General features: G+C 50.6%; 5 protein-coding genes across 7 annotated transcripts in view; 2 read left to right on the top strand and 3 right to left on the bottom strand.

Moving 5' to 3' along the window:
• The window catches only part of LOC133341775 (transcription factor Spi-B-like), a 15943-nt gene extending 13095 nt beyond the window's left edge, over positions 1–2848 (bottom strand). The window contains exons 1-2 of the mRNA XM_061550480.1: positions 2841–2848; positions 2087–2207 (exon numbers count right to left, since the gene is read on the bottom strand). Coding sequence (XP_061406464.1) covers positions 2087–2207; positions 2841–2848 — 129 coding nt within the window. The remainder of the gene's footprint in view (positions 1–2086; positions 2208–2840) is intronic.
• A 22690-nt stretch (positions 2849–25538) lies between these two features.
• LOC133342423 (uncharacterized) lies at positions 25539–34285 on the top strand. 3 transcript variants are annotated; one of them, XM_061551601.1, is made up of 4 exons: positions 25539–25693; positions 27843–27973; positions 28890–28983; positions 33127–34285. In XM_061551601.1, the coding sequence occupies exons 1-4, from the start codon at positions 25646–25648 to the stop codon at positions 34084–34086; spliced, it is 1233 nt and encodes a 410-aa protein (XP_061407585.1). In that variant the 5' UTR covers positions 25539–25645; the 3' UTR covers positions 34087–34285. The 3 variants fall into 3 exon arrangements, with proteins under 3 accessions (XP_061407585.1, XP_061407603.1, XP_061407594.1); XM_061551619.1 differs by having other exon boundaries at positions 25557–25693; positions 27807–27973; XM_061551610.1 differs by having other exon boundaries at positions 25579–25687.
• Positions 34286–39315: 5030 nt separating this feature from the next.
• On the top strand, positions 39316–68220 carry LOC133342512 (cathepsin D-like). The gene is made up of 9 exons (XM_061551667.1): positions 39316–39506; positions 55545–55698; positions 59382–59505; positions 61192–61310; positions 61532–61731; positions 63236–63358; positions 63975–64119; positions 64936–65034; positions 65357–68220. The coding sequence occupies exons 1-9, from the start codon at positions 39439–39441 to the stop codon at positions 65516–65518; spliced, it is 1194 nt and encodes a 397-aa protein (XP_061407651.1). The 5' UTR covers positions 39316–39438; the 3' UTR covers positions 65519–68220.
• Positions 68221–72821: 4601 nt separating this feature from the next.
• On the bottom strand, positions 72822–166327 carry LOC133342007 (low-density lipoprotein receptor-related protein 6-like). The gene is made up of 26 exons (XM_061550872.1): positions 166054–166327; positions 133226–133452; positions 128333–128532; positions 118776–118973; positions 116241–116437; positions 114828–114959; positions 113822–114052; positions 111419–111611; positions 109306–109477; positions 103972–104188; positions 103093–103388; positions 102287–102513; positions 100402–100586; positions 99431–99627; positions 98162–98291; positions 97544–97746; positions 93513–93712; positions 92408–92598; positions 89278–89487; positions 88595–88720; positions 87738–87974; positions 84747–84854; positions 83697–84038; positions 81691–81848; positions 81026–81120; positions 72822–78280 (listed from the first exon to the last, which is right to left on the bottom strand). The coding sequence occupies exons 1-26, from the start codon at positions 166145–166147 to the stop codon at positions 77887–77889; spliced, it is 5160 nt and encodes a 1719-aa protein (XP_061406856.1). The 5' UTR covers positions 166148–166327; the 3' UTR covers positions 72822–77886.
• A 14751-nt stretch (positions 166328–181078) lies between these two features.
• Positions 181079–207920, bottom strand: part of LOC133341774 (bromodomain-containing protein 4B-like) — a 35251-nt gene continuing 8409 nt past the window's right edge. Inside the window, exons 2-6 of the mRNA XM_061550464.1 lie at positions 200217–200346; positions 189422–189618; positions 184031–184850; positions 182658–182743; positions 181079–181402 (exon numbers count right to left, since the gene is read on the bottom strand). Of these exons, the coding sequence (XP_061406448.1) occupies positions 181199–181402; positions 182658–182743; positions 184031–184850; positions 189422–189618; positions 200217–200346 (1437 nt within the window). The 3' untranslated portion in view covers positions 181079–181198. The remainder of the gene's footprint in view (positions 181403–182657; positions 182744–184030; positions 184851–189421; positions 189619–200216; positions 200347–207920) is intronic.

The raw sequence follows: 207920 nt of genomic DNA, 5'->3' as shown, positions 1-207920 counted from the left end.
GGAACGTCTTGAGTGGAACGTCTTTGGCGGAACGTCTTGAGTGGAACGTCTTTGGCGGAACGTCTTAATGGAACGTCTTGAATGGAACGTCTTAAATGGAACGTCTTAAGTGGAACGTCTTTGGCGGAACGTCTTGAGGGAACGTCTTAAGCGGAACGTCTTGAGTGGAACGTCTTGGCGGAACGACTTAAGTGGAACGACGTAAGTGGAACGTCTTGAGTGGAACGTCTTGAGAGGAACGTCTTTGGCGGAACGTCTTAAGTGGAACATCTTAAGTGGAACGTCTTAAGCGGAACGTCTTAAGTGGAACGTTTTAAGCGGAACGTCCTTCGGGGAACGTCTTAAGCAGAACGTCTTAAGCGGAACGTCTTTGGCGGAACGTCTTCTGGGCGTGCGATTGGCTGGGCGCGGCGCAACCCCTCCGAGGCGGAACGGGCGACCGTGCCCAGCGGTCATCGTCGGACGCGCTCTATCCGCAGCTGTATGAGGTGTCTCCCCCCCCACCACCACCCCCCCCACCCCACCCACCCCCACCCCACCACCCCCCCCCCACAAAAACCGCCACCACCGCCGCCGTCTCTCGCAATCACCGCGAGCCGTGGCCCGCATCCAAGAGTCACGACGCTGTCCTCGCCGTGAAAATCTAAAAAACGATTCTCCCAAGTGAGAGCTCTCTACACTTTTCGTTCATCGTTCTCACTCACATCCACCGCTTGGTGTCGATTCGTCACGTGCGCCTTCGGTCATCCCCTGTGGCTCCGTGACCTCTTCGCCGTTGTGCGCTTCGCCTGCTAGATCGGGATGGTCGCGCTGGTTTGTATTTTCGTCGCGTGTTTGGGTGATTTGCGTTACCTCGCCTGTACTTTGCACCCCTATCGTGTTTTTGTTTTGCTTTGCACTGTGTCTGTCGTAGAGACGTGGCTTCACAGCTCATCGGAATTCCTCCCCCCAGGATAAATACATATTCTGATTCCGTAACCCCTTGTCGCGGCGATACTGGCACGGACAAGAAATGCCGGCTGATTTGACCGACGGAAGCTTCACACGAACGGATTTAACGCTGGACGCCATCACCCGCGGCCGCCTTCCCTTACGAAGGAAAGAATGAGCGATGAACGAAGCGTGCATCTCCTCTACGAGGGTATGGACCTCAATTAATGAATGAACGGTCTACCTTCTGTACGGGAATGAATGAGTTAACGGATATCTTCTGTACGAATGAATGACTCACGTACCTTCCCTGAAATGTATGAGTGAATACGACCAAACACCTTCTCTATTAGGGATTAATAATAATCAGAATCTTTATCTTCACGTTCTTTAGATGTAGATGCCACTGGTTCTTCACGTTCTGCAAATGTAGATGCCACTGGTTTTTTCGCGTTCTGTAGATGTAGATGCCACTGGTTCTACATCAGCACGTTCTTACAACTCTCGGTCCGAACAGGCACTGACATACGGGACAAGGTTTCGATTTAAAGCTTTCATGACTGCATGGATTCATATTCTTGGTTCTTTCGGTAAAGTCACGTAGAAGGGAATATCTTATAATGTTTTTGTTATTATTTTATTATTTCCCTTCTACGTGACTTTACCGAAAGAACCAACAATATGGGGCAAGGTTTGTTCGTATATCTCTGAAAGTTCGTAAGTCGAATGCGCGTAAGTTGAGGAGTCCCTGCACCTTCCCTGTAAGGGAATGATTGAACGGAATATCGCCCACGCGAATGATCGACTCGCTCGCCTTCTCTGCGACAGAACCGAGCGAATGAATGAGAGTGAATGAATGAGATTGAATGAATGAGAGTGAATCAATGAGAGTGATGAATATAGTGATGAATGAGATGTGAATGAATGAGAGTAATGAATGAGAGTGAATCAATGAGAGTGAATCAATGAGAGTGAATGAATGAGAGTGAATGAATGAGAGTGAATCAATGAGAGTGAATGAATGAGAGTGAATCAATGAGAGTGAATGAATGAGAGTGAATGAAGGATGAATGAATGAGTGAATCAATGAGAGTGAATGAATGAGAGTGAATGAATGAGATGAATGAGCGAACGAGCGAGCGACAGAGCGGGGCACCTTCTCGATGAAGCGGGCGCGCCGTGGCCGCGTGCTGTAGCGTGGCAGGCGCGCATACTCCTCCGCCAGCCTCGCCAGGAGGAACTCCTCCGGGATGCTCTCTCTCCGCCAGCATGGTTTCCTGCGTTGCACCACCACACCATCGTCATCACCGTCATCATCACCACTATCATTCATCACCACCATCATCGTCATCACCACTACCACTACAGCCATCATCACCATCACCATCACCGTCATCATCACCACTATAGCCATCATCATCACCACCATCACCACTACCACTACAGCCATCATCACCACCACCATCACCGTCATCACCACCACTATAGCCATCATCATCACCACCACCACCATCACCACTACCACTACACCATCATCACCACCACCATCACCGTCATCACCACCACTATAGCCATCATCACCACCACCATCACCACTACCAGTACAGCATCATCACCACCACCTCACCGTCATCATCACCACTATAGCCATCATCATCATCACCACCACCACCATCCATCGTCATCACCACTACAGCCATCATCACCACCATCATCACCACCATCATCGGCATCACATCATCATCACCACTATAGCCATCATCATCATCACACCACCACCACCATCATCGTCATCACTGCCATCATCACCACCACCATCATCATCACCACCACCACCACCATCATCGTCATCACTGTCATGATAACCACCACCATCGTCATCACCACCATCATCACACTATCATCCCCACCTCACCATTAGCCCCACCACCCCATCATCACCATTAGCCCATCACTACCACCATGACCATCACCACCATCACCATTAGCCCCATCACTACCACCATCACCACCACCATCATCACCATTAGCCCCATCACTACCACCATCACCACACCATCATCACCATTAGCTCCATCACTACCACCATCACCACCGAAATCATCACCATTAGCCCCATCACTACCACCATCACCATCACCACCACCATCACCATTAGCCCCATCACTACCACCATCACCACCACCATCAACCATTATCCCCATCACTACCACCATCACCACCATCACCATTAGCCCCATCACTACCACCATCATCACCATCACCACCACCATCACCATTAGCCCATCACTACCACAATGACCCGCCACCATCACCATTAGCCCCATCACTACCACCATGACCATCATCACCATTAGCCCCATCACTACCACCATCACCACCACCATCATCACCATTAGCTCCATCACTACCCCATCACCACCGAAATCATCATCATTAGCCCCATTCTACCACCATGACCATCACCACCATCACATTAGCCCCATTACTAGCATCATCATCATCACCATTAGCCCCATCACTACCCCATCACCACCACCATCATCACCATTAGCCCCATCACTACCACCAGACCATCACCACCATCACCATTAGCCCCATCACTACCACCATCACCACCACCATCATCACCATTAGCCCCATTACTACCACCATCACCACCACCATCATCACCATTAGCCCCATCACTACCACCATGACCATCACCATCATCACCATTAGCCCCATCACTACACCATCACCATTAGCCCCATCACTACCACCGCCACCATCATCACCATTAGCCCCATCACTACCACCATCACCATCACCACCACCATCACCATTAGCCCCATCACTACCACCATCACCACCACCATCACCATTTCCCCATCACTACCCCAGCACCCCATCACCATAGCCCCATCACGACACCATCATCACCATCACCACCACCATCACCATTAGCCCATCACTACCCAATGACCATCGCCACATCACCATTAGCCCCATCACTACCACCATGACCATCATCACCATTAGCCCCATCACTACCACCATCACCACCACCATCATCATCAGTTCCACCACGGGTCCCCCGGGGTTAGACATCACGTCTGCATTAGCCACTCACCGCTGTGGCAAAACACGCAGACGGAGTGTGGTGAATGCAGAGTCGCTGCCTTGCAAGAGCGACCCTGTTTGGTGTTCCAATGTCTCAACGCCCTCTCAGTCACATTGCCAGGAAAAGCGGTACAAACCCATTGTTATGTTTCCGTCATTTTTTTGTTGTACAGTACTAGCAACAACAACAATGTCCCACGGCAATACACATTCTGATTCAATGAAGAAAAATTAACCCGTAAAAACAAAGTTTTTCACTATAAATCCTTTATATGCGTGGCATCGGGGCGGCTAGAATCCTCTCGTTCCTCTGGCTTGAGATGGTTGCCACCTATGGGTCAGATGATTGTCTGCCACCATTAAGCAATTGGTAATTAAATATTAATTATTTCCCCCTAAACAGTGTAACATTTTGGAAAAGATTTTTCACTAAAATTAATTGTCACGCACATCGAGTCTGTGTGCAAATGTCAGCTCGATTGGATCACGGGAAGTGGGTTAAAAAAAACGACCGAAAGATTTGCACGGTCCTAAGCAAGCACGCAAGCACGCAAGCACGCAAGCGAACTTAATATAAAGGATTTAAAAATGCCACCCCGCGTTTGTGACCGTTCGTCAACGTCGGCACCTCCGTCTCGCTCTCTCCTCCCTCTCTCTCCAGCGACTCCGGCAAGCTACTGAAGCTCCGAGGCTGCAGGAACGTGCCCCTCAAGAGTGCCCCGAACACAGCGCTCTACACGTGCTGCGTAAAGGCGCTGCATTCCCGGGACCTGGCCAACCTACCGGACATCACCATTTTTAAATCCTTTATATTAAGTTCGCTGCTTGCTTGCTTGCGTGCTTGCGTGCTTGATTGCTTGCTTACGACCGTGCAAATCTTTCGGTCGTTTTTTAACTCACTTTCCGTGATCCAATCGAGCGGACATTTTGCACACAGACTCGTTGTGCGAGACAATTAATGTTCGTGAAATTTTTTTTCCAAAATTTTACACTGTTCAGGGAAAACAAATTAAATATTTAATTACCAATTGCTTAATACTGGCAGACAATCATCTGACCCATAGGTGGCAGCCATCTCAGCCAGAGGACGAGAGGACTCTAGCCGCCACGCATATAAAGGATTTATAGTGAAAAACTTTGTTTTTACTGGTTATACTTTTTATCCCCTCGTTGCGGCCGCCTCTCAGTGGAAACAAATGTACAAGTCTCCCCTGTAGTCAAACGCTGCGGTGACCTCCAGTGGAGGTTGGCACACTGCACGTTGCAATCGCCGTGTGGCTCAGCCGAATCTCGCCAGGGGTAACAGACTTGTGCATTTCCTGCGGTGCCAGGGAGGATCTGCCCCACTGGTACTTACGCTGCCAGCGGCTCAAACCAAAGTTCCCGCCTTTTGGTTGAACATCTTCAGGAAACTGGGGGTACCCTTCTACAACAGCAGCTTCGTATATGGGGTGGTGCTTTACCCTGGCTAGCAAGCGGCATGACCTCGCCAACTTCGCCTGTGCTCAGGCGAAGTTGGCGGTGTACAGAACGAGAAAAAAATATCTTGAAAGGTGACACTGACGGCTGCTCTGTGCTTCCAGTGTTCAGGGGCCTGCTCAAGGCGCGGCTCCGGCTGGAGCACGCCATGTACCACACACATGCCGGTGATGTGCACGTCTTCTTCGAACGCTGGGGAGCCGGAAAGCCCCTCTCTGTAGCAGCGTGGACGGCACCCTCGTGGTGTTCACCTTCTGAAGCGCTCGCTCGTCACCGTGGCGTGCGCGATGACCACCACCACCACCACCACGTGGCTTTTCTTCGTGTTGTGTGCGGTGCATTTAGCGCCATAGCGCGTGGATTTATAGCGTTTGTTTATTTGTGTTGCTGGTGACTTTGTGTATTTCATATCGGAATGGCCTCCAGTGCTGTTGCTGCTGGCGGCAATAAAAGTGTTAAAAGTCAAAGTCTCTCGCTTCTCTCCCCTCTTTCTCTCTCTCCTCTTTCTCCTCTCTCTCCTCTCTCTCTCCCCTCTCCCGCTCTCTCTCTCCCCACTCTGCACTCACGCGAACCGTTCGGTACCCGAGGGTCGGCGGCGTTCCATCGGCGGACAAAAATAGTCGTCCCCTCGCGCAATTCACTCGGGAGCGAGCGGCGGTCCGCACGCATAGCGGTAGTTTTTTTTGGCAACGTTTGTCCCCATCACCACCACCAACACCCCCCCCCCCCCCCCCTAGAAGATTTAAACGACGCCCAGAAACGTGTGAGAAACGTGTGAGGAAACGCGCTCGCTCTATTGTGCATTCTGCGACAACAACAAAAAGACCATCGGCATTGCCTTTAGAAGTGCATCGTGATCAAGAGGACGCCGTGGTGGCTAGGAGATGTTAACTACCTTGCCTGGTGTACAGGAGGTCGTGGGTTCGATCCCGACCCTGACGCCTGCTGCTGTATATTTGGAGTTTGCGTGTCTCTGGCTCTCTCATTATCATCATCACGGTGGCTCGGAGATGTTAACTACCTCGCCTGGTATACAGGAGGTCGTGGTTCGATCCAGACCCTGACACCTGCTCCTGTATATTTGGAGGTTTGCGTCTCTCTCTCCTCGTTTTCCCTTCCCGTGGTCGCCTGGATTTTTCTCCTGGTTTTCCCTCCACATTTAGAATAAACATCACGCGTTTAGAGTATTTGGCTGCTACGAATTTCGACGCGATGATGTTGACGATGATGATGATGAGCCACATCCGTTGAGCTATTATCCGTGATGGCCAGGCCGCTTCTGAAAAAAACTACGTAGCTGTTCAGTGGGGCCTTACCTGGTAAAAACTAAACAAAACAAATGTTGTTTCCATTTTGACTGCAAATATTGTGGTTAATGCAGACATGAATCCTCGTAAAAAGGTTTTGTTGCCAGAAAAAGGGGAGAAACCCTATTATTATATTTTGGTACTGGCAAAGGAGGTCTAATGATGTAGATCAGGGGTCCTCAACTTTTTAAACAGGGGGCCAGTTCACTGTCCCTCAGACCGTTGGAGGGCCGGACTATAGTTAAAAAAAAACTATGAACAAATTCCTATGCACACTGCATATATCTTATTTTGAAGTGAAGAACAAAACTGGGAACAAATACAATATTTAAAATGAAGAACACGTAAAGTTAAATCAACAAACTTGCCAGTATTTCAATGGAACTATGGGCCTGCTTTTGGCTAATGAGATGGTCAATGTCCGGTTCCATATTTGTCACTGCTAGTCGTAACAAGTGATGCAAGTGTGCATCCATTAGTCTAGATCTGGTTGGAGATTTCAAATGTTTCATTCTGGAAAAAGTATGTTCACAGACATAAGTACTGCAAAGATGGTTGCCATTTTGAGTGCATGGTTCCTGAGATGAGGATATGTCTCAGAGGGGAGAGATGCATAGAAATTATGAAGGCTGCTTGACTTGAATGCGTCTTTCAGAGAGTCACAATTCTGCAGTTCAGCCAGTTCCATTTGGTAAATTGTATCCACATTTTCAATGTCATAGAAAATGGGTTTCGGAAAAGCTGTATGTCCTGTTCATGGAGATGAAGCTCTTTAAATCCAAATTGGAACTCCTTTTGCAATTTTTCCAGTGAATCCACACGTTTTGTTTGGGAATGCAACCAATGGTTTTTCCGCTAACAGATTTTGAGTGTGGGGAGATGGCAGAAGTTTTCCTCCTTCACTTGTTTGATGAGGAGGCCTAATTTTACTTCAAATGCTTGACATGTGATTGCATATCACAGATGAGCTTCCCCTTTCCTTGAAGTTGCACATTGAAACTGTTGAGTAGCTCTGTTACATCTGTCAGAAAGGCAAGGTGCCATTTCCATTCTGCATCATTGAGCTCTGGTACTTCTTTGTTTTTTTAAGCAGAAAAGCTGTAATCTGTGGAAGTAAGTCATAGAAACGTTTCAAACTCTCCCTCGACTCATCCAACGGACTTCTGTGTGATACAGAACATCTCATAGTCAACATTTAGCTCAGACAGAAATGCCTGAAATTGTCTGTGGTTTAGTGCATGAGCTCTAATGAAGGTAACACAAGATACCACAAATTTCATAACCGAGCCCCACTTCAGTGATTTACTACACATCGCTTGTTGGTGGATGAGGCAGTGTATGGCTATTGGATGAGAATGGTTATGTTTGTCCATCTCGTGGTTAATGCGAGCAATTACTCCTTTCTTAGACCCCACCATGCTAGGAGCACCATCAGTTGTCACACTGGCTAGTTTAGCCCAGTTCAGCTCCAAACCATTCACAGTTTGGCAACCTTTTCATAGATATCCTCTCTTCTTGGTTCTTTCGGTAAAGTCACGTAGAAGGGAAGTAATAAAATAATAAAATAAAACATAATAAAATAATTCTCACGACGTTTCGGCCACAACGCAAGCAGCCGTCCTCTGGTGAAAACCAGGTCTGTCGGGGAGACAGACTGAATGAAACAGCACACGAGCTTGGAGCATATATAAGCTGGGTTGGAAATGGGGGAAAGAGCGCCTTGACAAAAGAATTTGCATATCAAGAGGAATTTAGCATATTTATGGGAAATGCAGGAATGTTATTAGTACTACATATGCAGCACGGGCATATGTAGTACTAATCACATTCCTGCATTTCCCATACATATGCTAAATTCCTCTTGATATGCAAATTCTTTTGTCAAGGCGCTCTTTCCCCCGCTTCCAACCCAGCTTATATATGCTCCAAGCTCGTGTGCTGTTTAATTCAGACGCTGTCTCCCCAACAGACCTGGTTTTCACCTGAGGACGGCTGCTTGCGTTGTGGCCGAAACGTCGTGAGAATTATTTTATTACTTCCCTTCTATGTGACTTTACCGAAAGAACCAAGAAGATGAATCCCTGCAGTCACGAAAGCTTTAAATCGAAATATATCCTCTCCTGTAGTTGTTCCTTGATGCTTTGCAGTGCAGCAAGCTCTTCTGTGACTTCGAAATAGTCATTCGTCCCACGAATAAAAATTTGAAGTTGTGCAGAATCACGAACATCATTGCTTTCGTCGAGTGCCAAGGAAAAATAGGAAAGTTTTTTTGTGGAGTTTTGCAAATGCTGATGCAAATTGTCTCCCATTTCTTCAATCCTCCGTGTAATTGTAGGTCTTAAAAGACTCACTGTACTAAATAAATCGGCCTTCTCTGGACACATCTCTTTGGCAACAGAAAGAAGGCATTCTTTAACAAATTATCCCTCCACTAATGGTCTGCCAGTGCACGCTATTAGCTTGACAACTTGAAAACTTGCTCGCAGTGATGAATATTAGCTGCTTCTTCTTCACAAAAGTATTTTGCTGAGTTGTTAATGTATTTTCAGTTTTAATATTTTATCTTTTCTCACTTCTCCGACCAAACAAGCATATTTATCTTTATGTTGAGTTCATAGTGTCGACGTAAATTGTATTCTTTGAAACACACACTATAATCTGGCATATCAGACACACAGCTCTTTCCTTGTACTGCATGAAAAAGTAATCATAAGTCCACTGTTCTTTGAATATCCTACACTCCGAGTCAATTTTCCTCTTTCTTGACATCATTGTTTCCTAGGGAGTCAAAATTGCTATTAGTAAAATACCAATATATATACAGCGCTACAAAAACAATATACCAGCAATAACTTTGCCCACACAGAAACATACAGACTGCACTGCCCATCAATGCAGTCTGATTGGGGGGAACTCCGCCCCCTCTCCCTCTTCCACCAATGACCGTCCTTCTCATGTAGAAAAAAAGTAACAGACAGACAGCGGCGGCAAAAACACCCGGCGGGCCGGATAAATGTCCTCGGCGGGCCGCATGTGGCCCGCGGGCCGTAGTTTGAGGACCCCTGATGTAGATGCTCACCCCGAGCCCTCATTACTTTGATAGTGCAGCATTGTCTTTGAGCTGTACGCCTTTTGGCGTCCTCTGGTCGAGCAACAATTGGGTCGAGGCTCAAAAGAGAGCCGTCTCTGGTGTGGACCAATCAGTTTCAAGGACAATGCATATATTATCATAGTGTGTTTTTTGTTTGCATTTTGACCGCAAGTATTGTGGTTAATGCAGACATGAATCCTTGTAAAAAGGTTTCAGTTTGTTGCCAGAACAAAGGGGAAAACCCCCTATTATTATAACAAAAAAATTGTTTATAGTTTAGTTTAAAATCTTGCCATGGAATCGAAGTTGCCAGATGCCCTCCCCAATTTCTTTTTACAAACGGCAGGCACGAAAACCCAGATAACTTAACATCATTTTTTATATTCTTGGTTCTTTCGGTAAAGTCACGTAGAAGGGAAATAATACAATAATAATAAAAATATAAAACAATAAAAATTCTCACGACGTTTCGACTTTACTGAAAGAACCAAGAATATGAATCCCTGCAGTCACGAAAGCTTTAAATCTAAATCATTTTTTTTTTGCTGGCTTTAACAACGCGAGTCTCTGTACATCTACGGGACGTGTCTGTGTTTAATGCTCCGGTTGGCGCCCCTCGCGAGATTTTCCACAGCGAAGAGATTAACGGATTCTGGTGTTTGTAATCTGTATTACCGAATGTATATGTATGTCAGGCTTGCTTTGTGTGTGCGTGTGTCTGTGGGGAGCGGTAGTGTAGTGGTCAGCGCGCTGCGCTACGAACCTGGCGACCCGGGTTCGATTCCCGCTCCCCTAGGTCGACTCAACCTCAAACGAGTACCCGGTGCGGTGTGTAAACATCGTCACTGGGGAGACAAAGGCGGCCAGGCGTGGTGCTGGCCACCCACCCCATCATGTGCCGTGCCGGCCTTCATAGGTGCTGCTCGCTAACAGCACTTGCCCCTACAGTCTGTCAAGGCTACACGGGGGATCTTTGTCTTTTGTTGAGCCAACCCATGGCACCTGCGGGGGTCTGTCACGTGACCTCCTGTCAGCAGCGAGCCTTCGACACTTCACGTGGTGGCCTCGAAGTGCACGTGGGCCTGGCACAGGCGCCGTGGCTCTTTGTGTTGGTATGGAGTGTGTTAAAGTGAATACTGTGTACACGTACTGAGATGTATTAAAACGACAAACTTGGTGATGTTTGTTTAACACGTATAGGCTTTCGCGACCAGTATTATTCGTAATTTAAAGGCTTTTTGGGTTAGATCGCGTGAAATTTCGATTTAAAGCTTTCGTGACTGCAGGGGTTCATCTTCTTGGTTCTTTCTGTAAAGTCACGTAGAAGGGAAGTAATACAATAATAAAAATAAAACATAATAAAAATTGTATTTAAAGCTTCTTTCGTGACTGCAGGGATTCATCTTTTTGGTTCTTTCGGTAAAGTCACGTAGAAGGCAAATAATAAAATAATAAAAAATAAAACATAATAAAATAGAATTCTCACGACGTTTTGGCCACAGCGTCTGAAGGCGCTGTCTTTCCGACAGACATGTTCTTCACCTGAGGACGGCTGCTTGCGTTGTGGCCGAAACGTTGTGAGAATTGTATTTTATGTTTTATTTTTATTATTTTATTATTTCCCTTCTACGTGACTTTAGCCAAAGAACCCAAAAAGCCTTTATTATGAATCGGCGATGTTTTATAGGGTCCCTAGCCCGTCAACTACCCTCGCCAAGATCTTGAATTGCTAAGCGGGCCCAGGTCTGGATAGTATTTGAGAGTTTCAATATTTGGCGATGCTGCTGCTGCTGCCGCTTCGTCATACAGGTTGTTTTTTTTAAGGGGGGAGGGGGTGGTTAGGTCGCATAAATATAATTGTGTCGTTAAACCCGCCACCACCCGACACAGCCAATTGGCGAGGTTGTGTCACGTGAACAGAACGTGGCCCAATTCGTTAGGAGCCATCCATTTAGTAGGTCCGCAAATATCTGTCAAAACTTGACTCCTTCCCTCCCTCCCTGTACGCACACGGACTTTTAACACCCCCCTCCCCCCCACCGGCACGGCACACGAGAGGGTGGGTGGCCAACACCACGCCCGGCCGCCTCATTTGAGGCTGAGTCGACCTAGGGGAGGCCCAGGACCGAGTTCAGATAATCGTCGCCGGTGTTGGCTGTGAGCGGGAATCGAACTCGCGTCGTAGTCGGGTTCGCAGCGCAGCCTTCATAGGTGCTGCTCGCTAACAGCACTTGCCCCAACAGTCTGTTAGGCTAGACGGGGGATCTTTGTCTTTTTTTGTACGTATGTTGAACTTTTTTCGCACCGTACCGTAGCCAACCGCGCTAATCGGAGGTGCGGTGGAAGGACAACAAACTAAAGAGAAACATCAGTCGTAAAGAAATGTGTTTGTCAATCTCGACGATGATGATGATGATTTTAAAGCGAACAGCTCCCAGTGGCCTTCTAATATCGGTAGGGAGAGCGTTCCAGACGGCCACAGAAGCGCATCAGAAAGCGCCGCGCGATGGTGATGACGATGATGATGGTGATGATGATGGTGATGATGATGGTGATGATGGTGGTGATGATGATGATGATAGTTGATGATAGTGATGATGATGATGATGATAGTGATGATGATAGTGATGATGATAGTGATGATAATGGTGACAATGGTGATAATGGTGATGATGATGAAGATGATGATAGTGATGATGATAGTTATGATGATGGTGATGATGATGATAATGGTGATAATGGTGATGATGGTGATAGTGATGATAATAGTGATGATGGTGACCGAGGTGCCACAGATCGACTGACTGAGATGACCGAGATGACTGAGATGACTGACTGATGCAGCAATAACCAGCAGCAGCGCGACACACACACAGACTCATTCACACACAGACTCATTCACACACAGACTCACACACAGACTCACTCACACACTGACTCACTCACACACAGACTCACACACACACAGACTCACTCACACACAGACTCACACAGACTCACTCACACACAGACTCACACCCACAGACTCACACAGACTCACACACACACACAAAGATAAAGATCCCCCGTATAGCCTGAACAGACTGTAGGGGCAAGTGCTGTTAGCGAGCACCTATGAAGGCCGGAACGGTACACGAGGGGGTGGGTGGCCAGCACCACGCCCGACCGACACACACAGACTCATTCACACACATACAGACTCACACACACACACATACTCACACACAGACTCACTCACACACAGACTCACACACATACCCACACACAGACTCACTCACACACAGACTCACACCCACAGACTCACACAGACTCACGCACACACAGACTCATTCACACACACACAGACTCACACACACACATACACACACACAGACTCACACACATACACAGACTCACTCACACACTGACTCACTCACACACAGACTCACACACACACAGACTCACACACACACACACAGACGCACACACACACAGACTCACACACACAGACTCACACACAGACTCACGCACACACATACTCACACACACAGACTCCTTCACACACAGACTCACACAAACACACAGACTCACACATACACACATACTCACACACACACAGACTCACACACATACACAGACTCACTCACACACTGACTTACTCACACACAGACTCACACACACACAGACTCACACACACACACACAGACGCACACACACAGACGCACACACACACAGACTCACACACACAGACTCACACACAGACTCACACACACACATACTCACACACACACAGACTCCTTCACACACAGACACACACAGACTCACTCACACACACACAGACTCACACAGACTCACACACACACAGACTCACACACACACAGACTCACTCACACACAGACTCACACACAGACTCACTCACACACACACACACAGACTCACACACACACAGACTCACACACAGACTCACACACACAGACTCACACACACACAGACTCACTCACACACAGACTCACTCACACACACACAGACTCACACACACACAGACTCACACACAGACTCACTCACACACACACAGACTCACACAGACCCACACAGACTCACACACACACAGACTCACACACAGACTCACACACACACACAGACTCACACACGCACAGACTCACACACAGACTCACAGACGCACACACAGACTCACTCACACACAGACTCACTCACACACAGACTCACTCACACACACTCACACAGACACAGACTCACACACACACAAACACACACACCACACAAGACGCACACACACAGACAAAGGTCACCCGCGTAGCCTGCGAGGGGCTTGCCGCGCGACGCGCTCACCGTCACTTCTCGAGACGCGCACTCGATCCCCGTTCACCGCATCCTCCGAGTCGGAGTCGGAACGAGTCGGGACGACGACTCGAGCTGCTGAGACTCCACGACTGACGGCGACTCGCCGCGGTCCTTGCCTAGCGGCACTCCCCCCCCCCCCCCTCTGGCTTCCCCACCTCCCCCACCTACCCCAACTCCCCCACCTCCCCTCTGACTCCCCCACCTCCCCCCCCCTCTGGCTCCCCCACCCCCCGACACTAGCTCCCCCCACCTCCCCCACCTCGCCCCCCCCCCCCTGACTTCCCCACCTCGCCCCCCCCCCATGGCTTCCCCACCTCCCCCACCCCCCAACACTAGCTCCCCCCACCTCCCCCACCTCGCCCCCCCCCTGGCTTCCCCACCTCGCCCCCCCCCTGGCTTCCCCACCTCGCCCCCCCCCCCCCTGGCTTCCCCACCTCGCCCCCCCCCCCTGGCTTCCCCACCTCCCCCACCCCCCGACACTAGCTCCCCCCACCTCCCCCACCTCGCCCCCCCCCCCTGGCTTCCCCACCTCCCCCACCTCCCCCCCCTCTGGCTCCCCCACCTCTCCCACCTCCCCCCCGACACTAGCTCCCCCACCTCCCCCACCTCGCCCCCCCCCCTGGCTTCCCCACCCTCGCTCCCCCCCCCCTGGCTTCCCCACCTCCCCCACCCCCCGACACTAGCTCCCCCCACCTCCCCCACCTCGCCCCCCCCCCTGGCTTCCCCACCTCGCCCCCCCCCCCTGGCTTCCCCACCCTCCCCACCCCCCGACACTAGCTCCCCCCACCTCCCCCACCTCGCCCCCCCCCCCTGGCTTCCCCACCTCGCCCCCCCCCTGGCTTCCCCACCTCGCCCCCCCCCTGGCTTCCCCACCTCGCCCCCCCCCCTGGCTTCCCCACCTCGCCCCCCCCCCCTGGCTTCCCCACCTCCCCCACCCCCCGACACTAGCTCCCCCCACCTCCCCCACCTCGCCCCCCCCCCTGGCTTCCCCACCTCGCCCCCCCCCCCCCTGGCTTCCCACCTCGCCCCCCCCCCTGGCTTCCCCACCTCCCCCACCCCCCGACACTAGCTCCCCCCACCTCCCCCACCTCGCCCCCCCCCCCCCTGGCTTCCCCACCTCCCCCACCTCCCCCCCCTCTGGCTCCCCCACCTCTCCCACCTCCCCCCCGACACTAGCTCCCCCACCTCCCCCCACCTCGCCCCCCCCCCCTCTAGCTCCCCCACCTCTGGCTCCCCCACCTCCCCCACCCTCCCCCACTTCCCCCCCCCCCTCCCCCCACCTCCCCCCCGACACTGGCCCCGTCAAGGGGACCCGCGGAGCCCCGGGCGCGGGTCTCCTGATCGGGACCCAGCAGCCGTCGAGGGCAGAGGCGACGACGGGGAGGACAGCTCGCGTTGCGCGACTGCTGCTACTGCTCCTGTTGGTGCTGCTGCTACTGCTGCTACTACTGCTACTCCTACTGCTGCTGCTGCTACTGCTGCTGCTACTCCTACTGCTGCTGCTGCTACTACTGCTACTGCTGCTACTACTGCTGCTGCTACTGCTGCTGCTACTCCTACTGCTGCTGCTGTTACTGCTGCTGCTACTACCGCTACTGCTCCTGCTACTGCTGCTGCTACTACCGCTACTGCTCCTGCTACTGCTGCTGCTACTACCGCTACTGCTCCTGCTACTGCTGCTGCTACTGCTGCTGTTGGTGCTGCTCCTGTTGCTGTTGGTGCTGCTCCTGTTGCTGCTGCTGCTCCTACTACTGCTGCTGTTACTGCTGCTGCTACTGCTACTACTGCTGCTGCTACTACTGCTGCTACTACTACTCCTGCTGCTGCTCCTGCTGCTGCTACAACTGCTGCTGTTACTGTTGCTGCTACTACTACTGCTGCTACTACTACCGCTACTGCTACTGCTGCTACTGCTGCTGCTACTACTACTACTGCTGCTACTACTACTGCTGCTGCTACTACTGCTGCTGCTGCGGCTGCTACTTTTCTTGCTCCTTCGACTGTTTCTGTTGACGCTCCTGCTGCGTCTTCTGCTGCTGCTGCTGTTACCGCTTCTTATTCTATTTATGCTGTTGATACTGCTGCTACTGCTGCGTCTTCTGCTGCTACTGCTGCGTCTTCTGCTGCTGCTGCTGCTACTGCTACTGCTGCGTCTTCTGCTGCTGCTGGTTCTTACTGCTGCTACGTCTTCTGCTGCTGCTGTTGATACTGCTATTGCTGCCGCGTCTTCTGCTGCTGCTGGTTCTTGCTGCTGCTGCTGCTGCTGCGTCTTCTGCTGCTGCTGGTTCTCGCTGCTGCTGGTTCTTGCTGCTGCTACTGCTGCTGCGTCTTCTGCTGCTGGTTCTCGCTGCTGCTGCTGCGCTCGATGTCCCGACACGACACGAGACTCGAGAGCGCGGACACCCCTAGCGCAGCGCCCTGCGTCACCGACACGAGGGATCTCGCCTCCCCGCCCCTCACTCGCCGCTGCGTCTGTCTGGAACGAAGGCGACGCGCCCGCCCATGGCACCGCGTTCTCGCGGGGGGCCACGGGGTCACACGGGGCCACACGGGGCCACAAGGGGCCACACGGGGCCACAAGGGGCCACACGGGGCCACAAGGGGCCACACGAGGCCACACGGGCCCACACGGAGCCACACGAGGCCACGGGGCCATGGGGCCACAGGGCCACACACGCTCTGCCAGAGGTCGCAACCGGGTACCCGATACCCGTACCCTACCCGATACCCGGCTACCCGTACCTGGCCGGGTACGGGTACAGGTACCCGTTTGCGACCCTGGTGCGGCCGGGTACGGGTAGGCCGTGAGTCACTGGCGAGTAACCGTTTGTCACTCATTTCGGGTAGGGAACGAGTACCCATACGGGTACCCATTTGCGACCCTGGTGCGGCCAGGTACAGCTACGGGTAAGGAATCAAAACCAGTTTGCGACCTCTGCGCTCTGCTCATGAGACACCGAATGGGGTCAACCAAACACGGGTCCCCAGGGGTCGTTTGCTTCGTGTCGGACCACGTGCTCATCGAACGGTGCGGCGATAAAGAAGGCCACGTGTTGCTGATGGGACGCGTGCGAACGTTTCTCACTCGGGTTATTACGCGGCAGAGATGTGAACGTGGGAAGGAGTCCGATTGCCCAGGCCATGTTGGTAATTATTTTGTTTTTAACAACCATACTTCGCCACTCTGGTCAATGCGGGGAGGAGGGGGCAGTGCCTGCTTTCTTCTTCTCATTATTATTATGAAAGGGAAATTGTGTTATTGAGATTCGTGGCTGACTCTGTGTGTGGTGGTCTGGAATACATCGCACGCACGCACGCGGGCACTCACGCGGGCAATAAAACACGCGGTGGGGGTGGTGGTGGGGGGAGCGAGAAACGCTCGTGAACTTTTAGGAGGTTCAAAAAAAAAGTCTGCGGCGAGCTGCCACGGCGGAGCCAGGACGGTGCCAAGGTGATGCCCGGCTGGTGCCAAGGTGATGCCAAGGTGATGCCCGGCTGTTCGTCAGCCCACTGGACTTGGTACAACCCCGTTTGGTTTCTTCCCCCCACTTTCCTCCACCACCACCTACACCACCCCCTCCTACACCACCCCCACCACTACCACCTCCACCACGACCACCACCTCCACCACCACCCGCCCCGCCCTCTGTACGCCCATCCGTTTACTTGTTTTATACCCAGTAGATAAAGAGCCGCCCCCCCCCCTCTAACCCAGATCACTCCCCCACCAGATCACCCCCCTAGATCACCCCTCCCCCCCCCCAGATCATCTCCCCACCATCCCTCCCCAAGGTTCAAGTTCATTTATTAGGTATAGCCCGGTGCAACCGCAACAAATAAAAAACAAAAACATGAACAAAAAACATCTTAAAGTGAATATGTGACTGAGTGCAAACAGAAAATCCAAGAAAAGACAGCAAAATATTGCTGAAAAAACACTGTACACCAACACTGTGTGCAACAATCCCAGTGGGATGCAAGTCAAACAACAACAACAACAACCACAAGACAACTTAGATTAAGGCCATCAGTCTTACTCCGTACTACAACAAACAAACATGGCTAAACCAATACACTTTTCGAAATCACCAAAATAAAGCCATGAAAGCAATGAAACAGTGATCATAGGAAAATGTGACGGAATTTTCACAATAAATGACATAAACAACATGAACCAAAGTGGGTGTGGGGTTGCCTGGCCGGGTGCTGTGATGCCGCTGGAAGGAAGCTCCGTTTAAAGGTCACAATGACGCGAAGCATTCGGCCGGTGGCAGTGGCCGTGGTGGCCGTGGTGGCCGTGGTGGCCGTGGTGGCCGTGGTGGCGGTGTTGGCCGTGGTGGCCGTGGTGGCGGTGGTGGCCGTGGTGGCCGTGGTGGCCGTGGTGGTCGTGGTGGCCGTGGTGGCCGTGGTGGCGGTGTTGGCCGTGGTGGCCGTGGTGGCGGTGGTGGCCGTGGTGGTGGCCGTGGTGGCCGTGGCCGTGGTGGCCGTGGTGGCCGTGGTGGCCGTGGTGGTCGTGGTGACGGTGGCGGTCTCCGCACAGGTCTGCAGATGCGTGAGGTTGAACTTTACCATGGGAGTCCAGTTTACCATGGGAGTCCAGTTTACTATGGGAGTCCAGTTTACCATGGGAGTCCAGTTTACCATGGGGTTCCAGTTCACCATGGAAGTCCGGTTTACTATGGGAGTCCAGTTTACCATGGAAGTCCAGTTTACCATGGGAGTCCAGTTCACCATGGTTGTCCAGTTCACCATGGGAGTCCAGTTTACCATGGGAGTCCAGTTTACCATGGGGTTCCAGTTCACCATGGAAGTCCGGTTTACCATGGAAGTCCAGTTCACCTTGGAAGTCCAGTTCACCATGGGAGTCCAGTTCACCATGGGAGTCCAGTTCACCATGGGAGTCCAGTTTACCATGGAAGTCCAGTTTACCATGGAAGTCCAGTTTACCATTGGAGTCCGGTTCACCATGGAAGTCCAGTTCACCATGGAAGTCAAATTTACCATGGGAGTCCAGTTCACCATGGGAGTCCAGTTTACCATGGAAGTCCAGTTCATCATGGGAGTTCAGTTCACCATGGAAGTCCAGTTCACCATGGAAGTCCGGTTTACCATGGGGTTCCAGTTTACCATGGGAGTCCAGTTCACCATGGGAGTCCAGTTTACCATGGAAGTCCAGTTCACCATGGGAGTTCAGTTCACCATGGAAATCCGGTTTACCATGGGGTTCCAGTTTACCATGGGAGTCCAGTTTACCATGGGGTTCCAGTTCACCATGGGGTTCCAGTTTACCATGGGCAGGGGTCGCCAACCTGCGGCTTCACAGCCGCGTGCGGTGGCTCTTCAGGAGCTGCCCCGTGACGTTCTGTGCGTCAAAGTGACGTCGTCTCGTCCTCACCACACGATGCGTCCCATACTCTTTGAAATTGCGAGCTTCTCTCTCTTTTTACCGAAATCGAAAAAAATGTCTCTCTCCTTGTTGTGCTCGTTATCGACCCCCTAAGTCACGTGTTGCGTAAGTCCTCCCCTGCAGGTCCACAGCAGAGGTCGCAAACGGGGTTTGATTCCTTACCCGTACCCGGCCGCACTAGGGTCGCAAATGGGTAACCGTACCCGGCCGGGTATGGATACCCGTTCCCTACCCGTACCCTACCAGAAATGAGAAAATAATTCAATGCACATGACGACCACAGAGTGGAAACAAAGTTACGGAATGTTCAGCGGACACGTAACGGGCTATGTGCCCCCCCCCCCCCCCACCATGGATCACGACGATCAGGGCCGGATTTAAGATTGTGTAGGCCCCTGGCTTACAGGTATTGCGAGGCCCCCAGTCATACTTTCAAAAGGAAAACAAAGCTAAAGAAAAATAAAATGTACGTTTTACAATGCGAACAACAAATACAAAAGCAGCATTCACAAATGAATCAACTGTTCACTTCATCTCTGGAGGCTCCTCTAGCTGGAGGATGTCCCTGGGCTGCAATCTACCTAAAGCCCCCCGTGCCTTCATCCAGCCCTCATCACGACGATGATGATGATCACGATGATGATTGTGCACGACCGTTCCCCCCTTGCCTGAAGGCGGCAGAGTGGTCAGGATAATCATTCCCGGCTAACCACCTCCACGTGTCTCAGGCCGCAAGGAGAAAGAATTCACGGCCGCTAGGACTTGAGGTATTGACACTTGCCACTTTGTCCGATCCAAGGCCCTCTCGCCAACTTATATAGAGTGAATTTCGATTTAAAGCTTTCGTGACTGCAGGGATTCATTCTTCTTGGTTCTTTCGGTAAAGTCACGTAGAAGGGAAATAATAAAATAATAAAAATAAAACATGATAAAATACAATTCTCACGACGTTTCGGCCACAACGCAAGCAGCCGTCCTCAGGTGAAAAACAGGGCTGTCGAAAAGACAGCGTCCTAATGAACACCACCAAGCTTGGCAGCGTATATTTAAGCTGGGGTTAGAGGAGGAGAGTGCCTTGACAAAAAAAATAAAACATAATAAAATACAATTCTCACGACATATCATATATCATGATATGTAAATTCCGTCGTGAGAATTGTATTTTATTATGTTTAAATTTTATTATTTTATTATTTCATGATATGTAAATTACGTCGTGAGAATTGTATTTTATTATGTTTAAATTTTATTATTTTATTATTTCATGATATGTAAATTACGTCGTGAGAATTGTATTTTATTGTTTTATTTTTATTATTTTATTATTTCCCTATTAACATAGCCACTTCCGTGCCCTCTAAGTTCTCACATTAACATCATGCTAATCTCTCGCATTAACATAGCCACTTCCGTGCCCTCTAAGTCCTCACATTAACATCATGCTAATCTTTCGCATTAACATAGCCACTTCCGTGCCCTCTTCCAGGAGGCCGCTCTCCTCCTATCTTACAGTTACGTGCTAATTTCTCACATTAACATCACTAGCCCCGGCCACTTCTTTATGACCCTTATGCTACCCACCCATTGCAAACCTTTTAAAACAGTCTGCATCAGCAGCAGACCATGCTTCCCCACCTGATGATGGACGCTTGTGTTGCGCCCGAAACGTCGTGATTTATTTTAGTTTCTACCTACGTGACTTTACCGAAAGAACCAAAGATGATGGATTCCTGCAGTCACGAAAGCTTCAAATCAAGATAGCACAGAGCAATTTCATAACCACTTTCTCGCGTAAGAAGAGGGCAGCGCTGCGTGTGTCGTTCGCTGCTGTTGTTGTCACTTGCTGACCTGCCCCGCACTGGACATGTGCGAAACGAAGAGCTTCATGGCTCATCAGATTCCTCTTGCAGAAGAAGTCTAAATAAAGATTCTGACTCTGCGCGTTGGTAAACCATTCACGTCTCCTCTGCTCGGAGTATTGGGGAGCTGCTGCTGCTGCTTCGTGGTGTTATGTTGGTGTGGGTGCTGTTCTTGTTGCTGCCTTGAACAATCCTGAAAAAAACTCATCTATTAATATTTAGTGACTTGCTTACCATTTTACTCGACTTTCGGCACTCCCATCGTGTTGTTTTTGTCTTAGCTGCTGCTGCTGTTGTTGTCACGTTGCTGACCCCACCACCCAACCCTCGTGGCCCCGTACTGGGCATCTGTGAAGCGAAGAGCTTCATGGCTCATCGGATTTCCTCCTCCTGCAAGTAGGCGGAGTCCGGATAAAGATTCTAAATTTTCGAACAGCGACGCCGCGCCGCTACTGCCACCTGCTGGTGACCGCGTGCCACAGACATCAGAGGTCAAATTTCGAGTTAAAGCTTTCGTGACTGCAGGGATTCATCTTTTTGGTTCTTTCGGTAAAGTCACGTAGAAGGGAAATAATAAAATAATCAAAATAAAACTACATAAAATAATTCTCACAAATTATTTTATCATGTTTTATTTTTATTATTTTATAAAAAAGTAACGTAACATGGAAATAATAAAATAATAACAATAAAGCAATAAAATCATTCTCACTAATAATTTTATTCTGTTTTATTTTTATTATTTTATCATTTCAATTTTACGTGACTTTACCGAAAGAACCAAGAAGATCAGAGGTCAAGTTGAAGTCGTGGACGTGCAACGGCACTGCTGGGACTGGGTATTGACGCGGCGCTGAGACGGCGATGGACAATTCCGCGTTTCTATGACGGGGGCAAGTACATCGGCATTGAGGGCAATCGCTGAGTAAGGTTTAAAGGGTGGGCGGTATGGCGATGGAATTGTTCTAGAATCATAAACTCATCGTACGTGCATCCAGTTGCGGAGTGGGGAGGTCACGGGGCGGAGTGGGAGGTCACGGGGCGGAGTGGGAGGTCACGGGGCGGAGTGGGAGGTCACGGGGGGGCCGAGTGGGCGGGGCACTCACGACCGTTGGTGGTCACGGGGGGGGGCGAGTGGGTGGGGCACTCACGACCGTTGGTGGTCACGGGGGGGGGGGGCGAGTGGGCGGGGCACTCACGACCGTTGGTGGTCACGGGGGGGGGGGCGAGTGGGCGGGGCACTCACGACCGTTGGTGGTCACGGGGGGGGGGCGAGTGGGCGGGGCACTCACGACCGTTGGTGGTCACGGGGGGGGGGGGCGAGTGGGCGGGGCACTCACGACCGTTGGTGGTCACGGGGGGGGGCGAGTGGGCGGGGCACTCACGACCGTTGGTGGTCACGGGGGGGGGGGGCGAGTGGGCGGGGCACTCACGACCGTTGGTGGTCACGGGGGGGGGGGGCGAGTGGGCGGGGCACTCACGACCGTTGGTGGTCACGGGGGGGGGGGGGCGAGTGAGCGGGGCACTCACGATCGTTGGTGGTCACGGGGGGGGGGCGAGTGGGCGGGGCACTCACGATCGTTGGTGGTCACGGGGGGGGGCGAGTGGGCGGGGCACTCACGACCGTTGGTGGTCACGGGGGGGGGGGGCCGAGTGGGCGGGGCACTCACGACCGTTGGTGGTCACGGGGGGGGGGCGAGTGGGCGGGGCACTCACGACCGTTGGTGGTCACGGGGGGGGGGTCGAGTGGGCGGGGCACTCACGACCGTTGGTGGTCACGGGGGGGGGGGGTCGAGTGGGCGGGGCACTCACGACCGTTGGTGGTCACGGGGGGGGGGCGAGTGGGCGGGGCACTCACGACCGTTGGTGGTCACGGGGGGGGGGGGCGAGTGGGCGGGGCACTCACGACCGTTGGTGGTCACGGGGGGGGGGCGAGTGGGCGGGGCACTCACGACCGTTGGTGGTCACGGGGGGGGGCGAGTGGGCGGGGCACTCACGACCGTTGGTGGTCACGGGGGGGGGCGAGTTGGCGGGGCACTCACGACCGTTGGTGGTCACGGGGGGGGGGGGGTCGAGTGGGCGGGGCACTCACGACCGTTGGTGGTCACGGGGGGGGGGGGGGCGAGTGGGCGGGGCACTCACGACCGTTGGTGGTCACGGGGGGGGGGCGAGTGGGCGGGGCACTCACGACCGTTGGTGGTCACGGGGGGGGGGGGGTCGAGTGGGCGGGGCACTCACGACCGTTGGTGGTCACGGGGGGGGGGGGTCGAGTGGGCGGGGCACTCACGACCGTTGGTGGTCACGGGGGGGGGGGGCGAGTGGGCGGGGCACTCACGACCGTTGGTGGTCACGGGGGGGGGGCGAGTGGGCGGGGCACCCACGACCGTTGGTGGTCACGGGGGGGGGCGAGTGGGCAGGGCACTCACGACCGTTGGTGGTCACGGGGGGGGGGGCGAGTGGGTGGGGCACTCACGACCGTTGGTGGTCACGGGGGGGGGGCGAGTGGGTAGGGCACTCACGACCGTTGGTGGTCACGAGGGGGGGGGCGAGTGGGCGGGGCATTAACGACCGTTGGTGGTCACGGGTGGGGGGGCGAGTGGGCGGGGCATTAACGACCGTTGGTGGTCACGAGGGGGGGGGCGAGTGGGCGGGGCATTAACGACCGTTGGTGGTCACGGGGGGGGGCGAGTGGGCGGGGCACTCACGACCGTTGGTGGTCACGAGGGGGGGGGGCGAGTGGGCGGGGCATTAACGACCGTTGGTGGTCACGGGGGGGGGGGGGGCGAGTGGGCGGGGCACTCACGACCGTTGGTGGTCACGTGGGGGGGGGGGCGAGTGGGCGGGGCACTCACGACCGTTGGTGGTCACGTGGGGAGGGGGCGAGTGGGCGGGGCACTCACGACCGTTGGTGGTCACGGGGGGGGGGGGGCGAGTGGGAGGGGCATTAACGACCGTTGGTGGTCACGGGGGGGGGGGCGAGTGGGCGGGGCACTCACGACCGTTGGTGGTCACGGGGGGGGGGGGCGAGTGGGCGGGGCACTCACGACCGTTGGTGGTCACGGGGGGGGGGGGCGAGTGGGCGGGGCACTCACGACCGTTGGTGGTCACGGGGGGGGGGGCGAGTGGGTGGGGCACCCACCGCCGTTGGTGGTCACGGGGGGGGGCGAGTGGGCGGGGCACTCACGACCGTTGGTGGTCACGGGGACCGAGTGGGAGGGGCATTAACGACCGTTGGTGGTCACGGGGGGGGGCGAGTGGGCGGGGCACTCACGACCGTTGGTGGTCACGGGGGGGGGGGGGGCGAGTGGGCGGTGCATTAACGACCGTTGGTGGTCACGGGGGGCGAGTGGGCGGGGCACTCACGACCGTTGGTGGTCACGGGGGGGGGCGAGTGGGCGGGGCACTCACGACCGTTGGTGGTCACGGGGGGGGGGCGAGTGGGCGGGGCACTCACGACCGTTGGTGGTCACGGGGGGGGGGGGCGAGTGGGCGGGGCACTCACGACCGATGGTGGTCACGGGGGGCGAGTGGGAGGGTCACTCACGACCGTTGGTGGTCACGGGGGGGGGGCGAGTGGGCGGGGCACTCACGACCGTTGGTGGTCACGGGGGGGCGAGTGGGAGGGGCACTCACGACCGTTGGTGGTCACGGGGGGGGGGGGGGGCGAGTGGGCGGTGCATTAACGACCGTTGGTGGTCACGGGGGGCGAGTGGGCGGGGCACTCACGACCGTTGGTGGTCACGGGGGGGGGCGAGTGGGCGGGGCACTCACGACCGTTGGTGGTCACGGGGGGGGGGCGAGTGGGCGGGGCACTCACGACCGTTGGTGGTCACGGGGGGGGGGGCGAGTGGGCGGGGCACTCACGACCGATGGTGGTCACGGGGGGCGAGTGGGAGGGTCACTCACGACCGTTGGTGGTCACGGGGGGGGGGGCGAGTGGGCGGGGCACTCACGACCGTTGGTGGTCACGGGGGGCGAGTGGGAGGGGCACTCACGACCGTTGGTGGTCACGGGGGGCGAGTGGGAGGGGCACTCACGACCGTTGGTGGTCACGGGGGGGGGAGCGAGTGGGTGGGGCACTCACCGCCGTTGGTGGTCACGGGGCTCGGCAGGCGTGAGCGCTGTGGACATGGAGGCTGCAGGGCCTCTGCTGGGGTCGCTGTCCGGCAGGGTGCGGGTGAGACGCCTGCTCCCCCTGCTCCTCCTCCCCCACCGTGTACCGATTCGCAGCCCCCCCCCCCCCCGGCACCCCCCCTGGGGTGGGGGCTCTTGAAGCGGCGGTTGGAGACATTATTTATTTATTTATGAACGCCCAAACCACCACCACCAACCACCACCAGCATCACCAACCACCAGCACTAAACATCACCAACCACCAGCACCCACCATCACCAATCACCACAACCACCACCAACAACCACCACCAGCACCAACCATCACCACCCACCATCACCACCCACCACCAATCACCACAACCACCATCACCAACTACCACCACCCACCACCACCATCACCAACCACCACCACCCACCATCACCACCCACCACCAATCACCACAACCACCATCACCAACCACCACCACCCACCATCACCAACCAGCACCATCACCACAACCACCATCACCAACCACCACCATCCACCATCATCAACCACCACCAATCACCACAACCACCACCAATCACCACAACTACCACCAACAACCACCAGCACCACCCACCAACCACCAGCACCACCCACCACCGTCTCTACTATCCACTCAGCGCGATGTGCATTGCGGCTCTCTGTTAATATTGTTGTCTTTTAGTTTCTTCAAAATACGATCAAGAAAATGTCTCTTATTGTTATGTGTGAGAGTGTGCGTGAGTGTGCGTGAGTGTGAGAGAGTGTGTGAGAGTGAGAGAGTGTGTGAGTGTGTGTTGGTGTGTGTGAGTGTGTGAGAGTGAGAATGTGTATGAGAGTGTGTGATAGTGTGTGAGTGTGTGTTGGTGTGTGTGTGAGAGTGAGAGTGTGTGAGTGTGTGTGAGTGCGAGTGAGTGTTTGAGTGAGTGTGTGAGTAAGTGTGGAAGAGTGTGTGTGAGTGTGTGTGAGTGTGCGAGTGAGTGTGTGTGTGAGAGTGTGTGTGAGAGTATGTGTGTGTGAGTGTGTGTTGGTGTGTGTGAGTGTGTGTGAGTGTGTGAGAGTGTGTGTGTGTGTGAGAGTGTCAGTGAGTGTTTGAGTGTGAGAGGAAGTGTGTATGAGTGTGTGTGAGTCTGTGTGTGAGAGTGTGTGAGCGTGTGTGTGTGTGAGAGAGTGTGTGAGAGTGTGTGTGTGAGATTGTGTGCGAGTGAGTGTGTGAGTGAGTGTGTGTGTGTGAGAGTGTGTGTGTGTGTGAGAGTGTGTGTGAGTGTGTGAGTGTGTGTGTGAATGTGTGTGTGTGAGAGTGTGAGCGTGTGTGAGTGTGTGTGAGAGTGTGTGAGTGTGTGTGTGACAGTGTGTGTGAGAGTGTGTGAGAGTGTGTGTGAGTGTATGAGAGTGTGTGAGAGTGTGTGTGAGTGTATGAGAGTGTGTGAGTGTATGAGAGTGTGTGTGACAGTGTGTGTGAGAGTGTGTGAGAGTGTGTGTGAGTGTATGAGAGTGTGTGTGAGTGTATGAGAGTGTATGAGAGTGTGTGAGTGTGTGTGAGAGTGTGCGAGTGAGTGTGTGAGTAAGCACCTGCCTGGGTATTTTGTACCATCGGATACTCCACCCCCACAACTCCCAATCGGTGATGGGGCAGTTGTGGAGAGAGTGGAGAGTTTCCCATACCTGGGCAGTGTGCATATGACTGGCTCCAGTTTAACAGCAGAGGTCTCACTCCGAATCAGTCGAGCGGTAATATCTTTTCATCAATTGCGTAACGCTGTGTGGAAGCTACCTGGTCTGTCGCTCCGCACGAAGCTTCAAGTCTTCTCGGCCACAGTCATTCCCTCCCTTCTCTACGCTTGCGAAACGTGGACCCCCCTAATGGAGCATCTTCGCCGGTTGGAAACATTTAGGCTGGCCTGCCTACGATCCATCCTGGGTTTAACCAGGCTGGATTGTGTGAGGAGCTCACAAATACTTTAAAGATCTGGGCAAAGTCCCATCAGTGAGCTCCTCCGGCAGGCAAGGGTGCGTTGGCTGGGTCATGTAGCCCGCATGCCCAGCCACCGCATGCCAAAACAGCTTTTGTTCGGCCGGATCGAGGGGCCTAAACGGGCGCGGCACGGGCTAGAGAAGAGATGGAGTTATGTGGTACAGGAGGACGGAAGAGATGGAGTGATGTAGTACAGGAGGACGGATCTTTGTCTTTCGTGTGACCGCTGCAGGAGATGGAGAATACCATCCACCTGATGAAGCATGACATCGACCAGGCAATGAAGATGAACCTCAGTAGTGATCTTACAAAGCGGCATCACCACCATCACCACCATCACCACCGCCATGGACACGTGCACAGGTATGACGGACGCTAACAACCTTTTGTCGGTTCAATGACCCGTCCGTCACACCTAGATATGCGTATATATGTTCGATAAAATATAGTCAAACAGTTAATTAATTCACTGGCATGAACGAGTGAATAATACATCAGATATGATAATTGGTTTTTTTTACCCTTTTATCTGGCAACAAAACTGACACCTTTTTTACAAGGAGTCATGTTTGCATTGACCACAATACCTGCGGTCGGAATGCAAACAAAAAACACAACTCTGATAATGTATGCACTGTCCTTGAAATTGATTGGTCCACACCCGAGACAGCTTTTCTTAGAGCCTAGTCTCACTTGGTGTTGGACCAGATAACGCCAAAAGGTGCACCGCATGTATTGTGGTCAATGCAAACATGACTCCTTGTAAAAAAGGTGTCAGTTTTGTTGCCAAATAAAAGGGTATAAAAACAATTATCATATTTTGCTACTGGCAAAGCAGGTTCCAATAGTGAATAATAAATCAATCGATGTATGGTCCTGTATTATGTTTCTTCACTATTTTTCATTCATTTGTCATTTAATACTGTGCGGTATAAACTATGACATTATTTTCATTATTAATTGTCTTTGTTTACAATACGACTGGTAAGTTACGAAGTGTGTTTATGGTGTGAAATGGCGAATTACGAAAGACTGGGTTCTAACGTTAGAAGTTATTCAACATACGAAGCTAAAATATCCGAACGACGCTCCGGGAACGCATCTCCTTCGTACATCGAGGTTATTGCTGTTGCGCTCTTCGCTGGCCGGCAAGAGTGAACTTTACATAACTGAATCAGTTCCGGCACAATTTATTTTCAAATCCTACCACATTTTAGTTTTTACGTCTTCCCAAAATTGCAACTTCCTCACTTGCGTGTGGCGCGTCGCTCTTCCACAGCGAGGATGACGATTACCCTGGCTGGGATTCGACCCAGGATGCTTCCGGATCGGACGAAGGAGGCACAAAGGGTGCACACGATTCCAAAAACCTGGTAAGGACTCGCACCAAAGTTAAAGAGCGCCCGTGCGTAGCCTCAACAGGCGAGCAGCACCGATGAAGGCCCGGAACTGCACACCAGGGGGTGGGTGGCCAGCGCCACGCCCGGCCCGCCTTTGTCTCCCCAGTTGCGATATTTTTACACACCGCACCAGGTGCTCATTTGAGGCTGAGTCGATCGAGGGGAGGCCCCAGACCAGTTGAGATAATATAATCGTCGCTGGTGTTGGCCGTGAGCGGGAATCGAACTCGGGTCGCTGGTTTCGTAGGGCAGCACGCCAACCGCTATGCTGCCGCACCAAAAACAAAGATCCCCCATATAGCCTGTAACAGACTGTTGGGGCAAGCGTTTTTAGTGAGCACCTATGAAGGCCGGCATGGCACGCGAGGGGTCGGTGGCGAACACCACGCCCGGCCACCTTTGTCCCCCTAGTGGCGATTTTTACAAACTGCACCAGGTACTCATTAAGGATGAGTCGACCTAGGGTAGGCCCGGAACCGGTTCAGATAACCATCACTGGTGTTTGCCGCAGAGGTGGGACAAAGTCATTGTTATGCAAGTCCAAGTCGAGTCTGAAGTCATCAAATTCATGACTCGAGTCTGACTCGAGTCCAAGTCACATGACTCGAGTCCACACCTCAGAGGTGGGACAAAGTCATTGTTATGCAAGTCCAAGTCGAGTCTGAAGTCATCAAATTCATGACTCGAGTCTGACTCGAGTCCAAGTCACATGACTCGAGTCCACACCTCTGGTTTGCCGTGAGCGGGAATCGAACTCGGGTAGGCCGGGATTGTAGCACAGCGTAGCGCTAACCGTTACGCTACCGCAATACACACACACGCACACACACGCACCATACGCACACACATGCACACACACCAATAGGTAAGCAAATCTGATTGATGCGTCATTTGTAAGTTGGTCGGTCTTCTCAAGTTAAATTCTATTTTCTTTAACCTTCTTGAAGACTCGGGGTGATCGCTGCGAGCGCTCATTTGCTAACCGCGACCCGGGTCACCGAAATGATGAAGAGCAAAAAGAAAACCACCGTCGCGTTCACAAAATCGTCGTGCTTCCTCTACCCTCGGGCGACAGTGGATGACGCAAGTTGCCGAGAAGTCGATGGGGCATTGGACGACTCGGGGGGGGGGGGGGGGGGGCACCCGTGATGAATGCCAGCCCTGTGCGTCGGTATGTCCAGTCGTTCATTGTCCGCGTCGCTGCCTTTGGCGATGTCGCACACACGGAACGTCCCGCAGCTGAGGAAGGCCGGTCGGGCGAAACGTGAAAGTGTTTCATTTCTTCTCGGTGACAGTGAAAAAAATGCACTGCAGGGACTCCTCTACTTACGGACACTCGACTTACAAACTTTCAGAGATACGAACAAACCTGTCCCCGTGTGTTCAGTTGCCTGTTCGGACCGAAAGTCGTAGGTTCGACCGCCGCGCAATAGATGGCGGTGTTGGCATCTACATCTGCAGAACGTGAAGAACCAGTGGCATCTACATCTGCAGAACGTGAAGAACCAGTAGCATCTACATCTGCAAAACATGAAGAACCAGTGGCATCTACATTTGCAGAACATGAAGAACCAGTGGCATCTACACCTACAGAACGTGAAGATTCAGTGGCATCTACATCTGCAAAACATGAAGAACCAGTGGCATCTACATTTGCAGAACGTGAAGAACCTGTGGCATCTACATCTGCAGAACGTGAAGAACCAGTGGCATCTACATCTGCAAAACATGAAGAACCAGTGGCATCTACATTTGCAGAACGTGAAGAACCAGTGGCATCTACATCTGCAGAACGTGAAGAACCAGTGGCATCTACATCTGCAGAACGTGAAGAACCAGTGGCATCTACATCTGCAAAACATGAAGAACCAGTGGCATCTACATTTGCAGAACATGAAGAACCAGTGACATCTACACCTACAGAACGTGAAGAATCAGTGGCATCTACACCTACAGGAGATTAAACAACTTTTGAAGCCATTCCCCGTGTTTAGTGTACACGCCGTACAACATGTTTGGAATCGACAGGAGTAAAGTTGGACTTACGAACAAATCGACTTACGAACAGACCTCTGGAACCTAACACGTTCGTTAGCAGAGGAGACCCTATAGTTTTTTAATGAACCCGACCTGTTATGTTAATTTATACAGTGAACAATGACCCATAGCCACTGTATACAGTACATTTAGTGGTTTTTTTTCTTCCCATAAAGAAATCAGCAAACTGTTGCCACTTTAATGACTTTAAACCCCCCGCCAAACCTCCTACGCATTTCACAAGTAGTACTGATCGCATATCTGCATTTCCCATGGATATGCTAAATTCCTCTTGATATGCAAATTATTTTGTCAGGGCGCTCTTCCCCCCTCCATCCCAGCTTTAATGGTCGCTCCAAGCCTGGGGTTGTCGTTCAGACTCTGTCTTCTCGACGGACCTGTTCTCCACCTGAGGACGGCTGCTTGCGTTGTGGCCGAGACAGGAGGTGTTTAGATGTTCAAACACCAATTAGAAACATTTTGCAAGGAATCAATTCTGCATTAACCACACAGAGTACTTGCGGTGAACATGCAGACAAACTCGCTCTGACAGTGACATATGATGCATTGCCTTTGAAACTGATTGGCCTACGCGAGAGACAGCAGCCTTGTTCTTCATGGTTCTTTCAATAGAGTTGATATGCAAATTCCTTTATCAAGGCGCCCTTCCTCCCCTAACCCAGCTTAAATATACGCTGCCAAGCTTGGTGGTGCTCATTCAGACGCTGTCTTTCCGACAGACCTGTTCTTCACCTGAGGACGGCTGCTTGCGTTGTGGCCGAAACGTCGTGAGAATTATTTTATTATGTTTTATTTTATTATTTCCCTTCTACGTGACTTTACCGAAAGAACCAAGAAGATGTTGCCAAGCCATTGATTTACTTCTTAATTCCATTTCACCAGGCGAGGCCCCACTGGGGTAGGCAGCTCTTTTCTTAGAAGCGACCTGGCCATCGCAAACGATAGCACGGCGAATTGGCTCATCATCGTGTGGACATTACATGGTATCGGTTTCCCAACTGAGTTTCACGGTAATGTGGGGGGGGGGGGGGGGGGGGGGGATGCGTGCTTGATCAGTAATTGAACTGTGCGAAAGAACTTGAGGGGGGAGGGAAAAAAAACAAGAATCGCTCTTTGGACAATTCGCTGTTTAGAGCGACGGTTCTTAACCTTTACTGCAGCCTTTGCACCCCTTTGGTTCTCGGTCGTAAAACATTTCAACAATGTCAATAAAGACGTCGGGGTTTGCTGAAACAAGGTGAGTTGTGACTCACGTTGCCCGTGCGCAATTTGTGTTTTCGATGATTCACCTTCTCAAAAAAAATCTGTCTTGAACCCCCATGGGGTGGCGTGGTGCACCCCAGGTTAAGAAGAATCACTGGTGTAGTGTATAGTGTAGTGTATAGTGTAGTGTATAGCGTAGTTTATAGTGTAGTGTATAGCGTAGTGTAGTGTTTAGTGTAGTGTATAGTAGTGTAGTGTATAGCGTAGTGTATAGTAGTGTAGTGTATAGTGTAGTGTATAGTGTAGTGTATAGCGTAGTGTAGTGTATAGCGTAGTTTATAGTGTAGTGTATAGTAGTGTAGTGTTTAGTAGTGTATCGTGTAGTGTATAGTAGTGTGTAGTGTCGTGTATAGTAGTGTAGTGTATAGTGTAGTTTATAGTGTAGTGTATAGTAGTGTATAGTGATGTCGTGTTTAGTAGTGTATAGTGTCGTGTACAGTAGTGTAGTGTATAGTGTAGTGTATAGTAGTGTATAGTATAGAGTAGTAGTTCTTAACCTTTACCACAGCCTTGCATCGCTTTGGTTCTCAATTGTAAAAAACATGTATAATGTTATGTCGCCCGTGCTTAATTTGTGTTTTCGATGATTTACCTTCTAAAATCTGTCCGTGTCTTGCCACCCTCGAGAAAGGGCATCTCGCACCCCCAGGGGTGGCGTGCACCCCCAGGTTAAGAAGAAGAACCACTGCTTTAGAGCTCACCGTCTTCGTGTTTTACTCTCCGTCTTGAGCGTACGACTGTCTGTTCCATGTGTCAGTACGGCGCACGTTTAACCCCGCGTCCCCGTCGCCGCAGGCCGGCGTTCGTCTGCCAGAGGCACCGTGCAAGTGGCAGTATTTGATCCCCGACTCGGAGTCGGTCTGCACCAGCGACGGCTGCTACATCCAAGTCGGCCACAGCCACGCCGCCTTCTCGCTGCCCAAAGGCACCTGCGGCGATTTCCACGACCTACTGCCGCAGGACCTCAGCTCTGGCTTGCTGGATTCTGACCTCAGGGAAAGCCAGCTGAACGTCACCCCGTCGCAGTCGAGCCACGGCGAGAGCGAGTCCCGCGAATTCCTGCGTAAGGATCTCGGCGCCAACTCGTTGGACTGCAACGTTGGCCTCTCGTTCTCCGGCACCGTCCTGGCCAACGAGTCGACTCCGCGCGCTCCGCAGGCGACCGGCGCATCGGCGTTCCGCGGCCATCACCGCCAACACTACCGCAGCCACCGCTGTCGCCGCCACCAAGGTTCACGGGCGTCTCGACAGCAGCAGCAGCAGCAGCAGCGGCGGCGGCTTCGGTGGAGCGTGTCACGCGAGCCCGCCTGCTCGCGGAAGCTCGGCACCGACGGCGAAACTGGCCACCGAGAGGAGTTGGCCCAATTTGGCCGTCGGAGGGCCGTCCAGCCGACGCGCTCCGCCACCGACAGCGATTCCTACGGCGAGCTCGCCTCGAGCGACTCGGACGATTCCAGCGTCGGCCGCCGGTCGGGCCCCGGCGCGCCGCTGCGCTTTTGCTCCGGAGACGCCGGCCGCTCGATCCGCGCCATCGTCAGCAGGGGCAGGCAAACGACTCGGGCCGCGGTGCGCTTGCTGATGTCCCTGGGCGCTTGCGATTTCGCGAACGGCCTCGCGGTCGCCTGCCTTTGCTTCACAGTCACGTTCACGCTGTGCATCGTGTACCTGTGGCTCATCTCCAGCTACGCGGTGTCCTGCGTCCACGTGAAGAGCTTTGGGAAGGCGGTGGCGTGTTCGGGATCGGTGCCGGTGTAACGAGCGCAGGAGACGCGTGCGGGTGCTCGAGCGTCGACCCGTACTCGGCGGCGAGTTGCGGGCGACGATTGCACGCGCTTACGGAGGGCGGGAGGAATGGTTGGAATGGCAAGATGGCATTTTGGAGCGCGACGGGGGAAGGATTTGTGATTGCTGGATTCAATTGCAAATAAACATTTGGGAACGGTGGCTAAATGCAGTCTTCTGGAGTCTCTGTGACTTTTATAAACGCAGTTTATTGTTAAATTTCATTCCAAGGCCACTCGGGGAAAATGCGTGCATCATCGGTAATTGAAGTGTTCAACATAACAATAGAGGGCTGTACATTACGAACTTAACGATTTTGACAGTGCATGCCGAAAGAACATCCTAACACCTGTTTTATTGCCAGAAAGGGTAATTATTTTTTTTATACTTTGATACTGGCAAAGAGGTCCCATTCTGTAGCTGCTCACCCAGAGCTCTGAATCCCCTGATAGTGGCATTGTCCTGCTACTGTTCGCCTTCTTGCGTCCTCTGGTCTGCCACTGGTAGTGAGACTGGGCCATGAAGAACAAGGCTGCTTTTCGATTTAAAGCTTTCGTGACTGCAGAGATTCATCTTCTTGGTTCTTTCGGTAAAGTCACGTAGAAGGGAAATAATACAATAATACAAATTAAACATAATAAAATACAATTCTCACGACGTTTCGGCCACAACACAAGCAGCCGTCCTCAGGTGAAGAACAGGTCTGTCGGAAAGACAGCGTCTGAATGAACACCACCAAGCTTGGCAGCGTATATTTAAGCTGGGTTAGGGGAGGAAGGGCGCCTTGACAAAGGAATTTGCATATCAACAGAGTTGCATTTCCGACAGACCTGTTCTTCACCTGAGGACGGCTGCTTGCGTTGTGGCCGAAACGTCGTGAGAATTGTATTTTATAATGTTTTATTTTTATTATTTTATTATTTCCCTTCTACGTGACTTTACCGAAAGAACCAAGAAGATCAAGGCTGCTGTCTCTAGCGTCGGCCAATCAGTTTCAAAGCCAATGCATCACATGTCACTGTCAGAGCGAGTTTGTCTGCATCTTCACCGCAAGTACTCTGTGTGGTTAATGCAGAATTGAGTCCTTGCAAAAGGTTTCTATTTGGTGCTTGAACATCTTAACACCTCCTGTTTTATTGCCAGAAAGGGTAAAAGCGATTTTTATTTTTTCAAACAAATGTCATTGTTTGCGAGTTACAGACGAAACCACACAACCCCTGTTGTCGCTGTCAAACATAGTGCAGAACAGAATGGAGTTAGCTCACGAGCCATATATACACGTGTATGCATCGAATCAATGTTTTGTACTCATTTTAATGGGTTCAACGAACTCCACCAGCCCACTAGAAGCCACCGCGTTAACTGCAGTGCAAAGAAAGAAAAAAACTATACACATACATTTTACATTGATTCCAATGTCCTTTTTTTCAGTCGACAAAAGCTAAGGCATGCTAATCTTGATTTGAAGCTTTCGTGACTGCAGGAATCAATACTCTTTGGTTCTTTCGGTAAATTCACGTGGGTAGAAAAATCAAAAGATCACGACGTTTCGATCGCAACACAAGCGATCGTCATCAGGTGGGACAACCACAGCCAACATAAGCAGTTTTTTCTTGCTGCTATAATGTTATTTGATATTCATTACTGATGAAAACATTATACCGGGGTCATCCCTCGAGATGGAACATTGTTAGTTGACGATATCCAGGGCGTCGAGTTACACACAGCAAACACACAAGGACAAATATCGCCCGTATAGCCTGAACAGACTGTTGGGGCAAGTGCTGTTAGCGAGCACCTATGAAGGTTGACATGGCACACGAGGGGGTGGGTGGCTAGCACCACGCCCGGCCGCCTTTGTCTCCCCAGTGGCGATGTTTACACACCGCGCTAGGTACTCGTTTTCAGGCTGAGTCGACCTAAGAGAGTCCCAGGACCGGTACAGATAATCGTCAATGGCGTTGGCCGTGAGCGGGAATCGGACTCGGGTCGCCGGGTTCGTAGCGCAGCGTAGCGCTAACCGCTGCACCACCGCTCCTCACAGCAAACACATAACGGACACGTCTACACACACACTTTAAAATATACAACACGTGCAGTTTAGACGGTCATACAATGCCATACACATTGAGTGTCAAGAACGGGCTGAAGTCTATTGCGTGGGGCTAATGACACACTGGGGCCGTCCATAAATGACGTCACGCACCTAGGGGGGGGGGGTGCTCAAACATTTGTGACGTCACATCAAAATGCGCAGCTTTAAATAAATATAGACATGTTCTACTTAATTAAATAGATTTTTTAATAAATGTTTTCTCGTACAACATCAGAGTGCAGCGCCACATTAAATACGCACTACGATGACAATAATTTAAAGCGATTTGAAGCATGTTTTTTTTGGGGGGGGGGTAGAGCTTTGTGACGTCATATTTGAGGGGGGTCTGACTTTTTGTGACGCCGTGTGACGAGGGGGGGGGGGGGGGAGGTCAAAAATCGTCCAAAATCGCGTGACGTCATTTATGGACAGCCCCTAGGACATTCACCGTTGCGTTGCCCCCTGCAAACTGGTACACGTTTTATCGACCCCACCATCACCGAGGCAGGGATGATGGGTCGAGTGAACCCCCAACCAGGGGTTTGATTTCACAATCCTCCAAGTGAGAGCCACTCGTTCCACCGCTACCTGGGCGACTCAACTTGAAACAGGAAAGTACAGGGTGGTGGTCCAGATGTCTTGTGACCACCCCTCCCCTCCGCTCCCCCAATTAATTTACCGCTAACATTTTAAATAAACCCTACTAGAAACATATAAAATTGTAGATAATTAAACGGGTCAGAAGATATCTGCACCACCCGGTACAAGGCAGTGTTATTTAATGCGTTGCAGTTTGCCCGGACACCTGAAATTAACCACCCACCCCACCTCATTTAGTGCGCTAAGTCGAGGTTTTACTCTCTTTCTTATTCGTATGGTTGATGTAGAACAGGGGTGGGGAACCTTTCTTCTACTCTTTGGTTTTTTCGGTAAAGTCACGTAGGTATAAAATTAAATAAATGAAAACATCTTCTTGGTTCTTTCGGTAAAGTCACGTAGAAGGGAAGTAATAAAATAATATAAATAAAACATAATAAAATAATTCTCAGGTGAAAACCAGGTCCGTAGAGGCGACAGCGTCTGAATGAAACAGCACACGAGTTTGGAGCATATATATAAGCTGGGCGCCTTGACAAAGGAATTTGCAAGAAATTTTTTTAAATGAAAACAACTAAATTAAATCACGACGTTTCGGAGGCAACACAAGCTTCCGTCTTCAGGTGGAACCAGCGACTTTGGCTGTAACGGTTCCACTTGAAGACGGAAGCTTGTGTTGCCTCCGAAACGTCGTGATTTAATTTAGTTGTTTTCATTTATTTTATTTTTCACCTACGTGACTTTACCGAAAAAACCAAAGAGTATGAATCCTTGCAGTCACGAAAGCTTCAAATTTAGAACACTTTTTCTGCCAATGGCCATTTGGATATTTATAACATCATTCGCGGGCCATACACAATTATCAACTTAAAAATTAGCCTGTTAAATTTAGTCAAATATTTAATTAACTCGCCTCTAATGCGATGGCTGGAACTGCTTCTCTTTGGCGAGGCGTGTGATGATGTTAGCTGCTGGTATTGATGATGATGTTGCTACTCGCAACTGCTTTTCCAGGTTTGCTCCTAGATTTGTTGAATTTCGAGTCTCGCCTGCGGTTGCCTTGGCAGGGCCACACCAAATGATTTCGCGGGCCTCGTACGGCCCGCGGGCCGGACGTTCCCCACCCCTGATGTAGAGCAACAGCTCCAATTTTGCATTCTTGTGGCGAAGGCAGAGACAGCCGGCGTCAGGCGAAGAGGGGTAGTGTGTATCATCGCTGTCATTTCAGTTTATGAGTGCAGTATTTTCTAAAATCTGATTGAATCGTAATAAAACTATTTTTTTGCATGTAAAGGCACCACTGGAGCTACACAGGAGCTCTTTCCGACAGACCTGTTCTTCACCTGAGGACGGCTGCTTGCGTTGTGGCCGAAACGTCGTGACAATTATTTAATGTTTTATTTTTATTATTTTATTATTTCCCTTCTACGTGACTTTACCGAAAGAACCAAGAAGACTACACAGGAGCTCTGTTTCAGAAGCGACCTGGCTCCCACAAATGATCGCTCAACGAAGTTGGGCTTATCACGTGGACATTGATATCAGCCAAAATAATCTAAACGCGTGTTTCTCTAAATGTGGAGGGAAAACCCGGAGGGCCCGGAGAAAAATCCACGCGACCACGCGGAGAGACACCACAAACTCCAAATATATACAGCAGCAGGCGTCGGGATCGGGATCGAACCCACGACCTCCTGCATACCAGGCGAGGCAGTTAACATCTCACCACCGCACTGTCTGGGACATACACATCATTACATGAGAATAAAAAAACCCCATAGTCATTGTGATAACCAATTACTGAATAGCTTCGTCAAGACGGGCTGGCAACGTTTTGGAGCACAGGATCTAATCGGCTCGAACGCGCTCTGGCAAATTGCGTGAAGAGACGTGGCCACGTGGTTCAGTGGCGGTGTGGAGATCACGTGCTCAGCCCGGCGGTCACGCGCTCGGGATGACGGGGGCCGTCACGCGCGCGGTGACGTCACAGCCCCCCCCCCCATTTCCCCTCCCCCCAGCTGACCTCTCACCGTCGGAAGGAGCGGTGGCGGAAGTGGTTAGCGCGTTGCGCTTCACGAAACCCCCCCGCTCACGGCCACCGACGACCAAACCCACCCCTAGGTCGACTCAGCCTCAAGCGAGTGCCTGGTGCCACAGTGGCGGTGTGTAAAAAAACCATCGCCATTGATGAAGGGAGACAAAGGCGGCCGGGCGTGGTTGCTGCCCCCCCCTAAACCCCAAACCCCCGTGCCCTACCCAACGTGTGCCCGTGTCGACCTTCAAAGGGTACTGCTACTCGCCAACGGCACTTGCCCCAACAACAGCCTGTTAGAGGCTATACGGGGAGCTTTGTCTTTGTGTTTTTTTTTGGGGGGGGGGGGTGAGGTGGGGTGTGGGGGAAGCACGCGATTGGTTGGAACGCGAGCGCGAGCCCGGCGCGGGGGACCAATCACGCGGCGCGGCCTTGCGCGCCTATAAATAGGGGAGACGAGAGCTTCCCCCTCGCCTCAGTCGTCATTGTGAGGTGGTGGAGGTGGTTGTTGTTGTTGTTGTGGTCTCTACAGTCGCGTGTTTACAATTCATATAAACAACAACGACGACGACAACAACGACGACAACAAACGACGATCAACATGCAGTGCTACGCCGCCATATCGCTCCTCTTGGCTGCCTGCCTGCTGCCCGCAGATGCGCTCATCAGGTGGATAAAAGACATACGCAGACACACACACAGAGACACACACGCAGAGATACAAACACACACGCAGACACAAAGATACACACAGACACGGAGACACACGCACAGAGACACACACACGCAGACACAAAGATACACACAGACACGGAGACACAGACACGGAGACACACGCACAGAGATACAAACACACACGCAGACACAAAGATACACACAGACCCACACACGCACACACAGACACGGAGACACACGCACAGAGATACAAACACACACGCAGACACAAAGATACACACAGACAAGCACACACAGACACGGAGACAGACACGGAGACATGCACAGAGATACAAACACACGCAGATACAAAGATACACACAGACACGGAGACAGACACGGAGACACACGCACAGAGATACAAACACACGCACAGAGATACAAACACACACGCAGACACACAAAGATACGCACAGACAAAGACACAACCACAAAGACACAAATATACACACAGACACAAAGATGCACAAAGACAGACACAAAGACAGACACGGCGACACAAAGATACACAAAGACACAGACACAAAGACACACACAGACACAAAAACTCAGCCACACAGACACGAAGATACACACAGACACAAAGACAGACACACAGAGACACACAGACAAAGACAGACACACAGAGACACACACGGACGATCTTGTAATTGAAGCTCACGTGTAGGCTGGCTGTGTAGGTCGCGTTAACCCGCCTCCGCCCTCATCTCCATCCACTGTACATAGACACATGGTCAACCGCTGTTACACAAGAAGACTGTCCCTGTTGTGTGTGTCCCTGTGTGTTTGTGTGTGTGTGTGTGTCCCTGTGTGTGTGTGTCTTTGTGTGTGTGTCCCTGTTGTGTGTGTCTTTGTGTGTGTGTGTCCCTGTGTGTGTGTGTCCCTGTTGTGTGTGTCTTTGTGCGTGTGTGTCCCTGTGTGTGTGTGTCCCTGTGTGTGTGTGTGTCCCTGTGTGTGTGTGTCCTTGTGTGTGTGTGTCCCTGTTGTGTGTGTCTTTGTGTGTGTGTCCCTGTTGTGTGTGTCTTTGTGTGTGTGTCCCTGTGTGTGTGTCCCTGTGTGTGTGTGTGTCTTTGTGTGTGTGTGTGTCCCTGTGTGTGTGTCCCTGTGTGTGTCTTTGTGTGTGTGTGTGTCCCTGTTGTGTGTGTCTTTGTGTGTGTGTGTCCCTGTGTGTGTGTGTCCCTGTGTGTGTGTGTCCCTGTGTGTGTGTGTGTTTGTGTTTGTGTGTCCCTGTGTGTGTGTCTTTGTGTGTGTGTGTGTCTTTGTGTGTGTGTGTGTCCCTGTGTGTGTGTCCCTGTGTGTGTGTCTTTGTGTGTGTGTGTCTTTGTGTGTGTGTTTGTGTGTGTGTGTCCCTGTGTGTGTGTCCCTGTGTGTGTGTCCCTGTGTGTGTGTGTCCCTGTTGTGTGTGTGTGTGTCCCTGTTGTGTGTGTCTTTGTGTGTGTGTGTGTGTTTGTGTGTGTGTGTCCCTGTTGTGTGTGTGTGTGTGTCCCTGTTGTGTGTGTGTGTGTGTCCCTGTTGTGTGTGTGTGTGTGTCCCTGTTGTGTGTGTGTGTGTCCCTGTTGTGTGTGTGTTTGTGTGTGTGTGTCCCTGTTGTGTGTGTGTGTGTCCCTGTTGTGTGTGTGTGTGTCCCTGTTGTGTGTGTGTTTGTGTGTGTGTGTCCCTGTTGTGTGTGTGTTTGTGTGTGTGTGTCCCTGTTGTGTGTGTGTTTGTGTGTGTGTGTCCCTGTTGTGTGTGTGTGTTTGTGTGTGTGTCCCTGTTGTGTGTGTGTGTGTGTGTGTGTTGTGTGTGTGTCCCTGTTGTGTGTGTGTGGGTTTGTGTGTGTGTTTTGTGTGTGTCCTGTTGTGTGTGTGTGTGTCCCTGTTGTGTGTGTGTGTGTGTCCCTGTTGTGTGGGTCTTGTGTGTGTGTGTCCCTGTTGTGTGTGTGTGTGTGTCCCTGTTGTGTGTGTGTTTGTGTGTGTGTGTCCCTGTTGTGTGTGTGTGTTTGTGTGTGTGTGTCCCTGTTGTGTGTGTGTGTGTGTGTGTCCTGTTGTGTGTGTTGTGTGTGGTCCCTGTGTGTGGTGTGTGTCCCTGTTGTGTGGTGTGTGTCCCTGTTGTGTGTGTGTTTGTGTGTGTGTGTCCCTGTTGTGTGTGTGTGTGTTTGTGTGTGTGTGTCCCTGTTGTGTTGTTTGTGTGTGTGTGTCCCTGTTGTGTGTGTCTTTGTGTGTGTGTGTCCTGTGTGTGTGTTGTGTGTGTGTCCCTGTTGTGTGTGTTTGTGTGTGTGTCCCTGTTGTGTGTGTCTTTGTGTGTGTGTGTCCCTGTGTGTGTGTGTCCCTGTGTGTGTGTGTCCCTGTGTGTGTGTGTCCGTGTGTGTGTGTGTTGTGTGTGTGTGTCCCTGTGTGTGTGTCTTTGTGTGTGTGTGTGTCTTTGTGTGTGTGTGTCCCTGTGTGTGTGTCCCTGTGTGTGTGTGTCTTTGTGTGTGTGTGTGTCTTTGTGTGTGTGTCCCTGTGTGTGTGTGTCCCTGTTGTGTGTGTGTTTGTGTGTGTGTGTCCCTGTTGTGTGTGTCTTGTGTGTGTGTGTCCCTGTTGTGTGTGTGTGTCCCTGTTGTGTGTGTGTTTGTGTGTGTGTGTCCCTGTTGTGTGTGTCTTTGTGTGTGTGTCCCTGTTGTGTGTGTCTTTGTGTGTGTCCCTGTTGTGTGTGTCCCTGTTGTGTGTGTCTTTGTGTGTGTGTCCCTGTTGTGTGTGTCCCTGTTGTGTGTGTCTTTGTGTGTGTCCCTGTTGTGTGTGTCCCTGTTGTGTGTGTCTTTGTGTGTGTGTCCCTGTTGTGTGTGTCCCTGTTGTGTGTGTCTTTGTGTGTGTCCCTGTTGTGTGTGACCCTGTTGTGTGTGCCCCTGTTGTGTGTGTCTTTGTGTGTGTCCCTGTTGTGTGTGTCCCTGTTGTGTGTGTCCCTGTTGTGTGTGTCTTTGTGTGTGTGTCCCTGTTGTGTGTGTCCCTGTTGTGTGTGTCTTTGTGTGTGTGCCCCTGTTGTGTGTGTGCCCCTGTTGTGTGTGTGCCCCTGTTGTGTGTGTGTCCCTGTTGTGTGTGTGTTTGTGTGTGTGTCTTTGTGTGTGTGTCCCTGTGTGTGTGTCCCTGTTGTGTGTGTGTTTGTGTGACCCCAAAGACAAAGATCCCCCGTGTAGCCTCACCCCAGCACCCGGCAGTGAATCTGAACCGAGCCCTGGGCCTCCTCCCCTAGGTCGACTCGGCCTCAAAATGAGTGCGGGTGTGTAAGTGAACATCTCGCCACTGGGGAGACAAAGGCGGCCGGGAGTGGTGCTGGCCACCCACCCCCTCGTGTGCCACCGTGCCGGTCTTCACAGGTGCTGCTGCTACTCGCTAACAGCACTTGCCCCTACAGCCTGTTACAGGCTACACGGGGGATCTTTGTGTGTGTGTCTCTGTGTGTGTGTCTCTGTGTGCGTGTGTCTTTGTGTGTGTGTCTCTGTGTGTGTGTCTCTTGTGTGCGTCTCTTGTGTGTGTGTCTCTGTATGTGTGTGTGTCTCTTGTGTGTGTGTGTGTGTCTCTGTGTGTGTGTCTGTGTGTGTGTCTCTTGTGTGCGTCTCTTTGTGTGTGTCTGTGTCTCTGTGTGTGTGTGTGTCTCTGTGTGTGTGTGTGTCTGTGTGTGTGTGTCTCTTGTGTGTGTGTCTCTGTGTGTGCGTGTGTCTCTGTGCGTGCGTGTGTCTCTGTGCGTGTGTCTCTGTGCGTGTGTCTCTATGTGTGTGTCTCTGTGTGTCTCTTGTGTAACTGCGCACGCCGTAATGTAATATTGTGTCTATGGAATTGGCTTCTCGTCCACCCGGGAAATTCTTCGTTGTGGTCGGAGTGGCTTTGCGCCTCCGGGCGACGGCGTAGACACACGGGGGGAGGGCTCCTATGGCGCGTTGACACTGTTCCCGTATTTCACTTTCTTTTAAACTTCCAGTCACATCGGGCTACCTCTGTTCTAACAGCGAGAGCCATGCAGGCCTCGAGGTGCACCTAGCCTGGCACGCCACTTGAACTAATAACTTTTCACATCGTTTTGGCAGTCACCAAGTACCGTATGCATCTTCTTCTTGGTTCTTTCGGTAAAGTCGCGTAGAATGGAAATAATAAAATAATAAAAATAAAACATAATAAAATATAATTTTATATTATTTTATTATGTTTTATTTTAATTATTTTATAATAAAAAATAAAGCATAATAAAATATTATGTTATATTATTTTATTGGTTTATTTTGTATTATTTTATTATTTCTATTCTACGTGACTTTACCGAAAGAACCAAGAAGATGAATGAATCCCTGCAGTCACGAAAGCTTTAAATCGATACTGTATGTATATATTATACACGCCGTGTCAAATCCTATACAATAATTTCGATCGGATCATTGGGGTTTATTACTAACTAGCTTTACTACCCGGCTTCGCCCGGGACTTGGATTCACCACGCCCGGCCGCCTTTGTCTCCCCATGTTCACACACCAGTTACTCATTTGAGGCTGAGTTGACGTAGGGGAGGCCCAGGAGCGGTTCAAATAATCGTCACTGGTGGTGACCTTGAGCGGGAATTGAACTCGTGTCGCCGGGTTCGTAGTGCAGCGCGCGAATCGCTACCCAGTCGCTACACACACAAAGGATAAAGACAAAGATCCCCCGTGTAGCCTGTGAGACTGTAGGGGACAAGTGCTGTTAGCGAGCACCTATGAAGGCCGGCACGGCACACGAGGGAGTGGGTGGCCAGCACCACGCCCGGTCGTCTTTGTCCCCCCAGTGGTGATGTTTACACACCGCACCAGGTACTCATTTCAGGCTGAGTCGACCTAGGGGAGGCTCAGGACCGGTTGAAATAATCGTCACCGGTGGTGGCCGTGAGCGGGAATCGAACTCGGGTCGCCGGGTTCGTAGCGCAGCGCGCTAAGCACTGCACCACCGCTCCCCCCACACAGACACACGCAGCGCGCTACCCGCTACACTACAATGCGTGACGCTTCCACGTGCGCGGGTCACGTGACAGATGTGACGTCACAGCTCACTTGCTGTGCAAAAAATATCTGCATTATTGAGCTCCCCCCCCCCTCCCCCCAAAAAACACACAAAAGTGTATTTTTATAATTGTTGCATGGTGTACAGTCTGGAAAGTACCCACATGGCAAATTTCCAGTTTGTTGCATGTCGGGAAGTACGCTAAACATTTTGAACAGACACCCATAATCACAACTCTGCCTTTTATATATAAGGAGATAAATCGGCATTTTGCGACCCCCCACTGCCACTGTGTAGCATATTACTACGTGCCAGGGACTCTGAGATGATAGGACAATAGTCTGAGTGCATAATTGGCAATAAGTAACGGCAAAGCGGTTATAAGTGACTCACAGAATTGTGTGCAAGTTGCGTTTACAGGACACGACTTCCCTGCAGGCATCAACACCTTCAGCGAGCACGATGCCGATCACACAACGCGGTTCGAACTCGACCCTCGCCACCGCCGCACACGCCTCGAATAAGAAGCAAGGGACAAGTCGTTACTTACTAACAACTCCTTACTTACTAACAACTCCTTACATACTAACAACTCCTCACTTACTAACAACTCTTATCATTTCTCATTGCTGTAGGAGTTGCCCCCCCCCCACTACCTGAAAATCCTGGCCCAGCCATTGCATACAACACGTTAAATATATAGCGATTTAGAGTTAACTAGGTAAGGATTCATCTTCTTGGTTCTTTGGGTAAAGTCACGTAGAATGGAAATAATAAAATAATAAAAATAAAACATAATAAAATAATTCCCACGATGTTTCGGCCACAACGCAAGCCGCCGTCCTCAGGTGGAGAACAGGTCTGTCGAGAAGACAGAGTCTGCTTTGCGTTGTGGCCGAAACGTCGTGAGAATAATTTTATTATGTTTTATTTTTATTATTTTATTATTTCCATTCTACGTGACTTTACCAAAAGAACCAAGAAGATGAATTCCTGCAGTCACGAAAGCTTTAAATCGATAGGTAAGGATTGCTGCTATAGCGATCACCTACGAAGGCCGGCACGGGCACACGTGGGGGTGGGTGGGTGGCCGACACCACGCCCGGGACCGCCTTTGTCTCACCGGTGGCGATGTTTTGACACATCGCACCGGGTTACTCATTTGAGGCCGAGTCGACCTAGGGGAGGCCCAGGAACCGGTTCGGATAATCGCTGTCACTGGTGTTGGCCGTGAGCGGGAATCGAACTTTGGTGGCCGGGTTTGTAGCGCAGCGTAGCGCTGACCACTGCACAAAGACAAAGATCCCCCGTATAGCCTGAACATACTGTCGGGGGCAATTGCTGTTAGCGAGCAGCAACTATGAAGGCCGGCACGGGCACACGAAGAGTCTTGGATCGAACCCACGACCTCCTGCATACCAGGCGAGGTAGTTAACATCTCCTAGTCACCGTGATGATGATGACAGAGAGAGACACGCAAACACCAAATATACAGCAGCAGGCGTCAGGGTCGGGATCGAACCCACGACCTCCTGTACACCAGGCGAGGTAGTTAACATCTCCTAGCCACCGTGATGATGATAGAAAGATAAGGTAGTTAATATCTGTCCACCTGTAACTGCGAGAAACGATACAAACGAAGAGAATCGTTTACTGAAATCGAATCGCACGATCCGAATTCGCGACCATTAGAATCTCCGCCGCTGCGATTCGTTACACGTCTTGGCCGTTTCTTGAATCGGATCGCGAAACGACGATTTGCTTATGAATCGAATCTCGGTGATTCGTTACCCAAACACTTTATTTCTTGAAGGAAATCTCGCAATATTCTTTGAGTCTTTCGGTAAAGTCGCGTAGATAGGTTCAAAGAAAATAACTAAAAAGAACATTACAATAACAATTTTTTTTATTTTTCATAACAAGAATTAATGTTATTTTTGTTATTTTCTTTGAACCTATCTACGTGACTTTACCGAAAGACCCAAATAATATGAATTCCTGCAGTCACGAAAGCTCTAAGTCAAGAAACCTCACGTGTGGCTGTTCCGTTTTTTGTAAATGGGTTTATTTTTTAAATATTTTTTTCGACCATTGATTCCGGCAGGCACACACACACAAATGTGCCAAATCTTGTTATCCATACAGTATCTGCATTGTCAGCCAATTTATTGAGCCCTTTTTATGCCAAGGGTAGCTGGCACAGTGCGCTAACCACTGCACCACCGCTCCCCCCCACCCTCATTCCCCATTCATTCAATCCATTGATCATCATTTATTGTCATCAATTTTTCTTTCACCGATTTCACGCATCACAGATTTGCCCATTGAAACTTCCCCTCCATCTATTTCATTCACCTCATCTCCACCATTGCATTCATCATATGTACCATTGCTAATTTTGTGTACAGTGCCTTGGATAAGGCGCTGTATTAATTAGTTTTAAGATAAGAGGAGACGCCAGAAGAATAGGTGTGGGGAGGAATATGGTACGATCGGACGTGATGGTCCAAGTAGCGGAAAGAGCCGGCGTGTGGACAGGCCGGCTAGGACAGCGGATCACTCCCGCATGGGTGGGACTAACGCGTGGAAGAAGAATTAGAAGATAGTTGTGTTTTGTAAGCTATCGCCACGATTAGTCGTTGAATAGTTTAATTTTCATGGTTTACGGTTGTGATTCACTTCAGGGTTATTTATCTTTTTAGTCACGGTCAACCGTGGCAGACCTCGTGGCTAACCCCCGGAGCGATGTGTGAGCTGCTTTGTTTTGCCGAGGTTGGTGGTTCGAATCTGCCAGGCCACCCTGGTGAACACTGCAAGGGGTGTTAACCCGTCTCGCTTCGCGACGGACGTAACAAAACACGTTTCGTGGCGTCACTCGAGAAGAGAGAATTGGAGGCCGTTGTGTGCCGGCATCTTGCTGCGAATTGGGCAAAATTAGCGGATTACTTAATTGGGATCACACGAAGCAGTCCTCGTTCCCTACTGAAAAATAAGTAATAATTAAAAATACTTTTTTTTAAACACGCTTTAATGAAATGTACCGTACGAGTAATGGCAGAACTCCACGACTCCAGGAAGTGACCCCGAGGCTTGCCACAACGTGAGGGACCGTGGTGATTTACAGCAAACGTGAGTTGAGCGTGGACAGTTAGACCCAAGGCGAAACATAACATATAAAAAAGATTGTTTAAAAATATGTTTTTAATTTTTTTAATGCTAGAATATAGTATTGCCATCAGTATGACATAAGTATACCAAGTTTGCAGTCGATACCACATTGGGAATTGGGTTAAAATTGAGTTACAAGATTTGAGGATACGACAACGACAACAACAGCAGAGTGAGTTAAATAAAAGCGTGTAAAAATACGCTTCTGAAAAAAAAGTCTCAGCGAGGGTTTTCCTGGCTAAACAAGAAAATGAAGAATAATTATCGGTAAGAATACAACGTGGGTCGGGAATTCTATTGGGGGCACGGACGTCACGTGTATTTCGTGGTGAATGCACCCACAGCGTTCACGAGGGCGGCCTGCAGACGGCTTACTCTCCACCGCTGCGTGTTGGGCCCATCAAACTGTCGCCTGCAGCAAGCAGCCTTTTCCAGCACGCCTCCGCCAACCTGTTTTGTAACAATTCATCAAATGACAGCAGTGAGTCCACGGTAGCAGCTACCCCAACGATAGTTAACGGGGTGGTCCAACAGGCAGGGCACACAGGGTTATTTTATGTTTGTTTCAACACGTCACTTCGTAGGGTCATTTAATCTTCCTTGAACAGACGTTCAAACTGAATCGGAATCTTCATTCGGGAAGAATTCGATGAGCTATGAAGCTCACGGCGGGTGAGCAAGTTGCTGGCTTCCAATCGGATGGACGCATGCATGAATTCTCTTTTGAAATGAATTCCTGGTCAATATTACAGCTGAGTTCCTGAGCATGCATTGTAAAAAAAAAAATTGAGCCCGTTTTCTTGTTTCATCAATTTTCTTTCCATCTTCAAATGTCGTATGAAAAGGGAAGAAGACGAATAGATATAAATAATGATCATGGATTAAATATTAACTTAAAGAATAAGCAAATACAATGTTTTAATGCCACTGTTAAAATAAATTAAACAACCCCATGTGGTCCTGACTTTTGGGCTACCCCATATGCACAGCAGAGGGGTTCAATTGAATTCACGACAGCCGTAGGTCCCACATTGGCATCGGTTATTGACCCTGTGCTTTTCGTAACGGTGAATAGCGTGAATGTGGCGGGGGTGTGAGTGGTGCCCGAGTCGGTTACGTAGGGCACTCCGAACCTCGCACTCAGAGTTTGTACGTACGCAATGAAATCAACAGCCGATGAAACCTGGACATGTCCCAGAGCCATAACAAAAAATAACTTGTACCGAGGCTCAAAAGAAAGCTGTCTCTGGTGTGGACCAATCAGTTTCAAGGACAATGTATATATTATCAGAGTGTGTTTTTTGTTGGCATTTTGCCCGCAAGTATTGTGGTTAATGCAAACATGATTCCTCGTAAAACGGTTTCAGTTTTGTTGCCAGGAAAAAAAGTGGACAAACCTTCTTATTATCTCTTGGTACTGGCAAAGGAGGTCTAGTGATGTAGATGCTCACCCCGAGCCCTCATTACTTTGATAGTGCATTGTCTTTGAGCTGTGCGCCTTTTGGCGTCCTCTGGTCGAGCAACAATTGAGACGAGGCTCAAAAGAAAGCCGTCCCTTGGTGTGGACCAATCAGTTTCAAGGACAATGCATATATTATCAGAGTTTGTTTTTTGTTTGCATTTTGACCACAAGTATCGTGGTTAATGCAGACATGATTCCATGCAAAAAGGTTTCAGTTTTGTTGCCAGAAAAAATGGGAAAAACCCTTTTATTTAAACTTGTACCAACCCACACACTGACCGGCGTGGTCAAGTCTGTTCAACGACCGACACGGTCAAGGGGCAGGCTTCATCGTGTTTGCTAAGTGCCGGATTGCGAAATGACAGGGTGGGAGGTGTGGGGGTGGTGGGGAAGCCCCGGGACCTTTTGGGATGTCACTCACCACTGATGTCAGCCGTGGCCAGGAATCAAATCCGTTTGTTGTTGGGCTTCAGGGCGCAGTGCGCAAACCCACATGGCCATTGTTGCGTGCGATCCACCGATCCCCACTTCCTTGTTTCTCTTATTAAAACTGAACAAATTTTATTTTGACAGCAAAAGCCCGCTGAGCTATGTATGTATCTGGTTCTCGGAAGCGACCTGGCCACACATGATAGCTCAACAAAGTGGCTTATCGTGTGGAAATTTAAATGCGTGATGTTGATTCTAAATGTACAAGTAAAAACCGGAGGACTTGAAGAAAAATCGACGCGACCATGGGGAGAGATACTTGCAAGCTCCAAATATACAGCAGCAGGCATCGCGGTCTGGATCGAACCCACGACCTCCTGCATACCAGGCGAGGGAGTTAACATCTCCTAGCCACCGTGATGATGATGAGAGAGAGACACGCAAACTCCAAATATACAGCAGCAGGCATCGCGGTCTGGATCGAACCCACGACCTCCTGCATACCGGGCGAGGGAGTTAACATCTCCCAGCCACTGCGGTGCCTTTAATGATAACCTTGCAAACGGACCAGTCTGCATTTCAAGGCCTTTAAGATTAAACTTTTGTTAAGAACGGCATCCCCACTTTCCAATCACTAATGACCCCGTGTACCCCCGATTTGAAGATATCTGGCTTGTCTGAATTCCACCCAACATGACCCATTTCAAAACATGAAGAATTTTCCCTTTGGTGCAGAACGCCGCTATCGTTTCAACCATCATAGAGAGAGGTGCGAGTTATTATTGAGCACACGCAAAGATTTCCCCGTATCGCATTTACAAACTATTTGACGCAAGTGCTTGTTGGCGAGCGCCTATGACGGCCGGCATGACCGCCTTTGTCTCCCCAATGGCGATGTTTACACACCGCACCACCAGGTATTCATTTGAAGCCGAGTTGACCTCGGGGAGGCCCAGGGACCATGATTACAATGAACGTCACCGCTGATTAGCGTGACTTTACCGAAAGAACCAAGAAGATGAATCCCTGCAGTCACGAAAGCTTTAAATCGAAATTTAACCGCCTCTACGGGGAGGGTTTCCACATAACTTTGAGATCCTTCAACAAGCTCCGGGATACACTCCAAGCCTAAGACGTGTCATTTAGACTATCGACAGACATGTTCTTCACCTGAGGACGGCTGCTTGCGTTGTGGCCGAAACGTCGTGAGAATTCCCTTCTACGTGACTTTACCGAAAGAACCAAGAAGCTGATTAGCCACGGTCGGCCACGTACGGCGCGGAAGAAGTTGGACTTGCATAACGTCCGTGGGCGGCAATCGACATGGGGCCCGTGGGTTTCGTAGCGCAGCGCGTTAACCGCACTCGCTGACGCGCGTGCTTAGTGCGCATTTTCGACAAGCGTCGCATTGCTTTTTAATGCACAGTCGGAACAAATGTGTTTCGGCATCGGGTGTTTTTTTTGTGTGTGTGTGTAGTGGGTTCGTGTGTCAGCTATGCTTGAGTGGAAACCCTTAATTTGCATTTTTATGCTTCTGCTTTGCAGAGCTGACATTGTGACATGATGTACCACACACTCTCTCTTGCCTCACTTGTGTTGCTCTTTGACTTGTGTATATTTATATATTTTTCTAAGAGACAACATATCCCGACGGGGCAACTTTTCATGCCAAGACACACGGGGGCAGAGCATTTTCCATTCCTAAAGATGACAAAGTTCCCCCGTGTAGCCTTAGCGGACTTTGGGGCAAGTGCCGTCAGCGAGCACCTGTGAAGGCCAGGACGGGTGGCCAGCACACTACGCCCGGCCGCCTTTGTCTCCCCAGTGGCGACATTTACACACCGCACCAGGTACCCATTTCGGGCTGAGTCGACGTAGGGGATGCCCCAGACCAGGGAATTGAAACTCTGGCCGCCGGGGTTCGTAGCGCAGCGCGCTAACCGCCGCCACGCTACCTCTCCCCGAAAAATGTCACGCGCACGCGCAGTATGAAACCCTAAGAGATGAATTCAACCTCATTCAGAAGCTGTCTTTCCGACAGACCTGTTCTTCACCTGAGGACGGCTGCTTGCGTTGCGGCCGAAACGTCGTGAGAATAGTATTTTATTATGTTTGAATTTTAGTATTTTATTATTTCCCTTCTTCGTGACTTTACCGAAAGAACCAAGAAGATGAATTCAACCGTTTCTCGTACGGGGTCAGATTTGAAAGGAACCCGTCGTGCCTGAGAGAGCGGCCACCGCGGAGACTGAGCTACGAGCCCGGCTCGCCCGCAGGAGCCAGACGGGATGGCGTGAGCGTGGTAGAGGTGGCGACATGCCATGGGAATCTGGAATTTACACTCTTCGCGGGGCGGGCGGGGGGGGGGTGTAAATGGGAAAAGAGCTCGTGGCTTCTGCGCTCGTTCGATCAGGAAGTCACGGTGACTCGTCACGGATTCTATCGTGAACACACAGCTGTTATAATGATTACTACATGCCCTAGGTGTGTCATTACACAATCTTGTTTTTACGTTAATGCTTTATACTGGTAGCAACCTCTGGTTACACCAGCCCACAGGGGATTATTGTGTCCGTCCGTCCGTCGTGCAGGGAGGGGAGGGGCTGGGTGGGGAGGATGGGGAGGGGCTGGGTGGGGAGGGTGGGGCTGGGTGGGGGGGGAGGGGCTGGTCACCCCGTGGTGCCCTTATAAAACTCAACGTTTAACCTACTCACGCCGGCTTGTGCCCGCCCTCACAGTCGGCCATATTTGCGGAATACACCACGCCGCTGTTGACCCTGGCCATTGACCGAGCAACCCAACGTTCCTACCAGCTCCCTCCGCAGGAATGTGTTTTAAATCGCTCGCAGTATGCACGGCATCTCCCGTAACCGCAAAAGGCTTTTAATCCCCCCCCCCATCCACGCTTACCAATTAGTCCGGCTGGGACAGCTTTTACGGAAGTGGTCCGCGTGTTTCTTTGTGGCCACGATCTTTAACGAGCGAGGTGTGCGTCGCACGCGCTCCCACGGGGTCGTGGAACCCCGTGGGAGGATTTCGCTGCCGAGCCCGCAGTCAGATTTACGTGCCGTCAGCTGAGCATGACTCAGCAAGCAGCAGCAGCTCCCACGTGGTATGGCCCGGGGAGGAGATGTGGGGGGGGGGGGGGCTTAAGTGTTTAGTAGTTGAATCAGTAATGACATTGAGGGACTGTTGTTGTTGTTGTGTTGGTGTGGTCTGGGACTGTTGTTGTTGTTGACTTGGTGTGGTCTGGGACTGTTGTTGTTGTTGTCTTGGTGTAGTCTGGGACTGTTGTTGTTGTTGTCTTGTTGTGGTCTGGGACTGTTGTTGGTGTTGTTGTCTTGGTGTGGTCTGGGACTGTTGTTGGTGTTGTTGTCTTGTTGTGGTCTGGGACTGTTGTTGGTGTTGTTGTCTTGTTGTGGTCTGGGACTGTTGTTGTTGTTGTCGTCTTGGTGTGGTCTGGGACTGTTGTTGTTGTTGACTTGGTGTGGTCTGGGACTGTTGTTGTTGACTTGGTGTGGTCTGGGACTGTTGTTGTGCTGGTGTGGTCTGGGACTGTTGTTGTTGTTGACTTGGTGTGGTCTGGGACTGTTGTTGTTGTTGTTGTCTTGGTGTGGTCTGGGACTGTTGTTGTTGTTGTGTTGGTGTGGTCTGGGACTGTTGTTGTTGTTGACTTGGTGTGGTCTGGGACTGTTGTTGTTGTTGTGTTGGTGTGGTCTGGGACTGTTGTTGTTGTTGACTTGGTGTGGTCTGGGACTGTTGTTGTTGTTGTCTTGGTGTGGTCTGGGACTGTTGTTGTTGTTGACTTGGTGTGGTCTGGGACTGTTGTTGTTGTTGACTTGGTGTGGTCTGGGACTGTTGTTGTTGTCTTGGTGTGGTCTGGGACTGTTGTTGTTGTTGTCTTGGTGTGGTCTGGGACTGTTGTTGTTGTTGTGTTGGTGTGGTCTGGGACTGCTGTTGTTGTTGTGTTGGTGTGGTCTGGGACTGCTGTTGTTGTTGACTTGGTGTGGTCTGGGACTGTTGTTGTTGTTGTGTTGGTGTGGTCTGGGACTGTTGTTGTTGTTGTGTTGGTGTGGTCTGGGACTGTTGTTGTTGTTGTCTTGGTGTGGTCTGGGGCTGTTGTTGTTGTCTTGGTGTGGTCTGGGACTGTTGTTGTTGTTGTCTTGGTGTGGTCTGGGACTGTTGTTGTTGTTGTGTTGGTGTGGTCTGGGACTGCTGTTGTTGTTGTGTTGGTGTGGTCTGGGACTGCTGTTGTTGTTGTGTTGGTGTGGTCTGGGACTGCTGTTGTTGTTGACTTGGTGTGGTCTGGGACTGTTGTTGTTGTTTTGTTGGTGTGGTCTGGGACTGTTGTTGTTGTTGACTTGGTGTGGTCTGGGACTGTTGTTGTTGTTGTTGTCTTGGTGTGGTCTGGGACTGTTGTTGTTGTTGTCTTGGTGTGGTCTGGGACTGTTGTTGTTGTTGTTGTTGACTTGGTGTGGTCTGGGACTGTTGCTGTTGTTGTCTTGGTGTGGTCTGGGACTGTTGTTGTTGTTGTCTTGGTGTGGTCTGGGACTGTTGTTGTTGTTGTTGTCTTGGTGTGGTCTGGGACTGTTGTTGTTGTTGACTTGGTGTGGTCTGGGACTGTTGTTGTTGTTGTCTTGGTGTGGTCTGGGACTGTTGTTGTTGTTGTCTTGGTGTGGTCTGGGACTGTTGTTGTTGTTGTTGTCTTGGTGTGGTCTGGGACTTGTTGTTGTTGACTTGGTGTGGTCTGGGACTGTTGTTGTTGTTGTTGTTGTCTTGGTGTGGTCTGGGACTGTTGTTGTTGTTTTCTTGGTGTTGTCTGGGAGTGTTGTTGTTGTTGTCTTGGTGTGGTCAGGGACTGCTGCTGTTGCTGTTTTGTTGCCTTGCATTTGGTAATGAAAATTCGGCAGGATTTGGTGTACTTTTGGCGATTTGTACTTTACTTATTCGTACTTATTCGTCACTTGTTTACCTCTTCTCTACTTGGCGTTGCGGAGAGATGGTGACGGATAATCCGGCCAGCGTGCCCCCCCCCCCGCAGTTCCCAATCGTAAAGGAACATGGAATTTCCACCGCTGGCTCGGAGTACAAAACGGGAGGGGAGTGGGGGGGAGCACCAGTGACCTCACTACTGCTCACTGGAGCAAGGGGGAGATCCGTTTGACTTTGATACGTTTAGAGTAAAAACGCCGCGATTAGCAAGGCGGCTCATGACACCGCGGATTGTGTCTCCTGAGAAAACAAACACCACTTGCGAGGATGGACGGATGAAAGAAGATCGATTTTTAAGAAAATTTGTTGGTCGCGGCGATGGTTGTAGTGGTGACGGATGAGTCGGCGGTGATGATGAACTCATTTAAAAAAAATGTTTTACCAGGTAAGGCTCAAACTAAGCTACCTTGATCTTTTTCAGAAGCTACCTGGCTATCACAAATGATAGCTCAACGAAGTGGCTTATCACGTGGAAATGTACAGCAGCCAAATACTCTAAACGCATGACGTTGATTCTAAACGCGGAGGGAAAAACCGGAGAAAAATCCACTCCACTACGGGGAGAGAGACACGCAAACTCCAAATACACAGCAGCAGGCGTCAGTCAGAATCGAGCCCACGCGCTCCTGTCTACCAGGCAAGGTAGTTAACATCTCCTAGCCACCGTGATGATGATGAGAGCGAGAGACACGCAAACTCCAAATGTACAGCAGGCATCAGGGTCGGGATCGAACCCACGACCTTCTGTATACCAGTCGAGGTAGTTAACATCTCCTCGCCACCATGATGATGATGAGAGCGAGAGACACGCAAACTCCAAATGTACAGCAGGCATCAGGGTCGGGATCGAACCCACGACCTCCTGTATACCAGTCGAGGTAGTTAACATCTCCTCGCCACCGACGATGGCGACAGGGTCGTTATAAGAGCTGCGTCGTTGTCGTCCGCGCGATCCCTGCCCAGGATTCCGCTTCGCAAGTTCACGACGATGCGGCACACGATGGCGGCCGCCGGTGGCAAAATCGAGCGGCTTGTGGCTGACGAGCGCCACCTCAAGTACAGCGTGCCGGCCCTGCGCAACGGCACCACGCCTGAGTCCCTCAAGAACTACATGGATGTAAGGGCCATGCCTCCCGCTCACCCCCCAGCCTGTCACCCTGCCCGTCCCTAGCCTGTGACCTCACTCACCCTTACCGTGACCCCACACACCCCTAGCCTGTCACCCTGCCCGTCCCTACCCTGTCACCCCACTGACACTTACCGTGACCCCACACACCCCTACCCTGTGACTCTGCATGTCCCTACCCTGTGAACTCACTCACCCCTACCCTGTCACCCTGCCCATCCCTACCCTGTGACCTCACTCACCCCTACCCTGTGACCCCACACACCCCTACCCTGTGACCTCACTCACCCCTACCCTGTGACCCTGCCCATCCCTACTCTGTGAACTCACTCACCCTTACCGTGACCTCACTCACCCCTACCCTGTCACCCTGCCCATCCCTACCCTGTGACCTCACTCACCCCTACCCTGTGACCCTGCCGATCCCTACCCTGTGAACTCACCCTTACCGTGACCTCACTCACCCCTACCCTGTCACCTTGCCCGTCTCTACCCTATCACCTCACTCACCCCTACCCTGTGACCCTGCCTGTCCCTACCCTGTGACCTCACTCACCCCTACCCTGTCACCTCACTCACCCCTACCCTGTGACCCTGCCTGTCCCTACCCTGTGACCTCACTCACCCCTACCCTGTGACCTCACTCACCCCTACCCTGTCACCCTGCCCGTCCCTACCCTGTGACCTCACTCACCCCTACCCTGTCACTCTGCCCGTCCCTACCCTGTGACCCTGCCCGCCCCTATCCTGTGACCTCACCCCTACCCTGTGACCTCACTCACCCCTACCCTGTCACCCTGCCCGTCCCTACCCTGTGACCTCACTCACCCCTACCCTGTGACCTCACTCACCCCTACCCTGTCACCCTGCCCGTCCCTACCTTGTGACCTCACACACCCCTACCCTGTGACCTCACACACCCCTACCCTGTGACCTCACACACCCCTACCCTGTGACCTCACTCACCCCTACCCTGTGACCCTGCCCGTCCCTACCCTGTGACTCCACACCCCAACCCTGTCACCCTGCCCGCCCCTATCCTGTGACCTCACTCACCCCTACCCTGTCACCCTGCCCGTCCCTACCCTGTGACCTAACACACCCCTACCCTGTGACCTCACTCACCCCTACCCTGTGACCTCACTTACCCCTACCCTGTCACCCTGCCCGTCCCTACCCTGTGACCCCACACCCCAACCCTGTCACCCTGCCCGCCCCTATCCTGTGACCTCACTCACCCCTACCCTGTGACCCTGCCCGTCCCTACCCTGTGACCCCACACACCCCTAGCCTGTCACCTTGCCTGTCCCTACCCTGTGACCTCACACACCCCTACCCTGTCACCCTGCCCGTCCCTACCCTGTGACCTCACTCACCCCTACCCTGTGACCCTGCCTGTCCCTACCCTGTGACCCCACACACCCCTAGCCTGTCACCCTGCCCGCCCCTACCCTGTCATCTCACTCACCCTTACCGTGACCCCACACACCCCTACACTGTGACTCTGCACGTCCCTACCCTGTGACCCTGCCCCTTATCTCACAGATAAGGTAACATTGCGGATAACCCCATGGATAATAGGATCTGTGATATTAGTGCGTTTCCCCCCCCCCCCCCCCGGCACGCACACAGCACGCACACGGCACACGCACACAGCACGCGCACACAGCACGCACACGGCACACACACGGCACACACACGGCACGCACACGGCACGCACACGGCACGCACACACACGTGTGGTCACTTCATTTTAGTGAAGAGATTGCCTGGGAAAGCAATTTGCTTCTCTTTTACCGCAGCCACCGGACTCTGTGACCTCCCCCCCCCCCGGCTGGGTTTATAGAGCCGCTGAGAAGACCGCGCTGTGTGCGCACCTGTTTGCCAGTTGCTGTGCGCAACTAAGATCTCTCCTGGGTTAATGACTCACCAACCATCGGTGTCCTGGGGACTTTGTGTCACAAGGGCGGCCGGTTTTCGAGCCTGCTGCCTTGGTGATTTTACCGTTTACAGGCGCGCACAAGCTGCTGCTGCTGCCGCTGCTGCCGCCGCTGCTGCCGCCGCTGCGAGAACGTGTGAAAGTGTTGGCATGTGTGCCCCCCCCCCCAACCCCCTGAGCATGCAGTAGGGGGGGAATTGCGGGAAATATGCACCATTGCGCCGTACGTCTTAATTCTATCCTCGCGCGTCCACGTTGACCGCCCCTCTTTCGACAACCCGTGCGGGCGAGACAGGGGTCAGGGAACTCCCCCCCCCCTCCCCAACCACTCGTCCTGCAGTGGAGCGACACGGGGCGTCAATGCCTTAGACGCGGGCGGAGTTGACTCGATTTGCGGTCGGTGGGTCCCGGAGAATGGACGGTGCTTCGTGGTGAACGACGGTGGTCACGTGCACGCGTTAGTGTGCCTGCGTGAATTTGTGCACACTGTAAACCCTTGTTAATTCGACACATATGGGGCTCTGGCCTTGCCGAATGATACAATATTCCGAATTGTGTACAATGGTACTCCCTAGTGCCTCCTGCCCCAATACATTTTTTTTTCCAAATTCGTTTTCCCAAACTCTTCACACACATTGACACACACCTTGCATATACATATCGTCTTCATTCAGTGGTCTAATGCATACATTTCAAGGTAGGTCACGTACGGTGTGAAAGAGGTTCAACATGATTTCGATTTAAAGCTCTCGTGACTGCAGGGATTCATCTTCTTGGTTCTTTCGGTAAAGTCACGTAGAAGGGAAGAAATAAAATAATAAAAATAAAACATTATAAAATAATTCTCACGACGTTTCGGCCACAACGCAAGCAGCCGTCCTCAGGTGGTCCCTCTCTATTACTTCTTGATGTGGGTGTAGACGACATTTCTGCGAGGGTTGGGCTTGCACAGAGTGCACAGACGAGGGAAAGTCCAAAGCGACGGATCTGCACGAACGCTCACCACACGCGACGTCACCGGACTTGGCTCCACGTGCTATGCCGAAATTGGACCGTTCGGTACGGCAAATCGGCTCGTGGCGAATTACTAATACACCGCATATATGCCCAAAGCGCAGCCATGCTGAATTGTCCACAATTACGAACGATCAAATACCGAAATGACGAGCTTTTACTCTATCTGTAATAGGCGTGCAATCGCGCGCGTGTGTGTTTGGTGCGCTGCGAACCCGGCGATCGGAGTTCGGTTCCCGCTCGCGGCCAACAACCGTGGCGCACGTTTGAACCAGTCCTGGGCCTCCCCTGTAAATCGATCCACGTTTTGCGTGTTACCCGAAACGTCCCATAGTTTTCGCTGGCGTTAATGCCCAGCTGAGTTTCGCGAGGAATAATCCGTGGTGCGTCGTCGTCGTCGTCGTCACGGAACGAGATCAACAACATCGGAGCGATCCGTCCAGAGGAACGGGCAGCAGCAGAACAGAACGCGTCGGAGGTGCAGGCAAGGATAGCGCCCACGGGACATTCGTCAACGCAGCCCGATAGGAAGGCGTCGTCTGGCATGTCAACATGCACACTGAGGGAGACAAAGGCGGCCGTGTGCGGCGTTGGCCACACACACCCCCGTCGTGTGCCACGCCGGCCTTCATTGGTGCTCGCTTAACAGGACTTGCCCCAGGACGGTGTTTAAAGGCTACGCGGGGCGGTGGTTGGGTTCTTTGTCTCCGGCGTGGTGCAGGCCCAGTACTACGGCGAGATCGGCATCGGCACTCCGCCGCAGCTCTTCACGGTCATCTTCGATACGGGCTCATCCAACCTGTGGGTGCCGTCCATCCACTGCTCGCTGCTCGACATCGCCTGCTGTGAGTCTCCTACCCACTCCCCGCCCCGCTCGCCCCAATCCCCACTCCACCCCGCGAGGGCGAAACGTTCTTAAGTGGAAACCGCTAGGGGCCGGCTCGTTGGCACGAACCGTGGCTTAAAATAAAAAGAAATGTTTTTGTTGTCATTCGAAAAGCCGTAATACAAAAGCAGATTTTATTTTAAAAATCAACAACAGCAGGTGACGTGTAACAAACTCTGCGCCATACACCCTCAAGATTAACGAGCGATTGGGCGGCTCCATGCTCATGACTTGTGTTATTGTTTATTATTGTTATTGTTTATTATTATTATTACTACTCTATCCGTCGTGAGTCCGCCGCAGCAGGTAAACTCTGTAACGCGAGCCCCGGCTGAGCTTACCGGTCGCGTCACACAGCGTCAGCTCCCAGCGGAGCTGACGGACTGCGAATTGGGCTAGCAAGCGAGTGTGCACGAGTGAGAGAGTGAGAGCGCGAGAGGGTGGGTGTGCGTGAGAGAGTGAGCTCGCGAGTGATAGAGAAAGAGAGAGTGCGTGAATGAGCGAGCGAGTGGGTGTGCACGAGTGAATGAGCGAGCGAGTGGGTGTGCACGAGTGAATGAGCGAGCGAGTGGGTGTGCACGAGTGAATGAGCGAGCGAGTGGGTGTGCACGAGTGAATGAGCGAGCGAGTGGGTGTGCACGAGTGAATGAGCGAGCGAGTGGGTGTGCACGAGTGAATGAGCGAGCGAGTGGGTGTGCACGAGTGAATGAGCGAGCGAGTGGGTGTGCACGAGTGAATGAGCGAGCGAGTGGGTGTGCACGAGTGAATGAGCGAGCGAGTGGGTGTGCACGAGTGAATGAGCGAGCGAGTGGGTGTGCACGAGTGAATGAGCGAGCGAGTGGGTGTGCACGAGTGAATGAGCGAGCGAGTGGGTGTGCACGAGTGAATGAGCGAGCGAGTGGGTGTGCACGAGTGAATGAGCGAGCGAGTGGGTGTGCACGAGTGAATGAGCGAGCGAGTGGGTGTGCACGAGTGAATGAGCGAGCGAGTGGGTGTGCACGAGTGAATGAGCGAGCGAGTGGGTGTGCACGAGTGAATGAGCGAGCGAGTGGGTGTGCACGAGTGAATGAGCGAGCGAGTGGGTGTGCACGAGTGAATGAGCGAGCGAGTGGGTGTGCACGAGTGAATGAGCGAGCGAGTGGGTGTGCACGAGTGAATGAGCGAGCGAGTGGGTGTGCACGAGTGAATGAGCGAGCGAGTGGGTGTGCACGAGTGAATGAGCGAGCGAGTGGGTGTGCACGAGTGAATGAGCGAGCGAGTGGGTGTGCACGAGTGAATGAGTGGGAGAGAGAGCCGGCACGTGAGTGAGCGAGAGAGCGAGTTCACACATGAGTGAGCGAGCGAGAGGGTGGGTGTGAGTGAGCGAGCGAGAGGGTGGGTGTGCACGAGTGAGCGAGAGAGCGAGTTCACACGTGTGTGTGAGTGAGCGAGAGGGTGCGTGTGTGAGTGAGTAAGCGAGCGAGAGGGTGGGTGTGCACGAGTGAGAGAGAGAGCGAGAGTGGGTGTGTGAACGAGTGAGCGAGAGGGCGTATGCGTGTGCATGCGTCATTGGAGGATGAACCTCCCCCCCCCCCCTCCCCCGGGTTGTTGATGAACGTTGTCTTTTGCGTCCGCGTGGCCTCGCCGGCTCCCGGGGCGTGCGCAGTGCTCCACCACAAGTACGACTCCTCCAAGTCGAGCTCGTACGTGAAGGACGGCCGCGACTTCGCCATCCAGTACGGCACGGGCAGCCTGTCGGGGTACCTGAGCCAGGACACCACCACGGTGACTGCCCACCCCCGAATGAACACGATATATACACAATCGCCGAATGATTGCTGTGTGTGTGTTGAACTTCTCTTGCACCGTGCGTAGCCGACCGTGCTAATATATATTATTAGATCACTGAATGAGTGATATGCACGAGATCACTGGATGAAGACGATATGTATATGTGTACAAGATGACAGAGCATCTCCCTGCGTGCGCTGCTGCTGCTGCTGCAGATCGGAGACCTCTCGGTGAAGAAGCAGGTGTTTGGAGAGGCCATCAAGCAGCCGGGCATCACCTTCATCGCCGCCAAGTTCGACGGAATCCTCGGCATGGCCTACCCCTCCATCGCCGTCGACAAGGTCACCCCGGTCTTCGACAGCATCATCGCCCAGAAGTTGGTCGACAAGAACGTCTTCTCCTTCTACCTCAACAGGTGCGAGCCGCGGGAGTTGCCCGCGACAGCTACCCATTATCTTCTTGGTTCTTTCGGTAAAGTCACGTAGAATGGAAATAATAAAATTAAAACATAATAAAATACAATTATTATTATTATTTCCATTCTACGTGACTTTACCGAAAGAACCAAGAAGATGAATCCCTGCAGTCACGAAAGAAGCTTTAAATCGAAAAGCTACCCGTTACCCAGGTTACACCCAGCTAGGAGACTGGGAGTGGATCTCAGGAGTTAACTTCAGGCCACTGTGTGCGTGTGATTATCTGCCGTGCAAGGGGGTATGTGTGTGTGTGCGTGGGGAGCGGTGGTGTAGCGGTTAGCGCGCTGCGCTACAAACCCGACGACACGGGTTCGATTCCCGCTCACGGCCAACATCGGTGACGATTATCTGAACCGGTCCTGGGCCTCCCCTAGGTCGACTCAGCCTCAAATGAGTACCTGGTGCGGTGTGCCACTGGGGAGACAAAGACGGTCGGGCGTGGTGCTGGCCACCCACCCCCTCATGTACTGTTCTGGCCTTCATAGGTGCTCGCTAACAGCATTTGCCCCTACAGTCTGTTAAGGCTATACGGGGGATCTTTATCTTTGTCGTTCAAACGCCAGCCTTGCTAAGTCACGAGCGCACTCGCAGGAACCAAACGTGACGTCCGTGTGAGATGCCGAAGGGATTGCAGACTCGTGACCCAAGAAAGGTCACCGTGAGAATTTGCTTGCATGCAGTGGCACGTGACCCTTTGAATGATGTCACCGCATCTCCAAGATGTTACCTACTTCGCCTGGTATACAAGAGGTCATGGTTTCGATCCCGACCCTGACGCCTCCTATATTTGGAGTTTGCATGTTTCTCCCCGTGGTCACGTGGATCTGTCTCCCGGGTCGTCCGGTTTTTCCCTCCACATTTAAAATCAACAACATCACGCGTTTAGAGTTTGGCCGCTGCTATAAATTTCCTCACGATGAGCTGCTTCATCGAGCTCTCGTTGGCGATGGCCAGGTCGCTTCTGAGTAAGAGCTGAACAGCTCGGTGAGTCTTCCCCGGTAAGATAAGAAAAAAATTGTTACGAAGTTTTAGTTTCAGTGGCGGTGTTGTCACAGTTATACAGATTTCGATTTAAAGCTTTCGTGACTGCAGGGATTCATCTTCGCCTGAGGACGGCTGCTTGCGTTGTGGCCGAAACGTCGTGAGAATTATTTGATAATGTTTTATTTTAATTATTTTATTATTTCCATTCTACGCGACTTTACCGAAAGAACCAAGAAGACAGTTACATAGCTCAGTGGGCCTTACCTGCTAAAATGTAAAATAAAAATAGTGAGTCCAACGTCCACTGCGAAGCAGACGTGCGTGCGTGCGTGCCCGCCCGCGCGTTACGGATAAAACACACCCGCGGTATTAACCAGGGCCGCCTGCCGGATTCGAACCTGCAAGATTGCTTGGTAAGCCCCCCTGACCCCCCCCTCCCCCACCCCGTGACCATTGCAGGGACCCGCAGGCCCCGTTGGGTGGGGAGCTGATGTTGGGCGGCACCGACCCCAAGTACTACAAAGGGGAGCTGTCGTACGTGCCCGTCACGCGCCAGGCCTACTGGCAGATCCAGATGGACGGGTGAGTGCCAGCGCCTGTTCGATGACTTGCATCCCCACTGGGGTTTTTGCACACAGCGTTGGTGTGCGGTGCTTTTTTTCTGGAATTTTTGCTGTTTTTTTTCTTTCCCTGGATTTTCAGATTGCACATAGTCACGTATTCACTTTAAGATGTTTTCTTGTTCATGTTTTAGTTTTTTGTTTGTTGCGGTTGCAACCGATTCAAGAGCCGAATGGCTCACAGGGCTATGCCTAATAAATGAACTTAAACTTGAACTTGGCATCATAGTCCCCAGGCTGGTTGCCATTTACCGCGGTAAAAAAATAAAAATGTCGAGCAAAAGAACGATGCCTCTTTGGAGGAATTGTAACGGGGGAAACGTACATTACGGACACCCATGCCTCGGCAAACTTCTGTAACTTCGCAAGAGCCCCTTGGAGCAACACAAGTGGCTCAGCTGGTTGTCCTTACCCCGCCCGCACTTCCGATTAGCACGGTTGGCCACGTACGGCGCGAAAGAAGTTGAACGCACGCGCGTTGATAATGTCGACGATACGAGCAACGGCCCCGCTGGAGGGGGGGGGGGCGTGGGCCCCCCAGAAGCTTTGTAAACCCCCGGGGTGGCGTCGCACCGCAGGCTGAACGTGGAGGGCGGCCTGGCGCTGTGCAGCGGAGGCTGTGCGGCCATCGTGGACACGGGCACCTCGCTCATCGCCGGCCCCACCAAGGAGGTGGAGGCACTGCAGAAGGCCATCGGCGCCGTGCCGCTCGTGATGGGAGAGGTGGGTCACCCGCGCTGACCCCTGACCCCTGCCGCCACCCACCCCCCCCGGCCCGACATCACGCTCCTCGCACCGACGCTCCGCCCCACCTGCTGGGAGTTTAGTTCGTCGACCCGAGTCGGCGATTCTCGCTGCGCGCTTCAGGTGCGGTCGCACCGCAGGGATGCCAAGTCGCAGTGAGGTGCACGTGTAGGTCGCAGGTCGAGAGCGCCGTGGCCGGTACCGTTTGAGGGCCTGGGTTCGAATCTGGGCGGCGACCCCGTGATGGAACCGTGTCCGCGTGTAGACGAGTTTGACGGTCTTGCTTTCATGCGTAGCACAAACACTCACCCCCCCCCCCCCCCCCGTCTTATTACATTTGGTTTTTCATTTACAGCTCTTGAGGATCAAAAGCACCAGGTTTAACGGACACGCAACAAACAATACTCTCAAGTGGCGGGGCGGGTGGTTAAATGCTGTCTTCTAACGTGTGGCCCATAGGACACTCGGAAGTAGTTCCGTGGTGTTCGCTTCCGACACACACACACACACCATTCTGCAACATGGATTGTCTTGCTGCGTCTCGCGACATGATGCTCGTACCACAAACCGCGATGAAGTCACGTAGGCAGATGAACCTTGTTCATTCAACCCAGTTGGGCGGTTACTCCTTACTGACTGCGAGGCCGGTGGCTGAGTCTGAAGATTTGTTTTACGAAGAGTCCAGTTTGCGCAAATGTGACGGGGCAGCATCACCAGACGTTGATCGCTGGTCATCTGCAATATGGACGTGGGCTGTCTGCGCGTCTCCCCCCCCCCCACCCCCCCCCCCTGCAGTACATGATCAACTGCGACAAGGTCCCCACTCTGCCCGTCGTCGTCCTGACCATCGGCGGCAAGAAGTACAGCCTGACGGGCGAGCAGTACGTCATGAAGGTGAGCGAGCGCGCGCGCCGCCGGGCGCGGGGAGGGTTTCCCCGATGGCCAGCGTCGGGAGCGGTTGAATCGGACGGGGGGCAATATTTTCTCGGGGCATGCAAAGAAGCGTACGCACCCAAGTGCGGATGATCAGAAGGACAATCCGTAACGCGCGCAACACTTGACGAATGATACGGCGACGCACAATATACAGCAGCAGGCATCAGGGTCTGGATCGAACCCACGAACTCCTGCATACCAGGCGAGGTAGTTAACACGAGGTGAACCAGGCGGGCCTTTAACCCCCCCCCCTTCTACCTGACCCCCCCTTCTCCTGCAGGTGAGCCAGGCAGGCCAGACCGTGTGCCTGAGCGGCTTCATCGGCATGGACATCCCCCCGCCGGCGGGCCCGCTCTGGATCCTGGGCGACGTGTTCATCGGGCCCTACTACACCGTCTTCGACCGCGACAACAACCGCGTGGGTTTCGCCCAGGCCGTGTGACCGAGCAGAGGCCTACCCTTCCCCTCCCCCCCAAGTCTCCAACCTACTCGCCCCCTCCCTGGCCCCCCCGCCTGTCCGGCGACATGACTTGACCCCCCTGGGTGGCAGTGCGATATTTATCTCGGATTTCGTTCCGCAATGACGTACCGACGTGTACCGTAGTTGTACTTGAGAACGCAAAAAAGAAATCTCGTAGCGTGATAGCGTACTGCCCCACTTCTTGCTTGACCCTGTGGCATTACATTTTGGGATTATCAGGTAGTCTCTCCCTGCCCCTCGCCCCCCGTGCTCATAATTCCACAATTGTGAGATTAACCGGATGTTATAACAAACGTCCGCGTCATAATTTTTAAAATATCTTACCTGGCAGATTTTTGTTCGTTTAATTTAGGTTGTCACAAAGAAAATCCTGGCAAAATCCTGAGATTCGCCAGAATAAAACTGCTCAAAAATGACGAAACATTTCGCTCGGCCAGCTTACCTTTTTCTCGACGTGAACGAACCGCGGGCGTGTTTGCGCGTTTGCGTGTTTGCGTGTTTGTGTGTTTGCGTGCGTTCTCCGATTCGGGCTCCACCGTGGCCTCCAGCCGCCCTTCACACCTCTTGGTTGGCCACGGGGACGATGCCAAGGGGCGATGGCGAGTGGGAAAAGGTGGAGGGGGGGGGCAGAAGGGAAAATCGGCCCCAATTTGGTTCCTGTCGCGCTTTCCACCGCTTCTGGACGAAACGCAACTTTGTCTTTCACGCGTGCGGTATTTCCATTGCCGCAAATGTTGGCTCTACGTCTGTCGCTCTTAACTTGGGGGTCCATCACGCCCCACCCCCCCTGGGGCTGTGGTGAGTCGCCCTTCCTGGGCGTGCGAGACACGGTCAGATTTTTTTTTTAGAAGGGAAATCAAAGAAACACACAAATTATGCACAGGCAATGTAAGTTGGAACTTACTTTGTTAATAAAAACGTAGGGGTTTGATGAAACATTGTGCATGTTTTTAGCGATTGAGAACCAAAGGGGGGGTGCAAGGCTGCGGCAAAGGTTAAGAACCGCTGATCGAAGTCGTCGGTAAGCTGTCGGTCGGAGAAAGTAAAACTTCCAGAGCGCGCGTGCCCCTTGACCGAATAATTTTGGAAAAAAGTTTCGTGTTGCGGTTTCAAACGTGCGGGGAAAGGCAGCCCAGTGAACAAGTTGAATGAACAAAAAATAAAATACTCCGGCAACAATCGCTCCGGTTACCCAGTGTGTAACGCCCTTGGTTCGCGAGCACAGCACGCGCCAATTCTTGTTCAGCGGCTCGTTGCACCAAAGGCCTTGAGTCAAAGTGCCTCTCGGTTCCGAGCTCCGGGACTTGACTTCAAGGCCACCGCTCGGATTTTCAAGTACGATGATGAATTGGCGCAAGACGGCTTGGGCGTGTCCTGGACTCGACGCAAAACCCAGCGGCTGTCGCCTCAAGGTTTTGCCAGAGATGGAGCGAATAGCAATTTGAGCTCTCTCCCTCTCCCCCGCCAGAGCATGACAGATTAAAACAATTAAAACAGTCTAGCAAGACTTCAAACTTGGCAGGCCGAGACACCCTTCAGTGTCGCAATCCGTGCGCTGTTCCTCACTGACCTGCCGCAAAGTGCTCCTTGATTGCACGGCGCTCTGTGACGCTGATTTTGGGGGTGGGAAACCTGCAATCTGCTCTACTTCCTCTTGGTCCCGCGAACGTTTGTGACGGCGATGTGATTTGACACGCTGCCCCACCCCCATCTAGCTCAAGACCTGAACTGCCCTTTGCACTACCGCGTTTTCTTTTTCTTGTTAAATGTTTTCGTTTACTACGGTAACCATTGCTCAAATCGGCAGTGGTTTTGCCGTGCTTTGGGACATTTTTGAAGCGAGCTGCCCATTGCACCCGCGGTTAAAACCTGCACGTTCATTTTTCTGAGCTTGTGAATCAAAGGCAACGTTTCCAGTGATGGCATCTGGCGCCTGGAAGAGGCCACATTGGGTGTTTTTTTTTTTCAAGTGGCGGTTGGACTGATCCCCCGCCGTCTTCTCCAACACGACGTAAGAGATACACAAACTACAAGTCTCGTGGCTCCGTTCGGCGATACGTGCCACTGCATCTTGGCGATGCCACAAATTACCTTGGGAGCGTTTCGCGGGATGGTAATTCCCGTTTTGACGATGGCAAGCTTGGCACGGCGAGAATTTAACAACTGGGAGGTGCCTCTGCCCCAGGATACGCGTTTCCACGTGGGGAGCTACAGTCGCTAAAGAAACCGTCGCCAACGCATTTGAAATCCTAGTGACTTGCTGCTTTTGCGATTCTGCCTTGACGGCAGTGCGTGCGCGTGTTCAACTTCTATCGTTGCCGTAAGTCACGTTGGGCCCCCCCCTCCGCTCGCTTAATTTGTAGTGGAACGACATGCCGGAGGGCCGCCACCTTGTGCTGATGCTGCTGCTTCACTCTGTTACGTGTGTGTGGGCCAGCCTTGATTCCTGGACACACCAATACGTGGTGGCTGGCTAAATTGAACCCTTTAGTCAATTGGTTTTTTGTTTACCCCCGCGCCCTGCCGCCTTTGATTTAATTGGATGGGGAGGCAAGGATGTAATTTTGAAGGCTAGTTGAGAATAAAAAAAAATGCAGATTCAGAATGTTTGTAGTCTTAAACATTTGCGCGTTGCTTTGAATAAAGGTGTAAATGGAACGAGATATTTTTCACGCGTCTGCTGCTTTTCGTTTGGGAGTGCCCGTGACGGTGTGAATGCAAATGGAGATGGAGGCGACGGGCGGCATTCGAGTTGTAAATGCACGTCGTCAAACGGTGCGCCGAGAAATCAACGCCACAGAGGGTTGGGTGGGGGGGGTCTGGTAAATCGGCCATGGTACGTACGTTGGAAAATCTTTCTTTCTGAAGTAGCCCACCGTGCTAAAATCGGAGGTGCGGGGGGGGTAAGACAACCTAAACAAGCAATTCCAAAGAAGAATGAGTCCATCCAGATGACTTTAAAGTGCCCAGCTCCAGTGGCTTCCTAATATGGGAAGGGAAGAGCATCCCAGGCAGCCGCAGAAGTGCATCTGAAAGGGCGCGATCCAGTGACCGTCTTTGTTTGAAGGGTGATCCATAATTTTCACTGTGGTGCAGCACTTCTCTTCATCCCGCTGTCTGGAGACAATTTCTTGAGTGGATGCGAGTTGGGCAAACACATTTATTAAAAAGTCTATTTAATTAAAACTGACACCTTTTTTACAAGGAGTCATGTTTGCATAGACCACAATACCTGCAGTCATAATGCAAACAAACATAACTCTGATAATGTATGCACTGTCCTTGAAGTTGATTGGTCCACACCCGAGACAGCTTTCCTTAGAGCCTAGTCTCACATGGGTTGGACCATTATGACTGCAGGTATTGTGGTCTATGCAAACATGACTCCTTGTAAAAAATTAACCCGTAAAAACAAAGTTTTTCACTATAAATCCTTTATATGCATGGCAGCTCGAGTCCTCTCGTCCTCTGGCTTGAGATGGCTGCCACCTATGGGTCAGATGATTGTCTGCCAGTATTAAGCAATTGGTAATTAAATATTTAATTTGTTTTCCCGAAACAATGTAAAATTTTGGAAAAAAATTTTCACGAACATTAATTGTCTCGCACAACGAGTCTGTGTGCAAAATGTCAGCTCGATTGGATCACGGGAAGTGGGTTAAAAAACGACCGAAAGGTTTGCACGGTCCTAAGCAAGCAAGCGAACTTAATATAAAGGATTTAAAAAGGTGTCAGTTTTGTTGCCAGATAGAAGGGTAAAAAAAACAATTATCCCATGGACGAGCCGCAAGAAACCAGCCGCGGTGCGATCTGTAATAAAATAGTTTTTTATTTAAAATCTGTATGTATAGCAATTATTTACACGATTGTTTTCTCTCTCTCTTACATTGTCGACGCAAACTCCGAACGCGGAACGCGGACGCTTTCACCGATAAGACATCACCAGCGCGAGGGCCGCCACACATTTAAAACCATCGTTGGGTTTGTAACAGCAGCACCATGATGATGATGACCATGTTGGGGCGGGGGGGGGGGGGGGTGTTTTCACATGTTTGTATTGTTAGCGAGAAGGCCGCGCTCCTTGCAATGTAGAGGACACCGCACCCAAGACTCCGACACAGCCCGACTCGAAACCGCCGCCACTAATTCCACGCCTCCCCACCAACACCGCCAACATCTGTTCTGGGCTCCGCAGTAGCTGGGCTCGAGTTTCATTTTCTTATCGGAGCCATGGCCACCGTCCTCCTCTCACTCACGTCTGTCCCGATCGCCTCCGTTCCAGCACAGAGGAGGGTGGGTGGCACGGGGCAAGGGAGGTCACCCTGGATTCGCGTTGACATCTTGGTCGGGTGGACAGCTACCGTGACCCCATTGTCTGGGTTTGTCCTTCACCCACCCAGCAGAGGATTGATGAAAAGGGCTGTGATTTATTACTGAAAAATGGCCATTGCCTTAAATACAATTCGTAACAGTTTTTTTCACGTTTAGTTTGTTGTCCTTCCCCCACCTATTATCACGGTTGGCTACGTACGGAGCGAAAAACGTTCAACATACGTACTTAAGACGTTCAACATACGCACTTGCAAAACTCTTTTCGAGTAAGTTCTCGCACCGGCGCTTTAACGGAGATGTTTGACGACCAATAAACGTGCTTTAGTGTGCTCGGCAAGGCTGAGAACTTGACATTTATGGTTGCAGCAAGCGGCAGCATTAGCGGAGTGGTGGCCTACTGCTTGTCATATACAATATTTAGCCCCCCACCCCCCCCTCTCTCACAATCCCACTGGTCAATGGTGTCAACGTCAGACAGCACTTCCCCAAAAAGCCAAACCTGCCGAGACGAGATAACGCTCCGGACGTAGCCACACACTGCCTAACTATGCATGATGTACGCCGACAAAGACCCCCCCCCCCCCCCCGTGTAGCCTGAACAGATTGTTGGAGCAAGTGCTGTTAGCGAGCACCTATGAAGGCCAGTCAACACAACCCCCGGCCGCCTTTGTCTCCCCAGTGGCAATGTTTATACACCGCACCAGGTACTCATCTGAGGCTGAGTCGACCTAGCGGAGGCCCAGGACCGGTTCAGATAATCGTCACCGGCGTTGGCCGCGAGCAGGAATCGAACCCGGATCGCCGGGTTCATAGCGCAGCGCGCTAACCGCTACACCACCGCTCCCCACTACACTGTGCATGATAGACACACACACGCGCAATATTATACAACATAAAACACACCGTCCGTCGCGCTCACCCCACAGCCCCCCTGTAACAGGAAAATTAAATATAAAACAATGATGTTTGGGGGGCGAGAGTCCAAGAGTTCTTCAGAACAGAGCACAAGATGAACTGCTCGCACACACACACGCACACACACGCACACACGCACGCACACACGCTCGCACACACACACACGCGGTGTCGTATCGTATTCTGGAGCAAGGCGACTTGAGCAGCGATGCGCCCGATCTGTCGACGCCGAACCTTTCGCCATTTAACGTCGTACAATCGTGTTCTCGTTGCGTTGTCAATGTCGCACGGAGCATATGAACATCGTTCCAAGCTGGCGGGAGGATGGGAGGGGACACACACACACAGACACATACCCACTTCAACTGGCCCAGAGCCGAGCGACTGTGCCGTAACACTGAACATCAGCGCCGGCACTTTGTTAAGGAGACCTCCGGTTGGCAGGGTTGGCTACGTACGGCGCGAAAGAAGTTCAACATACACGGTTGGACCCGAAGATTCGCACGGCCAACGCAAGCTACATCTGTACATGTACAGGGTGCTTCAAAAAAATGTTAACACTTATTATGGGACGATCGTTTTTAATGGAAATAATAAATGTTTATGTTAATAGCTTCAAAAAGTCAAAGAGTCTCTACTTGTTCGCCATCGTTGTCAACGCGTGCCTGGAATCTTCTCCAGGTGGTCTCCAGAGCCAGGAGGCAGCACATTTCTTGTGGCGTTGTTGCAAATTTCTCAGGAGTGTTCACATTTTTCTGAATCACCCTGCAATATCCAACCTCCAGTAGGGGTCCTTCTTCCGAAACGAAGACGGATGTCCATTCATCCCCGAACGCGCGACCTCTTGCGGCGACAGCGTTTCGTATACGAACCAGCAGCCCGTGCTGCCGTACACCTGCGTCGAGCGATTTGTTTGATCTTGATTTGACGCTTTCGTGACTGCAGAAATCCATCCTCTCTCTGGTTCTATCGCTAAAGTAATTGCTCATTTCTCCAGCCCCACCCGTCCCCTGCACGCCACAAACCCTCCCCCCCCTCCTCTCCCCTGTGAACTCCTGCAGCCAAACTAAAATCCACCCCCTTCCCTCCCCCCTCCCGTGCCTACATAAAGCCACAACAGCAGATCAGTTGTTTTTCTCACCTGAAGACGGACGCTTGTGTTGCGACCGAAAGGTGTTTTTTAAAATCCTTTATATTAAGTTCGCTTGCTTGCTTAGGACCGGGCAAATCTTTTGGTCGTTTTTTAACCCACTTCCCGTGATCCAATCGAGCTTGACATTTTGCACACAGACTCGTGCGTGACAATTAATGTTCGTGAAAATTTTTGTTCCAAAATTTTACACTTTTTACGACAAAAATATTATATTTAATTACCAATTGCTTAATGGTGCAATGCAATCATCTGACCCATAGGTGGCAGCCATCTCAAGCCAGAGGAGGAGAGGACTCTAGCCGCCACGCATATAAAGGATTTATAGGGAAAAACTTTGTTTTTACGGGTTATACTTGTTTAAAATCCTTTATATTAAGTTCACTTGCTTGCTTAGGACCGTGCAAATCTTTCGGTCGTTTTTTAACCCACTTCCCGTGATCCAATCGAGCTGACATTTTCCACACAAACTCGTTGTGCGTGACAATTAATGTTCGTGAAAAAAAAATTCCAAAATTTTACACTTTTTAGGACAAAAATATTATATTTAATTACCAATTGCTTAATGGTGCAATGCAATCATCTGACCCATAGGTGGCAGCCATCTCAAGCCAGAGGACGAGAGGACTCTAGCCGCCACGCATATAAAGGATTTATAGTGAAAAACTTTGTTTTTACGGGTTATACTTATTTTCTATCTACGTGACTTTACCGATAGAACCAGAGAATATGATTTGTTTGATCTCCGCGGATCATGAGGGTGACCCCATTCCTGCGAGGGTCCGCCGCGCTCCGCTTCGAACGTAGACCCCCCCCCCCTCCCCGACCGGGGTGCGCAACTCGCCGCAGGAGTTCGCTAGTCGAGACGGGGGGTGGGTGGGGGGGGGGGGCTGGACGATGAGTCCCAAAATAATTAAAAAAATAAGAAACGGATATCCGAGACGTTTAAATGCGGCCGCCAAGAAAAAAGCTCGGCAGCCAATCGTCCACCGCATCAGATCCGTGGTGTGACGCAAACGGAAGCGTCGGAAACGTCACAATGACGACGACAAAAAAAATCTGACATCGTTTACAAACAAATATGGCCGTGCTGTCCACAACAGCAGCGCTCTCCCATGGGATAGTCCACAAATACTGCTGCTCCTTCGCGCCCCCCCCCCCCCCCACGGCTGCCCCTCTCTCCGCATTGGGGCTCAAAGTTGCCACGCGGGACGGCGATCGACCAACTAGCGGGCGTCTCAACGTTGCCACTTGAACGACGCAGTTAGAAAGCGTCGGCGGTCCGCCGCCGTCGCTTCCTTCCTTCTGCCCGATCCCACACAAGAGGTTCAAGGGTCGACATCTGACCGTCGAGGACTGCCCTTGCAGCATCTCATCGTCTGGCGTTAGGGTCTTGTAAGAATAATAATGAACCCTTTGTTGAGAACCCTTCCGCGCTCACATGCGTACGGGAGTCGGTGTGCAAGAGGGACGTTCGCTGGAGTGTCCTCGCTCGCTGCTGGACAGAGGAAATGTTAGGACCGACCCCAAAACCACTGCTTTGCGAGTGGCAATAACACAGAGATGATGTACTCGAACTCCCCTCTAGCCAACCGTTGACAAAGACGTCCACATCCGCCGGTGATGGCCGGGCACGCGAACTTAAGACGCGCGGTAATTTTTGTTCCCGCTCTGCCGAGTTACTTTTCCACGCATCCTCGGTTAACGAGCATTAACTTTGGTTTCTAGCGGTTTCGAGATGCTCATTTAAAAGTTGCGAAAGTCACAACGGTTCAGGCAAATGCAGCGGGGAGCACGAAGGCATCGAAGACTCGCCCACGCGCGAGGCAACGAGGCAGAAAAACACGGCGAGAGTGATGAACAATACTCTTAGTTTTTTCGGTAAAGTCACGTAGGTAAAAAAAATCATACAGCAAATCTGGCTGTGACGGTCCCACCTGATGACGGAGACTTGTGTTGCGTCCGAAACGTCGTGATTTTTTTATTATTTTTTATTTTTATTTTTATTAATTTTAATTTCATTTTTTTACCTACGTGACTTTACCTTGCAGTCACGAAAGCTTCAAATCTATAAGTGATAAACAATCTCCGCCGAGTCTAAACTCGCCCGCCCGTGCGCCCGTTCGTTCGTTTAACAACAAAAAAACACGAGGATTGCAGAAAAGCAGCAAGAGTTGAAACGCAACTCCGTCGAAAGAGCGACGAGTTAATATTATTGGCACCTTTTGCGAGAGAATATCTAGCGGGTAAGTGCATTTGGCAAAGGGGCTTTGTAGCTTACTTGATGAGCTTTAGAGAGACAGCGAGTGACAGACGAGGGGAGGGGAGTACATGGCAATTTAAAGTACGAGTAACGAATCGGCACGTTCTGTTTACGTGACAAAACTTACGAACTGGCTGCGTCGGGTGGTGGCGGGTTTAACGACACATTTATGTATTTACGCGATCTAACCCAGAAAAAAAACCTACATTAAATTTCGCGAAAAAATACCCAAACACGTCAAGGCCTTGAGTCGAGAATTCTCTTTAGGTTAAATGTTCACAAACAGTTTGAGGGCGACGGAAATGGATTTTTCAAATGACATTTGCCATCAAATTTGTGCCACCGCTTGATTGTTTTAAATTGCGGTTAATCCAAAAATAACCGTTTTTTGCGGATTTCGAGGCCAAAAAACACTAATGTTGGTTTAAATTATTTTTTAGTTAAGAAAACTAAGCTCGTCAATGAACAAAACGAATACTAACGATAAACACTTTCCTGTTCCCGCGCAGAAGACTCAGCCAACCAGGTGGATGACAGCAGAGCGACGCCAATCAACATCAATCAAAATCCACCCAACGTCGTAAAGATATGGCAACTACTGTACTGTAGAGGTGATGGCATGGATTTCGGATTAACCGGAGCAACGTACCGTGTTCGGTTTAAGCACGCGACTTGTCATGAACATTTCCAAGAGAAGCAATGATGTTCAACCGTTTTTAGATGATTCATTTGGGCTTAAGGGAAAATCCGCAAGTCACGAATTTACGTCAAAGTCTCCGCAAATCGGATAAACCGCACGCGGTTAATCGAGAGACTACTATACCAGAGTTTTTTTCCGCAACATACGCAACCGACCGTGCTAATCGCAGGTGGGGGGGGGGGACACACACACACCCCGCGCCACAAAATGCGTTGAGCAGAAACGCAACCACCACTGTGTGCAGCCTGGATGTTGACAGTGGTAAGGTGCCGCTACGGGCAAGCCAGATTTGTTTGGGTGGAATGCCATCGGGCATCAAGGGGGCATGCCAATGGCGAGGCATAACGCCGAATTTACGGTGGCGCCACGCAAATTCAAGTAGATTATTATAGATATTTTTTTCTCTCTCTCGCTCTCCAAAAGGTGTGATTTTCTTACAATCGACGCGTGCTGGAAACCGTTTCTCGACGGGATGAACGAGGCCCTCGGCCTTTGCTCAGCCTGCGTACGCATCGTCACGCGTTATCACGGACTGTGCTCTACCCTCCCGTGTTGTATACCATCACGCGGTTGTTGTTCAGGAAACGCGACTACTACCGCCACGTTCTAGAACAGACCGCGTACGTTCCACACCGGTTCGGATTTGACGAAACGAACCTGCAAGCGATGTCGCTGACCTTCTGACCTTCTGCCCCTTCACACCACCGAAAGGATCTCCCCCCCCACCCCCACCTCCGTGTCGCCAGCAACAACGAAGGCTGCGGCCATGCCATGTGCGCGGACCGGAGTGCTTTCGTACTTGCTTGAACAAATCATTGCCAATGTTCGACGATTGCCGGCAGGTTGCTCGGTTGGGGTCACACATGGCAATCATCACCCGCTCCCCCCCCTGCCCCCCCCTATTTGGCAACAGAAGAATGCCCCTCCAGGGGTCACCGTTGTAAATGAGCCACTCGTTCTCCCCCTCTGTCTCACCGAGTTGAAACGAAAAAAACATTAACTTGGACATTAGGCGAGAGGATATCGGTTCAAAATCACCGCAGGTAAACAAACCCCTCTTCTCTCCCCCTTCCCACGTCGCGTGTTCATCACATGTTCATCACATGTTCATCACATGTTCATCACGCGCTCGTCGCTGCCCTCTCTCAGCCGAGTTGGCCCAGGTCGCCACCCAAACGGAGATTTTCTTTGCTCAATGGACCCCACCTCAAAGTGGCACCCTCAAAAAGGGAGGGGGTGAGGTGGGGTTTGAACCTCACAACTTTGCATCGAGTTGCAAGAAACTCGCTTTTCGGAAAGCAACACGCCACGATGAAACACACGACGTGCCAATCGTGCGTCAAACGTCACGCAACGCGGGATAATAACACGGCACCACGGTTTCATTCAACAGCACGTGACCTCGCTAAAACGCACGCGCACACACAGTGTTTTACAATACACGCACGGCGCACGGCACGGGTCGTGCTCTCGTACGCTACGCACGAAGGGAGTTGAGAGGGTGACGCCCTGGCCCGCTAACTGGCCACTCATCGGTACTTAAAATGGATAATGAATGCGACACCCGCGCCGCGAAAGAGGTGAACGTCTCATTCAGCAGCCGTTTTTTTTGTCTCGGGTGACGGACGACACGGCAACCAGCAACAACCCACCACGTGTTGGCTGGCAGAGCTGAGAGAGAGCAACAGAGAGAGCAAGAGAGAGAGAGAGAGCGAAAGTCCGCAAACCTGAACCGGGCGTCCCAAAACGCCGCCCCCGTCACCGTCACGGTCAGTAGAGGAGAGCAAAGGGCAACTGGCAGATCGGTGACTCACGAGAGGCTAAACGAAAGCCGTCTGGCCACCGTTATTTACTGCCCTCAAAATAAACGTTTCGCTTTAAACGTTCACGGGAGTAAAAAAAAAAAAAATACTTTTTGTCATTGCACAGTGAGGATTTCTTCCAAATGAACAAGTCGGTCAGAATTCCTCGTCAAATGTTTGGGGGGGGGGGGGCGCTCATCCCATACGTTAATCCACGGTCTCGCAAACTTAGAGAGAGAGAGCTGGCCGCTAAACCTCAGGTGTGGTGCAATAACCCCGCAAAAAAACACGACCGGCAAAAGCAAGAACACCTGTTAAGCGCGACGAACAAAAGTCGCTAAGGAATCCGCGTGGGTTCGCAGAGTCATCAGTATGCGGAATCGGTACCAGATCCCACTACGGAGCACGTGGGATTGCACGCAGGATGGCACGTGGGATGGTTTGGTATTAAAGAAAAAAGGATGTTCACGGCAGCTCTGTAATGTTCTAACAAGCTAAAACCTCGTAACCGTGGCGAAATCGCTTGCCATTCTTGCCGCAACATTTACTGCTAAAGGGGCCAACTCAATTTAGCCAACCGGAAGCCACCTAACCAAACGGCGAGAAATTAAAAGCAGCCGCCACCGGATTGGATAACTCGGCAGCCAGCATCTCTCTTAAGCGGCACGTGGCAAGCTGCAACGAGGCCATTCGCAGCTCACGGCCACACGAACCAGACTCGCACGACCACACAGCGGACACTCGGCCAGCCGGCAAACCTTCCCCACACGAAGACACACACGGTGGCGTGACGTCAGCTGCCTCGCCTAGCGTGCAGGGGCACCGTGGGTTCGATCCTGCCTGTGCACGTTCTCCCCGTGGTCGCGTGGATTTTTCTCCGGGCCCTCCAGCTTTTCCGTCCGCATTTAGAACCAACGCGCATTCAAGAGTACTTGGCCGCTATAAAGTTCCACGCGACGATGAGCCATTTCTCGTCGGGCTGTCTTTGTGGCAAGCCAGGACGACGTTTCTGAAAAAGCAGCTACTTTATAGCTCAGTGGGGGGGGGGCCTTAGCTGGTAAAACAAAACATAATAATTTTACTTTTTAGTTCACACACACAACTAGCCAAGGCGCACGCGCACCACTCGCCAACTCAGTTCAGCCGGGCAAGGAGGCGGGCGGGCGCTCACGACGAGTCAGTGCACGGTGACGGTGGCGGAGGGCACAGGTGGAAGTAGCTCCGCTCGGTGGACGGCGACGGGGGGCAGCTGTCCTCGGCCGACAGGTACTGGCTCCAGGGCGTGGGAGGCGGTGCGAACGGCTCCGAGTCGTACGCCGCCGCCGCCGCGTCGCCGCCGCCGCCGCAGTAGCGAGGCGGCGCTGCCGGCGGCCCGGGGAGAGCGACGGGCGGTGGGGGCGGCGCGCAGACGACGCCCCCCACGGAGGCGGCGTTGGCGGCGTGCCGGGGCCCGGGGCGCCAGCCGCGTGCGGGGCCGAGCGGCACGACGGGGCAGTCGCTGTCGCACACGTCCGTGCTGTACGGCGTGGTCGGGGGGGCGACGGCGTGCGGCTTCTGATGCCTGGCGTGTGTGGGCGTGCATGGAGCAGTGGGTGTGTGTGGGTGTGTGTGGTGTGTGGGTGGGTGGGTGTGTGGGTGTGTGTGGTGTGTGTGTGGTGTGTGTGGGTGTGTGATGTGTGTGGTGTGTGTGGTGTGTGTGGTGTGTGGGTGTGTGTGGTGTGTGTGGTGTGTGGGTGTGTGTGGGTGTGTGTGGTGTGTGTGTGGGTGTGTGTGTGGGTGTGTGTGGTATGTGTGGTGTGTGGGTGTGTGGTGTGTGGGTATGTGTGTGGGTGTGTGGGTATGTGTGTGGTGTGTGTGGGTGTGAGGGCGTGTGGGTGTGAGGGCGTGTGGGTGTGAGGGCGTGCGTGGAGCGGTGGGTGCGCAGGCGTTGGTGTGTGTGTGTGGTGTGTGTGTGTGTGGTTGTGTGTGTGTGCGGTGTGTGTGGTGTGTGTGTGGTGTGTGGGTGTGTGGTTGTGTGTGTGTGTGGTGTGTGTGGTGTGTGTGTGGTGTGTGTGTGGTGTGTGTGTGGTGTGTGGGTGTGTGTGGTGTGTGTGGTGTGTGGGTGTGTGTGGTGTGTGGGTGTGTGTGGTGTGTGGGTGTGTGGGTGTGTGGGTGTGTGGGTGTGTGTGGTGTGTGTGGTGTGTGGTGTGTGGGTGTGTGGTGTATGTGTGTGGTGTGTGGTGTGTGTGGTGTGTGTGGGTGTGAGGGCGTGTGGGTGTGAGGGTGTGCGTGGAGCGGTGGGTGCGCAGGCGTTGGTGTGTGTGTGTGGTGTGTGTGTGTGTGGTTGTGTGTGTGTGCGGTGTGTGTGGTGTGTGTGTGGTGTGTGGGTGTGTGGTTGTGTGTGTGTGTGGTGTGTGTGGTGTGTGTGTGTGTGGTGTGTGTGGTGTGTGTGTGGTGTGTGGGTGTGTGGTGTGTGTGTGTGCGGTGTGTGTGTGGTGTGTGTGTGGTTGTGTGTGTGTGTGGTGTGTGTGGTGTGTGGTGTGTGGTGTGTGTGGTGTGTGTGTGTGGTGTGTGTGTGTGGTTGTGTGTGTGTGTGTGGTGTGTGTGGTGTGTGCGTGCGTGCGGTGTGCGTGATTGTGAGCACGGCGAGTGCGTGTATTGCACCACGGTGGGTGGCAGTGGTGCGTAAAAGCAAGGGGGTGGGGGACGGCCACAAGAACAGAATTCACACACGACGATCATTTGCGCAACACGGCGTCCAAAACCCAAACGTGCCGTGGCACACGACACGTGGTGAACAGGTGACCGAAATCGCCGTCGCAGCTGGACACAGCACGTCTGCACTTGCAGCAGAACGCGGATTTCCTCGCGACGCAGCAGCAAGCGGCTGCAGCGGATGCGACAGCGGCTCTCCCGGGCAGCGGCGAGCAGCCCAACGATGACATTATTGTCATCGTCGTCATTATTACTATCGATCGATATTAATACATTCCTGGCAAACGTAACCAAAAAACCTTCGTGGTGTAATGAGACGGCGGCGGCTTCACTTCCAGTTCACCATGGGAGGCCAGTTGACCATCGGAGGCCAGTTCACCATGGAAGTTCAGTTCACCATGGAAGTTCAGTTCACCATGGGAATTCAGTTCACGATGGAAGTCCAGTTCACCATGGAAGTCCAGTCTACAATGGAAGGCCAATTTACCATGGGAGGCCAGTTCACCATGGGAGTCCAGTTCACCATGGGCAAGGGTTGGCAACCTGCAGCTTCAGAGCCGCATGCGGCACCCTGATGGCTTTAATGGGGGGGGGGTGGTCTGGTGGGGTGGGTGGGGGCGGGCCACGTTGCTCCTGTGTGTATGGGCAATTTACCTGTGTGTGTGTATATATTGATATTTTACTGGTAGGAACGAAGTGAACCAGCCTACAATAGATTATATCGTCCGTCCGTCCGATGTCCGATTAGGTGTAGCAACATCGCCCCCTACTGCAAACACTTGGCAGGACCCTACAAAAACCTTTAGACTCAGTGAGGCTTTCCTGGCTAACCAAGTGTAACATTCCCTTATAATTCCCTGAGATAGTTTTTTAATTCCCTGAGATTTTTTAATTAAAACATTTAAATTCAAAATTAACTCACAGCGGCCTAAAGCCTACAGCTAGGCCTAAAGCCTAGAATTAGGCCTCAAACTCTCCCTTCGCATCGTACCCCCGCCATTTCATTTTATTATAGCCATTAATTAGTTCGTTCCTACCAGCCCACCCCGCAGGGACCTGTTTTGGGAAGACCGTTTCTGACACTGCACGTTTGTTTTAGCCGTGGGACGAAACCGCAGAACACGGAGGAGGGGCAACAGAACGTCCGATTCCCGCAACCTCCGATTAGCACGGGTTGGCTATGCACGCCGCGAAAGACGTTCAACGGAGGCAAGTAGGCACACCAGAGGTTGCAACCGGGTACCCGATACCCATACCCTACCCGATACCCGGCTACCCGTACCCGGCCGGGTACGGGTACCCGTTTGCGACCCTGGTGCGGCCGGGTACGGGTACGGAATCAAAACCCGTTTGCGACCTCTGAGGCACACGCACAACGCAGAATGAGGGGGTGAGGACACGTACGGACCCGCTCTCTCGCGCAAAGGGCACCCGGGGTCGGCAATCGGCAATCGAACCCAGCGGCTACCTGCTGCGAGGCACGGGCGGTTGCCGCTTCCCCGAAAACCAACCCACCAGCACACGCGACACTTTGGCAGAAGGACGCAACGACGATCGCTTTGACGATGATGAAGGCAATGGGGGAGGGGGGGGGGGGGGGGAGACAGCGCACCTGTAGGCCCTGTATGTGGATGGGGTGCTGCTGTAGTTGGGGATCCCCGTGTAGCGAGACCGGTCCGTGGCAGGCGAGGGTGGAGGGTTGAGATTCTGCAACGGAAGACAAAGACAAAGTTCCCGCCCATCCCCCACCCCCGTATAACCGTTAACAGACTGTTGGGGCAAGTTGATGTTAGCGAGCGCCTACCAAGGCTGGCAGGTCATGGGTTCGATTCCGACCTTGACACCTGCTGTATATTTGGTGTTTGCGTGTCTCTCTCTCTCTCTGCCTCACCCTGCGGTCGCGTGGATTTTTCTCCGGGCCTTCCGTGTTTTTCCCCCTCAAGATTTATCATCAGCAAGCGCTTGGAACAATCGGCCAACATTAATTATTAATCACTACGTGATGACAAGCCGCGTCGTCGAGTTATCATTCGTGGCCACGTCGCTTCTGAAAAATACGGAGCCCTATACATAAAGAGCTCGCTGGGCCTTCACTTGGTAAGTAAAATAAGAAATAACCGAGTTAGAATTTCCACCACTGGGCTCCCCGCAGGGATCACAACCGGCGATAACGAGCACCGATTCCTCAACGCCCATTCGAGACAGCGGCTAGAATCTGAGGCGAGCGACTGTTGGGATTTCCCTCCCGCCGCAGCCGCCGCCGCCCAGGGCTTTTACCGGCGGGAAGAACGTGCCCTTGCTGGATGAACTGCTGGAGGAGGCGCCGGTGATGTGCGCGCGGTCGTAGGGTGGAGCCCCGTTACTGCCGCCGCCGCCGCCGCCGCCCACCCCCATCAGGCTGTTGAAGCTCATCAAGGACTTTCCACGCGAGGCACCTGCGGGCGGGGGTGGGTGGGGGGGGGGGGGGGGAGCCGAAGGGGGTCATGACGTTTATAAAACAATAAAATAATCGGCCGGCCGGTCCAGTTCGGTCCGATCGGCACTGCCGCTGCGTGAAAGCTGCACACAAAAAATATACAGAGAGGCTTCTATTTAACGAACGTGTTAGGTTCCAGATGTCTGTTCGTAAGTCAATTTGTTCGTAAGTCCAACTTTACTCCTGTCGTTTCCAAACATGTTGTACGGCATGTGAACACTAAACATGGGGAATGGCTTTAAAAGTTGTATAATCTCCTGGAGATGTAGATGCCACTGGTTCTTCACGTTCTGCAGATGTAGATGCCACTGGTTCTTCACGTTCTGCAGATGTAGATGCCACTGGTTATTCACGTTCTGCAGATGTAGATGCCACTGGTTATTCACGTTCTGCAGATGTAGATGCCACTGGTTATTCACGTTCTGCAGATGTAGATGCCAATGGTTCTTGACGTTCTGCAGATGTAGATGCCACTGGTTCTTCACGTTCTGCAGATGTAGATGCCACTGGTTCTTCACGTTCTGCAGATGTAGATGCCACTGGTTCTTCACGTTCTGCAGATGTAGATGCCACTGGTTCTTCACGTTCTGCAGATGTAGATGCCAATGGATCTTCACGTTCTGCAGATGTAGATGCCACTGGTTCTTCACGTTCTGCAGATGTAGATGCCACTGGTTCTTCACGTTCTGCAGATGTAGATGCCACTGGTTCTTCACGTTCTGCAGATGTAGATGCCACTGGTTCTTCACGTTCTGCAGATGTAGATGCCACTGGTTCTTCGCGTTCTACAGATGTAGATGCCACCACCACCATGTATTGCGCGGCGGTTGAACTTACGACTCTCGGTCCGAACAGGCAACTGGACATACCGGACAGGTTTGTTCGTATCTCTGAAAGTTCGTAGGTCGAATGTTCGTAAGTCGAGGAGCCCCAGTACAAAGAGCCGTTCGTTTCCACTTTTTGTGTTTAATTTGCTGCTGTCCCTTGACCCCGCACCTCCGATTAGCGCGGTTGGCTACGTACTACGGAGCGAAAGAGGTTCAACATATTGTACATACACTACGTACTATGGAGCGAAAGAGGTTCAACATATTGTACATACATTACGTTACGCCGGTTCACGTAAAGCAATGGGTGTGCCACGAAGTGTTTGAATCTATGGAGAAGAAGGGGGGGCTCCCCCCCACCTGCCCCCACCACTGAACAAAATTAATTCACTGACAAGAAAGAAATACACGATGCAGTAAGAAGCCCTGGCGAGCCAGGGTCTGGCTCGCCAGGCCTTTTACTGCATGGCTAAATGTCACAATAGAAATGTGTTTTTACTGCCGTGCAATTAATATTACCTTTTATCTGGGCGTGTGGGATAGCTTAACTGGAAAAAACACAAATGCAGTGACCAAGCGCTGGAGCTTCCAAAAAAAACTGTGGCTCAAAAACTATTTGGAAATAGGCTTGAGAAAGCGATCATCATCGCCGCGGAATGTCGGGGACTCGTGCGACAATAAACTTTTGCCGCAGCAACCGCTCGACAAGATAAAAACCAACAGCGCGATTGTCGCGATATCGCCGTGACGAGCGCCAGCAACGACGCAACAACAAAGCAACGGAGCAGGTGACCCCACACCCGACACCATGCGCGGCATCGTGAAACGCGACGGAGAAAAATAAAAACGAGCCGCGAGTTTGTGAGAAAGCGTACCGGGCTTGCGCGCCGTTCGTGGGAGTTCGTGTGAACTCGTAGCCCGACAAGCAGGCCGCAAAGCCCGTGAGAGAACGAGCGAGCGAGCGAGCCGGGCCAACTCACCCATGTGGCAACCGCCGTGAGCGCCCGAGCGGGGCATGAAGGCCAGCGGCGTGTGCACGGGCAGCCCCCCTCCCGCGCTGCCCCCAAAGCCGCCAGCGTGGCCCCCCGGGCCCAGGTCGGCGCCGACGATGACCCCGGCGGTGCCGCCGATGCCGCCGACGCTGCCGCCGCCGACGACGCCGCCGCCGCGCCGCCGCTCCCGCCGCCCGCGCAAACACAGCAGGTGCTGGCACACGAAGCAGGCGCCGGCGACCATGACGAGAGCCAGGAAGACGACGCCCACCACCGAGCTGATGGTGTAGCCGGCCGGCACGTGGCTGGACGGCGGCAGCGGAGTCAGCGCTGGAAGAAGCGACACCGGCGTCATGTTCGCGTGCGCACGCACGCACGCACGCACGCACACGCACGGCCGAGCGTCGGCCTGCAAGCGCTGCCCAACTGTCCGTCGCCCGACGACCAAGGAGGCGGGGAGAAAAGATGGCGGAAGTTGTTGACGGCTCCGCTAGCGCGCCCCCATTTCCCGCGCTCGCTCCGTTTGTGGCAGGCAGCCCATCTAGCGAGCAGGGGGTAGGGTCAGAGGTCGCAAACGGGTTTTGATTCCTTACCCGTACCCGGCCGGGTATCGGGTAGGGTACGGTTACGGGTACCCGATTGCGACCTCTGGGATGAAGCCATGTTGCAGGCGCGGGTGGGTTGATTCTAGGAACTTGGATTGTGAGAAGAGACAAGACGTTGGGAAATGAGTGACAAACAGTTACTCACCAGTGACTCACGGCCTTCTCACTCATTGGTTGGGGTGAGTTACGTGCGGCTACCCGTACCCGGCCGCACCAGGGTCGCAAACGGGTACAGGTAGCCGGGTATCGGGTACCCGATTGCGACCTCCGGGTAGGGTAGAGGTGTGGTTTGCGTCCCCGAGACTGCATGCGAGAATGGCTGCTAAGAAGCCCCCCCGTCAACCTTCCCACTCGACCGAGCGAGCGATTTGCTGTTGCGCCCCAAACCGCGAACGCCGCCGCCGCCGCCGCCCCCCCCCGCCACCAAACTCACGGCAGGCGTCTTCGTCAGAGGCGTCCGGGCAGTCGGCGGCGCCGTCGCAGCGCTGCCGCCGCAGCAGGCACTGCCCGCTGCCGCACTGGAACATGTCCCCCGGGCACTCTTGTCGCCACAACAAAAACAACAAGAACAACATAAACAAACAACAAAAACAACATTTTTTTTTTCGATTTAAAGCTTTCGTGACTGCAGGGATTCATCTTCTTGGTTCTTTCAGTAAAGTCACGTAGAAGGGAAATAATAAAATGATAAAAATAAAACATAATAATTCTCACGACGTTTCGGCCACAACGCAAGCAGCCGTCATCAGGTGAAGACCAGGTCTGTCGGGGAGACAGCGTCTGAATGAAACACCACCATCCTCGGAGCGTATATTTAAGCTGGGTTGGAAGGGGGGGGAAGGGCGCCTTGACAAAATAATTTGCATACCAATAGGAATTTAGCATATTTATGGGCATATTTATGGGAAATGCAGGTATGTGATTAGTACTACTTATGCCCGTGCATTATGCAGGATTAGCAGCATCAAAAGGAGGGGATAGGGGTAGCACTAATAAAGGGAAGGAGTGTTAATAGTATGTAGCTGCCACAACTAGAAACCACCACGTAATTTAGCATATTTATGGGAAATGCAGGCAATCGCCCACACCGGAAGAACAATTAAAACTCAACTCACGATACGACACTTGTTATGTTACCAGGTAGGGGCCCCCGCCGAGCTACGTGGCTCTTATTCAAAAGGCCGTCACAAACGACAGTTCGACGAAGTGGAAATTTATAGCAGCCAAAACACTCTGAAACGCAGAACAAGCGGACTCCTCCACTCAGCGACGACACGGGATGCCGCGGAATGGCTTACAAAATAAAGTACTCAAGCATTGGCTTCTTTTTTTACTTTTACTCCATACAGAAAGGAGAAGCGAAAAGAGACGCCGGGAAGGGGGCGGGAGGAGTTACTCGTTCATCAACGGCGGGCCTGGCGTAGTGTTGGCCGCCCCCAACCCCCTCTCGCGTGCCCATGGCAGCTTTCGTAGGTTCTCGCCGACAGCACTTCACGGTTATCGTGCGCATCCATCACCCATTACCAGCACGATGTAAACGGGGCAGGAGCACCGTGTGGTGCCATCCACCCCCCCCCCCCCCCCTTTTGACTTCGGTCGTCATCCTGGCAGCAGCAGCAGCAGCGGCAGCAGCGGCAGCAGCGGCGGTGGCAGCGGCAGCAGCGGCAGCAGCGGCAGCAGCAGCGGCAGCAGCGGCAGCAGCGGCGGTGGCAGCTTTTGGCTATAGCATCGAACAGAGACGACGGTCGCCGCATCATCATCGCGAGGCGCTTTCGGATGCGCTCCTGCGGCCGTCTGGAACGCTCTCTCCCTTCCGACATTAGGAAGCCACTGGGAGCTGCACACTTTTTAATTGTCCAAGTTGACAAACCCAATTCTTTGAAAGCCGCTTTTTGCGTTGAGTTTTTTGTCCTTCCCCCACACGCACCTCCGATGAGCACGCTTGGCTACGTACGGTGCGAGAGAAGCTCAACACGCGTACAGGCTGCCTTCAATAAATACACGAGTGTCGACGTCGACGGACGGCTGTCCGGCCAAGGAGCACACGGGATTGGCCAAGTTTCCGCGAGGGGCACAAAGCGCACACAACGCGTTGCGTGACAACGCGTTGGGCGTAGGCCTGAACCGTGTCGGACTACGGTGCCGTTTGCTGCGCTGCCCTCTGCTGCCCACAACGCCTACTGCACACGTGTTTAGCACACAGCGGGTCACTCACCCCGTCACCGTTCAGGTTCAACCCCTACAACGGTGGCAAAAGAAGTTCAACATACATACACTTCAACATACACACACGCACTGGCGGAGCCAGTGGGGGGGGGGGGGGGGGTGGGGTGGCACGTGCCCCATCCCCAATGATCCGATCAAAATCCCTAATTTCGATTGGATCATTGGGGTTTATGAGTAATAAATCGGCATGTTGCGTGCCAGGGACTATGAGATGATAGGACAATAGTCTGAGTGCATAATTGGCAATAAGTGACGGCAAAGCGGTTATAAGTGACTCACAGAATTGTGCTCAAGTTGCGTTTACAGGACACGACTTCCCTGCAGGCATTCACCTTCAGCGAGCGCGATGCCGATCACACAACGCGGTTCGAATTCGACCCTCGCCATCGCCGCACACGCCTCGAATAAGAATCAAGGGACAAGTTCTCGCTTTCTCTTGACTTACTAACAACTCCTCTATCATGTTTCATTGCTGGAGGGGTTGCCCCCCCCCCTACCTGAACACCCTGGCTCCGCCATTGCACACACGTACTACACGGGGAGGGGCCGTTACTCTTTGGTTCTTTCGGTAAAGTCGCGTATAAAGATAAGATAATAAGTTAAATACTAGCATACGACGTTTCGATTGCAACACAAGCAATCATCATCAGGTATAAATGAAATGCCTATGTTTGTTCTCTCTCTATGTATCTCTGTGATATCTGTCTGCTTATATGTCTGTCTATGTCTCTGGTTCTGTGTTTAATCTCTCTCTCAAATTTAGCATTCTCAGGAAGAACGTAATCAACCAGGTAGGGTGTTGACTGTTATGTTATCCGACTCTCTGTTGTATTACATTACATTTCTAAGTATACTAGATTTGTGTTTCTATTTCATTTATATCTGATGACGATTGCTTGTGTTGCAATCGAAACGTCGTATGCTGGTATTTAATTCATTACTTTATCTTTACACGTCACTTTACCGAAAGAACCAAAGAGCAATTTCTGCAGTCACGAAAGCTCCAAAATTAATTCTAGATTTGATACAGCTGTCGTGGCTGTGACGGTACCACCTGAAGACGGAAGCTTGTGTTGCCTCCGAAACGTCGTGATTTTTATTTTATTTTTATTTTATTTAACTTTATAATGTTTTTACCTACGTGACTTTACCGAAAAAACCTAACAATACTCCAAAATTAAGTTCGAGGGGCCGTTACCGTAGCAACTGCTCTCGTCGGACATGTCCTGGCAGTCCGAGTCGCCGTTGCAGTGCAGCGCAGCATCCACGCACTGCCCGCTGCGACACTGGAACTGGGCGTCCGAGCACAGGGGGCAGTCGCGCTCGTCGCTCTGGTCGTCGCACTCGGCGTAGCCGTCGCAGCGCCACGCCAGCGGGATGCAGTCGATCTCGCCCGTCCAACATGCAAACTGCTCCGCGCTGCACGTCGGGTGCTCTGCGTGGGGGGCGACGGGGGTTATAACTGTTCATCAGCGGCGAGCGGCGGGTGCGGCGGTGGGTCCACTGCGTGCACCGCTACATATCTATATCTACCAACACCCATCGAAAGGAAAGTTCCAACACGGACACCGCCGATTAGCACGGTCGGCTACGTGCGGTTTTTGAAAGAAGCGCAACACACGCACGGCCGTGTTGTTACGGGTACGGCGCACAGCGCGGGACGGAACGGAGACTCTGGGGTGTGGCTGGGACATGTGTCGAGAATGGAACCCGAGCGGATAGCGATAACTGCCCTACGGCGGGCACCGCAACGGAAGAGAGACCACGCGGGGCAGGCCGTAGACCATCTGGCGACGGCACCGTTCAAGACCAACTAAAGACCAAGGTGGGGGGGGGGGGGGGGGGGGGGCGGCTGTCTTGGGGTGAAGCAGAGAAAGCTGCTAAAAGACCGTCCGGCACGGCGTGGCCTTGTTGCTGCCCGATGCTCCACGCAACGCCATATTGACGCGATCCAACCGAGGAGAGAAGAAAACGAGCCGTCGTCATTGTTCCGTGTGGAACTTTGCTTTCGCGTTCCGTCGCGCGCGCGCGCGCGCGAGCGAGCGCCACCCTCACCCCCACACGTGAGCTCGTTCTGCAGCAGCACGAGGTGGACGGGGCAGGAGCACCGCGTGGTGCCATCCCCCTTGACGATGCAGATGTGGGAGCAGCCGCCGTTGTCCCCAAAGCACGGGTGGCTCCCTGCGGTCCGAGCCACGTGGTGGGTGGAGGGGGACGGGACGGGGGGGGAGGGGGGGACAGGCGGGTGGCACAACGGGTGAGCGAGGAGCAACAGAGACGCGGCGAGCGGGAGACGGAGCGGCACCAGACTACGCGGCGAGGAGGCGCTGCGATTGGTCCGTCAAATCGACCGTCACCCGGCTCTCTTGTAAACTTTGGGGAGTTTTTTTTGCTTTTGTCATTTTGGTCACCCAGGCCACGCGGCGCTTGCAAATTAAAGGAATGGCGGGGGTTGAGCTGGGATGCATCTGTGAGAAGGGCGAACTGGTGAAAGGAGTGCGCATGTTGGGGATGAGTCTGATGGGGGGGGGGGGGGCGGACAGGCTGTGACCAGTTGTGATTTCTTCCTAAATGAACACGGAAATTCATTCATTGCGCGTAGCCGGCGAAGGGCCGTTGCCGCCTCTTAGCGATGACAGCATCCGCGTAAACTGCCCTTGCCGCTGCTGTACACCGGCGTCGAGCGATTTCTTTGATCCACGGATCACGGGGGGGTGGGGGGGGTGTGTGTCACTCACGGTAATGGGCGAGGGGCATCTCGTGAGCGGTCAGCACGTCGGTGAGGTAGGGCATGCGCCCCTGCACCTTGGTGCGGCCGCCGCCGCCCTCCTTGGCCACACGCTCCATCAGCTGCTGCTGCCGGTCGATCCAGTAGAGGTGAGCGCCGAACACGGCGAGCCCCACGGGCTGCAGGATGTTCGACTCCTCCAGCACGATGCGGTTGGCCCCTGCGGCGGCGATGGCGGTGGCAGCAGCAGCAGGGGCGGACGCACACGCACGCACACACACAAAGCTCAAAGTTTCCCCCCACAAAACGTGTGGCCTTGACAGACTGTTGGGGCAAGTGCTGTCAGCGAGCGGCGCCTACGAAGGGAGGCACGGGCACACGACGGGGGCGGGGGCGGGTGGGGCAGGCAACCACGCCCGGCCGCCTTTGTCTCCCTCTGTGGCGATGTTGACGCTGTGTTTGCCCTACGGCACCCGCCCCCCCTCTCCGTCAGTCATTCTAACAATGGTCCTCTAGCCACCTCAAGTCTTCGGTATCAGTTGGGGACGTGACGATTAACGCACCCCCACCACCCCCCCCCCGCACCCCCCCCAGCCCCCCCTTCCGCCCCACCAACAGACAATCCAACGAATTGTCCCGACTGGAGGATGCGATCACCAGACTCAACAACCCATTTCTTTTTTCTCTCTCTCGTCAGTTTGTACGGTTTAGTTCGCTCAACCAGCCTTAACGTAACATTTAAAGAAATAGCGGCGGGACCATTCGCACAAACGACAAGTATTCAAACCTCACAAACAATTCGGCGGTTGTGCTTTAGCTACGTTGTCCACACCTGAAGAAGGACGTTTGTGTTGCGCCCGAAACGTCGTCATTTAATTTAGTTGTTTTCATTTATTTCATTTGATTTTCTAACCTACGTGACTTTACCGAAAAAACCAAAGAGTATGAATTCCTTGCAGTCACGAAAGCTTCAAATCTTGAATCGTAAGAATCGATTCAGCGTCGTCAGTTTGGCAACGTCACCGGGGCGTGGAGGGGGGGGGGGGGCAGAGGTCGCAAACGGGTACCCGATACCCGTACCCTACCCGATACCCAGCTACCCGTACCCGGCCGGGTACAGGTACCCGTTTGCGACCCTGGTGCGGCCGGGTACGGGTAGGCCGTGAGTCACTGGTGAGTAACCGTTTGTCACTCATTTCCCAACGTCTTGTCTCTTCTCACAATTCAAGTTCCTAGAATCAACCCACCCGCGCCTGCAACATGGCTTCATCCCAGAGGTCGCAATCGGGTACCCGTACCCGTACCCTACCTGATACCCGGCTACCCGTTTGTGACCCTGATGCGGCCGGGTACGGGTAGGCCGTGAGTCACTGGTGAGTAACCGTTTGTCACTCATTTCGGGTAGGGTAGGGTACGGGTAGGGAACGGGTACCCATACCCGGCCGGATACGGGTACGGGTACCCATTTGCGACCCTGGTGCGGCCGGGTACGGGTACGGGTACGGAATCAAAACCCGTTTGCGACCTCTGAGGGGGTGTTTCCTCCACCCCCTGACGCTGAGAGATACCTACAAAAATGTTAAACCGAGGAAACTTTCCAAGACCTCTTGATTTCACAAACAAGGGGGGGGGGGAAATCCTGGCATGCGACGTGGCCACCCGCCGCGGCACGGGTCGCCACAACGCCGTCGCCAGGAATAACATCAAAGCCCGCGTATCTTTCCCACGCCCCCCGGCGATGACACGGCACAGCCACCCGCGCTCGCCGTGGACTCAAGTTTATTTTGTTTCGCTCCACTGACGACGGTCCCCTTTGTCCACTCGCCTGGCTGCTTTACACGGAGACATCCGTGGTGCGCGAGAACCGCGGCAACGACGACTACGACGACGACCACGGCGACAAAACAAAAACATCGATGGTGCAGAGAACGAGGAGTACGGGACGCTACACGAATATTGCGCGCACTAAACTTGTGTTTTCCTTCCTTCGCAGGTAAGGCCCACTGAGCTATGTAGCTTCCAGCGGCTGCCTAACGTCTGTCCCTCCACATGAAAAGAAAACAGATCCGTGCGGACACTTCACTGGTGTCCGCCTTTCTTCATTCCCCGTGGGTTTACCTCTGGGTACTCCAGTTTTGTGATTATACTCGCTTCAAAGCGTTTGAAGCGTGGGCGCGCCAGTTGGGGACCCGCGCCTGTGTTTTTATCCCATCGATTCTTTCTGGTTGACGTTCATTCTCTCGGGCAGGATATTTTGAAAATGTTCCTAATCCTTCATCATCATTAGAATCGATTCAGCGTCGTCAGTTTGGCAACATCACCGGGGCGTGGAGGGGGGGGGGGGGCAGAGGTCGCAACCGGGTACCCGATACCCGTACCCTACCCGATACCCGGCTAGTACCAAAATTTAATAATAGGGTTTTTCCCCCTTTTTTTTTTCTGGCAACAAAACCGACACCTTTTTACGAGGATTCACGTCTGCATTAACCACAATACTTGAGGTCAAAATGCAAACGAAAAACACGCTCTGATAATACCTGTGCATTGTCCTTGAAACTGATTGGTCCACACCAGAGACGGCTTTCTTTTGGGCCTTGTCTCAATTAGTGCTAGACCAGAGGACGCCGTGGATTCGGACGTCGCTTCCATGGAGTCCGATCCTTGACGCACAAATGCGGTCACGGCCTTGTGACCGGTGCTCTTTAACGATGTTGCCACGCAGAATACGTTTTGATCTCAACACGAGCTCTCCGGCAGACGAACGTGGGACGGTTTAGTTAGTTGTGCCGCCACGCTGCCGAGATGTGAACTACCCCGCCTGGTGATGGAGGTCGTCGTGGGTTCGATCTCGACGCCCGTTGTATATTTAGAGGTTGCGCCTTCTCCTCGCGGTCGCGTGGAATTTTCTCCGGGTCCTCCGGTTTGTCCCTCTGCATTTGGAATCAACATCACGCGTCTGGAGCATGTGGCTGCTATGAATTTTCCACACGACAATTAAAAGCCACCACTTTCGCTGAGCTATCATTTGCGATCGCCAGGTCGCTTCTGAAAAAGGGCCACGATACGTAGCGCCCTCAGCGGGGCCTCACCTGGTAAAAATACAAATAGTAGCGGTACAAGAACTCGGGAGTCAAACGCACCGTTGAGGTCACTGCACTCGATACGCTTGAGCTCGGCATCGGCCCAGTAGAGTCGCCCGGGCGCGTTGTCCACCGCCAGCGCGGAGGGGCGACTCAGGCCGCTGGTGAAGAGCACCTCCCGCTCCGTGCCGTCCAGGGAGGCGCGCTCGATACGCGGAGCCCGGTCCTGCAGGTTCGTGATGTACATGTACCTGCGAGGGCCAACGTGTTTACGTGTGGGTTAGCGCAGGTGTGCGATATACGCCTAGCTGCGAAGGCAAACGGGTTTCGCCGATCCGGTAAAATCATTGCCACCGCATTCTAAGATCACGGAGCTGTGCCGCCACTTCTTGGCCACGGCGCAGCCAAGCGAGGTTTGGGAATTTCTCAATCACGCGGCGGGCCAAACGACCCGCGCTCCCCTCTTCCGCATGCACCTCGTCTACAATAACAACAATTAAAAAAAACTCCTATTCGGTAAAGTCACGTAGGTAAAAAATTAAAATTAATAAAAGTAAAATAAAAATAAAATTAAAATCACGACGTTTCGGAGGCAACACAAGCTTCCGTCTTCAGGTGGAACCGTCACAGCAACACAAGATAGCTTGTGTTGCCTACGAAACGTCGTGATTTTTATTTTATTTTCATTTTACTTTTATTAATTTGAATTTTTTTACCTACGTGACTTTACCGAAAAAATCTAAGAATATGAATCCTTGCTGTCACGAAAGCTTCAAATCTAGAACAAAACCTCCATTCGCTACTAAGTGGCGGTGACATCACCACGGCGCTCGTGCCAGGCTAAGTGCACGTTGAGGCCACGTGAAGTTCAAAAGGCCCGCTGGCAGGTCACAGAACGGACCCAGGTGCCATGAGTTGCTGACTGCCAAGTTCCTCGTTGCTGTGAGCGTCGCCCCTCTGTCCCTCCGTTGTTGCTGGAGGGCGACTGCCTCCGACTGCCCAGTAGCAGCAGCGTCCTTCACGAGCCTCCTCCACAGAGGCCGATCTTGATGACACCGCTGTTACCAGTCGTCGGCAAAGTCCACTCAGCTCCACCTCGCCAAGCACCCGCTCCCCCCCAACCACCACCAACCCACCCCCCCCCCCGCCCCCCGGCCACGCTCACCCCCTCTCCGGGTTCACGACGATGGAGCGGGGCCGATCGGCGCCCCCGCCGAGCACAACCCCGACGGGGCGCCCGTCCAGGCGCGTCACGTTCACCACGTTGGTGCTCTCGCACGTCCAGTAGATGGAGCGGCTGTACACGTCCAGGCTGAGGTCGAACGGCTGCGAGCCGCCACCCCACGCCGCCACCAGCGTCCACAGCTGCGCGCAAGCACGCACGCACGCGGTGTGTGAGGTTTATTTATAATGGAGGAATCCGATGAGCTATGAAGCTCTTTTTGATGTGCAGTTGGGACAGGTCAGAAGGTTACAACAACAACACAATGCAAAAATACAAAAGCAGCGCAAAGTATAGGAAAGGTAAGCAAATCACTTAAAAATAGAAACAGTAAAACCTTGGATTGCAAGTAACTTGGTCTGCAAGTGTTTTGCAAGACGAGCAAATTTTTTAAATGAATATTAATTTGATAAACGAGCGAGGTCTTGCAATACGAGCAGTACGTGCATACGCTTTGTCTGCCGAGCGTCACGTGATCACAACCGATATACGAGTGCTTTGGATTATAAACACGTTTCCAGAACGAATTATGCTCGCAATCCAAGGTTTTACTGTACAAATAAAACTAACTCATTTTTTTTTATCTTACCAGGTAAAGCCCACTGAGTTATTCGCTTCCTATAAGAAGCGACCGGGCCACAAATGATAGCTCAACAAAGTGGCTTATCAAGTGGACATTTATAGCAGCCAAATATTCTCAATATTTGGCTGCTATAATGCGCATGGAAAAACAGGAGGACTCGGGAGAAAGATCCACGCGACCACGGGGAGAACACGCAAAACTCTTAATATACAGGCGTCGGGGTTAGGATCGTACCCACGGCCTCCTGCATACCAGGCGAGGTAGTCAACATCTTGGCATCGTGGCGCAGACACCAGCAAGTATTGCACGTACCCCCCATCCCCGACATCGGGCAGTTCAATGCAAGAGAATGCCCTTAAAAGCGCACCGCTTGAAAATTAGATACATTTTTGCCGCGGTTCCAGACGTAGGAGTCGGTGCAGAATCAATGTTTACTCGGCTCTTCACAATACAGCTGACCACCCACGAGATAAAGTCAGCGGGGATGTTTTACAGCAGTGGACTCAAGCGAACGAGTCTCAACAGGAGTCGACGAGGTTTACTTGAAATACAACAAAGATTTTACCCGTATAGTCCGAACAGACTGTTGGGGCAAGTGCTGTTAGCAAACAACTAATGAAAACCGGTAGTAGGCACATGAGGGGGTGGGTGGCCAACACCACGCCCGGCCGCCTTTGTCTCCCTAATGGCGATGTTTTACACACTGCACCAAGTACTCATTTGAGGCTGAGTCGACCTAGGGGATGCCCAGTACCGGTTCAGATAACCGTCACTGGTGTTGGTCGTGAGCGGGAATTGAACTCGAGGTTGCCGGGTTCGTAGTGCAGCACGCTAACCACTACACTACCGCTCCCCACTACACCATGCATGATATACACACACACACACGCGCGCAATATTATACAACATTAACACACTGTCAGCCACCCCCCCCAACCACCCCCCCCACCCCGTAACTGGTACATCACATTAAATATAAACACACACACATGCACACGGATGGATGGCAGGCGGTCAAAACTGTTTGACAAGATTAATGAAAGCAAGTCTCCACCAATAAACATTGCAGAGTTGTTTTATAAACCCAGCTTCATCAACTTTGTTTAAACACCCATGGCTATGTCGCGTAAGCGCAGTAAAACACAACGGGGCTCACCCTATGTACATCGTCCATAACAGAGATTTTTTTGGGGTTAGATCGCGTAAATATAAATGCGTCGTCAAACCCGCCACCACCCGACGCAGCCAACTAGTGAGGGCTGTCACGTAAACAGAAGGTGCCAATTCGTCACTAGTACAGCACGCCGGTGTGTTGGAGAGTAAACCCTCTATTATGGATAATATTGGTCGTGAATGCCTGAGTGTAGCGACATCGCTGGATGTCAACAGGCTGTGGGTGGGTGTAGTACCGGCCCGAGAGGGACCCGGTTTGCGCTGAATAATAGCGCTAGATGGCACCACGCTTTGAGTGCAGCGCCGACCCTACAGGACAGGGTGTGTGGGTGCCGATCCAAGGATGAGGTTGTGTGAGGCCATGGCACTCTGGTAGACCCGGGCGGACACGTGACCGGTTAAGTTGATAAAGAGGCCCCAAGAGGGGGCTAGGGGGCGGGGGGGTGGTCACGTGATTGGGACCTAGATCCTTCCCGAGGATTCTGGAAGGTGATCGTGGCCAAGAGCGGAGCCGGCCACGCCGCAGAGAAGAGAAGCCGGGTCCCGAGAGAGACTAGGGTTGTTGTTCATCCTGGAAGAAACCCTTCGCCTGCGATCTCCGTTCAACGAGTCTCCAACACGTGGACCCGGGCCCAAGTCGTTGTTCCCGGTCCGTAGTAGCAGTTACGTAGTAACTAGTGCAGTTAGTAAAGTCACGTAGAAGGGAAATAATAAAATAATAGAAAGAAAACATAATAAAATAATTCTCACGACGTTTTGGCCACAACGGAAGCAGCCGTCCTCAGGTGAAGAACAGGTCTGTCGGAAAGACAGCGTCTGAATGAAAAACCCCACGCTTGGAGCGTATATTTTTAGCTGGGTTGGAGGGGGAAGAGCGCCTTGACAAAGGAATTTGCATATCAAGAGGAATTTAGCATATTTATGGGAAATGCAGATATGAGATTAGTACTACTTGTGAAATGCGTAGGAGGTGGGCGGGGGGTTTCAAAGTCATATTATGCCCGTGCATTATGCAGGATTAGCAGCATCAAAGGGAGGGGATAGGGGTAGCATTAATAAAGGGAAGGAATGTGAATAGTATGCAGCTGCAGTAACTAAACCACCACGTAAAAAACTAAAGTATAAACTACATAGTATCATCAGTATACTAAATATACTCTCAAATAAGCTGAGCTACTAACAGTAAGTAATACATTACAATTCTATGTCGCAAAAAATATAATATGCTTCCAGCTAAAATTTTTTCTCTTACATCACACGAGTCTACACCGTACTATATACTGCCATAGACAAACCCAACATTAAATTATATACTGTATTGCTATACATTACATTGTAATATTACACTATGTATTATTCTACCCACCCTACTGTATATCACACTGCTGTATATTCACTATACAATTACGATACTATATATTACCTTATACATTGCATTAAACATTACAATTTTATACTAGTTATTATTATACAATCTGCTATACACTATACCAGGGGTCGGCAACCAAAATAACAAGAAGAGCCATTTCTTTCCAATTCGGTACAAAATTCAGTATTTCAAGAGCCGCAATGCATCTGAGTACATACTATACATACGTACATATCGTCAAGAAGCAGCCCGTAAAGAGCCGCATGCGGCTCCGGAGCCGTAGGTTGCCGACCCCTGCACTATACCATTGACCGTCGCGTAAAAGGTACTAAGAGGAAGCAACGAAATATGTCAATGGGAGAGTGGTGGTAGGAGACTTGCAGCGGAGCAAAGAATCCATTGACATCCTGTGGGCTGGTGTAACCTCCTGGATGCACCAGCCCACAGGAGATTATTCTGTCCGTCCGTCCGTCGTGCATCCAAAAATGGGAGGGGTGGGGCTGGGTGGAGAGGGAAGGGTTGGGAGGGGCTGGGTGGGGGATGCGAGGGGTGGGGCTGGGTGGGGGGTGGGAGGGGTGGGGCTGGATGGGGAGGGGCTGGTCACCCCGTGGTGCCCTTATAAAACTCAACGTTTAACCTACTCACGCCGGCTTGTGCCCGCCCTCACAGTCGGCCATATTTGCGGAATACACCACGCCGCTGTTGACCCTGCAGGCCATTGACCGAGCATCCCAACGTTCCTACCAGCTCCCTCCGCAGGAATGTGTTCGGGCCTCGTGCGGCCAGCGGGCCGGACGTTCCCCACCCTCTGCTGTAGGCCAAGCAAAGACGGGGGTGGCGAGCACACACCTGTGTGCCATCCTCGCGGGCACGACGGATGGTGCCCTGGCGCCCCTCCACCCAGTAGATGAGCTTGTCCAGGGGGTCGTAGTCGACGGCGCGCACGCTGCGCAGGGACGGCAGCGGCAGCACGATGTCGGGGCTCTGCAGGTCGTCGAGCAGCATGCGGTTCACGGCCGTGCGCTGGCTGAACAGCAGGAACGACGTGGGCGCTGGCGGTGAACGGGACACGGTAAGGGGAGGCAAGAAGGCACGATGAGAATGCAACGTCGCCCATCTGTCGTTCGGGCTTCCACACGGCGGTGAGCTTGTCGGGCGGTACCTCCGATTGGCACAGTTGGCTATGAGGAAGCCACTGGAGGCGATGCACTTTTAAATAATCCAGATTGAAAATTCACTTCTTTAGGAGCTGCTTTTTCGTGTTCAGTTTGTTGTCCAGCCTCCCGCGACTTCCGAATAGCGTCGGTCGGCTACGTACGGCGGGGAGGAAGTTCAACGTACGTACATACGGGACATCGCAGGCTGGAGGGAACGTGCAACCGCTCAACCAGAGCAAACGCAGCGGCAAATCATTATCACGAACTACGGTTCCCGCACGGGGTGGGGGGGGGGGGGGAGATAACTCACGTGAGCAGGTGCGGTTGTCGGCGTTGAGGGTGTAGTGAGCCGGGCAGCCGCACACGTAGCTCCCGCCAGGCCTCGCCAGGCACAGGTGGGAGCACTGGCCGTTCCCCATGACGCACGCGTTCCATCCGCCCTGTCGAGACGCGCGCACGACACGACAAGCGAGCTTAGCACGTAGGTTTTTCGCAGGCAAGTTTGGCCAACCGTTGGTACGAAGACGGTCAACCGTATCGCACGCTTTCAGGTGCGCTTCTGCGGCCGTCTGGAACGCTCTTCGTTCTGATGTTAGGAAGCCACTGGAGCTGGGCACTTTTCAATCATGTAGATTGAAAACGAATGTTTTCTATACAACTGCTTTTTGTGTTTAGTTTCGCGACCAATATCATCAATAATACAGGTTCTTTTGGGTTTGATCGTGTAAATATAAACGCGTCGTTAAAACCGCGACCACCTGACACGGGCAATTAGTAAGGTTTGTCACGTACACAGAACGTGCCAAATCGTTACGAGTACAACTAGTAACGGTACTAATTGGCTGTGTCGGATGGTGGTGGGTTTAACGACACATTTATACTTAAGCGATCTAACCCAAAAACCTCTATTGTGGATAAGGGTCCTCGCGCCTGCGAGTGCGTACGGTTACACACTTTCACAGTACACAACCGCGTGTGTGCGTACAACCATGTGTTTGCCTCCGATACACACCTATGTGTATGTGTGTGCAAAACGTGTGCGGAGCAGCGATCCGAGTTCGATTCCCGCTCACGGCCAACGTCGGCGACGATTATTCTAACCGGTCCCGGGCCTCCCCTAGGTCGACTCAGCATCAAATTAGTACCTGGTGCGACGTGTAAACATCGCCATTGGGGAGTCAAAGGCGGGCCCGGGCGTGGTGCTGGCGACCCCATCCACTCGTGTGCCGTGCCATGCCTTCATAGGTGCTGCTCGCTAACAGCACTTGCCCCACCGGTCTGTTGAGGCTACACGGGGGGATCTTTGTCTTTTCGCGTGGGTCCCCACGTTGTTCTCAAAGTGCACCGAGCAAGGCAAGAGCGCGGCGGGGACGCCGCCGTGGTCAATGCTGTACCACCCACCCCCACCCACCGTGTACCGTTCCGTCCATCAAAGGAGCTCGCTAACAGCACTTGCTATACGGGGGGGGGGGTGGGGTATCTTCGCCTAGTGCGTGCCTGGTACGCGTCCACCTGTCCGGAGTGTGCACAGCGGTTGCTCGGTGCGTGGACTGCGCGTGCCGCGCCCGCCGCTGCTCACCTGCCGGCTCGAGTGGAACACCAGGATGTCCATGACGTCGTCCAGCTGCGACTGGATGAGCGTGCGGTTTTTGCCGTCCGTCTTGTTGGCGCGCTCGATGCTGCGCCGCGTCCAGTCCGTCCAGAAGATGTAGTCCTGGTACTGGGTGAGGCCGAACGGGTGCGGAAGGTCGTCCGCGATCACGCCCCGGTTTTCTCCTGGTTGCAAATCACCGCCGCCGCCGCCACGATCATTACTCGCAGTCGGGATGGTTTGAAATGAGTGTTCTTCACTAATTGTCAGAGGGAAGCCGCTTTCGCCGATAAGACATCGTCAGTGTGAGGGCCGCCACACATTTGATCCCACTGTTGGGTTTGACAGCAGCACGATGATGATGGGAGGGTGTTGTTTTCACTTTGTGTGTGTTGCCAGGGGGCCACATGTCAAGGGGCCGCACTCAAGGCCACCGGGGGCTGTCAGTGGCCCGTGGTGGCCTTGCGATGAAGAACGCGCCTTTTGGCGTCATCTGGTCCAACCCGTTGGAGACTAGGCTCTAAGGAAAGCTGTCTCGGGTGTGGGCCAATCAACATCAAGGACAGTGCACATTATCAGAGTTATGTTTTTTGTTTGCATTATGACTAGCAGGTATTGTGGTCTATACAAACATGACTCCTTGTAAAAAAAAAAGGTGTCAGTTTTGTTGCCAGATAGAAGGGTAAAAAAACAATTATCATATTTTTTACTGGCAAATGAGGTTCCAATGATGAAGAACACCGTTATGAGCAAAACGCTGCCAGGACACCGGATGTTATTGGCAAGAGTATTCCGTCAAAACAATGAGATGCAAAAAGAGCCATATTGTACACAGACTGATTACGCATTACTGCCGAGCATTTATGGGTAAATGGTTTTGAGACTGATTTCAGCTTTGCTGGTTAAAGGGCAACTTCATGACGATCAATATTAGAAGAACTGTACAAGCGGCGGCCTACCCAGCAAGTCAGAAGACTCGATGAGGTAGGTGTCCAGGTCGGCCCAGTAGAGGCGGCGCGCCGCGTAGTCGATGGTGAGGCCGTTGGTGCGGCCCACGTTGGTGAGCAGCACGCGGCGCTCCGTGCCGTCCATGCAGGCGCGCTCCACGCGTGGCCGCCCGCCCCACTCGGTCCAGTACATGTAGCTGCACACGCGCCAACGGGAGAGGGCCGCACACGGGAGGGGGACGCAACTCAAATAAAACCAAGCACTGGAACTATGAACTATGTTTTATTTCTAGATTTGAAGCTTTCGTGACTGCAAGTATTAATATTCTTAGGTTCTTTCGGTAAAGTCACGTAGGTAAAAAATTAAAATTAATAAAAGTAAAATAAAAGTAAAATAAAAATCACGACGTTTCGGAGGCAACACAAGCTTCCGTCTTCAGGTGGAATCGTCACAGCACGATAGCTGTACTTGATACACGATAGCTGTACTTGATACAGCTATCGTGCTGTGACGGTTCCACCTGAAGACGGAAGCTTGTGTTGCCTCCGAAACGTCGTGATTTTTATTTTACTTTTATTTTACTTTAATTAATTTAAATTTTTTACCTATGTGACTTTACCGAAATAACCTAAGAATGTGTTTTATTTGACCAAGGTAAGGCCCCCACTTGCCTGGTAAACGTCTTGACGACGACATAAGAAACTGGTTCCAGATAGACGGTGCACCACTTGGCACGGGTACAGAGGAAAGTGGAAGGAAATAACGAAATGTCCAGTGGACACCGAAGATTGTGATGTTGATGATGCAGATCCACTGAGCTACAGAGCTCGTTTTACACGCTTTCATTTTACTCATTCTGTCCGTTGTTGTTGTCGTTGTTGTTGTCGTTGTTGTATCCTCAAATCTTGTAACTCAATTTTAACCCACGTCCCAATGTGGTATCGACTGCAAACTTGGTATACTTATGTCATACAGATGACAATACTATATTCTATCATAAAAAAATATATTTTTTTTTACATTATTTTTTTATATGTTATGTTTCGGCTTGGGTCTAATTGTCCATGGTCAAGTGACGCTGGCTGTAATTGGCCACGGTCCGTTACGTGATGGCAAGCTTCGGGGTCACTTCCTGGAGTTGTGGAGTTCTCCCATTACTAGTACATTTCAAAAAAGCGTGTTTAAAAAAAAGTTTTTTTTAATATTACTTATTTATTCACAAGCGACCTGGCTACCACAAATGATAGCTCAATGAAGTGGATTATTATTATCACGTGCAAAATTAACGCTGCCAAATACTCTTAAGCGCGTGATGTTGATTCTAAATGTGGAAGGAAAAGAAAACGGAGGATCCGGAGGAAAATCCATGCGATTACGGGGGAGAACGTGCAAACTCCAAATATACAGGCGTCAGGGTCGGGATCGAACTCAAGACATCATGGAAACCAGGTGAGGTAGCTAACATCTTACAGCGCTAGTACTGCAGTAGCTGCATAACCAACGAGCTCAATGGGGCTTTAAAAAAGTTGAGTTTCATTTGGATATTTTTGTTAAAGTGATTCGTTTATCCTTTCTCCTGCACTTCCGTTGTGTCTTTGTATCGTTTGTTGTTGTAACGGTCTGACCCACGCGCCTACTGGACATCTACGAAAAAAAGAGCTTCGCGACTCATTGGATTTGTCCAGTACAAATAAATAAATAACCGGGTTCCGTGGCGCGGACCGCCGGGAAATTAATCCCCGAAATAAATCACGGCCCCTTTCCGCTCACGAAATTAAGTCACGGGCCGTATCACTCACCCCTGGCCCTACGCGCGTCACATGCCCAGGCGCCCTACATCCCACGGTCTCCCGAAAATTAAACGGGATAGTGGGCAACGTCGCTTGCGAGCGTTACCCTTCGACAGGATCGAGCGCCAGCGCGCGCGGATTGTCCAGGTCCTTCCACACGAGCACGGCGCGGTGCGCCCCGTCCTGGCGCGCCACCTCGATGCGGTTCGTCATCGTGTCCGCCCAGTACAAGTTCTTGCCCAGCCAGTCCACGGCCATGCCCTCGGGGTAGTCCAGCCCAAACTCGATGACCGTCGCCATCGCGCTGCCGTTCATGTACGCGCGGCTGATCGTCTGCGGGAACGAAGGTGGTTTCATTGCCGGACGTGAAACAAACAAACAAGCAAAAAGCAGGGGACGATAAATTTTACCTCGCCGAATAGCCTGCGAAGGAGCAATACGTACGACAGGTTTCACTTGCCAACGAATGCCGAAATGCGACGGGAGCGGGCGCAATAGCTTGGTGCAGCGGTTCCCAACCGGTTCCCAACCGCTGCACCAAGAAGTGACCTGGCCACGTATGATAGCTCAAAAAAGTGTCTTATCACGTGGAAATGTAGCCAAATACAGTACTGTAAAGGCACGTTGATTCTAAATGTGGAGGGAAAAACCGGAGGACACGGAGAAAAATCCGCACGACCACGGCAAGAGCAAGAGACACGCAAACTCCAAATATACAGCAGCAGGCGTCGGGGTTAACAGAATCGAACCCACGATCTCCTGCGTGCCAGGCGAGGGAGTTAACATCTCCTAGCAAACTCGGCGCCGAGCAAAGGGCTGCGCTCCCTCGAAAAGGTTGGGAACCGCCGGCATGGCGGACGTCGTCTTAACGAAACGCAAAACACCCGAACCCCCTTGCGTGCGCGCTCCGACCTTGAGGCTGATGTCGGTCCAGTAAATGCGATTGTCGGCCACGTCGAAGTCGAGCGCCGACGCCTCCTTGATGCCGGCGAGCGGGATGGCGACGTCGCCGCGGGCGTTCGTCTCCAGCGAGATGCGGCGGATGTCGCCGCGGCGCGAGAACAGCAGGAAGGCCTTGGGCACGACGCACGTGCGCGCGTCCGCCAGCAGCTCCTGGCCCAGGGGGCAGCCGCAGCGGAGACCCGCCGGGCGGAACAGGCAAAGGTGGCTGCACCCGCCGTTCTCCTCCCCGGCGCAAGCGTTCGTGCCTGTAGCCGGTGACGGCACGAGCGGTGGCAGGCGGCGAGGGGGGGGCGGGGAGGCGGGGAGAGTAGCGCAGCGGCGACGGTCAGAAATGTATCCGGCGAGTGCTTTTTACACGAACCAGAATCAGAAAGGGTTTTATTCGCCATGAAAGTTCGCACGGACAAGGAATTTACCGTGGCAGGGAAGGTGCATGCATTCAACATGTAGGAATCTTAACACTTAAATAAGTTGTATACAGTCTAACTATACTAAAGTTACAAAGTCTAACTAATACTAAGGGGCTAAAGTATGTAAAATTTTGAATAAGTATACAATATAAAATGTGAATTAGCCGTAATATACAATCTTAAAATACATAAAAATACAAATAGGGTAACATGTTGTAAATATGGCAAGGTGTCATTTTGTAGATAAAATGTTACACGTGACTTTCACGCAGTTGAGGGCGCCAGGCACCGAAGAAAAATAGAGACATCCGATCAAATAAGCGCGTCGATGGTTTTGGCGAGCCGTCGGACAAAAGGCGGCCAACCGCGTCGCGCGCTTTCATCAGATGCGCCCTCCCTGCGGCGCGCGGCGGGGTACCTGACGGAGCGGCGATGGCGGTCGCCTTGAGCCCCATGAGGTCCGGGAGTTGATCGATGAGGACCTGCCGCTCGCCCGTGTGCTTGTGGGCGCGCTCCACGCTGCGCCGCTGCCAGTCGGTCCAGTAGACGAAGTCGCCCAGCAGCGTGAGGCCAAAGATGTGCGGCAGCTTGTCCTCGACGAGCACGCGGCGGCCAGAGCCGTCCAGCTTGATCATCTAGCGACGCGGGGGTCAGGGGTCGGGGGTGGGGAGAGGGAGGTGGGCGACCGCACACCGTTAAGAGACGAGCTCGATCGTAAGCACAGGGCCGACTTGGGATGTCGTTGCTCTGGGCGTGTGTACGTTGAACTTCTTTCGCACGGTACGCAGCCAACCGTGATAATCGGAGGTGCGGGTGGGTTTGTGAGTGCTGAGCTGACAGCGTTGAAATCCTGGTTGACCGAATCCTGGAAGCTGACCATGACTAGACTTGGTTCGCATGTGCGTGTGTGTCAGAGGTCGCAACCGGGTACCCGATACCCGTACCATACCCGCTACCCGGCTACCCGTACCCGGCCGGGTACGGGTACGGGTAGCCGTTTGCAACCCTGGTGCGACCGGGTATGGGTACGGGTAGGCCGTGAGTCACTGGCGAGTAACCGTTTGTCACTCATTTCCCAACGTCTTGTCTCTTCTCACAATTCAAGTTCCTAGAATCAACCCGCCCGCGCCTGCAACATGGCTTCATCCCAGAGGTCGCAATCGGGTACCTGTACCCTACCCGATACCTGGCCGGGTACGGGTAGCCGGGTATCGGGTAGGGTACGGGTACGGGTACCCGATTGCAACCCTGGTGCGGCCGGGTACGGGTACGGGTAAGGAATCAAAACCCGTTTGCGACCTCTGGTGTGTGTACGTACGTATGTTGAACTTCTTTCGCGACGGCACGTAGCCAACCATGCTTAAACGGAGCAGCAGGTGGTTCATGGGTCAGAGCGCCGAGTTGACACCAATGAAATCCTGGTTTTTCGAATCCTGGCAGCTGGCTGTGACGTAGCCAACCTCGCTAATCGGAGGTGCGGGAACTCGCTGCATGTGGAAGCGAGTTGATTGTCAAAGTCACCAATTTTAAACCGACGAATCAATTACATTTTTAGTTCCCCCACGGGCCACAGGAAACGTAGCTGTGCAGCATTCATGCCGCAATTGAAGCAGACGAAATAAATTACAAAACCAGTGGGATCTGTGGGCAAATAAATACAGTGTATGCCCTGAACCCCAAGGATAATAGGATTTGTGGAAGAGGAAACAAGTATAACCCGTAAAAACAAAGTTTTTCACTATAAATCCTTTATATGCGTGGCGGCGCGAGTCCTCTCGTCCTCTGGCTTGAGATGGCTGCCACCTATGGGTCAGATGATTGCATGGCAGCATTAAGCAATTGGTAATTAAATATAATATTTTTGTCTTAAAAAGTGTAAAATTTAAGAATTTTTTTTCACGAACATAAATTGTCACGCACAACGGAGTCTGTGTGCAAAATGTCAGCTCGATTGGATCATGGGAAGTGGGTTAAAAAACGACCGAAAGATTTGCACGGTCCTAAGCAAGCAAGCAAGTGGACTTGATATAAAGGATTTAAAAATGGGGGTCATACACGTTTAATAAAATAAAAATGTAATCAAATGAAATGTTAAATGAATGAGATGAAATGTAATGCTTTGAATCTGTTTGCTGCGTGCCAAGGTTTTTGACCGTCGTTGTCACCGTCCACCGAACAATGTTCACCAAATCGGACAATTCCAGCCGGGCCCATGCAGAAGTGTGTGTATTGGTTTGCAGGAGTGTTTTTGCAGTGGAAGAACTGGCGAAAGCGTTCAACTCGCAGACTGTCCAAATTAGATGCATCTCACGTTCGAAAACAGCGGGGTGGGGGAGGGGGGGATTTGGCAGTGACGTCGAGTGACACCGCGCCAAGCAAGTGGCACAGTGCACATTTCAGAACTGGTTGAAGTCACGTTCAGTTCGTGGCAAAATTAAACATTTCAGATGGGGGACTTTCTCGTATGGAGATTAGTAAGAGACCGAGTTTTAACTGGACAGCGCGATTAATAGTAATAAAATAGTAATAAATGAAAATAACCAAATTATTATTATTTTTTTACCTACGTGACTTTACCGAAAAAGAGCATGAATCATTGCAATCACGAAAGCTTCAAATCTAGAAGTAATTAAAACTGTTCGGATCACGTGTCCTTTCCGACGAGCACATAACATGTCGACAATTAAGCATTTTTGAAAGGCCACGCTTTGCATGCAATGGGTCGCGCAGCAATTTATTGCCATTACATCATCATGATGATTATTATTATTCACTTAAAAACAAAACAACGCGTTGTGGGAGGGGGAGGCTGGCCATCTCCGAGGACCGGCTGCTAAGAAAAGCACTGCCCCACCACTTAAATTCCTAATAAAACGGCAAACCGGCTTGCGAAACCGCACGGCAGGAATGTTGTGGCGTCAGCGCGCGAACTCTCGTGTGGCCAAACAGCGGACGGGCTCAAACGACGTGTCACATCACGGTGGCAAAAACAAAAAAAACTCGCCAAAAAAAATTCAACCAACGGTCACACGAACGACTGACCCGCACAGCGCTGTGTGTTTGCGGAACCTCATCCCACTTAGTGATCACAGCTTCGGGGATTGGGAGGTGGGGAGGTGGGGGACGCGTGGAGTCTGGAGAGAAAAAATTCGATTCGAAAGTAGAGAGTGTGGGAGGGGGGGGTCACCAGAATTGAATGGAGTTTTCCTGTAATTACAGAATGATGGTAAATTTACTTTCATGTCTTCTTGGTTCTTTCGGTAAAGTCACGTAGAAGGGAAATAATAAAATAAATAAAATAAAACATAATAAAATAATTCTCACGACGTTTCGGCCACAACGCAAGCAGCCGTCCTCGGGTGAAGAACAGGTCTGTTGGAAAGACAGCGTCTGAATCAACACCACCATGCTTGGCAGCGTATATTTAAGCCGAAATTTACTTTCCTGTGTTTTGGAAGGCGAGTTGGCGGAGTGGATAGCGCGCTGCACCGTGAAACCCGGAGACTCGAGTTCAATTCCCCGGGTCACGACTTGCCATTGAGTAGCGAGTGGTGTGGTAGTCCGTAGGTCAGAGCAGGAATTGGTATCACATCTAAGGGTAGCGCATCTTGAGTACAACCCATTTATTTACATCGCCAATAAAAGTTAATTGCACGATAGCCATCTGACCATTTGAAATTGCTATTGCATGATTTAGTGTTACTGAACACGTAGAAATTGTAACCCTTGGGGGGTTATGCCAGCTCAAGTGGTACTGGACAAGAGAGAGATCCGATCTGGGGCTCATGGGCTAGTATCTGGACTGGGTCCTAGGACCCTCATCACCAGCGTGGTGAAGTATGGTCAAACAACACCGACATGAGCCCAGTTCAACACGTGGGACTTTCGCGTCCAATATTATCTAAAACAGAGATTTTTTTTGGGTGAGATCGTCACGAGCGTCAAGGCGTGTGGAGGACCTCATCCCAGAGTGGATTGATAAAGAACTAGTAATTGGTATTTTTAAATCCTTTATATTAAGTTCACTTGCTTGCTTGCTTACGACCGTGCAAATCTTTCGGTCGTTTTTTAACCCACTTCCCGTGATCCAATCGAGCTGACATTTTCCACACAGACTCGTTGTGCGTGACAATTAATGTTCGTGACATTTTTTTCAAAAATGTTTACACTTTTTAGGTAAATTTTTTATTTATTTAATTACCAATTGATTAATTGTGGCAGGCAATCATCTGACCCATAGGTGGCAGCCATCTCAAGCCAGAGGACGAGAGGACTCTAGCTGCCCGTTTCAAAGACCAATGTGGGCTGGGTTGTGGCCCATTGAACACGCATATAAAGGATGTATAGTGAAAAACTTTGTTTTTACGGGAACATTTTTTTTTTCTGAATGTCTTTTAATTATCGGATCACGTCGTGAGAATGAGATAAAGGGAGTTGCGAGGAAAGAGTGTCTCACGGAAGTGACCGCCGTTTTTACTTTTAACGCTTTTTTCATTCCTCTGTCACATTAAATCGCTCGCTAATGTTTCACGCTTTAAAAGTTCAATCTAGAAACATTAGCCGTTCCGAGTTTTTTTTTTAATAGAGAGGACAATGATTCGAGCCCTTGACCCACAATCACGAGCTTGTGACTTTAAACTCAGGCTGTTTTTTATTTTTTTAAATGAGCTGTAATGTAACTCTTTTTCAGAAGCGACCTGGCCACAAATGACAGCGCAACGAAGTGGCTTATCACGTGGAAATGTATAGCGGTCAAATACTCTAAACACGTGATGTTGATTCTAAACGTGGAGGAAAAAACTGGAGGACCAGGGGAAAAAAATATCCACGCGACTACAGGGAAAACATGCAAACTCCAAATATACAGCAGCAGGCGTCAGGGTCGGGATCGAACCCACGACCTCCTGTACACCAGGTGAGGTAGTTAACATCTCATAGCCACCGTGATGATGATGAGAGAGACGCAAACTCCAAATATACAGCAGCAGGCGTCAGGGTCGAGATCGAACCCACGACCTCCTGTACACCAGGTGAGGTAGTTAATATCTCCTAGCCATCGTGATGATGATGAGAGAGACGCAAACTCCAAATATACAGCAGCAGGCGTCAGGGTCAGGATCGAACCCACGACCTCGTGTATATCAGGCGAGGGAGATAGAACATCTCACCATCGTGGCACCCCATATAACCTGCACCGTCCACCCCGTTTAAGCCGCGTTCGTTCCACTAACCTCCAAAAAACGTTCACCTCATCTAAAACAACCAATATCTGTGCGTAAAAACTCACCGCATTCATCAAAAACACCGACAACACAAAAGAAGGCGACATTATTGACGAACGTGTTAAGGTCTCTTCGGTCAATAAGTGTGCCTGTGCACCGCTGCCAACTCAGCAGCAGCAGCAGCAGCAGCAACAGCGTCGCCAAATAATCTATTGAGCATCTTACACTCACGGCTCAATGCACTGCGTACACGAGAGTTTAAAAAAATAAATCATCAACGTTGGCCAACGGGTCACGAACGCGCCGATTTAAAAACGATCATTACGTGTTGCTTGTAATTAAAGCCACGCAGGCTGGAATGTAGGTCGCGTTAACGCAACACACACACACAGAGTGAGTGGCTCTTACTTCCGATATTAGCAAGCCACCGGAGCTACGCACAAAAATTCGATCGCGGGCACCGCGTCCGCCCCCTCCCCCCTCTTCCCGTGACGGTCGCGGTGACGGTGGAGGGGGTGGGGGGGGCTCACCTCGATGCGGTCCGTCTTGGCGTCTCCCCAGTACAGCGTGCCCAGGGCGATGTCGAGCGCCAGCCCGTTGGGCCAGCCCAGCGACGTGTTGACGAGCACGACGCGCTCAGAGCCGTCCAGGTTCGCCTGCTCTATCTTCGGCCGCTCGCCCCAGTCCGTCCAGTACATGTACCTGACGCGCGGCACAGGAACGCGCGGCAGACGCAACACAGTGGGCCAGACGCTTTGGCAATCGGGTACCCGATACCCGTACCTTACCCGATACCCAGCTACCTGTACCCGGCTGGGTATCGGGTACGGGTAAGGAATCAAAACCCGTTAGCGACCTCTGCTCTGCGATGCTGCCGAATTCAAATTGCGTGCCAGTCACGGTGGCAGTGCCCGGTCAGTAGAGGGCGCCATAGAGGCGCTGCTAAACATGAACTTGCAACTTATATTGTTATTACACGCTTTCTATTAACTCACTGTCTGTTGTTGTTGTATCCTCAAATCTTGTAACTCCATTTTAACCCACTTCCCAATGTGGTATCGACTGCAAACTTGGTATACTTATGTCACACTGATGACAATACTATATTCTATCATAAAAAATAATATTTTTAAAAATTATTTTTTATGTTATGTTTCGCTTTGGGTCTAATTGTCCGCGGTCAACTGACGTTGGCTGTAATTGGCCATGGTCCCTTACGTTATGGCAAGCTTCGGGGCCACATCCTGGAGTCGTGGAGTTCTTTCATTACTAGTACATTTCATAAAAGCGTGTTTTTAAAAAAGTTCAAAAAACATTTTATCTCTCGCACTTACAAAACCTTGACACCGGCACACCGCAACACAGCACGGTAAGCGACTACAAACCACGAGCTGTTGACGGTCGTCATTTTTTTTTCTATGGGGGTAACGACAGTGGGCTTATGGCCAAACAACCCGGAATGCGCCTGATCTCATCAAATCTCGGAAGCCAAACGTGGGTGAGTGCCCACGACGTACGACAAGTTGTTTAACAGGCTGCAGGAGACAGCCAAAGCTGGGTGTCAGAGCAGCAAGCCGCTATTGTTGTACCGCACTTCTACGCTTCCCAGATCGACGGCTGCCAAATTTAACCAACCGGCACTGGCCAGCATTACGTGTGATCAAATAACCCCCCGCGCTCCCACGACCTAAAGAGCGTGGGGGAGAACCTCATCCAGCAGCGGATTGACAAAAGGCCGAATGTACAAGTGCAAGGCCTCATTGATATCTGAACGTTAACTTGAACAGTCCCGACTTCCCAACCCCCCACAACCCACACCGACCAACGTAGTGAAGTCCAACTAACTCGCACTTTCAGATGCGCTCCTGCGGACGTCTGGAATGCCCTTCCTTCCGATACTATGCAGCCGCTGGAGCTACGCACTTTTAAATCATCGAGATTGACAAACGAATTTCTTTCGGATCCGCTTTGTCCATTTAGTTTACCGTCCTTTCTCCATGCGACCTCCGAATAGCGCGGTCGGCTACGCACGGTGCGAAAGATTTTCAACGTACAATAAAACCTTGGATTGCGAGTAACTTGGCCTGCGAGTGTTTTGCAAGACGAGCTAAATTTTTTAATAAATATTAATGTGATGAACGAGCGAGGTCTTGCAATACGAGCAGTACGTGTATACGCTGTGTCTGCCGAGTGTCATGTGATCACAACTGATATAAGAGTGCTTTGGATTACAAACACGTTTCCGGAACGAATTATGCTCGCAATCCAAGGTTTTACTGTACGTACGACTATGAGCAGAGGTTCCAGAACCACCAGGAAAAAAATTGTGGCTCATCTTTCGAGGACTTGGGGGGGAAACGGCCACACACATCGCTGCCTAAAGACAGCGTTGTCTTGCAAAGTCCCAAACTCAACTTAAAGATCAACCTAGATTTGACTTAAAGAGTATATTTTTTTATTCATGGGCCGGTACATTGATGCCGCTGTAGTTGCCTTCTTGCTACGGCAAAGCGGCTCGACCTGCACCGTTGGCTACGCACGGCGCGACAGCCGTTCGACGTAAGTACGTGCAAGCGCACGCGGCGCGGTAGATCCCCCGTTAAACGGCGGTGGGGAGACCGACAAGCGGGGCGTGGCGCCTACCCGGCCAGGGGGTGGAGCGCGAGCGCCCGGGGCTCCTGGAGATCCTCGGAGACGAGGACTTGGCGCGACGAGCCGTTGAGACGCGCCACCTCGATGTGGTCGGTGCCCGTGTCGCTCCAGTAGAGGTTCCGGGCGATCCAGTCCACCGCCAGCCCGTCCGGGTGCTGCACCTCCGTCCATACCAGCGTCTCTTCTGTTGGTTCATTTTGCGTTGTTGTTGTTGTTGTTGTTGAATCAATATCAGAGAGGTCACATCAGACAGATAAACAATGATAAAGACCCCCCCCCGCTCCACCCGGATAGCCTATTAACACTGTTGGGGCAAGTGCTGTTAGTGAATAGCGCTCATGTAATCCCCTACATAGCCTGTAACAGACTGTTTGGGCAAGTGCTGTTAGCGAGCACCTATGAAGGCTGATATGGCACAACGAGGGGGTGGGTGGCCAGCACCACGCCCGACCGCCTTTGTTTCCCTATTGGCAATGTTTACTACACACCCGCACAAGGTACTAATTTGAGGCCGAGTCGACCTAGGCGAGGCCCAGATAATCGTCGCTGGTGGTGGCTGTGAGCGGGAATTTAACTCGGGTCGCTGGGTTCGTAGCGCAATGCGCTCACCTCAACACCACCGCTCCCCACAACAACAACGTATACACACACACATACATAATACTGGTAGGAACCTCCTGGTTACACCAGCCCACAGGGGATTATTGTGTCCGTCGTGCAGGGAGGGGCTGGGGGGGAAGAATGGGGAGGGGCTGGGTGGGGAGGGTGGGGAGGGTGGGGCTGGGTGGGGAGGGTGGGGCTGGTCACCCCGTGGTGCCCTTATAAAACTCAACATTTAACCTACTCACGCCGGCTTGTGCCCGCCCTCACAGTCGGCCATATTTGCGAAATACACCACGCCGCCGTTGACCCTGGCCATTGAACGAGCAACCCAACGTTCCTACCAGCTCCCTCCGCAGGAATGTGTTCCTTCCCCCGCACCTCTGATTTGTCTATCCAGCTCATCTCCGATTAGCACGGTTGGCTACTTACGGCGCGAAAGAAGTTCAACATACGGTACATACACGGGCAACATCAGCATGTCAGGGGGGGGATGCGCCTTTTGGGGCGGCTTTCCTCCGCTAGCAAGAGAAGGTGCACCAGCTTCATATTCTAACCCCCCCGGCATGGTGACAGGAACGGGGGGGGGAGAAAGGGGGAGGGGGGGGGAGCATCTCCTCAGGAGGTCGTGGGTTCGATCCCAACCCCGACGCCTGCTGTACATTTGGAGTTCGTGTATCTCTCTCTCCCCGTGGTCGCTTGGTGTGTTCTTCGGGTCCTCCCGATTTTACCTCCACATTTAGAATCAACATCACGCGTTTTGGATGCTGCTATAAATCTCGACGTGATCGTGATAATCCTCTTTCGCTGGGCTATCATTCGCAATGGCCAGGTCGCTTCTGAAACAAAGCTACATGGCACAGTTGGGCCTTACCTGCTAAAATAAAAATAGTTCAGCCGATGCGTCGAATGAGAGAGTGCAGATGAGACACCGTACAAAACGTAACCGATACAGACAACGCAAAATAAACGACGAAGTACGAATGAGACGCCGCAAACCAAAAAAAAGCGTCGATTCTCGAATCAAACCGTCGCCCCGTTTGCGACAGCCACCTTCGCTTCTGACAAAGAGAGGCGTCGTAGCGCCCGTTGTTTTTAAACTAAAGTAAAACCTTGGATTGCGAGTAACTTGGTCTGCGAGTGTTTTGCAAGACGAGCAAAATTTTCAACTAAATATTAATTTGATAAACGAGCGAGGTCTTGCAATACAAGTAGCACGTGTATACGCTTTGTCTGCCGAGCGTCACGTGATCACAACTGATATACGAGTGCTTTGGATTACAAACACGTTTTCGGAACGAATTATGCTCGCAATCCAAGGTTTTACTGTACAAATAAAACTAACCCATTTTTTTTTTATCTTACCAGGTAAAGCCCACTGAGTTATTAGCTTCCTTTAAGAAGCGACCGGGCCACAAATGACAGCTCAACAAAGTGGCTTATCAAGTGGACATTTATAGCAGCCAAATATTCTCAACACGTGATGCCGATTTTAAATGCGCATGGAAAAACCGGAGGACTCGGGAGAAAGATCCACGCGACCACGGGGAGAACATACCCACACCGCAGAGACACCGGGGGCGACACGACCGCCGCATTCGATGATAGCTGGCGCCAAAATCCGTGCTGCGCGCCTACCGCATGCCCTTGCCGGGGAGTCTCGGCACCAAAATAAAATCTTAGTTTTTCTCCCGGTGTCGTTTCGACGATGCAAGGGCCCTCGTCTGCTAAGCAAAGAAAAAAAAAGCCTTTCACCACTCGACGCTCGGCGACCACCGCCCGCGGCGCGCTTACCCGTCGTGGGGTCGGCAGGGCCACCGCCGGCGGCTTGCAGCGACGCGCGCTTCACCACGCGCAGCTCGTCGTCGCTCCAGTACACGTGGCCCTCGACGGGGTCGTAGTCGATGGCGATGGCGTGGCGCACCTCGCCGGCGCCCGCCAGCACCGCGTCCGTGAAGTCGGGCGTGTCGAGCGAGATCTGCCGCAGGTCCGTGCGTCGCGCAAGCAGCAGCACCTCCTGCGCGCCTGTTTGCGATGGAAGCGCGGTTTCACTTGCCGACGAACGCCGAGATGTCGGCACGCGACGGGAGCAAGAGCTTGGTGTGTCCAAGCTGTGATAAGCGGACCCCGGTGGTCCGCGAGGCTACTACAAATGGGTCCACTGAAATGTTTTGTGAGCAGGGAAAGAGCCCAACTGTGCAGATTCTAGATTTGAAGCTTTTGTGACTGCAAGGATTCATACTCTTAGGTTTTTTCGGTAAAGTCACGTAGGTAAAAAATTAAAATGAATAAAATTAAAATAAAAATCATGACGTTTCGGAGGCAACACAAGCTTCCGTCTTCAAGTGGAACCGTCACAGCAATCGTGCTGTGAAGCTTGTGTTGCCTCCGAAACGTCGTGATTTTTATTTAACTTTTATTAATTTGAATTTTTTAGCTACGTGACTTTACCGAAAAAACCTAAGAATATGAACTGTGCAGCTCTTTTTTCAGAATAGGACCCGGCTATCACAAACGATAGGTCAGCGAAGTGGCTCATCGTCGTACTTCCCCACAAAGCGGTAGTACTTTATCGACCCTGGGGAGGGATGATGGGGCTGGGGAACAACACCAGAATTTGAACTCGAGACATACCGACTTGCCAGAGCCATTCGCCCCTACGGCAAGAGGCCAGCTGGCCGGATGACCGAGAGGCGACCGCACGGACACCGACGCGGTGGGCTAACGCGAGAAGACACGGCGAGCGAGCTTGGAGAGCGGGTGTCTGTCGGGGGGGGGGGCGGAAGGGGCGCCCGCTTACCCTGGCGGCAGGTCTTGTTGTCGGCAAGGATCTGCACGCCCGTGGGGCACACGCAGCTGAAGTGCGGCTTCGCCGGGGACATGAGGCACAGGTGCGAGCAGCCTCCGTTGTCGTCGCCGCAAGGGTTCCGGCCTGCATAAGAGAACAGGTACACACGCACGCACGCACGCAGGCGCGTTTGGCTTAAAGCGACAGAAGGGGGGGGGGCGGTGGCGGTGTGGTGGTGTGTGTGTTTTGCCAGGCACCGAGGCTTGGCGGGTGACGATTTCGCCACACCCAGAGCCGTGCCCAGAGCCGTGCCCAGAGCCGTGCCCAGAGCCGTGCCCAGAGCTGTGCCCAGAGCCGGGCCCAGAGCCGTGCCCAGAGCCATGCCCGCCAGTGTCTGCCACGCGCACGATCTGACGAAACGTCGTCTATTCCACGGGCCTCGATGTGCGACAGCTCCCGGCTCGCGTGGCAAAATGTGTACCTCCCCTCCCTGTATCCCACCCCCCCTCCACCACCACCACCCCACTTTCTTGTTGCAACTAGCACAGCGCGTACCGACCGTGTCCGTCCAGCGCTCGCTGAGCTGCGTTGGCTTCCGGTTGCTGAACGAACACATTACAAAGTCGCACTCTTTGCACACACACAGTGCCTGCCACAACACCTCGCTGCTGGTCTCGTCAAGTGGCATAAACCATCACGCATACTCCGGTCATCCTAGCAGCGGAGGAGGATTTGGCTAGCCATCGAACAAAGACGGGCACCGCATCGCGTGCTTTCAAACGCGCTTCAGCGGCCGTCTGGAACGCTCTTCCTTCTGATATTTAGGAAGCCATTAGGAGCTATATGCACTTTGAAATCATCTCGATTGAAAACGAATTTCAACAAAACTGCTTTTTGTGTTTAGTTTGTTGTCCTTCCCCCGCACCTCCTATGAGCGCGGTTGGCCACGTACAGTGCGAAAGAAGTTCAAAACAAGCACACACCTACACTATGGGAACCTCATTTGCCAGTAAAAATATGATAATTGTTTTTTTACCCTTCTATCTGGCAACAAAACTGACACCTTTTTACAAGGAGTCATGTTTGCATAGACCACAATACCTGCAGTCATAATACAAACAAAAGAACATAACTCTGATAATTAGAGCCTAGTCTCACATGGGTTGGACCAGATGACGCCAAAAGGCGCACAACTCAAAGACAATGCACCATCAGAGTATGAGAGCTCGGGGCAAGCATCTACACTATGGGAACCTCATTTGCCAGTAAAAATATGATAATTGTTTTTTTTCATGTTCTTTTGTTTGCATTATGACTGCAGGTATTGTGGTCTATGCAAACATGACTCCTTGTAAAAAGGTGTCAGTTTTGTTGCCAGATAGAAGGGTAAACAACCAATTATCAAGCACACACCTACGCACGTACCAGTGGGCTGCCGCAGAGGGCTGTACGCGTGGATGTCCATCGGGGAGTAGATGTCGGTGACGATCTGCCGTCGGTCGGAGCCCGTGAGCTTGGAGCACGCGTGCACGGAGCGCGTCTGCCAGTCGGTCCAGTAGAGCGAGTCGGCGAGCAGCGTCAGTGCGAACGGGTGCGGCAGAGACCCGTCGATCACCACCTGCCTGCTCGCGCCACGGGGACGACGTTTGAGGCCTCGACTTTTACACAAAGCCGCCGATGCGGGAGGGTTATCCCCACGCTCTCAAAATGCTTTGTTCACTCCTTCACTGTGACCCCCCCAACACCCCCCCCCCCCCGCACCTCAAATATTACACTGTGCCTAAAAACCATATCATCCGGTTTTAACTTTGGCACGGTACATGAAGGACCGAAAGCTTTGGTTTTATTGACATGCGACGAACGTCCTTTTTGTAGGGCACATAAAAAAAAACGTGTGCCAATGAGAAGGGGGATGAGGGGCAAACGAAGGGGCTTCACAAGTAGTTCTGTGGCAGAGTCTTCCCGGGGCCAAGGTGACCCAAAGTCCACGTTGACCCCCCGTCGCGGTACAGACAAGCGTGGGGGATCGTGGGCCGTGGCTGCTCTAAATGTGCTGGAAAAGGGGGTAGCAACTTGGTGCCGGCCCCAGAAAAACAACGACTATTACTTTTTTAAGCGACCTGGCCAAAAATGATGAGCTCGACGGAGTGGCTTATCGCGTGCAAACACTCTAAACGTGTGACGTTTCTAACTGTGGAGGGAAAAACCGGAGGACTCTGAGAAAAATCCACGCGACCACGGGGAGAGAGACACGCAAACTCCCAAATATATAGGCGCCAGGGTCGGGATCGAACCCGCGTACTGCTGTATACCAGTCGAGGTAGTTAACATTTGTCTGCGAATGCTTTATAGGTGTAGCAAACTGCTCTTACGATTTAAAGCAATCTCCAAAAAATCGATACATTCCACGATGGAAAGGCATCGCAATGCAGTTGACATTTCTCTTCCACGGGCCACACAATATAAACGTGATTAAAATCCGCGACGTTGCTCGCTGACCAATGCAAGCACAACCGGGTGATGTCACAAACAACGTGATTTGTTTTGATGTCGAGATAGTGCCACTTTCGACATGAAAGGAAAACGTCTAACCGGTTCACAGCAAAAACAGATTGGCAAAAGTTTGCCACGTACAGTGGGAGAAAACTATCGCAGAAGAAAATAATCTACCACCGGGGGATGTAGTTTATTCTTTTTAAAGAAACATTTGCAAAAAAAAGGTCTCGCAGAACCTGTTATTTTCCTTCGAGATAAAATTCACCGGTGGTGTAAAAAAAACCAGTCTCCCACCGAACTGAGTTTAAAGCAACCTATGGTCTCTCCAAACGAACGCGAATCTATAATCCTTAAACGAGCTGTGTGTCTGGCGTGGCCTTGAAGCTTTCTCAATGGAAATGGTTCGATAAACTCAACGACACCAGATTTGAAGTTTTCGTGACTGCAAGGATCCATACGCTTTGGTTCTTTCGGTAAAGTCACGTAGGTGAAAATGAGGAAAAAAGGGAAATAAATAAATAAATAACTCTCGACGTTTCGATTGTAACACAAGCAATCATCATCAGGTGTGACAACCACAGCAAGGACATGTTTTACTGAAGTGAGAAATTCAGTAAAAAAAAATTCCTTGCTGTGGTTGTCACACCTGATGATGATTGCTTGTGTTGCAATCGAAACGTCGCGATTTATTTATTAATATTTTTCATTTATGTATTTTTTAACCTACGTGACTTTAGTGAATGAACCAAAGAGTTCACTTGCGTGCAAATCTTTCGGTCGTTTTTTAACCCACTTCCCGTGATCCAATCGAGCTGACATTTTGCACACAGACTCCTGAAAAAATGTTTCCAAAATTTTACACTGTTCAGGAAATTTTTTTTTTTCATATTTAATTTAAAATACCAATGTGATAAAAATGAAACTCTTACTCAAGAAAAACAGAAATGAATAATAACATAAAACCGATGCCACGCATATAAAGGATTTATAGTGAATAACTTTGTTTTTACGGGTTAATTTTTATTATTTTACCAGGTAAGGGCTCGCCGAGCTATATTGTACAAATGACCTGGCCACAAATGACATCTCAACGAAGCGGCTTACTGTGTGGAAATGTATCGCCGCCAAATATTCTAAAACGCATCACCAGTGTCACGGCGGCATACTGGGACGCAAATTTTCACTTGTTTTGCCACGAGCAAGTGTGGTAAATGGAGACTGATGCTTTGCAATAGGTGTCTGTTCGATGTATGAACATCTTAACACCTTCTGTTTGATTGCCAGAGGGGGTAAAGCCTATTCTCATTTTTTCGGTTTGGTTAACCCTTTTTCATTCGGAGATTCGGTGGCGAACGGTACCCCCCCCGCCACCCCCCAGTTCCCCATCCGGTAACTTGTAGACGTCTTGTAACGGGAAAGGGTTAATCGGTAACGCGTCTCCCTTGCCGCAAGCAGCCCCTTCACCGGAATGTGCCGTCGAGGTTGGCGCGGTGGATGTAGCTGAGCTTGGCGTCCGCCCAGTACAGCTTGGAGGCCTCATAGTCGATGGTGAGGCCATTGGGCCAGAAGACGTTGGTGTCAATGATGACGGAACGTGCCGTGCCGTCCATGCCAGCCCGCTCGATCTTGGGAACCTCGCCCCAATCCGTCCAGTACATGTAGCTGTTCGGGCACGCACACAACAACAACAACCGCCGTTCGTCACTATGATGCTGCTAATCCTGCATAATGCACGGGCATAAGTAGTACTAATCACATACCTGCATTTCCCATAAATATGCTAAATTCCTCTTGATATGCAAAGTCTTTTGTCAAGGCGCCCTTTCCCCCCCTTCCAACCCAGCTTAAATATAGGCTCCAAGCATGGTGCTGTTTCATTCCGACGCTGTCGCCTCGACAGACCTGGTTTTCACCTGAGGACGGCTGCTTGCGTTGTGGCCGAAACGTCGTGATAATTATTTTATTATGTTTTATTTTTATTATTTTATTACTTCCCTTCTACGTGACTTTACCGAAAGATCCAAGAAGATGAATCCCTGCAGTCACGAAAGCTTTAAATCGAAATTTGGCGGTGACGTCACCACGACGCTTGCGCCAGGCTGTGCGGACTTTAAGGCCACGTGAAGTGTCGAACGCCCGCTGGCAGGAGGTCACGGGACAGACTCGGGTGTCACGGGTTGACCGACTGAGATGACGTGCAGATGCACCACACGCATGCAAACACAAGCTGGTCGCACTAACACATTCACGGCCCGATTCGCATCGTGGCAAATGTGACTCTTCGTTAAATTCCTGCGGCAAAGAAGGGGCGATTTTGCCAATACCGAGTGGGAGTGTGGAATGAAAAAAAAACTAAATCGTACGTCATAGCCCCATATATGTTCAGAATCAAAATATGTATTTATACTGGAAAAATTAGATGAGCTATAAAGCAGTTTATCACAGATGTCCAGTCGGGGCGGGTCAGAGCGTTAAAACAACAAACGACAGAAAAACACGATCGGAGTGAAAAGTATATGAATTGTAAACAAATCACTTAAAAAATTAGACAAAGCACATTTTTCTTCTTGGTTCTTTCGGTAAAGTCACGTAGAAGGGAAGTAATGAAATAATAAAAATAAAACCTAATAAAATAATTTTATTTTTTATTATTTTATTACTTCCCTTCTACGTGACTTTACCGAAAGAACCAAGAAGATGAATCCCTGCAGTCACGAAAGCTTTAAATCGAAATAAAGCACATTTTTTTTTATCTTACCAGGTGAAAGGCCACCAAGGTATTAACCTATTTTTTTTAGAAACGACCTGGCCACGATTAGCAGCTCAACAAATGTGCTCATCACGTGCAAATGTATAGCGGCAAAATAATCCATCTAAATAATCTCAATGCACGTTTCTAAACGTGGAGCGACAAACTCAGAATCCACCGACCCCACTTCAAAGATGACGGATTAAATGGCGTGCGTCAACCCCACAATATGCCGTCGAATCAGAATCTTTAATTTGTTCCGGAGGAATCCGACGAGGTGGGGGGGGGGGGGTCATAAAGTTATTACAACAAAACAAGACGAAACACACAATACATTTTTCAGCACTCGCATTGAGTCTGGATGATTTCGTTTTGGCTCTTAGTTCTTTACTTATTTAAAGGGCGCCACGGTGGTGCGATGTTATCTTGCTCGCCTGGTATGCAGGAGGTCGACGGGTTTCATTCCCACATTGACGCCTGCTGCTGTATACAGTGATCCCTCGTTTATCGTGGTTAATGGGGACCGGAACCCCTCGCGATAGGTGAAAATCCGCGAAGTAGGATTGGCCCCCTAGGAATTTCCGTATATGTGTGTGTGGGTACCAGAATGTTTAAAATATGTATATTTATACTTTTTATATATATATATATTTTACTTAAATCTATTTAATTACAAAACCTTAATATTATACATTCACTCTCTCTCTCATACGATACGTATTATGGTGTTCTACACTCACCAATGACAGTAGTATCTTGAGACTTGACTCCAGTAATGACGACGATGACGATGACAATGACGATGACAATGACGACGATGACAGACCTGTGCAGTTCGATGAATGTGATGATGAATGATGATGATGGTGTTACTGCACAGGTATAAAAATCCGCGATGCACTGAGGCCGCGAAACTTGAACCACGAAGTGGCAAGGGATTACTGTATTTGGAGTTTGCGTGTCGCCCTCTTTCTCTCTGCCCGTGGTTGTGTCGATTTTTTTTTCCCTCCACATTTAGACTATTTAGGTTATGTTGCTGCTATAAATGTCCAAATTATGGGGCCACTTTGTTGAGCTGTCATTTGTGGCCAGGTCGCTTAAAAAAGTAAGTTAATACCTCAGTGGGCTTGGCCTGGTAGGATGGGGATGGTTTAGTTTCATTTGTAGATGTTTCGGTGATTTGTTTATTTTTCGTGTACTTTACACTCCTATTGTGTTTTTGTATTATAGATTTTTTGTGGTAATGTTCTTACCCCCATGCCCCTACTGGACATCCATGGAAAAGAGCTTCATCGCTCATCGGATTCCTCCCGCAGTACAACTACATAATCTGATTCGCTTAACGTTCGATCTTCAACTTCAGTTTTATTTTTCATTTTCCTGCTCCGAGGAGCAAAACATTTTTAAAGGGGGCAAAACAAAATCCCAACCGGTCAACCAACCAACACGAATCGTGTGGATATACTTTTAAGTCTCCTTTTAAAAACTATTTTTTTAAAGTCACGTAGAAGGGAAATAATAAAATAATAAAAATAAAACAATGAAATATTTCTCACGACGTTTCGGCCACAACGCTGTCTTCCCGACAGACCTGTTCTTCACCTGAGGACGGCTGCTTGCGTTGTGGCCGAAACGTCGTGAGAATTATTTTATTATGTTGTATTATTGTATTCTTTTATTATTTCCCTTCTACGTGACTTTACCGAAAGAACCAAGAAGATGAATCCCTGCAGTCACGAAAGAAGCTTTAAATCGAATTTTTTTTTTAAGTCAGTTGGTTCTTTTTGGCTTCTCATTCTCTTGGCCTTTCCTTACAAGGCACCTTAAGACATTAGTGAAAGGCGCCCGACAAATTCATATAAAATAATTATTTTTTATCTGGCACTCTTTTTTGAGCAGCTTTTCTCACGCGCACGCAGGCTGTGACATTTCCGAACAGACGCCCCACAATCACGCGGCCCCCGCAGCCGTCAAGGAAGGCGGCAGCCCCCATTCACAGTCTATTCAAGACTTACAGATAAGGCAAATAACCTGTCAGAGTGGTTGCTCTCCCGAACCCAACACAGTGGCCAAGCATGGTAATCATCGAGGCTGCTTTCATCGGTTTCGCAGTTCGATTCCCCAGCAAGCTAATTAAGATTTCTGTGGGGTGATATTGTCAAAGCATGCTGACCAACACAAAGACAACGATCCCTCGTTTCAGCACCAACAGACTGTAGGGGCAAGTGCTGTTAGCGAGCACCTATGAAGGCCGGCACGGCACACGAGGGGGTGGGTGGCCAGCAACACGCCCGACCGCCTTTGTCTCCCCAGTGGCGATGTTTACACATCGCACCGGGTACTCATTTGAGGCCGAGTCGACCTAGGGGAGGCCCAGGACCGGTTCAGATAATCGCCCACTGGTGTTGGCCGTGAGCGGGAATCGAACTCGGATCGCCGGGTTCGTAGCGCAACGCACCAACGCTACCCTAACCACTCTCTACTACACTCCTGCTGATCGCACACGCGTATACTCATGAAGTAAGTTGTGTTGCTCATAGAGGTTCAATGACCATACTTGACCATGCTGGTCAGTGATAGTTGGTGAAGGCCTGGGGGGGTGATGAGTAATTCAAATGGTGACTCGAACTCACACTTCCAGGGCCATGGTGCACAGTTCACTCACTACTGCGCCGGCGCTAATATCCGCTCCCCAACAATACAAAAATTTAGGAAAGCAAGAAAATAAACACGCAACACAAACTTGTTACAGCGCACAATGCGCACCACACGTGCACCTCACTCTCGCGCGCGTACACGCCAAGCGCACAAGCGCGCCGCGTGTCGCACGCACAAACACGATCCGCACGTGGAAAAAACCATCTTGGTGCGCACGTGCACTGCGCGCGTGCACACACCCCCCGTCCGCCCCCCATCCTCCCAAGACGTACGAACCAGCCGCTCAGAGGCGCAGTGGCCGAGGCGGATGTTTAGACACCGGGAAAACAATCCCACATGTGTGACTGATGGGGCCTGGAGGCAGCGCCAACTGTAGCAGCAGCAGCAGCAGCAGAAAAGCTGTTGTCCACTCCCCGTCACCGCCGTGTGGCCTAATGAATGAGGCGTGATTGCCAACGCCTGCTGGGGCCTTCGGAATGCCTCCCCCCACCCCCCCCGGCTACCCACCTCCCTCCCACTCCACTCCACCAGGCCCCCCCTTTCGGCGATCGTCCCACACGGCCGTAACTATATCCTACCCCTTTGCTCTTAAACCCGGGGCCCTGTTAAAAACAAAAGCGCCCGAAGGTTGCCCCTGCCTGCGCGCAGACAGACGGCAGTGATTTCTGTTCCGACGCGAATGCACCACTGGGGTGGGTTTGTTGTTCGCGCGTGCCAAATCCTTCTCTGGTTTTTGTTTGCAGCTGGATAATATAAACCAAATCAGTTAATGTCGTCGTGTGTTTGTCCGCGTGGGTCTCTGGAATTGTTGGGTGTCTACGTGTAAGCGGTGATTGATTAGTCTGTGCAAGTCGGTGTGCGTGTGCGTGCACCTGTGTTTGCTGGGGAGCGGTAGTGTCGCGACCCGAGTTCAAATCCCGCTCACGGCCAATACAAGCGACGATTTTTTTTACAGGTCTTGGGCTTCTCCTAGGTCGACTCGGCCTTAAACGAGTACCTGGTGCGGTGTGTCAACATCGCCACTCGGGAGACAAAGGCGGCCGGGCGTGGCTTTGTCCACCCACCCCCCCCTCGTGTACCCTACCAGCCTACAAAGGTGCTCGCTAACAGCACTTGCCCCAAAAGTTTCTTCAGGCTATACGGGGGATCTTTGTCTTTGTTTGGGAACGGGGTGGTGGGGGGATGCGGAGAAACGCAGGGGAAGAGAGTAATGATGGCTAACCCACTGCAGTAAAATCCCAGCGACTTGCATTCACTCGCTTGTCATCGGCACTGACGGCAACATTCTGTCTGCGTCCAGCACGAGCCTTCCTTGCGTCAACTTGGGTCTAAAATATAGGTTCCTGTTGAATTTCGATTTAAAGCTTTCGTGACTGCAGGGATTCATCTTCTTGGTTATTTCGGTAAAGTCACGTAGAAGGGAAATAATAACATAATAATCATTCCCACCAGCGAGAATTATTTAGTTATTTTAATTATTATTATTTTATTTTTTCCCTTCTACGTGACTTTACCGAAAGAACCAAGAAGAAGGTTCCTGTTGCTCGCAGCAACTCTGGTGATACAAAGGTGGCCAGGCACAACGTGTACGTGCGCCGACCTTCTTTCAGCCGTGCGAAACGGAGGCCGCGGGGAAGGACAACAAACTAAACACCAAAAAGCAGTCCTAAAGAAATGAGTTTGTGATGTGTCGGTAGCTTTAGCAGGTGCTCGCCGATTGCACCGGCATTAGCGCGTTGCAAATGGGGACTTATGTTGTAAGTGTGGGGGGGGGGGGGGGGGGGGGGCTCGCTTGCAACTCACCCATTGGTGGAAAAAAAGGAAAAATAAAATGCGCAAGCGTTATGGAAGTTTCGGACTAAGCCGAGCGCAGCTGCAACCCACTGGTGATACCCTGGAGAATGAAACAGGAAATGTTTGGCTTAATCAGAAAACCATGATTAAGCCAAGGAGAATATCGTAAAATCGGAAGTGCTTGGGAAGCTTTGGGGACTGGTGGTTGAGTCAGGGTACCGAGTCCACACCAGTAGTGAATAATCATGATATTATTTACAGTAGATCATCGATTAATTATCCACTAGCTTCGAGTCGGAGGGAGTGCCAGATTTTCAAAAACGCCGGATCACCACGACATTATTATTTAAAAAATATAGTTTTTGCACATTTTTGCATGACATTGTTTCGAGTTCTTTTTGTGGTTTTTAATTTGTTTATTATTAGAAATTGGCATACGTGAACATACAAATAGACAAAAATAAATACCCTCCTGTAAAAAGTCACACTATTTACTGCACCGTACTCACCACTCCACTCTCGGAGACTCTGCATGGGGTGATGTGTATACGTGCAGTATTTTCACTGTTTAAGTTGTATGTAGTGTATAATGTACTGTATATACTACTTGACACGAAATTCAAGCGTAGCTACTTTGTTTTTGTTACGCACGTGGTGCCGATCGCAGGACTAGTTACAAGCCTTTGGAGGGGTTTCGCCGATTGACTTCACCGGATCGGCCCGGGACTGCCGGATAATGTGAGAAGCAATCTTGATTTCCTGACTGCAGGTCGTCCGCTTGTGTGGCGATCGAAACGTCACGATCCATTATTATTTTTCGACGTGACTTTACCGAAAGAACCAAAGAGAATGTTGGAAGCAGGCGGATAATCGATAATCAACTGCGATATATTCATTCAGGAGAGCATGCCTGCATCCCAAGGGCCTATTTCAGGAGGGTTCTGCACTGGTGTGCACGTTTGATCAATTCCATTTTAAGAGGCATTTTGCATGCGGAAGTACGGGGAGAAAACGCAGGCATACGACACAGAAGGTCCATACGGATGGGGCTCGCAAAGCTGACCTTCACTGACATCTCTCGGCTACTCCGGAAGCCTGTGGGGGGGGTGGGGGGGGCCCTTCTCGTGCCATGTCAGTCGTAGGGATTTTTTTGCCAATCTTTTTGGGGACGTACAAGTTTATGAACGCGTGGGGGAGAGACCAGGAGTGCTCTTCGGATATCACCCGCAACCGATGCTAGCCTTGACTAGGAATCCAACTCGGGTTGCGAGGGGGTCAGCGTGCAACTCGCTAACCACGCCAATTGGCATCCCACGCCGAAACGAAATCTCACGTTAATGTGTCGGCGATCACGTGACTTGCACGAAGACATATCCAACATCTCAATCTAGTCAACTCCTTGACGCCAAAGGTGATTTCAAAGTTTCACGTTGCGATTGTTTTAGTTACACTTCGGATTCAACTTAAAGAAACAACAACAGTTCTAAATTTTAAGTTACCGTTGTTTAACCAGGTGAGAACTCAAGAGACCAGGATGAATCTCACTTGCAAGAGCGACTTGGGGGGCGTCGATCTGCCAGTAGGGGGGGAGGGGAGCAATGATCGCTCCGCGTATTCCACCAAATTGGGGAAATTCGAAAATTCGGGGTAATTTTTCGAATTTAGGTTAGCGTAACAAATGCCCAACAGGGGAAAAAAAAAAGTGTAGACGGATACAAAATATCGCAAATGTGCCAATACAACGCGTCGACTGAAAATACAACGGAGAGTAATGGGGGCCCGGGGGCACGCCCTTGCACCCCACCGCCCCCGGCCACCAACAACTTAAACGTAACATCTTCTTGGTTCTTTCGGTAAAGTCACGTAGAATTGAAATAATAAAAGTAAAACATAACATTTTATTATGTTTTATTATTATTATTATTTTATTATTTCCCTTCTACGTGACTTTTCCGCAAGAACCAAGAAGATGAATCCCTGCAGTCACGAAAGCTTTAAATCGAAATTTAAACGTAACAATTCACAACGACGCCCGTCAACAACATCATCATCTCATTCCACTAATTCCCATCACAATCCAAACACCGCCGCTACCGACGCTGCACCACAGCCACCGGACCCAGCCTCCAATCCCCCTCTCACACCGACCCGCGGGGAGGGACGGCTAAACAAGAGCACCGTTATGGGACTGCCAGCACCAGCGGCTCGGCACACGAGCACGAGCGTGGACCACGGCTTCGGTAGGAGCCGGGGGGGGGGGGGGGGGGTGCAAGGTCCTCTCCGATGAGCGTGTGCGCGCGCCCGTAACCGTTGCCGGACAAGAAGAAGTGATTATGTGCAACATGTTTACAACAACAAAACTCCATCGGCAACCAGAAACAGTGTGTAGAGAGAGAGAGCGAGAAAAAAAATTGTTTGGCTATCTGTCAAACCCTATCCCGTAACCCAGGGGGGGGGGGGGGGGGGGTTACATTCATAATACTTTTGCTTCGCAGGCAGTGGTAGAATATAAGTTAGCGGTAGGGTTCAGGCTAAGGTCAGTAGAATAACTCTTACGACTTGGGTGAAGGATGACAGCAGGCATTAGAGGCAACAGTTGGGACTCCCTATGATTGTGTTTGAAAGGAAAAGTATTCTACGTGGAGTGGGGCGAGTGCTGGGATAGCCCAATGCTCACGGCTGGGTTAAGTGAGGGGGGTGTAATCGCTAAGGCCACGGCAATGCGGAGCCAATCGGCCGCTGGAAACGTTGTTTTCACTCGACCGCGGGCCTACGGGAGGGGCACCCCCATAGTAGTATCCCAATCGACGAGAGATGAAAAATCGGGAAAGTGTGACAACTCGTAGCGTGTTGGGCATCCGCCTCCTGGAAGTAGGAGCTGCCTCAATGCGATTAACTTTAGAACGGTAAAAGACGATCGTCACGTCACCCAACTAATGCGTTCCAGTTACTCTGGTATCTTACGAAGCTCCAAATGAAGTGACGTCGTTCACGTCGCACTGCAGGCCGATAGTCGAATGCGCATGACGCAACAGCCACGTGATCTAATCCCCAACAGTCGATGGCTTAAACCCCCGACGGCCAACTCGCCAACACTGCCATTCAGCGAGCTGTGATATATTCTTTGGTTTTTTCGGTACGCAAAAAATAAGCCGCACACAAAGCAGCGATTGGTGTCCGAAACCTATTACACTGGTCAACAAAAACAAAACATTTTTTTCTGGCCTGGATTTTTGCAGCTGTTTTAGACTAATTTCAGGGTGCCGATTCCAAATCTGATCTCAGATTTGCTCTATCACATCTCATTTTATGCTATAGGCATACCCCATTTTCATTGATTTTACCCGAAATTAACTCTGTCACTTATGATTGCAAGTTGTTGCGAGTCAGTGACTGCTTTAGTGTTAAAATATGGTGCTGTAGTTTTAGGATAGTGTGTTTATAATATCGTTTTATATAGATATCCACATTTATTTAATATTTTTCTTCTGCAGTTTTTATTGAAACTGCAATATTTGATATCTCAAAAACCTGATGTGACGGACAAAAACTGATGCCAGTTATTGGAATCAGCACCCCAAAATTACCTTCAAACCGTTGAAATACCTTATGCCAGAAAAAGTGTGTTGGCCAGTGTTATGGCGCTGGCCTCATTCAAGACGGTCTCAAACGATAGAAGGATCACGTATCCAGACGTAGTGGCAACCAGACGTGGCCGCACCAGTCCCTCGAATACGAAGCGAGCCCCGCCAACAGCAACTTTCCCCTCCCAGTGCGCGTACGGCCGCGCGGAGGCAAACGTTCGTCTGCGCGTCCGTACCCTTTGACGGGATGCAGGGCGATGGCACGGGGCTGGTCCAGCTCGCTCCACACGAGCACGGCGCGGTGAGAGCCGTCAAGCTCGGCAACCTCGACGCGGTTCATCTCCGAGTCGGTCCAGTAGAGCTTGCGGCCCAGCCAATCGCACGCCAGACCATCCGGCGACACCAGGCCCGACACCACCACAGTCGGAGAGCCGCCCTGCTCCGGGACAAATAACAACCCACGAGAAAATGTCAGGAGAAAAAGAAAGTCAGGGGGCGGTTCTTTAATCCACGCGCTCCTCTTTCCGTCGTTGTCAATGCGACTCCAAAGTGCGCACCATCTCGGTGATAATCTGAACACTTTCCATTTTATTTGTTGAATTTTCACATTTCTGATCCGTGTCACGGATAGGTAATGCGCATTTCAATGCATAAAAAAAACGAATTTCTTCCGAGTAAAAAATGCAGGTTGGAAAGCATTATACAAGCCATGCATACGTGCGATTTGCTTTGCCAACTTTGTGCATGCATACTCTTAGGTTTTTTCGGTAAAGTCACGTAGGTAAAAAATGAATACAATTTTAATTTAAAAAATAATTTAAATAAAATCATAAATCATTTTTATTACTTTTATAAATTTTCATTTTATTATTTTTTACCTACGTGACTTTACCGAAAAAACCTAAGAGTATGAATCCTTGCAGTCACGAAAAAGCTTCAAATCTAGAATTTGTGCATGCATCACAATTTCCTTACTCGATATCCTTGCAAAAGGGAACTCCACAACATTCCGTACTTCCGCAAGGCGTTCTTAGTTTAGTTACAATATCAATGTTTTGATGCTCTCTTGCTGACAAGAATAACCTTCGTCTAATTGACATCGATCGACAAGTTCACTTTATGTTGATCGTAATTTACATGATAATTGGTTTTTTACCCTTTTATCTGGCAACAAAACTGACACATGTTTTACAAGGAGTCATGTTTGCATTGATCACAATACCTGCAGTCGGAATGCAAACAAAAAACACAACTCTGATCATGTATGCACAGTACATTACAAAACACAACTCTGATAATATATGCACAGTGCATATGCACAGTGCATACATTATCAGAGTTATGTTTTTTGTTTGCATTCTGACTGCAGGTATTGTGGTCAATGCAAACATGACTCCTTGTAAAAAAGGTGTCAGTTTTGTTGCCAGATAAAAGAGTAAAAAAACAATTATCATATTTTTCTACTGTCAAATGAGGTTCCAATGGTGTATTATACATCTCTCGTTAATCCACTGCTGCTTGAAAACCTCCCCAAGCTTTGTTGTGGTTTCATGGGAGTAGTTGTCGACCAGACGTTACCACATGTAGGTCCCTGCGGATAGGTTCAAGTCCGGAAACCGATTCAGAAATAACTCGGCAATGGTATTAAACGTGGCCAAAACTCAAACTCAAGGTCACCGGTTTCATAGCGCAACGCTCTAACCACTGCGTCACCGCCACCATAATCCAACCTCAGAATCAAAATGTGTATTTAGACTGGAGGAATCCGTTGAGCTGTAAAGCACTTTTTCACAGATGTGCAAATGTCCTTTGCACAGTACAGTCAGAGCCAGCCTGTCCATATAAAAATTACAGCCGATACAAACCGATCCTGTTACACCGAGTGTACAATGCAGTGTGGACAAGACATCTACACAAAAACACAAAGAAAAAGATCCCCCGTATAACCTGAACAGACTGTAGGGGCAAGTGCTGTTAGCGAGCACCTATGAAGGCCGGCACGGCACACGAGGGGGTGGGTGGCCAACACCACGCCGAGTGACGATTTTCTTTTTTACACCGCACCAGGTACTCATTTGTGGCCAAGTCGACCTAGGGGAGGCCCAGGATCGGTTCAGATAATCGTCACTGGTGTTGGCCGTGAGCGGGAATCGAACTCGGGTGGCCGGGTTCGTAGCGCAGCGCGCTACCGCTCACACACAGACAGACAACGCACACACACACACACACGCACCGAATGCGCAAAGCAGGACATTATCAACTAAAATAAACTTGATTTTGAGTCATTAAGCCACGGCAGAAAGGAAACCCCTCGAAGAGGAATCAAGGCGAAACTCTTTGTCACGGGAAACTGGGAATGAATGAATTGAGCAGTTGTAACGCGAAACGTGCCCGCACCGCGGGTACGTCACGCGCGCCACCGCCCCCACCGACGCAACGCCCCCCACAGCCCCCCCCCGCCTGCCCGCCCCCACAGAGGACCGTTCTGCATGGACCAGTTCAACACGGGCGGCACGGAGAGCAGTGGAGAAGGGCGGCGGAGGAGGCGCTGTCTGAGCGCCACGGCCTGACGTCTTCAAAACCGGTCGAGCAAGGGGGGGCGGGGAAGGAGGAGGAGGGGGGGGGCGCCAATGACGCTTGGTTCTGTTGTCGTCTCTGCTGGCGCGGGGCATGCGATGAGAGAGAGGAGCCGGGCCTCTGCGGGCAACTGTGAAGTGAGCGGTTGTCAAGAGTCCGTTCACACGCGCGCCCCCCCCCACCCCGTTAATGAATGAGACGAACTCTGTGCGCTCCTGTTTCGGCGTAGTGGGCTGGGCGCAGGTGATGCATGTGCCAGTCGCGCGAGTCGATTGTACCCACACAACGGCCGGCCTTGTCCCGTAGATTTGCTCGCGCGAGCTCTCAAAAGCGCACCCAGCCTGGCACGTGGGCTACGGTGACATCACCGTCACGTCGTGCCGGCCGTTGTTGTTATGTTAGGGCGGTCTAAGTTAACCGGACAGTTGTGATGAATGGCATGCATGTGCGTGTGCAACCGTAAATCAATTTACACATTTCTTAAGTGTACACTTGGGTAGCGGAATTGAAATGTAAACGCATTGTGTTGCCACTATTGCAATTCCATATGCACAAACACCACGTATAAATTGGTGGCGTGACATGCTGTACATATATACGTGCACCTACGTATGTACGTAGAACATCTTCTTGGTTCTTTCAGTAAAGTCACGTAGAAGGGAAATAATAAAATAAAACTTAATAAAATACAATTCTCACGACGTTTCGGCCACAACGCAAGCAGATGTCCTCAGGTGAAGAATAGGTCTGTTGGAAAGACAGCGTCTGAATGACAGACCTGTTATTCACCTGAGGACGGCTGCTTGCGTTGTGGCCGAAACGTCGTGAGAATTGTATTTTATTATGTTTTATTTTATTATTTCCCTTCTACATGACTTTACCGAAAGAACCAAGAAGATAAATCCAAGCAGTCACGAAAGCTTTAAGTCGATATGTAGAACATCTTTCGCACCGTACGAAGCCAAATGTGTTGATCAGAGGCGTGGCGGTAGAACAAACTAAACACAACAACACGCAGTTCTAAAGAAACGAGTTTTCACTCCGGATGATTTAAAAGTGTGTAGCTCCAGTAGCTTCCTAATATCGGAAGGAGAACGCTCCGATTTAAAGCTTTCGTGACTGCAGGGATTCATCTTCTTGGTTCTTTCGGTAAAGTCACGTAGAATGGAAATAATAAAATAAAACATAATAAAATAATTCTCACGACATTTCGGCCACAACGCAAGCAGCCGTCATCAGGTGGAGAACAGGTCTGTCGAGAAGACAGAGACAAAGCGTCATTCAAACTCTGTCTTCTCGACAGACCTGTTCTCCACCTGAGGACGGCTGCTTGCGTTGTGGCCGAAAACGTCGTGAGAATTATTTTATTATGTTTTATTTTTATTATTTTATTATTTCCATTCTACGTGACTTTACCGAAAGAACCAAGAAGAAAGCTCCTAAGTGTTTAATTGCAGGAATGCGTGGCCGCGATGGTTGGCACCACATGCCGCACGTGCACAACTGTGACACTGCGGCAAGCTCTGCTTGTGCATATTGAGCGTTCTCGTTATGCGCATCTGCCGTTTGACAACTCCCCTGGTGAGAGAAGAATTGATGCAGGTGCATACAAATACATTGTGGTGAAACACAAATAATGATGATGATGATGATAACGATGTTACACACTGCTCCTCTATTTGTTGGTTGTACTCAATCTCTGAAATATTTGTGTTTTTGTCCTTTGTTTATCTTCTCCCTTGCAAAATAGCCAGGAAAATGGCTAAACGGGATCATCCGTGTAACAAATCAAATAACCTCAATGAATGAAAACCGACTGGCGACAACTAAATGCACTTTGTGCGGCGAGACAAGACGCGCCGTACAATGTCGGCGGTAAACATCGGTCAACTTGCGCGCACGCGTGTCCCACCCGTGTCCCGCCCGTGTCCCAACCGTGTCCCGAGCAAGTGTGTCCCGTGCGTGCATGTCCCGTGCGTGTCCCGTGCGTGCGTGTCCCGTGCGTACGTGTCTCGTGCGTGTCCCGTGCGTGCCCCGTGCCCCGTGCGTGTCCCATGCGTGTCCCATGCGTGCGTGTCCCATGCGTGTCTCGTGCGTGCGTGTCCCGTGCGTGTCCCGTGCGTGTCCCGTGCGTGTCCCGTGCGTGCGTGTCTCGTGCGTGTCCCATGCGTGTCCCATGCGTGTCCCATGCGTGTCCCGTGCGTGTCTCGTGCGTGTCCCATGCGTGTCTCGTGCGTGTCCCATGCGTGCGTGTCCCATGCGTGTCTCGTGCGTGTCCCATGCGTGTCTCGTGCGTGTCCCATGCGTGCGTGTCCCATGCGTGTCTCGTGCGTGTCCCATGCGTGCGTGTCCCATGCGTGCGTGTCCCGTGCGTGTCTCGTGCGTGTCCCATGCGTGTCCCATGCGTGCGTGTCCCATGCGTGTCTCGTGCGTGTCTCGTGCGTGTCCCGTGCGTGTCCCATGCGTGCGTGTCTCGTGCGTGTCCCATGCGTGCGTCCCGTGCGTGTCCTGCGCGTGCCCCCCGCGAGGGGCGTGTCCCGTGCGTGCGGTACCACGAGCGAGCGGTTGAGCTGCGCGCGCTTGATGGCCTCGTCGCTGACGTCGCTCCAGTAGACGGTGCCCTCGTCGTAGACGTAGTCCAGCGCTGCCGCGTCCTCCAGGCCGGCCAGCACCACGGAGACGTTGGCCCGAGCCGTTCGCCCGGCACCCCGCGGCGACGACGCCGCCGCGTCCACCACGCGGATGTCCCGCCGGTTGGCGAAGAGGAGAAGCGGCCAAGCTGTTGTGCGCACAGGCAACGGGATTTCACGCGTATGTTTTCGCGAATAAAATTATCCGGGTGTTTTGGGTTAGGTCGCGTAAATGTGTCGTGAAACCCGCCACCACCCGGTTTTGCCACGTCAACAAAACGTGCAATTTCTTTCCTAGTTCAGCACACCGGTGTGTTGGACAGTAAACCCACAACAACATCGACAATTCTAGAACCGTGCCATTTCGCCAAAAATTACAACAACCGGCATCATGAGGCGGAGAGTTGTGAAGAAATCCTCCTTCTGTTTCGGTCTTAAATAGACGGGGGATAAATGTGGGGGGGGTGGCGGGGGTTCATGTATGCATATAAATTACAACGGATATCCATTATCGGTTGGATCGATAGGGTAATCAACATACAATACGGCAAAGGATGCCGCCACGCCACCAGCCCCCAACTCCCCTCCGAACACGGATTCGATTTCGGGTTTTCAACAAAACTCAAATTTGTGCACGCGAATCCGGAAGCGAATTTGCGAGGAGCGTGGTGCTGATGGTGCAGCGCACGCCATGGCTACATCCGGCAACAGCTCCCACCACATCACAGCAGGGGATGTATCAATACATGGATACCGTGTTTAAATTTACACTTTAAATGCTTCCGAGCACTCATGCAGCTTATTATGTACATACTCTTTGGTTCTTTCGGTAAAGTCACGTAGGTGAAAAAACAAATGAAATAAAAAAATAGAAATAAATAAATTTAATCACGACGTTTCGATTTTATTTTATATATTTTTTCACTTACGTGACTTTACCGAAAGCACCAAAGAGTATGGATCCTTGCAGTCACGAAAACTTAAATCCTTTATTATGTACATCAAATACACTGAAGTATAGGTTCCATTCGCACACTTGAACATTACGGGGCATATTGTATCCGTCACATGCAACGCGCTGGGTTCATGCAGCTGCAGTTGGAGTGCCTAGTAATTTGCTGGTAGAGTTCTTAGCACATTGCAACATTCGTAATTTGATTTCATTTTGTGCTTTTCTAAACTCAAGCAAATAAAGATTCAGACTCCCGTCAGATTCAGCTGAAATTCAGGTTTGAATGAACGTGACCCAGGATGGATTCGTCCCATTACTAATCTAAAAAAATTTAAAATCCAATCACAACCCCGGCCTGTGACAATTCATCAAAATCAAGGAGCGAGGGGTCGGGAGATTCCAAAGTGTCCCACATTTAAAGACATACCTCGGCAACCAAAGACAAAGATCCCCCGTATAGCCTTGACAGACTGTTGGGGCAAGTGCTGTTAGCGAGTAGCACCTATGAAGGCCGGCACAGCACACGAGGGGGTGGGTGACCAGCACCACGCCCGACCGCCTGTGTCTCCACAGTGGCGATGTTTACCACACACTGCACCAGGTACTCATTTGAGGCCTAGTCAACCTCAGGGAGGTCCAGCACCGCTTCAGATAATCATCACTGGTGTTGGCCGTGAGCGGGAATCGAACTTGGGTCACCGAGTTCGTAGCACAGTGTAGCGCTAACCGCGACAATACTGCTCCCCACCACGCACACACACAACAACAACCACCGCCGCCATTCGCTACCAAGTGTCAGTGACGTCACCACGGCGCTTGTGCCAGGCTATGTGCACGTTGAGGCCACGTGAAGTGTCGAACGCCCGTTGGCAGGTCACAGGGCAGACCCAGGTGGTGCCATGGGTTGACCGACTGAGATGACTGGCCGATGCACCACCTGTGCCCCCTACTGTGCCAACTTGCTGTGCCTTAGCCACCCGGCGCTCCGCTCATTGTTGTGAGCGTCGCTCCTCCGCCCTCCGTTGTTGTTAAAGGGCGACTGCCTCCAACTGCCCAGTAGCGTCCTTCACGAGCCTCCTCCACAGAGGCCGATCTTGACACTGCTGGTACCAGTCATCGGCAAGTCCACTCAGCTCCACGTCCTTCTGTACCACATCACTCCATCTCTTCTCTAGCCCGTGCCACGCCCGTTTAGCCCCCTCGATCCGGCCGAACAACACACACCGACACACAAACGCGCGCGCGGCTCACGAGGACACAAAGATCCACCCAGAGGGCCTCACGGCTGCGTCTGCACCGGTGCACTTCCCCGAGCTACCGGGGCCAGCACCCCCCCCCCCCGGTCAGCAGAGCGGCGGCGCGCACAACGTCACACTGCCATTGAGGCGCATCAGACCGTTGCAATCGCAGGCCAAAGCCTCCCACAGCCCCGAGGCTTTGTGCGAGCCCGCGGGCTGCCAAGACCTGTGCCTTTTAGCGAGCACCGCAAGAACGCATCGGCGCGCTCGCACCTACGCGGGTACTGTGCCGCAAGGCGCCCAACAATGTTGTCTTTCTTCGCACCGGCGAGCGGGCGGGCGGGCGGGGAAGCAACACCGTAACGGGTTTTTTTTTGCTACAAATCGCAAACTGCTTGGGGGTCGAGTTTATAAATTTGCCGTCGTCGTTCGAATGCCAGGTTATGGCTGTTTGGTTCCGTGAGATTTCTGCAGCAGCTGTGCGTTCAATGTTTGGCAGAGGCACGAATGAGCGTGTACGATTGTGAAGGATGTGAAATCTTTAATAATGATGAGGCCAGTTTCAAACATTGGGCAACCTCACATTCAAAATACTAATCATACATTTTTGGTGTAAGTTAAACCTGATTATATACAGTTTTAATCATGGAACCAGTCAATGGTTTGACTCGTGTACATAACTGAATGTCCATTACAATCCCAGCAAGGATGAAACGTTAGTTTTTCTGAGTACATCCAACACTCACGTGTGTTTTAGTTCACTCATGAATGAATATTACCTGCAATGACATGGATCAGAAACATGGACATCGAGGAAGTAGAACGGCAAGCGCGCAGATAACGGAGACTGTTCAAAGAGGCATGGAGAGATGAACAATTTGAATTGCACCGAGATATGGAAAGCGGAGCACATGCATTGTAGAACGTACGAGGGTTTAACGACATCATTTTGATCTTCAGGTAGCCGTGGATCGAGCATGACGGAGGTGATAACAAGCACGGCGAGATGCATGCAAGGAATTACACGGCCAGAGAGAGAGGAACACGCGGTGGATCGGGCAACAAGAACAAATCAGTTTTTATAGATCTCCTTCCAACAGCGGAGACAGACCCTGGCTGATGATGACAATCAGTGACGTGGGCCCACACCCAGGCTTCTCCCGGGATTCCCTTGCTTGCAAAGGCACGGGGATCCAGGCAGGGAAACCAGGTGAGGCAGGCCTGGCCCGAGGGGGCCACTAGGCCTCAACTGCATGTATGTTTAAAGATAACAAGTTAATTGCAAACGTGATTACGTCACGTGGAATAAAGTTTCGATTGTCAAGGTCAAATACGGTTGAGGCCTTCGTGGAGTGTGACGCCGCGAGACACGTTGTATAATCACGCCATCAATTTTTACCTGTTTGCTCCAGGGTAAGCCTCTTATATGGCCAAGCAGAGTTGACCAAAACCCAACGAAAATCCGCCCAAAAAAAGATTGATGCGGTTACCACTCCGATCCAGTTAAAATATAAACATTGCGCTTTGCAGCCAAGGCGTTAAAAGCAATGATAGTGGACTTTGCTTAACCCGAACAACGGCCAATAACCAATTGGGTTGACTTCCTGATAGCAACAGAACTTTATACCGACCTATTATTTTAAAATGTTGCACATAGAAGAAGACCTGATGATGCAGGCAGTGCTGACGAAGGAAAACTGGGACTAAATGTAGGATGAACAACAACAGGAAAATAAAAAGTGTTGTTGTTCTTGTTGTTCAGAAATAAAAGGAAGGAATTGGAAAGAGCGGAAGACCTAACAGAGAATGGCTTCATAATCAACGTTTAGATCGCGTTATATATAAATGTGTTGTAACCCTCCACCACCCGACACGGCCAATCAGTAAAAAAAGTGTCACGTTGACAAAAGACAAATAGTTCACTGCTTTAGCCCACCGGTGTGTTGAAGCGTGAAACCACAACATTTACAATTTTTTTTTGAGTACGACGTTTCGCTGGTAATTGCATCCAGCATCATCGGGCAATTCGCCAGAATGGTGAGGCTCTGCGTGTTAAAGAGAATGGCTTGATGACGATGACGACGAGATAAGAGATCGGTGCCAGAAAGATGTGAACCACTATTTGAGCGTATTGGCACTAGAAGACAGAGAGGAAAGTGTAAACAAATGTGGAAATGTGCAGCGGACAACTACGGGCTATCAGCCCATGGATCGTGACGATGATTATTTACATGAGATAATCAATTTTTCGATTTAAAGCTTTCGTGACTGCAGGGATTCATCTTCTTGGTTCTTTCGGTAAAGTCACGTAGAAGGGAAGTAATAAAATAATAAAAATAAAACATAATAAAAAAAAATTTCGAAGCGCCCTTTCCCCCCCTTCCAACCCAGCTTAAATATACGCTCCAAGCTCGTGTGCTGTTTCATTCAGACGCTGTCTCCCCGACAGACCTGGTCTTCACCTGAGGACGGCTGCTTGCGTTGTGGCCGAAACGTCGTGAGAATTATTTTATTATGTTTTATTTTTATCATTGTATTACTTCCTTTCTACGTGACTTTACCGAAAGAACCAAGAAGATGAGATAATCAATATGAGAATCATGATGACCCGCTACGGATGGCCAGAGCTGTAGTGCAAATACCGCAACGCTTTTCAACCTCAGCTGCAAAGCGTTGCTAATGAGTACGCGCACCTTTCAAACGTTTGAAATGCACGTCGAAAATGGTGGCAATGCCCGCTTATAATTGTAACGCCTCTCTTGTACAATTGCAATTGTAAAGTGAAATTGTGCGAGGTGGTGGGAATACTAAACTAAGTGTAATTTACACAATTTACATTAGAGTATATTCGCTGGCACTTATAGGCCTATGTAAATAAATGTTCCAATGAAGACCAAATTTAAAGCGTAGTTAAACTCATCTTATTGCAAGAGATTGCACGGCAATTTTTACGACATTTTTATTCAAACATGATCCATTCCAACGTTAAAGTTTTCCACATTACGAAACGTTCTGGTGAGATCTGCGGCTTGGAAATGTTCGACAAATGGGTCTGCTCTTTCAGCACGAGCCACTTTTCAAAAACATAAATCGTCCCTGGGTAAACAAAAAAAGGCGGCAGGCCAGTCTATTAAGGGAGCCTCCCATTTGCTAGGGGATTTTTTTAACCACGCAAAGAAATCTGCGCCCAGAAACGCAAATGAGCACAATACACACAGGCAGACTAACTGAACACCCACATAACTGAGGTTGTCTTGGGTTAGATCGCGTGCATATATAAATGTGTCGTTAAACCCGCCACCATCCGACACAGCCAACTAGCAAGGCTGTGTCACGTAAACAGACTGTGCCAAGTGGTTACTGCTTCAGCACACCGGTTGCGTGTTGGAGAGTAAAACCACAACATTTCCACGATTTGAGTAAGACGTTTCGCCAGTAATCATAACTAACTAAAAGTTGTGGGTTTACTCTCTAAACACACCGGTGTGCTGTACTAGTAACGAATTGGCATGTTATGTTAACGCGACAAACCTTACTAAATGCCTGTGTTTGGTGGTGGCGGGTTTAAGGACACATTTATATTGAGAATTATTTGATTTTATTATGTTTTATTTTTATTATATTATTACTTCTCTTCTACGTGACTTTACCGAAAGAACCAAGAAGATGAATCCCTGCAGTCACGAAAGCTTTAAATCGAAATTTGACACATTTATATTTACGCGATCTAACCCCCCCCCAAAAAAACCTCTGTTATGGATATTGTTCGCGAAAGCCTACGTGCTAAATTTACACCCACAGATACGTGTCCCAACAGTCCTGATTAACAACAAAATGTTACTTTTGAAAACATTCGCGAGTCAATTAATCCGTACCAACCCCTCTCAAAGGTCGTTAAGATCTGCAGACTCTGGCCTTCTGTGCGTGCCTCCATCCCGGCTGCATTCCTGGGGGCGTGAGGCCACTAGCCGTGTCCGCGCCACCGTTTGTGGAATTTCGCTACCGTTGGAAATCCGTTCATCCGATAATTCGGACACTAATTCTAGATTTGAAGCTTTCGTGACTGCAAGGATTCATATTCTTGGTTTTTTCGGTAAAGTCACGTAGGTAAGAAATTTAAATTAATAAAAGTAGAATAAAATAAAAATCACGACGTTTCGGAGGCAACACAAGCTTTCGTCTTCAGGTGGAACCATCACAGCCCGACAGCTGTATCAAGTGACGTCGTGATTTTTATTTTATTTTACTTTTATTAATAAAAAAATTTTACCTACGTGACTTTACCGAAAAAACCTAAGAATATGAATTCGGACACTTACATGTCTCGTCTTAAAACCACATCTTTCTTAACCGTAGTAGAAGTTTTTTGTTGGGTTATATCGGGCGATCGGGTGATCTAACCCAACAAAAACCTCTCGTGGATAATATTGGTTCACGAAAGCCTACGAATTAAAACCGATGTGTTCTTAAGTCAGTTTATTTTATTTAGCTTCGTCTCTCTTGACCCCTTTCCTTATCCTAACAAGGCGCCTTGAGACATTAGCGGATGGCGCCTTACAAATAAATGCCAATCATTATTTTGAAAATAAAAAACTTTTTGTAAAAATAAGTTGTTGCCCATTCTCCCCCCCCCCCAACAAATACTTGCACAACTCTGAGCTTCAAACAATCCGTGTGCGGAGTTTCGTACGGAGGCTGGCCTTAGGGTTTTGGAGTCCTTGTGAATACATGCCGAGACGAAAGGACACGATATTTCCAGCCGTTGTAATATGTATCCTATCGGCTCCGTTACAAATCACTGCAAAAACAGAGTGGTCCTTGTTTTAATATTTTATAAAAGTACATCAAAGGTTCCCAACCTTGGTTCCGCAAACGCCTGGTGGTCTTGCGAGGCTACGACTGGGGGGGGGGGGGGGGGGCCCGCGGAAAGGATAAATAATAACATCCTCACTGAGGAAATGTACAATTTCAAATAACTCGTACAGGGACTCCTATATTTCGATTTAAAACTTTCGTGACTGCAGGGATTCATCTTCTTGGTTCTTTCGGTAAAGTCACGGAGAAGGAAAGAAATAAAATAATAAAAATAAAACATAACAAAATAATTCTCACGACGTTTCGGCCACAACGCAAGCAGCCGTCCTCAGGAGAAGAACATGTCTGTCAGACTCTGTCTTGTCGACAAAAATGTGACTCGGCTCCCTTGTTCCGCGGCGTGCCACACGGATACGGAAGTTGCGAGTGAAACAATGGCCGTGCACGTTAGAGCCCAGGCTGTCAATCCACGACTGGGCGAGCGGCATCCCCAAGCCCAGTGCATGCCATACGCGGGTTATTGCGACCATACTTCACCAAGTTTGTCAGTGCGGGTTGGCAAAAGAAGGGGGGGTTGTGGGCGGGATATACGCAGTGTGTTATTCCCATAACGCGGCGGTAGTTGCGTCCCTGAAGAACGCCGCGTTATGGAAAAATCGCGTTACGATAATCAATAATATATATTATAGGGTAAAGCACAGTCCGCCATAACACGCGAAATGCGTACGCAGGCCGAACAACAACTGAGGCGCGTGGGTAGCATCTAGAAGCATCCAGCAGCATCCCAATGCCGTGTGCGATGACGCTACGCCGAGGCAGCCGTTCTCAACCAATCCCCCCTCGCGCGACGTAGCTCCGTTCGCTCGATCGCGTTATATCCAATTCTCTTTCCGCGTAATAAAAAATGTGCTCCCTAAAACATTCATTATCCCGTTCTATACGATTCGCGTCATGAAAACAACAATAACACGCGTTATCGGAGAACAGCCTGTGCCTGTAAGTATAAACATACAGCGCAGCAATGGATGTTCCCTGCACTGCGCTCTGCTGATCACCAGATAGCCCCTGCAAGCCCTGCAACACAACTTGTTTGTGCGTAGCAGTAGGCCTCGGCAAGGTAAGGTAATTGTACCCTTTTTACCGGGTAAAAGGGTAAAGGTGTTGACATGCCAAGGGGTAAGGGTAAAGGGTAGGGTAAAAGGTAGGCTCGTTGATTTTTACCTTTTACCTTACCTGCTAAAGGGTAAAAGGTAGGGTAGAGTGATTGTATTGTGGTAAGGTAAAAGGTAGGGTAAAGGTAGGCTCGTTGTTTTTACACTTTTACCTTACCTTGCCGAAGCCTACGTAGCAGACACCCATCCAAGCACTATCCAGGCTCAAAGCTGCTTAGCTTCTGAGATGTGACGAGACGGGGAACACTCGCTGTGCATTGGCCATAGGCGTAACACACACGTTAGACCCTTCTAGAAGGTGCATTCCATCTCAGTCACCCGACCCTATTCTTCTGAATAGAACTGTTGTCCAAAGAGATAACAATAACCGCTCGAAAAACCTGCACGCATTTTCGTCAAAACTAATCTGATTCCTTCCTGCAAGATTTCATCATTCTCGGCGCAACCTTGTAAACACTCCGAACTTGCACTGCACGTGATTTAAATACAACCAATTGGTCAAACGTATTGTCACAATCGCCCTGAGAACGATTGCTTGAGGTCGCTTTATCTACTCCAATAATTATTATTATTACAATTGAGTGGAGGAGTATAATTTTGTGCAGAGGACAAATTCACATTTTTGTTTTCATATCCTGTATTTTAAAGTCACCTTAAGCATACTAAAAAATTATTAAAATAATATTAGGTAGATGTAAAGGTCTGTTAGTAAGCAAGTAAACCTCCGTTGTACATAGTGCCATCCATACAAGGCCACACACCACTTTCCAACACACTCCCAGTCAGTAAAAACCCTTAAAGTTAAAACCAAGACGAAAACAACCCCCCCCCCCCTTACACAGACGGTGATACGCAAGAGAAAATAAACGTGGTTTTCTGAGTCATCCTAAAAAACCTCGGCCAACGGAACGTCCCTTTCGGACCGGGGCAAGACATTCCACAAACGAGGCGGCCGACTACTGAACGCCCTGTCGCCCATTGAACGCAGATTTGCCCTCGGTACGCTTGGGTGGGCGGATTTTGGTGGCTCAAAGTTGCTGGATAGGGGCACGCGGTTTGTGCGCGCGCGTGTGTTAGAGCAGTGGCGTTGCAGTTAGCGCTACGAACCCGGCAACACGACTTCGATTCCCGCTCACGGCCAACAACAATGTGACGATTATCTGAGCCGGTTCCTGAGACTCCCCGAGTACCTGATGTGATATACAAACATCGTCACTAGGGAGACAAAGGCGGTCGGGCATGATGCTGGCCACCGACCCCCTCATGTGCCGTGCCAGCCTTCATAGGTGCTCACTAACAGCATTCGCCCCTACGGTCTGTCAAGGCTACACAGGGGGGGATCTGCATCTTTGTTTGACAAATCACTTTGAATCTTAAGAATGTCATTGAAGCATCCCAAATACCAACGGTCACAATCGCTAGAAGTGGCGAACGGGCGGCAGATCTGCTTAGCACGGCACGCTGCGCTACGAACGTGGTGAACCACATTCAACGGGGCCTTCTCGTGTCAACACGAGGTGAACTCCTGCCCGCCGGGAGGAGCACTTTTTTTCTTCCCCCCCCCCCCCCCCCCCGATGTCAAAAGACTAAATGTACCCAGAGCTCGAAGAAACCATCAACCCATTACATTTGCCAACCCGGCAGGACAACGGGACATCGGCCCGGGTTCTAAAACCTAAAATCTTAGTAGTGCTGCCTCAGGGATTTGAAATTACCTACAAGCGAGCTTCTGTCACCGAGGTCACGCCCGTGGCTGTGGTTTTAGTTGAACGATTTCAAGGGATGTGAAGAAAAAAAGCTGCTAACTTGACGGGCACCGATTGATCGCCGGCATGAGAATGCCCCAAGTCACTTTTTGGCAAGCTCTCAATATTGGCAAGGGCATAGGCCCAAAGTGGCGGTAACGCGAGACGATGTTGTGATTCACAGTCAAGACCGGAAGGGTAGCGGCAAGCGTGTGCATACGCACGTGCCGAGTTACGATTTCCAAACCTTGTACTCGAACCCGTTCCAAGCCTCCCGCTTGGTCAACCGAGGCCTTTGATGGGCACGGCGGTGCGGTGAGTGAGCATCCGCAATGGGGAGACAAAGGAGGCCTGGGCGTAGTGTTGGGGACATGCCACCCCCTCGTGCATGGCGCCGACTTTAATAGGTTCTCGCCGACAGCACTTGCGCCGACAGTCTACGCGCAGACTAACAGGGGGACCCCTTCTTTTGTCTTCATATAATAATGGCAACACAACATCAGTTTGCGATTAAAAGTAACCGCAATTTAATAACGGTTAACAGTATACCTCCGCACTGGAGGCGACTTGGAGGTAAATAATAGTGCGTTCTTGTCGTCTCGGCATTCGATGAAATACTCAATAATTACGTATAATTATACGCGGTCACATATTCCGCCCGCTGCTTCCAACTTAAATGCTTCCCGATTCGGATTTTGCGACAAATGCACGCGGACAAATAATGCGGATGGGAACCGATACAAAATGCCAGCGCGATGCATTTGAAACACATGCGCGCGCGCATGCACGCACTGTGCCTGAAGATGGACACTTTGGACAAGTGCACGTCACCACCCCGCTTCGACAACGTGGATCGGAAACACGAACACCGACGATGCAAAGAAGCACACAATGAATCAGAAGCGCGAGAAGCACACTCCAGTGGAACGTACACATCGAGAGAAACAGAATCCTATTGAATTTCGATTTAAAGCTTTCGTGACAGCAGGGATTCATCTTCTTGGTTCTTTCGGTAAAGTCACGTAGAATGGAAATAATAAAATAATAAAAATAAAACATAATAAAATTATTCTCACGACGTTTCGGCCACAACGCAAGCAGCCGTCGAGGAGACAGACCTGTTCTCCACCTGAGGACGGCTGCTTGCGTTGTGGCCGAAACGTCGTGAAAATTGTTAAATTTTTATTATTTGATTATTTCCATTCTACGTGACTTTACCGAAAGAACCAAGAAGAAGAATCCTATTGATCAACATACGCCAGGGATGGACGTCATATCTCCGGTTTATGAAAGTGGGCTTGGGCAGAACACATCGAGACTAACACTGGAATCAGAATCTTTATTTATACTGCAGGAGGAATCAGATGAGCTATGAAGCTCTTTGCCAGAAGCGACCTGGCCACACATACGATAGGTCAACGAAGTGGCAGCTCAGCATCATCACGTGGAAATGTGTAGCAGCCAAATAATCTAAACGCGTCGTGATGTTGATTCTAAATGTGGAGGGGAAAAACTGGAGGACCCGGAGAAAAATCCCAAAATAAAACCACAACTTCTTCTGGAAAACCTTTTCAAGTGGGTCTCTTTATAAATCCTTTATATTAAGTTCACTTGCTTGCTTGCGCGCTTACGACCGTGCAAATCTTTCGGTCGTTTTTTAACCCACTTCCCGTGATCCAATCGAGCTGACATTTTGCACACAGACCCGTTGTGCGTGACAATTTATTTGCGTCAAAAATTTTTTCCAAAATTTTCCACTTTTTGGAAAAAAAAATTTCATATTTAATTTAAAATACCAATGTGATAAAAATGAAACTCTTACTCAAGAAAAACAGAAGTGAATAATAAAATAAAACCGATGCCACGCATATAAAGGATTTATAGTGAAAAACTTTGTTTTTACGGGTTAATTTTTTTTATCTCGACACAATAGTGTCACACTTTCCCGCACTGCACTCCACTCGGGAGATGAGCGTTTGTCACATGGCATCCAAAGTGAGAGTTTAACTCTCAGAGCTGGAATTCAGCCAAATTATGGCCGGTGGTGGTGGTGGTGGTGTTTGGTAGGGGGGGAAACTAATTTAATAGGAGTTTTTTGTGCGTGCAATCATTTTTCTTCTTGGTTCTTTCGGTAAAGTCACGTAGAAGGGAAGTAATAAAATAATAAAAATAAAACATAATAAAACAATTCTCACGACGTTTCGGCCACAACGCAAGCTGCTTGCGTTGTGGCCCTGCAGTCACGAAAGCTTTAAATCGAAATTTTACGTGCAATCATTGTAAATCAGGCGGAGACCTTCAAACAACACTGCACACAGGAGGTCGAGGGGGGGGGGATGAAAACCTCGAATCGAACGCAGGATCTCAGCGGTGCCGGACTCGACACTTTGACCTCCGAGGTGCCTCAGCCACCCCCCTATCGAAAATGTAAATAAATAACGAGTCAAATAAAAGCGTTGAAAAGACGAAATAAAAAGTAGAACTCTCTCATCCCTCCACCGCCTCCCAGGGACCCCCCCCCCCCCTTTGTATAAACAGACATTGTCTTGATAATAGTTTTTTAACCCTTCTATCTGGCAACAAAACTGACACCTTTTTTTACAAGGAGTCATGTTTGCATTGACCACAATACACAAGGTCGGACTGCAAACAAAAAACATAACTCTGATAAAGTATGCACTGTCCTTGAAGTTGATTGGTCCACACCCGAGACAGCTTTCCTTAGAGCCTAGTCTCACATGGGTTGGACCAGATGACGCCGAAAGGCGCACAACTCAAAGACAATGCACCATCAGAGTATGAGAGCTCGGGGTAAGCATTTACACCATTGGAACCTCATTTACCAGTAAAAAATATAATAGTTTTTTTTACCCTTCTATCTGGCAACAAAACTGACACCTTTTTTTACAAGGAGTCATGTTTGCATAGACCGCAATACCTGCAGTCATAATGCAAACAAAAAACACAACTCTGACATTGTCTTGGCCAAACACTTCCCTGATTAACGAACAGACGAAAACCGAAGCGCTTGGCTCCGGCAAACCCAACCACGGACGACGACACGTGCTTCTGCTCAGCAAAGGACACGCGTGCGGTTAGTGCCGCAACAGCGCCAGCGGGCAAGATACGATACCGTGACGATACCGTCACGATACCGTCACGATACCGTGACGATTCCGTGACGATACCCCCCCCCCGGCTTGCGCTTAACGGCGCCGCAGAAAACGCCACGATGCGATGCTCGTGGCCAACAAAAAAGTACGTGCGCGCCCCCCGCCCCCCCCCCGCGTGGCCGCCTCCCCTCTACAAGCGTCAGAGGTCGCAAACGGGTTTTGATTCCTTACCCATACCCGTACCCGGCCGCACCAGGGTCGCAAATGGGTAACCGTACCCGTACCCGGCCGGGTACGGGTACCCATTCCCTACCCGTACCCGGCTGGGTACGGGTACCCATTCCTTACCCGTACCCTACCTGAAATGAGTGACAAACGGTTACTCACCAGTGACTCACGGCCTACCCGTACCCGTACCCGGCCGCACCAGGGTGGCAAACGGGTACCCGTACCCGGCATGCGCAACAAATCAATGCCACGAAGAGAGGCACTCGTTTGCCTTGGGTTTGAAAAACATAATTAAGAGTTTGGCGTGGGCCCAGGAGAGTTTGCCCGTGGGCCCAGAGTTAGGTTTGGGTATGGTTCTCAATAATTACAATAATGTATAATATCAATAAATACGTAGGGGTTTGACGAAACAAAGTAGTTGTACTTAACGTTGCCCGTGCTTAATTTGTGTTTTCGATGATTTACCGTCTAATAAAATCTGGCCATGTCTCGCACCCCCAGAAAGGGCATCTCGCACCCCCAGGTTAACAACTACGAGTGCAGGCTTAAAGACTAACGCTTAAGACTGGGACAGGGGGTCACCGGCCTGGGGCCTCAGGAAGCGCATGCAGCTCTTTAAAAGGACTGCTTCGTGACCGTCATCACGTGTGGAAGAGTACGCGTGAAGGTCCGGGGCTATGCCTGGGGTTCAGTTGACATGATGGATAGCACTGGTCTGAAGGTGAGCAATACTGCCAGGGTTAGGGGCTGCGGGCTGTCATTTTTTCGTGGCGAGTGTTGAAAATGAAAGTTTACTCGCGAGACGAAGAGAGATCCTCCTGCAGCTCCCCAGTCGGCGCGGCATAAGCAGCGGGAAACTTCGCCAGAAGATAAAAAGCGCGCGAGAGTCGCACATTCACACAGAGATCTCTCTCGTTGTCAACACGAGACGGAAATTGTGCATCTCCCATTACACTCGGCAACCTGGAAGCAACGATGGGACGCCGGCCCGGGTTTGAAATCAGAATCTCAGTCGAGCGCCGGTGGCTCACTGCTCCGATATCGCCCTCTCCGTTACTTCTGCTGCCCTATCCCACTACTGCGTGTTATTATACGGCGCGTATCATTATGGGTCAACGCACCCGCAAACAATAACCAAGGCAGGCCGCCGGATTCAAACCGCGAACGACCAACGCTGCCCAATTTAGGTGTGCAAGTTGGCTGGACAAGTGATTCTAGATTTGAAGCTTTCGTGACTGCAAGGATTCATACTCTTAGTTTTTTCGGTGAAGTCACGTAGGTAAAAAATGAAATAAAAATGTATAAAATAAAATACGAAAAAAATCACGACGTTTCGGAGGCAACACAAGTCTCTGTCATCAGGTGGGACCGTCACAGCCAGATTTCACTTGATGCAGCAAATCTGGCTGTGACGGTCCCACCTGATGACGGAGACTTGTGTTGCCTCCGAAACGTCGTGATTTTTATTATTTTATTTTATTAATTAAATTTTTTTACCTACGTGACTTTACCAAAAGAACTAAGAGTATGTACAAGTGATCTCTGTTGCATGTGCGAGCGGACAATTGTACTGTCGGCGTTTAGAAGCCAAATAATGAATTGCGTACATGCGAGTCAACATCTCAAGTGTGCACGGGTGTGAGTTTGCACACACGCAAAGCGCACGGTTCAAGCGTTGCCGTTGCACACACGTGCACGTGCATTTTACGAATGGTGTTCGCACACTTCAAGTCGTAACCGTTACCGTGAGTTTAGCGCACACGTTACTTTAGTGCCTTTCACACGCAAGCCTTTCTCAGAAACGCGCGCGTGTGCGTGCGTGCGTGCGTGTGCGTGTGTGCGTGTGCGTGTGTGCGAGACTCAAATTTGCTCGCGAGTGCAGCTGTTGTGGGTCATGCGGACAGGCTGGGTGAGAGGGGTGTGGGGAGGGCGAGAGAAATGTGCACTTTGTGAAACCATCACAAGCGTCCTCATTAGCCGAACTTAACCTCAACACCGCGGCCCAGCTTCCATTTTTGGATCAACTCTCCAGGTTAGAACGCTAAACCGTGTACCGCTTTTAGCGGCTAAAACCGCGGGGCAATAGCATTTTTCTCTTTTAAAAGTCCTTCCCCAATACTTCGCCAGACTTGAAAATCCGCGGACGAATCCGACAAAGCACGCAAACCGCAACAGCGAGCCGCGAGCGTCAGTCCCGCACGATGTTTACGTTGGGCATCTGCTAGTCGGCTTCTGCCCGCGGCGCGTGTTTGTTTGCGTGCGCCTATTAACTCCACAACAGCGGGCTTCTGCCGCTCATCCGTCAGTGCGGAAGGGAGGAGGAGGTGGTGGTGGTGGTGGTGGAGGGAAGGAGAGCATGTTCACTGCGGCAGCCATGACAAGCGAGCCATAACAAACAAAAACAGAACTATAAACCACGAGCAGCAGCAGCAGCAGCCCGCCGCACACTCCATCACATCCGCCCCCAGCGCAAACAGCAACAGGCGCGAGTTTATTAAAGGAGCGAGCCTCCTCGCGAAAAGCCAAAGCAAATGAATCCTCTAATTCGTCGGGCAGATCGCGAACGATAACAGCGTCTGGGTTTCGATTTAAAGCTTTCGTGACTGCAGGGATTCATCTTCTTGGTTTTTTCGGTAAAGTCAAGTAGAAAGAAATTAATAAAATAATAAAAATAAAACATAATAAAACAATATAAATACGTAGAAAGAAATTAATAAAATAATAAAAATAAAACATAATAAAATATATATTATATTACTTTTTTATTTATATTATATTCTTTTATTCTGTTTTATTTTTATTATTTTATTAATTTCTTTCTACGTGCCTTTACCGAAAGAACCAAGAAGAAGCGTCTGGGTTGTTGACTGGCCGACTTGAGCGGCGATTCCCACGGCGAGAAACTAGCCCGACCCATCTCCCGCGACCACCTCCGATTAACACGGCTGGCTACGCGGGGTGCGACAAGAGGTTTAATGTGGGTACGTGCAAGAGCACTGGGGAAACTTTGGATTTGCCGACCCAGCAATGGCCTCCTAGCGCTGGGCCAGGAGCGAACACTCGAGGGGCACCGGGAAGCTGTCCCCGCGCTGCTCTGTGGCAGAGGTCGCAAACGGGTTTTGATTCCTTACCCGTACCCGGCTGCACCAGGGTCGCAAATGGGTACCCGTACCCGGCCAGGCACGGGTACCCGTTCCCGGCCAGGCACGGGTAGCCGTTCCCTACCCGTACCCTACCCTAAATGAGTGACAAACGGTTACTCACCAGTGACTCACGGCCTACCCGTACCCGGCCGCACCAGGGTCGCAAACGGCTACCCGTACCCGTACCCGGCCGGGTACGGGTAGCCGGGTATCGGGTAGGGTACGGGTATCGGGTACCCGGTTGCGACCTCTGCTTTGTGAGACTTGGCCCCGGCTCCCGCTTCGTTCCTGCCATCCCTCCCTACCCCCACATCTCCCCGCTGGTGGGTAGGGGGAGCCGGTGGGGGGGGGTTAAGACAGCGGCCTTGAAAAAGTTGGTGTTCGTCAACAATGAATGCGGTAAGTCCATGGTTAGTTTAAGACTTTTTCAGTCCCGAGGATTTAAAACACGGTCGTCACTTCTCCGCGAGTGGCCTCCAAACCTGGGTGGGGCAGGGAGCCAAATCTCCCCTCCCTCCCCACTTCTCTAAGCCCTACCGCGCCGACCTCAAGATTTTGTTCACGGAACTTCTGACCACCCACCCCCCTCTCCGCGCCTTTTTGTTCTGTGATCGATGCTCGTTACCGGGCTCGAGTTGAGTTGACATAAAAACTGTAAAAAAAAAAAAGAATACACCAACACGTCTGGCAAGCTGAAATATACGTGATCGGCACGTATCTTATTTAATCGCCGACCAGTTCGGATCAACAAGTAGAGAAGCGGGCTCTAAAGTTTTTCTCGGGATCTGAAATCCACTTTATTCTTCTTGGTTCTTTCGGTAAAGTCACGTAGAAGGGAAATAATAAAATAATAAAAATAAAACATAATAAAATAATTCTCACGACGTTTCGGCCACAACGCAAGCAGCCGTCCTCAGGTGAAGAACAGGTCTGTCGGAAAGACAGCGTCTGAAATTTCAGACGTTATGGCCGAAACGTCGTGAGAATGATTTTATTATGTTTTATTTTTATTATTTCCACGTGACTTTACCGAAAGAACCAAGAAGATGAATCCCTGCAGTCACGAAAGCTTTAAATCGAAATGAAAATCCACTGTTAGGGTTTTGCTGTGGGAACGTGGACTCTTAATTAGTTTTTGCCGTTGCGACGGCGTCTGTGTACGTCCGTGTACGTCATCAAAACGGAACCGGAAGAAAGCCTATAATAAAACAACTTTATAACGTAAGGCCACGCGGGAGGGCGTGCGGCAGTTTGGCGCTAGCTGTCGTAGAGTGCGGCGGTCACGTCGCCACGGTTCGCCGCGCCGAGCGCAACGCCTTTCAAATCGACGGCGCGACTACGCCTCTTCGAAATCAAATGAACGCTGAACCAGTCGCGCGTTCACGCGATTCGGCGGTGAACGTGAGACCCGCGCCCTGCAACTTGCAGTCATCTCCAAATGGGAAAGGGTTAAAAGCTTGGCCTGGCATAAGCTCCTTGTCCTTCCCGCTGGCCGTGGAAACGAGGCACAAGCCACAACGGCCGAGTTCCCAGTTTCCCACCGCCTTGCGCAATTCCCACTCGGCCACAGCTTTTGTGGGTGGGGGGGGACACACACACACACCAACGATGACAAAAGGAGGGAACAAGATGCCTGTGAGGACATCCACCGAGGATGTAGGGGCATGCTCTTTGGTTCTTTCGGTAAAGTCACGTAGGTAGAAAATAAAATTAAAATAAATCACGACGTTTCGGGCGCAACACGAGCGTCCGTCAACAGGTGGGACGCCTGTTTTGTGCCCGAAACGTAGTGATTTATTTTTAAATCCTTTATATTAAGTTCGCTTGCTTGCTTGCGTGCTTGCTTGCTTACGACCGTGCAAATCTTTCAGTCGTTTTTTAACCCACTTCCCGTGATCCAATTGAGCTGACATTTTGCACACAGACTCGTTGTGCGAGACAATTAATGTTCGTGAAAAATTTTTCCCAAAATTTTACACTGTTTAGGGAAAACAAATTAAATATTTAATTACCAATTGCTTAAAAACTGGCAGACAATCATCTGACCCATAGGTGGCAGCCATCTTAAGCCAGAGGACGAGAGGACTCTAGCCGCCACGCATATAGAGGATTTATAGTGAAAAACTTTGTTTTTACGGGTTATACTTATTATTTTCTACCCACGTGACTTTACCGAAAGAACCAAAGAGTATGGATTTTTGCAGTCACGAAAGCTTCAAATCAAGATTGATGCAGGGGAATTGAATTATAGTTGATGTAAGGCTCTGCGTGGATTGTTGCGTTGCGAGACAGTGAGGGACGGAGACAACTCGGTGTGGCCTTAATCCAGCAGCGAATAGATCGTGGCTGATGATTATTAAAACATGCAATATTGTGGATGTTAGAAACTGGAATATAAGCCATGTTCCAGATCACATTTCAAATGCAATAATTAAGCAGTGACGACTAAATTGTTAAAATATTCCACAATGGCCCATTGTCTTCAATGTTTATCCATCTATCCTTGCAAGTGAGACATCGTCTGCACGACAACCTTTTTTAAATCCTTTATATTAAGTTCGCTTGCTTGCTTACGACCGTGCAAATCTTTCGGTCGTTTTTTAACCCACTTCCAGTGATCCAATCGAGCTGACATTTTGCACACAGACTCGCTGTGCGTGACAATGAATGTTCGTGAAATTTTTTTTCCGAAATTTTACACTTTTTAGGACAAAAATATTATATTTAATTACCAATTGCTTAATGGTGCAATGCAATCATCTGACCCATAGGTGGCAGCCATCTCAAGCCAGAGGACGAGAGGACTCTATCCGCCACGCATATAAAGGATTTATAGTGAAAAACTTTGTTTTTACGGGTTATACTTATATCGGAGAGAACATTGCCCCGGTCACATTATGACGAGGTCAAATTAAGACGAAATGTGCGAGCATCGTGAAATCACCTGAGAATCGAGTTCTGATATCTTCGTAAACCGATGTTTCAATCTCACCTTGTCGATAAGCAAGAGGAAAAAATAAAACCCACAATTGTTTCGAACTTGGGGTGCGCACCTTCCTTCGAACAATGCTCAGCGCATTCAGTTTCTACTTTTAGAAACGTTCTCACTCCCCTCCGCCAAGCCCGGTTGCCATCGGCTGGCTGGCTACTCTTCTCACAAGACAATGGAACTACTCGATTCCATATTTTTGGTTCTTTCGGTAAAGTCACGTAGAAGGGATGTAATAAAGTAATACAAATATAAAACAGTATTATTTTATATTCTTAGGTTTTTTCGGTAAAGTCACGGAGGTAAAAAATCTAAATTTAATAAAAGTAAAATAAAAATCAAGTAATTACATCAATCGTGCTGTGACGGTTCCACCTGAAGACGGAAGCTTGTGTTGCCTCCGAAACGTCGTGATTTTTATTCTATATTTATTTTACTTTTATTAATTTTGATTTTTTACCTATGTGGCTTTACCGAAAAAACCTAATAATATGAATACTTGCAGTCACGAAAGCTTCAAATCTAGAATTATTATTTTATTATATCCCTTCTACGTGACTTTACCGAAAGAACCAAGAATATGAATCCCTGCAGTCACGAAAGCTTTAAATCAAAATTGTACTCGATTCCAGTCGCAAACTCAAAACCTCCCATCAATTACGTTTTTTGACAGTTTGGGGGGGCCGGGGGAGGGAGGTAGGGATGGTGGGGACCCCTTGCCCCCCTTTCAGCGAAGGATTGTGGGGCGCCGAGTTAAATTGAAAATCCAGGGCACCACGGCGCAGTCGCCGATCATCTACTAAACTATTCGTCTCTTTTGAGGAGGCCTTAACTTAAAAAGGTGGTGGAAATGTCCATTGGCAAATGATGCGTTTGAGAAATCTTAAAAACACGCAGCACCGTGACCAACGTTGCAGTTATTGCACATTAGGCCTTGTTCCGACCTAACCCCCGACGGGCACGCTTGGCGACATCAAAATACACCGCAGGCTCTTAACCCCCGTGTCAAAACCGACGAGAGAGTCGAGGAGCAGGAGTGAGAACGAGACGGTCTGCACTCACCCCGTTCGTTGCGTCAATCGCTCTTTGAGCCTGGCTGCAGAGTCATTTTCAAATGTGTAATTTCACTCTTGAGAATGATGTCAAAGGGGTTATATTTAAGTACCTTTTAAGTGGATGGACGTAATCCGGGAATATCCCACAATGGTGGTGAGCCAATTTATTTTATTTGGATTTGGTGAGCCCTTTCAGAGTCAGATGGATGACATTGGCTGATGCCGTGGTTAGCACACTGCCCTGTGATTCCAGCGCCTGGGTTCGATACCCAATCACGGATAATATAAAAGGTAACAAACCTACGTTGAGCACCCCCCCCCCCTAAATTTGAGTCAATTCAGCCTTAAATGAGTACCATGTGACGAGTGCAAACAACAGGGGCGGCCACGATTGCGTGATGCGAATGTTACCTTCCTCGCCTGGCTTGCAGGAGGTCGGGGGTTTGATCATGATCCCAACCCTGAGGGCTGTATATTTGGAGTTTGCGTGTCTCTCCCCCCAATGTTTGCGTGGAATCCTTCTCCGGGTCGTCCGGTGTTTTCCCCTCCACATTTAGAAATATGCAGTGAGATTATTTAGACTATTTGGCTGCTATAAATGTCCATGTGATAAGCCACCTCGTTGAGCTATCATTTGTGATAACCAGTTCGCTTCTAGAACACATTCCTCCTGCGGAGGGAGCTGGTAGGAACGTTGGGTTGCTCGGTCAATGGCCAGGGTCAACGGCGGCGTGGTGTATTCCGCAAATATGGCCGACTGTGAGGGCGGGCACAAGCCGGCGTGAGTAGGTTAAACGTTGAGTTGTATAAGGGCACCACGGGGTGACCAGTCCCTCCCCACCCAGCCCCACCCCTCCCACCCCCCACCCAGCCCCACCCTCCCCACCCAGCCCCTCCCCACCCTTCCAACCCAGCCCCTCCCCACCCTCCCCTCTCCACCCAGCCTGACTCCTCCCATTTTTGGATGCACGACGGACGGACACAATAATCCCCTGTGGGCTGGTGGAACCAGGTGGTTCCTACCAGTACAAGCCAATAGCTCAGTGGGCTTTCCCTAGTAAAATCAAATTGTTTAGTTTAATTTGTATACTTAATGAGCGGTTTGCTTACCTTTCCTATATTTTGCACTCCCGCCGTGTTTTTGTATTGTTTGTTGACGTAACGGTCTGACCCCGTGCTCCCGCTGGACATCTGTGAAAAATAGCTTCATAGCTCATCGGATTTCTCCTCTAGCATCGAAAATATTCTCATTCTGAACAGTACTGGGGCGAACAAAGGGTGTGCAAATAGCGCAATGCCGTCCACATCACCCTCTCGTGCGCCTGGTCAACTTGAACAAGTTCTCCCTAACAATACTTAGCTCAAACAGTTGATGAATTGAAAGATGGGGGGGTGGAAGGTGGCGATGTTTGTCTTTGTATTGCTGCGTCTGCATAACCCGTACAAAAAAATGCACCAACTCCACGCCCAGGACATGTACACCGCCGCCGCCGCCACCACCACCTCCGGCTCAGCTTCCCATTACATACGACACATACTTTTACCCAAATACCGTGACGCCATGCAGGCTAAACAAAACGAAAAAAATAACACGGGGGGGGGGAGCGGAGGGGGTGGAGTGGGGGAAAGCATACCTCTCTACCGCCACGCTTTCCGCGCGCGTGCAAAAAAAACTACCGCGTGTGGCTTTAAAAAGTTGCGCGAATTTGCCGGCAAGATTAAGACGTGGCCACGGACGCTAAAAGCGACAGCTGGCCTGGCAAGTACACCGAGTGTGGCTTTGTTTTCTATAGGCCAGCTCTGCGGGATCAAAAGTAATTGCGCCAACACTGTGTTACTGTTCTAACGGGAATGGAAATTCTCGTGGCTACGTACTCCGAGCAAAACCTGAAATGCCTCTTCACCTGTTGGTGGACAAGCGTCAGCGTTTGAGATTTTCCTACCAAGGATAAGCATCGCTGATCGGCCGATAAGTCGATATGGATTTAACGTGGTCATTGCGAAAACCGAGATTTGACCTTTCCTATCGTGGTTTTTGTATCGTTTGCTGTTGCAAAATTCTCACCCGCCCCCACTGGCCACCTGTGAAAGAGCTTTATAGCTCATCGGATTCCTCCTCCAGTAGAAATAAATATTCCTATTCTGAACGTGCATGCGTACACGTGCAAAGAATGCGAGTGCCGCCCCTAAAGGCCTGTTTTCATCCGGCTTGTTTTCTGACATCAAGGCATGCTCAATCAGTAGTTCCTGCAGCACAAGTGTGCCGGAGATGTTCAAGGGGGTTATTGCAAGGCATACAATTAGTTTTTTTTATTACATAACAAACTAAAAAATCCCAATTGCACCACGTTGGGCTTTCATAATCTCATAAAATATTTGGGGTTTTTTTAATCAAAGAAAGCCTCATTGGATGAGTATCGACACTCCTCGTGACAGTTGTCCGGTTCTCTCAAAGAGAGTGACCTGGAAACCAATCGGCTGCGTGCTAAGAAGTTTTGTTGTATTCAACACGAGCGCATTGATCTTACTTGGAGAATGCGCCATTGTCTACAGCAAGGGGTGGGGGTGAACCGAAAGCCTCCGCGACTTCGTTGAATGTCCCCGTGGCCACGAGGCCAAACATTTTAGAAACCCTAACCAAACTACATGTATCCGTTACCGAGAGCATCTTCGCCACACTAATGTCGGGCACTATCGGTGAATGTGTTCGATCTGGCGACACCGCGGATTTTGGCTTCGCCCGCAAAAGTTAAGTCATTAAATCCTTTATATTAAGTTCACTTGCTTGCTTGCTTGCGCGCTTACGACCGTGCAAATCTTTCGGTCGTTTTTTAACCCACTTCCCGTGATCCAATAGAGCTGACATTTTGCACACAGACTCGTTGTGCGTGGCAATGTATTTTCGTGACATTTTTTTCCAAAATTTTACACTCTTTAGGAATTTTTTTTTATATTTAATTACCAATTGCTTAATGGTGGCAGGCAATCATCTGACCCATAGGTGGCAGCCATCTCAAGCCAGAGGACGAGAGGACTCTAGCCGCTCCTTTCAAAGACCAATGTGGGCTGGGTTGTGGCCCATTGAACACGCATATAAAGGATTTATAGTGAAAAACTTTGTTTTTACGGGTTAATTTTTTTTTCACGTTAAGTTATTTTTCACGTTATTAGTGGATAACGCTACGGTCCGTGCTCGTGTGTTGCGTGCCAGAGGCATGCGGACGATTCTATTCAGCCCTCAGTAAGGAAAAGGTTCCCCGCCGGCCACGGTCTATATTCCGACGAACAGATGTGTACAAGTTAAGGCCAGCAAGTCAAATCCTTTGGGGGTCCTCACTTCATGATAGAACGATGCTGCTGCTGCTCCACAAATACAAGTTTTGTTGACGTCAACAATCATTGCCACATGGATTCAGAAGTCAAGTAAAAGCATCTCCCTGTTCCAAGAAACAAAACTATTTACAACAATTGTTTGTTTTACTGGGTAAGGACCACTGAGCCCTGTAGCTCACTTTTAGAAGCGACCTGGCCACAAATGATAGCTCAACTAAGTGGCTTATCACGTGTAGATTTATAGCAGCAGCCAAATACTCTCTGAAATCATGTTTCTAAATGTGGAGGGGTAAACCGGATGACCCAGAGAAAAATCCACACGACAACGGGGGAGAAAACATGCAAACTCCAAATATACAACAGCAGGCGTCAGGGTCGGGATCGAACCCACGACCTCCTGTATACCAGGCGAGGTAGTTAACATCTCCTTGCCACCGTGATGATGATGAGAGAGAGACACGCAAACTCCAAATATACAGCAGCAGGCGTCAGGGTCGGGATTGAACCCACGACCTCCTGTATACCAGGCGAGATAGTTAACATCTCCTAGCCACCATGATGATGAGAGAGAGAGAGAGACGCAAACTACAAATATACAGCAGCAGGCGTCAGGGTCGGGATCGAACCCACGATCTCCTGTATACCAGGCGAGGTAGTTAACATCTCCTTGCAACCGTGATGATGATGAGAGAAAGACACGCAAACTCCAAATATACAGCAGCAGGCGTCAGGGTCGGGATCGAACCCACGACCTCCTGTATACCAGGCGAGGTAGTTAACATCTCCTTGCAACCGTGATGATGATGAGAGAGACACGCAAACTCCAAATATACAGCAGCAGGCGTCAGGGTCGGTATCGAACCCACGACCTCCTGTATACCAGGCGAGGTAGTTAACATCTCCTTGCCACCGTGATGATGATGAGAGAGAGACACGCAAACTCCAAATATACAGCAGCAGGCGTCAGGGTCGGGATCGAACCCACGACCTCCTGTATACCAGGCGAGGTAGTTAACATCTCCTTGCCACCGTGATGATGATGAGAGAGAGACACGCAAACTCCAAATATACAGCAGCAGGCGTCAGGGTTGGGATCGAACCCACGACCTCCTGTATACCAGGCGAGGTAGTCAACATCTCTTTGCCACCGTGATGATGATGAGAGAGAGACACGCAAACTACAAATATACAGCAGCAGGCGTCAGGGTCGGGATCGAACCCATGACCTCCTGTACACCAGGCGAGGTAGTTAATATCTCCTAGCCACCGTGATGATGATGAGAGAGAGACACGCAAACTACAAATATACAGCAGCAGGCGTCAGGGTCGGGATCGAACCCATGACCTCCTGTACACCAGGCGAGGTAGTTAATATCTCCTAGCCACCGTGATGATGATGAGAGAGAGACACGCAAACTACAAATATACAGCAGCAGGCATCAGAGTCGGGATCGAACCCATGACCTCCTGTACACCAGGCGAGGTAGTTAACATCTCCTAGCCACCGTGATGATGAGAGAGAGAGAGACGCAAACTACAAATATACAGCAGCAGGCGTCAGGGTCGGGATCGAACCCACGACCTCCTGTATACCAGGCGAGGCAAAGGAACATCTCGAGAATTGGCGGCGCCAAATCAGGAAGTACATGCGAAGTGACATTGTCTGGCGAATCAGAACATGTGAACTATCCAGTTTCTCGAACTGCATTTGACAATTTGAGAAGTGTAATGGAAACCGTGCGAAGCCACAAAAGATTACTGTCCAGAAAGTAACATACGGTTGGAAATCGGTATGTTATTGGATTATAAAAAGTTAATTATCATTCAGTCTGGGGAGATGATACAATATATCCTATGAAAAATGGAATTGTGTTCCAATGAAGTTGGCATGATCATGATGAAAGTTGGCAAGAGCTCTAAAATCGTGTGCGATATTACATTTTCAATACATCCCTGACTTAATACAAAAACAATAGGTATATGCAGTATACTTAACACCGGCAAAGCCCAAATCAACACACTAACATCATTAAAATTCTCAGGTTGAAAGCATGCAATTGACTTAATGAAAGTTAATTCACCAAAACTTTGTTCATCTATATATGCTGCTATAAAACCGTGTCTTACATCATCAGCGGGGGCAGATTGGAGTTGCGGCAGTTGGCGTGCCAAGCTGTGAAACATGGTGTCCCCGATCTTCACACGCAGGCCTTTCGCGAACAATATCGTGTATATTCACTCCGAAACACCGGTGTGATGAAAATAGCAAGTAGTACTAATCGCATATCTGCATTTCCCATAAATATGCTAAAATTCCTCTTGATATGCAAATTATTTTGTCAAGGCGCTCTTTGCCTCTCCATCCCAGCTTAAATAGACGCTCCAAGCCTGGGGTGTGTCATTCAGACTGTCTTCTCGACAGACCTGTTCTTCACCTGAGGACGGCTGCTTGCGTTGTGGCCGAAACGTCGTGAGAATTATTTTATTATGTTTTATTATTTTATTATTTCCATTCTACGTGACTTTACCGAAAGACCCAAGAAGTTGCATGTTTACGTTACAAGCCTTACTAATTGACCGTGTCGGGTGGTGGCGGGTTTAACGGCGCATTTATATTTACACAATCTAACCCAAAATAAGTATAACCCGTAAAAACAAAGTTTTTCACTATAAATCCTTTATATGAGTGGCGGCTAGAGTCCTCTCGTCCTCTGGCTTGAGATGGCTGCCACCTATGGGTCAGATGATTGTCTGCCAGTATTAAGCAATTGGTAATTAAATATTTAATTTTTTTCCCTAAACAGTGTAAAATTTTGGAAAAAAATTTTCACGAACATTAATTGTCTCGGACAACGAGCCTGTGTGCAAAATGTCAGCTCGATTGGATCACGGGAAGTGGGTTAAAAAACGACCGAAAGATTTGCACGGTCGTAAGCAAGCAAGCAAGCAAGTGAACTTAATATAAGGATTTTAAAAAACCCTCTATTACAGTGCGCCGGGTTAGATTCCTGGCCACAACGTAACGTCAGTGATGAGTGATATCCAAGCCCGTCCTGGGTCGCCCACCTTTTTCCCCAAAACCCACTTGAGTAGCGCAAATTGCCACCAAACGACTCCCATGAAAATTCACCGAGTCCGGAAGGCTTTCATTCAGCTGTGGATTGAAAAAATGGTCTGTGTATTTACTATATTTATATCATTATATGAACAACATTATCTCCAAATGTCAACCGGCTCAAAATGTCATCTTACCAGAAAAGCAATACAACTTTTCCAACCAAAAGTCTCCAGCCAAATATCTGCTTTAAAAAAAAAGGCAAAAAAAAACATTTTCTGTTATGGAGCGCATTAAATAACCGTAATGGAAAATAATTTTCAGTATATCCAGCGAGCCATGGTTTTCCCATTAAAATATTTGCTGTATAGTCTATGTCCTATGTACACTGTGGCACAGTGGGGGTTCATGACAGCGCCACGATCTCAACAAACCTTGGGTTCGATTTCCAGCCGCACACATCGGTGACTAGGAATACGAGTACAACGTCGCGTATCCGACCGTCGTATATCCAACCCGATAACATGAAACTAACCAACATCAAAAGACAAGGGAATTGGCCTTCCTACAGTACCATAGGAACGTGGAATACGCGAATTCACCGCTGGGTTTTGGACCACCGAGGGAGCTGAGCACCGCGAAACCTCTCGTTCGCGAACGTGGATGCAATTATTTAACGGAGTAAAAACATTACGCCTTCACTTCAACTTAACGCACGTTACAATGTCAATTTTGGGGGGTGGGGGTGCGTGCGTTTGCAAAATGCTGAACACAAGCACTGACCCAAAACGGATATAGAGGTGGGGGGTGGGTGGGTTTTTAGTTTTAAAAAAACACAGCTGGCACACAAAAAAGAGGGGGCCCAATCGGAATGCGATGGAAATGGGCGCCGATTAAACTTCGAGGGACTGTGCGAGAACTGGTGTAAACGTGTAAGCTCCAAATACCTTTGACTGCTGTCGTCATTAACACTGCCACACAAGCGAGGGGAAAGTGCTACAAAAGCATACACGAGAGCTTCGCGACAGAACGAATGGTGGGTCGGTCCATCTTTAGTGCGGAATATTAGTCTACACTATGGGAACCTCATTTGCCAGTGAAAATATGATAATTGTTTTTTTACCCTTCCATCTGGCAACAAAACTGACAAATTTTTACAAGGAGTCATGTTTGCGTAGACCGCAATACCTGCAGTCATAATACAAACAAAAGACATAACTCTGATAATGTGCACTGTCCTTGAAGTTGATTTTGGCGTCATCTGGTCCAACCCATGTGAGACTAGGCTCTAGAGGAAAGCTGTCTCGGGTGTGGACCAATCAACTTCAAGGACAGTACACATTATCAGAGTTGTCTTTTGTTTGTATTATGACTGCAGGTATTGCGGTCTATGCAAATATGACTCCTTGTAAAAAGGTGTCAGTTTTGTTGCCAGATAGAAGGGTAAAAAACCAATTATCATATTAGTCTACTCGTAATCTTTACATGCAGCTTAGAGATTTCACGGTGTTTGTTTATGATGACGATTAAGGGATACGTCTAAGATGGTCCGTCTGTTATAAAAGTGAACTTTGGTTCACTCACAAATGAACGCGGTAACAAGTACAGAAATTTGACACGAGGGCTTTCACGACATAATAAAGGTTTTTGGGTCAGATCGCGTAAGTATAAAGGTGTCGTTAACCCATGCCAGAATTCTGGCAAAATCACCCGCTGATGCTGGATGTAATTGCCAGCCAAAAGTCGTACTACTCAAATTATAAATGTTGTAGATTTACTCTCCAACACACCGGTGGGCTGAAGTAGTAACTAATTGGCCACGTTCTGTTTACGTGACAGCCCTAACTAGTTGGCTGTGTCGGGTGGTGGCGGGTTTTAACGACACATTTATATATTTACGCGATCTAACCCAATAAAACCTCTATTATGGATGACAAAAGCAGGATTGTTGTATTTAAAAAATTCCGTTTTCTTCACAAACGCTTGCAATGAATCAAATAGTGCAATTGTTCGCATATTTGTTCACATATTTACGGTGAATAACCAGTTCAAAATGTCAGCTGTTTTGTTTTCACTATCAGCCAGTGATTACAACAACACAACTGGTTGTGACATGAATGGTTGCGATGATGATGATGATACGAACACCCCGTCCAACACTGGTACATATGCGCTATGAGGTGGCATAGTGGCAATATGTTAACTACCTCGCCTGGTGTGCAGGAGGTCGTGGGTTAGATCCCGACCCTGACGCCTGCTGTATATTTTGAGTTTGCATCTCTCATCATCATCATCATGGTGGCTAGGAGATGTTAACTACCTCAGCCGACATTCAGGAGGTCGTGGGTTTGATCCAGACCCTGACACCTGCTGTATATTTGGAGTTTGCGTCTCTCTCTCATCATCATCATGGTGGCTAGGAGATGTTGACTACCTCGCCTGGTATACAGGAGGTCGTGGGTTCGATCCCGACCCTGACGCCTGCTGCTGTATATTTTCAGTTTGAATCCCCGTGGTCAGTTTTTTCCTCCACATTTACAAACGGCATCACGCATTTAGAGCATTTGGCTGCTACACATTTCTGCGTGAACAGCCACTTCGTTGAGCCATCAGTCGCGATGGCCATGTTGCTTCTGGAAGAAAAAAAAAGAGTTTGAGAGCTCAGCGGGGCCTTACCTGGTAAAATAAAACAAATCAGTGCAACTGACAAGACTTTTGGGGGCAGCGGTCGCGTTATGGCAGAATGTGTGTCAGGAGAGGCGACAAATCCTCCGTGTGCTCCATTTAGCAGGGCGATGGAACGATAAAACAGATTCAGGCGTACTGGGGAATGATGCTTTTCTCCCTCCCTTATACTCACCCGCCTCCCAAGTCTATGCACTGCGCTATGACAAACGCACTTGCAGTTGTGAAAAGGAATGTTAAAAAAATTATATTACACTTACCACTCGTGACATTAACACAATGAAGTGACTGTTGCCTGGATAACGAGTTTTTTTGTTCACCGGCCGTGATATAACTGCAACGTTTATTGCGGCACAAACCCCTCTCTCTCTCTATCCGTTCATAAGTACTCGATGAGCTAACAAAAGGGTCACACTCGCATTCATTTCTTTGTTCATGTCTGCACGTACGACACTAAGCTAAAAAACAACAGTGCTTCTGTGTTTGAGAGAAGTGTGAAAATATGGTAACATCGCTTCTCAAATCCAACATTTAAAAGGAACCGCACTTGTAGCCGCGCACAAACACAGATCCAAACTCTCTTACCTGCTTCGAATAATGATCATCAGCCTAAGGGCTGACACTGCGGTCTATAATATTTTGTTACAAGCCACTGTCAAACAATGCCGGGTGTATACACGTTGGGTTTCCAGAGCCCACCTGCATGGTTAGTCTGGTACCATTCGTGGGGCTGCCTCCTCAACATCAGGCACGAACACAACTGGGATTTGTGTGGTGCCTAAATTAAACTGCGGTTCAAGACGGAGAAACACACTCAAGTGGAAGGACATCCATCATTGGACATCGCGTGAGCAAAATAATATCATTATCACGCGCGTTGTGCCAGTTACAAAGTGCATAATAGCCGATTTACTTTAGAAAATAAAATTAACCGACCAAAAACATCCTGATGCGAGTGTGGGGGACAATTTAACCCCATCACAAACATCGATATATTTTTAAATCCTTTATATTAAGTTGGCTTGCTTGCTTAGGACCGTGCAAATCTTTCGGTCGTTTTTTAACCCACTTCCCGTGATCTAATCGAGCTGACATTTTCCACACAGACTCGTTGTGCGTGACAATTAATGCTCGTGAAATTTTTTTTCCAAAATTTTACACTTTTTAGGACAAAAATATTAGATTTAATTACCAATTGCTTAATGGTGCAATGCAATCATCTGACCCATAGGTGGCAGCCATCTCAAGCCAAAGGACGAGAGGACTCTAGCCGCCACGCACATAAAGGATTTATAGTGAAAAACTTTGTTTTTACGGGTTATACTTATAACCCATGCAGAAGTTTTGTAAAGCAGCCTACGATGGTTTATAGTCGTCATGATAATCGACATTTTGCAAAGGCGCATTTCATCCGCAGATGCCACTTCGCGACCGCCATGTATGGGAAATTCGAAAATAAACCACAGAAACTGGCACAGGTCAGAAATTAGGCGAAATTAACGGTGTCAGATCTTCACGACAGAACTTTAAACATCTCTCTAACGGTTTAACAACACGAAGTTATCTTTCGCGACCAATATCATCTATAATAGGTTTTTTGGGGTTAGATCGCGTAAATATAAATGTGTCGTTAAACCCGCCACCACCTGATACAGCCATTAAGTAAAACAGCCTGATGAAGCTAGTTGTAACTACAGGCGAAACGTCGGACTCCGATTGTAAATGTTGTGGGATTTACTCTCCAACACATCGGTGTGCTGTACTAGTATACTACACTATACACTACACTACACACTACTATACACTACACTATACACTACACTGTACACTACATTATACACTACATTATACACTACACTACTATACACTACACTACTATACACTACACTACTATACACTACACTACTATACACTACACTACTATACACTACACTACTATACACTACACTACATTATACACTACACTATACACTACACTACACACTAGTGCTGTACTAGTAACGAATTGGCTACGTTCTGTTTACGTGACAAACCTCACTAATTGGCTGTGGTCGGGTGGTGGTGGGTTTAACGACACATTTATATTTTTACACGATCTAAACCCAAAAACAAATGTACTATGGATCTCTCTAACTATTCCTATTATCTTGTTTATTATTGCTGCTGCTGCAGTAAGCTGAACGCAATCACTCATCTTTTTCCTTTTAAACAAATTGAAATCTTTAAACTTGCAAAACACAGCCGTCCTCGTTACGTTTTAAAGATCCCTGACACAAACAACAACACTTTTGTTCCTTGAACAACCGAGAACAATCTGCGATTTGATTCAAGTTTTGAAGCCACGTTACCATCACCCAGCAAGCCCCGTGGCTGTTACCACCACAGCCAATATTCACACCGAGATACATAAAACATCAGTCAATAAAGAACGTGTCATTTATCTTAACCCTGATCGATAAATTCCTCGCGATTGTCACAACCGTTAAAGTAACACGAGTGTGCGTCATTAATGCGAAAGGGCAAAAGCATAAAGATTACATGCAAGTATTACGTAATTATCATTATCCGAGAAGTGCACTTGCAATTATAGGATGGTATAATATATTGATCATATATGATCAATTTTACATAGTCTATACAACTCACTAATAATAGTTATATTACTGTATAAAAAATATAACTATATTATTATATAACTAGAATATTAATACAGGCAATATTATAGTAATAAATACTATCAATCGCATTGTAATTGTAATACAGTATTAAAATCATTACATTCTATTGCATTAAAAGAAATAGCAATGTAACTGTCCAGTCAATAATATCCACCCATATTTATACAGCAATTACCTTCTAATAACCATTATTATTTGTTGATTTAAAGCTTTCGTGACTGCAGGGATTCATATTCTTGGTTCTTTCGGTAAAGTCACGTAGAAGGGAAACAATAAAATAAGAAAAATATAAAACAATAAAAATTAGTGATAATTTTTTGTGATAATTTTTTTTATTTCCCTTCTACGTGACTTTACCGAAATAACCCAGACTATGAATCATTATTATATTACATTATAAAACCTGACATTCGTGAATCACAATCATCATCTTCACTGCATAAAGCACAGATTTATTTATTCATTATTATTATTGCTGCATTAAGCAAGCAAGCACGGGCCTACCAAAACACGGGCTCGAGCCCCCCGTTCTTGCCTAGCGCCTCTTACCGGCCGAGAGCGACAGGAGGCCGGCCCAGCAGCACACCGCGAGCGGCAGCCTCCTCGGCGTCAGCCTCGGCCACGGTTCGCCCACCGCACTCATCGCCTCAGCGTAGACTCCCTCACCGCTCGCGGGTTCGCGAGGCCACCATGCTCACGGTAGAACCAAACGCAGAGGCCCACGGCTGTCGCTTCGCAATTTATATTGAACTGGGTGGGGGGTGGTGGTTTTTGAGGAGAAAAAGTTTGTGAGTCGCGCTTGCTCCGCTCGTTGAGCTTGGCACCCCCCACAGCGTCATCCCGCCCCCCCCGCCCCTACACCGCCCCCCCACCCCTACACCGCCCCCCCCACCCACACACCGCCCCCACCCCCACACCGCCCCCACCCCTACACCACCCACACACCGCCCCCACCCACACACCGCCCCCCCACCCCTACACCGCCCCCCCCACCCCTACACCGCCCCCCCCACCCCTACACCGCCCCCACCTTACACCGCCCCCACCCCTACACCACCCCACCCACACACCACCCCCACCCACACACCGCCCCCACCCCTCATACACCCCCCCTACACACCGCCCCCCCCATCCACACACCGCCCCCACCCACACACCGCCCCCCCCACCCACACACCGCCCCCACCCCCACACCGCCGCCCCCCCCCCACCCCTACACCGCCCCCACCTTACACCGCCCCACCCACACACCGCCCCCCCCCCACCCACACACCGCCCCCTCACCCACACACCGCCCCCACCCACACACCGCCCCCACCCCCACCCCTACACCGCCCCCCCACCCACACACCGCCCCCCCCACCCACACACCGCCCCCACCCACACACCGCCCCCACCCCCCACCCCTACAACCGCTCCCACCCCTACACCGCCCCCACCCACACACCGCCCCCCCACCACACACCGCCCCCACCCACACACCGCCCCCACCCCGCCCCCACCCCGCCCCCGCCCCCACCCCCGCCCCCACCCCACACACCCGCCCCCACCCCGCCCCCACCCACACACCAACCACAAACTCCCCTAACATCACCCCCACCCCTACACCGCCCCTCCACACCACCAACTCCTCCTACACCACCCCCCCACCACCACCCCTCCACCACCCACCACCAACTCCCCCCCCCCCACACCACCCCCCTCCCACCACCAACTCCCCCCACAACACCACAACTCCCCCCACCACATCACCACCAACACCCCCCCCACATCACCCCCCACCACACCACATCACCACCAATCCCACCCCGCACCATGCCCCCCACACTACCATTAATCCCCCTCCACCACCCCTCACCACACCCCCCCACCACCACACCACCACACACCACACCACCCCCCCACCACCCCCACACCACCACGCCACCACCCCCCCACCACCCCCCCCCACCACCACCCCACCACCATACCACCACCCCACATCACCACCACTCCACCCACCACACCACCACTCCACCCCCCCACACCACCACCCCACCACACCCCACCACCAATCCCCACACCACCCCCCCACCACCCCCCCACCACCACACCACCACCCCCCCACCACCCCCCACCACCCCCCCCACCACCACACCACCACCATACCACCCCCCACCACCATACCACCACCCCCCCACCACCCCTCCACCACTACACCACTACCCCCACCACACACCACCACCAATCGCCCCCCCCCCCCCACATCACCCCCCACCACCTCCCACCCCACCACCACCCACATTAACAAGTCTGCAAGCCCTCCCACCCCGCGGAGGGATACCACACGGGAGAGGGAGAAAAGCGGCGCGCGCAACGTTACAGTATTTATTCGTTTTTTGGTCGCAACTGAAAAATTAGTTCCGTCTAAAAAAAAATCGCGTGTGGTTTAACTTGCAAGCAATTTATTAAAATACGTTGCGAGCGAAAAGCGAAAAGGTTTTGCTTCAGGCGAGGAGGAGGAGGGAGGTTGTGGATGGGATTATTTTCTGCGTGAAGCTCGATTTCCCGTAGAGCACGCGCGCGCGCCGCGTTTGTTTTGGGTGCACCCGATTGGTCAATGGGGCGCAACCAATCAGCGGCGGCGAGGACGAGGGGGGGGGGATTCGATGAATAAATATAATCGACGGGGGGAGGGGGGGTCCATCATCTGACGTCACTCGTCAGTCAACTCATTCCCAAAAATCTGTGAATAAGTATAACCCGTAAAAACAAAGTTTTTCACTCTAAATCCTTTATATGCGTGGCGGCTAGAGTCCTCTCGTCCTCTGGCATGAGATGGCTGCCATCTATGGGTCAGATGATTGTTTGCCAGTATTAAGCAATTGGTAATTAAATATTTAATTTGTTTTCCCTAAACAGTGTAAAATTTTGGAAATCTTTTTTCACGAAAATTAATTGTCTCGCACAACGAGTGTGTGCAAAATGTCAGCTCGATTGGATCACGGGAAGTGGGTTAAAAAACGACCGAAAGATTTGCACGGTCGTAAGCAAGCAAGCAAGCACGCAAGCAAGCAAGCGAACTTAATATAACGGATTTAAAATCGAGGGCATTCGAAATTCTAGATTTGAAGATTTCGTGACTGCAAGGATTCATACGTTTTTTCGGTAAAGTCACGTAGGAAAAAAATAAATAATAAAAATAAAGAATGAACATAATAGAATTAATAATAGAAATAAAATATCGATTTAAATAATAATAATAGTACAATTTGTAACGCGCGCAAATTTGCAGACGTAGTGGCCGCAACTCAGAGGCGCGGAGCCAAGCTCAGAGTCGCTCAAAAGCACGTGATTGTAGAGGTGAGTTTTTTAAGTGTCTCTTGAAGGAGGCGATTGAGGTGATGCTGCGAATGTGCAGAGGGATATCGTTCCAGACTGTTGGGGCTGCCACCGAGAAGCGGCGCGTAGACACGGTGACCATCCTGGATCTTGGTATTGAGAGGAGGTCGTGAGTCGCGCTGCGCAGGCATCTGCCGTGTGCTGAGCTGCAAGTTGTCAGTAATGAAGAAAGATACGGCGGGCAGGCGGATATGAAGGCATTGTGACAGAGGCAGGCGGTCTTGTATGTGACCCTACTGGCAATGGGGAGCCAGTTGAGAGCGCGGAGACGAGCTAGTGAGTCGAGGCGGGGATGAGTGTGGGCAATGACGACGCGTGCCAGGAGGTTATTTTGTAGTCTTTGAAGCTTCCTTAGGTTGCCAGCGGAGGTCCGGACAAGGACGGAGTTACAATAGTCAAGGCGAGACCCAACTATGCAACATGCCAAAGTGTTGGCAATTTCAGTAGAGATGAGAGGACGTATGTGTCTAAGAGCCTTCAGGTGAAAGTTACATGAGCTGATGATATGGTTGGTTTGACGGTCGAAGGATAAAGTTGAATCTAGGATGACACCGAGGTAGCTGAAGTGGTTGGTGAACTTGATGCTATGACCGAAGATGTGTATGTGTGTGGGGAGTGCTGCTGAATTGAGACGTTGCTTGGTACCTAACATGATGGCCACTGACTTTTTCGGATTAAGGGCTAGGTTGTGTGCAGTGAACCATTGGTGCACGGCGGTGGTACATTCCGAGAGCCTCTCGAATCCAGATGCATTGCTAGAATCGATGGCGGTGAATAGAATCGCTTTCGTGACTGCAGGGATTCATCTTCTTGGTTCTTTCGGTAAAGTCACGTAGAAGGAAAATAATAAAATAATAAAAATAACATATAATAAAATAAGATAATTCTCACGACGTTTCGGCCACAACGCAAGCAGCCGTCCTTAGGTCACCTGAGGACGGCTGCTTGCGTTGTGGCCGAAACGTCGTGAGAATTATCTTATTTTATTATATGTTACTTTTATTATTTTTTTCATTTTCCTTCTACGTGACTTTACCGAAAGAACCAAGAAGATGAATAAAATAATAAATCACGACGTTTCGGAGGCAACACAAGTCTCCGTCATCAGGTGGGACCGTCACAGCTGAATTTACTGTATTAATTTTTTTATTTCTATTATTATTTCTATTATTTTATTATCTATTTTTATTATAATTTTTTTACCTACGTGACTTTACCAAAAAAACCTGATGGCATTCGAAATCCCAGAGCAGAGAAGGAATTTTACCCGTCGATGGTGAATGGATAAATAGCCGTTCGGTCAAAACAAACTCTTTGGTTTTTACGGTTAAGTCACGTAGGTAAAAAATAAAATAAATAAAAATTTTAATCACGACGTTTCGGGCGCAACACAAGCGTCCGTCATCAGTTGGGAAAGCATGGCTTACTGCTGATGCAGACTGCCTACTGCTGATGCAGACTGCCTACTGCTGATACAGACTGCCTACTGCTGATACAGACTGCATCAGCAGTAGGCAGTCTGTATCAGCAGTAAGCCATGCTTTCCCACCTGATGACGGACGCTTGTGTTGCGCCCGAAACGTCGTGATTTAATTTATTTTTCATTAATTTTATTTTTTACCTACGTGACTTTACCGAAAAAACCAAAGAGTATGAATCCTCGCAGTCACGAAAGCTTCAATTCTAGGGTCAAAACAAAGTTCGGCTTGTTTTATGGTGGCGCAGCGGTGAACACTTGTGGCTCATGGCAAGAAGGGACATCTGTGGGAAAAAAATAGCTTCATAACTCATCGGATTTCTCCAGGGTTAGTCAATATTCTGACCTGGGTTTGATTCCTGGCATCGGCACGCCTTTTCCGTGTGGAGTTTGTATGATGTTTCCCCTGTTCTGAGTGAATGTCGGCATCACTACGATAAGATGTCACTCACTCCCAAGAATCTCGGGATAATCGAGGACAGAGAAGCAGCAGAGAAATAATACTGGTAGGAACCACCTGGTTCCACCAGCCCACAGGGGATTATTGTGTCCGTCCAGCCGTCGTGCATCAAAAAATGGGAGGGGTGGGGCTGGGTGGAGAGGGGAGGGTGGGGAGGGCCTGGGTGGAGAGGGTGGGGCTGGGTGGGGGGTGGGAGGGGTGGGGCTGGGTGGGGAGGGGCTGGTCACCCCGTGGTGCCCTTATAAAACTCAACGTTTAACCTACTCACGCCGGCTTGTGCCCGCCCTCACAGTCGGCCATATTTGCGGAATACACCACGCCGCCGTTGACCCTGGCCATTGACCGAGCAACCCAACGTTCCTACCAGCTCCCTCCGCAGGAATGTGTTTTATCTGTCGATGGTGATGGCTATAGCCGATCGGTCAAAACAAGTTTGGCATCTTCTGTTTACGTGACAAACCTTACTAATTGGCTGCGTCGGCTGGTGACGGTTTTAACGACACATATTTACGCAATCTAACCCAAAAAAAAACTGTGTTATGGAAGTTTGACTTGTTTAGGGTGGCGCGGTGGTGAACACTTGCGGCTCAAAGCAAGAAGGGACATCTGTGGGCAAAAGAGCTTTCAAGCTCATCGGATTTTTCACGTGTTAATGAATACAGTGGGTACCCCGGAGATAGAACTTAATTAGTTCCAGAAGGCCATTCGAACACCGATTTGTTCGAACACCGAATTCATTTTCCCCATAAGAATTCACGTAAATGACATTAATTGATTCCAGACACAAGAAATCTCTCATTATAAAGCATTTTTACACGAAGTTTACAGTAATTACATGCATGAAAGCATAGAAAAAAAGAAGAAACTCAATAAATAAATGGAATAAATGAATAAATATATGGAATAAATGAAATAAATTAACATTGAACTTCACTTTTCCTGTAGTAAGGAGAGTTGATGGCTTGAGTGGGAGGTGGTGAAGAGGAGGAAGTAGTAAAACCTTTGTCTGGGCAAGCGTCATGCACGCTGGGCCATACTCGTCTCAGCCGTACAGGTTCTTTCAAGTTGCGATTGCCCCGTTCGACCTCCGAATTTCGTTCCATTTCCAGGGCAATTTTTTTTCGGAAATATCGTTCAAACACCGATTTGTTCGAGTTCTGGTGCGTTCGGTCTCCGAGGTTCTCCTGTATTATGATTCTGGCCTGGGTTTGATTCCTGACATCGGTTTGACTTTCCGCGTGGAGTTTGTGTGACCTTCCCCTCTCCCGAAGTGAGTTTCCCCTGAATTTTCGGTGTTTCCTCCGACAGCCAACAGATGTGAGACTAGGCTCTAAGGAAAGCTGTCTCGGGTGTGGACCAATCAACTTCAAGGACAGTGCATACATTATCACTTATGTCTTTTGTTTGTATTATGACTGCAGGTATTGTGGTCTATGCAAACATGACTCCTTGTAAAAAGGTGTCAGTTTTGTTGCCAGATAGAAGGGTAAAAAAACAATTATCAGCTTAGAAATACCCCGTACAAAATTTTGCTGCAAACATCACTCAATTTCGATTACACACGGCAGCATCGTCCCCTACTGCGAAAACATGGCAGGGACCTCCCTTCTCTTGAGACTCAAACTTTCCAAGTTCAAGAAACTAAATAATACGACCAATAATTGGGGGGGGGGGGGGGGGGGAGAAATCAGAGTAATCGGTTGACGTGAAGTGTAAAAAGTGTCGATGTTATATCATGTGGAAAGACAGATTATATATTTGATGGATGTCGTCTGATATTTGACAGCGAAACGTTTAGATCATCGTTAAAAAGGATTCAGACCAATGAATGATGGTAATTGGGATATTAATACGACCAAAACGGACTAATTCGTTTCGATTTAAAGCTTTCGTGACCGCAAGGATTCATCGTCTTGGTTCTTTCGGTAAAGTCACGTAGAAGGAAAATAATAAAATAATGAGAATAAAACATAAAATAATTCTCACGAAGTTTCGGCCACAACGCAAGCAGCCGTCTTCAGGTGGAGAACAGGTCTGTTCTCGTCGTGAAAATTATTTTATTATGTTTTTTATTTTTTATTTTATTATTTCCCTTCTACGTGACTTTACCGAAAGAACCAAGAAGATGGACTAATTCCTATTACACAGAGTGAATTCAGACCAATACTTATTCAAGACTCCAGATGAACGGGACGGCGAGTGACCTGGCCCAACGAGTCTGCCGCTTGACACAGGCTCGTGGTTCGAATCCGGCAGACCGCCCTGATTAATAATTCACGTTTATAAACCACAAACTACTGCACTCTCGGTCTGCTTCACCGTGCAATTCAAAGATCCCACCATAGCGAATGTGGACATTACCCTACTGGTTAGGGAAAGGAACGGACCTCTCAATAATAATATCCAGTGCCTACCTTGGCTCCTCCCACCCTCAACCAGTATATATACACGGACTGTTTTCTTGGAATTTCTCTCACTTGATACAGCTATCGTGCTGTGACGGTTCCACCTGAAGACGGAAGCTTGTGTTGCCTCCGAAACGTCGTGATTTAGTTCTTTTCTTCTTGGTTCTTTCGGTAAAGTCACGTAGAATAGAAATAATAAAATAATATAAATAAAAACATTAAATAATTATTTTATTATGTTATTAATATTATGTTTTATTTTTATTATTTTATTATTTACATTCTACGTGACTTTACCGAAAGAACCAAGAAGACGAATCCCTGCAGCCACGAAAGCTTTAAATCGAAAATTAGTTATTTTCATTTATTATGATTTTTTCATTTTTTATTTTACTTTTATAATTTTTTTTTCTTACCTACGTGACTTTACCGAAAAAAACCTAAGAATATGAACGGACAACAATCCAATGAATGTAAATTTCGATTTAAAGCTTTCGTGACTGCAGGGATTCATCTTCTTGGTTCTTCCGGTAAAGTCACGTAGAAGGGAAATAATAAAATAATAAAAATAAAACATAATAAAATAATTATCACGACGTTTCGGCCACAACGCAAGCAGCCGTCCTCAGGTGAAAACCAGTTCTGTCGGGGAGACAGCGTCTGAACACTGCGTTGTGGCCGAAACGTCGTGAGAATTATTTTATTTTGTTTTATTTTTAAATCCTTTATATTAAGTTCACTTGCTTGCTTGCTTGCTTACGACCGTGCAAATCTTTCGGTCGTTTTTTAACCCACTTCCCGTCATCCTATCGAGCTGACATTTTGCACACAGACTCGTTGTGCGTGACAATTTATTTTCGTGAAATTTTTTTTCCAAATTTTTACACTGTTTAGGGAATTTTTTAAAAATATTTATTTACCAATTTCTTAATGGTGGCAGGCAATCATCTGACCCATAGGTGGCAGCCATCACAAGCCAGAGGACGAGAGGACTCTAGCCGCCACGCATATAAAGGATTTATAGTGAAAAACATTGTTTTTACGGGTTAATTTTTATTATTTTATTACGTAGAATGTAAATAATAAAATAATAAAAATAAAACATAATATTAATAACATAATAAAATAAGAATTTAATGTTTTTATTTATATTATTTTATTACTTCCCTTCTACGTGACTTTACCGAAAGAACCAAGAAGATGAACCCAATCAATGCTCAATGCAACAATGAGGTCACCGTGGTTATTATGGCATTGCGCTTTAAATCCGGTGACTCCAGCCAGTTCGAGTCCCGACCAATGACCCAACAGGAGCGGGTGAGTGACTTCTGATCCGGTGCGAGGCATCCCGCGCTCACCACAGTGGCGCGTAACGCTACTTGACACCAGTCTTCTCGCTTGGGTCCACAACATTACTGTATATGGCTTTACATAGAACACGACCACAATGGTCTTGGGGCTGCCGTGGGGACGTGGTGGGGGGCAGGGGAAATTGAATTGGAGAAGGGGGGGGGTGTGGAATGTGGGCTGAACTACCTATGCCCCTCCATCCCTCCTTAGCCCCCCCCCCCCACAAGCACCCATCATCACCCCCGCCCCCTCTGTCCCTGTAAGGAATTCACTGGGTGTTTGTTTTGGGTTCTTTCTGTCACCCTCCCTCCATTGCCCGCCTCCACTAACACCAACTTCACCACCACCACCACTAACCCCAACCCCTGCACCGCCACCACCACCTCCACCACCACCACCACTGCCCACCACCACAAACCACCAACCCCACCACCACCTCTGCCCACCTCCACTAACCCCAACCCCACCACCACCACCCCCATCACCACCACCACTAACCCCAACCCCTCCACCACCACCACTGCCCACCTCCACTAACCCCACCACCCCCACCACCACCACCACCACCCCCACCACCACCACCACCACTGCCCACCTCCATTAACCACCAACCCCTCCATCACCACCACCACCACTGCCCACCTCCGTCACGCGATTTTGGACGATTTTTGACCCCCCCCCCTCGTCACACGACGTCACAAAAAGTCAGACCCCCTCAAATATGACGTCACAAAGCTCTGCCCCCCCCCCCCCCAAAACCATATTTCCATTTTGAAAATAAAACATGCTTCAAATCGCTTTAAACTATTGTCATTGTAGTGCGTATTTAATGTGGCGCTGCACTCTGACGTTGTAGGAGTGTTGTTATAACAATTAGTGTTGTTATAACAATTCTATATTTATTTAAAGTTGCGCATTTTGATGTGACGTCACACTTCTCAAACCCCCCCTCCTCACTATGAGACCTCCTTTACCAGTGGCAAAATATAGTAGTAGGTTTTTACCCTTTAAACTGGTACAAAACTGACACCTTTATACAAGGCATCATGTTTGCAATAACCGCAACACAAGCAGTCAAAATGCAAACAAAAAGAAACAACTCTGATAATGGTAATGATATGCACTGTCCTTGAAGTTGATTGGCCCACACCCGAGACAGCTTTCCTTAGAGCCTAGTCTCACATGGTGTTGGACCAGATGACGCCAAAAGGCGTACAACTCAAACACACATCGTCACAAATGTCTGACCCCTCCCCTAGGTGCGTGACGTCATTTATGGACGGCCCCTAAGAAGTCCTCAAGTCTCCGATCGTCTTAAATTTCGATTTAAAGCTTTCGTGACTGCAGGGATTCATCTTCTTGGTTCTTTCGGTAAAGTCACGTAGAAGGGAAATAATAAAATAATAAAAATAAAACATTATAGATAATTCTCACGACGTTTCGGCCACAACGCAAGCAGCCGTCCTCAGGTGAAGACCAGGTCTGTCGGGGAGACAGCGTCTGAATGGTCTTCACCTGAGGACGGCTGCTTGCGTTGTGGCCGGAACGTCGTGAGAATTATTTTATTATGTTTTATTTTATTTCGATTTAAAGCTTTTCCCATGAATATGCTAAATTCTTCTTGATATGCACATTCTTTTGTCAAGGCGCTCTTCTTCCACTTCCAACCCAGCTTATATATAAGTTCCAAGCTTGGCAGTGTCTCATTCTTCACCTGAAGACGGCTGCTTGCGTTGTAGCCGAAACGTCGTGAGAATTATTTTATTATGTTTTATTTGTATTATTTTATTACTTCCCTTCTACGTGACTTTACCGAAAGAACCAAGAAGATTTTTATTATTATTATTTTATTATTTCCATTCTCCGATCGTCGTTCGTGACCAAGCAGCCGTTCCCCTGCCCTGGTCTCGCTGTGCAATGATCCCGAGTGTGAGTTGAGAGTAGGAACGGTGGTCACCACCTTATGTCGAGTGTCCGTGTTAATGTTATCTCCATATGTATATAAGGCAAAGTGATGATTATGTGTGTCTGTTCAAAATGTTTAGCGTACTTCCCGACATGCAACAAACTGGGAATTTGCCACGTGGGTTACTTTCCAGACTGTACACCATGCAACAATTATAAAAATACACTTTGTGGTTTTTTTTGGGGGGGGAGCTCAATTATGCAGATATTTTTTGCACAGCAAGTGAGCTGTGACGTCAAACCTGTCACGTGACCTGTGCACGTGGAAGCGTAACGCATTGTAGTGTAGTGGGTAGCGCGCCGCGCTACGAACCCGGCGACCCGAGTTCGATTCCCGTTCACGGCCATCACCGGTGACGATTATTTGAACCGGTCCTGGGCCTCCCGTAGGTCGACTCAGCCTCAAACGAGTAAGTGGGTGGTGTTTGAACATCGCCACTGGGAAGACAAAGGCGGCCGGGCGTCGTGAATCCAAGTCCCGGGCGAAGCCGAGTAGTAAAGTCACGTAGGTAGAAAATTAAATAAAACACAAGCGTCCACCTGTGTTGCACCCGAAACGTCGTGATCTATTTTATTTTCTACCCACGTGACTTTACTGAAAGAACCAAAGAGATAATGGATCCCTGCAGTCACGAAAGCTTCAAATCAAGATTGATAATAAATAGTTGAGTGTAACGCTGTGTGGAAGCTACCTGGTCTGTCGCTCCGCACGAAGCTTCAGGTCTTCTCGGCCACGGTCATTCCCTCCCTTCTCTACGCTTGCGAAACGTCGACCCCCCCTAATGGAGCATCTTCGCCGGTTAGAAATATTTAGGCTGGCCTGCCTACGATCCATCCTGGGCTCAACCAGGTTGGATTGTGTGAGGAGCTCCAAAATCCTTGAAAGATCTGGGCAAAGGTGCACATGGCCTGGCACAAGCGTCGTGGTGACGTCACCGCCACTGAGTGGCGAATGGCGGTTGTTGTTGTGTGACACCCTCTCGTGTGCCGTGCCGGCCTTCATAGGCGCTACTTCGCTAACAGCACTTGCCCCAACGGTCTGTTAAGGCTACACGGGGGATCTTTGTATTTGTTCTGTGTCGGTAGTGTAGCGGTCAGAGTTCGATCCTACCAATGACGATTATTTGAACCGGTCCTGGGCCTCCCCTGGGTCGACTCAGCCTCAAATGAGTAGCTGGTGCGGTGTGTAGTAAACATCGCCATTGGGGAGACAAAGGCGGCCGGGCGTGGTGCTGGCCACCCCACCCCCTCGTTTGCCGTGCCGGCCTTCATAGGTGCTCGCTAACAGCACTTGCCCCACCAGCCTGTTGAGGCTACATGGGGGATCTTTGTCTTTTTGCGTGGGTCCCCACGTTGTTCTCAAAGTGCACCGAGCCTTCGACACTTCACGTGGCACTCAAAGTGCACCCAGCCTGGCACAGGCGCGGTGCCGACTTCGTCGCTACTTAGCAGAGTGTGACCATAATGCTGATAAAAGGCGGGCACAGCTGCGAGCCGTATGTATCGTATTTTAATCGAGCACATTCTTAATCTGCTCCAGACTCCAAACGGAACGGCATTCACATAAATTGCGGCTATTTTATTTTTTTCCACCCTTTAATACAGTGTACAACATTCAAACAAGGAAATAAAAAAACATTTTTTTATTTCCTTTCAAACAACAATTTTTTTAAAAATCAACTCTGAAAAAAGTTACTTCGGAGAGCACAAATATTTGCGATCTCTGACCCCGGAGAGGCCACGCGAAATCACGACACAAAGAAACGCCGTGAACGCCGAGAGAGGAGGAGGAGAGCTCTCCCTAGCGGTCGGCTCTCGAACGCCGACACTGCACTTGTCATGTAAGACGATTTTTTTGTCCCTGGCTAGTAAAGTGGTTATTTTCTAATCGATTATGCCTCAAACAAATATTTAGAATACTTTTGTTATTATTTTATAATAATAACAAATATTATTTTATAATTATTTTTTATTATTTCTCTTCTACGCTAATTTGTTCAAGATTAATTATATTCTTGGTTCTTTCGGTAAAGTCACGTAGAAGGGAAATAATAGCATTTTATTATTTTATTATTATTATATTTAATAATAATTTTTTAATTAATTTATAATATTTTTCTTTTATAATAACATTTTATTATTTTATTATATTTTCATTATTATTTTATAATACAAAATTGTATTATTTCCCTTCTACGTGACTTTACCGAAAGAACCAAGAATATTAAATTTCGATTTAAAGCTTTCGTGACTGTAGGGATTCATCTTCTTGGTTCTTTCGGTAAAGTCACGTAGAATGGAAAAATAAAATAATAAAAATAAAACATAATAAAATAATTCTCATGACGTTTCGGCCACAACGCAAGCAGCCGTCCTCAGGTGGAGAACAGGTCTGTCTTTTTATTATTTCCATTCTACGTGACTTTACCGAAAGAACCAAGAATAAAAAAACGGCTATTGTTCCCCACAAACTTTGCTTTCGTCGCTAGGACTTTACGTGAAGGAATGACACGGATGCACACCACGTTTTCTCATTGAAAATAGCTACATTTCAACATATCACTGTCCTGGTCACAACAGCAACGTTTGTGGGGAATAATAGCCATGTTCTGTACTTTTGAGGCATAAGCAATTAGAACATATCACTTACTACCCAGGATTAAAACATTTTTTTTGTTACAGAGTGAATTATAACTTAAAGGAGGGTCGATAACTTAGCTCTGAATATATATCGGCGAATAGAGCGGGGGGCGGGGGGGGTCTGGGTGGGTAGGGGGGGGTTGAGGGAGGGGGCTGGGTTGCGACCAAGAAGATGACCTTGCTAAGACCAGAGACCAAACTGCGCCTGCTCCAAGCAAACCACAGCTGAGAGCCGGCCCCAGACACGTTGTTCCATCCACTACATCGCCCCCCCCCCCACCCGTTGTCCTTGCAGCAGCAGCAGCGATGGTGGTGGAGAGCGCTGCTTCTGGCTTAGCCACCGAACTAAGACGGTGGTGGTCTCTCATCGTTGTCATCGTCGTCATCGTCATCATCGTCGTCATTGTTGTCATTGTTGCCATCATCGTCATCGTCGTCATCGTCATTGTCGTCATCGTCATCATCGTCGTCATCGTCATCATCGTCGTCATCGTCGTCATTGTCATCATCGTCATCATCGTCGTCATCGTCGTCATTGTCATCATCGTCGTCATTGTCGTCATCGTCATCATCGTCGTCATCATCATAATCGTCGTCATTGTTGTCATTGTTGTCATCGTCGTCATCGTCATCATTGTTGTCATTGTTGTCATCGTCGTCATTGTTGTCATTGTTGTCATCGTCATCATCGTCGTCATTGTTGTCATCGTCGTCATCGTCGTCATCGTCATCATTGTTGTCATCGTCGTCATCGTCATCATTGTCGTCATTGTTGTCATCGTCGTCATCGTCGTCATTGTTGTCATCGTCGTCATCATCGTCGTCATCGTCATCGTCGTCATTGTTGTCATCGTCGTCATCGTCATCATCGTCGTCATCGTCATCATCATCGTCGTCATCGTCATCATTGTTGTCATCGTCGTCATCGTCGTCATCGTCATCATCGTCGTCATTGTTGTCATTGTTGCCATCGTCGTCATTGTCGTCATCGTCATCATCGTCGTCATCGTCGTCATTGTCGTCATCATCGACATTATCATCGTCATCATCGCCATCGTCATCATCGCCATCGTCATCGTCATCATCGTCGTCATTGTTGTCATCGTCGTTATCGTCATCATCGTCGTCATCATCGCCATCGTCATCATCGTCGTCATCATCGCCATCGTCATCATCGTCGACATCGTCATCGTCGTCATCGTCGCACGGCGCTTCGATTAGCACGGTCGGCTACGTACGGTGCGAAAGACGTTCAACACACACACACACAGGGCGAGAACCAACAGCGAAACAAGAGTTTACGACGCGAGGTGCTCCTGGCCGGAATCCCACGGAGTGTTGCTGGGCCCGCCACGTCCCACAGACTCGCTCCCCACCGCGCCACCTGACGATGACCGGCGACGGCACCCTCGTGTCCGATGAACAGGAGAGAGAAGCCCCCCCCACCTGCCTTCCCCCCACCTGCCCCCCCCCCACCAACAATGCTGCCAACCCCCCACCATGTCGCCCACCCCGCCCCCCCTCTCATGCTGCCCCTCCACCACCACCATGCTGCCCCCCTTCCATAATGCCCTTCCCCCCCACCACGCTGCCCCCCCCACCACGTTGCCCTTCCCTCCCACCCATTACTGCCCTCTCCACCACGTTGGCCTTCCCCCCACCACGCTGCCCCCCCCCCCCCCCACCACGCTGCCCCACCACCACGCTGCCCCCCCCCTCCCACCACGCTGCCCTTCCCTCCCACCCATTACTGCCCTCTCCACTACGTTGGCCTTCCCCCCACCACGCTGCCCCCCCCCCACCACGCTGCCCCACCACCACGCTGCCCCCCCCACCACCACGCTGCCCTTCCCTCCCACCCATTACCGCCCTCTCCACCAAACCCCATCGCAGCACCTCACCCTCCTGCCCGCTCACCAACCCACCGCTGCCCTTCCTACCACAAAAACCACTTGCCCGCCCGACCCCCCATCCTTCCCAGTTGTTGGGGGTGGGGGGCAGCGCTGCCCCCCAACTTTAGCAGAGCGCCTCGGGCCCGAACTGGTAGGTGAGTTTCCGCTTGACCTTCCGCACGCGCCCCGTCTTGCTGTAGTTGCGTAGCGCGCGCGCCATCTTCTGGTAGGTCATCGCCTTGCGGTTGCCCTTGCGTTGACCCCACGCCTGCGCCAACTCCTCCTTGTGCCGCGACGAGAAGGCGAACACTCCCTCGTGGATGCTCACCTGGTGGTGGTGAGAGGTGGTGGTGGTGAGTGGTGGTGGTGAGTGGTGATCGCGGCGCGCGTGAGTTGGTGAGTGGTAATGTTGTGACGGGTTGTGACTACTCAGTGGTGGTGAGTGGTGGTGGTGAGAGGTGGTGAGTGGTGGTGGTGAGTGGTGGTGGTGGTGAGCGGTGATCACGGCGCGCGTGAGTTGGTGAGTGGTAATGTTGTGACGGGTGAGTAGTGGTGGTGAGTGGTGAGTGGTGATGGGTGAATAGTGGTGGTGAGTGGTGGTGAGTGATAGCGGTGGTGAGTGGTGGTGAGTGGTGGTGGTGAGTGGTGGTGAGTGGTGGTGGTGAATGGTGGTGGTGAGTGGTGAGAGGTGAGAGGTGCTGGGTGGGTGGTGGTGGTGAGTGGTGGTGGTGAGAGGTGCTGGGTGAGTGGTGGTGAGTGGTGGTGGTGAGTGGTGGTGGTGAGAGGTGCTGGGTGAGTGGTGGTGGTGAGTGGTGGTGGTGAGTGGTGGTGGTGAGAGGTGCTGGGTGAGTGGTGGTGGTGAGTGGTGGTGGTGAGTGGTGGTGGTGAGAGGTGCTGGGTGAGTGGTGGTGGTGAGTGGTGGTGGTGAGTGGTGGTGGTGAGAGGTGCTGGGTGAGTGGTGGTGGTGAGTGGTGGTGGTGAGTGGTGGTGAGTGGTGGTGGTCAGTGGTGGTGAGTGGTGGTGGTGTGTGGTAGCGGTGGTGGTGAGTGGTGGTGGTGAGTGGTGGTGGTGAGAGGTGCTGGGTGAGTGGTGGTGGTGAGTGGTGGTGGTGAGTGGTGGTGGTGAGAGGTGCTGGGTGAGTGGTGGTGGTGAGTGGTGGTGGTGAGTGGTGGTGGTGAGAGGTGCTGGGTGAGTGGTGGTGGTGAGTGGTGGTGAGTGGTGGTGGTGAGTGGTGGTGAGTGGTGGTGGTCAGTGGTGGTGAGTGGTGGTGGTGTGTGGTAGCGGTGGTGGTGAGTGGTGGTGGTGAGTGGTGGTGGTGAGAGGTGCTGGGTGAGTGGTGGTGGTGAGTGGTGGTGAGTGGTGGTGGTGAGTGGTGGTGAGTGGTGGTGGTGAGTGGTGAGTGGTGAGTGGTGAGTGGTGGTGGTGAGTGGTGGTGGTGGTGAGTGGTGGTGGTGAGTGGTGGTGGTGAGTGGTGATGAGTGGTGGTGGTGAGTGGTGGTGAGTGGTGAGTGGTGGTGAGTGGTGGTGGTGAGTGGTGGTGAGTGGTGGTGAGTGGTGAGTGTCGGTGTTGTGCTGCATCTCACCCAGCGCACGGCGTGGCGCATGGCGGGGTCGGACAGCGCCTCCAGCAGGAACTCGTAGAGACGGGGGCGACGCGGGGCACGCGGCTCTGTTGGGGGGGGGGGGGGTCGGGGAGAGAGAGGTCAGGGGGGAGAGGTCAGGGGGGAGAGGTCAGGGGGAGGTCAGGGAGAGAAAGGTCAGGGGGAGGTCAGGGGGAGGTCAGGGGGGGAGAGGTCAGGGGGAGGTCATGGGGGAGAGGTCAGGGGGAGGTTAGGGGGTGTTCAGGGGGGGAGAGGTCAGGGGGAGGTTAGGGGGTGTTCAGGGGGGGAGAGGTCAGGAGGAGGTTAGGGAGCGAGGTCGGGGAGAGGTCAGCGGGAGAGAGGTTAGGGAGAGAAATGTCAACTGAGCGAATAGCAGCGCCTATGGAGGCCGGTACGGTAAGTGGCCAGCAGCACGCCCGGCCGCCTTTGTCTCCCCAGTGGCGATGTTTATACCACCGCACCAGCTACTCATTTAAAGCTGAGTCGACCTAGGGGAGGGCTCAGGGACCGATTTCAGACGGTCGTCACCGGTGTTGGCCGTGAGCGGGATTCGAACTCGGGTCGCCGAGCTCGGAGCGCAGCGCGCTAACCACTGCGCCACCGCTCCCCATTAAAAGACAAAGATAAAGATCCCCGCTATAGCCTCAGCAGACTGTTGGGGCAAGTGCTGTTAGCGAGTAGCACCCATGAAAGCCGGTACGGCACACGGAGGCGGTGGGGTGGCCACGCCCGACCGCCTTTGTATCCCCAGTGGTGATGTTTACACACCGCTCAGCCTCATTTGAGGCTGAGCCGACCTAGAGGAGGCCCAGGACCGGCTCAAATAATCGTCACTGGTGTTGGTAGCCGTGAACTCGGGGCTCGCCGAGTTCGATAGCGCAGAGCACTGACCGCTACTCTACCGACACGCACACAAAGACAAAGACCCCAACGTGTATTAATTCTAGATTTGAAGCTTTCGTGACTGCAAGGATTCATACTCTTAGGTTTTTCGGTAAAGTCACGTAGGTAAAAAATGAAATTAAAATTAATAAAAATAAATAATAAAAAATCATAAAAATTCTAGATTTGAAGCTTTCGTGACTGCAAGGATTCATACTCTTAGTTTTTTCGGTAAAGTCACGTGGGTAAAAAATGAAATCATTTTTCACCTACGTGACTTTACCGAAAAAACTAAGAGTATATACCCCCCGTGTAGCCTTAACAGACCGTTGGGGCAAGTGCTGTTAGCGACGTAGCGCCTATGAAGGCCAGCCATGCGGCACACGAGAGGGGCTGTCACACCACAACACACACACACGAGAAAAGGGGGGTCCCCGTTGCCAGCCCCCCACTCCACCATCCTCTCCCCGCACCTCGACCCGCGTGCCGCTGTGACGCTTCAGCGCCGTTGATGCCGCGCAGCTGAGAGTCGGACAGCTGCTGCTGCTGCAGCTGCTGCTGCTGCAGCTGCTGTGAGCCGGGGGGCAGCAGCCGCTGCGGGTAGTAGCACACTGTGGCGTACGGGGTCGGGGACGCCGGGGGAGGACCAGCGTCCAGCGGCCCCGGGGAGCCGCCGTGCCCGGGGCTTCGGCGTCCGGACGAGGTGCACGGCGAGCCGGGGCGGTCGTCCTCATCGTGGTGGTGGTGGTGGTGGTAGTAGAAGGGCGCCGGTTGCGCCGGTTGCAGCGGTTGCAGCGGTTGCAGCGGTTGCAGGGGTTGCGGCGGTTGCGGCGGTGGCGAGCTGGTGGCTGTGACGGTCGCGGCGATGATGCTTCCGAATTGCTCGGCGGGGCCGGGGTGCGGTTGTGGCGTGTGCCGTTGATGGTGGTGGTGATGATGATGCTGCTGTTGATGTTGGTGGTGTTGTTGGTGGTGGTGGTGGGGTAGCGGCGGCGGTGGCGTTAACGTGGGCGGCGGTGTTGTGTCGGGGTGCTCATGGCTGTGATGTTGTTGTTGGTGGTGTTGGTGTTGGTGGTGTTGCTGGTGGTGGTAGTGTTGCTGGCGGGGCGGCGTGAGCCCCGGGCTCGCACGCTCCGCTAACGACGACGACGACGCCACCGGCGACGCCGACGACGACGACGTCGACGAGGAAGAGGTCGCGGTGGCCGGGAAGACGATCTGCTCCTGGAGCAGCGACGCCTCGAACGAGTGGAAGGCTCCCAGGTGGAGGCCCAGCGTGGGATCGAGGCCGTCCTGATACCAGCAGCACCATCAACCACCATCATCAACCACCATCACCACCACAATGACAAATAAAAACAAGTAAACCCGTAAAAACAAAGTTTTTCACTATAAATCCTTTAAATGCGTGGCATCGCGGCGGCTAGAGTCCCCTCGTCCTCTGGCAACATTAAACAATTGGTAATTAAATGTTTAAAAAAAATTTCCCTAAACAGTGTAAAATTTTGGAAAAAAATTTTCACGAAAATTAATTGTCACGCACAACGAGTCTGTGTGCAAAATGTCAGCTCGATTGGATCACGGGAAGTGGGTTAAAAAACGACCTAAAGATTTGCACGGTCCTAAGCACGCAAGTGAACTTAATATAAAGGATTTAATAAATCACTCCCCGTGTCAAGATGCACATCGCACGCTGGTCACCGACGCGGCCTTTCGCGTGAACGACGCGGAACTCCGCGGCTGGAGCTCAATCTGTTAGTCAGACGTCGTATTTGGGGCTTTCGTGACCAACATTGTCCGTAGCAGAGGGTCTTTCTGGTTAAGAGGGGTTAGATCGCGTCAATATAAACGCGTCCATCTTCTTGGTTCTTTCGGTAAAGTCACGTAGAAGGGAAGTAATAAAATAAAATAAATTAAACATAATAAAATAATTCTCACGGCGTTTCGGCCACAACGCAAGCAGCCGACCTGAGGATGGCTGCTTGCGTTGTGGCCGAAACGTCGTGAGAATTATTTTATTATGTTTTATTTATTTTATTTTATTACTTCCCTTCTACGTGACTTTACCGAAAGAACCAAGAAGATGAATCCCTGCAGTCACGAAAGCTTTAAATCGAAATTTAATATTCTTTGTTCTTTCGGTAAAGTCACATAGAAGGGAAATAATACAATTTTGTATTATAAAATAATAATGAAATATTATAAAATAATAAAATGTTATTATAAAAGAAAAATATTATAAATTAATAAAAAATTATTATAAAATATAAGAATAAAATAATAAAAATGCTATTATTTCCCTTCTACGTGACTTTACCGAAAGAACCAATAATATAATTAATCTTTAACAAATTAGCGTAGAAGGGAAATAATAAAAAATAATTATAAAATAATATTTTTTATTATTATAAAATAATAACAAAAGTATTATAAATATTTGTATTATTATTATAAATATATATTTTTATTATTTCCCTTCTACGTGACTTTACCGAAAGAACCAAGAAGATGAATCCCTGCAGTTACGAAAGCTTTAACTCGAAAATTATAAATGTGTCGTTAAACCCGCCACCACCCGACACGACCAGAGATTTATATTCTTAGGTTTTTTCGGTAAAGTCACGTAGGTAAAACATCAAAATTAATGAAAATAAAATAAAATAAAACAAAAAATCACGACGTTTCGGAGGCAACACAAGTCTCCGTCATCAGGTGGGACCGTGACGAAGCGTCACGGTGCTACGAGTTGTAAACGTCGTGGTGGGTTTAACTCTACAACTCGTAACAATTTGCCACGTATTCTTAGGTTTTTTCGGTAAAGTCACGCAGGTAAACAATTAAAATTAATAAAAGTAAAATAAAATTAAAATCACGACGTTTCGGAGGCAACACAAGCCTCCGTCTTCAGGTGGAACCGTCACAGCACGATAGCTGTATCAAGTGAGAGAAATTCCAAGAAAACAGTATTTGTATATATACTGGTTGAGGGTGGGAGGAGCCAAGGTAGGCCCTGAATATTATTTTTGTGAGGTTCGGTGCGGCTGAAGCATGCTGTTGGGAATGAGCATTTGTTGTGTAAACTAGGTGCGGATGATTTAAAGGTGCGTGTTTTTTTTTATTAATTTAAATTTCTTACCTACGTGACTTTACCGAAAAAACCTAAGAATATGAATCCTTGCAGTCACGAAAGCTTCAAATCTAGAATTTGCCACGTGTTGGTCACGTGGCAAACCGTCACCAATTGGCTTGCGTGGTCGGGTGGTGGCGGCTTTCACGACACATTTAAGCGATCTAACACATTGACAAAAACGCCTCGATTTTCTCACTGTGTAACAAAATGTTTTTATTTTTTTGTTCCTGGGTAGTAAGTGTTATTTTCCTAATTGCTTATGCCTCAAAAGGTACAGAAAATGGCTACTATTCCCCACAAACTTTGCTTTTGTGACCAGGACCGTAAAATGTTTAAACGTCCCTATTTTCAATGAGAAAACGGGCGAATTTGTGTCATTCCTTCACATAATCTCATGGTGGTAGTGGTGGTGGTAGTGGTGGTGGTAGTGGTGGTAGTGGTGGTGGTAGTGGTGGTGGTATTAGTGGTGGTGGTAGTGATGATGGTGGTAGTGGTGGTGGTGGTAGTGGTGGTGGTAGTGGATGGTGGTAGTGGTGGTGGTAGCGGTGGTAGTGGTGATGATGGTGGTAGTGGTGGTGGTAGGTGGTAGTGGTGATGATGGTAGTGGTGGTGGTAGTGGTGGTGGTAGTGGTGGTGGTAGTGGTAGTGATGAGTGGTGGGTAGTGGTGGTGGTAGTGGTAGTGATGATGGTGGTAGTGGTGGTGGTATTAGTGGTGGTGGTAGTGATGATGGTGGTAGTGGTGATGGTGGTAGTGGTGGTGGTAGTGGTGGTGGTAGTGGTAGTGATGATGGTGGTAGTGGTGGTGGTAGTGGTGGTGGTAGTGGTAGTGATGATGGTGGTAGTGGGGTGGTATTAGTGGTGGTGGTATTAGTGGTGGTGGTAGTGATGATGGTGGTAGTGGTGATGGTGGTAGTGGTGGTGGTAGTGGTGGTGGTAGTGATGATGGTGGTAGTGGTGGTGGTAGTGGTGGTGGTGGTAGTGGTGGTGGTAGTGGTGATGATGGTGGTGGTAGTGATGATGGTGGTAGTGGTTGGTAATGATGATGGTAGTGGTGGTGGTAGTGATGATGGTGGTAGTGGTGGTGGTAGTGGTGGTGGTAGTGATGATGGTGGTAGTGGTGGTGGTAGTGGTGGTGGTAGTGATCATTGAGGTAGTGGTGGTGGTAGTGGTGGTGGTAGCGGTGGTAGTGGTGGTGGTGGTAGTGATGATGGTGGTAGTGGTGGTGGTAGTGGTAGTGATGATGGTGGTAGTGGTGGTGGTAGTGGTGGTGGTGGTAGTGGTGGTGGTAGTGATGATGGTGGTAGTGGTGGTGGTAGTGGTGATGATGGTGGTGGTAGTGATGATGGTGGTAGTGGTGGTGGTAATGATGATGGTAGTGGTGGTGGTAGTGATCATTGAGGTTGTGTGGTTGGTAGTGGTGGTGGTAGTGATGATGGTGGTAGTGGTGGTGGTAGTGATGATGGTGGTAGTGGTGGTGGTAGTGGTGGTGGTAGTGGTGGTGGTAGTGGTGGTGGTAGTGATGATGGTGGTAGTGGTGGTGGTAGTGATGATGGTGGTAGTGGGTGGTAGTGGTGGTGGTAGCGGTGGTAGTGGTGGTGGTGGTAGTGATGATGGTGGTAGTGGTGGTGGTAGTGGTGGTGGTAGTGATGGTGGTAGTGGTGGTGGTCGTGGTGTTGGTAGTGGTGATGGTGGTGGTAGTGATGGTGGTAGTGATGATGGTGGTAGTGGTGGTAGTGATGATGGTGGTAGAGATGATGGTGGTAGTGGTGGTGGTGGTAGTGATGATGGTAGTGGTGGTGATGGATCGTTGGAGCCCGTTAACATTCACTGCCATGGACCGCGGGGCTCGGTGCATCGAGCAATCCCCAAAGATGCAGGGATTGGGGTTAGCTGTATAGGGGCGGGGGGGCTATGGGTTTAGGCTTCAGTCGCTTGGGATTTGTGTGACGGAGAGGGGTCCCCGTGGCTTCTGGGTGATCACGTCCCGGTGTCGGTACGTACGTTGAACCTCTTTCGCACCGTACGTAGCAGCCAAACCGTGTTAACCGGAGGCGCGGGGGAAGGACAACAACAACACCAACACCAACACTGGACACACAGGAGATGAAGCTCTCAAGGAGATGGCTTCTCGTCGCAGGCGGCGTCAGACCTCGGGGCGACGGTGGGGAGGGTGGCCCGGATTGCCCTCACGCTGCCGCCAGCTCCTCCAGCCTGCTGCCCACTTCCTCTTACCCCCCCCCACCACCACAACCCCCCCACCCTACCCCCACCCTACCACCCCCCCCCCACGCTGCCCCCCACAACCCCCCAACCCCCCCCACCCTACCCTACCCTACCACTCCCCTCACCCTACCCCCACCCTACCACCCCCCACCCACGCTGCCCCCCACAACCCCCAACCCTACCACCCCCCCCACCCTACCCCCCATCACCCCTAACCCCCCCACCACGCCCCCCACCACCCCTAACCCCCCACCACGCCCCCTACCACCCCTAACCCCCCCCACCCTACCCCGCACCACCATACCTAACCGCCCCACCCACTACCCCTAACCCCCCCCCACCCACCACCTGTAATCTCCTATCCCGTCCCCTACCACCCCAAACCTGCACCCTACCCCCACCCACCCCCACCCCCCCTAACCCCCCACCCCCCCTCACCTTAGCCCCACCGCCCCTAACCCCCCCACCCCCACCCCCCCCACCCACCCCACCACCCCCCACCCCCCGTACCTGCAGCGCTCCGTGCAGCTGTGTGAGTGGGTGCGGGCTGGCGAGCGCTGTCCACGAGGGGGCGCCGCAGCTGTAGGAGGAGGAGTGGGGGTGGGGGGCCAGGCCCCAGGCGGGCTCCCCCAGGAAGGCCGAGACCCCCGGGTACAGGGGGCCCTCCACCCCCACCCCCGACAGTGACGTCACGGGGGGGTCGCTCACTGGTGAGAGGGGGGGGGGAGGGGCAGAGGGGGAGGGGGTCACCCACACGACCACGTGGCACCACCGAGCAATGGCGGAGCCAGGATTTTCAGGTGGGGGGGGGGGGGGGGCAACACCTCCAGCAAGCAAGGGGCTGTCCATAAATGACGTCACGCGATTTTGTAAATTTTTGACCCCCCCCCCTTCGTCACACGGCGTCACAAAAAGTCAGACCCCCCCCCGCCTCAAATATGACGTCACAAAGCTCTGCCCCATCTCCCCCCTCAAAAAAAAATAAAACATGCTTCAAATCGCTTTAAACTGTTGTCATTGTAGTGCGTGTTTAATGTGGCGCTGCACTCTGATGTTGTAGGAGAAAACATTTATTAACAAGTCTATTTAATTAAGCAGAACGTGTTGTCTCTGACATTTGTGACGATGTGTGACGAGGAGGGGGGGGGAGGTTTGAGAAATGTGACGTCACATCAAAATGCGCAACTTTAAATAAATATAGACAACACGTTCTACTTAATAAAATAGACGTTTTTTTTACATCTGCAGAATATGAAGAACCAGTGGCATCTACATCTACAGAACGTGAAGAACCAGTGGCATCTACATGTACAGAACGTGAAGAACCAGTGGCATCTACATCTACAGAACGTGAAGAACCAGTGGCATCTACAGCTACAGAACGTGAAGAACCAGTGGCGTCTACATCTGCAGAACGCGAAGAACCAGTGGCATCTACATCTACAGAACGTGAAGAACCAGTGCCATCTACATCTACAGAACGTGAAGAACCAGTGGCATCTACATCTACAGAACGTGAAGAACCAGTGGCATCTACATCTACAGAACGTGAAGAACCAGTGGCATCTACAGCTACAGAACGTGAAGAACCAGTGGCGTCTACATCTGCAGAACGCGAAGAACCAGTGGCATCTACATCTGCAGAACATGAAGAACCAGTGGCATCTACATCTACAGAACGTGAAGAACCAGTGGCATCTACATCTGCAGAACATGAAGAACCAGTGGCATCTACATCTACAGAACGTGAAGAACCAGTGGCATCTACATCTGCAGAACATGAAGAACCAGTGGCATCTACATCTACAGAACGTGAAGAACCAGTGGCATCTACATCTGCAGAACATGAAGAACCAGTGGCATCTACATCTACAGAACGTGAAGAACCAATGGCATCTACATCTGCAGAATATGAAGAACCAGTGGCATCTACATCTACAGAACGTGAAGAACCAATGGCATCTACATCTGCAGAACGTGAAGAACCAGTGGTATCTACATCTGCAGAACGCGAAGAACTAGTGGCGTATACATCTGCCGAACGTGAAGAACTAGTGACATCTACATCTGTAGAACGTGAAGAACCAGTGGCATCTACATCTGCAGAACGTGAAGAACCAGTGGCATCTACATCTGCAGAACGTGAAGAACCAGTGGCATCTACATCTGCAGAACGTGAAGAACCAATGGCATCTACATATGCAGAACGCGAAGAACCAGTGGCGTCTACATCTGCCGAACGTGAAGAACCATTGGCATCTACATCTGCAGAACGCAAAGAACCAATGGCGTCTACATCTGCCGAACGTGAAGAACCAGTGGCATATACATCTGCAGAACGTGAAGAACCAGTGGCGTCTACATATGCAGAACGCGAAGAACCAGTGGCATCTACATCTGCAGAACGCGAAGAACCAGTGGCATCTACATATGCAGAACGCGAAGAACCAGTGGCATCTACATCTGCAGAACGTGAAGAACTAGTGGCATCTACATCTGCAGAACGTGAAGAACCAGTGGCATCTGCAGAACGTGAAGAACCAGTGGCATCTACATCTGCCGAACGTGAAGAACCAGTGGCATCTACATCTGCAGAACGTGAAGAACCAGTGGCATCTACATCTGCAGAACGCGAAGAACTAGTGGCATATACATCTGCAGAACGTGAAGAACCAGTGGCGTCTACATATGCAGAACGTGAAGAACCAGTGGCATCTACATCTGCAGAACGTGAAGAACCAGTGGCATCTACATCTGCAGAACGTGAAGAACCAGTGGCATCTACATCTGCAGAACGTGAAGAACCAGTGGCGTCTACATATGCAGAACGTGAAGAACCAGTGGCGTCTACATCTGCAGAACGTGAAGAACCAGTGGCATCTACATATGTAGAACGTGAAGAACCAGTGGCATCTACATCTGCAGAACGCGAAGAACTAGTGGCATCTACATCTGCAGAACGTGAAGAACCAGTGGCATCTACATCTGCAGAACGTGAAGAACCAGTGGCATCTACATCTGCAGAACGTTAAGAACCAGTGGCATCTACATCTGCAGAATATGAAGAACCAGTGGCATCTACATCTACAGAACGTGAAGAACCAATGGCATCTACATCTGCAGAACGCGAAGAACTAGTGGCATCTACATCTGCAGAACGTGAAGAACCAGTGGCATCTACACCTGCAAAACGCGAAAAACCAGTGGCGTCTACATCTGCAGAACGCGAAGAACCAGTGGCATCTATATCTGCAGAACGCAAAGAACCAATGGCATCTACATCTGCAGAACGTGAAGAACCAGTGGCATCTGCAGAACGTGAAGAACCAGTGGCATCTACATCTGCAGAACGTGAAGAACCAGTGGCATCTACATCTGCAGAACGTGAAGAACCAGTGGCATCTACATCTGCAGAACGTGAAGAACCAATGGCATCTACATATGCAGAACGCGAAGAACCAGTGGCGTCTACATCTGCCGAACGTGAAGAACCATTGGCATCTACATCTGCAGAACGCAAAAAACCAGTGGCGTCTACATATGCAGAACGCGAAGAACCAGTGGCATCTACATATGCCGAACGTGAAGAACCAGTGGCATATACATCTGCAGAACGTAAAGAACCAGTGGCGTCTACATATGCAGAACGCGAAGAACCAGTGGCATCTACATCTGCAGAACGCGAAGAACTAGTGGCATCTACATATGCAGAACGCGAAGAACCAGTGGCATCTACATCTGCAGAACGTGAAGAACTAGTGTCATCTACATCTGCAGAACGTGAAGAACCAGTGGCATCTACATATGCAGAACGTGAAGAACCAGTGGCATATACATCTGCAGAACGTGAAGAACCAGTGGCATCTACATCTGTAGAACGTGAAGAACCAGTGGCATCTACATCTGCAGAACGCGAAGAACTAGTGGCATCTACATCTGCAGAACGTGAAGAACCAGTGGCATCTACACCTGCAAAACGCGAAAAACCAGTGGCGTCTACATCTGCAGAACGCGAAGAACCAGTGGCATCTATATCTGCAGAACGCAAAGAACCAGTGGCGTCTACATCTGCAGAACGTGAAGAACCAGTGGCATCTACATCTGCAGAACGTGAAGAACCAATGGCATTTACATCTGCAGAACGTGAAGAACCAGTGGCATCTACATCTGCAGAACGTGAAGAACCAATGGCATCTACATCTGCAGAACGTAAAGAACCAGTGGCATCTACATCTGCAGAACGTGAAGAACCAGTCGCATCTACATCTGCAGAACGTGAAGAACCAGTGGCATCTACATCTGCAGAACGTGAAGAACCAATGGCATCTACATCTGCAGAACGTGAAGAACCAGTGGCATCTACATCTGCAGAACGTGAAGAACCAATGGCATCTACATCTGCAGAACGTAAAGAACCAGTGGCATCTACATCTGCAGAACGTGAAGAACCAGTGGCATCTACATCTGCAGAACGTGAAGAACCAGTGGCATCTACATCTGCAGAACGTGAAGAACCAGTGGCATCTACATCTGCAGAACATGAAGAACCAGTGGCATCTACATCTGCAGAACGTGAAGAACCAGTGGCATCTACATCTGCAGAACGTGAAGAACCAGTGGCATCTACATCTGCAGAACGTGAAGAACCAGTGGCATCTACATCTGCAGAACGTGAAGAACCAGTGGCATCTACATCTGCAGAACGTGAAGAACCAGTGGCATCTACATCTGCAGAACGTGAAGAACCAGTGGCATCTACATCTGCAGAACGTGAAGAACCAGTGGCATCTACAGAACATGAAGAACCAGTGGGATCTACATCCACAGGAGATTGTACAACTTGGAAAGCCATTCCCTGCGTTTAGTGTACACGCCGTACAACATGTTTGGAATCGACGGGAGTAAAGTTGGACTTATGAACAAATCGACTTACGAACAGACCTCTGGAACCCAACCCGTTCGTAAGTAGAGGAGTGCCTGTACTATCAGTTTTGTTTGTATTGTTTTGTTGTTGTAACTTGCTGACGCCCGTGCCCCATACTGGATACCCGTGAATCAAAGAGCTTTATAGCTCATCGGATTACTGCTCCTTTAATAATTCTGACTCTGATGCTGATGATTAAAATGTCACCGTGCCCAGCACCGGCCCAGTCGGGCGCACGGCTTGACCGGACCGTGCGCACCGTCGCTGTCACTTTGCAACCAAACACAGCTCGGGTGGCTGCCAGTCAAGATTGTGATCCTGATTCTACGTCGCGGGAGGGTGGGATGCGTTCCTGAAAGGTGCAATGACGGATATCGAAACGACGTCGATCAAATATCGAAAAACGACGTTAATCAATATAATCGAAACGATGTTAATCAAATATAATCGAAACGACGTTAATCAAATATCATCGAGATGACATTAATCAAGTGTCATCGAAACGATGTTAATCAAATATCATCGAGATGACATTAATCAAATATCATCGAGATGACATTAATCAATATAATCGAAATAACGTTAATCAAATATCATCGAGATGACATTAATCAAATATCATCGAGATGACATTAATCAATATAATCGAAACAACGTTAATCAAATATCATCGAGATGACATTAATCAAATATCATCGAAACGACGATCATTATCACGTGGTAGTGGGTGGTGGAGGCGAAGGCCGAGAGGCGACGGGCTACGAGAGAGAGAGAGAGGTGGTGGTGGGGGGGGGGGGGTGGCGATGAAGCTGCGAGCGTCGCGAGCGACGCGGGGTGGAGGCGACGCAAGTGCGGGGACGACGCAGTTGCGACACGACGCGAGAAGGGGCCGGGTACGTCACAATCGCGCTGCTCCTGTACCGCTAACTGTCCGTACCCGTATTCTTAGGTTTTTTTCGGTAAAGTCACGTAGGTAAAAAAATTAAATTAATAAAAGCAAAATAAAAATAAAATAAAAATCACGACGTTTCGGAGGCAACACAAGCTTCCGTCTTCAGGTGGAACAGTCACAGCACGATAGCTGTAGCCACTTGCTATCAGCACGAGCGGGTCACACTCTTGCACGCACACACTCAAACCATGTCGCATCGTGCGTAGCCAAGCCGCGTGCCGCCGTCTCTCTGTGTCTCTCTGTGTCTCTGTGTGTGTGTGTCTCTCTGTCTCTCTGTGTGTCTCTCTGTCTCTCTGTGTGTGTGTCTCTCTGTGTGTCTCTCTGTGTCTCTGTGTGTGTGTCTCTGTGTCTCTCTGTGTGTCTCTCTGTCTCTCTGTGTGTGTGTCTCTCTGTGTCTCTCTCTGTCTCTCTGTGTGTCTCTCTGTCTCTCTCTGTCTCTCTGTGTGTGTCTCTGTCTCTCTCTGTCTCTCTGTGTGTGTCTCTGTCTCTCTGTGTGTGTGTCTCTGTCTCTTTCTGTCTCTCTGTGTGTCTCTCTGTCTCTCTGTGTGTGTCTCTCTCTCGGTCTCTCTGTGTGTGTGTCTGTGTGTCTCTCTGTCTCTCTGTGTCTCTCTCTGTTTCTCTGTGTGTGTCTCTCTCTCTCTGTGTGTCTCTCTGTCTCTCTGTGTGTCTCTCTGTCTCTCTGTGTGTGTGTCTCTCTGTGTGTCTCTCTGTGTCTCTGTGTGTGTGTCTCTGTGTCTCTCTGTGTGTGTCTCTGTGTCTCTCTGTGTGTGTGTCTCTCTGTGTCTCTCTCTGTCTCTCTGTGTGTCTCTCTGTCTCTCTCTGTCTCTCTGTGTGTGTCTCTGTGTCTCTCTGTCTCTCTGTGTGTGTCTCTGTCTCTCTGTGTGTGTGTCTCTGTCTCTTTCTGTCTCTCTGTGTGTCTCTCTGTCTCTCTGTGTGTGTCTCTCTCGGTCTCTCTGTGTGTGTGTCTGTGTGTCTCTCTGTCTCTCTGTGTCTCTCTCTGTCTCTCTGTGTGTGTCTCTCTCTCTGTGTGTCTCTCTGTGTCTCTTTGTGTGTCTCTCTCTGTCTCTCTCTGTATCTCTGTGTGTCTCTCTCTGTCTCTCTGTGTCTCTCTCTGTCTCTCTGTGTGTCCCTCTCTGTCTCTCCGTGTGTCCCTCTCTGTCTCTCCGTGCGTGCCTTTGTCTCTCTGTGTGTCTCTCTCTCGCCAACTTCGCCTGTGCTCAGGCGAAGATGGCTGCGTACAGAACGAGGAAAAATATGCTGGAAGGATGACACTGACGGCTGGCTCTGTGCCTCCAGTGTCCAGGGGGCCTGTGTGGTACCACATCAACGGATCAGCTCTGCCAGCACCACTATCCCCTCTCCCCACCCTCACACGAACGCGTAATTCGGGCGGGTGTGTGGGAGGCACGCGAGAGGCAATTCATGAACGACCACCGCGTCTGCACAGCGGCGCCGCGCGAGTAATAGGGCGAGTTAAGAAGACCCGTTCGCACGCGGTGTCTTCACGTAGCGTACGATAGCACTCAGCGGTGGAACGCACCAATATGATCGTCAACCCGGCCGCCGTGCCCGTGCCCGCGTGCGCAGCGGATGAAAGCCGACCCAACGGGAGGTGGGGAGGGACGCGTGCACATTCACACGGATATTTGTTAGCGCGAGCCGTGGTGTACGTGGGGGGGGCGGTGGGGAGCTAGCCACTGGCCGTGTCCCACAGAAAGGACACTGTTGGCACGGGGAGGCCGTTCACTCGGTCGGCGGCAACCAATCTGCTCAAGACGCGGCTCCGGCTGGAGCACGGCATGTACCACACACATGTCGGTGATGTGCACGTCTTCTTCGAACGCTGGGGAGCCGGACAAGCCCCTCTCTGCACCAGCGTGGACGGCACCCTCGTGGTGTTCACCTTCTGAAGCGCTCGCTCGTCACCGTGGCGTGCACGATGACCACCACCACCACCACAACCACCACCACCACGTGACTTTTCTTTCGTGTTGTGCGCGGCGCATTTAGCGCCACCACAGCGCGTGGATTTACAGCGTTTATACTTAGGTTTTTTCGGTAAAGTCACGTAGGGAAAAATAAAAGTAAAAAATAAAACATAATAGAAATAATAATAAAAATAAAATAATATATAAATAAAATTCTATTTTACTTATATTATTCTTTCTATAATTTTTATTTTTATTTTTACCTACGTCACTTTACCGAAAAAACCTAGGAGTGTATGAATCCTGGCAGTCACGAAAGCTTCAAATCTAGAATTTACACCGTTAGTTTATTTGTGTTTGCTGGTGACTTTGTGTGTTTCGTATCGGAATCGCCTCCAGTGCTGTTGCTGCTGGCGGCAATAAAAGTTGTTTAGAAGCCTCACCTTACCATATGAATAAAAAGTGTGCTGTATTTGGCCCTTTCCCCCCCCCCTCCTCTCCAACCATTATATAAACGGAGTGGTAGCTCCTGCAATCTCTCATTTACTTGATACAGCTGTCGTGGCTGTGACGGTACCACCTGAAGACGGAAGCTTGTGTTGCCTCCGAAACGTCGTGATTTTTATTTTATTTTACTTTTATTAATTTTAATGTTTTACCTACGTGACTTTACCGAAAAAACCTAAGAATATCAAAAGTTTTCGTCTGTCTCTCTCTCTTTGTCTCTCTTCTCAGAAGCGACCCTGGCTGGCCACGCGCGTTAGTGACGGCTCAACGCGGTGGCTTATCGCCACATGGGGAATTGATAGCAGTCAAATGTAAGATTCATATCGGACGGGAAGGAAGCTTCACACCCCCCACCCATCCACCCCGCCCCTCTCCTGTTGAGACATTTTGGGGAAACTCAAATCGCGAATCCGGATGTCCGTTATGTGTTTTCTCTCTCTCGCTGTGTGTGTGTCTCTGTGTGTCACACACACACGCATCGATGTTATACAAGGCCTGGGAACATTTGACGCAATTGCAAAATGACGCGGGCGAGATTATTATCCGCATATGGCTGCCCCAAAGCCCTCTTGCCCCCCCCCCTTCACTCCCCCCCCTTCACTCCCCCTCCCTTCACCCCCCCCTTCACTCCCCCCCCTTCACCCCCCCCCTTCACCCCCCCCCTTCACTCCCCTCCCTTCACCCCCCTCCCTTCACCCCCCTCCCTTCACTCCCCCTCCCTTCACTCCCCCCCCTTCACTCCCCCCCCTTCACCCCCCCCCCTTCACCCCCCCCTTCACCCCCCCCTTCACCCCCCCCCTTCACTCCCCTCCCTTCACCCCCCTCCCTTCACCCCCCTCCCTTCCCTCCCCCCCCTTCACCCCCCTCCCTTCACCCCCCTCCCTTCACCCCCCTCCCTTCACCCCCCTCCCTTCACCCCCCTCCCTTCACTCCCCCCCCTTCACCCCCCTCCCTTCACACCCCCCCTTCACTCCCCCTCCCTTCACTCCCCCCCCCTTCACCCCCCCCTTCACCCCCCCTTCACCCCCCTCTTCACCCCCCCATTCACCCCCCTCTTCACCCCCCCCTTCACTCCCCTCCCTTCACCCCCCTCCCTTCACCCCCCTCCCTTCACCCCCCTCCCTTCACACCCCCCCTTCACTCCCCCTCCCTTCACTCCCCCCCCCTTCACCCCCCCCTTCACCCCCCCTTCACCCCCCTCTTCACCCCCCCATTCACCCCCCTCTTCACCCCCCCCTTCACTCCCCCCCCTTCACCTCCCTCTTCACCCCCCTTCACTCCCCCTCCCTTCACTCCCCCCTGCTGTTAGCGAGTAGCACCTATGAAGGCCGGCACGGGCACACGAGGGGATGGGTGGCCAACACCACGCCCGGCCGCCTTTGTCTCCCCAGGTATTCGAGGCTGAGTCGACCTAAGGGAGGCCCGGGACCGGTTCAGAAAATCGTCACCGGTGGTGTTGGCCGTGAGCGGGAATCGAACCTGGATCGCCAGGTTCATAGCGCAGCGTAGCGCTAACCACTACATTACCGCTGCACACATAGACACACACACACGCACACTGACACACACAACAACAACCGCCATTCGCCACTAAGCGGCGGAGACGTCACCACGACGCTTGTGCCAGGCTATGTGCACGTTGAGGCCACGTGAAGTGTAGAACGCACGCTTGGCAGGAGGAGGTCACGGGGCAGACCCAGCAGGTGCCACGGGTCGACTGACTGAGACGACCGAGATGACTGGCTGATGCACCACCTGTGCCCCCTACTGTGCCAACTTGCTGTGCTTTAGCCACCCGGCGCTCCGCTCGTTGTTGTGAGCGTCGCTCCTCCCCCTTCCGTTGTTGTTGGAGGGCGACTGCCTCCAACTGCCCAGCAGCGTCAGCGTCCTTCACGAGCCAGGCAAAGCCCCACTGAGATGTGTAGCTCGTTTTCAGAAGCGACCTGGCCACGGACGATGGCTCAACGAAGTGACTTCCTGTCACGTGGACCATTTACAACAGCCAAATGCTCTAAACGCGTGATGTTGATTCTAAATGTGGAGGGGAAAACCAGAGGACCCGGAGACAACTCCACGCGATCACGGGCGGAGAGAGAGAGACACGCAATCTCCAAATATACAGCAGGAGTCAGGGTCGGAATCGAACCCACGACCTCCTCCATACCAGGCGAGGAAGTCAACATCTCCTAGCCACCGTGATGATGATGAGAGAGACGCAAACTCCAAATACACAGCAGGCGTCAGGGTCGGGATCGAACCCACAACCTCCTGTACACCAGTCGAGGTAGTTAACATCTCCTAGCCACCGTGATGATGATGAGAGAGAGAGACGCAAATTCCAAATATACAGCAGCAGGCGTCAGGGTCAGGATCGAACCCACGCCCTCCTGTACACCAGTCGAGGTAGTTAACATCTCATAGGCACCGCGATGATCATGAGAGAGAGACGCAAACTCCAAATATACAACAGCAGGTATCGTCAGGGTCGGGATCGAACCCACGACCTCCTGTACACCAGGCGAGGTAGTTAACATCTCACAGCCACCGTGGCACTCTAAGGGCGAATCATGTGCGACGGGATCGCAGCTGCGGTGTGAGCACGTGACAGGCACGGTGGTTTTGAGATGATGACGGTGGTGGTAGTGGTGGTGATGATGGTGGTGCTGATGGTGGTGTTGATGTTGATGGTGGTGTTGATGTTGATGATGGTGGTGCTGATGATGATGGTGGTGCTGATGATGGTGGTGGTGGTGTTGATGATGGTGCTGATGATGGTGGTGGTGGTGGTGTTGATGATGGTGGTGGTGCTGCTGCTGATGGTGGTGCTGATGATGGTGCTGATGATGATGGTGGTGCTGATGATGGTGGTGCTGATGATGGTGGTGCTGATGGTGCTGGTGGTGGTGCTGATGATGGTGGTGCTGATGGTGCTGGTGGTGGTGCTGATGATGGTGGTGCTGGTGGTGCTGCTGGTGGTGCTGATGATGATCCTACCGCTGCCGTATAAATCCACCTCGTCCGAAAATCTCTGCAGTTCAAAGTCTGTATCCAGGCCCACCAGCTGCGTGAGACAAAGACACGCACAGAGACACCGACACAGACTCACAGCGTGAACACGTGGCGGCTGCACACACAGAGACACCGACACCGACACACAGCGTGGATACGTGGTGGATGCACACACAGAGACATCGACACAGACACACACATGGCGTGGATACGTGGTGGATGCACACACAGAGACACCGACACACAGCGTGGATACGTGGCGGCTGCACGCACAGAGACACAGACACAGACACACGGCGTGGATACGTGGTGGATGCACACACAGAGACACAGACACTGACACACAGCGTGGATACGTGGCGGCTGCACACACAGAGACACAGACACACACACACGACGTGGATACGTGGTGGCTGCACACACAGAGACATCGACACAGACACACAGCGTGGATACGTGGCGGCTGCACACACAGAGACACAGACACACAGCGTGGATACGTGGTGGATGCACACACAGAGACACAGACACACAGCGTGGATACGTGGTAGATGCACACACAGAGACACAGACACACTGCGTGGACACGTGGTGGATGCACACACAGAGACACAGACACAGACACACAGCGTGGATACGTGGTGGATGCACACACAGAGACACAGACACAGACACACACGACGTGGATACGTGGTAGATGCACACACAGAGACACAGACACACAGCGTGGATACGTGGTGGATGCACACACAGAGACATCGACACAGACACACAGCGTGGATACGTAGCGGCTGCATACACAGAGACACAGACACACAGCGTGGATACGTGGTGGATGCACACACAGAGACACAGACACACAGCGTGGATACGTGGTGGCTGCACACACAGAGACACAGACACACAGCGTGGATACGTGGTGGATGCACACACAGAGACACAGACACAGACACACAGCGTGGACACGTGGCGGCTGCACACACAGAGACACACACACACGACGTGGATACGTGGTACGTGGTGGATGCACACACAGAGACACAGACACAGACACACAGCGTGGATACGTGGTGGATGCACACACAGAGACACAGACACACGACGTGGATACGTGGTGGATGCACACACAGAGACACAGACACACAGCGTGGACACGTGATGGATGCACACACAGAGACATCGACACAAACACACAGCGTGGACGCGTGGCGGCTGTACACACAGAGACACAGACACACGACGTGGATACGTGGTGGATGCACACACAGAGACACAGACACACAGCGTGGATACGTGGTGGATGCACACACAGAGACATCGACACAAACACACAGCGTGGACGCGTGGCGGCTGTACACACAGAGACACAGACACACAGCGTGGATACGTGGTGGATGCACGCACAGAGACACAGACACACAGCGTGGATACGTGGTGGATGCACACACAGAGACACAGACACACAGCGTGGATACGTGGTGGATGCACGCACAGAGACACAGACACAGCGTGGATACGTGGTGGATGCACAAACAGAGACACAGACACACGGCGTGGATACGTGGCGGCTGCACACACAGAGACACGACACAGCATGGCCACTGATGATGGACAGACGTGCCTTGCTTTAGCTCATCATGATCACACGTGCCCGCGTGTATAGATATATTCGTACCCATCGCGTGGTCGCGATTTCAAAGTTTCACGGGTGGACAAATGAAAAACGAACGAGTTCGTCAAAAAAATTATAAAACCCACCAACGTCGCTTTAAAAAGGGTGGGGTGGGGGGGGCTTCAGCTGCGCGTATATCGTCACGATGAAAAAATAGGCGACGTTTCAAGCAATGGACCTAGCTTCTTGTACTAGTGGTGAGTGTAGTGGTGAGTGTACTAGTGGTGAGTGTACTAGTGGTGAGTGTAGTGGTGAGTGTACTAGTGGTGAGTGTACTAGTGGTGAGTGTAGTGGTGAGTGTACTAGTGGTGAGTGTAGTGGTGAGTGTAGTGGTGAGTGTAGTGGTGAGTGTACTAGTGGTGAGTGTACTAGTGGTGAGTGTAGTGGTGAGTGTACTAGTGGTGAGTGTAGTGGTGAGTGTAGTGGTGAGTGTATACTATGTGTTTGAGTGTAGTGGTGAGTGTACTAGTGGTGAGTGTACTGGTGGTGAGTGTAGTGGTGAGTGTACTAGTGGTGAGTGTAGTGGTGAGTGTACTGGTGGTGAGTGTAGTGGTGAGTGTACTGGTGGTGAGTGTACTAGTGGTGAGTGTAGTGGTGGTGAGTGTAGTGGTGAGTGTACTAGTGGTGATTGTAGTGGTGAGTGTACTGGTGGTGAGTGTAGTGGTGGTGAGTGTAGTGGTGAGTGTAGTGGTGAGTGTAGTGGTGGTGAGTGTAGTGGTGAGTGTAGTGGTGAGTGTACTGGTGGTGAGTGTAGTGGTGGTGAGTAGTGGTGGTGAGTGTAGTGGTGGTGAGTGTAGTGGTGAGTGTACTAGTGGTGAGTGTAGTGGTGAGTGTACTGGTGGTGAGTGTAGTGGTGAGTGTAGTGGTGAGTGTACTGGTGGTGAGTGTAGTGGTGAGTGTAGTGGTGAGTGTACTGGTGGTGAGTGTAGTGTTGGTGAGTGTACTGGTGGTGAGTGTAGTGGTACTGGTGGTGAGTGTAGTGGTGAGTGTAGTGGTGAGTGTAGTGGTGAGTGTAATGGTGAGTGTACTAGTGGTGAGTGTAGTGGTGAGTGTACTAGTGGTGAGTGTACTAGTGGTGAGTGTAGTGGTGAGTGTACTAGTGGTGAGCGTAGTGGTGAGTGTACTAGTGGTGAGTGTAGTGGTGAGTGTACTAGTGGTGAGTGTACTAGTGGTGAGTGTACTAGTGGTGAGTGTACTAGTGGTGAGTGTAGTGGTGAGTGTACTAGTGGTGAGTGTACTGGTGGTGAGTGTAGTGGTGAGTGTACTAGTGGTGAGTGTAGTGGTGAGTGTACTGGTGGTGAGTGTAGTGGTGAGTGTACTGGTGGTGAGTGTAGTGGTGGTGAGTGTAGTGGTGGTGAGTGTAGTGGTGAGTGTAGTGGTGGTGAGTGTAGTGGTGAGTGTACTAGTGGTGAGTGTAGTGGTGAGTGTAGTGGTGAGTGTACTGGTGGTGAGTGTAGTGGTGAGTGTAGTGGTGAGTGTACTGGTGGTGAGTGTAGTGGTGAGTGTAGTGGTGAGTGTACTGGTGGTGAGTGTAGTGGTGAGTGTACTGGTGGTGAGTGTAGTGGTGAGTGTAGTGGTGAGTGTACTAGTGGTGAGTGTACTAGTGGTGAGTGTAGTGGTGAGTGTACTAGTGGTGAGTGTAGTGGTGAGTGTAGTGGTGAGTGTAGTGGTGAGTGTACTAGTGGTGAGTGTACTAGTGGTGAGTGTAGTGGTGAGTGTACTAGTGGTGAGTGTAGTGGTGAGTGTAGTGGTGAGTGTAGTGGTGAGTGTACTAGTGGTGAGTGTACTAGTGGTGAGTGTAGTGGTGAGTGTACTAGTGGTGAGTGTACTGGTGGTGAGTGTAGTGGTGAGTGTACTAGTGGTGAGTGTAGTGGTGAGTGTACTGGTGGTGAGTGTAGTGGTGAGTGTACTGGTGGTGAGTGTACTAGTGGTGAGTGTAGTGGTGGTGAGTGTAGTGGTGAGTGTACTAGTGGTGATTGTAGTGGTGAGTGTACTGGTGGTGAGTGTAGTGGTGGTGAGTGTAGTGGTGAGTGTACTAGTGGTGATTGTAGTGGTGAGTGTACTAGTGGTGAGTGTACTAGTGGTGAGTGTAGTGGTGAGTGTACTAGTGGTGAGTGTAGTGGTGAGTGTAGTGGTGAGTGTAGTGGTGGTGAGTGTAGTGGTGAGTGTAGTGGTGAGTGTAGTGGTGAGTGTACTGGTGGTGAGTGTAGTGGTGGTGAGTAGTGGTGGTGAGTGTAGTGGTGGTGAGTGTAGTGGTGAGTGTACTAGTGGTGAGTGTAGTGGTGAGTGTACTGGTGGTGAGTGTAGTGGTGAGTGTAGTGGTGAGTGTACTGGTGGTGAGTGTAGTGGTGAGTGTAGTGGTGAGTGTACTGGTGGTGAGTGTAGTGGTGAGTGTACTGGTGGTGAGTGTAGTGGTGAGTGTAGTGGTGAGTGTAGTGGTGAGTGTAATGGTGAGTGTACTAGTGGTGAGTGTAGTGGTGAGTGTACTAGTGGTGAGTGTACTAGTGGTGAGTGTAGTGGTGAGTGTACTAGTGGTGAGCGTAGTGGTGAGTGTACTAGTGGTGAGTGTAGTGGTGAGTGTACTAGTGGTGAGTGTACTAGTGGTGAGTGTACTAGTGGTGAGTGTACTAGTGGTGAGTGTAGTGGTGAGTGTACTAGTGGTGAGTGTACTGGTGGTGAGTGTAGTGGTGAGTGTACTAGTGGTGAGTGTAGTGGTGAGTGTACTGGTGGTGAGTGTAGTGGTGAGTGTACTGGTGGTGAGTGTAGTGGTGGTGAGTGTAGTGGTGGTGAGTGTAGTGGTGAGTGTAGTGGTGGTGAGTGTAGTGGTGAGTGTACTAGTGGTGAGTGTAGTGGTGAGTGTACTGGTGGTGAGTGTAGTGGTGAGTGTAGTGGTGAGTGTACTGGTGGTGAGTGTAGTGGTGAGTGTAGTGGTGAGTGTACTGGTGGTGAGTGTAGTGGTGAGTGTACTGGTGGTGAGTGTAGTGGTGAGTGTAGTGGTGAGTGTAGTGGTGAGTGTAGTGGTGAGTGTAATGGTGAGTGTACTAGTGGTGAGTGTAGTGGTGAGTGTACTAGTGGTGAGCGTAGTGGTGAGTGTACTAGTGGTGAGTGTAGTGGTGAGTGTACTAGTGGTGAGTGTACTAGTGGTGAGTGTACTAGTGGTGAGTGTAGTGGTGAGTGTACTAGTGGTGAGTGTACTGGTGGTGAGTGTAGTGGTGAGTGTACTAGTGGTGAGTGTAGTGGTGAGTGTACTGGTGGTGAGTGTAGTGGTGAGTGTACTGGTGGTGAGTGTAGTGGTGGTGAGTGTAGTGGTGGTGAGTGTAGTGGTGAGTGTACTAGTGGTGATTGTAGTGGTGAGTGTACTGGTGGTGAGTGTAGTGGTGGTGAGTGTAGTGGTGAGTGTAGTGGTGAGTGTAGTGGTGAGTGTACTGGTGGTGAGTGTAGTGGTGGTGAGTGTAGTGGTGAGTGTAGTGGTGAGTGTACTGGTGGTGAGTGTACTGGTGGTTAGTGTAGTGGTGAGTGTACTGGTGGTGAGTGTAGTGGTGAGTGTAGTGGTGAGTGTACTGGTGGTGAGTGTACTGGTGGTGAGTGTAGTGGTGAGTGTAGTGGTGAGTGTACTGGTGGTGAGTGTACTGGTGGTGAGTGTAGTGGTGAGTGTACTGGTGGTGAGTGTAGTGGTGAGTGTAGTGGTGAGTGTACTGGTGGTGAGTGTAGTGGTGAGTGTACTGGTGGTGAGTGTAGTGGTGAGTGTAGTGGTGAGTGTAGTGGTGAGTGTAATGGTGAGTGTACTAGTGGTGAGTGTAGTGGTGAGTGTACTAGTGGTGAGTGTACTAGTGGTGAGTGTAGTGGTGAGTGTACTAGTGGTGAGTGTACTAGTGGTGAGTGTAGTGGTGTGTGTACTAGTAGTGAGTGTACTAGTGGTGAGTGTAGTGGTGAGTGTACGAGTGGTGAGTGTAGTGGTGAGTGTACTGTTGGTGAGTGTAGTGGTGAGTGTACTGTTGGTGAGTGTAGTGGTGAGTGTACTAGTGGTGAGTGTAGTGGTGAGTGTATTAGTGGTGAGTGTACTGATGGTGAGTGTACTAGTGGTGGGTGTAGTGATGGTGAGTGTCGTGGTGAGCGTACTGGTAAGTGTAATGGTGGTGAGTGTACTGGTGGTGAGTGTAGTGGTGAGTGTACTAGTGGTGAGTGTAGTGGTGAGTGTAGTGGTGAGTGTACTGGTGGTGAGTGTAGTGGTGAGTGTACTGGTGGTGAGTGTACTGGTGGTGAGTGTAGTGGTGAGTGTACTGGTGGTGAGTGTAGTGGTGAGTGTAGTGGTGAGTGTACTGGTGGTGAGTGTAGTGGTGAGTGTACTGGTGGTGAGTGTAGTGGTGAGTGTAGTCGTGAGTGTAGTGGTGAGTGTACTAGTGGTGAGTGTAGTGGTGAGTGTACTAGTGGTGAGTGTACTAGTGGTGAGTGTAGTGGTGAGTGTACTAGTGGTGAGTGTACTAGTGGTGAGTGTAGTGGTGAGTGTACTAGTGGTGAGTGTAGTGGTGAGTGTACTAATGGTGAGTGTACTAGTGGTGAGTGTAGTTGTGAGTGTAGTGGTGAGTGTAGTGGTGAGTGTACTAGTGGTGAGTGTAGTGGTGAGTGTAGTGGTGAGTGTACTAGTGGTGAGTATAGTGGTGAGTGTACTAGTGGTGAGTGTAGTGGTAAGTGTACTGTTGGTGAGTGTAGTGGTGAGTGTACTAGTGGTGGGTGTAGTGATGGTGAGTGTCGTGGTGAGCGCACTGGTAAGTGTAATGGTGGTGAGTGTACTGGTGGTGAGTGTAGTGGTGAGTGTAGTGGTGAGTGTACTAGTGGTGAGTGTAGTGGTGAGTGTAGTGGTGAGTGTACTAGTGGTGAGTGTAGTGGTGAGTGTAGTGGTGAGTGTACTAGTGGTGAGTGTACTAGTGGTGAGTGTAGTGGTGAGTGTACTAGTGGGTGTAGTGGTGAGTGTAGTGGTGAGTGTAGTGGTGAGTGTAGTGGTGAGTGTAGTGGTGAGTGTAGTGGTGAGTGTAGTGGTGAGTGTACTAGTGGTGAGTATAGTGGTGAGTGTACTGTTGGTGAGTGTAGTGGTGAGTGTACTGTTGGTGAGTGTAGTGGTGAGTGTACTAGTGGTGAGTGTAGTGGTGAGTGTATTAGTGGTGAGTGTACTGGTGGTGAGTGTACTAGTTGTGGGTGTAGTGATGGTGAGTGTCGTGGTGAGCGTACTGGTAAGTGTAATGGTGGTGAGTGTACTGGTGGTGAGTGTAGTGGTGAGTGTACTAGTGGTGAGTGTAGTGGTGAGTGTAGTGGTGAGTGTAGTGGTGAGTGTACTAGTGGTGAGTGTAGAGGTGAGTGTAGTGGTGAGTGTACTAGTGGTGAGTGTACTAGTGGTGAGTGTAGTGGTGAGTGTACTAGTGGTGAGTGTAGTGGTGAGTGTAGTGGTGAGTGTAGTGGTGAGTGTAGTGGTGAGTGTACTAGTGGAGAGTGTACTATTGGTGAGTGTAGTAGTGGTGAGTGTAGTAGTGGTGAGTGTACTAGTGGTTAGTGTACTAGTGGTGAGTATAGTGGTGAGTGTAGTGGTGAGTGTACTAGTGGTGAGTGTAGTAGTGGTGAGTGTAGTAGTGGTGAGTGTACTAGTGGTTAGTGTACTAGTGGTGAGTATAGTGGTGAGTGTAGTGGTGAGTGTACTAGTGGTGAGTGTAGTGGTGAGTGTAGTGGTGAGCGTAATGGTGAGTGTACTAGTGGTGAGTGTACTAGTGGTGAGTGTAGTGGTGAGTGTAGTGGTGAGCGTAGTGGTGAGTGTACTAGTGGTGAGTGTACTAGTGGTGAGTGTAATGGTGAGTGTAGTGGTGAGTATAATGGTGAGTGTACTAGTGGTGAGTGTAGTAGTGGTGGGTGTAGTGGAGATGCGACGTTGCACGAGGCAGCACATACACCGACGCTGCTGTCAGCGCCGTGGTTGTGGGTGGCTGTGACGACGTATATCGGGTCGGATCGCTGTGATATTGTTCGTGAAG

The sequence above is a fragment of the Lethenteron reissneri genome, chromosome 2, assembly GCF_015708825.2.
Source record: "Lethenteron reissneri isolate LAM-NWPU_2019-01 chromosome 2, ASM1570882v1, whole genome shotgun sequence".
NCBI classification, from domain to species: Eukaryota; Metazoa; Chordata; class Hyperoartia; order Petromyzontiformes; family Petromyzontidae; genus Lethenteron; species Lethenteron reissneri.
The sequence above is the reverse complement of the archived record's forward strand: the minus strand, read 5'-3'. Positions and strand labels throughout refer to the sequence as shown.

Coding starts and splice junctions, on each gene's coding strand:
- LOC133342423 (XM_061551601.1), top strand. CDS start 25,646: ATGGAGGCTGCAGGGCCTCTGCTGGGGTCGCTGTCCGGCAGGGTGCGG. Junction 25,694..27,842: donor CGCTGTCCGGCAGGGTGCGG/GTGAGACGCCTG, acceptor TGACCGCTGCAG/GAGATGGAGAATACCATCCA. Junction 27,974..28,889: donor CGCCATGGACACGTGCACAG/GTATGACGGACG, acceptor GCTCTTCCACAG/CGAGGATGACGATTACCCTG.
- LOC133342512 (XM_061551667.1), top strand. CDS start 39,439: ATGCAGTGCTACGCCGCCATATCGCTCCTCTTGGCTGCCTGCCTGCTG. Junction 39,507..55,544: donor CCCGCAGATGCGCTCATCAG/GTGGATAAAAGA, acceptor ATCCCTGCCCAG/GATTCCGCTTCGCAAGTTCA. Junction 65,035..65,356: donor GCGAGCAGTACGTCATGAAG/GTGAGCGAGCGC, acceptor CTTCTCCTGCAG/GTGAGCCAGGCAGGCCAGAC.
- LOC133342007 (XM_061550872.1), bottom strand. CDS start 166,147: ATGAGTGCGGTGGGCGAACCGTGGCCGAGGCTGACGCCGAGGAGGCTG. Junction 116,438..118,775: donor AACCTCGACGGCACATTCCG/GTGAAGGGGCTG, acceptor TGGCGCGAGCAG/GCAGGTGGTGATCGACGGGT. Junction 93,713..97,543: donor CCCGCGAGGATGGCACACAG/GTGTGTGCTCGC, acceptor GCTTGCGCGCAG/CTGTGGACGCTGGTGGCGGC.